The sequence below is a fragment of the Neofelis nebulosa genome, chromosome 7 (genome assembly GCF_028018385.1).
Source record: "Neofelis nebulosa isolate mNeoNeb1 chromosome 7, mNeoNeb1.pri, whole genome shotgun sequence".
Classification (NCBI taxonomy): domain Eukaryota; kingdom Metazoa; phylum Chordata; class Mammalia; order Carnivora; family Felidae; genus Neofelis; species Neofelis nebulosa.
Genome location: NC_080788.1, coordinates 105,362,287 through 105,650,644, shown reverse-complemented (window position 1 = coordinate 105,650,644; position 288,358 = coordinate 105,362,287). Strand labels below are relative to the sequence as shown.

General features: G+C 37.9%; 4 protein-coding genes and 1 long non-coding RNA gene across 17 annotated transcripts; 3 read left to right on the top strand and 2 right to left on the bottom strand.

Annotated features, from left to right (window-relative positions):
- Nucleotides 1–6,703: 6,703 nt before the first annotated feature.
- Nucleotides 6,704–33,148, top strand: CCDC198 (coiled-coil domain containing 198). Of its 6 annotated transcripts, none has more exons than XR_009264494.1 (7): nt 6,704–7,156; nt 9,620–9,702; nt 22,665–22,751; nt 24,095–24,196; nt 25,015–25,174; nt 30,388–30,634; nt 32,891–32,996. XR_009264494.1 is itself a non-coding variant. In XM_058739158.1 (6 exons), the coding sequence occupies exons 1-6, from the start codon at nt 6,934–6,936 to the stop codon at nt 33,124–33,126; spliced, it is 888 nt and encodes a 295-aa protein (XP_058595141.1). In that variant the 5' UTR covers nt 6,704–6,933; the 3' UTR covers nt 33,127–33,148. The 6 variants fall into 6 exon arrangements, 4 of the variants coding, with proteins under 4 accessions (XP_058595141.1, XP_058595140.1, XP_058595143.1 ...); XR_009264495.1 differs by having other exon boundaries at nt 30,388–30,563; nt 32,891–32,990; XM_058739158.1 differs by lacking the exon at nt 30,388–30,634 and having other exon boundaries at nt 24,098–24,196; nt 32,891–33,148.
- A 53,160-nt stretch (nt 33,149–86,308) lies between these two features.
- NAA30 (N-alpha-acetyltransferase 30, NatC catalytic subunit) lies at nt 86,309–108,223 on the bottom strand. The gene is made up of 5 exons (XM_058739156.1): nt 108,094–108,223; nt 107,045–107,813; nt 101,202–101,325; nt 99,358–99,413; nt 86,309–89,738 (listed from the first exon to the last, which is right to left on the bottom strand). The coding sequence occupies exons 2-5, from the start codon at nt 107,810–107,812 to the stop codon at nt 89,601–89,603; spliced, it is 1,086 nt and encodes a 361-aa protein (XP_058595139.1). The 5' UTR covers nt 107,813; nt 108,094–108,223; the 3' UTR covers nt 86,309–89,600.
- A 1,517-nt stretch (nt 108,224–109,740) lies between these two features.
- On the top strand, nt 109,741–168,481 carry LOC131517268 (uncharacterized). Of its 2 annotated transcripts, none has more exons than XR_009264492.1 (5): nt 109,741–109,870; nt 111,763–111,872; nt 127,447–127,522; nt 134,947–135,035; nt 168,402–168,481. It is a non-coding gene; the product is annotated as an uncharacterized LOC131517268 (long non-coding RNA). The 2 variants fall into 2 exon arrangements; XR_009264493.1 differs by having other exon boundaries at nt 109,741–110,085.
- A 10,097-nt stretch (nt 168,482–178,578) lies between these two features.
- Nucleotides 178,579–208,461, bottom strand: AP5M1 (adaptor related protein complex 5 subunit mu 1). 7 transcript variants are annotated; one of them, XM_058739152.1, is made up of 9 exons: nt 208,000–208,461; nt 203,265–203,910; nt 199,546–199,773; nt 197,375–197,514; nt 196,548–196,633; nt 196,059–196,177; nt 193,096–193,192; nt 190,208–190,286; nt 178,579–178,852 (listed from the first exon to the last, which is right to left on the bottom strand). In XM_058739152.1, exons 1-9 carry the CDS (start codon nt 208,071–208,073, stop codon nt 178,762–178,764), a joined length of 1,560 nt encoding a protein of 519 aa, XP_058595135.1. In that variant the 5' UTR covers nt 208,074–208,461; the 3' UTR covers nt 178,579–178,761. The 7 variants fall into 7 exon arrangements, 4 of the variants coding, with proteins under 4 accessions (XP_058595135.1, XP_058595136.1, XP_058595137.1 ...); XM_058739153.1 differs by lacking the exon at nt 178,579–178,852 and adding an exon at nt 183,302–188,052; XR_009264491.1 differs by lacking the exon at nt 193,096–193,192 and having other exon boundaries at nt 178,750–178,852.
- Nucleotides 208,462–208,523: 62 nt separating this feature from the next.
- EXOC5 (exocyst complex component 5) lies at nt 208,524–271,339 on the top strand. Its single transcript, XM_058739151.1, has 18 exons — nt 208,524–208,766; nt 229,081–229,175; nt 229,786–229,933; nt 231,910–232,104; nt 235,848–235,912; nt 238,443–238,471; nt 239,641–239,750; nt 241,180–241,224; nt 241,327–241,467; nt 243,023–243,105; nt 244,132–244,341; nt 245,935–246,082; nt 254,036–254,144; nt 259,035–259,155; nt 260,379–260,465; nt 263,880–263,988; nt 264,186–264,401; nt 265,053–271,339. The coding sequence occupies exons 1-18, from the start codon at nt 208,740–208,742 to the stop codon at nt 265,239–265,241; spliced, it is 2,127 nt and encodes a 708-aa protein (XP_058595134.1). The 5' UTR covers nt 208,524–208,739; the 3' UTR covers nt 265,242–271,339.
- Nucleotides 271,340–288,358: the final 17,019 nt, after the last annotated feature.

The following is a 288,358-nucleotide window of genomic DNA, read 5'->3' as shown; positions in this document are numbered from 1 at the left end:
TTTGTGTCCTTTACTAGGATACAAATTGGAGCAAGGAAGCAAATTTAAGGTTAGCAACTTCTTTGCCTATATCCGTTTGTTTAGTAATCACGCTGATTTGCTTTCTGTTTGCATTTTAGAAAGAAAGAAAGGAAAGAAAGGAAAAGGAAAGAAAAGCAGAAACTTGCCCTATACGTTAAGACTGGATGTCATCACAGACACATAATTTCTGCCCTGAGGAAAGTAATACATGAGGTCAGAGTGGCCAGGAGCTCAGCCACAGGTAACAGGAAGCTTGCTGTCCTCACCACACTTCCAAGTGACCTGAGCCAGATCAAGTTTCCTGGGCCACCTGGACAAATGAAGACTATCAGACAGAAGGCCAGAGCAGTGAGGGTGGTATTTCTCCTTTGGGTGGCATTGCATTGAATGGGAAAGAAATATAATATAGGAGGGTATGAAGGGAAAGGAAAATCTTTTGGGAAGGTCTCTTTGTTTGGTTTTCTCTACATTTCCTCTAGAAGCAATTAAAAATAAATAAAATACAGACTTTGCCTGAGCAAGGAGACATCCTTGACCTGTGCAGAACCCAGAGACAGTGCATTTTACAGCACATCAGTGACAATGGAGATTTATGAACTTGGACGCTAGCAATGGTCTGACTAGCATTTAATTCCGTTGACACTTGCCACTAGCTAATGCTTCACTCTGGACCACTTTGGCAGACCCTGAGCTTTGGGATGTCTGGCTTACCATGCACACCTCTACCTTGTTTTTATGCCTTCTTGAAAGCTAAAAGCTCTCATTTTCACTTCTGGGCCCACAATTTAAATTTCTAAAGGGAAAAAAAAAGACTCTAAAATGTTTTGGTTTTAGTAGACATTAGTAAGAAGAAGCCTTTGCCTTAGGGGGAAAAAATGCATGATCTGCAATTTAGACCCATAGCCTCAGTGACTGTTTAGACCAGAGAAGGCAGATTAGAGGTTAAACTTCAGTGTAAATTCTTGAGACAAACTGTGGACAATAGTTAAAATGTAACCTTATTTTAGCAAAAGAAGGGAGGGAGGGAAGGAAGAAAGAAGGAAGGTTTCCTAAAGACGTCTTTAAAAAGATCATTATAACCAAAGGCTGATGTTCTCCCAATGAGAGATAAAATATAGAAAAACTCCTTGACCTGAGTGAAATCCATTAGCAATCCATTTTAAGAAACTCATGTAGGCACTGGCTGTCTTCAGAGTAGCAGGTTTGTGATGTTAGGTTTTAGCATTTAGCATTTAGCATTCAATAATGCCCTTGCAGATTTAGGTAAATATATAGATTTGATCCAACTGATCTCATGTAATGGTTTATTTTTTTAAAAAGCTTCAAGTCACCCTTTTTCCATTTGTTTCACTTCAGCACTTCCACCAAGTAATTCTGGCTGTACTGTCACCCTCATACTCAATGTATGGATAAATAGAGAGGGAAATAATCACTAGGAGGAAAATTAAGGTTTGGGTCATACATCAACTCTGCTTAGTTGGCATCCAAACACATAATTCACATTGCTGAAAAGACTCCAGTGATTGCTTAGCCATTACAGATCAATTGCAGAAAAGCCTGTAACATTATTAGAAGCATAATTTAGGAATCCTAACAACATTTAGGATTTAAAACCTCACTTACTGAACAGCCAATGCATAGTAATTAACCCAGGTGTGAAATTAAATTCAACCCTAAGGAATAGTTATATATGTGTGGTTTTAAATCCTGTTTGAAGCTTTTCTAAGGAAATTGCATGCTAAAGGATCAAAAGGCAGTGTAACCAAACTGACTCCAAACCACCACCATTCTACCCTAAGGAAAATCACCTCACCATACATCATCTGCTTAATATAAAACATCCAATGTATATATCCATAGCCCATTAAGAAACTCATTTGTCCAATATTAGGTTGTTTGAATTTTATAATGCACTACCTGGTAATATACACAGCCATTGAGCATTTCTATACTTTTCTATTTGTCTGTAGCTACTCAGAACCTACCACTACTGCACTCACCATTTCCTGTTTGATCACATAGCACCTGCTGAGCTCCCTGCAGAAAATATGCCTTTCTTTGGCCCAGTCTCCTTATCTCCAAGAGCCATCTAATCAAGGTGGAGAGTCAACAGAGTGGGAATGACCCTTGGGAAGTCCACCAAAACTAAGACAAGAGTTATCAAATCACAGTCCTATAAATCAAGCTAGGAAAAGTCTTCACACAAGAAAAAAAAAATAGCTGTGGTCTTGTCAGCTCTGATTAGATATTATAGAGTAGATCTAGCTGTAAGGAAATGTAGAGATCACCTCACCCTCTCTGATCCCAAGCTTCTACATAAAGCCCTCTGTCATTCAAATGTAAAACTTTCTACTATTAGAGAGCAGGAAAATCCACATATCTCCAATGAGTGTATATTGAGTTTCTGTAGAATTTAAATTCACTGCACAAGATTCCTTAAGCTTTGCACAAGACCAGTTAGGTGTAAAGCAAGAACAAAAGCAGAGATTTCTGGCTGTGAAAAGTAGCTTTGTAGCTTTATCTCCTTCCTTTGTATGTAAAGGCTGAGGAGGAAGGTTAAGAATAGGGCTAATAGGTGCTTGGCTCATTCCTTGTCTTGAAGAAGGGAGTGTCTTGATGGAAGGCATTCAAAGAAAGGGTCAAGCACTCTGAGCTTCTGCGGCGCGGATATCACTTGGGAGCTCCGTCTACTGGTTGCCTATGGTGCTGCTCCCCGTTGGGGGCTTCAATCCCTCACTTGCAAGTGTAGCACACGTGGTGGGGCACCTGGGTGGCTCAGTCCGTTAAGCATCAGACTCTTGGTTTCAGCTCAGGTGATGATCTCACTGTCTCGTGAGTTCGAGCCCTGCAAAAGTCTCCACGCTGACAGTGCGGAGCCTGCTTGGGATTCTCTCTCTCCCTCTTTCTCTCTGCCTCTCTCCAGCTCGCTCTCTCTGTCTCTCTCAAAATGAATAAACTTAAACAAAATTTTTTAAGAGACTGATAAACTTATATTCTCATTTCATATTCACCATTCTTTTTTTTTTTTTAACATTTTTATTTATTTTTGAGACAGAGAGAGACAGAGCATGAATGGGGGAGGGTCAGAGAGAGGGAGACACAGAATCTGAAACAGGCTCCAGGCTCTGAGCTGTCAGCACAGAGCCCGACGCGGGGCTCGAGCTCACGGACCGTGAGATCATGACCTGAGCCAAAGTCGGCCGCTTAACCGACTGAGCCACCCAGGCGCCCCTCATATTCACCATTCTATTACAAATAGCATCATGTTATCACCTTTACACGCAGTAATGCATATTCATAACCAGGCTAGAACTGGGGAGGGATCATTCTACACATCATTGATAGTCTGGGAGTCCACGTTTTGGTGGGTGAGAACCTTTCAGTGTTTTCCAGTCTTACGGTTAAGAAATTACATCTTACATATAACCCCATAGGTGAGATTAAATTCTGGTTTTCCTCTTTTAGTGAAATTATTTTTCACCATCATCCTTATAAAACTCCTTTCAGCCTATGAACATTTTTTTTTATTTTTATTTTTTTCAATATATGAAATTTATTGTCAAATTGGTTTCCATACAACACCCAGTGCTCATCCCAAAAGGTGCCCTCCTCAATACCCATCACCCACCCTCCCCTCCCTCCCACCCCCCCATCAACCCTCAGTTTGTTCTCAGTTTTTAACAGTCTCTTATGCTTTGGCTCTCTCCCACTCTAACCTCTTTTTTTTTTTTTCCTTCCCCTCCCCCTATGAACATTTTTTTAATGATAGTCCTTAAGCACCACTGTTTTCCCAGGGGCCCAAGTAATGTATACTTTCCTCATTAGTCTCTTTTATACTTAGGTGTAAACTCCTTTAGACAGGAATATGTCTATTTTAATGGATGCCAATGGTAGTAAGGACTCTCCTATTACATGTAGATGTGTTGCAATACTTTCTCATGAGGAGGAGAATACTGGCTAATGTTAATTGAGAGCTTAATGTTATGTCAGATATTATTCTTAGGGCTCCACATGGAATCAGTTGATAAATTCTTCATGAAGTATTATTAACCCCATCTTACAAATGAGGAAATCGAGGCACAGAATGGGTAAGTAATCCATGCAAGTTACAAAGCTTTAGAGTGGCCAGTAATAAAAAGAGAAACAAACACGGTATAAATCCACTTCTTTGATCTCATTTCCTCAACAAATATCCAACTTCCTTCACAAAGTCTCATATTCTCCACAGATATAGTCTCTTGAAATTAAATAATAATAAGGCTAAAGTTGAGGACAGTACCCTTCTCACTGGTCCATATTCATAAAGTCCACCATTTCCAGCATGATTTCTCGTTATCCATTCATTTGCCATCCTTCTCCTTCCCTTAAAAATACTTAAACTGACTGTATCCAGAGATAAAGCTGATTCAAGTATTTCAATATTTGTAATTAAACTAGTCTCCAGTTGCCAGAGGTAAATTTGCTTGCAGGTACTGTTAATACATGATTCTTTCTTAGAAGTCTTTCTGCCACAGAGAAAATTGTGTGTAAAAAGCAAAGGGAGTAAGTAGGAAAAAATTAAGCTTGATTATCTTTTTAGATGAACTCTCTTGGCTAGTGAGATCCTCTAAATCCAAGGGAGCCCCTTAGCAAATAGATTTTGCAAAAGTAAAAAAATAAAAAATATATTTCTCTAAACTTCTCAATAGGGAAATAATGAAAACCTAAGAAATCTGTGATCATGAGCAATTAAACCTTGAAATTCAGTTTTGTTTCTAAATTTGAAACATAAAATAAAAATCACCTACATAATTCTACCATTCAAAAATTACTACTTGACCTTTCAGCACATTTTCTTCCAGTCTTTTTTGCCCATTTTTAAAACATTGTCAACAAGCTATCTTTGAGGGGTGCCTGGGTGGCTCAGTCGGCTAACCACCAGACTCTTATTCTCAGCTCAGGTCATGATCTCACGGTTCGTGGGATTGAGCCCCACGTCCATCTCTGTGCTGACACGGCAGAGCCTGCTTGGGATTCTCTCTCTCTCCCTCTTTCTCTGCCCCTCCCCCGCTTTCAAAATAAATAAACAAACATAAAAAATTTTTAAAATAAGCTGTCTTTGAGAACTTAAGGTTTATTTGAACCATTTATTCAAGAAGTTTATCCCTGGGTATTTACTCAAAGAAAGAGAAAACACTAATTCGGAAAGATACCTGCACCCTATGCTTATTGCAGCATTATTTACAAGCCAAGATATAGGAGCAGCCCAAGTGTCCATCAATAGATGAATGGATAAAGAAGATGCAGGGCACACACACACACACACACACACACACACACACTGGAATATTACTTAGGCATAAAAAAGAATAAGATTTAAGATCTTGGGGCACCTCAGTGACTCAGTTAAGCGTCCAACTTCGGCTCAGGTCATGATCTCATGGTTCATGAGTTCGAGCCTGCATCGGGCTCAGTGCTGACAGCTCAGAGCCTGGAGTCTGCTTCAGATTCTTTGTTTCCCTCTCTCTCTGCCCCTCCCACTCACACTCTCTCTCAAAAATCAATAAACATTAAAAAAAAAGATCTTGCCATTTGCAACAACATAGATGGGGCTAGAGTTATTACGCTAAGTGAGATAAGTCAGAGAGAAAGACAAATGCCATATGATTTCACTTATATGCGGACCTAAAAAACAAAACAAATAAACAAACAAACAAACAAAAATAGAACATAAATGCAGAGAACAAAGAGGATTAAGAGGTACAAACTTCCAGATATAAAGTAAGTCATGGACAGATACCATATGTTTTCACTCTTATGTAGATCCTGAGAAACTTAACAGCAGACCAGGGGGCAGGGGAAGGGGGAAAAAGAAGTTACAGAGAGGGAAGGAGGCAAACCATAAGAGACTCTTAAATATTGAGAACAAACTGAGGGTTGAAGGGGGGTGGGGGAGGGAGGAAAGTGGATGATGGGCATTGAGGAGGGCACCTGTTCGGATGAGCACTGGGTGTTGTATGGAAACCAATTTGACAATAAATTGTATAAAAAAATTTTTAAAAAAAGTAAGTCACAGAGATGAAAAGTACAGCATAGTGTGTATAGTCAATAATATTGTAATAACCTTGTATAGTGACAGATGGTAACTACTCTTATCATGATGAGCATAGTGTAATGTACAGAATTGTGAAATCACTGTGTTGTCCACCTGAAACTAATATAAAATTGTATCTCAACTATATATACTTCAAAAAAAGAAGAAGAAAAAGTTTGTCCCCTTGTCCCCAGGAAAGAAATTCTACTGTCTACCTGCCCTCCTGTAATATATTAATCAAAGGCAATTAATCAAAGGCAGTTGAAGTCATTGAAAGAAAAATAAAATTATTTTAGCCACTCTACTGTTACCTTTCCTATTTGGAAAACAAATTCTTCAGTTAAAACTAAAGGTTACCAAATAATGCTTAGCATGCACCCCCTCGTTTCTGAAGATGATTTAGCTATTCTCAGTTGGTAGCTCTTAACGACAGTATTGAAAGTTATGTGCAATGAAAGGGTCAAGTTTAAGACTTATTTAAACCTCTGCTCTCCACCCCTGTGAATGGCTTCCTGATGTTAGAGATTTGTGTAATGATCAACAGTGGTTTTGTTTCTACTACTGAGTCTTTCAGAAAGTAGCATACCCAAGTCAATGTTTAACTGGATTCTTTGGGTCTGAAATGGCAGAGTGGGAGTTGAAGGGACATCTCCGTGGAAACCAGGCTCCCAGGAAGTGGCCAGAGGGGTTACTGTGGGGTGAAATAAAGCTTAGAAATATGTCATGAAGTGCTTTGCGCAGCTGGGGTAAAATTCTGAAGTACCTTAATTAAAACAAGCCAAGTTAAAGGCCCCACACCACTTCCCTCGTGGTTGTTCTTTGAGTATCTTTACCGTGAAATGGGCCTGAGCCACTCTAAGCCTCACCCTAGAGTGACCAAAGTAGCACCTTTGCAAAACAAAGAGGAAGAACTCCCCTCTTCCAGCCCCGTGGACTTTGCATTCAGTCAGAATCTGGAAGAAAAGAGTTCGTATTTGTTCACAGGACTGCAGGACCAGAACAAAGCTCTGGAAGGTCAGCTGCCGCCTCTACGAGAGACCTGGTATGGAAGATACTCTGCAGGTAAACGTAAGACCCATCATGAAATCTGTGTATTTGGGCCAAGGAGAGCTATTGACAGATGTGCCTGGCTGTCTGTTTCTATAACAATATCAGAAAGTTTCTAAATTGCTGAAATGTAAGGGAACATCTTTCAACTCGAGGCTGAGTGTTTCTCAATTGTAAGTATTCTGGGTACATTAGAACGGGTATGTAAACTGCACAGAGGGCTTCTTACCATTCTGCACTGGAAGGGAAAAAATCATTCTGTTTCAGCTTAGTTTATAGTGCTTTCGATGTTTATACCTAGCTTTGCCAGATGATTAAAATTATATAGATAAGATGTGATAAATTATGACAATCATATGTTTCAGTTAGATTCTAAATTCAAATCATTCTCTCCAGCCCCATTTAGTGCATCAGGCTTTGTTGTTTTGAAAGCAACCCTTTCGGAGTGAATTCATTCTAATGTGAAGTTGGAAACCACCCCAAACAGAATTGATTTATTGCAATACAGATGAGAGGATGAGTCATCCCCTCCCTAAGCCCACATTCTTCATGCAGAATATGCACTAAGTTCCGTCATTTGCAGAACTAAGAGAATTTTTCCCATTATGATTGGAAGCTCTGAGCCTGAAGTGGCTATAAATTATCCTGGGATATTTTAGAAGACACCTAACATTTTTATGAAAATCACAATGATAATTAAACAGAGATTCTCACTTGGGAAGAGAAATATAAATATATAATGTGTACATATGTGTATATCTGTGTAATTTTTTTCTTTATTTATATTCTGGATTGATAACACAAATAAGTTCCCATTATTGGTCACCTTGGCCAGAAAGCCTGATATTCTCGTTCCGTATCTGGTACATCTCATCTGGACTGATTGTCACGGCTATTTTCTGTAGAACTGACAACTCTTGACTGGTTGCATATGGCCTATTTTTATGTTCTCCAACTTCCTAAGCATGGGAGTGGGAATTTTCCTCTAGTTTCATTGAACAATTCCTTTTTATCCAAAAAGGATAAATAATTCTTTTTTATCCAAAACAATTCTTTTTTATCCAAAAAGAAGTTTTATCCAAAACTTCTACCCAGAGTTTTAAGATTCTGGTAACTGAATAGTGAAAACTAAGTCTAATGCATTAGAGTCCCACCTGAAAAATATTCTTATTTTTGAAATGACAAAATCACATTAAAAATAAATAACAAAGGGATGGTAAGCATCCTGATTGCCAATTTCAAAAGATCCATAGTCTAACCCCAGCTCCACTAAATACCAAATTGTATGAATTTGAGCAAATTACTGCATCAATTTCCTTCACTTATAAACCAAGGGTAAAATAACTGCCTGACATAGCCTATGCCATTTGGGATGAATTGAATTAAATAATGAGGTGTTATCACTGAAATCATAGTATAAAAATAAGGAGAAGTCAGGCTGCTGAAAAAAAACTGTTGCCAGAAATACATCTTTTAATAAAAAATGCTATTTCTTGTCATTACTGTTGTTTCTGTCTTGTTCCATATGCTGGCATCTCTTGAAAGAGAATAAGGACGTGGAGAAGTTTTTAACATGGTCATTCAAATGTTGTAAGGATAGAAACTCATAATTATGCAAGGATTTTTCTGTTTAGAATGCAAAGTGAAATTGTAGGATAGTCCACATAACAATCTAGAAATTAGAATGCTTCCAGATTTCTAAGAGGAAAAGACAAAACTTCATTCATGCAGCATTGGGCATGGTAGCAGTCCTAATACCCCAGGATAATTAAGCTAAAAAATAAAACCCATAATGGACCTCTTGAGTCCTAGCTCTCTCTGTTTCTAGCAAGGCTTAACTCTGTAGCCTGTTTTGTGTCATCAGGAAAGACTATTTATATATTGTATTATAGGGCAACTTGTGGGAATTTCTTTCCCTAGTTGGAGAGACTATTTAATTGGGAACATACAATACTAAACGTTGCATACTCCTATTATACACTCATGGTCCATTTTTTTATTACCCCTCTATCTAATACCTATCCATCCATCTATCTATCTATCCACAATTCATCTCTTTCATCTGAAAGGAGAATTTATTTTCATTTCTTAAGGATATATTTTTTCTGATTTCCCAAATTTATTTTGTAGAGATTTCATGAAATGAAAACAAGTGAAAAAGTTTCTATTTTCCAGACCAAATTCTATGTTTGAACGATATTTGTAGTCAACACATTGTCGATTTTTCAGATTTTCCTCTAAATATCAATCCAGGGAAGAAATGAGGAAAGCAGAAATTAAATCCTGGATATGGGCTAATATTTTATCACTTGCATCCATGTATGACCCTTGATTTATGTGTTTCACCTCCACATTCAACATGTAGGTTGGACATATGTAACTAAAAAGGTGCCAAAATGTATTAACAAAGTCTAATGATTAGCCCAATTTAATAAATTTTTAAATGTTTTTTTTTAATTTCTTTCCTAATCTTTCAAGTGCCCAGGGCCATGTATTTTGATATCCCACTGGAACACGGAGAAACAAGTATTATTAAAAGGCATCCACCCCGAAGACTTCAAGTAAGATGAATTTAAAAGACCTCATAAGGAATTTCTTGGATTTAATGGTAACATCCCTTTTTAACTATAACATAAAGAAGGGATATTGAAAATGACTAAGCTAATGAGAATGTTGTTAAAGAGAATGTCATCAATTGCAAAGACCATATTTCTTTAGGATTTCCTTTTGTAATGATTTCACTTTTAAGACCACCACCAAAAGAAGGAAATACAGTATCAAAGGCACAGGCATGATGGGATTCAAAAGACCTTTGCATTTTGCATTTGATGAGTTATAACAAACAACAGTAACAATAATAACAGCTAGTACTATTCTAATTACCACCTACTTCAAGTCAGATACACTCTGGGCAACTTGATCAATGTCCATCATTTAATCTTCACACCCTCTTTATGAGAAAGGAACTAGTACCTTTGCTTTGTAGGTGTGGTTTAGAGAATTAAGTAACTTGTCCAAGGACAGTGGAGCTCAGACATCAAACAGGTCTTCAAAGCCCATGCTGTTAACCAGCAGCATAGTTGATCTCTACAGACCTTCTATCCCTAATCTTTTATCGTTGTAAATGTTAACTGGTTGCTGAAATTGAGGACATTGGATTCCAAGGCAGCAAAGCAAGAGATTTAAATGCATTCACCTTAATATTTAATGAATTCTCTCTAGAGAAATATAAATTCTAAGGACTCTCATCCTAGATGAGGAAAGAGATCTGAGTGGGTACCTGAAAATGAGCATCAGCTAAGAGAAGGGTTTGGGCTCTCCTGTGAGCAGGATCTATCACTGACATTTGGAAAAAAAGGAATTGGAACCAAATCCCACCTGATACACAATTCACCCAGACATCTGGACAAATCCCAGAGGTATTTAAGCTCATGTGCTGGGGATTATTTCTGTTTCAATTGGTTTTTATTTACCTGTCTTCTCCAGAAGTTCACAATCATTTGAAATGATTATACCTTTTGTTCACCAAAAGAACATCTTTTCCTAAAATATTAGAAACCTCAAAACTTTTTAAAAGATAAATAAAATATAATTATATCAAATTGATATATAATTTTAAAACGTTTGGGCATATCTTTAACTAAACTGGACAACTTAAAAACTTTACCTTTTATTCCTAAATCAAATGTAACTTTTCAAAGAGGTGTGCTTAATATAATGTTCCCATGGAGCCAGTGAGCTGAATAACTCAAGTAGAAGATATTACCATAACCAGTGAAAAGTATATGTAGCCATTTGTAGTTCACAAAGTACTTTTTAGATCTATCAACCCTAAATCAGCTAAAGTTAGGCTTTGATTCTCAAGTCAGTCAAGCGCAAAAAGGAGAACTTTGGTGTTTCAGAACAAAAGAGGGTATCCCCACATCCTAACCAACCCCCTTAAAAATGAAAAATCAAGAACAATGAATTATTTTAGTGCAAAGACATGCTCAGTCTTATATCTTCAGTCTCTAACACTTAATATGTACTCCCAAAAAGCTTATGAATGAATGAATGAATGGTGAATGAATAGATGAATGAATGACAATGTGACCCATTATCCCTGGTAGGAACAAAAATCAAAATGCCTTCTCCCTGCTATTGAAGACCAGCAGCATCCTGTATTGTAAGTCTAATTGACTAGTTGACAACATGATGAATTATGAAGATATAGGAGTGTTTGTTGAACCCAAGAACTGGGAGGCACTTGGGCTTCGGGGAACAGCTTTGCCTTGGAACCTGAATGGCACAACTCTCTCTGTGTCTCCCCTGAGCTTTCCTTCATGCATTCTTTATTCTTCCTGCAGATCAACTTTCTTTGCTCCTCAAGATCACTTGGTGAAATATGGACAAACTTCAATTCCTGAATTTGTATTTTTATAGTTCCAGTCAAATAGACAGATTCACCTGGCTCTTTAGGCTCCAATTTGAAATTCCTAGGAGAAAAATATCTTATTGGTTCAGCTTTGCTCATGATTCTAGTTCTGTTCCAATAAGCTATCACCAGAGGATATGCTTATGCAGTAGAAATGTAGGCAGAGAAGCCCCCCACCACCACCATAAATTCTGGAAGCAGCTCCCAGAGAAGAGGGAAATCACTGGGAACTTGGCAGACATTCCCAAAGATATCAACTATAATTATCTTCACAAATGAGGCTCAGCACATTTTCCACCACAAATGGGTTTTTGAGAGAATAATAAATGCTGGGTTCCCATGACATGCTAATTAATAGCCTAATGTCTGCCAAAGAAAATTCTAAAAGTATTTTTAATTATTAAACCAAATCTAATTGCATCCTAAATAATTTTAGTTGCACATTTGGCACTCTCCACTTCCTAGACATCTACTCCTCAAGTAAAGAGCAGGTCATGAACTAAAGTTCTCCAACTTGGAGCTGCTAAGTTCTGGGAGCGTCTGCCAGGGTACTCTGAATCCAACGTGTTCATCTTGTGTTGGAAGTTGATCACCACTGTCCCTCCTGGCCTGATTCACTTTCTCCTCCAACCATCTCTAGTCCAACCTAAGGTGGAGATGGTCAACTGCCCCCACCCCAGGGCCCCAGGTAATATGATTTCCTCAGATGACTCCCTCCCTCAACTCTCAAGATTTGCTTAAATCTTACCTTCCTAGAGGCTTATCACGATAACCTCTTGACAGTTGCAATCTTTACCCTGGCGATCCTGGGTCCCCTGATCCGCCGTGATTTTTTCTTTTCCCCAGAGTACCATCTAACACGCGAAGAAATTTACTTCTCTAATGTTCATTGTGTATTTTCTTCATCACCTCCCTGACAGTGCTAGAATATAGTCTTTCAGAGAGGCAGGGATTTTTGTCTGTTGTCTTCACTAATATATCTAAGTGTCTAGAACAGTACCTGGAACATAATAGGTGCTCAATAAATACGAGTTGAATAAATGTTGAATGAATGAGTGCAAAGGGGAAAAGATGAGTATTAAGACTGCCGGGAAGAGACAAGGAAGCTGGTTCTGACCCAGACGGTTTCATTGTTTGTTACCAGTATTATATGATTTGCCACCAATTTATTCCCTTTCCTTGTCTTTTCTTTTTGCCCATTTTCTATTATATGTTTCTTTGTGATATATGTATGTATGTATATGTGTGTATATATATATATATATATATATATATATATGCAGGTAATTGGCTTATATTGCCTTATATGATTATGGAGGCTGGCAAGGCAAGTTCAAAATCCACAGGGCAGGCCATTAGGGAGGTCAGGCTGCAAATGCAGGACATGAGCTGAAGCTGCTGTCCACAAGTAGAATTTTCTCTTCTTCAGGGGAGCCTCAGCTTTACTTTTAAGACATTTCAACTGTCTGAATCAGGCCCACCCAGATTATCTAAAATAATCTTCCGTACTTAAAGTCAAGTGATTATTGACCTTAATCACATCTCAAAAATAATTTCACAGCAACACCTAGATTAGTGTTTGAATAACTGGAGGCTGTAGCCGAGGCAAGTCCATGCTAACCATCAAAATACACTATGGGGGTTTTACCCTCCTATTATGAATAAGGTCTTCCCCCCACCCCATTTTCTTTTTTCTTTTCTTTTCCTTTCTTCTTTTCTTTTCTTCTTTTCTTTTTTAGAGATGGGGGAGGGACTGAGAGAGAGGGAAAAAGAGAATCTCAAGCCAGCTACATGCTCACATGGAGCCCAACACAGGGCTCAATCTCATGACCTGAGATCATGACCTGAGCTGAAATCAAGAGTCAGATGCCCAACTGACTAAGCCACCCAGGCGCCCCTCTCCATTTAATTTTCTAAATGATTATTACTTGTGAATAAGAAAGCTTTTGAATTTTGCAGATTGAATTTTGTGTTCCACAACTTTATTGAAATGAATTCTAATTATCTATAGATTCTTTTAGATTTGCTATGTAGATGACATCTTCAATAATTAAGAATAGTTTTTTCTCTTTCCTCCCAATTCTTATTCCTTCTTTTGTTTTCTTGACTTTTGCTTTGGCTAGAGTTTTCCTCCAATGTTGAATACCAGCAGTGATAATGGGCATCCTTCTCTTATCTATGACATTAATACATATGGCTCGAAAACTAAGTACATTTGCAATAGGATTTTGATAGATGCTGGTCAGAGTCCCAAAAGGAATCAGATGCCATACTCAAATTAGAATAATACAAGGAAATTTTCTTTATAAGTAACTGTTTATGGGGTTTGGATCAAGGGGACCACAAAGGATATTGCAATAACCACTAGTGGCAGCTGAGGGATAACCATCTCTGAGCAAAGGGACTCAGAGAGTGAGACTCTTCTAGAACCTGGAAGGAGACACTCAGGTAGAGGAAGGTGCTTTGAGAGAAACAGGAGGACACAACCAGCCCAACATGCCTTTGCAGGAAGGAAGCCAGGGGGAGAAATACACTGTTCTCTCTTCTCTCGGATCTCCTGCCAGGATGTCTCAGTGGCTAAACCCAGTGGGAAGCCTGAAGGCAGAAGAAACTGGTTACTCACAGGCAGAGAACAGGGGAGAGAAATGTGGCAAGTGGACCTAGAGAACCAAGTGGGAGCTACCTGACACAAGGCCATTTATTAAATTGTTGACATTCCCTTTATTCCTAGTGTGGTAAGAGTTTTTCTTCGGGCTCGGTGTGAAATTTTATTGATATTTCCCCCTTCATCTATTAAAATAATCATATGAATTTCCTTTTTAAACCAGCTGATACAATGTAGCACACTAACAAACGTTATGATGTTGAACCATGCATATATTCCTGGCATAAATCCTACTTGGCCAAAAGATACATATACAAATACATGACAGGATTGTCTATGCTTAGGCTTTTCACATCTATTTTCATAAGAAAAAATTGTCCTATAATTTCCTATACTGTCTTTTATTAGTTTTGCTTCCAGGGTTGTAGTAGTTTTGTAAAATTCACTGATTATCTTTTTCTTTCTTCAGTTGTCTATAATATTTGATGTAACACGGTTATTATCTTAAAAGTTTGATGAAACAGGCCTGTGAAACCACCTTTAGCCACCTGGACTTTTGGGGGAATGAGAAATTTTCCAACTAACTAAATTTCTTAGTTGTTTCAATTATCTTATTTCTTCCTGATTCAGTTTTGCTAATTTATATTTTTCCAGAGTATCATTAATTTATCCATTGAAGCTTTCAAATTTATTGTTATAAAGTCTTAGCTTCTTCATCTTCAACTTCTAACACACTTTTTCTATCTGAGTATAGTTGACGCACAATGTAACGTGAGTTTCATGGTGATTCCCTATCTCTATACTTAAGCTGTGTTCGCCCCAAGTGTAGCTCCCATCTGTATAACTATACAATGTTATTATAACACTATTGACGATGTTCCCTATGCTGTGGCTTTCATTCCTGTGACTTATTCGTTCCATAACTGGGAGCCTGTATCTCCCACTTCCCTTCACCCATTTCGCCCATTCCCTCCCCCTTTTCCCTCTGGCAACCACCAGTTTGTTCTCTGTACTTATGAGTCTATTTCTGCTTTTTGTTGGTACATTTGTTTTGTTTTTTAGACTCCACATCTGAGTGAAATCATATGGTATTTGTCTTTCTCAGTCTAACTTATTTCACTTAACATTATACTCTCTAGGTCCATCCATGTTGTAGCAAATGGCAAGATTTCATCCTTTTTATGAATACGAAGATAATATTCCTCGTATTCAACATTTTGGTAACGCTTGTAAAACTAATCTTCCAACTTACATTTTGATGCAGCTCTCTTAAACCAGATAGAAAAGTAGAAAATAACTCAGCCTCTGATTTCAAGCTGTGATCTTTGCTCTAGTTTGCCATCTTACATGGAGCATTTTTAGGTCCCCTTTAATTTGTAGAAATAACTCACAGCCATCAGGAGGCCCAAATGCCTTATGGATCAGCTTCCTCTAAGTATGTATTTTTTTTTCTGGCCCATGGAGATATATATCTTGTATTAAGGGCCAACCACATTTTTTTTTGTTTTTGGTTTTATGTTTTAGTTTTCATTGCTAGATGTTTGGGACAAAGAAAGTTATTGAAATGTGGATTCATTGCAATGCCTTGACCAGAAACTCTTCCTTGGGCTTATAATCTCTTATTCCAAGACTGTTCTGGACACCTTTACCTTCTAACCAGAACCTTAAAGGGCATACATTCTTGAGTCATTGTGCCAAACAAATTTTGCAATTTCTTTGAGCTCCTGCCCATCTTTATCTTCCTGTTAGGACACAGAAGCAACCATCTCAGGTCAGTGCGTCACCAAGCTCAGTGACTTCTGCTTGATTTTTAATCTCCATTTCTGAATCTTTCAGCTGACATTTCACTTGATTTTCCTGACCATTTGTTTAATTTGAGAAGCCAAATAACCCAGAAACCTTTAGATAGATAACACATTTTTTTTATACCATAAGACTTAAAAAAAAAAAAGTGTCATTCTACCCTTCCAATTCTCCAATAAGTCCTTCCCTTGTATTCTCTCAGATGATGAAGTGAGGCATCTTGCTTCCTAATCAGGGAAAAGGAACATTGATATGAACCCCAGAATTCTAGGGCAATTTGACTGGTTTCTTTAGAGAAGCCAATTTTCCAACAATATTTTCTGCATAGCTTCTCAGGCCAAGTGCAAATACTTAACGGAGGGATCCTACTTGTAATGTTCATTGCTGCCATCTAGTGCCCTTTGTGGAGGAATAGAGTGATTCTTAGTTTCTTTCCAAAGGCCAGGAAGAAAGCAATTGCCTAGGGAGGGTTCTTAAAGACACCTACTATTTAACCCTTATCAGAATTATGGGTTTAAATAAAATGAGTCTGAAAATAGAAGAATATAAATTTACACTTCCAAATAAAAACCTGGCCCTAAGTATTTATGGATAAGTTATTTTAAATAGGTGAAAATATTTAAATGGCTGGTTTCTTCAGACTCACATTTTCAATAATTCTCCACACACAAATCCTTTGTGGTCTACTCTGATGTAGCCCCTTTATTCACTTGAGGCAGTAAGGAAGCCACTAGACCCCAACCTGGAAAATCATCAGAATCCCTTGGAGATACATTCCAAAGAAACAGTTGAGGAGCTGGACTTCATTGAAATTAAAACCTGCTCTGGGATACCTGGGTGGCTCAGTTTGTTGAGCATCTGACTTCAGCTCAGGTCATGATCTCTCAGTTTGTGAGTTCAAGCCCCACATTGGGCTCACTGCTGTCAGCATGGAACCCACTTTGGATCCTCTGTCCCCGTCTCTGGGATCCTCCCCAACTTGTTCTCTCTCAAAAATAAATAAACATTAAAAAAAAAAAACTTTCTGCTCTACAAAAGACAGTGTCAAGAGAATAAGAAGACAAGTGAGCATATGAAAATATGTTCAACATCATGTGTCATCAGGAAAATACAAATTAAAACAAGCATGAGATATTACCATACACATATTAGAATCACCAAAATCCAAACCACTGATGACACCAAAAGTTGGCAAGGATGTGGAGCAGCAGGAACTCTCACATGCTGCTGGTGGAACGCAAAATGGTAGAGCCACTTTGGAAGTCAGTTTGGTGCTTTCTTATAAAACTAAACATACTCTTTCCATACAGTCTAGCAATCATGAGCTTTGGTATTTACCCAAATGAACTGAAAATTTATATCCACACAAAAGCCTGCACGTGGAGGTTTATGGTAACTTTATTCACAATTTCCAAAATTTGGATATAACCAAGATGTCCTTCAGTAGATGAATGAGTGAAAAAACCACGGCACATTCATATAATGGAGTATTATTCAGCACTAAAAAGAAATCAGCTCTCAAGCTATGAAAATACATGGACAAAACTTGAATGTGTGTTGCTAAGTGAAAAAGCCAATCTGAAAAGGCTGCATACTGTCTGAGTCCAATGATATTGACATTTCAGAAAAGGCAAAACAACAGAGGCTATAAAAAGATCAGTGGTTGCCAGGGGATAGGGAGAGGGAGGGAGGCATGAATGGGCAAAACGGGGATTTTTAGGGCAGTGAAACTATTCTGTAAGATACTACATTGGTAGATACACATGCCATTATACATTTGTGCAAACACCAGAGTGAACCCCCAAGTTAAACTATGGACTTTTAATGATAATGACATGTGAATGTAGGCTCATTAGTCATAACAGATGGTAAGGGATGTTGATAATGGAGGAGGTTGTACATATATGGGGATAGGGAGTATATGGGAATTCTCTGTACTTTCCACTCAGTTTTGCTATGAACCCTAAAAATTAAAGTTTATTATTTATATATATATATATAATATATATATTCATTCCCAGACCTGTTAAATCGCAATCCCCAGTGAACAGTCCAGGATTTTTTTTTTTTTTTAATTCCAGGAGATTCTGATGATCAACCAGGTTTAGGAGCACATAGAAGAGGAGGGAGCTGGGGATTTGGAACTAGACAGACCTGAGTTTGAATTCTAGAGTTGCCACTTTCTTACTAGGCAACGTTGGACAAGTTATTAACCTCTCTATAATGGGTAATCATCATAATTACCCACAGTGTTCACAGGAGGATCGAACGAGCTGACATGGTGTGACCCTGGGTGTGATAGACACAGGGGCAGCTGTAAAGGCACATGGGCCTCATCACCAGGAAGAACCGGAACCTGAACCAAGTCCAGGGAGTGGAACAAACACTTCCTTGTTCTCTCCCCTTCATGCCCCAAATCCCCCTTCAGCCCTTGCTGATTCTTCTTCCCACAGGTACCTGGATATCTCCCCTTGATCTCTGTTCCCCCCACGTTCTGATCTGATCAGCTGTTACTTCTTACACCAGCAGGTCCCATTTGCCCATCATCTTTATGTTCTGCAGAGAAGAGGGCCAGACAAACCTCTGTCTTACTAGTACTCATCACCTCTCATTACATTCTTGTGCAGTTGCTATGTTAAAAAATCTACTTTCTCACCTAAGGTGAGAGTGGAACAGAGAGCCACTTCCTACCACAAATGCAAATTGCCTGGCACATGTCTAACCTAAAGATGAGTTCTTTCCCTTTGTCTCTCCTCCCCATCTCCAAATCCTTTCCCTTGTCTTCTTCCTTGCCCGGTGAGCTTTGGGTTGCTCCAGCAGAAAGGAATGCAGGATGTTTTCCCTAGAACAGCTCAGGTCCAGGCCCAGAGCAGGAAGTTGTTCTGCAGGGAAGTAGCTGGAGGTACAGGTCATGCTCCCCACGAATGCTGGCTGCTCAGCATCCATTTCCCTGTCTCCCCATTCTCTTTTTTCACTCTGATCACCTTGAAAGCCAAGCTGGCTTCCAGGTCTACCTCTTAATAATGCAACAAATCAGACTAAAAGGAAAAATAACTTCAAAATAAATTATCATTTGCCTGCATTGTTGGACTAAGGTGGGAGTAGTGCTCACAATGTTTGCCTCAGTGTGGCGTCTTCCTCTTGAGCCATCTCTTCTCCGTATCCTTGGCCACCTCATCCCCATCTACCAGCTTGTTAGTATTAGAGCTCCTCAAGTCTTGAGTCCTTGGCTCTGATCTTCTCACTCTTACCCTCCTCCATGACTATGGCTTCAGTTATTCTCTACCCAGGGATGATTCCTGAACATGCATCTCCAGAACAGATGTCTCCTCTGAGTTCCATGCCTGTATATCTCATTATCTACTCAGCACGTACACTGGTATGCCTCAAACTGAATTTGTATCCTCCTGTTATATGCCATTCACACCTGGCCTTCCCCTAGGATTCCAATCTTAGTGAATGATAACACTATCCATCCCTTTGGATGCCATTTGGACCCTTCGCTCTCCCTCACCAACTAGAACAAATCTTGTTTGGTCAGTTTTTAATATTTGTGGAGCCCATCGATTTCCCTCCATGAACCCCCAACCCATCTCTGTGGTCCTCTTCAATGCTGTCCCCACATCTGTGACTTCTCTTCTCTAGTTTTCACACTGCAGCTAGAGTAATCATTTTTTAAAAAGCAAATGTAATCACACCACTACTTTGCTTCATACATGTCAATGACTGCCCACTGCTCTTAAGAAAACCAACATCTTACTTGACACATCTCCAAAGGCAGGGGAATTAAAAGCAAAAATGAACTATTGGGACCTCACGAAGATAAAGAGCTTCTGCACTGTAAGGGAAACAATCGACAAAACTAAAAGGCAACCGACGGAATGGGGAAAGATATTTGCAAATGGCATATGGGACAAAGGGCTAGTATCCAAAATCTATAAAGAACTCAGCAAACTCCATACCTGAAAAACAAATAATCCAGTGAAGAAATGGGAAGAAGACATGAATAGACACTTCTCTAAAGAAGACATCCAGATGGCCAACAGGCACATGAAAAGATGCTCAATGTCACTCCTCATCAGGGAAATACAAATCAAAACCACACTCAGATATCACCTCACACCAGTCAGAGTGGCTAAAATGAACAAATCAGGAGACTATAGATGCTAGAGGGGATGTGAAGAAACGGGAACCCTCTTGCATTGTTGGTGGGAATGCAAACTGGTGCAGCTACTCTGGAAAACAGTGTGGAGGTTCCTCAAAAAATTAAAAATAGATCTACCCTATGGCCCAGCAATAGCACTGCTAGGAATTTACCCAAGGGATATAGGAGTGCTGATGCATAGGAGGACTTGTACCCCAATGTTTATAGCAGCACTTTCAACAATAGCCAAATTATGGAAAGAGCCTAAATGTCCATCAACTGATGAATGGATAAAGAAGTTGTGGTTTAGATATACAATAGAATACTATTTGACAATGAGAAAGAATAAAATGTGGCCTTTTGTAGCAACGTGGATGGAACTGGAGAGTTATGCTAAGTGAAAGAAGTCAGGCAGAGAAAGACAGATACCATATGTTTTCACTCTTATGTGGATCCTGAGAAACTTAACAGAAGACCATGGGGGAAGGAAAAGGGAAAAAAAAGTTACAGAGAGGGAAGCAAACCATAAGAGACTCTTAAAAACTGAGAATAAACTGAGGGTTGATGGGGGGTAGGAGGGAGGGGAAAGTGGGTGATGGGCATTGAGGAGGGCACCTGTTGGGATAAGCATTGTGTGTTATATGGAAACCAATTTGACAATAAATTTCATATTAAAAAAAAAGAAAGCTATTTAAGTAGTTAAGTTTATAGTACACCAACCGAATGGATAAAAATCTACATCATTTATAAATACCAAAAAAGAAAAAGAAGAAGGAGGAGGAGGAGGAGGAGGAGGAGGAGGAGGATGACGACGACTACGACGACCAACATCTTTAGAATGCCCTATCAGGACCTACAAAACTTGGCCCCTGCCTACCTCTCCAGTCTCATTTGAGCCATTCCCCTCCGACTCTGAACAGCAGTCAACTGACTTCTTGCAATTTCCTCAACAGATCATACACTCTCTTACCTCAGGGTTATTGTTTATGTTGTTCTCCCCACCTGGAACACCTTAGTTCCCTAAAATTTCCTAAGTGTCCAACTTCTGCTGAAAAATTCATCTTCAGGAAACTTTCTTGGACTGCCTCCTTACTCCTCTCCCCCTTGTATTAATTTTCTAGGGGTGCTGTAACAAAGTACAACAAACTGTGGGGCTTTAAATAATAGAAATGTATTATCTCACAATTCTGGATGCTAGAAGTCCAAGATCAAGGTGTTTTAAGGGTTGGTTCCTTCTGGGAGCTGAGAGGAAGAATCTGTTCCGTGCCTCTCTCTTAACTTCCGGTGGTTTCCTGGCAATCTTTGTCACTCCTTGGCTTGTAGGAGTATCATCCCCATCTCTACCTTCACAGGTGTTCTCCCTGTGTGCCTGTGGGTGTGCAACCAAATTTCCCTTTTGTAATGAGGACACCAGACATGTTGGATTAAGGGTCACCCTGCTCCTGTGACCTCATCTTAACTAATTATATCTGCAAGGACCCTATTTCCAAATAACATCACATTCTGACATATTGGGGGTTAAGACCTCAACATACAAACTGGGGTAGAGGGCACAATTCAACTCATAACAACTTCTGTTTCCAAAGTGGAGTCCTCTGGTTACATATTGTCATGGTTCTGCCCTGTAGACCTTTTCTACAAAGTACAGATCACAGTTTGTAATTATTAATGAATAATCACACAAGCAAAATGTGTTTGTTCCTCCCATAGATTGTGAGCTCCGTAGGGACCATATTGCTTTTGTTGACCATTGCACCCCCATGCCTGGTACGCACTAGTTGTTCAGTACGTACTCACTGAGTAAACACATAAATTCTACAGCCTTCCAGGTCCCTGCCTGCATGTCAGTGTGGAGAGACCCACCTTTTGTCTCCCAGGCCTGCTCAGTCATTTCCCAACTTCCAGAGCATTAAGTCATCGAGGCAAATAGGGTTGAAGGCAGATCCGTTGGTTCATCAGTTGCTTCCCAGTCTTAGTGATCCCTTGAAACTCCAATGTGATCTTCCCCATAAAGACAATCCGCTGCTAAGAAAAAAGAAAAAAAAGTGTCCAAGATTTGTAAGCCCATTGCACTTTCATGTAAATGTGCCTCAGGAGCACCAGTGATTATTACTGAGGAGGCTGAGGGAGATTCTCTGGAGATCTTAAAAATAGGTTACTTCCCTAAGGACTGAAAGAGTTCAGCTGGGCAGTTAAGGAATGAATAAAAGAAATTCCTGGTGCCTCTTTCATCATTAATACTCTAAGACCCTTGTTGTTTGATAACTTTGGACTTGCTCCCTCGATGCACACAGAAAAGGATTCTTAGTCTTTTAACTCCCTGACAAATATTCAGATCAATAAGTCACTGGCATCAGTGAAAGAGAATAAAGAACCCAGATGAGTTGAAAACTCTTGCACAGATACAACTGTAATCCTGTTGAAATCGCCTTCCCTGGGTGCTCTCAGGAATAAGTGCTGCTTTTGCAAAGTGGTAAGATAGTTTAATGTCTGGCTTTTATGTTTCATCATCTCATGGCATGAGGAATGCTGAATACTCTAAATGTTGGACTTCTAGAAGCTTGAACCCATTGACCTGCCACAAGTAATTACTTCTGAAAGGCTCCTGAGCCAGCAAGAAGCCAGAACAACTCACAGAGCAAAGGTAAACGCAACGCTAACTGGACGGGGTGAGTAACGGGGGGAGGGGTGGGGAGGGGCAGGGGTGGCCTGTCCTTTCATTTACTCCCTGCAAGAAGACCTCAAAGACAAATCAAACTATTAAGTCATTCAGAGTCAAGACTTCCAAAGCTATCCATTCTCTCCCAGGCCTGCCTCCAACTGGCAAAGACTCTTGTCTGTGAGGTAAACTCTGGGCCCTTCTCCACTTCCTGGTGAAACAGGAAGATGTAGATAAGAGAGAGGAATTTTTCTTGGACACTGCTAATTCTAGAAGTGTTCACATTCATGAAAAATCTAGTATGACTCTCCTTTTATTCGTCCCCTCAAGTTAAAGCTTTCCCTTCATTCTCAGTCTTTTGGCGGAAATCCTATCTACAAGGTGTCCCTAACTTATTTACCACAACCTCACCAAAAAACGAATCCTTGGAAAATGTCTTCTAAAGAGCTTTTCCTTCTATAAGTTTGTCACTTTCTGCTGAGACAACTCCCCTCGTGTAGACATGAAAACTGTGAGATTTTCAACCCTTTCCACTCCTGATTCATTGTCAAGCCAGCAAGATACTGCTGCACAGCTAGCTGATGTAGTCAAAGATGCCCAGGTGCATTTAGACCCTCAAGGTCATGTTTGTGCTGCTGACAGCACTGTAGAGATGGTCCGCTCGTGAGGCTCACAACAGCCAACATAGTCACTGTCCACAGGGCAGCGTAAAAGATATCACGGAGCACACCTGGCTCCCTTTCCTGGCCACAGCAAGGAATGAAGAAGGGTGTATTCACCCCTGGTTGCCCTCAGTAACTGCACTGTCCCACTGGGGTTTACGATGCACCACGGGAGATCACCAAAGTCACAAACGATCAACTTCCTAATATTCCAGGGCTTACGTTGGTATATGAGGGTACAGTCTATGGAAATGCGTCCCACTTAAGCCATTTGGTGGCTCCCCTCTAATTTGATGTCCAGACAATTAGTCAACGGCAGAAGAGGCATTTTGAAGAAAGAGGCCAGTTTTATCAAACCAGAACACATTTCTGGGGAGATAGGAATAAATGAGATGTGGAAAGATATTTCCATTTCAGATCTGCAAAACTCTACAGGAAGCTTAAAAACTGTATTAGACACAGAGCAAAGCTTTAGTCACTGAGGGCTACCCGGAAAGGACTCAGTGGAGAACTACAATGATCCACCTTTGACATAATAAGAGATCTCTATGGATTATAACCGATGACTGATTAAGATCTCGCTCTGTTCCAAAAAGAATTGCAAGTTGTGGATTGCAGAGTCCGTAACAAATTGCCCAGTTGTAATGAGTGTGGCATCTTTCACAGCAGGAACTGGAAAAGACAATGCCAACTCCAGGATACATTCCCGGGAAAAGACAATATTTACATAAGATGAGAATGTTGGAAATGAACCGGAACAGACAAGAGGTAAGTATGAGGAGGGAGAAGAAGAGTGCCATATTTAGCACATTTACTCCACATAATCACTGCCCTCGCACATGAATGTAGTTTAGCATTCATCCCCAGTCTTTACTTAGCATTTTAAATTTGGTCATTGGCACCGAAGCTTCCACTACTGGAGCTGGGAAGAATCAGCAAGATCCCTTCTGCTACCGACTGTTGAGTCTTTTCTTTGTTTTCAGTCACAAGGACATATCTGTGCCCCAAGTCTGTTTTTTCTTCCTTTCCTATATTTTTTTTTCATAAATTGCTCCTATGATGTTCTGGCTCCAGCAGGAAAATGAGGTTAGATCATTTTTCTTGATTTAGTAAAATAGAGGGGGGGGGGGGGGTGAGTTGGTCTTTATTTTGATACCTAGGCATCCCTCCATAATTCACACCATAGAATTATCTTACCAGAATGATCTCTTAGAACACACCCTTTTACAGTAACGTCTCCTGTAAGTGTCATATTCCAAATTCCTTACTTGAGTGTTTAAGCCTAAAGTCACTGTCTTCTGCAATTCTAAATACATCACTTGCCTGCCAACAAATGTTTTTACAAAGCTCCTCTTAAATCAAACCATAGCTTTTTGAGACCGTGGGCATATATTCTCCCCTTTCCTAACGAGCCTGTCCTGTGCAAAGAGAAAGTTTCCATACCATCTAACAGGGAAAAAAAAGTGTGTTGTGATTAGGGGACCACAGTTAAGCACTCAACTTGCAAAGTGACTGATCTGTTGACCTGTTCTGGTGACAGTAGCTCAGGGGGAGAACACTAATCGATTACAGTGGATCATTTTCAGGCCCAAGCAGAGTTGAAAAACAGTCTTCACAGGGAGGCAAGGATTAATAAGCAAAAACCGAGGGACCATAAAGCCAAGAAAATCCTTCAAAGCATCCCAAGAAATGATGGCAGGGACCTTCCAACCTTTTTGCCAGATGAAACCTTGAACAGAAGTCCAGGTGAGTCATGAATTATTTTTTTTTTAGCAAAATAAAATATTTCCAGTGTTTTTACGAACTATAGAAATGATCCCTGAAAGTATAGTCTTTTTTCCAGTGTTTTTAAAGCTTCATCAAATAAACTTCCAGGGAGGGTGTGGGTATATATAGCAAGTAGCCTTGGGTTTCTGCTGATATGTGCTTCCTAGAATGTAGTGATCACACGATCACGTGATTTTGGGTGGCTGGGAGGAAAAGACAGAAGCTTTAGCACTGCAATAAGTAAGATGTCTCTTTTTAGAGGCTAACTGTGCTTTACAGGCATCCTTGCAATCCTTGCTCCAACCTTGGGAAGGAAAAGGCAAAAGAGCCTCATCTTGTGATTAAAGAGAATGGACCACGTGGCCATATGCAGACACCCTCCCCCACCCCACTCTTCCCCCTGCAGCCCTCCCAGGCTCATTCAGAATGTCTAAAACTGAAGCCACCATCACTGCTCACCCCAGGCTTGCTCCGGGGGCATCTGCTGTCTCAGTGGGTGAGACCTCTCTCCACACTCTGGGCCACTCGAGCCAGAGACCTGGGGTCTTTCCAGCCCTTCAGCTCCTACTCCCAGCAGCTGGTCAGTCACAAAGTCCTGTCGATGTCACCTGGCACCGAACTCTTACCTCTCTCACATTCCCAATGCTACCCTTAGGTCATGTGTCATATCAGCCTCCTGACTGTGTTCCTCCCCCAAGTCTTCCCCTTCTTCCATTCACCCCGCTACCCTGATGCTTCTCTGTATGGTCCTCAGGCAACCAGCACCGGCATCACCTGGGGAGTTGTTGGGCCCCAGCCAGAGTGACCGAATCAGAAAATGTAGGGGCAGAAGCCAGCAGTCTGGCTTTTTAACCCCACCCTAGGTGATTCTGATACTCCTAGGGTTTAAGACCCGCTGCTTTACTTGGTAATCCAAGTATTAGCCACAGACCAGCAACATCTGCATCACCCGGGAGTTTATTAGAAATGCAGAGCCCCAGGCCCCACTCTGGACCTACTGAATCAGGATGTGCATTTTATCAAGATTCCAAGGTGATTCTCATGCACAATAAAATTTTAGAAGCGCCACACTAATAGCAAAGTAATCTTATCAAATGCACATCTGACCATATCATTCTCTTGCTTAAAAAAAAAAAAAATCCTCAGTGAAAATCCATCAGCCTGAAGACAAAGAAAAAAAAATCCATCAGCCTGAGGACAAAGACTTAACCCTTCACCCTGGCACTCTAAGCCTTCAAGATCTACTTGCTGCCTACCTTTCTGGCTTTCTCTGCTGCCATTCTTGTGCCCAACTTTGCTTCCAGCCAGGCCAGACCGCTCAGTGATTTCCAACAGATAACCGTGTTCGTAGTCTCTGTGCTGTGTTGTCCCACCAATTAGAATCCTGTTAAGTTTGCCTGTCCATAGTCCCCCAGGGCAAACCCACCCTTTGAATATATAATATTTTCCACATAGCAAGACTGACCACTGAGGGATCTACAGAAGTGCTGGCGATGTCTCTGGAGGTCCTGAGCTTTTCGGATGCAAAGTTGCCAGCTGAAAGAGACACTGCTCCTGCTCAAAGGAATAGGATGCTTAATCAATAAGTTCATCAAATAAGAAAAGGCTAAATAATTGAAAATCTACTTGGGGAATCTATTTAACCTATACTCCCAGTGCCAGAATGAAATATGCTATGTAGGCACATAAACAACTGCGACAATTTAAAAAACATTGACCAAACAATCCAAAAAAGTGTCTCAGCTAAAGTTAGATACTTAGAGTCATGGCTTGAGGGCAAGCCAAGAAAAACCAACATTAGTAAAATCTTTGGAAGATGTCCCAGATCTGGAGGGGTCCAGGAAGGACTGTGGAGAAGAGGGGTTCTCTGCATTCTGCTTTTTTTTTTTTTAATTTTTTTTAACGTTTATTTATTTTTGAGACAGAGAGAGACAGAGCACCAGTGGGGGAGGGGCAGAGAGAGAGGGAGACACAGAATCTGAAGCAGACTCCAGGCTCCGAGCTGTCACCACAGAGCCCAACGCGGGGCTCGAACCCATGGACTGCGAGATCATGACCTGAGCCGAAGTTGGCCGCCCAAGCGACTGAGCCACCCAGAGGCCCCTTCTGCTGCTTTTTAAAGCAGATTCATTTTGTTCTAATTAAGGTTTGTTGAGTGCTTACCATGAACCAGACACTGTCCTCGACCTGCAACATGCATTATCGCTCTCAAGCCTCACGCAGCCTGTATAGAAGGAGATACTATTCACCCTCATTAGACAGAGCCAGGATTCCAGGCCAGGTCTTTCTCCCTCCAGAAAGTTCACTCCACCCACCCCCAGCCCCTCATATATCTTCATGGAGACTCCAGGGACTTGGAGCTCTGTCCAGGACAACTTTGGCAAAGCCTACAAATATAAAAGTGTCACTTTTCAACCTTATCTTTCAAGAGCAGGCTGCCCGTCTGCAAAGCCTACAGATTTCACCACCATACTAGGCACATGCTTGAGCTGTGATTCCTTTTTACTTATTCCCAGGGAGCATTGTTGCTTTCTCTGTCTTCTGAAAGCACTTCATTTGCTTTCTCTTAAAAGGGAAGCAAAGTCAAGATCATAGATTTACAGGAGCTTTCTGAATGCTAGTCCAGTTCAGGTAATTAAGATCCTGCTGTACCCATCTCCTCTCATTTAATGCTGTATTTGCCCATTCATGTTCCCTCTTTGGGAAGGTGGCATGAGAGTTTTAGGTCTCTTATAGGATAAAGTTCTGTCTTTGTTTTCTGCTGCCTGTTTAAAATAAAAATTTGCAGGGGTACTTCAGTGGCTCTGTCGGTTAAGCATCCAACTCTTGGTTTTGGCTCAGGTCATGATCTCACAGTTTGTGAGTTCGAGCCCCGCGTCAGGCTCTGTGCTGACAGTGCTGAAGCCTGCTTGAGATTCTTTCTCTTTCCTCTCTTTCTGCCCTGACCCTTGTGCTTTCTCTCTCTCTCTCTCTCTCTCTCTAAATAAACTTAAAAAAAATAAAATTTTACATATATTTTACATTTACATACTTTAAATACATTATATATTTACATAATGAATTACATATACTGTAATTATATAATAATTACATATAACTTATTATACAAAAATTACTTATAACTTATATGATGGCCCACTTGTTCATAACTTACACAAAGGGAACACTGCTTTCTGAGTGCACAATTTTATGACTTTTACCATGTTTATGTGGCTCCTGCCTTTTCCAGAAGCCATGATATACTATCGTAGGTAGAAAAAGCAGTGAACCTGAGGGCTGCCTGGGTGACTCAGTCAGTTAAACATCAGACTCTTGATTTAGGCTCAGGTCATGATCTCATGGTTTGTGAGATCGAGTCCCATGTCAGGCTGTTTGCTGACAGTACAGAGCCTGCTTGGGATTCTGTCTCTCCCTCTCTCTCTGCCCCTCCCCTGCTCTCTCTCTCAAAATAAATAAACATTTAAAAAAAAAATAAAGAAAAAGCAGTGAACTTGAAATCAAAGTTCTTTATTTGAGCCCCCCAAAATATGTTTCTAAATGCAAACTCCATGGGAACAGGGGCTTCTTTTTGTTTCTAGAACGCAGTACCCAGTAGCCTCTCAATAAATATTGGCTATATTTATATAGCTATATAGCTTTATTCTGTATATATATAGAGAGAGATTATTGCTCCACTGAAATTATTTAACCTCTTTGCCCCTCAGTTTTCACGTCTGTAAAATAGGAATAAAGTCTTGTCTACCACATAGGGTTTATGTCAAAATTAATCCAATATGTGTAAAAGCATATATACAATGTAAAGTGCAAAACACATGCATGAGAATATAGACAACTGAAGAAAGATGGAACTGATGTCTCACAGTGAAAATAACTGTATGCTTAAGGGGAAGTATCACCTTAAATATATTATTGTCACCTTCTCAATTCTGGTCTTATCGGGCCATCTGCTCTATTATCTACTTAGTATTTTTCTTTAAAGCATCCTGGGGGTGGGTGTTTTATTTTTTTTAATTTATTTTTGAGAGAGAGAGAGAGACAGAGTGCGAGCAGGGAAGGGGCAGGGAGAGTGGGAGACACGAAATCCGAAGCAGATTCCAGGCTCTGAGCTGTCAGCACAGAATGCGATGCAGGGCTCGAACTCATGAACCACGAGGTCATGACCTGAACTGAAGTCGGATGCTTAGCCAACTGAGCCAACAAGGCACCCGGTGTGTGTTTTTTAAATTTAGCCTGTGAATGAAATAGCTGTGAAATTATGGATTTGATATAATGGTGATGCATTTTGCTAAGACATATATATATTATAAAATGCATAACCATCAAACTTTTTTAAGATTTATTTATTTTTGAGAGAGAGAGTGCGTGAAAACAGGAGAGGGACAGAGAGAGAGGGAGACAGGGGATCTGAAGTGGGCTCTGAGCTGACAGCAGAGAGCCTGATGCGGGGCTCGAACTCGCAAACCATGAGACCATGACCTGAGCCAAAGTTGTACGTTTAACTGACTGAGCCACCTGCATACCCCACCATCAAATATTTTTGATTTTTTATATAATCCTCTTACTGTGGAAAAATCACTCCCTTTTCGCCCCAATGACCTCTGTTGCTTTCCTCTCTTCCCAAATTAATTTTGAAGTTGGATACACTTTTTCCTCTGATCTGCTCAACCAAAACCCATTTAGGTTTTTAAACATCGTATTTTTCTTTTCTTTTTTTGTTAAGTCCAGCAATGCCGGAGAATCAAGCAGGGATTTATAAAAATCTAACAAGTAAAAAGAATCCAGCTCAGAAGTTCTCAAACTTTAATGCTATGTACACAGAACTATGTATATAATAATTTATGAATGATTTAAGAGATTTTCAAGGATAAAATTGAACATGTGAATGTGGCCTCACACTCTACTTTAGGACTGCATTATCATAACATCAAGAGTGGTGTGGGACTTGAGCTATTAATATTGCATTAGATCCCACCATTAACGAACATTCTCTTCCTGTTCCAAAGTTCCTGCCCTAGTCAGCAGAAAAATCTCTGTTCCCAGTCTCCATGGTGCCTCTAACAGTGCTTGGCTCATTTGCAGAGCAGAGATGATTTCACCCCAATGAATGAAATCATCCCCAGGTCCCAGTTACCAGTACTTCTCACCACCCAACATTCTCTGATTGGCTTACTTGTTCACTCATCTATTCACAGACCCGCTTCCTGGCTTTGGTGCCTATGCAATAGTACAGACAACAAACAATGACAGTACATCCGGGAGACCTCACAACCTGAAAGTCAGAAGGTTTCCATGAGGAACTGATATTTGAGCTGAGACAGGAAGTAGCTGGACAAAGGGGACAGGAATCCATATCTGTGTGAGGACCAAGGTGCTGGAACATTCAGAACTGTTCACGATTATAGCATGCGCAAAAGCTCTTGACTGGGAAGAGAGATTCAGGTAGTGATCAGTGATGGCTGAGGCAGAGGCAGGGCCCAGAGCACCAAGGTCTTGCAAGTCGTGTCAAATAGGGACTTTGAACTTGAGCTTAAGATCCACAGGAAGGCATTGAAAGGTCAGGGGAGCCACACAAACAGGCTTACATTTTCAAGCATCATTCTGTCTACCCTGTGGAGGATGAATGGGAAGAGAATGCAAGCGGATGTGGGGAAACAAGTGATAAGGACATAGCAGAAATGCAAGTGAGAGATGGTGCTTGGACCAGGAAAGTAGGGTAACAGGAGAAAAGGAGCTGAATGTGAGATATTCAGGAGATACGAGGGGCAGAACCTGGTGGTGAATCAGATGTGCGTGTGTGGAGAGAGCAAGAAGGCCAGGAGGATTCTTGGGTTTCTCTTGAAGAACTGGGCAGACAATGGGGGAAAACTGGGGCCATTTGCTGGATTAGGGTAACTGGGAGAAAAAGTGAGTTTGGAAGAGAAAGAGAAGGTGAGTCTGACATGTTGCCAGGAGACATAAAAATGGAGGCATCCAGTTGTAGCTCAAGAGAGAGATTGGGGCCAAAGACATAATTTAACTGTCGTTTTCTGTCACTACTATATGTATAGGCAATAATAATAATTATAATAACATTCAAGGGGGGGATCAGGGTAGTCCCTTACTGAGGCAGAAAGGAAACTAATGACTCACAAAGCACAAATCCTCACACTGAGATGCTTGATTTTCTCATATAACAGTTTGTAACATCAGTTATCAAGGGCTTAAATGAAATATGCCATAAGGTTTGATAAACAATTATCCTTAAGATGAAATCCAAAAGTTATGGCTGGTTCAACTAGATGGAGGGGACATTCTGGGTTTTGACCCAGGATGATTTTCCTAGCTCAGAAGTGGCCATTTCTTTGGTTTACTTAAAAGCCTCCTTCCTTGAATAAAGCCCCTGTTGTTCTGAAATGCACTTTAAAAGGGTAGAGCTTAAATAAAAAGCTATGTACATATGTACATAAAATCCTATACCAAATAAATTAAATATATTCTTAAAAGTATAGAAAGTGAAATGAAATGCATGACCCTTTGAACTCCCTAGTTCTATAGGTCTGGGGCACAGCCCAAGCATTTGTGTTTCTAAAAGACTCCATAGGTGACTCTAATATGAGGTGAGAGTGGATGCCAAGGTCAGAAAGTGTATATCATGTGCCTGGCACAGAGTAGATGTTCAATAAATAGCACAAGGCAACATCACCTGTGCAAAACTCTTGCCAAAAATGTGTAACCTTAATTTAATCACAAGGAAATGTACAAACCCAAATTTAGGGCCATTCTACAAAACATTTGATCTGTATTCTTTAAAATGCCACTGTTAGGGGAAAAGAAGAAGACAATGAAGGGGGGATGGAGGAAGAGGAAGGGGAGGATCAAGACTGAGAATGAGGGAGAGAGAGGAGGAGGAAGAGGAGAGAAGGAGGGAGGAGACAGAGAAAAAGGAAAAGAAACAGAAAGGGAAGTGTCTTGAATTAAAGAGACAAGAAAATAAAATGCAATACATAATCCTAGATTGGATCCTGGATCTAAAAAAATAAAACACAAACACACAAACAAGAAGCAGTTATAAAGACCATTACTGGGACAACCATGAATATTAGAATGTAGACCATATATTAGAAAACAATAATATATCAATGTTAAATTTCCTAAGTAATTTCCTAATAGTTATATTGCAGCTATGTAGGAAAAGTGCCCTTGCTGTGAGATTTGTGGTGATGTATTTGGGGGGATGTAATTGCAACTAATTCTCAAATAGCTCAGCTGAAAACATGTGTACATATGTTCATGCATGTGTATAAAATGAAAGCAATATTGTGACAAAACGTTATCAATGAGTTGGGGCATATAGGAAGGTATTATATTATTCTTGTGACTTTCAGAAGATTAAAAAAAAGTTTTTTGAGAGAGAGCGCATGAGCCAGAGAAAGGGGCAAGAAGGGGTGGTGAGAAAGAGAGAGAGAAAGAGAATCCCAAGCAAGCTCCATGACCAGCACGGAGCCTGATGTGGGGCTCAAGCTCATGACCATGAAATCATGACCTGAGCTGAAATCAAGAGTTGGACACTCAACTAACTAACCCAAGCTCTCCCAAATATATATATTTATAAGAACATCAAGCAAATTATTATGTGTTCATAAAAATCTAGGCACTTAATAAACAAACAAGTCATTGTTAGGGGGAGAAATTCAATAAACTTTAAATTTTCTGTAGGAAATTCACAGAATGAAGATTTGGGGGAACATCAAGCAAGGAATGACTGTCGCCCCCGGAAAATTGGCAAAATGGAAATGTGGCTCCGTGAACAAGAGGCTCGGGGACAGCTTCTCTGGGACAGTTCTAGTTCTGACTCAGATGAGTTAAGGAAAAGCGAGAAGAAACCACAAGCACTGGTCAGGACCAGGACAGAGAGAATCCCACTTTTTGACGAGTTTTTTGATCGAGAATAAAAATGCTATTCACTGACCTAGACATTGTGTGCATTGAAAGTTCGCTTTCCTGTAAAAATTCTTCAGGCTGGTTATATGAATTATTTGGAGGAAACCAATCACTATCTCTTCATTTGGAGTCTTACGGTCAACAGGTCTGTCATGTATCGTTAACTATGCTGCATAACTGCCTCAAAACTTAGGGCATTTGATTGTCCCTCTTTTCTGTGTCTTGCTGGGCTCAGCTGGGTGGTTCTTCCGCTGGCCTCTTGTGGGATCTTTGATGTAGCTGAAGTCAGAAGGCAGCTGGACTGGAGTCATCTGGATGTTCAACCAGGGCTGTGAAGCAGTGGGACCCCACCCCTACCCCATGTAGTCTTAGAGCCTCTTTATGTGGTTGCTCTGAGTGGTCTTTCCATCAGGGTAGTGAATTTACTTTTATATGAGCACAGGACTCCCCATGGCAAACGTTCCAAGAGGAGGAAGCAGACCTGCCCAGCCTCTTAAAGCCTCAGAATGGAATGGGCTCCCCATCACTCTTACCACATCCTATTGGTTAAAGCAAGTCACAAGCCCAGATCACATCTGCAAAAGAGAGGTCTACACGAGGGCACGGATTCTGAAGCAGGGTCTGTGGGGTTCATCTTTGAGACTCGCCACCACACCACACTTTTAAAAAGCAAATTAGATCTTATAAAACAAACAGATGGGAAAGTAAAATGGATACAAATGAGTTTTTAAACCAAAGTCACAGTAATGCTACATTAGACAGTAAACTCACTGAAGTATTCTTGCGAGTTAGCAACTTGTTGTAACAGAGGGGCTACAGGAAAGAGGTGGAATAATGCCAAGTGCAGAAGGTCATTGCGAATAAAAGCTCAAAAGTAAATGAAGATCTCTTAGATTACGATGTACACCTCAGGACTCTTTAAAACTAAAAGGAATCTTAGAAATGTTCAGCTCAAAAGTTAGTATTAACAAAAATTCAATTTTTAGGCAATTTTAAAAGCTTCTTTTGTGTAATATTAGGCTCCACTTTTAGCATAATCTAAAAATAGTTTTAAGCCATCCAGAAGCTTCTAAGAATTTAGTGAAACTTTAAAACAAAGCAAAATAAAAACATGCTTTTAAGCTTTCACTGGGAAACTTCTAAAAAAAAAAATAGGTGAAACACCACCCAAATTTGACACCCAGTACATTCAGCGCAGTCACTAAGAAGCTAAGAAGCCTGAGTGTCAGGGGACAAACATTCGTGTTCTTGCAAGGACAGAAGGCAATTAGGTCACCCCTGGGCATTTCTGCTCCCACTCCCTACTTTTCTTTTTGCATATTTCCTGCAAAAGAATACATAAATTGTTTGACCAGCCAGTCTTCTTGAAAAAGTAAGATCTCTGAGAGGAGAGACAAGTCCAACCTCTTCATAATGTCCTCACACATTATGGTGCATCTGGAAGGCTTCAAACAGATGCTGACGATAACAGGGATTAAGCATATCCTCATCGCTCTGGGCTGTGGCTTGAGACTGGACAATACCCCTTCCAGAAGCTCCCTGGACTGAGAGCTACATCAAGACATGGACCATGTCTCCTCCCTGTGGCATCCCCACTTCCTAGCAGGACATCTGGCACAGGGTTTATTATTAAATGTTTGTTAAATTCATTAATTTCTGTGTTGAGTTAACTAGGCAATTAGAAAGGTACTGGTTTCTCTCCAGCTATGCAGTTGTTCATCCTCATTTCCATCATTTCCCAAGACTCCTAGAAATACACGGTTGATTATGCAGTAAAAAGAAGGGAATTTTTGTTTCAAAGGCTTCTGGAATTTATACATTTAAATGGAGGGCATAAATTAAGCACTGCCTTGGGTTATTGGAGCTAGACACGTATGCCAGTGAGGATGTCGTAGTTCAAAATATTTTTCGGGACTCTATCAGGGCAATGCTTTCTCTGTTTGAGTTTATTTGCCCACTCCATGTGGAACTCCCCCTCATTTAATTATAAAGTCAAGAATTTGAAATTATAGTAATAACTGCTAATGTGCATGGACTGCTTATTGTGTGTCGAATACTCTTGGGGGAAATGCTTTATATATTTAGTCCTCACAACAATTTTGTGGGTCAGAATTAATACCATCCCTATTTTATAGATGAGGAAACGGAGGCACAGAGAGGTTAAGTAACTTGCCAGAGTCACCCAGCAGAACTTCCTTTTGGAGGAGACTGTTGCTGACCAGAAGGGACCTGGTGGGATCCAGGAGCACCCTTCTCCACTCCTTAATTTTACCTCAAACTCACCAGTGGCAACATGTGGCATTCCACATTTTTTTCCTAGTACGTGGTGGATTTTTTGGTTTTTGGGGGGCTTTTTGTTGTTTGTTTTTGAGAGGGATAATACCGCACTGGAAAGGGCCAGAGCTTTGCGGGATTATTTTTTAGCAAGGAAGAATTTCCTTGGAGGCTGATAGCTTCACTGTGGGCACAGGGCAAGATAAGAACACCTGAGAAATAGCTCAGGAGGGAAAGTTTCCAGGAGTAGGGAGAGGGGCCCACAAAGGCAGATGAGAGAGCCAGGACAAGCTTACCTTCCTCACCGTTTGGTCCGGGAGCAGGATCGTGAGCAACCCCACCGGAAGCCCCATCCAGGATGGGATTCCGTTAATCAAGACACTAACAACAATTAGGATCTACGGGCCCACCTTTTCCTTTACCTGGGCTGGGGTAGAACTCGGGCATTGGGTTGGTGCTTCCTTTCAAAGCTCCCAGGTGAGGCTAAGGTACAGCTAAGGTTGAAAAGCACAGCTTTAGCAGTGCACTCTATTTTACCAAATATATCAACTTTTGCCTTTAAAAGCAACAACTTCTGAGTTAATTTTTCAAAGGTAAGGACATGAAGCCTGGAGCTCCACAAACAGTAAGAGAATGTTCGTTTTGTTGGTAATTGTCTCAGAACACCAGCCCTTTACTTAATCTTGAATTTGTTTGGGGGCAATGTAGGGCCATCAGTAAATACAGCTGTTGCTGGTGAAAACCATAAAATTCAGGCTGGAGGCAAAGTTGTCAATTTTCTTCAACTGAAAATCTCCTGCTTTGGAAGGAAAAAGGGCTTGTCTATGGCCACATGCAGGCTTTCTCTTGTGAAAATAATATTTTCTTTCTTGCTCTGAATTTTTTGTGAGAAAGAGAAATGTCCTTTTTTGGTACCCTTTTGAAAATGTGCTTTTAAAAATTTTTTCTTTCAATTAGGAGGCCATTTTTCCTGTCTATCTATTTGGATGGTAGTTCTGAGTTACTCTGCTGGGTTTAACTAAAGATGACTCTTGCATTGTAAACAAATGGATACCATTTTCTGCTTGTTCAGAGCCTTTAAAAACAGAAAACAAAACACTGGTTCTCTAAGCCACTCCTTTTCTTTCCAAGACGGCATACCTATCATCAAATCATAATTAATATCAACTATTTTCTGCCTCGAATGAACAACAAAAGCCTATTTCCACACATTACCACAAAATATCACGAATTTAGAATACTGGAGGGAAGACTGGGAGAAGGTAGGCTAAGAGGTAGGTTAGGAAAGGTCAGAGCACTAAAAATGTGAATTACATCTCATTTTTAAAGAAACATTTTTTTTACTCAGGTGCGGAATAAGCAAAAACATTTGAAAACTAAGATAATAGTTAAGGTTTTTTTTTTTTAATTTTATTTAAATCCAAGTCAGTTACTATAGATGCCGGCAAGGATGAGGAGAAATGGGAACCCTCTCACACTGTTGGTGGGAATGCAAACTGGTGCAGCCACTCTGGAAAACTGTGGAGATTCCTCAAAAAATTAAAAATAGACCTACCCTATGACCCAGCAGTAGCACTGCTAGGAATTTACCCAAGGGATACAGGAGGGCTGATGCACAGGGGCACTTGTACCCCAATGTTTATAGCAGCACTTTCAACAATAGCCAAATTATGGAAAGAGCCTAAATGTCCATCAACTGATGAATGGGTAAAGAAGATGTGGTTTATATACACAATGGAATACTACATGGCAATGAGAAAGAATGAAATATGGCCTTTTGTAGCAACGTGGATGGAACTGGAGAGTGTTATGCTAAGTGAAGTAAGTCAGGCAGAGAAAGACAGATACCATATGGTTTCACTCTTATGTGGATCCTGAGAAACTTAACAGAAGACCATGGGGGAGGGGAAGGGGGGAAGTTACAGAGAGGAAGGAGGCAAACCATAAGAGACTCTTAAAAACTGAGAATAAACTGAGGGTTGATGGGGGTGGGAGGGAGGGGAAAGTGGGTGATGGACATTGAGGAGGGCACCTGTTGGGATGAGCACTGGGCATTGTATGGAAACCAATTTGACAATAAATTTTATATTAGAAAATAATAATAAATAAATCCAAGTCAGTTAATATATAGTGTAATAATAATTGCAGGAAGAGTTTATTTTTATTTTATTTTGAGAGAGAAAGAGGGCACAAGTGAGCGAGGGGCAGAGAAAGAGGGAGAGAGAGAGAAGTGGGGCTCACCTAAAGCAGGGCTCAAAGTCACAAGCCATGAGATCATGACCTGAGCTGAAGTCAGATGCTTAACAACTGAGCCTCCCAGGCCCCCAGGAAGGGTTTATTGTTAAATGTATAATTCTTAATAACTCTGCAATTCATTCGTACTTTCACTCATTCATTTAACCATGCATTCAACAAATGGATTTTGAATATCTACTACATGCCAAGCACCAGTCCAGATGCTGAAAATACAAGCCATAAACAAATAAATTTCCCAGTGGGTTATGTGACAGTGGGAAGCAGATAGTGGAACACGTGATACAATTTTGGGTCATATTAAGCATTGTGAAGAACAATGAAGAAAGTAGGAGGATGGCATGAATAAAGTGGACTGTTTCAAGGAGGCACTCAGGGAGAGATGCTCTGAATGAAGAGAGGGTATAAGCCATGAGAAGACCTGGGGAAGAGCAAGTACAAAGGCCCTGAGGTGAGAATGAGCTTGTAATGCTCACGGGCCAACAGGAAGGCCAGAATGGCAGAAGAGCAAAGGGGACACTGCCAGGGATGACATCAGTCAGAAAGGTCATCAGGGCCCAGATGAAGGGGAGCCCAGAGGACCACAATATGATGATGAGCTCTACGTGTCACAGAATTTCAAAGACAGAAGGGCCTGGTCCTAATCTAGACCAACATCTCCAATATGATCGTGAACAGAGGCACACAGACTCACTAAAGTCACATGGCCATCGCTGACTGACCTGGGCTGACTCTCGACCCAACTGAACTGGTTAGAGAGGACCTCAGGCTATGCTTGTGGCAGGAACCTCTGAGAGCAAGTTCAGGAGCAATGGATAGTAGTGTTCTGCCCTGTGGGCCAGAGTACAGGAACATTGCTGTAGTCAACAGAGACTGAGGGAAAGGGACCCATCAAGGCCCCATAACACATGTGTTCCTTATTCCCAACCCTCCTGAGACCCTGTTGCCTCCCGCTCTTCATTCTGAGACTGTATCCTTCTAGTAAATTCCATCTTCTGCTGGGCCAGGTCCAGTTGATTTTTTATTTCTTAAAATCAAAGAATCCAGGGGTGCCTGGGTGGCTCAGCCCATTGAGCATCCGGCTTTGGCTCAGGTCACGATCTCGCGGTCCGTGAGTTCGAGCCCCGCGTTGGGCTCTGTGCTGACAGCTCAGAGCCTGGAGCCTGCTTCAGATTCTGTGTCTCCCTCTCTCTCTGACCCTCCCCCATTCATGCTCTGTCTCTCTCTGTCTCAAAAATAAATTTTAAAAAAAGTTAAAAAAAATAAAAAACAACAACAAAGAATCCAACTAACAGGTACCTTAAACAACACCTCTTTGCCTTATGGCGTAACACTGTGGTGTGCTAGAATTTGCTACAGTGGCCAGTTTCAGCTCCCAAGAAGAACTACAAGGATCTCTTTCCAAATCCATGTTCAGTGATGCCATGTCAGCCATAGAGGGAGTATTTACATTGTAAAAATTGGCATATGTTACAAATCAGAGCTTTTTTTCAGAGAGCTGGATGTTAAGTATTTATCAGCACACCTGTCTAGAGGTGAAGACCAACAGGGTCTAGAGTCAGAGCCCACAACCCAACTCTGCCACTTGTTGTCTTGGGTAAGCTATTTAAACTCTCTGGCCACAGTTTAATCATTGTAAAGTGGAAATAATGATAGTGACAGAGAAATAAGATAATACATACACGATGCTTGGAACAGTATCTGACACATAATAATAACTGCTCAGTACATGTTAGTTAACTAGCAGTATTATTCCCATTGAAATTAGAAACAAAATTAGAATTTCTGTGGTTCTAGAAATCTTGTCTGTTCGCCAAGACACGAAATAGAAGCCAGAAGTACATAACTATGAAACGGTGAAAGCAAATGTATCATGATTCACAGATGATGTGATTATATGCCACTATCCAAAGGAATCAAGGACAGGCCTTGCTGATGACCTTGTCCTTGTGAGGGGTGGGGAATATCTTAACAGTGCTGCCCTTTGTCCTCTCTGGCTTTGGCTCAAAGATACTCATCTTGAAGATATGGGGCACTGACCTCCCTGTCCCTAGCACTCATCCCAACCTCACTGGCCAATGTTACTTCCCGCTGTACTCTTAGCACTGGCCTTGCCTCGTGTGCAAGTTCCACGGTTCTGTCCTGTCTACTTGGGTCCCACCTCAGTTTGGATGGTGTTACTCACCCTCAAAGAATCAACTCTATTTTCTATGCAGTCCCTGAGGTGGGCTGTCCATCCCACATCCTATGCAGAGTCCCAGTGGCTCTCAATTCTCATCTCCCTCCTATCCCTCTTCGGAGGCCTTGGAAAATTTTCAGATATTCTCTCTGTAACCTGCAGGAGTCAAGGCTTAGGGAATGCAGCTGGGAAGGCCCCATCTGCAGGAACATGCTTTGTTGCCATTATTCCTCTGCTGCAGCCCCCAGATGTTGCTACAAAGAAGGTCCATAATTTTTTTAAAAATTTTTTTTAACGTTTATTTATTTTTGAGACAGAGAGAGACAGAGCATGAACGGGGGAGGGGCAGAGAGAGAGGGAGACACAGAATCGGAAGCAGACTCCAGGCTCTGAGCCATCAGCCCAGAGCCCGACGCGGGGCTCGAACTCACGGACCGTGAGATCGTGACCTGAGCTGAAGTCAGACGCTTAACCGACTGAGCCACCCAGGCGCCCCGGTCCATAATTTTTTTAAGAGGACCTTCCCCCCGCCCCTAAAAAAAATATGTTTCTATACACCCTTCAGACAGAGACAAAGCTTTCATGCTTTTAGGTCAACAAATGTTCCTAAGGGCAGGAATAATAGCCAAAATACTTAACTATACTCAGAGGACAGGTAGCAATCAATCAGTATGGTTCCAGCCTGGTTATCTAAACAGGACTTATGGAGTTAGAATCTACCTATGATCTCTACAGTATCCCTCAATGATCATGTTAAATGTAAATGGTCAACAACACAATTTAAAAACAGATGGCCAGATTGAATTAGAGAGCAAGAACCAACTCTGTGTTATCTACAAGAAGCCAGCTTTAAATATAATGTCACAAATAGCTTAAAAGTAAAAGAATGAACAAGGGGTACCATGTCAACACTCATCAAAAGAAATCTGGAATGGTCATATTAATATTAGACAATGTAGGGGGAGGAGCCCAGGTGGCAGAACAGCATGGAAGTTTTTTGTGTGTCTTGCGTCCATGAAATACAGCCAGACCAACACTAAACCATCCTACGCACCTAGAAAACTGATTGGAGGATTAACACAACAATCTGTGCAACCTGAACCACAGAATTCAGCGGGTACGTGGCACGGAGAGGTGAACTTGGGGAGAAAGAAGCCGGCAGCAGGCAGGGAGCCACTTTTGCAGGCAGAGAGAAGATGGAGACTGGGGCAGGGGGAGAATACAGGAAAAGCACCCCTCCCCAAAAGCAGCTGGAGAGAAAGTGGAAAATTGGAAACAGCCACAGGGACTAAACTAAAAAGGGAGAAAGGAAAAAGGAGAGTGTTTAAATTCCATTAAGACTGTAAACAAGGGGAGCACAAAATCTGCAACTCCACAGCTCGATACCTGGCAGTGCTCTGGTGGGAAGGGCGAATCCCCAGGAACAGGGTGGGGTCCAGGAGGTTCTTGGGCCACATGGGGAAAAGCGGTTCCACTGCTGGAAGGACACTTGGTAGAGACTGTTGAAGCCACCTGGTCCCAGCAGACCCTGGAAAACAGCCACATTCACTGGTGCTGGAACAAGGTCGTCAAGGGTGAAGCCTGGTACCAGGTGTGTGTTGTAATTTTCCATAATCCCTGAAATGCTGCTGCTACACTATCTCGCAAACTTTTTCTGGGGCAGTCTGGCACCTGGCTGCAGTCTCGGGGCACTGGCAGAAGCAGGGTCCAGCAAGTGTTCCTGGGTGCAGCTGGCATTCGGCCATTGCTCAGTGAGACCCTCCCACAGCAGGGTGGAATGGGTCAAAGCTGCAGTCCTTCATAAATAAGGGGCCAGGGAAAACAGGTGCATCTGAGACAAAACTCGGGCGAGAGGTACAGCCTGGGGCTTGGTCACGGACAGTGAAGGAGCAGGGAGTGGACGAAAGCTGAAGACAGAGGACAGGTGTGCCATTGCTGATCGGGGAGAACAGAGTTCTGATACTAGAGAGGGGGTATCTGAGACGCCATTTTCACCGCTCCCGCGAACGCAGATACGCACGTACAAGCGCAGCAACAAACCACCCCAGTAGGCTAGCAGCGCTACCCAGTGGAGAACGGAGCCATTACACTGAACCCCGCCCAATTGTGCCAACCTCACTCTTCAAGAACACAAGTCTCACCGCCTAGTTAGTTTATGGACTATAAAGCACTACATAGTCTGACTTCCAGGGTAAAACGAAGTAATTTCAGTCCTATTTCAATCTGTTAGCAGGTCCATCTATTAAATTTTCTTTCTGTCTTTTTTTCTCTTTTACACTATTTTTCTTTTTCTTGAATACAGAAAGAAAAAAATTCATTTTTGTTTTCAATTTTTATTAAAAATATTTTTCTTTGGGGCGCCTGGGTGGCTCGGTTAAGTGTCTGACTTCAGCTCAGGTAGTGATCTCACAGTCCATGAGCTCAAGTCCCGCGTCGGGCTCTGTGCTGACAGCTCAGAGCCTGGAGCCTGCTTCGGATTCTATGTCTCCCTCCCTCTCTGACCCTCCCCCGTTCATGCTCTGTCTCTCCCTGTCTCAAAAATATATAAACAGTAAAAAAATTAAAGAAAAATAAAAATATTTTTCTTTAATTTTTTTTACTATATTTTTACTTTTGTGTAAATGTTTTCAAATTCTATCTTCCATCATTTTATTTTAGTCCACTTCAGTGTATTCACCTTTTCAAATTTTCAAACGATTTCCTTTTTTTTTTTTTTTTTTTAAATTTTTTTAACGTTTATTTATTTTTGAGACAGAGAGAGACAGAGCATGAACAGGGGAGGGTCAGAGAGAAGGAGACACAGAATCTGAAGCAGGCTCCAGGCTCTTAGCTGTCAGCACAGAGCCCGACGCGGGGCTCGAACTCACGGACCGCAAGATCATGACCTGAGCTGAAGTCGGCCGCCTAACCGACTGAGCCACCCAGGTGCCCCTGATTTCCTTTTTTTAAAACTTTTCTTTTTTCATTTCTTTTTTCTTGAATGCAGAAAGAAAAAATTCATTTTATTTTTAATTTTTATAAAAAATATTTCCCTTTAATTTTTTCTACTATATTCTTTACTTTTGTGTGATTTTTTTCAAATTCTATTTTACTCCCATCATCTCATTTTAGTCTACTTCAGTGTATTCATTTTTTCAAATTCTCAAATGATTTACTTCCCCCCCCACCTTTTCTCTAATCTGTCAAACCACTTTCAACACCCAGACCAAAACAAACCTAGGATCTAGCATCATTTATTAGATTTTGTGTGTGTGTGTTTTTAATTTTTTAATTTTAATATTTTTAATTTTATTTTAATTTCAATTTTTCTACCTCATTAATTCCTTTTCTCCCTTCAAAATGACAAAACAAAGGAATTCACCCCAAAAGAAAGAGCATGAAGAAACGACAGCCAGGGATTTAGCCAACACAGATACAAGCAAGATGTCCGAGCCAGAATTTAGAATCACGATAATAAGAATACTAGCTGGAGTCGAAAATAGATTAGAATCCCTTTCTGCAGAGATAAAAGAAGTAAAAAAATAGCCAGAATGAAATTTAAAATGTTATAACTGAGCTACAATCACGGATGGATGCAGCGGTGGCAAGGATGGACGAGGCAGAACAGAGAATCAGCGATATAGAGGGTAAACTTATAGAGAATAAAGAAGCAGAAAAAAAGAGGGAGATTAAGGCAAAAGAGCACAATTTAAGAATTAGAGAAATCAGTGACTCATTAAAAACAAACAACATCAGAATCATAGGGGTCCCAGAAGAGGAAGAGAGAGAAATAGGGGTAGAAGGATTATATGAGCAAATCATAGCAGAAAACTTTCCTAACCTGGGGAAAGACACAGACATCAACATCCAGGAAGCACAGAGGACCCCCAGTGGATTCAACAAAACCAACCATCAACAAGGCATATCACAATCAAATTCATAAAATACTCAGGCAAGGAGAGAATCATGAAAGCAGCAAGGGAAAAAAAGTCCCTAACCGACAAGGGAAGACAGATCAGGTTTGCAGCAGACCTACCCACAGAAACTTGGCAGGCCAGAAAGGAGTGGCAGGATATATTCAATGTGCTGAATCAGGAAAATATGCAGCCAAGAATTCTTTATCCAGCAAGGCTGCCGTTCAAAATAAAAGAAGAGATAAAAAGTTTCCCAGACAAACAAAGTTAAAGGAGTTTGTGACACTAAACCAGCCCTGCAAGAAATTTTAAGGGGGACTCTCTGAGGGGAGAAAAGATGAAAAAAATAATATATATATATATAAAAATAATATATATATATATATATATATATATAAGCGAGCCTACCTATATATATATATATATATATATATATATATATATATATATAAAGCAACAAAGATTAGAAAGGACCAGAGAGCACCACCAGAAACTCCAACTCTACAAGCAACATAATGACAATAAATTCATATCTTTCAGTAATCACTCTAAACGTCAATGGACTCAATGCTCCAATCGAAAGACATAGGGTAACAGAATGGATAAGAAAACAAGATCCATCTATATGCTGTTTACAAGAGACCCACTTTAGACCTAAAGACACCTTCAGATTGAAAATAAGGGGATGGAGAACCATCTATCATGTTAATGGTCAACAAAAGAAAGCCAGAATAGCCATACTTATATCAGACAATCTAGACTTTAAAATAAAGACTGTATCAAGAGATGCAGAAGGGCATTTTATCATAATCAAGGGGTCTATCCACCAAGAAGACCTAACAATTGTAAACATTTATGCGCCAAATGTGAGAGCACCCAGATATATAAATCAATTAAACAAAAACATAAAGAAATTCATCGATAGTAATACCATAATAGTAGGAGACTTCAACATCCACTCACAGCGATGAACAGATCATCTAATCAAAAAATCAACAAGGAAACAATGGCTTTGAATGACACACTGGACCAGATGGACTTAACAGATATATTCAGAACATTTCATCCTAAAGCAGCAGAATATACATTCTTCTCCAGTGCACATAGAACGTTCTCAAGAATAGATCATATACTGGGACACAAATCAGCCCTAATAAGTACAAAAAGATCGAGATCATACTGTGCATATTTTCAGACCACAACGCTATGAAACTCGAAATCAACCACAAGAAAAAATTTGGAAAGGTAACAAATCTTGGAGACTGAAGAACATCCTACTAAAGAATGAATGGGCTAACCAAGCAGTTAAAGAGGAAATTAAAAAGTATGTGGAAGTCACTGAAAATGATAACACCACAACCCAAAACCTCTGGGACGCAGCAAAGGCAGTCATAAGAGGAAAGTATATAGTAATCCAGGCCTTCCTAAAGAAGGAAGAAAGGAAACAGAGGAAGATGGCGGCGTAGGAGGATGCTGGGCTCACCGCGCGTCCTGCCGATCACTTAGATTCCACCTACACCTGCCTAAATGACCCAGAAAACCGCCAGAGGATTAGCAGAACGGAGTCTCCGGAGCCAAGCGCAGATGAGAGGCCCACGGAAGAGGGTAGGAAGGGCGGCGAGGCGGTGCGCGCTCCACGGACTGGCGGGAGGGAGCCGGGGCGGAGGGGCGGCTCGCCGGCCAAGCAGAGCCCCCGAGTCGGGCTGGCAAAAGCGGAGGGGCCGGACGGACTGTGTTCCGACAGCAAGCGCGACTTAGCGTCTGGGAGGTCATAAGTTAACAGCTCTGCTCAGAAAGCGGGAAGGCTGGAGGACAAAGGGAGGGAGAGCTGCTGAGCCCCCGGACGGCAGAACTCAGCTTGGCTGGGAACAGAGGCGCTCGCCAGCGCCATCTCCCCCGCCCATCCCCCAGCCAAAATCCCAAAGAGAACCAGTTCCTGCCAGGGAACTTGCTCACTCCGAGCAAACACCCAACTCTGTGCTTCTGCGGAGCCAAACCTCCGGCAGCGGATCTGACTCCCTCGATGCCACAGGGCCCCTCCTGAAGTGGATCACCTAAGGAGAAGCGAGCCACGCCTGTCCCTCCTGCCCCCGTGCACCTTGCCTACCCACCCCAGCTAATACGCCAGATCCCCAGCACCACAAGCCTGGCAGTGTGCAAGTAGCCCAGACAGGCCACGCCACCCCACAGGGAATCCCGCCCCTAGGAGAGGGGAAGAGAAGGCACACACCAGTCTGACTGTGGCCCCAGCGGTGGGCTGGGGGCAGACATCAGGTCGGACTGCGGCCCCGCCCACCAACTCCAGTTATACACCACAGCACGGGGGAAGTGCCCTGCGGGTCCTCACCTCTCCAGGGACTATCCAAAATGACCAAACGGAAGAATTCCCCTCAGAAGAATCTCCAGGAAATAACAACAGCTAATGAACTGATCAAAAAGGATTTAAATAATATAACAGAAAGTGAATTTAGAATAATAGTCATAAAATTAATCGCTGGACTTGAAAACAGTATAGAGGACAGCAGAGAATCTCTTGCTACAGAGATCAAGGGACTAAGGAACAGTCATGAGGAGCTGAAAAGCACTTTAAACGAAATGCAAAACACAATGGAAACGAAGACAGCTCGGATTGAAGAGGCAGAGGAGAGAATAGGTGAACTAGAAGATAAAGTTATGGAAAAAGAGGAAGCTGAGAGAAAGAGAGATAAAAAAATCCAGGAGTATGAGGGGAAAATTAGAGAACTAAGTGATACACTAAAAAGAAATAATATACGCATAATTGGTATCCCAGAGGAGGAAGAGAGAGGGAAAGGCGCTGAAGGGGTACTTGAAGAAATTATAGCTGAGAACTTCCCTGAACTGGGGAAGGAAAAAGGCATTGAAATCCAAGAGGCACAGAGAATTCCCTTCAGATGTAACTTGAATCGATCTTCTGCACGACATATCATAGTGAAACTGGCAAAATACAAGGATAAAGAGAAAATTCTGAAAGCAGCAAGGGATAAACGTGCCATCACATATAAAGGGAGACGTATAAGACTTGTGACTGATCTCTCTTTTGAAACTTGGCAGGCCAGAAAGTCTTGGCACGATATCTTCAGTGTGCTAAACAGAAAAAATATGCAGCCGAGAATCCTTTATCCAGCAAGTCTGTCATTTAGAATAGAAGGAGAGATAAAGGTCTTCCCAAACAAACAAAAACTGAAGGAATTTGTCACCACGAAACCAGCCCTACAAGAGATCCTAAGGGGGATCCTGTGAGACAAAGTACCAGAGACATCACTACAAGCATAAAACATACAGACATCACAATGACTCTAAACTCGTATCTTTCTATAATAACACTGAATGTAAATGGATTAAATGCGCCAACCAAAAGACATAGGGTATCAGAATGGATAAAAAAACAAGACCCATCTATTTGCTGTCTACAAGAGACTCATTTTAGATCTGAGGACACCTTTAGATTGAGAGTGAGGGGACGGAGAACTATTTATCATGCTACTGGAAGTCAAAAGAAAGCTGGAGTATATATCAGACAAACTAGACTTTAAATTAAAGGCTGTAACAAGAGATGAAGAAGGGTATTATATAATAATTACAGGGTCTATCCATCAGGAAGAGCTAACAATTATAAATGTCTATGCGCCAAATACTGGAGCCCCCAAATATATAAAACAATTACTCATAAACATAAGCAACCTTATTGATAAGAATGTGGTAATTAAAAGGGACTTTAACACCCCACTTACAGAAATGGATAGATTATCTAGACACACGGTCAATAAAGAAACAAGGGCCCTGAATGATACATTGGATCAGATGGACTTGACAGATATATTTAGAACTCTGCATCCCAAAGCAACAGAATATACTTTCTTCTCGAGTGCACATGGAACATTCTCCAAGATAGATCATATACTGGGTCACAAAACAGCCCTTCATAAGTTTACAAGAATTGAAATTATACCATGCATACTTTCAGACCACAATGCTATGAAGCTTGAAATCAACCACAGGAAAAAGTCTGGAAAACCTCCAAAACCATGGAGGTTAAAGAACACCCTACTAACGAATGAGTGGGTCAACCAGGCAATTAGAGAAGAAATTAAAAAATATATGGAAACAAACGAAAATGAAAATACAACAATCCAAACGCTTTGGGACGCAGCAAAGGCAGCGCTGAGAGGAAAATACATTGCAATCCAGGCCTATCTCAAGAAACAAGAAAAATCCCAAATACAAAATCTAACAGCACACCTAAAGGAAATAGAAGCAGAACAGCAAAGGCAGCCTAAACCCAGCAGAAGAAGAGAAATAATAAAGATCAGAGCAGAAATAAACAATATAGAATCTAAAAAAACCGTAGAGCAGATCAACGAAACCAAGAGTTGGTTTTTTGAAAAAATAAACAAAATTGACAAACCTCTAGCCAGGCTTCTCAAAAAGAAAAGGGAGATGAGCCAAATAGATAAAATCATGAATGAAAATGGCATTATTACAACCAATCCCTCAGAGATACAAACAATTATCAGGGAATACTATGAAAAATTATATGCCAACAAATTGGGCAACCTGGAAGAAATGGACAAATTCCTAAACACCCACACTCTTCTGAAACTCAATCAGGAGGAAATAGAAAGCTTGAACAGACCCATAACCAGCGAAGAAATTGAATCGGTTATCAAAAATCTCCCAACAAATAAGAGTCCAGGACCAGATAGCTTCCCAGGGGAGTTCTACCAGACGTTTAAAGCAGAGATAATACCTATCCTTCTCAAGCTATTCCAAGAAATAGAAAGGGAAGGAAAACTTCCAGACTCATTCTATGAAGCCAGTATTACTTTGATTCCTAAACCAGACAGAGACCCAGTAAAAAAAGAGAACTACAGGCCAATATCCCTGATGAATATGGATGCAAAAATTCTCAATAAGATACTAGCAAATCGAATTCAACGGCATATAAAAAGAATTATTCATCATGATCAAGTGGGATTCATTCCTGGGATGCAGGGCTGGTTCAACATTCGCAAATCGATCAACGTGATACATCACATTAACAAAAAAAAAGAGAAGAACCATATGATCCTGTCAATCGATGCAGAAAAGGCCTTTGACAAAATCCAGCACCCTTTCTTAATAAAAACCCTTGAGAAAGTCGGGATAGAAGGAACATACTTAAAGATCATAAAAGCCATTTATGAAAAGCCCACAGCTAACATCATCCTCAGTGGGGAAAAACTGAGAGCTTTTTCCCTGAGATCAGGAACACGACAGGGATGCCCACTCTCACCGCTGTTGTTTAACATAGTGTTGGAAGTTCTAGCATCAGCAATCAGACAACAAAAGGAAATCAAAGGCATCAAAATTGGCAAAGATGAAGTCAAGCTTTCGCTTTTTGCAGATGACATGATATTATACATGGAAAATCCGATAGACTCCACCAAAAGTCTGCTAGAACTGATACATGAATTCAGCAAACTTGCAGGATACAAAATCAATGTACAGAAATCAGTTGCATTCTTATACACTAACAATGAAGCAACAGAAAGACAAATAAAGAAACTGATCCCATTCACAATTGCACCAAGAAGCATAAAATACCTAGGAATAAATCTAACCAAAGATGTAAAAGATCTGTATGCTGAAAACTATAGAAAGCTTATGAAGGTAATTGAAGAAGATTTAAAGAAATGGAAAGACATTCCCAGCTCATGGATTGGAAGAATAAATATTGTCAAAATGTCAATACTACCCAAAGCTATCTACACATTCAATGCAATCCCAATCAAAATTGCACCAGCATTCTTCTTGAAGCTAGAACAAGCAATCCTAAAATTCATATGGAACCACAAAAGGCCCCGAATAGCCAAAGTAATTTTGAAGAAGAAGACCAAAGCAGGAGGCATCACAATCCCAGACTTTAGCCTCCACTACAAAGCTGTCATCATCAAGACAGCATGGTATTGGCACAAAAACAGACACATAGACCAATGGAATAGAATAGAAACCCCAGAACTAGACCCACAAACGTATGGCCAACTCATCTTTGACAAAGCAGGAAAGAACATCCAATGGAAAAAAGACAGTCTCTTTAACAAATGGTGCTGGGAGAACCGGACAGCAACATGGAGAAGGTTGAAACTAGACCACTTTCTCCCACCATTCACAAAAATAAACTCAAAATGGATAAAGGACCTGAATGTGAGACAGGAAACCATCAAAACCTTAGAGGAGAAAGCAGGAAAAGACCTCTCTGACCTCAGCCGTAGCAATCTCTTACTCGACACATCCCCAAAGGCAAGGGAATTAAAAGCAAAAGTAAATTACTGGGACCTTATGAAGATAAAAAGCTTCTGCACAGCAAAGGAAACAACCAACAAAACTAAAAGGCAACCAACAGAATGGGAAAAGATATTTGCAAATGACATATCGGACAAAGGGCTAGTATCCAAAATCTATAAAGAGCTCACCAAACTCCACACCCGAAAAACAAATAACCCAGTGAAGAAATGGGCAGAAAACATGAATAGACACTTCTCTAAAGAAGACATCCGGATGGCCAACAGGCACATGAAGATGTTCAACGTCGCTCCTTATCAGGGAAATACAAATCAAAACCACACTCAGATATCACCTCACGCCAGTCAGAGTGGCCAAAATGAGCAAATCAGGAGACTATAGATGCTGGCGAGGATGTGGAGAAACAGGAACCCTCTTGCACTGTTGGTGGGAATGCAAATTGGTGCAGCCGCTCTGGAAAGCAGTGTGGAGGTTCCTCAGAAAATTAAAAATAGACCTACCCTATGACCCAGCAATAGCACTGCTAGGAATTTACCCAAGGGATACAGGAGTACTGATGCATAGGGGCACTTGTACCCCAATGTTTATAGCAGCACTCTCAACAATAGCCAAATTATGGAAAGAGCCTAAATGTCCATCAACTGATGAATGGATAAAGAAATTGTGGTTTATATACACAATGGAATACTACGTGGCAATGAGAAAAAATGAAATATGGCCTTTTGTAGCAACGTGGATGGAACTGGAGAGTGTGATGCTAAGTGGAATAAGCCATACAGAGAAAGAGAGATACCATATGGTTTCACTCTTATGTGGATCCTGAGAAACGTAACAGATACCTATGGGGGAGGGGAAGGAAAAAAAAAAAAGAGGTTAGAGTGGGAGAGAGCCAAAGCATAAGAGACTGTTAAAAACTGAGAACAAACTGAGGGTTGATGGGGGGTGGGAGGGAGGGGAGGGTGGGTGATGGGTATTGAGGTGGGCACCTTTTGGGATGAGCACTGGGTGTTGTATGGAAACCAATTTGACAGTAAATTTCATATATTAAAAAAAGAAAGAAAGAAAGAAAAAGAAAGAAGAAAGAAAGAAAGAAAGAAAGAAAGAAAGAAAGAAAGAAAGAAGAAAGATCTCAGATACACAACCTCACCTCACGCCTTAAGGAGCTGGAAAAAGAACAGCAAATAAAACCCAAAACCAACAGAAGACAGGAAATAATAAAGATGAGAGCAGACATTAATGCTATCAAAATCAAAAGAAAAACAGAACAGATCAATGAAATCAGAAGCTACTTCTTTGAAAGAATTAATAAAATTGATAAACCACTAGCCAGTTTGATCAAAAAGAAAAAGGAAAGGACCCAAATAAATAAAATAAAGAATGAAAGAGGAGAGATCACAACCAACACAAGAGAAATAAAAACAATAATAAGAAAATATTATGACCAGTTATATGCCAATAAAATGAGTAATCTGGAAGAAATGGACAAATTTCTAGAAACATATACACTACCAAAACTGAAACAGAAAGAAATAGAAAATTTGAACAGACCTGTAACCAGTAAGGAAATCAAATTAGTAATCAAAAATCTGCCAAAAAACAGGAGTCCAGGCCAGATGGCTTTCCAGGGGAATTCTACCAAACATTTAAGGAAGAGGAACATTAAGGAACGCCGATTCTCTTGAAGCTGTTCCAAAAAATAGAAATTAAAGGAAAACTTCCAAACTCTTTCTATGAAGCCAGCATTACCTTGATTCCAAAACCAGACAGAGACCCCACTAAACAGGAGACCTATAGACCAATATCCCTGACGAACATGGATGCAAAACTCAACAAGGTATTAGCCAACCAGATCCAACAATACATTAAAAAAAATTATTCACCACGACCAAGTGGGATTTATACCTGGGATGCAGGGCTGGTTCAATATCTGAAAAACAATTAACATGATTCATCACATCAATAAAAGAAAGGACAAGAACCATATGATCCTCTCAATAGATGCAGAGAAAGCATTTGACAAAATACAGCATCCCTTCTTGATAAAGACCTTCAAGAAAGTAGGGATAGAAGGAGCATACCTCGAGACCATAAAAACCATATATGAATGACCCAACGCTAATATCATCCTCAATGGGGAAAAACTGAGAGCTTTCCCCCCAAGGTCAGGAACAAGACATGGATGTCCACTTTTGCACTGTTATTCAACATAGTATTGGAAGTCTTAGCCTCTGCAATCAGACAACACAAATAAATAAAATCCAAATAGACCAGGAGGAGGTCAAACTTTCACTCTTCGCAGATGACATAATACTCTATATGGAAAACCCAAAAGATTCCACCAAAAAACTGCTAGAATTGCTTCATGAATTCAGCAAAGTTGCAGGATATAAAATCAACACACAGAAATTGGTTGCATTCCTATATACCAACAATGAAGCGACAAAAAGAGAAATCAAGGAACTGATCCCATTTACAGTTGCACAAAAAACCATAAAATACCGAGAAATAAATCTAACCAAAGAGGTGAAAAATCTATACACTGAAAACTTTAGAAAGCTTATTAAAGAAATTGAAGAAGACACAAAAAAATGGAAAAAGATTCTATGCTCCTCGATAGGAAGAACAAATATTGTTAAAATGACGATACTACCCAAAGCAATCTACACATTCAATGCAACCCCTATCAAAATAACTCCAGCATTCTTCACACAGCTAGAACAAATAATCCTAAATTTTGTATGGAACCAGAAAAGACCCTGAATAGCCGAAGTGATCTTGAAAAAGAAAACCAAAGCAGAAAGCATCACAATCCCAGACTTCAAGCTATACTACAAAGCTGTAACCATCAAGACAGCATGGTACTGGCACAAAAACAGACACTCAGGTCAATGGAACGAATAGAGAACCCAGAAATAGACTCACAAACGTATGGCCAGCTAATCTTTGACAAAGCAGGAACGAATATCCAATGGAAGAAAGGCAGTATCTTCAGCAAGTGGTGCTGGGAAAACTGGACAGCGACATGCAGAAGAATGAACCTGGACCACTTTCTTACACCATACACAAAAATAAACTCAAAATGGATGAAAGACCTCAATGTAAGACAGGAAGCCATCAAAATCCTCAAGGAGAAAGCAGGCAAAAACCTCTTTGATCTTGCCTGCAGCAACTTCTTACTCAACACATCTCCGGAGGCAAGGGAAACAAAAGCAAAAGTGAACTACTGGGACCTCATCAAAATAAAAAGCTTCTGCACAGCAAAGGAAACAATCAGCAAAACTAAAAGGCAACTGACGGAATGGGAGAAGATATTTGCAAATGACATATCAGATAAAGGGTTAGTATCTAAAATCTATAAAGAACTTATCAAACTCAACACCCAAGAAACAAATAATCCAGTGAAGAAATGGGCAAAAGACATGATTAGACACTTCTCCAAAGAACACATCCAGATGGCCAACCAACATGTGAAAAAATGCTCAACATCACTCATCAGGGAAATACAAATAAAAACCACAATGAGATACCACCTTACACTTGTCAGAATGTTAATGTTAATTAACAACTCAGGCAACAACAGATGTTGGCGAGGATGCGGAGAAAGGGGATCTCTTTTGCATTGCTGGTGGGAATGCAAGCTGGTGCAGCCACTCTGGAAAACAGTATGGAGGTTCCTCAAAAAACTAAAAATAGAACTACCCTACGACCCAGCCATTGCACTACTAGGTATTTATCCACGAGATACAGGTGTGCTGTTTCAAAGGGACACATGCACCCCCATGTTTATAGCAGCACTATCAACAATAGCCAAAGTATGGAAAGAGCCCAAATGTCCATCGATGGATGAATGGATAAAGAAGATGTGGTATATATATATATATATATATATATATATATATATATACACACACAATGGAGCATTACTCAGCAATCAAAAAAGAATGAAATCTTGCCATTTGCAACTACATGGATGGAACTGGAGGGTATTATGCTAAGTGAAATTAGTCAGTCAGAGAAAGACAAATATCATATGACTTCACTCATATGAGGACTTTAAGATAAAAAACAGATGAACATAAGGGAAGGGAAACAAAAATAATATAAAAACAGGGAGGGGGACAAAACATAAAAGACTCTTAAATATGGAGAACAAACTGGGGGTTACTGGAGGGGGTGTGGGAGGGGGGATGGGCTAAATGGGTAAGGGCCACTAAGGAATCTACTCCTGAAATCATTGTTGCACTATATGCTAACTAATTTGGATGTAAATTTAAAAAAATAAAAAATAAAACAAGTTAAAAAAATATTAGACAATGTAGACTTTAGAGTATATAACAGACATCGTGACTATTAGCATCCAAAGTTACATATCCTTTAAGTTTAGCAAGAACGGAAATAAAATATCATATTGCATGCTCCCCCCAGCATGAAAATCAAATCCCCAAAAGGAATCTAATGGGCATGCTGCATCACATCCCCACATTTGGGAAGGCAGGTCCAAGTGACTGAAAGCCTTGCAGAACTACATGGAGTTGGGATGGGCATTTTCCCCCAAGAAGGGATTCAAGAACACTGAATAAAAGCAGCATATGTCCATGACAAATGGATGTTTCTGGACTGGCTATGTCCCTAACACATCACGCAAGTATAAAGCATAGCAATGGCGCCATCCCATCCAAGAAAAACATGCCAGTGATGGAGGAGATAGTGGGAGTTCTGAAACAGCCTTTTACTAGGAAATGACTCTCTGAGAGAATGGATAAAGAAATAATTTCTCTTCAGAATTTATCAGCACAAACTCTAAATTTGGAGATTCTAGGAACTAGAAAAGATGTTATCATTGAATCCAGGTTTTCAGGAAGGAAACACAATGTTATTTTACAATGTCCTGTTTTTTGTACCCCAATGGACTTACACAAATGTTCCTGTCATCCTTCAACATTTCCCAAAAATAATTTCCTCCAAAAATATAATCCAAACCTTATCCCACCATGTAAATTTGGGAACTCTCTCCATTGACGTCTGGTTTATAAGACATTGAAAGGCTTCTTGAGGGCAGGTAAGACTTAGGATCAAGTGAAACACCTAAAATCACAGACTCTAAATGAAGGGGAATTTAGGGACCTTCTATTCCACCGTCTCTCCCACAGGGGTTGAGATAACCGAGCACTCATAGTGATCTTCAGGAGAGATTGGTTGACCAACTGATTATGATACACACTGATTTAGCTTCTTTGGTAAATGTCTTAATAACTATTTGGAAAGAGACTTATTTTTCACTCAGTGTGTTTTGCAATATAACACAGACACACACAGGCACACACACACAAACCAGCCACCACCCATCCCACCCTCCAAAAAAGGAGCAAGAACCCCCAATATTTCTGTCGTCTGTGATCTACTCATTACTGGCCTTCAGTCTAAGGGTTGTAGAAGTTTGCCACCTACTGACTTTTTGCTGAAGTACCTTGTTCTTGAAATATTGCAATCATAATTCAATGTTAGAGACATGCATTGAGGTCTGTGGTTTTTTGTAACTATTTCCCAATAAAGCGTGAAGAGGTTTTTTTTTTTAAATTTTCTTAAAATAAAATCCTGTAGGAAAGAGAACCAAAAGCTCAAAGATCTCACACAGATATGAAAGTGTTCAGTGCAAATGTTCATTTGAAGGCCCTCTGCTGGTCATCCTTATTGTATGTACTCCTTAGTTGGGAAAAGGAAGGAAGGAAGGAAGGAAGGAAGGAAGGAAGGAGGGAAGGAGGGAAGGAAGGAAGGAAAGAAAGAAGGAAGGAAGGAAGAGGAAAGGAATGTAATCACAAAAAGTTGAGGAAAGTGAGGACAGTGAGATTTCTAACGTCTTTCAGTCCTCTTTCCCACTCCAGCATTTCTTTCCTTGCTTGTTTTCTTTCCTGGGAAAATGGGTATTCCATATTACCCTTTCTGGAAAATAGGTCAGTGGATTTGGCCTTGACCTTCTGTCTTGTACTGAGTTGGCTTCCGTTTTTTCCATTATTCTTTGCAAAGTCCATATTATCTAGCTTATGGCTTCTTTCCTGACTTAGTATTTCAGAGGTATTCCTAATATAGGCTATGTAATACATACCAAGTGTTTAAAATAGTATCTAATTACCAATAAGCTGGGAGCTCGTAGAGGTAGACACATAAAGCCATCCCAAGTATTACACAGTGATGTCCTACAGACCAGGCAGTGAACGTGTCAGGACAAGATGCACCACCCACCAAATTCTGAGGGCAGAGTCTATCCCACTACTTATTTTCTCTTCGCTATTCCCATTTTTTATTTTTCTCCCCATCTCTCTTTCCTCTTCAGAATCTGTTGGGCTACACTGCATCTCTTCCCTTTATCCTGCAGGCTGAGATCTTCCCTGGAAATACTGGAAAATAAAATATCTGTCTATTTGTCTACAGGTATGGGAAAGCCAAACCACGGAAGTTTTGAAATTCCTTGTGGACATCTGATTCTATGATAATCAATCAATTCACTACAGATCTGATTTAAAACATACCAATATAGACACAAATGAATTGCAAGTTTTTTTTTTTCAGTAAGTGAAAACTAGTTAATAAGGACTGACCTATAATAACCATAACTTGTAAAGGGGTATGATTATAATGATAATAAAACTTAACATTAGCAAATCAACATGGCGGTCCAAAGACAAGGAATAGGGAGATCACAGCAAATATAGACAATTAAAAGTATTGCCAGAGTTAGAAACCTTTGAAATGTGGATGACAGTCTTTGCCACAGTTTCTTAATCTAAATGTCAAGAGAGTAACAGAAATCCTTGATGATATACAGATGCATCAAATCCTGAGCAGAAACTCATGGTTTCTGGTCAGAGATTTAAGGTTAATCTAAGCCTTGTAAATACTTTTAAATATTATGGAATAGAACTTCTTCTCAATGAGTACCTACTACATTGCTGCTCTATTGCTGCATAACAAACCACTTCAAAATTCAGTGGCTTCAAATAATTATTTATTGCTCAGATTTTGCAGTTTGGACGAGGGTTGGTAGGACAGCTTACTTCTCTACGTTTGACATCAGTTGGGGCACTTCTGGCATTGGAGGATTCACATCCAAGACAGCTCACTCACATGGCAGGCAAATTGTTGGCTATAAGCTGGGAACTGTCAGCCCAGGGCTTCAGTTCTTTTCCATAGGAGTCTCTCCATGGGCTGCTTAGGCTTCCTTATGACATGACAACTGATTCCAAGAAGGAAATGGAAACTGTCAGTCCTCTTAAAGGCTGGACTTGAAATTGGCAGTGTGACTTCTGTCATGTTTGGTTGGTCAAAGCAGTCAGATTCAAGACTCAGGCTCAAGAGGATGGGGAATACATTTTTCTTTCTTTTCTTTTTACATTTTTCATATGTATAAATTCAGCCTTGGAAATATTAAGTAACTTAGTAATATTATGTGGATGTAGAGAAGCTAGAAAAGAGAACTGAGCGAAATTTTCCTTTTCCTTTACCACCCAAGACCATTTGCCACTTCTGCTTCATGCAGATTCCCTGGAGAAGAGAAGAGAAACAAGAGGGGACAGGAGCAGAAGGCATAAGGGAGAACTGCAGACATTGTCAAGAGAGTTGTTTCTCCAAACATCACACTTAAATGCAAGTTCTATGGGGGTAAGGACTGCTGTCTGCTTTGTTCACTACTATAGACCCCACACTAGCCTAGGACAGGTGCTTCACAAATATCTGTTGAATGAATGAATGAATGAATGAATAGGCGGTATGAAAAGACCACCTCAAGTTCTAATCCAATGAACAGACTAGGTAGAGGATTTGGAATTGTATAAATATTTTATATAAGCAAAAATAGAATTAAATCAAAAATTAAAAAGCATCGTCTAAATATTGAAAACAAATAAACCCAAGTATATCAAATTGGTGGCATGACCACACAGAGAATCACTATTTCAAATAACTCTGAAACACAGCATTTTAACTCCATATCATGAGTGGGATATACAATAAAAGCCTAAAGGTAAAAGAACCGTAAAGAAAATAAATTGTATCAGTTACCATACTGATGGTGATAGTATTTGAAATTATCATGTGTTTGTTAGACACTACAGCACGTAAATAATAATGAACCAAGGTTTTCAGCATGACAGCTAAATATAAAATCAAAGAAGTTCGGTAAAACTCTATACTTACAAATTTGAATTGGAAATTTCAATATGAATGCATATTTTTTTCTTTTTAAAAAAATATATTTCCCAGCTCTAGCCCCTAAAATGGCCTGAAAACAGTAACAGTCTAGTAGCTTTGAGTATGACCTCCACCCAAATTGTGTCCTCTAAAGACTACATACTACAGAAAGAAGTCAGGACTGCTTGGAGAAACGACTGATTCCAGGAAACAGCAAGAATGTGTAAGATGATCCCGGGCCACTTCGTTGTGCAAGAAAGTGAAGAAATTATCAAGTACCACTGCAATCATATTTAAGGGTTACCGTTTGCCGGGGTGGCTCAGTCAGTTGAGCGTCTGACTTTGGCTCAGGTTACGATCTCACGGTTCATGGATTTGTGGGTTCGAGGCCCGCGTCCGGCTCTGTGTTGGCAGCTCAGAGCCTGGAGCCTGCTTCACATTCTGTGACTCCCTCTCTCTCCACTCCTCCCCTGCTCACACACTGTCTCTGCCTCAAAAATAAATAAAGACTTTAAAAAGTTTTTTTAAAATAAATAAAGATTACAGTGGCCGTCAGAAGGGGCTCCAAATGGCCAAAGATGGATCAATTTGAGTAAAGAGAGTAACTGCAATGAATTACAAATATGAAATATTAAAAAAAATCTATTCGTTTATAATAAGTAAAATAATAACTCAAAAGACAAACATAGTTATCACTTTGGAGATTTCCTTTTTTTTAAATTAATTAATTTATTTTTGAGAGAGAGCATGAGCAGGGGAAGGGCAGAGAGAGAGGGAGAGACAGAATCCCAAGCAGGCTCCATGCTGTCAGTGCAGAGTCTGATGTGAGCCTTGATCTCACAAACTGTGAGATCATGACCTGAGCTGAAACCAAGAGTCAAACACTCAAACCAAGTGAGCCACCCAGACGCCCCATCACTTTGGAGGTTTCGCCCACACCAACTCATGATTCTTAAAACTAGTAAATAACAGGAAGGAACTAGCAATTAATCCTGCCTTTCCTGTATAAATTGGATTTCAGCATAACCAAACAGCATGAAAGAAAATTCTTCTTGGTAGAAATATTCCTACTAAATAAATGCAAACAGAATGGTAGAATTAGATGGACACCACTTTGCAACCCCTAATAAAAGAATGAATCTAAGCAGTGAAAATCGAAGAATACTAAATCTGAAGGTGAAAAGCTGATGGTAGTTTTGCAATGGAGAGATCAGACTGACATACCCTGAACTCATTGACAAATCTTTTTCTTTTTTTAATGAAGGGTATATCAAGAGCTGTGACGGGTCTGAGATTTTACCCCATTTGCAAGATAACAAATTAACCTGCCAAATTTCATGGAAGCTGATTAAATGTATAGACTCTGAGTTAAAGACTGTGATGTTTAATTTTATGTGTTGACTGGGTCATGGGGTACCCAGATATTTGCTTTAAACATTATTTTTGGGTGTGTCTGTGAGGTCGCTTCTGGATAAGACTAACATTTGAATCTGTAGACGGACTAAAGGTTGATTGCCCTCCGCATTGTGGGTGGGCCTCATCTGCTCCACTCAAGTCCTGAATAGAACAAAAGGCTGAGCAAGAAAAAATTCTTTCTGTATTCAAGCTCAGCTGCCACAATTGGTCTTCTCCCACCTTCAGACTTGGATTCCGACTGAAACTTATACTATCAGCTTTCCTGCTTCTCAGGCCTTTGGACTCAGACTGGAACTTATACCTCCTGGGTTTCCCAGCTGCATGACTATAGATCTTGGCCTTGTCAGCCTCTGTAATCATATGAGCCAATTCCTTATAGTAAATAAGTCTCTCTGTCTCTCTCCATCTCTGTCTTTCTCTGTCTCTGTCTGTCTCTCTCTCTCTCATGTGTGTGTGTACGTGTGTGTGTTTCTCTGGAGAATCCAGTCTAATACCAAGGACTATCAATTACAGCAATAAGCAGTGGCTATTTTTAGTATCATCATTTTTAAACTGGTTCCCTGAGCCCCAGTTCTAATAGAGCAACACAAAAAGGATCAGATGACCTTGTATATTTAGTGGGTTGTTTTACAGGACAGGAATCCCAAGTTTAGGGAATTCTGATATTTCATACTGTACAGCAAGCTTGTCTGTCCTTTGCTCCAGCAACAAATACTATCTCTTTCTTCTAAGACCGTTCATAGGCAAACATCCTTGAAAAGATAATATAGACAAAAAGCAGTTAAGCTTCTTTCTTGCAAAACATGGAGAAACGCAAGAGTCCCACGGAGAATTGTCTACCAACAGTCTAATCTGTGGATCAATCTTCACATCACTAAAAATGGGACGTCTGATGTCTCCTGATGTGATACAATAAGAAGTACACAGCACCACCTAGGAGTCATCCTTGCCAAAGAGGAAGTATCTGGATCTCATCAAGTCTAGAGATCTCACTGCTAGCTTGAAAATAATAAAAGAACAGGTAGAACAAGGGAATAAAAGATGAAGTTGGGGGAGGAGGCGATCAGCCAAATCTAGAATATAGGAAATCGTATGCAATCAATGACCCAGTTCCTTCAACAAATCAGCGGAATTTTCGAAGATGGGAGGAGAAGGACAGACTCAGAAGAGGCACCTGGGTGGCTCAGTTGGTTAAACATCCGACTCTTGATCTCAGCTCGGGTCATGATCTCACGGTTTGTGGGTTCGAGCCCAATGTCAGCCTGCTTGGGATTCTCTCTCTGTACCTCCCCCACTTGCTCTCTCTCTCTCTCTCAAAAGAAATTAATAAACTTAAAAAAGAGAAAGAGAGAGAGAGAGAGAGACTTCAGAAACAATGCAATGTGTGGATCTTGTTTGATCCTAGCCTAAATGAATCAACTGTAGTATAGTTTTTAGAAAATGGAGAAGATATGAGCGTGGATGGGGAATTAAATATTATTAAAACTACCCATGAAAGAATTATTATTGTTAAGAGTTATGTTTTAAAAAATCCTTGTGTGTAAAGCTAATTACTGAACTATTTGTGGATAAAATGATATGATGTCAGCATTTGCTTTAAATTACCTTACCACCACCATCACCAACAACAAAAGTGGAAAGAGAAAGATGAAACATGACGCTAGTAACTGTTAAAGCTGGTGATAGTACATGAAAGTTAATAATACTGTATTCACCTATTTAATTTTGAAATTTTCTGTTGAAAGTTTAAGAAATAAAACTGTGGAAGAATGAAAAAAGCAAAAACAAAAGTGAGAGAAGTGAGTTACAAGCATAAAAGGTGGGGGGGTGGGGAGGCCCTGGCAGAATTGCTTTAACTTAGACTTTAGTGGAACATCTCAGATATTTGGAAGCCTGCCCTTCAATTTTTTGACTTGAAATAACTTCCATTTTTCCTTTTCAATGTGAAATAGTTCATACCTTTTGTCCAATGAGAAGATAGAATTCCTATGGCCAAACAAACAAACAAACAAAAAAACCTTAAGTGAGGAAGAAGAATGGAGGTAGGGAGAAACAGAGGAGCGAAGGGAGAGGGAGAGACTGATACAGATGTATCCCCTTTTCTCGTGGATTTTATAGTCTAACAGAGGAAACATCCATTAATGCAATAGTTACATCTATGAGTGTTTAATTATGATTGGAGGTAAATGCTATGAAGTTATAGAGGATATTTCTATACGAATGAACAGCACAAGAACTTGTGAGGCAAAAACACCCACCCTAAGGAGTAACCCTGATGGTTCTGAGATCTGACGAATAAGCAGACGTTACATAGACGAAAGGGTTAGGGGAAAGCTGTTTAGGACAGTCAAGAGAGAAGGTGTTGACTTAGGATGCAGGGAGGAGAATACATTGAAGGGGGCACCAGAGTATACAAAGGAGGGAGACCCTAGGAGATCCCTGCAGTGGCCCCACCAGAAATACTGGTGGTTTATGCTAGAATAGTGGCAATGGAGATAGAGAGAAGTGGACCCATCGGGCAGATATTTAGAGAGTAAAATTAATCCATCTCGGTGATGGATTAGATATGATGATGGGTATGGAAGTTTCATGTTATACTCAGTATTATTTCTGTGGTATCCACCCAAAGCACTGACTTTTAGGGGCGGCTGTGCTAGTGCATCACTCGATGGGTTGAGTTGTAGGGTGCCAGGAAAAGGGACTGAATTGGTCCCCAAAAAGGACTGATCCGAGTATTTTACATGAAATCTGGAAGACTATTAGGAGAGAGCTGGGGCTGCTGTCTAGCCCACGCACCACACTCACACATATTCACACCCACTGCCACACTCTGAGGAAAGAGGAATCACTTGAGGTCAGGAGATCTGGCTTGAGTTCTGGCTCTGGCTCTTAGAAGCTGGAAGACATTGGTCTATTCAAGTTTCTGGGTCAGGAACTCAGGTGCTGCCACTGAGGTCTATAGACCATGGGATCCTTGACTCATGTAATGGGCACTGGGCTGGAATCTTGAGAGGAAGAAGCTGGGGGAGGTGGGAGGCATCCAAAGTAGCAGTTTAGATCTGGAAATGATGAGTTCCACAGTAATCCTTGGAGAGCAGGCTGGTCTTTTCTTATGAAATCACACAGTGGTCCTTTTTATTGTACAAATGTAAAGAAAAAACCCTCTATGGAATACTCCCACTTCAGAAGAGGATCTTTGCTTTCACTTTGCATAACCAAGGCCTGGTTCCCACTCCACCCATGAGAGGGAAAGACCTGGGATTGTCTAGCAGGCTAGAGTCTACTGTTTTCTCTAACAATTGTAGATCTGGAGAGAGGGGAGAATTGTGCTGTGTAACAGCTCCCAGCTCTTACTGCTAGGCTTACTTTCGTCCATGAATAACATCCCTTGGAAGGGAAAACAAAATAAAAATACAAGAGGTTCCCCAGTATAGTGTTTATTGCACAAAGCACTGGATTTAAAGACAAAAGACCAAGGGGCACCTGGATGGCTCAGCTGGCTAGGCGTCAGACTTCAGCTCAGGTCATGATCTCACAGTTGGTGGTTTGGAGCCCCGCGTTGGGCTCTGTGCTGACAGCTCAGAGCCTGGAGCCTGCTTCGGATTCTGTGTCTCCCTCTCTCTCTGACCCTCCCCCACTTGTGCTCTGTCTCTCTCTGTCTCTCAAAAATAAATAAAAATGTTAAAAAAAAAAAAAAAGACAAAAGACCAAGAGTCAAAACTCTTCACGTCCACTTACTAGCTGTGTGATCATGTACAAATTTCATATTCTCTGCATCTCCCTTTCCTCATCTGTGGAACTATGATAATAAAGTCCCCTCCTCACCAGGTAATTATGGTGATTGAATGCAACACTCTGTGAAGAAACTCAGCATAAATGATTAAAGAGGGGTTGATTGATAGTTGCTTTCTTTCTGCTGAAGGGTATAATTTTTTCAGTTATGTGTCCTTGTTCTACAGGGAAAACCAAAGAAAGGAAACACACTTTAAGTAGGATCATGCGGCATGTGTACTCTGTCTCCAGTCACTTCTGAGTCTTAAAGAACACTAACCAGCCAAACCCAAACATCTCAAAGCCTGGCCCTTCAAGTTGGCATGCTGGAGGACAGCCTGCTGCAACTCTGCTTGGTCAATCAAGGTTCTGACTTTATGCCACCCTTGTTGGACACACTAGCACAGCCTTGACACATGGATGGTGATGAACAAGCATAACATTTGTCCTGCAGTTGTAGGTGCTGGAAACCAAGGTTCATCCCACTGATACACTTGTTGACTGCGAAAGCTTTGCTGAGTCCTAATGAAAGAAGACTTTAACTGCCTCCATTTTCACCCCTCCAAACTTTCTAATTGATTAAGTTCTTTCCAGCTTATCTCTTAATGGGCAAAAGACTCCTCAGGCAGGACATCTCTTGATGGGAACAAAACTACCCTCTCAGGCAGTAAGGACTCTCCTGAGCCAGGAAGACCCCATGTGACTGACCCCAAGACAATGATCGACTTGAATTTTACTGCCCACCTGCATGTAGCTTTCTCCCACATTTTTCTTATATAAATCTGGAAGTACTTTTGGCCCCTTGAAGACAGTCTTTGAGACGCTAGTCTGTGGTCTTCCCGATGTTGGCCTCACTGAAATAAATTCCTTTCTTGTTTCACCGCCACTAGTCTCCCTGCCTTTGGCTTTTGTCCATGGTGAGTGGCAGAATCTGATCTTTTGGGGTCCCCAGAGCCGGGTGCTCTGGCAACGCTGAACTTTGGCTACACTAATGAACAATTCTACCTTGCTTATGACTAGGAGTGATCAACTACAGATTCTAAACTGGAACTCTCCTAGATTTGAGTGAAAACATGTTAATCCAGTATTTCTCAAGGTGTGGTCCTTGGGCCACCTGCTCCTGAAACTTCCAGGGGTCTCATTAAAACGGAGACGATCCCCAGAGCTACTGAATCAGAATCTCTAGGTGTGGGCTCAGGGATCAGCATGTTAACCTTCACCACAGGAGTTTGGATGCTCGTTAAAATTTGAGGGCCCGTTAAACAAACCCTTTCAAACTACTAAGGCTTAAAGGGCTATATGTAATAGATAATACTTCAAGCCAGAAGAGTGTTTAAGTATACTGAAGTGCTGAATTCCAAAATATTGGTTATAATTTTAAAACGGAGTGCAATCTGAGGGGTGCCTGGGTGGCTCAGTCAGTTAAGTGTCCAACTTCAGCTCAGGTCATGACCTCACACCTCTTGAGTTTGAGCCCCGCGTCAGTCTCTGTGCTGACAGCTCAGAGTCTGGAGGCTGCTTCAGATTCTGTGTGTGTCTCTCTCTCTGTCCCTCCCCTGCTCACGCTCAGTCTCTCTCTCTCTCTCTCTCTCTCTCTCTCTCTCTCTCTCTCAAAAATAAATAAACGTTAAAAAAATGGAGTGAAATATGAAATGTGTAAACTGGTGGCAAAATCTGATTTTTGATATTTTACTACATTAATCAAACACATTGGTTGTACTAAAATGGGCAGGTCTGTCCATAAGGTAATAAAAACGATTTACTAATGGCTTCAATAGAGTGTTACATCAGTCTCTGATAATTAGAAGAAGCACAGTAGATAACCACTTGCCACGTGTAACAAGTGAATGTGAACCTTTCTTTTAGGCTTTTCCTTGCCTGCTATGAACTTAGAATTGGATTTAAGTAGGAAAAACACTTGACATTATACTGAGTAGCAGAATCTCCACTTCAAGCTTCATTAAAGAGAATACATGCCATCTCTTCCTCTTCCATATCCCTTAGTTAAGATATAAATTTGGTCAGTGGGGCTGGAGCCAAAGAGGCAGGCTGTGTGGTTAGGACATTGGTTACACACAGGAGAACTGACCGTTGGATTGGAATTGAAGGAATCAGCATAAATTCATGGTTTTTAACATATACACATAGATGGAGAGATGAATGGATGGATGGATGGATAGATAGATAGATAGATAGATATGGATGTGTATATGTGTGAGTATGTCATATTTCCTAGTCTGCTGAGAAGACCTAAAAGCCATGACATTCCAGTACTAATCATCACCATGGTCATGGTTTCTAAATTACATTCTCCACTAAAAGAAACCAGGACACTTTAAAGAAATGACTGATTTCAGGGCTGCTGCAGGGAAATAGCAGATGAGCCTAGAATGTGGTGTTGTGCCAGAAAGTAAAGAAGTGCTCAGAGAATGTTGGGGGCATGTCAAAAGGACATAGTAGCCAGCCTGAGGCACTAATAATGAGAGCAACAGGTAATAACACACTGAATAAAACAGAAATCCATGAGTCCGTGCAGATAAAAATTAATTTATAAATAAATGAAAGGAAATGAATTATAAGGATTCTAAATAATAAATATAGAGGGAATATTGGAATTAGAAAATCACCACTTGGAAACTATCATGGTACTAATTTATTTAATTCTGAAATCACCAATGGGTGCTAAGACTAATGAGTGAAAATTTGATGAAAAACATAATATTTAGACAATCCCAAAGGATCTGCCCACAAAACACTTATTCATTGCTTTTTAATAAATGAGTAATAGTTATTCATTTTATAATAAAATAACCAGGAAGATAACCAAGGGACAAAAGGGAGCAGCAACAGTAATGGGACAAATAAACACTATGTGCCTCCTGATATTATACACTGAGAGGAACACACATCACTTCGGTAGTATTCCTGCCAGAAATGTATAATCTGAATCCAATCATAAGGAGACACCAAAAAGAAAAAAAATTGAGAAACATTTCACAGAGTAAATTTTTAAAACTGTCAATGTCACAAAAGATAAGGAAAGACAGGAAAGACTAGGGAACTGTTCTAGATTGAGGGAAACTAAAAGAAATGACAACTAAATATGACACATGATCCTAGATTGGATCCTGGACTATTAAGGATATTACTGGGTCACTATTGGGACAGTCAGCAAATTTTGAGTGTGGTCTGTGGATTAGATGATAGCATTGTTCAACATTAATTTCTTGTGGTTATATAAAAGAGAGCATTTATTTTTAGGAATTATACATTGAAGTATTAAGGGGCAATAACTCAAATGGTTTAGGAAAAATTAGGAATATCCATGAAAGAGGAAATGATAAAGCAAAAGTGGTAAAATGTTAAGGTAGAGGAGGCAAAATTTGTCAATGTCTTGACATGTTCTTTCTCTAAGACTTGCATATTAAACTGACAAAAGACAGATTAACAGGAGAAAAAGATTTATTCATGTACACATGGGAGCCAGTAAAAGAAGTAGCTGGCTTCTTAAATGGTTTAAGGTAAAGGCCTATAGAGTAAAAGCTTGGTTGGTGAACATAATTCATTCCAGAAACATGCTTGTAATCCAAAGCACTTGTATATCACAGTGAATTTCCCCATAAGAAATAAGGGGAACTCAGATGATTTGTTCCACAACCCAAAAATATTCATATAAAAATGATTATAGTACTGGAATATAATATAAAATAATAAAGAAAATACAAAATAGAAAGAAAGGTAAATAAATTAACCTGCACTTACCTTGAAAACCATCATGACTGGTGTGAGGGAGACCAGAGAGAGGAGTGTTATTGTGTAGAATGACTTTCACTATCACTACCGTACTCACTGCTATCTATTGGCTCAATGGAATTTTGTTCTGCATGGGGGCCATTGTATACATACATACGGATGTTGACTACAGTACATTATTAATAAACTCTTGTCAGATCACAACCAACACTGCAGATATACAAACAATAATAAGAATATTATGAGCAATTATATGCGAATAAATTGGGCAATCTGGAAGAAATGGACAAATTCCTAGAAACATATAAACTACCAAAATGGAAACAGGCAAAAATAGAAAATTTGAACAGACCATAACCAGTAAAGAAATTTAATTAGTAATTAAAAAAAAATCTCCTAAAAAACAAAAAGCCAGGGCTGAATGGCTTTCCAGGGGAATTCTACCAAATATTTAAAGAAGACTTAACACCTATTCTTTTGAAGCTGTTCCAAAAAATAGAAATGGAAGGAAAACTTCCAAACTCATTCTCTGAGGCCAGCATTATGTTGATTCCAAAACCAGACAGAGACCCCCACTAAAAAGGAGAACTCTAGACCAATGTCCCTGATGAACATGGATACAAAAATTCTCAACAAGATACTAGCCAACCAGATCCAACAATACCTTAAAAGAATAATTCACCACAATCTAGTGGGATTTATACCTGGGAGGTAGGGCTCGTTCAATATCCACAAATCAATCAATGTGAAACATTAATAAAAGAAAGTGTAAGAATCACATGATCCTCTAAATATATGCAGAGAAAACATTTGACAAAACACAGCATCCTTTCTTGATAAAAACCCTCAAGAAAGTAGGGACAGAAGGATCATACCTCGGGACCCCCGGGTGGCTCATTTGGTTAAGTATCTGACTTCAGCTCATGTCATGATCTCACAGCTCCTGGTTTCAAGCTCCACATCTGGATCTGGGCTGACAGCTCAGAGCCTGGAGCCTGCTTCATATTCTGAGTCTCCCTCCCTCTGCCCCTCCCTTCTCACTCTCTCTCTCTCTCTCAAAAATAAATAAAAACATTTTAAAAAAAAAGAAAGAAAGAAAGATCATACCTCAAGATCATAGAAGCTATATACGAAAAACCCACCACTAATACCATCCTCAATGGGGAAAAACTGAGAGCTTTCCCCCCAAGGTCATGAACATGAGGGATGTCCATTCTCACCACTGTTATTCAACATAGTATGGAAGTCCTAGCCTCAGCAATCAGATAACACAAAGAAATAAAGGACATCCAAATTGGCAAAGAGGAAGTCAAACTTTCACTCTTTGCAGATGACATGATACTCTATATGGAAAACCCAAAAGATCCCACCAAAAACTGCTAGAACTGATCCATGCATTCAGCAAAGTTGCGGGATATAAAAATCAATGCACAGAAATCGGTTGCATTTCTATACACCAATAATGAAGCAGCAGAAAGAGAAATCAAGGGATCAATCCCATTTACAATTGCACCCAAAAACATAAAATACCTAAGATTAAACCTAACCAAAGAGGTGAAAAATCTATACCCTGAAAACTATAGAAAGCCTTTGAAAGAAACTGAATAAGACACATAAAAATGGAAAAAATATTCCATGCTCATGGATTGGAAGAACAAATATTGTTAAAATGTCGATACTACCCAAAGCAATCTACACATTCAATGCAATCCCTATCAAAATAACACGAGCATTCTTCACAGAGCTAGAACAAACAATCCTAAAATTTGTATGGAACCAGAAAAGACTCTGAATAGCCAAAGCAATCTTGAAAAAGAAAATCAAAGCAGAAAGCATCACAATCCCAGACTTTCACCTGTATTACAAAGCTGTAACCATAAAAACAGCATGATACTGGCACAAAAACAGACACTCAGAGCAATGGAATAGAATAGAGAACCCAGGAATGGACTCACAAACATATGGCCAGCTAATCTTTGACAAAGCAGGAACAAATATCCAATGGAAGAAAGACAGTCTCTTCAGCAAGTGGTGCTAGGGAAACTGGACAGCGACATGCAGAAGAATGAACCTGGACCACTTTCTTACACCATACACAAAAATAAACTCAAAATGGATGAAAGACCTCAATGTAAGACAGGAAGCCATCAAAATCCTCAAGGAGAAAGCAGGCAAAAACCTCTTTGATCTTGCCTGCAGCAACTTCTTACTCAACACGTCTCTAGAGGCAAGGGAAATAAAAGCAAAAATGAACTATTGGGACTTCATCAAAATAAAAAGCTTCTGCACAGTGAAGGAAACAATCAGCAAAACTAAAAGGCAACTGACAGAATGGGAGAAGATATTTGCAAATGACATATCAGATAAAGGGTTAGTATCTAAAATCTATAAAGAATTTATCACACTCAACACCCAAGAAACAAATAATCCAGTGAAGAAATGGGCAAAAGACATGAACAGACACTTCTCCAAGGAGGACATCCAGATGGCCAACTGACACATGAAAAAATGCTCAACATCACTCATCAGGGAAACACGAATCAAAACCACAATGAGATACCACCTTACACCTGTCAGAATGGCTAATATTAACAACTCAGGCAACAACAGATGTTGGCGAGGATGCGGAGAAAGGGGATCTCTTTTGCACTGCTGGTGGGAATGCAAGCTGGCGCAGCCGCTCTGGAAAACACTATGGAGGTTCCTCAAAAAACTAAAAATAGAACTACCCTACGACCCAGCAATTGCACTACTAGGCATTTATCCACAGGATACAGGTGTGCTGTTTCAAAGGGACACATGCACCCCCATGTTTATAGCAGCACTATCAACAATAGCCAAAGTATAGAAAGAGCCCAAATGTCCATCAATGGATGAATGGATAAAGATGTGGTATATATATATATATATATATATATATATATACACAATGGAGCATTACTCAGCAATCAAAAAAGAATGAAATCTTACCATTTGCAACTACGTGGATGGAACTGGAGGGTATTATGCTAAGTGAAATTAGTCAGTCAGAGAAAGACAAATATCATATGACTTCACTCATATGAGGACTTTAAGGTAAAAAACAGATGAACATAAGGGAAGGGAAGCAAAAATAATATAAGAACAGGGAGGGGGACAGAACATAAAAGACTCTTAAATATGGAGAACAAACTGGGGGTTACTGGAGGGGGTGTGGGAGAGGGGATGGGCTAAATGCATAAGGAGCACTAAGGAATCGACTCCTGAAATCATTGTTGCACTGTATGATAAGTAACTTGAATATAAATTTAAAAAGATAAATAAAGAGAAAAGAAAAGAAAAGAAAAGAAAAGAAAAGAAAAGAAAAGAAAAGAAAAGAAAAGAAAAGAACTGTCCATTAGTGCATTGAAGTGACAAAAAATACACTAGTGCCAGTTGTGGGCACCTTCCAGCGTTCTGAAAAATCACTGATTTCTACCATGGCCTGAGACGGAGCATCTGAGCATGGGAGACGATCACCCACAGTCCCACAGTGAGAGAAAGAGAGGGGCAGAGAGAAAAGAACCGTTGGCTCAGTTGTGAGCATGTGACATTAGGCATCACGTACTACCAATTTCGCAAGAATTGCTCACCTATCAAGTTAAAATTTGTTAGAAATGTTTGCTGTCTTCCAGAACACTGGAACACTCACAGAACAAGTTAGTCGCAATCCAAGGCTTTATTGTATACGAAACTTGATCGAAGGAAAGGTGAGAGAAAGACTTTTCTGCGAGGAATAAATAGGTTTCTTTAGGACAAACAAATGGGTGTTTAGAACAATCGAGAGATAAGGAAGTGATAGTGTTTGTCAATATAGGTATGAATGGTTTTTCTGTCTCCCTCAGGGCCACAAAACTCCTGGGCGAAGGAATTTGGGTTAGACTCTATTTATGTTTTCCCTTCTGGGAGTAGATCTTCCCAAAAGAAGGAATTTATTTTACACAAATTGCCACTTTTAGTTAGATCAGGAAAGCTCCAAAAACGCTTCTTTCTGCATCTCTTTATTCTCAAATCATCTTGATATCAACTCTGAGGTTCTGAGTGGTTCCCTACATTAACAATTGGGAAACCTCTTTTTTTTTTTTTTTTTTGAGAGAGAGAGAAAGCATGCACAAGCAGGGCAGAGAGAGAGAGAAAGAGAGAGAAAGAATCTTAAGCAGTCTCCACACACAATGTGGAGCCTGCTGAGGGGCTTGATCTCACAACCCTGGGATCACAATGTGAGCCAAAATCAAGATTCGGACTCTCCACCAACTAAGCCACCCAGGTGTCCCAACAATTGGGCTATCTTGATGAACGATATGTAGGAGTCCTTTGTATTATTATTTGAAAATTTTCAGAAAATTTGAAATTATTTCAGAATAAAAAGTTTTTAATGTGTACCCTAACCTCATAAATTGGAAATTAATTAAAAAAAAAAAATATATATATAGTCATCTTGCTTTATTCAAGTGCCAACCCTGAAGGGAAGATTAAATATAAAAGGAAAGATTTTTTTTAATTTTTATTTATTTATTTATTTATTTATTTATTTATTTTTAATATATGAAATTTATTGTCAGATTGGTTTCCATACAACACCCAGTGCTCATCCCAAAAGATGCCCTCTTCAATGCCCATCACCTACCCTCCTCTCCCTCCCACCCCCCATCAACCCTCAGTTTGTTCTCAGTTTTTAAGAGTCTCTTATACTTTGACTCTCTCCCACTCTAACCTCTTTGTTTTTTTCATAAAAGGAAAGATTTAATTTCCATAAATAAGTGAGTAGTAAATGTCTACCCTTGAGGAAGAGAGCCCTGTAAGGAACATTAGTAACTCAATCCAGGAGGAACAAGGTATTGTCCAGGATGCTCAGAGCTCTTCAGGAAGAAATGCAGCCCCACCTGTCAGACAACAGATCTCAGGCTGAGTGTAGGATAACCCCTTAGCTGAAGCCTCTGCTGACAGCTTCCTGGTATATAACCCTTTGCAAAGATGAACTGGGTCCACAGTTTGATTCTCTTGCCCAAATTCCCTTCTTAGAAACTTACATAATATACAGATCTTCACGTTAAAATAACAGGTCCTTGCTTTTTTTACTTTGCGGAATGCAAGTCCCGATATTTTCCACTAATAACAATAATAATACAAGCAATTCACATGTATTAAATACTTACTCTGCGTCAGGCCCTCTGCTAAATATGTTACATGCATTGTTTTATTTAATCATACCCATTTCCCTGTGAAATAAGGACTATCATTATTCTCTTCCTTTTACAGAAGAGGAAACCAGATGCTCTGAGTGATTAAACTCTCCAGGATCACAAAGCTGTTAAGTGGCTGCATCTGGGTTTGAACCCAGACTTTCTAATATCAAAGCAGATACAATTAACCATGATATAAGATGCTGTGCTATGCCTCAACATTCTCAGGTTCCCTCTAGACTCCAGTTTGTAGTAATAACTCAGGGTCAAAATTCTGTGACATATATAGCATCTCAGTTAAGAGAAATCCTGAGGTGCTCAGATGGAAGTCATCTCAACACAAACCCAAGAAAGAGGGGAAGTGCTCTGCAAATAAGAGCTACCTTAGGTCAAAGCCAATTCCCATACTGCCAATGCGTTTGGTTGCTTCATTGCCGTGGCAAACTGGTAAGTGTCAGCTATCTTTAGTTCGCATTGGTTAAAGGACTGACAGAAGAGGTTGTTTATAAAAGATACTGAAGAATACCCATCTCCAATTTTAATTAATTTTCCTTTATATTCTTAATTAGAGACTCTTGACTCAACATCCTTATTTCCTCACCTGAGTATTACATATGGCAAATAGCTACTCCTGAATGGTATCTACTAAAATAAAATGGGAGTATCAAGGGCCAGGACCCAACTAGAAGAAAATCATGATCCCCAACTCCTAGTTCAGTCCTAGGAGTTCTCAAACTTCTTTTCTGCTTCCATACACAATGGATGATAGTTAAAGTGTGACACACGTCCTTATACGTTTTCTGGAGGAATGCTACCCATTTCTCTTTCATTCAAGAAAGGATATCAGAATCATGTGAACTCAAGTGACATCATTACAGGGATGCCATTAACTCTAATTTATGAAGAAGAACACCTTTTGTAAACTTCTATGCGTTAACTATCATCAAGAGTAAGTCACAAGAAATATATATAGGGAAATGATATATGTTATTTGTATATATTCTAGATTAAATTTATTGCTTCCTATTAAGCGCTATTATATTTTTCCCTCTTCTTTTTCATTACTTCATTTTACCTAGATCACCATCATAGCTGATTTGGGGGAAGCACAGTAGAAGCATGAAGTCTGTTAGAAATTTCTCCTGCCCAAGAATTCATACTTATCAAGTCTGGATCTCTTCATCATCAGCTGGGAGACAGGGATGGTGAGGACTGGGATATAGAAAGCAAGGCTAAGAATCTCTCTCATTCTCTCTCTCTCTCTCTATCACACACACACATACACACACACACACACACACACAGATTTATTGAAGTATAATTGACAAATAAAAATGATATGTATTTAATGGGGTGCCTGAGTGGCTCAGTCAGTTATGTGTCCAATCTTGATTTCTGTTCAGGTCATGATCTCATAGTTCGTGACATCAGACCTGCATCAGGCTCTGTTCTGACAGCGGGGATCCTGCTTGGGATTCTCTCTCTCCCTCTCTATGCCCCTTCCCTGCTCACACATGCACTCTGTCTTTCTCTCTCCGAAAATAAACATTTTAAAAAAATTGTATGTATTTAAGGTGTACCACTTGATGTTTTGATATACATATACATTGTGAAATGATCACTGCAATCAAGATAAATAACATATCCATCACTTCACATAGTTACTATTTCCTTTTTCCCTTTCTCGTGTGTGTGCTGAGAACACTTAAGGTCCATGCTCTTAGCAAGTTTCAAGCATACAATACAAGGTTGTTAACTGTCACTTTGAAGTATGTTAGATCTCCAAAACTCATTCATCTAGCATAAGTGGAACTTTGTACCCCTTGACCAACATCTTCCCATTCCCCATCCTCCACCCCCAGCTTCTGCCAACCACCATTCTACACACTGCTTCTGTGAGTTTGACTATTTCAGTTTCCTCATATAAGTGAGATCATGCAGTATTTGTCTTTCTATGTCATCCCCACATACAGGACTTCTCTGGTTGTAGACCATTATCATCTAGGCCTTGGTGGCCTGGCTTTGGTCACATTTGTCTCAAAGGTGACAGGTTACAGATCAAGGTCCAAAAGGATCAGAGGATGGGTTCTTCAGCCCAGGTGGGAGCCACTAATTGTGTTGTCTTATATTTGGATTCTACCCTTATATTCCCAGACTTCAGAGAGCCACGCAGGTTGATGTCACAGGTACTCCAAGCTCTGTCCTTGGTCTGCCTATGTGACATAGGCTCTGAATACTTCATTATTAAATGATGATGATGTTGATGATGACAAATTTGAGTACATCATGTCATAGCTATTGGTAATGTTTAATCTTTGCCACAAATATATGAAGTAATTTTTATTATTTCTATTTTCCAGATGAGAAAATTGAGGTTTGAAGTGTTTAAATAACTCATCTAAAGTCAAACAGAGACTTTATTTATTTATTTATTTATTTAAATTCAAGTTAGTTGACATACGGTGTAGTATGGGTTTCAGGAGTAGAACCCAGTGATTCATCACTTACATATAACATTCAGTGCTCATCCCAACAAGCTCCCTCCTTAATGCCCTGCACCCATCTAACCCATGCCCCCATCTTCCTCCCCTCCAGGAACCCTCAGTTTGTTCTCTGTATTTAAGAGTCTCTTTATGGTTTGCCTCCCCCTCTGGTTTTGTCTTATTTTTCCTTCCTTACACTATGGTCATCTGTTGTGTTTCTTGAATTCCACATATGAGTGAAATCATACGATATTTGTCTTTCTCTGTCTGACTTATTTCACTTAGCATGACACCCTCCTCTTCTATCCACATTTTGCAAATGGCAAGATTTCATTCTTTTTTTATTGCCAAGTAGTATTCCGTTGTATCTATATACAACCTCATCTTTAACCATTCATCAGTTGATGGACATTTGGGCTCTTTCCATAATTTGACTATTGTTGATAACACCGTTATAAACATTGGGGTGCATGTGCTCCTTCAAATCAGCATTTTTATATCTTTTGGATAAATACCTAGTAGTGCAATTGCTGGGTCATAGGGTAGTTATATTTTTAATTTTTTGAGGAAGCTCCATACTGTTTTCCAGAGTGGCTGCACCAGTTTGCATTCCCACAACAGTGCAAAAAGATTTCTCTTTCTCCACATCCTTGCTAACATCTGTCGTTGCCTGAGTTGTTAATTTTAGCCATTCTGACAGGTGTGGGGTGGTATCTCATTGTGGTTCTGATTTGTATTTCCCTGATGATGAATGATGAGTATTTTTTCATGTGTCTGTTAGCCATCTGGATGTCTCCTTTGGAAAAGTGTCTATTTATGTATTCCTTCCATTATTCACTGGATTATTTGTTTTTTGGGTGTTGAGTTTGATCATTTCTTTACAGATTTTGGATACTAACCCTTTATCTGATATGTCATTTGCAAGTATCTTCTCCCATTCTGTTGGTTGCCTTTTTAGTTTTGCTGATTGTTTCCTTCACTGTGCAGAAGCTTTTTATTTTGATGAGTTCCCAGTAGTTCATCTTTGCTTTTGTTTCCCTTGCCTCGAGAGACATGTCTAGTGAGAAGTTGCTGTGGCCGAGGTCAAAGAGGTTGTTGCCTGTTTTGTCCTCTAGAATTTTTGTGGTTTCCTATCACATGTTTATGTCTTTCATCCTAAAGACCTTTCATCCATTTTGAGTTTATTTTTGTTTATGGTGTAAGAACATGGTCCAGTTTCATTCTTCTGCTTGTCACTGTTCAGTTTTCCCAGCACCACTTGCTGAAGAGACAGTCTTTATTCCATTGGATATTCTTTCCTGTTTTGTCAAAGATTAGTTGGCCATATATTTGTGGGTCCATTTCTGGGTTCTCTATTCTGTTCCACTTATCTATTTGCCTGTTTTGTGCCAGTACCATACCATCTTGATGATTACAGGTTTATAATACAGCCTGAAGTCCAGAATTGTGATGCCTCCAGCTTTGGTTTTCTTTTTCAAGATTTCTTTGGCTATTCAGGGTCCTTTCTGGTTCCATACAAATTTTAGGATTGTTTGTTCTAGCTCTATGAAGAATGCTGGTGTTATTTTGATAGGGATTGCATTGAATATGTAGATTGCTTTGGGTAGTATTGACATTTTATACTACAGTCTATACATTTTATAGACATTTTAACAATATTTGTTCTTCCAATCCATGAGCATGGAATGTTTTTCCATTTCTTTGTAACACACACATGATTTAAACCCAAATCTCATTGACTCCCAAGCAGTGCTTTTCACCCTGACTTGATTTTGACTGGGTTGATTTTGCCCTTTCAATATCCTTCCCCTAAACCTAGACCCTGGCAGCAGCTCTGGTTTTCCTGCCACAGTCCTCCAATATTCCATCATCCTTGACAGGCAGAAACACAAAGATGGTCAGTATTGACGCCATTTTCTAAAAGGGCCTCAGTCTCTCCACAAGTCTCTTGAGTCCTCCAAGCATGCCTATGTTGCAAACGGGCTTCCTAGAAAAGCAGACCGTGGGATGGAGGTCAGCATCCTGAAGTTTGTCAGGAAGTACTCTTAGGGAGCAGGATTGAGCAGAGATGGCTGGGCTGGCATGCAGCCCCCACCAAGTCTCAGCCAATCGAAGGGGCGTTCTGGTGCTGGGATGGCTGTTGAGCACAGGGCCACCGGCCTTTCCTGCCCGCATTACTCAGGCTTTGGATATGCGCTGCCCTAGGAAGGCACGGAACATTGAGCACAGCAGATCTCTTTGGCTGAGATAGTTCCTGAGGGAGGCTGACAGCTGAGGATTGTGCGGGCAGCACTCCCAGTAGCAGGGAAGATTAAGGGAGTATTTCCGAGGGAGCTTTGTAGATGACACCTCCTCCAACACACACACACACACACACACACACACATCCACGATACTCACAAATGCCTTTGGAATTTTGTCTTTCAGAGGAAGGACAAAGAGAGGCTCCAAGATGCTGGTTATGACCCGAAAAGAGAAAATTGGGCTGCTGAATAGATCCAGCCAAGTTGCACTACTCGTGTTGCCCAGTTTTCAACTGCTTACAAGTGAGAGGACTTCTCCCTTGTTTCCTAATGACTCTTTCAAAATTTGCCTTCTGGAGCTCTGACTCACCACACATCTGAAAGCTTATTTAAGTGTTCCCAAGCTTCCCGTTCGAATATAGGGAGTCTACTGGGAGAATACAAATAACTCTAGGACCCCCTGGCCTTCAGTTAGCCCCTTCTCCTCCCTTCTCTAGACTTCTGCCATCTTGGACCTCACAGACTATGTGATGTGAAAGGAGTGGAGATTTTTCTCTACAGTGCTAGATGCCATGACTGGTACATAGTGGGTGCTCAGTACAGGTCAGCTGCCCAAATGATGTGTTCTAGCTGGGAATTTAAACACCTCTTCTATTTTGGGATGAGCACTGGGTGTTGTATGGAAACCAATTTGACAATCAATTTCATATATTAAAAAAATAAAAAATAAAATAAAACAAAACAAAATAAAATAAAAACCACACACACACACACACACACACACACACACACACACACACAAAACACCTCTTCTAATCCTTGCAACAATCCACCACTCCGTCCCTCAGTCTTTGTGCTGAATGGTTGCCCACTGTCTGCCCAGTGCAGATTCATTTTCCAGGCTCGGACTTGGTACCAAAAGGATTGAAATTACTTCCCAGGTGTCCCTCTACCTAGGTATCCAAACACATAAGCTAGCTGGTAATTAATTTAGTTAAATCCTTGAGGCCTAAAAAAAATTAAAAAAAATAAAAACCGAGCTCACACATAGCATTCCAAAGAGAATTCAGTACTTCCCAACGAAGTCAAAAATACGGTTGGCTCACATACAACACGCAGAAAAGTCAATCACAGTTTCCCCTTAGTGAAGGCAAACTAAGCAAAAAAGCTACCTATCTCTAGAGGTAGATGCAATGATTTTTGCTAACACTGTATTTTGGAAAGATAATATCCTTACAAGATTTTTAAATGTCTTTTTGTAAGAAACAAAATCATTCTGTGTTAAGACTCAGAACCCTCTCTGTATCAATTCACAAAAATCTCTAATATTCTTTCCCTTTCTTCTGTCTATTTAAATGACAAGACTCTTGGCCCTTTTGCTTCCATCAATTTTTGTTTTTTGGCCTTCTCCTTGCTGTCAAGAGGCTGATGTGACTGAAAAGATGTGTCCTGTTCTTGGCTCTGCCAGCAGATGGGCTGTATAGCTGACTTGACAAGTTTCTTTGGGTGGGGGAGACAGAAGTGACATATCAGGTGGCCAAAGAATGGGAAAATTTAGGTTATGGGCTAGAAAAACTTGAAAATGTATACTGTAAGTTTTAAAAGCACCATCAGGTTTTTTTTTTTTTAAGTTTATTTATTTTTGAGAGAGAGAGAAACAGAGAGCAAGCAAGGGAGAGGCAGAGAGAGAGGGAGACAGAATCTGAGGCAGGGTCCACGCTCTGACCTGTCAGCACCAGAGCCCGATGCGTTACTCGAACCCACGAACACAAGATCATGGCCTGAGCCCAAGGCGGATGCTTAACCGACTGAACCACCCAGGTGCCCCAAGCACTGTAAGTTTTAAAGCACTAAAGTTATTCCTCATAACTGAAGTTACATGCAAATAATTTTAAAACAAAATAAGCGTCCAACTGCATTAGGTTTTATGAAAAGTTATTTCATTTGGGACAAAATATATACATCAGATATCTCAATTTCCATCCAACTTTCTTCTTCAAATTTATAGGTCTCATTTACAACTTAGGGTTAATTGTAATGTGTCTGAGGATTTGAATGTTTGACATGATAAAAAGAATCTTTATGGTCATAAATACAGTAGGCCTTTGCTTGTTTCTCTTTTTAAAAGAGCAGGACAAAAATTAAGAAAGAAAAATATCTGGGATCTTACTGATTCTTCAGAGTTTTTGCCTTCTTAACATGTCTGCAATCATAAAACAAAACAGTTTGGCAATTACCTCTGCGTTCCACACAGAGCTTCAGGGTGGCCCGTAAGCCTCACAAAAGCCATTTGACTGGCCCTGTCTTCTTTGTGCTTAACGTGATGGCTGGCCCAGAGCAGGTCCCCAGTAACTGTTTAATAGGTAATGGAATAGAGCTGTTGCCTCATGGCAGGAAATAATCTCTCATGACCTGATGATGTAAAGGTAAAGAACATTGGCAGGAGATGCACACATCCATGAAGAATGTTGGAAGAGGAGAGAAAGGGAGGGAGGGAAATACACAGATTGTCTACCAGTTAACACCTTTGATCCTTTTGATGATGTTAAGTCTGAAAACTTCTGTTGTGCACTTTAAAAAGTAATCTGCATCCATTGATACTTTTAGGTAATAAGCATTTATTTTATGCCTAATATGTTCCAGGCACTGTTCTAGGCAGTGAAAAAATACAGCCATGGACAAATTCCCCACTGTCATGGAGTTATACTTCAGTGGAACCTGTATCACCAACCTGAAAGGCCAATAGTGATAACCCCATTTTTATGAGTAGGGAAATGACACAGGTTTTCTTCCATACTATGCCTGACATGCCTGAACTGTCCAGTGTTATCAAGTGGCACCGTTTCTGTATATTAGCATCCAAATGTATTTAAAGGCAGCTTTATAGACAAACCCAATCACTTTACACTGTATAACCAGCAACTGATACTCTAATTCAAGCAAGTTTTTACCACCAGGAAAATGGTCTATTTGAAAAATACATACATACACATACACATATAAATACATACACATACACACATATATACACAAATATAATCTAATGTTTGCATTAATGTAGGCTTAGCACTACGAAGAGAATATTACTATGCCCCCAATTTTGCATGGTGTTTTGAACTATTTTTACATACTTTAAGTAGACTTCAAACTTGATTAATAATCAAGGTTGCTTTTCTATGAACTCCATCCTTTCCCTTAAACAGAAGTATTTCCATGGGCTTATTTGACTTTTAACAAAGTGAAAGTTTACTGGAAATATGGCAAGAGTTACATGCTAAAGCAAAACATTTGGAAAATTTAAAATTAAACAAATATATAAATGAGTGTTCAACCTTTACAGAATGAGACAATACGCAAGGAAACGTTTTAAAAAAGAAACCAAATTCAGTCCTCTTGAAAGATACTATAGACCTAATGATTAGACAGCAATTAGATATTAAGAACCACTTGATCCTAAATCCTTCAAAGGATTGTACAAATTGGACCTATTGAACAGTTTGAGCATTTAAATTTTATGCTGAATCCAACAGCTGAATTTAAATAATTTAGTAGAATTCTTTAACGTTTTAATTTTATCCACCAGGATGAAACACATTGGATTCTACTGTCTTTCGGTTTCATCAAACACTGAGTGTGGTGGGAAGAAAACCTGATCAAGGAGACTCAGGAGGCCTGGGTTTGGGTCTCATCACTGTGTATGACCTTAGACAGAAGTGTCATTTAAGCACTTGGAGCATCAGTTTTATCTTTCCATCTCAACAGACCTTTGTAAAGATGGAATTAGTGGTGCCTGGGTGGCTCACTCAGTTAAACATCCAACTCTTGATTTCTGCTCAGGTCATGATCTCAAGCTCCATGGGATCAAGCCCTGTGTCAGGCTCTGCTCTTACAGCACGGAGACTGCTTGGGATTCTCTCTCTCCCTCTCGCTGACCTTTCCCCGCTCCTTCCCGTGCACACTCTCAATATAAATTTAAAAACTTAAAAAAAAAAAAAAGATGGAGTAAAGGTAGGTGAAACTGCTCTGAAAACTGTAAGAAGGCATCTCATCGCATCCAACTTATTACTACTATTACTCTGCTCCTCTCCCAGCATTGGAGAGAGAACACTAATCACAGGTCTCTCCAACTCTGGGCTGAGGGGGTCACACCCCAGCAGCTACAAGTATCCCGTATCAGGCCAGACCACACTGATCCTCTCCTCAGTTGCACAAAGACGTCTAGGTGTTCTACTGTGTCTCCAGTCAGTTGTTCTTTTAAACAAAATGAAAACTGGACTCACTGATTTGAGAGAACCAAGATTCTGTATGTAATTCACACTCTATATGCATTTAGTGTAAGCTACACTGCCAAAACCTTCACCAAATCTCCTGATTTGGTACATTCCTAGCAACTCTAGCCACGTAGTTTAGGATTTCCTTAGAAGTTCTGATAATTGATCAATGGATGAATGGATAAAGAAAATGTGGTATATATACAATGGAGTATTACTCGGCAATCAAAAAGAATGAAATCTGCCATTTGCACCTACGTGGATGGAAGTGGAGGGTATTATGCTAAGTGAAATTAGTCAGTCAGAGAAAGACAAAAATCATGACTTCACTCATATGAGGACTTTGAGACAAAACAGATGAACATCAGGGAAGGAAAACAAAAATAATACAAAAACAGGGAGGGGGACAAAACAGAAGAGACTCTTAAATATGGAGAACAAACTGAGGGTTGCTGGAGGGGTTGTGGGAGGGGGGATGGACTAAATGGGTAAGGGGCATTAAGGAATCTACTCCTGAAATCATTGTTGCACTATATGCTAATTTGGATGTAAATTTTAAAAAATAAAAAATAAAGTTAAAAAAAATGAGTGGGTAGACAAACTGTGGTATTTCCATACAGTGGAACTTTTCAGCAATATAAAGGAATAAACTATTGACTCAAAAAAAAAAGTTCTGATAATTGCTGTAACAAATTTGTCCTTATTTCTCTGTTGATCCCTTTTTGACCACAGTATTGAGGTGTTTGGATATAGGGTGATCCTTATCCTTCATTCACTTGCGCGTTCATCCCCATTAAAATTTTGTGCCTATTTTACCAACCATATCCTTTCCTGCTCACCCAAGTGTCTTTTCTGCCATGGTTTGTTGATGATATTTCAAAAGCCCAAGCCCTTCTCTTAATAGTCATTCCTTTGTCACTGTTGGCAATTTTGCCAGATTTATCAATTCCATTTCTTCCCCAATGTTTCTCCATGTTTTCCCACAGGAAAACACTAAGTACTTGGGGTACTAGGTACAGCCCCTGTTTTCAGCCTTACTCTGCCTCCCCACTTACTCTTTCCCTTAGTCATGTGTCTGTACCTCCAAATCTACTGTCCTTGTAACAGAAATCTTTCATCCTCTTTGAAAAAAGTAGCCTCCACTCTTAAGTACTGAGAACAAACTAAGGATTGATGGGTATATGGGGGAGAGGGGAAAGTGGGCGATGGGCATTGGGGAGGGCACCTGTTGGGATGAGCACCGGCTGTTGTATGGAAAGCAACTTGACAATAAAGTATATTCAAAAAAGAAAAGAAAAAAGTAGCCTCCTCTGTTTTCATTTTATTCATCCTCCACTTCTTATACATCTCAATGCTGCCATGAAAAACAATTTCCTAGAAATTGGAGCATTAATACTGGTTGTATGATGACTAAGGATTACTATGTGTAATGGTATTGTGGTTTTGCTTTAAAAATGAGACCTTACCATTTGAGATAAGTACTGAAATGTTTATAGGTAAGATAGAATCTCTGGGATTTGTTTTGAAAAGATACGAGAAGGGGTGGTGGGGAATGATAGGGCCAGACTGGCCATGCTGTTGGACCTAGCTGAGAGAAGTACATGAAGAGATCACTATACTCTTCTATTTTAATATTCTCTATAATAAAATGGCAGAAAGTTTTTTTCTCTTCACCTGCTATAGTTTGGGCTACTCTCATAAGATCTAACATAATATTTGGATGACTTTTGCCATTTAAATGTTACTACAAAACCCAATGCCCAAAATACAAAATTACTACATCCTATGGTATATATGTTAACATTATGTATACCAATATTAAATACCAATAATACAAATTACCATTTATTCTTTACTATGCACTAAGCTACTAGGCACTGTTAACGTGATTCACATAAATTATCTCAATTTATTCTTCACAATGTGCCTATCAGGTAGTAATCACTAAAGGCTCAGAGGAGGTTAAGAAACTTGCCCCGTATCATAAGGATGGAAATAAACACTTTAAATAAATGTTCATTACCAGTCCCAAATATGAAGAATATAATTATTCCCACAATAACTCAAACACAATGCTCACATTCATATTGATGTACTTCATTTCCAAATTATCATAAGCTACCAAGTAGACTTGGCCAAAGACAAGGTTGAAATCAATTTACATTTACCTAGTTAATACTTGGTGGACTTAACACATTTTATTTGCATTCACAATAAAATCAAGTATAACGCTAGCTGACTGTGCAGTCACTGTTTACAACCACAGTTGGAGGGAGGGAGGTAGCAAAGTTTAAAGGCAGCAGGTTTAGCCCCCTTAAAACAATCAATAGCTGTGTGCAACCATGGGAAATCTGGCCCTAAAGATGGTGGTGACCAATCCCCTACATGTTAGGCCATTGGATCCTGAGTAGTTCACATACATACAAAAAATTTAGTGATTATATCTTAGATCAGCTTTAAAAAGGTTCATGCAATTGTGGATTTTAATGCAGCACAGTTCCTTAACATTGTCATTACGTCCTTAATGGAACTAATGCATTCCTAAACATATATTTTCACAAATTATTTCTACTGGCTTTAACTAAAAAACTGAAGATATTTTCATCTGGAAAATATCTAAATCCCAGGATATAAAACTTAAGAATCCCTGTTTAAGGTACAAAATTGTTTTTTCAGTTCGTGCAACCTGCTGGCTTTTTAAAGAGTGTTTCTTTGGCATGAAAGGAAAACATAGGAGACATACAAATCTTTGTTAAGCTGTAAATTAACAAATCAGGGTACACGCTTCCTGAACACAGATCTAAGAATATGTTTACTAAAAAAAAAAACAAAAACAAAAACAAAAACCCTCAATGGGACCAGAAAAGGCTATAAAACGTTTTTTTAAGAAATTTCAAATCGATTCACTGTGTAACAAATCCAGTAACAAATGTCTTTATACAATTTCTTTAAAAGCCAGGTCCTTCTCCTAGCATATGGCAAATTCTTTTATTTACAAAAGCGCACATACAGAATCTCAGGAAATTGAGGTATTAGAAAATTGAGATATATTTATACAGCAGAGGTAGTAATGAAAATCCATAACTAAAAATGAGCTTATTTCTTGGCATTATCAAAACCTTACATTATAACCCCTACATTTTTACATTTTCTTAAGTAGTAGAAGATAGATTTTGGCACTTTGGTGGTCTTTGTTATCCCTAGGTCTTTTAATTTGACGATCAAACACTGATTGCTCACAAACATATGCTTTGAGCTCTTTCTCCAGCAGTGTTAACAAGCTGTACCAAGCCCAGCACTCCCTTTGGCCAGGTGTTTTCCACCCCCCACTCCTGCCCTTTTGATGAATTAAATGAACTAGATGACCAACTAGAATCAAAGGTAACACACAACGTGGCCAGAGAACACAGCAAAATTAATCTTGTTCTCTCAGAACCAAAAAACACTCGCCTTTCCATCAGCATGAATGATCTTCCAGAATTAAAATTTAACTATAAATATGATATACTTTCATATTCGTTTGACTACTGGTAAAATGAGAAATGCCCAACCTCATTTAGGGATGAAATGACCTCAAATTCATATAAACTGAGAAATTATTAGGCTTAACTATGTAAAGTATCTTAACACTGAAAAGACAGGACAGTCTCATCAAAAGCTCATTTTTGGCACTTGAATTTGTGCATCTCTGCAACCCAGAAGACTTCCAAATAAAAACTGAGAGGGCTCTCAGAAGGGCTACATCACAATGGGAGCAGGGAGAGAGGTGGTGTCAAATACTGTATTGATGCAATAGACAGTCAATAGAAACAGTGCAGCTATACTCTTGCTTAGAGATCACTTTTAATCATGACCCCTCCATTTCATAGTTCAATAAATTAGTAGCCTTAAAAGTCCTATTGAAAAAAATGCTTTCCTTAGTTACTCCCACTTAAATATTACCTAAAGCTATGCTGTCCAATAGCCACTAACCGCATGCGACTTTAAATTTCAATTAATTAAAATCAAAAATTCACTTCTTCAATCATAGTTGCTTCTCTTCAAGGACTCACCAGCGACATGTGGCTAGTGGCTACCATACTGGAGAGCACAAAGAACATTTTTATTATTGTAAAAAGTGCTATTGGATAGCACTGATCTGAAGAAAGTGCAGTGTGCTATATGCTCATGAGATTTTTCACTCTTTTTGAAAGCTGTTTAAAAGTATCACTATATCTCTGGGCTACAGATGAACAGTGATCTCTGCTCATAGCTGTCACAGGACCGTGTCAACTTTCCGACCATCACTCAGACAATTTATGAAGTACTCAGGAGTTTCATGTAAGTACGACTCAAGTAAAACATGAACTCAAGATCATTTCACTATCTGACTATAAAAGAACAAAATGAAGATTGCATGGATGATGAAAGTAATTCAACACTCGTATTTAAAACAGATCTCTTTCTTCTACTAATATCCATAAATCTTCAAATATAAAAGCATGCATAACTACCATTTAAAGCTTCTCATGAGAATGGGGCAAATAGCCCAGATATTGCTCTATTTTACTTTGGTGTCTTAGCAAGGGGGCGGGGCGGGGGGGGGGGGGGACATTACTTAAGTACAAACAACAACAACAACAACAAAATAGTAAATTAAAATAAAAACAGTCTTAGGAATTGCTACCAAACAAGGACAAAAAACCAAGTTTCGGTTTTAGGCATGCAAAAATGCTCTCATTTGTATTGATATCTGATATCTGAGTGGACTAACTTTGAATACTTTTAGGAAAATCAAGTTCATGTTATTTTCAAATTTACTTTGTCAGAACACAAAGTAGATAATAATTATATATCACTTCTTCCAAATAATTCTTGTATGGGAAGCACGAAGTGGGGAGCTGAATAGATTGCTTTTTTTTTTTTTCTTAGTAGGTAAAAGCAGAACAACTCAATCATAAAATGCACACAGCTGTATCTAAAAGAAAAATGCAAACACAACTTAACCAACTTTATTTGACTGCATCTTATTTAGACAGCTTGCACATTTCAAATCCCATTAAATCTCTCTCTCCAAAAGGATATGGGACAATAGAAGAAAATTATGCAGCAATATCCAGTCATCAAACAGCAGTCCAATATTTTGAAATACACGTGATATTTTATAGATACTCAACTCATATCTGACGTCAATATAATTTATGGTTATGTTTTTACAAACCTGAAAGCCCTGTAACATTATAGCACTCATTTTAGTGATGTCATGGTGCACTGAAAAGTAACTCTGATGCACTACCAATTTGCTTTTATCTATGCTCCTGGAAAGTGATGAACTTCATGATTTTTAGACACCATAATAAATATACACATCCAGTCTTATACATGTCAGCCAATACCATAACACAGGGCAAGGTAAAGTTAAAACATGTGACAAACAAACTCCTTTACACAGATTTGTCAAGCAAGTAGGGAGGGTAATTGACTCAGTAAGTAGGGAGGGTAAAAAAACCAATTTTTAAATAATTTTACTTTTTTAATTTTGTTGGCTTCAACTTCAAAAACTACTGTCTGGTTTCTGATCTGTGGACTCCCCTAGAATAGTTTCATCCTAATGTAAGGGAAATTACAATCAGTCCACACATCAAAAAATGGTAGCATACCCGTTAGCTTCTTCAATACTAACATATATAGCTTCATGGTAGCATGTATAAAATGTTCAGCAGTACGAACTGCCAAACCAGTGTCAGTGGATAGTACAGTCAGTCTTTAAGAGGCAGCACCCCGTTAAAAGAAAGTTGCACCAATCTTGCTCAGTTTTAGCCAAGTGAACTCACGCTATCAATTTTAATGAGATTGTTTTAAGATTATATAAGAAAGATGAAAGCCCAATATCAAAAAGTAAATGAATGTTTGATGCTGCTTCAACTGGAATGGAGACTTAGTTTTGATGCTGGGTTATCATGCTAGACATTAAAATTTTAGTCTACTTAAGTAAACAATTTTTGTAGACCCAATTAAAGACATAAGGTAGACATTTCTGTTCAACATACACCAGGCTGAACAATACGGCAACCATCTGACTTTTTAGCCACATGGTTAAGGTCACGTTTACAAACACCCAGTCAGTTCAGCGAAACCTGGTCAATTCTGGGAGAAAAGGTCAGTAGAGATGGTTTCATTGACAACCCACCAAAACATAATGGCTGAAATGAAAATCTAGCATGTATCTATCTACTTTAGAACTGTCCCCATTAGGGAGTCAAGCAAACGTATGTTCATCAGCAATCATTACTAATGAATCAGCAAGTCAAATATAAAGTGGTGAGATAAAATTTGATAACCCTTTTAGTTCAGTTCCCTCCATATCAACAGATATGGCATCACTATGATTGGCATTCCTCTAAATGCTAGAGCCCAAATGACATTTGATCAAAGACATACTCAAAACAGTCAGCTGGAAAGCTGAGTATTGAGCGATCGTTATATTTTAACGCAATCAGTACTCTACCCATTAAACTTTCAAGAGCAATATAAAATGAAAGAAAAAGTTGACTTTAAAAATGAGGAACTATAAATGATCCCACCAGCAGGAAGATTTTATTTTCACCAAATCTGTGTATCTTTATTTTTAAAATACTTGTTACCATGTTCACTTTCAAGACACTGCACTGAGCAAGGAGCAGCTTTCCTTTAAAAAAAAAAAAAAAAAAAAGGCAACAAACTTTCCTGAAAGGGGGCTTTTACCAACTGTTAATGGAGGTAGGGTTTTTAAAAATACAGTAATTATAGCCATAAAATAAAATTCAAACCAAATCCTAGAACAGAAGTAAAGCATATCCAAATTAAAGAAAAAACAACATAGATTCCTACAAAACATTTTTCACAGAGAATCAATCTTTTTTTTTTTTTTTTATGGGTACCTAGGTTTTCCAGTTAAATTATCCATCACAGGTTTCCTGACTCAGTTGAAAGCAATTAATTTATAAATTTGTTACACTGCACAGATTGACCAAAATACAATGTAACTGAACATGGTGATAACTATTAAGAAAACCCATAAAACTCACTCCAAAAAAATATTCCAATTTTCCCTTTTGTTTTTCTGGAAACTAAGCAAAGCTTCCCCAAGAATTTGCTTAAATAAGTGAAAAGAAAATAAAATCAGTTTAAAATGGATACAATGAACCTTCAAATTTATTTCCAAGACCAAGAACCAAAAGTGAAACATTTTAAGAAATGGAAGCAATGTGAATCCAAATCAAGTGGGAAAAAAGTTCCAGCTACTTTGTAAAAGCTGTTCTTCACAGCTTAGCAATAATTTTGATTAAATAAAATCATACCGATTTACATTAATTTTCTATTCTTTTCCAAAAATTCCCTCACTCTCAAAAAAAAAAAAAAAAAGTGCATCCAAAACCCAGCAATTCCCGGCTCCATCAACTTTTCTCATCCCTTTTGAGTCATTTCTCAAAGATTTTCCAAGTAGATTCAACTTCTTACTGTAAGGAAAGAAGGGACTTTACAGTAAACCACTCTGTCACTCACCTGGAAAAAAGTATCCAAATTATAAAAATCTGAAATAATTTATTATCAAATTTAGAATTTAAATAAAAACAAGTTTGCTTGCAAAGGCCTGAAAGAAAAGGAAAAGAGAGCATGCATTCAAAAACTAGAGATGAAGACAAATATACTTATCTACACAGGCACTGGCAGACGCAATTTAATTGTTATCTTTACTCATTGTAAGACACACCCAACCCTACATAACATTTTTTTTCATTCACTAATCACTGAGGTACCAATATCCAAGAATGGAAAATTTAATATTGAAAAAATAAAACCTAAAATTGAAGCTTTTCCCCCACCCCCTTCAGAAAACTATGGCAGGTTTCATGTGAAATGTTAGTATACTTAGAGATTTTTACAATCTACATTGGCTTTTTTAGGAACAAAAATCATGTTCCACTTACTGGTTCTGTGACAAAATGATCACTGTGTAAATAACATTGTCAGCAGACTTTGCAAATGAACAAACAAATCTTGGCTATCAACTGGCACATCTTGCTGGTACCAAAAGAACTCTTTAAAACAATCTCTTTTAATTCAGAACAAATGCGCCATGCCAAAGTGCAACAAATATTGTGCGACACTCAATGAGACACTGACAGGTAAGAGCTGCATGGAAATTACTAAATCCACCTGCAAAGCAATTCTGTACAAATTGCATTGCATGCAAAGGTCGATTCTGCGTGGTTGGAAAGTTGTTCCTTGGTATCAGTTTCTCAACGCAGCCACAATTTAAGTCGCAGTGCATCAACTCCATTTAAATAGTATCTGAACAGCCTCTTATCTCGAACAAAACCAAGATTTTCATAAAGTTTCAAAGCAGACTTATTCGTTATTTCTGTTTCCAAAACAACCTTCAAAAAAAATATGAGAAAACTAAGTTATAATTTTATATATTTGAAATTAGCTTATAATTTTCTTAAGTCGACAAATCACAAAGTAAACATCAAATATTTAAGAAAAACATTCCATATCGGTTTTAAGATTGATGAAAACAACAAATGTTAATGATGTAAAGAAAGAACCCAGAAAATGGTCATCGTAGTAGTAATTTTCTCTTGGGGCAAGAGGAGGTAGGAATGTGGACATTTTCTGTTCTATTGATTTTTGTGATGTTTGGAATTTTTAGCAATGAGAATATACATTTTATACTAAACCAAAGATGAATTATTTCCCCGTGGAGAAAAGTAGTGTGACAAAAAGATGAAGAAAAGAAAAAAAATCAACAATACAAACTTTAAGAAAATACAATTTGACCTCCAACTCCTTACTCCTATATTTTCATTAATTTGTCGTCATTTATCCTGGCAACAACTACCCTATTTGTCTAGAATCTAGACCAGAATCTGCAAATTACGGCCCTGGAGCTAAATGTGTCTATTGCTTGTTTCTGTCAATAAAGCTTTATTGGAACACAACCATGGCCATTTGTTTACATGATGTCCATGACTCCTTTTTCAATACAAGGCAGAGTTGAACAGTTGCAACAGAGATCTATAGTCTGCAAAGTCTAAAATATTTACCCATTAGGCTCTTTGCAGAGAAAGTTTGCCAATCCTAGACCAAAGCTACCCAAACATTAGTTAACTGGATTGTAGACACCCTCCTCTGGAGTTTCTGAGTAGATTTGGGGTGGGGCCCAAGAATTTATATTTAAAAAAAATTGCCAATTGATGCTGATGATGCTAGTTGGAAAACAACAGTCTGAAACCATGGACTATACATTATGGACATCAACACCAAACAGAAGAACACATAAAATATTAACTTCTGAGTTGTTTTTAGTATTACTGAACAAAGGCCCTGACAATGAAGAACTGACACTTTTTGAACATTGTGTGATTTTCTTTTATTATTATTATTAATTTATTTCTACCTTCCTCTATCCCATCCTCCTACCTTTTATATACACAGCTCTATTTGCCTTTCTATTGATTCTCAACCTACCTCATTGAGAATTGTCAACAAAGTGAGCCACAGTTACTGTTGGGATGTCATAACCCTCAGGTGTTTGAAATGAGACAAAAAGGGCAAAGTATAATTAAACAAGGGTCCAAGTGAAGCCTATGAGTCACTTTCTATCACAAGCTACCAAAACATTTGACAACTATTCAAGTAGATGTAAATAATAGAGAAGAAAATGTACTTCATCATATCCAAAACTGAACTCATGATCAACTCCTCCTCAATTCCACATATCAGTAACAATGCCTCAAACCTGAAAACCTAGGAGTCACTATTGAGCTTCTTTCCTCTCTACCCACGCCCCCCCCCCATATACATCCAACCACTATTTCTCTTCTCTCTTAAATTTCTCAAATAACCTCTTTTCCTTCTATCCCTACTCATACCACTGTAGTCCAAGGCTGGCATCAACTTTCACTGTAATTACACGATACTCCTAACTCAAAAAGTCTCCCATTTTCTTTAAGTAGAATGATGTTCTTGTTAACCTCTGTTTAGAACCACTTACTGACTCCCTTTTGTCCTCAAGATAAAGTTCACAAATTATAGATAATCTAGGGGCACCTGGATAGCTCAGTCAGTTAAGCATCCGACTCTTGATTTCAGCTCAAGTCATTATCTCATGGTTTGCGAGACAGAGCCCTGCATCAGGCTCCACATTGACAGCCATGATCAGGCATGTCAGTCATTGACAGTCATGATCACGTGAAATTGTGATTTCACAATTCATGAGACTGAACCCACATCAGGCTCTGTGCTGAGCCTGCTTGGGATTCTTTCTCTCCCCCCCCTCTCTTTGCCCCTCCCACACTCTTTCTCTCTTTCAAAATAAATAAACTTAAAAAAAAGTTTAAAAAATAAATAAAGATAATCTAAACAAACTTAAAAGGCCCTCAAATTATGGCATCTACCTACCTCACCAACTTTGCTTTAGGTCTACCCCCTGGTTCTCCAATGATCAACACTAAACTTTCAGTTTCTGGAACCCACCTTGATCTTTCCCACCTTAGATCTTTCACATAAATTGTTTTCTGTCTGGAGGGATGCTCTTCCTGTCCTCTTTGCTTTTGGCCTTAGCTTGTTACTTCCAGACTGGATGGATTATCCCTTTCTTTTTATACTACCCCGCTGACCTCATTCAACATTTGATGAACATGTCATCTCTCCTAGCTGATGAGCCCAACAAGGGCAGGATCATGTATACCTCCTTCACAGCCATTTCCTGTATACCTAACACTGCCTGCCAAATAGAAGGCTCTCAGATATGTTAATTATATGCATCCTTAGCACCTTTCATTATATTACACACATTACTTAAATATTAAACAAAAGTATTATTAAACTTTTAAATGACCAAAGGACTTAAAGAGAAAGCATCATCTTAAGGCAACTGAGCAAATCACATGCTAAATCTTAAATTTTAAAAGATCTAAAAACAGGTAATTAATAATTCAGGATAAAGAGAAAATGTTCCTAGGAAGGAACATTTGTCTTATTTCTTTTTAAGTTTATTCTGAAAGAGAGACAGACAGACAGACAGACAGTTCTGTGCACTGTCAGCACAGAACCTAATGCAGGGTTGATCTCACAAATTTTGAGATCATGACCTAGGCCAAAATCAAGAATCAGATGCTTAGCTGACTGAGCCACCTAGGCACCCCCCTAGGAAGAACATTTAAAGAAATGTTGTACAGCAAACAAGCTGGTTTAAGATAAGAATAAAAGTCAACAATTTTTCTCTACTCTTAAAAATATGGAAATTTAGGGGCGCCTGGGTGGCGCAGTCGGTTAAGCGTCCGACTTCAGCCAGGTCACGATCTCGCGGTCCGTGAGTTCGAGCCCCGCGTCGGGCTCTGGGCTGATGGCTCAGAGCCTGGAGCCTGCTTCCGATTCTGTGTCTCCCTCTGTCTCTGCCCCTCCCCCGTTCATGCTCTGTCTCTCTCTGTCCCAAAAATAAATAAAAAACATTAAAAAAAAAAAAAAAAAATTAAAAAAAAAAAAAATATGGAAATTTATTTTTTAGTAATGTATACCATCTTCCAGTCTGGGACAGTCCAGTCTGATCAATACAGGTTTTCAATTTTGAACAAATCTCTTGGGTAACTCCTAGAACTCTGTTTTAGGCCTCCACCTAATTACAGCTAAAATGTTACATCAAAACAATATGTGAAGCAATAGAAGTACAACTCAAAACTTGGAACTTGATTTCACAGAAAAAGGAGTGACAGGTTTGTTTGTTTTCTTTAAGCTAATATTTACTGATGGCTTACTAAATGCTATGTAAAGCATTTATATGCATTGTCATTTTATATCCATTTGTGATGTTATTTTCATAAATATCCTATGAAATAGATACGATTTTTCTCCAATTAACAAATGAATGAAACTCAAGGCCACCAGTAGTGCAAAAACAGACCAGACTCCATATCTGAACTAGACCTTATAATATCCACTCTTCTGTGCCTCCCCCTGATTGTTTCCCCAGAGTAAACCAAAGTGGCAATGGAGATCTAACCTACTTACGACACAATGAAGGGGACCTAAGTCCATGTTCATTAGTATTTGGCAACTGAAAATATTAAGACACATCTGAGGCTAACTATGGCTACATAAATACACACTTGAGGTGTGGTAAAGAGTTGAATTCGCCTTTGTTGGCATCCTAGCAGATGAGTGAAATACAGCCCAATTACACAGACATGGAATTATACAAAGGGCTGACCTTATTTAAAACCAAAGGACAGTCTCGGTACACTCACATTCTGTCAATAAAGAGATCATCTGACAAAATAGGAAATGTCAGAAAAAAGTAACTTTTTAATACTTAATCACTTAAATTCTCTTAAGTTAAAAGAGAATCTGGGTTTACAATGAAAACTCAGTATGAAACTATTCGTTTAGTCCACATCATGGGAGTATTACATAGGAAGCCAAAGGATAATGAGGTTATTTTGGTCCCAAAGAAACTTGGCAAAGTTGAATTCTACTTAACAGAAAAAAAAGATTACAGTGAAGTTCCACGGATTCTCTTAGCAACAAACCACTGTCAGGATAAGCCAAACTATTACAGTTTAGAAAGCCTTTTTTAATATTTTAGGCTGGAACTGCTGGAGAGAGGGCAAGCTGTTCACTGTTAGAACCTAAACACTAGCTTATCATCTGGCACTTCATAGACCTTATACTGACACTGCTGAATAAACTTTATTGTTCTTCATAACATTCCTTTAAGATCAGAATTACTACCACATTGCATACACAAAGAGAAAGACTATAAAAAGTTAAATGACTTGCCTACAATCACACAACTACTAAGTGACAGAAGATGAATCTAGAACCCAGGATTCTCATACCCAGTTCTTTAATTAGGACAGACTACTCGATCAAAAAATCCTTATAGTTTAAATAACTCCATTTTACTCTGTTCTTTACCTAGCAGCCTCTGTTTGATAGCCAAAATAGATTTCCGGCAAAACTAAAAATGTTCAACATATAATTGTTAAACATAGAAAGCTTAAAAGTCACCTTCGTACATTATCAAAAAATAATAAAAATACCTGATATATATTTATACATAACTAAATACCATATGTATTTTGTTACTATGTAACAGATTACTGGTTATGCTAAATTAGACCACTGTTGGTAGGAATGTAAATTGGTACAGCCATCATGGAAAACAGTACGGAGGTTCCTCAAAAAATTAAAAATAGAACTACTGTGTGATCCAGCAATCCCACTTCTGGGTATATATCCAAAGGAATCAAAATCAGGACCTCAAATAGGTACTTAGTATCAAATATATACTCCCATGTTTATCACAGCATTATCACAACAGCCAAAATATGGAAATAACCTATATGTCCAATGTCTGTCAACAAATGAATGGATAAAGAAAAGGAGCATATACAAACAATGGAATATTTTTCAGCCTTAAAGAAATCCTACCATTGTGGCAACATGGATGAACCTGGAGGACATAATGCTAAGTGAAACATATCAGACATAGAAAAATACTGCAGGATATCACTTATATGTAGAAACTAAAATAAACTCATAAAAGCAGAAAGTAGAATGGTGGATCCCAGAGGAAATGGGAAGATGCTGGTCAACTAAAAATGTTTAAAGGTCACATAGAGCACATTTAAACTCAAGAAATGTGGTGTATTCTCATCATATAGGAGTTAATTCTGAGTATTGACATCACAGCAATCATACTTTAAATCTAAAAAAAATTTCTGAAATTTAAATTCCCAGAGATGAAGACTTCAAAAGGACATCTATAGATTAAAGGTAAAGCACTGTTCATCATGCTGACCAATCACCCCATTCTAATTTATTTCAGGAAAAAAGCACATAAAAGTAAACAGTCACTGTGTGGGTTATTTTAGATATACGAATCCTACTTTAAAAATAACATTCTAGGGGTGTCTGAGCGGCTCAGTCAGTTAAGCATCTGTCTGACTGATTTCAGCTCAGGCCACGATCTCAGTGGTGAGAAGGAACCCCACACTGAGGTCTATGCTGGATATGGAGCCTGCTTAGGATTCTCTCTCCCCCTATCCTTCTGCCTCTCCATGCGTGCATGCACGTGCTCTCTAAGTAAATAAATAAGACATCTTAGAAAACTCATTCATGCTATTTGTGTGTATTTTTCTTACTATTTCCCCTAATGTAATACACAAAGCCAAGATGCTTGTCCTAGTAGCCACCAGTATGGCAGCAAGAGCATGTGTGGGTGTAACCAAATTCAAGCCAGATCAGTAATATGGGTAATGCATTTCTCATTCATGAAGCAACAAATCCCCTTGTTTCTTTTTTTAATGCTATAATTTTTTAGACAGCTCCAAATATACAGCAAATGAAAAACATCTTTTAGTTATGCTGTTTTAACATGTCTAATTCTGACATAAAAAGTTAGGAAAGTCATAGTAAGGCAAAATGAAAATATCTATTAGATCAGGAGAGTCTTTCATTATTATTTGAACAAAAACATGATCTACATTTCAACTCTGTGATTACTAACTTTGGTTTAATATGCTGTGAAATTATTTTAAAAATGACAAGAGCAACCAAGAGCAATATAAACTCAGCTCAAGGTCACAAATTCTACAAATAGAAGAGAAAGTAAAAATTGACTGGATGTGCATGGTAAGGCTTCACAGAGATTTCCAAATATCACTTTCTTTACAGGTGCATAGATTTAAACATTTCTATCTTTATAAGAATAATAATAAAAAAAAACAGTACAACCTAAGTAGTAGAAAATGTAATTTAAATCCCTTTTCAAATGTATTTCTGATAATTTGTCAAAACTCCTTAACACTTGTAAAGAAAGGAAGGTTGGCCTAACTTAATAAAAGTAAAATTACATGTTGGTTACTTCAAAATTGGTCACTGTATCCTTAGAGAATTAAAATTTCAGTTTTCCTCAGAACAATGAATTATATATGACTGTTTTTATGTGCGATTTTTTTTTACCAAAAGGTACTTTAACTGATTAATAATGCTGTAGATACTTTTTTTTTAAATTTTTAATGTTTATTTATTTTTGAGAGAGAGAGAGACAGAGTGTGAGTGGGTAAGGGGCAGAGAAAGAGGGAGACACAGAATCCGAAGCAGGCTCGAGGCTCTGAGCTGTCAGCACAGAGCCCAATGCGGGGCTTGAACTCATGAACTGTGAGATCATGACCTGAGCGGAAGCCAAACACCAAACCGACTGAGCCACCTAGGCACCCCTCCCTGTAGATACTTCAAAAAATTTTACTATGTACAAAAATAAGATAACTGCTCTTCCCAGAAAGCTTATAGAAAGCTCAAAGAGAAAGACAAGTTAACAATTATGCAAGTCGAAATTCACAAGTACATTAAAAAAAAAAAGAGGTACAGAGAAGATGCTGGTGGCACAGAACTAATTGGTCAACCATCATACTCTATCGCAAATGCCACACTAAGTACTAAGAATACAGCAGTAAACAAGAAAAGGCATCTCTGCTCTCCACAGTGGCTAAGGCAGACTCTGAACAAGTAAATTTCAGTGAAGTAAATTTTACAAAAAGAAACGTTAAGAAAACCACAGAAACTACACAATTGATTCTGTCCAGAAGGATTAAGGAAAACTTAAAAAAATTGTTATTGTATTGGGTCTTAAACACTCAGAAGTAGTTTAACAAGTAGGAGGGCCAAAAAGCTACCAGGCCTAGCAAACACATCAGTGAGAAAGTAGTTACAATGGATTGGAGGGGGAAGAAACCAAACCAAATGGGATGAAATGGTAATAAAAGGAAGTGGAACCAACAAACACAAATTAACTACCAAGAATTAGAAGAGAGAGGGGGATAGAATTGTTGCTTATATAGTTTAAAACTCAATGAAAGGGAGACTGAAAGCCTTATAAGAAGTAAACAAAATTCTAACCCTGCATAGAGCAAATCCTTTATCTGAACAATATGGGACACACTAAATTTTGTTTAAAACATGGAAGAGTTAAAAACAAAACAAAACAAAACAAAAAACATGGAAGAGTTCTTTAATTCAAAGGCAGAGTAATTCAAACTGCAAAAACGTAAGTTCATGGAACTATCCCCGTTTCAGATTAATATTAAGTAAAACTCATTGCTTCAGAAGAAAATTCAGAACAAGATCTTCAGGCCCACAATGAAAAGAGTATTTCTACCATAAAACGTATCACTAATTTAGGACCTAACTTTGGGACTAAAACAATATAACCCAAATCTCCGTATCATTCCCCAGAACTTTCAAAGAAACACCAATACCATTTAAACATTTGCTCAGTTAAGGTAAGGCACACACCCTGTCTCGCAGGTAGTGACTAGGATAACTCACAAAACGCATAGCTATAAGGAACATAATACTCCTTGTTTATAACATCCCTGCTCACTGGAAACCACTCTATTCAGGAGCAGTAGAGGATCAAAACATGGTCTTATCAACCCAAAGATTTCTCCAAATTCTTCAGCAACTTTTATGAAGCTTGACTTCTCTTCCTGATGAGCTACACCAGTGTGACTACGGTCCAAACAGATCAACATATGCAGTCCAATCCTCTTCTGCAAATTTTAGTTACATTAAAATGGTCAGGGTCACTGCATCTTTTACTTCTTGATATTAATAGCTGTGAATTATAGGAGATCCTCCACTGTATGTGAATCATTTTATTTGAAATAACACTGAATGCCCTGATATCTCAGGATGACTTCCTCCGTGCTACCCAATGTATCTGTAGGCCTACTCATACAACCATTCTTTAGTGTGGCCTGTCGGAATACAAACTAATGTGAACAAGGAGCATGAGAATAGTCTAGGGTAAATCTCTGTATTCTGACATGGAGACACGTTCACGAGACACTGTTAAATGAAAAAAGTAATTATTGCAGAATAATAATTATGGTTTCGTTTGTATAAAGAAAAACTATTACACAGCTAAGATGTATGATTAGAATGTGAGGATACATATTTAAAGTTTAACAGTAGCTATAAGTGGAAAGAAGAACAAAGCATTGAAGAGTGTGAGGACAGTGAAGGGACTTTGCACCCCCAAATATACACATACATATAATGGTTAATGAGTGTGTATAAATTTTGTATAGAAAAAAACCCACCTTAAAAAATTATCAAAACAAGTTACAAACTTTTGAGGAAAAATTACCTAATTTCAAGTATTTTGAGAACTCTCTAAGGCACATTTGCCCTCTAATAACAAAGACAACTGTCCCTTGTAACGTTCATAAAGTTACTAGCATCATACAACTTTGTTCCTTCATAGTCACCATTGCTATATTAAAAACATCTACACTTCTCTAGTTTATACTTATTCTCTTCCACCTGAAACAGTAAATTGTAACATTCCCAACCATCACCATTAGTTATGGAGCACTCACCATGTGTATGGCACAGTGCTGTAGGATACCAAAAAATTTATACCTGTGGTTAGGCTGTACAAACAAGCTAAACAGAAAAGATGCTCTTAGGTTAAAACATAGACAGGTCTAATTTTAAAAGTGGTTGTCTTTTTTTCTCCTTAGCCTTACCATTAGCTAATGCTGATTTTTTTTTTTTTTTTCAAACATGAAATGTCTTTCATATGAACTGACAGTTGGCCCATAGATTAAACAAAAAAAAAAGTTATTTAGAGAGAAACTAAGGCCAATATGTAAGGAAATTACAGTAAGATATGTAATAAGAGCCACCTTAAATGACTTAACTGATAACAAATCCTCTGAATACCAATTCCTCTGAATACCAATTATTTACTGAAAATGTCTAAGATTTCACCTTTATGTTTTGACAAAGAACAAATTTTAGCTCCCATTATCATCTTAGAATTTGTTCTAGGTCAAAACTCAAGTGCTTTTCACCACAAGCTACAATGTTATAATAATAGTTTGCAATGAAATTTGCAATACAATTTATTGTGGGATATTTATTTAAAAACCAAACTGATAAAATACAGACTAGGAAAAAAGGTTTTAAACATTTAGAAAGACTTACCTCATCACAGTCTCCTTCAACCATGGCATATATAGCTTTCTTAACCAAGTTAGTACCTAGAATATAGATCTGAGTATTAATGAAGGAAAATTTAGTTGCTTAAGGATACCTAAATTATCGTATTTATAAGCACAGAAATATCAAATGCTGGGTTCTACCTTGAACGCAGACAACAGACTATCTTAAGTGAGAAAAAATTCAGATTTAAACTGAGAGCCCAACAAACCTACATATAGTAATATAAGTTCCCTCTTAAAAGACATAGCTCCTTAGGCATCTCTTTTTCTCAGGTGTAATTATTTGCTCCAAGCAGGAGTTTGTGCTCTTCTGTTTGAAAGTAAGAGAAAAGGGAAAAAAGAAAAAGGCAAGATATGGTACGGCCAGAACAGCCCAGGAAATCCTTGAACTAGCCAGAAGCTACAAGACCCTTGGGCCAATCTTGCCAAAGATCACACCAGAAACTGCTGTGGCCCAGAGTGGACCCAAGACACTGGGTTGGTTCCTACAAACCTTCCAGTGAGTCCGGGCATTCCCAAATGATGCCAGTGGGGTCTCTGTAAATGTCTAGCTAAATGTATCCTGGTTTAGGGTCAGATACACGTGGTACATTAAAGGGAAAAAACTGACAAATCTGATTCTAAGAAAACCAAATTGTTAGGAAATCTCTTCATTTTCAAACCATGTACATGAGCAAGAACACATTACATGGGCCAAACAAAATGTCTGAAGGTCAGGATGCAATCCTCAAGCCACCAGTTTCTGCCCTCTGAACTAGACAGATAATTGCCTACCATTTGCCATGAGCTCTTATCAGCTCTTTTCAATGCATCACTATAACAGGTCCAATTCATTAAAAACCCCAGCAGTAAACTCTAACACTGTAAAAAAATAAGTTGGTTAAATCTAATGTATTAAGTCAGCATACTCACAATGATTTCTCATGACCTCTCAGACTGTATGAAACTCTTAAATTGGACAATACTACTCGTATTTGAAACAACAACAACCACAAACTACAAGTGACAAACTGCTAGTAATTAAATACCGGAATAGGCATCAATTCTTCTTTCACAAATACTTACTTAGCTTCACTAGATCCCAGGATTTGACATGCTCTGACAAGTGCTCAATCCCCCATCCCGAACAAAGAGCCAGTAGGTCCTAGACACTAGGACAGTAGTTCTTAACCAGGCTTATATCACAGTCAGCTGGGGACACTTCAGTCCTACTTCTAACAGGACACACAACATTCTCAGGAAGAGAGACCGAAACATTTGTTTTTAAACCACCCACATGATTCTAATGACCATTATAAATCATAAGTATAAGATTGACTGAAAATGCCAGGAAAAGTAGACCCAAGAAAGAGATGAATTTGGGAATAGTAAGAAACAATTCTCCTGGTCCTCCCTGAATTGCTAATATAATGTTTGAGGACTAGAACTAAATAATGGTAACAATTTCTCCTTAATTTTTCCTTGAGCTCCACTTAACCCAAGTATAGACAGCTCCTAGAGGGCTGTGATCAAGTGCCCCAAAATGCTATTAAGAGCTGCAGTACGTAGTACAATGCAAAGCATTTTGAATGGGATCAAAAAAATGTCTGGAAGTAAAAACTGATTCACCTGTTACTTATTAGAAAGATAATTTCTCAAACAAAACATTAATAAAGAAAACAATTCATTTTAGGAACATTTTGAAAATATTTTGAAATAAAAATAACCTTAATTTTCTCCCCTTAGCTTCTTTCTCATTTCTATACATTTACATTTAAGTCTTTTGCTTCAAAAAACAAAAATGAAAATAACTTATGCATTCTTTTAGTGACATAATATTTTCCTTACCAATGCCATTTCTCCTGTACTTGGAATCCACGGCTAACATGGCTATATAACCTCTGCGGAACATCTTTTTGTGCATATCCAACTTGCAAACGATGGCACCTACACACTCCTCCCCTACCATGGCCTTAAAAATAAACAAACAGTTATGAAGAATACATTGCCGTCAGGTACCGCACAATTACCCAGGGAAACAGCAACCAACCACTGGTCAGCATTTTTGAGGAAAGAAGAGAGAAGAATTCTAGTAACAGAGCAATCACAGAAGTTTCAGAAATCTAAATCCCAGAACTCCTTCAGAAGTTCCAGTTTTAAAATCTTTCAACACTGTTTAGGGCATAAATGTCTTATGCTCATTATCAAAGCCTGGGGGGAAAAAAGCAAGATTTCCACAAAGTTAATACTCAAGTACTTTATAAGAGGTGCTTATAATTATTTGCAATAAAGACCTACATATTTAAGATTTGGGGAGAAATACGTGAAAGTAATTTTTTTAAGAAAATGTCTCTTCAAAAGAAAGAAAGAAAATGTCTCTTCATTAGGGTATAAAATACTGTGAAACTTATCAAAGTACTATAAACTTAAATGTAATTCTAACAAAGTTTTAGTGAAGGACAGAACACCTAATATTTATACTACCTGACAGTAGGGTTCGATTTTGAGCAGGAAAAAAAACAAAAACAAAGACAAAAAAATGCAAACGACTTTCACAAAAAAAGATGGTTATTAAGGTATTCCTTGGATCCTCCCCAAGGGTTTTTGTTAGTGAAGGACTACAAAGACTAGATATTCAATGGTCTAGTCACTCCCGACAATGTCATTATCACAAAGCTCAAAGAATATCTAGAACTTAAAACCAGAGCTTCATATTAAAGTGAAAGCTTTAATTTTACGGAGCTACTTTAATAAAAATTTATGTCTTTCCAGAATATTAAAGGTTAAATGCTGAACAAATGCTAATAATCCCCCATTTTTATTAAGATTTCCAGTGTTACCATTGAAAATAAGTTTTTCAAAAGTTCTGTCACTGATGAAAAGTTCTAGTAATACTGTATTCTGGTAAATATCAATAGGGCAATAGCTTTAATTGTTTAATAATGTGTCAGCTAGTTAGAAATATTTGTTTGCTCTAAAGAGCACTCATTTAAAAAATATGAAAACTTCAAATTATCTCTTAATAAAATAAAATTCCCAGAAGAAACTATTTCAACAGCAAAAACCAGGAATTGGTTTAAAAAATTTAAAAGCCCATTTTACACTTAATTTTAACTTAATTTTGATGTGACATTTAATTCATCATTCTGTAAAATGATTAAAAAGACTTTTTTAAACTGTGAGAAAAATCTTTTAGATAATTCCAATCCATTTCACACAAACCTGAACTAGGTCAGAAAAATCCTTTTGAAGGGATATTAAATTGAATAATCCACTTAATTCATTTCTGTTTTATCACACAATCCAAAACTATCTTGGACAATAAACCTCTAAAACTGTTATTTCCATTTTCATTCACAATAAATCAATCTGGTTCTGTAAAAGCTGTTTTCAAAAACTAAAATTTCTGGGGCACCTCGGTGGCTTAGTCAGTAAAGCGTCTGACTCTTGATTTTGGCTCACGTCATGTTCTCGCAGTTGGTGAGTTTGAGCCCAGCGTCAGGCTCTGCACTCAGAGTGCAGAGCCTGCTTGGGATTCTCTCTCTCTCTCTCTCTCTCTCTCTCTCTCTCTCGCCCTACCCAGCTCTCACTCACACTCTACTCTCTCTCAAAATAAATAAATAAATAAATAAAAACTTAAAATTTCTTTATGAAATAATAGCTGAAATACACACAAAAGTGGCCTGGTTGAACAACTCTGACAGCATTTTCTGATTTTAAAATAACTCATCTCAAATATATGTGGTTGTGTATACATGTATGTACATACATGTTAGGCCCAAAAGTACATTTTAAAACTTTTTTAAGTAGGCTTCACGCACAGCATGGAGCCCAACGTGGGGCCCAAACTCACGATCCTGAGATCAAGAGTAGGACATTTAAATGACAGAGCCATACCCAGGCACCCCACATTAAAAAACTTTGTGACCTAAGGTTGTAAATTAGGGAAAACGGAAATCTATATAAATCTATGATATAAAACTGTAGGACAGCTACATTTCACAATAAACCATCTCAAAGAAGAAAGAATCAAAACCACTAGACACAATACATTTGGACAATACTTCCAAATTGGATAGGAATTTCAAACAAATCTTCTTTTGACCAAGGTAGTAAAAGGCGAACAAAGTATTTTATCAGTTCATGCTTGGACTAGATTGACTCTTCCTAATTAAGAATATGTAGGAGCAAAAATCAAGTGGTACTCATCGTAAAAAAATAAAAGCCCAATGTGGCACCTGGGTGGCTCAGTCAGTTAAGCGTCCAACTTCCACTCGGGTCATGATCTCATGGCTCATGGGTTCGGGCCCCACGTCAGGCTCTGTGCTGACAGCTCAGAGTCTGGAGCATGCTTCAGATTCTCTGTCTTCCTCTCTCTCTGCCCTTCCCCCATTCATGCTCTGTCTCTCAAAAACAAGTAAAAAATGTTAAAAAAATTTTTTTAAAAATTACAAAAAAATAAAAGCCCAATATATAATGTACTCTTACTAATAAGATATTCATAGTGAGGAAGGCCTACCCTGCTATTTTTTCCTGAGAAACTGCTGATGAATATGTAAGAATTACTAAACTGCTTATCAATTTTTCCAAATAAAAGCTTCTCCACATATATTTGGAAGTCATACTATTAAATGTGTTCCTTTTTCAAGGATGGGAACTGAAAAAATCTTGGCAAGATTAAGACTTAACTCTACAAGGCCAATTGCTTGTCAATCTACAAAACTTGAAAACTACAAGTTGTATGAAATAGAAATTCCCAAATTCCAGAATGCTATACATAGGAAAACAGAGGAAGCCAGAAAGTTAAATTTAGAATAAACAGAAATACTATAGTACATCACTGGTAATAAGTTTAAGAAGTTCAAAAAGGCACTAAAAGATAAAAATACCATGAACTCAAAAATGGCAAAGATATATTAGTTAAGAACAGAAAAATTGACAGGGTCTCCCATTTGTATAGTACTCTACTATCACATCTGTTACAATTATTAGAAGAGCCATAAGAAACTGTCATTTTTGTTAGTCAGGTTTGGTCAAGTGCTGGCAATTTTCTACGGAAGGTTCAACCTCATACATTCCATTTGATCCATTACAGGTTATATATAGAAACCAAAAACATTTTGGAGGTTTTTAATCTCTTGAGATTATTGATGTTTGCCAGGACAATTTAACTTGGGGACACAATGATCTTCCCTGAAGATCAAGGGTATGTCATTTTTCAGATTCTTACTTATTTCCATAATGAGAGGTCAGGTAAAGTTCTAACTTTACCTCTCTGCCACTAAATATCTGAAGCTTTTTTTTTTTTTTTTTAAGATTTTATTTTTAAGTAATCCCTATATCCAACTTGGGGCTCAAACTCACTACCCTGAGGTCAACAGCAGCATGCTATGGGGCACCTGGGTGGCTTAGTTGGTTAAGCATTCGACTCTTGATTTCAGCTCAGGTCTTGATCTCATGAATTGTAAATTAGAGCCCCATATCAGGCTCTGTGTTGACAGCATGGAGCCTGCTTGGGATTCTCTGTCTCCTTCTCTCTGCCCCTCCCTGCTGGCTCGCTCGCACTTTCTCTCTCTCCCTCAAAAATCAACATTAAAAAACAAAAAAAGAGTCGCATGCTCCATGGACTGAGCCAGCCAGGCACCCCTAAATATCTGAAGATTTAAACATTTTTTAAGTCACTCGGGTCCTTAATTTTTTTTCATTAAAAAAAAAAAATGAAGTTGAGCTAGATTATATTTAAGACCCGTTAGAGTTCTAAAATGATATGATTTAAAATAAACATACACACTTATATTTATTTTAAATTGTTCTTAGAGGAAATTCAAATTTTTTAAACGCCAACATAAAGGTCCCAATTCTAAGTGGCCTCTGATTAACTATTGTTTTCTGTTCCATATCTCCAGATACATACTTGCGCTAATAAATCTTAGATGTCAACCACTTGTACATATCTCAATTTCCAGATATTCAGAATTTAATATTAAACAAACTATTAAGAACTAAAGTACAAATTAGCTGGCGAACTGGAAGGAGTCTACGTAAAATCAAAACTAAAGTTTAATATTAGGTTTATCAGAGTCGAAAATGGAAGACAAGTTGAGAGAGGTCCAGGTAATATCAGAACCCAAAGCTGACTAAATATTTTTTTTTTTTTCAAAGCTGACTAAATATTATATATACAACTATTTTCTGTAATTAATAGAAATACATATTTCAATTTAAGGTTTGACTCAGTCATATACTTTTGTCGGTAAATTTACAATTAAATCAATCTACAATTTTTAGCAATTACAGTGGCATTTAACGACACATATATAGTGCTATAAAATCATCCCCATATTCACTGACATAGGCATGTCTTAGAACTTCTATGTTGATACAATGGTTAGAATCCTGTAAGAGCAGTTTTGTAGAATATAAGATAGTTCCTACAGTTTAAACAAATATACTAAATTGAAGTTTAGCAAAGTGAACATAGAAAACAGCAGAACTACCATTATCTACAATTCTGAGGTTATATTTTTAGATTACCACCAACATACAGAATCAGAATCAGAAAGATGGATTTCTAAAGAACTGTCATAACATCTTGGGGGGATGTGCAACGAAGTGCTAAGTGCAATTACGTCAATGCTAAAACATAAATAGTAGTAGCTTCTCCCTTTACATAGCAAAAAACATGTCTTAAAAGCATGTTGCCTTTCTTCGGTGAAATTCAAGAAATAAAATGCTTGTGAGGACACGATACAAAACATACCTCCAGTTACTATTTAAGTGAAAGGTTTCAGAATAAAATTGGTCAATATTTTTGGGAAGAAACTATTGGTATGGCCAGTACTACATAAATTAAAAAAAAAAAACAAGAAAACTATTTAGCTTGTTTCATAGCCAAATCTTTTTCACTTACATGGAAATCAAAAAATTCTGTCAACTGTGCTTTACACAGCCTGTGTCACTATTAATATGTACGTATATGGATGATCAGTTTCTTAAAGGAAAAAATGAGATTAGTAACAGTTTCACACTTAAGTTTCCTACATTCCACAAAACGGTATTTTGTTCGAGCTTCAGGGTCTTTCAGCCACCAGAAGTGTTAGTAGTGCCTTCTACAATCTAGCACCAGAAAGCAGGCTGGCTACAACTGCTAATTGTCCTGAATTGTCCTGTCGAAGTAAAAGGAAACAATCTCCATAATTACAGAAAACGCTTGTAAGATTTAATTCCCCAATGTGGCCACAGCAAGTTTACTGACAATCATGTTCACCAAAACATGTTTATGCATACACTCTTCCCTGATTACGGCTGTAATTGAGAGATTAATAAAGCCTGTATCCGAACAGAACCATGTTCAAATTAAATGATTGCAAAGTGCTTTGAGGATGAGGGAGGGTAATTAAAGACGGTTAAACATGATTATAAGCTAATATAAACAGAATCGAAGACCCCCAACATGCATCATACAGGCTTGTTGCATTTACATAAGTACCAAGTTAAGCCAGATCAAGAAGTCTTACCTTCAAAACAGTTTCATTAAAAAACTAGGAGTGTGGACACGCACTTTACATCATGTAACGTACTATGAAACGCAGAAGTATACATCCACTGCCACTCTCAGCCCTCACACTCCCTGCCCTGCACGGCCTGGATCTCTCTGCTGCGTTCACCCTCTTTGCATTCCATCCACTTACCAAGAAGCACAGCTGTGGCCAGTTGTGGATAAAATATCTATAGGTATAAATGGAGTAGGGTTCAGACAGATCTTTGGTGATCAGTCTCATGATATCGGGCATTTGTAGCTCGGATTCATATCGGACATAACGTATCGTCCGATCCTCCCCAGGCTCAACCTCCCGGCCTGAGGGGCTTCTTAAACTGCAGCCGGCGGTCAGGGATGAAGACAGCAGCCGCACCTGCTCATCTTCCTCCTCCTCCTGCTCGGTGCCCTCCGCCAGTCCATTGCGGGCCGCCGCAGGATCGCTCGCCGCCACTGCCTCCGCCGGGATGGGGAGCGCAGTTCTTCCATTATTGGGGAGGCAGTGAGGGGGGCTCTCGCCCGAGTGTACCCCAGCTCCTTTTGTTGCAGTCGCTCTGGGCCCCCCGTCGGGGGTGGCCGTGGTCGTGGCCGCCTCGGCCGCGCTCAAAACCTTGCTCTTGAGAGAGGCGGCCGCCCGGAGGTGCCGCAGTTCGGGGCTGATCAATCCGTTGAGCTGCTGCTGCTCCTGCGGCGGCTGAGGGCAGCGGAGGCACGGACGCCCCTTGGCCGCCGCCGTCGCCTCGCCGCCCGCCGGGCTCCTGCCGCCGCCGCCGCCTTCGTGCTCCTCGTCGTCCTCCTCGTCCTCGCTGCAGCAGGCGAGGGCGGCCCCCGCCGGGAAGGGACATCGGGGCTCGGCCGCCGCCGAGGCCGGAGGTGCTGGTGGTGGGAGGAGGCTGCTAGGCCCAGGCGGTACCTCCGCCATCCTAGAGGCGACACAGACCGAGAGGGGAGGCCATGAGACCCCGCGGACGAGCGCGGAGCAGGGAGGGCGTCGGGCGGGGGGGTGGGGGGGGGCGGCGAAGGTGGAGGGGGGGGAAACAAAGGCAGAAACCGTCCCTCACGGAGCAGCCCCCCCCAATTCCGCGCCCCCCCCCGCCCTTCAGCGCCGCCCAGCTGTTCAGCCGGCCACCGTCCCCGTCCGCCCGCACCCATCCGCTGGCCCTGTCACCCCCGGCCCCTCCCTGTCCCCTCCGCGAGGCTCACCCCGTACAGGTCCCCGCCGCCACTGCCGCCACTCCTCTTCCTCCTCAGCCGCCGCCTCCGCCGCCGCGGCCGCCTCCACCGCCGCCAAGGTTCACACTCAGCCGCCGTCGCCGTAAAGCGCCTCGGCTGTTACCCCGGGTAAAGTTTCCTAGGCCTGGCTTTACGACACTTCCCTGCCTGCCGGCTGCCGGGGCCAAGGGAAAGGGGCGTGGAGGGAGGTGACCTGTGGAGGGGCGGGGACGAAGGTGTCTCCTGTGGGCTCTGGGGGAGGCTGCGTGCTAATGGGTGGGGCTGTGGGGCGGGGAAGTCGCTGAGGGCTTTGGAGTCTCCGGCGCCTAGTCCACTGTCCTCGGCGTTGGGATTCCTCAGCCCGCGGAGCTTGCGACGCAGGACCGGGGAGAGATAGGCGGGACGGGCGCTCCCTCTCCCAACCCCGTCGCCCCCACGGAGCTGTCGCGAAGCCCGCCCGCTTGTGGCTTGTTGACCACGCCACTCTCCTAAAAATGCTCTTCCTCAGCAGTGCTACCTTTGCCCTGACCCGAGGAGCGGCGGGGGAGGAAGGCAGAGAAAGGAGGGCGGTTACCCGAGTCCCTTAAAAATGGAGCAAAACAGGAGAAAATCGAAAGAGACAGGAAGTTAAAAGCTGTTGAAAACTGGTTTGTTTGCAGTGTGAATTAAGTTTAACTACTCTGCCCCTTTGAGACCAGAGACGGTGGACAGATAGTCCTCTTCCTCTCTCCTTGTCCCCTTCACTCCGCCCAGGAATTTAGAGGTAAATGTGATTTAAAGTGCTAGACAGATGCAAGCACGCCTGGGGAAGAGTTAGAGATGGTGGAAGAAAGTGGCAACGTCTGGTAAAGCACACTCCTAAACTTGTGACACAAATTGTCACTGGGAAAGACACGTCCTGAACCTTCTCCCCAGTCACTCCACCAAGTGGTCTGCCCAGGCGGATGCAGATAGAACAGCCGCACGCACTTGAACATGTGGCTGCGCTCTTTCCCCTGTAGTCCGCAACCGGTGATTTCCAGCAGTTCTGTTCTTGTAACTCACCAGCGCACGGAGCAAACGCAAGTTTTTTGAAAACTGATTTGTAGAGCTAGTCATGTCAGCAGCAGATGGATGTTTTCAGGGACATAATCTGTGACTGATTGTGTTTACAACTTTCTGCCTTGATCTAAACTCTAGAAAGCGGCCTCTACTGTAGCATAGCAGTTAGGTACAATTGTTAGGATCCTTGTCACTAAAGACAGCAAGGAAAAGCTATCACGTTCCATCTGGAAGTTCAATCTGTAGTGATAAAAATAATGTGTTACTCTGTGCTAGCACTGCTGTAAGTATCTTGCATGTATTTATTAACTCATTTCTAGGTTTTTACAAAAACTAATTTATAGGTTTTTTTTAGAAATACTGGCATTTGTGTACAAAGAGATGTAAATGTTTATTTCAGCCTTGTCTATAATAGGAAAAAATAAGTCCAAACCACCTAAGTGTCTATCAATACAGGATGATTAAGCTTAAGATACCAAAATACTATAGTTAATTATGTTATTTTTGAAATATAGTTAATTATGTTAATTTTGAAATTATAGTTAATTATGTTATGTTTGAAAGATTGAATATGATAGAATATATTGAATTATTAATAATAAAATATATTGGTACACTTCCAGGTACTATGGCTGCATTGCAAATTACGCCCACAAGGTAGTGGTAAAAAACAACCATTTATTATGCTGACGGATTCTATGCGTCAGGAATTGAGATAGCACAGCAGGTATGACTTTTTTTCTGCTCCCTTATGCATAGGGCCTCAACTGGAAGGCTGAAGATGGGAATCCTCTGAAAAGTTTTCACTTTCATGTTGGTGATTGATACTGGCTGGAGGCTGCGGGCTGGAGACCTCAGCTCAACTCCCTGTAGACCTCTGCAGGTGGTCTCTTAATGTGGACTTGGTTGGGCTCCTCACAGCATGAGGGTTAGGTTCTAAGGGTGAGTATCCTAAGAGAGCGAGAGCCAGGTAGAAGCATATTATGGTTTATCTGCCTTAGAAGTCATGCAGTGTCAATTCTGCTGCGTTCTCTTTACCCAGGCCCTTATAAAGCCTCATCCAGGTTCAGAGGCAGGGGAGATAGATTCTACTTCTTGATAGGGAGAAGCAAAGTTTGTAGAGAACATGTGGGACCAGAAATACTGCTGTGGCCATTTTTAGAAAACACACATTGTCTTAAGTGCTTAAGATCTCCTAAACACCCTAAGGAGGTAAAATAAACTAATAAGTACAATGGGATCCCATTGATGGTTTTTAAAAAGTACAAAATAAAACCATATTTTCAAATATACATGCATTGTTTAACAATACATATTTTTCAAATGACATGGTTTCTAAGTTTAACCTGGGGGGCCAGCCAAAGAAACAATGATCTGTTTAAGTAGTGCAGGGGAAAAAATGGCCAAAGTATCTCCACACAATTCCCCAAGACATGTTTAATTTTTACCTAGCAAAATGCCTCTCCGTATCTGTGGAATAGCCCTGTCCTAAGAAAGATACGACTCCACTGTAATGAATGAGCGGCACCAAGTCTTACTGTTCTTTCCATATTGTCACGAGCTTTCCCACACCCAGGGGCTCACTTAATGTTGTCCCACAGTTATTTTCAGAGAGATGAGAATTATAAAGACCTACTTGAGGTCAGTGACTGAGTCTTCTTCACTTAGTATTCACATATTTAATATATAAAAGGGGACCTATTGGGTTTTCTTTTCTTTTTGTTTTTTTTAACTACATTATGGTATTCTCTCAGCAGTGCAGGATGTTTCCAATTACAAAGTAAATTCTGGCCTCCTTCCTAGTTAATAAGCTAATAGGATCTCTGACATCTAAGCTCCAGTGACTGTTTTACATCCCAGTACTAAGATCCCAATGATGATCCATCGACATCAGAAGACTTCCCTAAGAAATCTGTCCCTATATTTGTAAAGTATTTTCAAACTCATGTTTGTGAGAAATATGCTGATATGGTGATGGCATTATTTTACGTATAGAAATAGGATTAATTCACTTCAGCGCTTTGGGCATGTTTGCCTATTTTGAGGCATTGAAAAGGCAGCTATCTCCGTGAGCAATGACTTCATGGGAAGGAGGAAGAAATGGTCTTGGAGCAGGGAAGTGTAACAAGGGACAGTGTTTTATCTGGATAATTAGTACTTTCATTGCTTGGCAATATCTTATGATACAATAGTCACTTAGTTACTATTGTCTTTGTTCTCTTTTGAATAATGAAAGGACACACCTTAAGTTTTTTTTTTTAGAAGAAAAAACTCCTCATTAAATCAACTAAAATAACCAACATCAATTTTGAAACAATATCCTCAAGCAGCTTCCTTAATTTAGCTTGAAAGGAGAAAAGTTCCTTCCTAATTCTAACAACAGACATTTTTCTCTTATTGGCCAGTTTTCATAAAGGTAACCGGGAATGAAGATGTTAATAACAGAGAGATGTTTTAAGTTATCTTGACTCAGCAGGATGTCATGTTATGTGCCATGGGCACATATACTGAATAATTTAAATATTTGTATAGTTTTATGTGCCATGTGGCTCTTAATCCTACTAATCCTATCTATTATACATAAAGCCTTGAATATGAGTGTTCTTTGTTTTATCCTAGATGAAAGAAAGGGGATACATCGAATTTGATGTCTATAGAATTTAATCAAAGGATGAATATAAGGATGTTGTTTTACCACCTGCAATTCTGGAACACTACGAGATTCCCAGGTAAAGTGCTTTAATTAACAACTTGATTTTTCCCTTTGAATTTGAGGAAGTGTCGTTCTGTTCTTTTAGTGCTCTGTCCCTTTGAGAGCAGTGTTTGGCAGTCCCAATTGTAGGCACAGATTTCGTTTGTATAACTGAGGCCTCGGGGGAGTATGAGGAACCGGAGAGGACTATGGGCAAATGGTCACTATTTCTGTTACTTTCAACCTCGTACTTTCATAACCTGCCAAGGGCAGGGACAGGCTGATTCTCCTATCTCCACCTGGGTAAGTGAGAGGTGCTGGGCAGAATCATATATTCCTATATATTAAAGCCATTGAAAATATTTGGTCTCCAATTTAGCTATGCTCTCAGCTGTCGGTACTCTAGAGTTGTTTTTACCAGTTTTCGAGGCTAGCTTCATCTTTGACCACTACTTGTTTCACACTCTCCTTCTCAGCAGATGCCCCTGCCTCCACGTCGCTAGGAAAAAGGAACTCTTCCAGAGACGCACTTGCGCCACTCCCACCCCCCCCATGTCAATAAATGCATCCATATCTGCACTTATCCTTATATCCTTACCCCTCAGTTTTAGAGGGTAGAAGATGACTCAATTCTTCAAGACTAATACCTCTCTCTAGTCTCCTTTTTTTTTTTTAAGTTATATATATATATATATATAACTTTATTTTTTAGAGAAGTTTTAGGGTAAAAAGTAGAATGATACACTGTTTACAGTTTCTTTCAAGTCTCCTTTGGGACCTGTCCCATCATCGTTCTCTCTCCTGAATTTTCAATGGTACGTTTGCTGGCTGTTGCCTCAAAGCTTATAAATGCACCCCATCTGGAGACTCCTCCTACCATCCTTTCTCTGCTTTCCATCACAGTGAAACTGCTAATCTGTAGTAGGGAGCCACAGTCTGCACTCAGGCGCAAGTCTCTTGTTAGCCAATCAGTTGGCTTCCACCTCAACCCTTCCACGGTCACCTCTCCGGCAAAAGTCACTTGTATGTCCCAAAGGCTAGTCCCATTAGTCTCTTGAACTCTCACGTCACTTTATTTTCCCATGGCATTTGATCCTGCTATGCCCTTCCGAAACTCCTTCCCTTGGCTTCTGTCCTACCACACCTATGCCCTCCTCCTCTGAACACTCCTCAGTTTTTCTTTTTTCTTTTTAATTCTTTTTTAATGTTTTTATTTTATTTTTGAGACAGAGAGAGACAGAGAATGAGCAGGGGAGGGGCAGAGAGAGAGGGAGACACAGAATCTGAAGCAGGCTCCAGGCTCTGAGCTGTCAGCACAGAGCCCGACATGGGGCTCGAACTCACAGACCGTGAGATCATGACCTTAGCAGAAGTCGGACGCTTAACCGACTGAGCCACCCAGGCGCCCCTCCTCAGTTTTTCTTGATATAGTAGACAAAATCATCACAGCAGTAGCTAGCATTTATTATGGGCCTACCATATGTTAAGTATCTTATAAGCAATAACCCATTTTAGTTCTCACAATAGCCCTATGAAATAAGCAGTATAAATTGGTGGTTAGAAGCCAGACCAGAATTGGGTGACTGGCCTATTCCTGAGTCGGTCCGGAAACCCAGTTATTGGGTATACTCTTACATCAATGAGGCATATTTGAGGCTGAGAGTAAGATGAGCTTTTCCTGATATATATGGCTGGGGACCAGGGGAGGTGAAGAAATATCTATAATAAAATTGGGGTTCAAATCCTGGCTCTGCCACTTACTAGCTATGTGATCTTAGACAACTTAATGTCTCTGAGTTTCAGATTGTTCTTATCAAATATGGGTAATACTGCATGCCTCATAGAGTTTTGGAAGGTTAAATGAATTAATACATATAAAGTGTTCAGACTAATTTAAGCACATGGCGTGCCCTCGGTAGATGTTAGCCATTCTCCCATCCCACCCATCTATCCTCAACATTTCTGCCACTGTCGTCCTCATAAAATGCAAACCAGTGGTGCCTGGGTGGATCAGTGGGTTAAGTGTCATTGACAGTGTTACTTCAGCTCAGGTCATGATTTCACAGTTCATAAGTTTGAATCCGCATCGGGCTCTCTACTCTCAGCGCGGAGCCTGCTTCAGATCCTCTGTCCCCTGCTTTTACTGCCTCACCTGCTCTCTCTCAAAAATAAATAAACGTTTTAAAAAATGCAAACCGATTATTTCAGTCTTTTGCTTAAACTTCTTCAGTGACTCCCCATTGCCTAATAATCAAATCTAATTGGGGTGCTTTGGTCACAAATAACAGAAAAACCAACTCAATCTAGCTTTTAAGAAAATAAGGGAGTGAACTAGATCATGTAAAAGACTATCAATGACAAGGTGAAGTTTAGGGTTAATTGGTTCAATGATATTATTTGAGAACCCAGGTTTCTTTCTCTCTCCTGCCTTTCATGAAGTCAGCTCCATCCTAAAGCTGCTTTCCTTCCTACTTATAATACGGTTGCCATAAGTGTTTGGGGCTATGTGTTTCTTGATTCATGCCCAGTGAAAGGAAGGGACAGACTTTCGATAACTCACAGAGTTATTTTCCCAGGAGCCTCTAGCAAACCTCTCTTGGTGTCCCCTTGATTATAATTGGTCATGTGCTATTCCAGAGTCAGCCAGTGGAAAGAGACTAGGTTTACCCCACTTATTAAATATGGATAATACTAGGCTACCTGGGACTAAGAGTGGGTGAGCTTCTTTGGAGGCATGCATGTTGGGGGAGAAAGGTGTATACTAACAAAACTGAGGTTCTGTTAGAAAGAAGAATGGGGAATGGATGTTAGGAAGGCCATGTTTTGTGTTCACTGCGTAGACCAGACGCTCTTGATCATCTTATTTTGAAGCACAAGTTATTTCTTGCCATTCACAATTTCAACTGAAAGCATTCATTTAATAATTGTTGTATATATGAATGAGTGAACTTTGAACCAAACTACTACTTGTAATACCCAAAATGTGTAAGATGATTTTCTGGCCTGTGTATCTGTGCTCATCCTGCTCCTGGTTTTTAAAATCATTACCTCCACCATTCCTAATCTCTCTCTCTCTCTCTCTCTCTCTCTCTCTCTCTCTCTCTCTCTCTCTCTCACACACACACACACACACACACACACACACACACACACACACACGCCTACCTTCTCACCACTTGCAAAACCGACTTCTCCCTACTCTGAGTTCTTCCGATTTCTGTGACCAAACTTACTCATGGCTTCTTTGCTCTTCTGTGGCTTCTTTTAGAAGACTTTTTTTTTGTTAATGTTTATTTATTTTTGAGAGACAGAGAGACAGCACACAAGTGAGAGGCAGAGAGAGAGGGAAACAGAGAATGCCTCTGAGTGAGGCTCAAATTGACAAACTGTGAGATCATGACCTAAGCCAAAATCAAGAGTTGGATGCCCAACCAACTGAGCCACCTAGGCACTCCTAGAATAGAAGACTTTTAAGGATGGGAATTGTGTCTTACTTCTCTTTTTACTGGTAGATGCATAATACATAATTCTGAATGCATGAATCAAAGATTGATCTTGCTCTACACCTTTTCAGATTGTAAATGTCTCTGGGTATAAATGTCTTTAAACACGTTTATTTATACAGGACTTCTCATCACTAGAAGTGGTAAGAAAAGCATCTTCAAAGGTCCTAAGAATCTAGTAGTATCTTCTAGGGTCTTTCACTTCAGATTCTTTTTATTAAAATAAACACTTACAGGATTGGCTAGGGGTGCATACTTGTCTTTCTCGCATTGGTCTGAAGTTGGAAGCAGGGACGAAAACTGGAGAAGCTGTCAGTCATCAATCAAGTCCTGGTCATTGGGGTCAGTTGTTACAAAAGTTGGTTTGGATTCCCACATTGTTAGCAGAGGTAGCACTCTGGCTTCCTCCAGGTCCAAATCAGAGCAGCCTGGCTTCCTGGGTTGTTCACTGTAGATGGGGGTTGGTGGGCAGGTTGCTCTGGGTTGTGGGTCAGAGCTCTGTTTTTATGTGTGTCTGGCCATTGTTGGCTACTATAGTCGGTATCAGAAGTCAGGAATGTGGAGGAGGGTCAGAGAAAGTTTTGAGGTGCTGGAAATATTCTATAATCTGTTGTTTTTTTTTTTTAATCTGAATGCTGGTGATTTCAGGAGTGTATACTTTTTATAGACATTTATTGAAGTGTAAACTTATGATTTATGTATATATGTGATATTTTAATACAGAATTTAATTTTTTAATAATTTCGTTAAAAGTAAAAATAAAATCACTTAGAGATGCAGTTCTTATTGTTAAAATGAACCACTTTGAGACGACGTGTTCAATGACAACACAACAGTCTGCACGCACATGACTGACTGAATTGTTTGGGCTGCGGGTCACCCCAGCTTGCATGAAATGCTTTAGGGAAGAGACACTTTCATCACTAGGGACCTGAGTCTGGAAACCAATCCAGGAAAAGTAAGTGATTTTGTAGATTTTGTTTGAATATTGCATTAAAACACAAACTATGTGAAGCAAAGTAGTTGTTTCATTACTTTCTTTCTGAATGGGAAAATATAGAAACAAGACATTAAGAAGCTAGGTTTAGAAAGCAAAAAGAGAGCACAGTGCTAAGAATAGTGTTGTGTTCATTGGGAATGTGTAGGTCTCTAGTCTTAATATATTTTGATTTGTTGTTCATTTTCATATGTGTACAAAACTGTAAAATCTAAACCTAGTAAAGAAATAAAAAGAATATGATAGCCAAGGTATTTGTTATGTTATATTTATACACTGTAATGGAAGTCCCTAAGTAATCTATAAACTCACAGCTGCTTCTCAGAGTTCTTACAGGAGAAACCTTTGAAGTTCAGGGAGTGGTTAATGGCTCCTTTGATCTTCTTAGTCCTTTTGCACTTCAGGGAGCTTTGGAGGAGGGCAACTTTGCTTATCACTGAACCTATTGTTAAACTAAAAAAAAAAAAAAAACAAAAAACCGAAAAAAAAGCAACTTCCTAGATCTATTGAGATAGGTGGTGCAGGTGAGGGACTTTCCCAGACTAGCTGTAGAAACTGCTCCTTCTGGCCTGTTTCAAAGAGGCAGTTCTGCCCAAATTACCTCTCCCCTAATCAACTTACAGTACCTGTATGGTTGGTTAATTGCCTCCACCCATTCTTTTTAAAAAATGTCCATCTTATTTGTGTTTGGCATATTAATATGTGCATTAATTTACTTTCCAAAACTTTTCATGAAATATTCTTTAATAGAATTGTTTTCCCTTGAGAAATATGAAAAACTGAACATGAGGATATTTGAGAAGTCAGATTCAAGATGATTATAGTTCTTGGGGTGCCTGGGTGGCTCAGTCGGTTAAGCAACCGACTTCGACTCAGGTCTTGATCTCGCGGTTTCATGGGTTCGAGCCCTGTGACGGGCTCTGTGCTGACAGCTCAGAGCCTGGAGCCTACTTCAGATTCTGTCTCCGTCTCCCTGTACCTCTCCCCGCTCATGCTGTCTCTCTCAAATATAAATAAACATTAAAAAAATGTAAAAAACATAAAGATGATTAAGTTCCGTAGTGTCTTCTAGTAGCATCTACATTAAAGGTCATTGTATCATTGAATCTATTAAGTATAAAATATTTGCATTTTTACATCTATTCAGTAAAATATTTTTATTTAAAAAATTTTTTTAATGTTTATTTATTTTTGAGAGAGAGAGAGAGAGAGAGAGAGAGAAAGCGTGAGTGGAGGAGGAGCAGAAAGAGAGGGAGACAGAATCTCCAACAGGCTCCAGGCTCTGAGTGGTCAGCACAGAGCCCGTGGCAGTACTTGAATTCACTAACTGTGAGATCATGACCTGAGCCGAAATCGGATAGTTAACTGGCTGAGCCACCCAGCCACCCCCAGTAAAATATTTTTAAATATATGTGTGTGCTCTGTGAAAAATGTTCATGCCTAGACTTTTGTCTTAAAACAATATTTGAAACAACTGCCTACCCATAAACGAATTTGTCTTTATATTATAAAGTTTTTTAAGATAACTTCTGGTGTTTTAAACAAGGTAATACATGCTCATTCTGAAGAGAAATGCTGAAAATTGTAAGGAAGAAAAGTGCCCTTTTTTTAATGTTTATTTTTGAAGGAGAGAGAGCAGGGGTGGGCGAGAGAAAGGGGGACAGAGGATCCAAAGCAGGCTCTGTGCTGACAGCAGTAAGCCAGATGTGGGGCTTGAACTCTCGGACCATGAGAATCATGACCTGAGCCAAAGTCGGCTGCTCAATTGACTGAGCCACCCGGGTGCCCCAAGAACAGTATTTTACATGTGATGATGCTCAGAAGGAATCACAGTATATGATGCATTTTCTTCTAACCTTTTTATTATGTAAATATATAATATGTACTTTTATGTATGGGAGTGATTAGCTTATTTTGTATATGTAGTTTGTATGCTTTTATAAAAGGTATTGTATTATTTTCTTATGTCTTTAAAAATTATAATTATTTTATGAATTATAATATATTTACTCCCCTATTTTTGGATGAAAATATCTTTTTGTAAGGATTAGAAACAATTGGTTAATGTATCAGAGTATCTCTTTTTTCCCCATAAGGGGCATGAAAATTAATTTGAAAAATCTCTTGAAATATATACACACATGCACATGTATCTGTTAAGTGAGAATAGGATTCAGGACTACAGTGCTGAATGAAGAACTCAAAGCATCCCCAGGACCACCACCATCACAACGTGTATCATCTTGATATTAATATGCATTTTCATCAGTGAGAGTGAGTCTTTAGAGAAAGTTTTGGAGAAGCTGGATATAATCAAACAATCTCACTTATTCATCCATTTATTCAGTAAACATCTGTTGCTCCGCTGTTAGGCATTGTAGGTTTCAAGGTGAAGGGCAGACTTAGCCCTTGCCCTCACAGACCCTATAGTCCTGATAAGGACAATCAAACCAGAGAATTTAGTAACATACAGAAAGGGCTATGACAAGGAAAGCAGTGATTATGGTAGGTGCTTATTGTAAGGGCAGCTGTATTTTCCCAATGAAGGCAACATTTAACCAGAGACTTGAAAAACAAGCAGGAGTTAGCTAAACAAAAGAGCCTGGATGGTCAAAGCCTGGGGAAGATCAGAATGCCTGGAAGGTGGAGTGAGGAAGCAGAAGAGGAAGCTGGAGATATAAGCCAAAGCCAGATCTTAAAGGGTGTCGTCAGCCACCATAAATTTAGATTTTATCTCGAGAGGTACTGGGAATCTGTTGAAGGTTTGTTCTTTGAAAAGATCACTCTCTCTGCAGTCTTGAAGATGGATGGGAATGGGAGGTAAGGGAGACAAGGATTATTGCCGAATTACAGGTGGGAAGACCAGCTCTTTAGCTATAATCTGACCACAGGGTCCTTCCTATGTGATGGCTGGAAGTGAAATTCTGTAACCATCCTTCTTTTCATTCACCCATTCATCACATTTAGCTTTTCACCCTTTCAAACCAACCTAGCACATATTAAGCACTAACTAAATGGTTGTTGCTTTTTTGTTCCTTTATGTGTTTGGAAAAGGAATCCATCACCTAACTCTACTTTTGCTCTTCTTCTAAAGAATGAAGTGTTAGAAGAGAAAGTATCCATCCTAAGGGACTTACCCACTTTTTTTCCTAATTGAGGGATTTCTCCACTTTCCTACAATGGCTCAACTATCCTGAGCCTATTGCCAAAGTCTTCATTTCCTTTATAAAAGCTTTCTGAGCTTGCACAGAAAGCCCATGAAATTCCTGATTTGTATAGAGGACAGTGCCTCGATTCTGCTCGATTTTGCAGTAACATGCAGCATTCCCCCCATTGTAACCGTAATACATGTTCAACATAAAAACATGGAAAACACAGAGAAGTGGAAAGAAAAAAAGCCACACATAGTGCCACCCTCAAATGATAACCATTATTAATATTTTGAGGCATTTTATTTTAGTCTTTGTCTATAGTTTAGGGAGAATTGCTTTTAGATCATTGTGATACATACACACACACATATATTTATATTCTGAATTTTTTAAACTTAACATCATAGAAAAAGTTCATGTTATTTTAAATATTACACTAAAATGTTAATTGTTGCAAAAATTTCACTGTATATATTCCAATCAAATTCAACACACATCCATCTTTAGGTTGTTACCAATGTTTGCACTATAAATAATGCTATGATGAGTAGTTTCAGCATAAATTTTTGGGGTATTTAGGATTGCGCATTTGAGATAAATTCTTAGAAGCAAACCTAATAACCCTTTTTTAAGGCTTTTAGTATATACTGTCAATTTGATTTACAAAAGGGAGTGTACCAAATTTACTTTTCAACGTATGAAAGTACTTGTTCTTTTATTATTATTATTATTATTATTATTATTCAGAGAAATATAGAGCATGAGCTGGGAGAGGGACAGAGGGAGAGAGAGAATCTTAAACAGGCTCCACTCTCAGTGCAGAGCCTGACACAGGGCTTGATCCCACAACCCTGGGATCATGACCTGAGCTGAAATCAAGAGTCGGACGTTCAAACGACTGAGCCACCTGGGCACTCCAAGAGTACTTGTTCTAATTAGACAATATTAAAAAGAAAATTTTGCTAATTTAATAGGCAAGGAAAAATGTTTTCAAAATAATTTAAAATTTTAGCAGTGTATTTATATAACCATAATAACTAAGTAAGCTAAAGGGAGAAACTGACTGCAAGGATATTAAGCCAGACTTATCCTAACAGACAAATTGGCTGCATCTTCCCTAACTTGGTAAAATGAGTACTAAGCGTCAGGGTTTTAGTATTCCTTGACATAATGCTAGATTTTTCTTTATGTATTTACTTCTGCTTGACTCTGCTTCTCTTAACTTTTGATCACAATATTTTATAAATTAACTCAGAGATTTAAAGGAATAGGTATACCATAAACCATAACACTAACATTAACTACTGATCATGATGTTTTTTGTTTTTTAATTTAAATGTTATTTAGTTAACATACAGTGCAAAATTGCCTTCGGGAGTAGAGTTCAGTGATAAATCACTTAATACAACACCGTTATTGTATGTGCCCTCCTTAATACCCATCACCCATCTAGCCCATCTCCCACCCACCTCCATCCATCAACTCTGTTTGTTTTCTATCATTGAGTCTCCTGTAGTTTGTTTCCCTCTCTTCTCTTTCCCTCCTCCTTCCCATATGTTCATCTGTTTTGTTTCTTAAACATATGAGTGAATTGCTGATATTCCACATATGAGTGAAATCATATGGTATTGTCTTTCTCTGGTTGACTTATTTCACTTAGCATAGTACATTCTAGTTCCATCCATGTCGTTGCAAATGGCAAGATTTCATTCTTTTTGATGGCTGAGTAATATTCCATTGTATGTGTATGTATGTATATATATATATATATATATATATATATATATATATATATCACATCATTATCCATTTATCAGTCAATGGATATTTGGGCTTTCTCCATAGTTTGGCTGTTGTTGATAATGTGCTATCAACATTGGGGTGCATGTACCCCTTCAAATCTTTATTTTTGTATTCTTTGGATAAATACCCTAATAGTGCAATTGCTGAATCATAGAGTAGCTCTATTTTCAATTTTTTGAGGAAACTCCATAGTGTTTTCCAGAGTGGCTGCACCAGTTTGCATTCCCACCAGCAGTGCAAGAGGGTTTTCCTTTCTCTGCATCCTTGTCAACACCTGTTGTTTCTTGTGTTTTTCATTTTAGCCATTCTGACAGGTGTGAGGTAGTATCTCATTGTGGTTTTGATTTGTATTTCCTTGATGATGAATGATGTTGAACATCTTTTCATGTGTCTCTTAGCCATCTGAACGTCCCCTTTGGAAAAGGGTCTTCTGCCCATTTCTTAACTGGGTTATTATTTCCTTTTTGGGTATTGAGTTTGAGGGTGGTTTTGAATATAAGGCTTTGAAGTTCATTTAGCAGTGAGTTTATTTTTTTATTAATTTATTTGTTAATGTTTCAAGTTTTTATTTAAATTCTAGTTAGTTAACATAATATTAGTTTCAGGAGTAGAATTTAGTAATTCACCACATATATACAGCATCCAGTGCTCACCCCAAGTCCCTTCCTTAATACTCATCGATCATTTAGCCCATTACCCCATCCGCCTCCCCTCCAGCAACCCTCAGTTTGTTCTCTATAGTTTTCTTTCCCGTATGTTCATCTGTTTTGTTTCTTAAATTCCACGTATGAGTGAAATCATATGGTATTTGTCTTTCTCTGAATGACTTATTTTGCTTGGCATAATACTCTCTAGACCCACCCATGTCATTGAGTGAGTTAATTTTAGATGGAAAAGTTAAAAGCTGAATATTAAATTGATAAAAATAATAATGACTTAACTAGAGAAAACACAAGAGGGCAATATTGCACAACAATAAATATGTTTGTATCAGATAAAAAATAATTCAGTATTTTTAATCAACTGTAATTTTTTCAATAGACGTTTAAAATCTTGTCAATATGTGTTATCTTTTTATTAACAGTGATAGAAGAGTGACTTTGCAAGAAAATTTAGTGCCAACATCAATACAATGAATTTTGCATGTGTTTGAGTTATGTTTTTTAATCCTCAAAAGAAGTGAATCTACTTTCCATGGACCACTACATATTGCCTGGTTTCAGTTTATATAAAAGCAAGGAAGTTGATCCACTATAGAAGTGACACCAAAAATAAAATATTTTTTTTCTCCTGGAATATATATTTCAAAATGGAAATCATTTCATTTTTTTCTGACTAGGAATATGTGATCCATTAAATCTCCATGAAAGAGATTTTTCTTTTAAAATAAAAATTTTTTAATAAAAAAATTAATGAAATGCTAAAGGAAGAGCATGTTCTAATGATTAGATAAGCAAACATGTATGTTTTTTTACATACTTTAATTTCCTGACACTTGAATAAGACTATAATCTTGATTAACTGACTAGGCCCTAAAAATTAAGAGCATGAGAAAATGAAATGTTTAAGACAATTACATGCACCTTTGTATGTGCAAATTCTCACAGATCTTGATTTCATCTACAAAGCAAGCACAGAGATAGTGTCTGTGTGGTCATACTTCCCATACCCTTAAACTAATTTGGAGTTTAGAGTGCCAAACAGGAGAGAGAGAGAGAGAGAGAGAGAGAGAGAGAGAGAGAGAGAGAGAGAAAGAAATAGGTGTTTTTCTGAGCATACTGGTGGGAGCAAGCCCAGAGAATTCTGTGATCAAGTACCTGGTACTTAGACAAGCAACATAACATAGTAGTTAATCACATGGAGAATGAATCCTCAGTTTCTGCCACATACTAGCTGTGTGACTTTGGGCAAATTCTTAACCTCTCTGTGCCTTATTTTCCTTATATGTATAGTGCAGTTATAATCATTCACATCTCATAAAGTTTATTTTGTATATTAAATGAATATATAAATACTTGGAGCAACGTCTGGTGCAAAGTAAGCTTTATTTAATAATTTCTATTATGCGAGGGAGCCTAGGAAAATCTCTAATGGAAATAAGAACCCAGATATTAAAAAATGAAACAGGCAGGAACCCTATTTGATATACTGAACCAACAAGAAAAAAAAAACTTGAGATTATAGCAAGTTTTCTTTTTGTTTTTGAGTTTAATTATTTATTTTTGGAGACAGAGAGAGAGAGAGAGAGAGAGAGAGCACAAACTGGGGAAAGGCAGAAAGAGAAGGTGAGAGAGACAGAGAGAGCTTGACATGAGGCTCGAACTCATGAACCATGAGATCATGACCTGAGCTGAAATCAAGAGTCAGATCTTAACCAACTGAGCCAGCCAGGCACCCCAGTTATGACCATTTTTCAAGGTAAGTTTGGCTAAGGGTTTTCTATAGTTCCTAGGGAGAAGGACTCAGAAATTAACAATAGCAATGTACTAAATGCTGTAAAAGTTTTGTTCACATTAGCCATGTAGAAACCATATCTGCTTCTTCCTCCACTGTGAGGAATGGTTAGTTATTCTAAAGTCATTTGATTAATGCCCATAAAACTCTTTATTAAAGAGACCCTTAAGGTCCAGTGCTGTTACTCACAGAATCCGAACTAATGAATATGCTTCAAATGGTGGAGTTAGGATACAGGTTTCCTGAGAAGGCAAATGAGACAAGCAACACCTTCTAGAAGGAAATAAGCAGAGGCTTATTTCTGTCATATACAACATGACTTGTGGTACAAGATGGTTCGGTCAGGTCACTTTCATATTCAGAAACTAGTTTCTCTTCAGGCAAACCTGAAATTGGAAACCCAAGATATATGAGTTCTATTCTTGTCACTGCCATTGCTATGTTCTGAGCACAGGTAAAGGATTCTCTGTGATTCTTTTTGTTCTTTGAGTGAATTTTTCATGTCCTTTATCATGGTTTCTAAGTTGTTTGAAATATAGAGTAGTTAAATGAGTCATTTAAAAAATTATTAACAATGCTGTACTTTTGCTTTGTAGTATTCCATCTATATTTTAGTTTCCACTTTGGATAGAGTGGTTAAACTCTGACAATATCTTGCTAGGAAGAAATAATCACAGTAATTTAAGTGTGCACATTTCTACAGAGGTCATTTTGAAATATCAATGAAAATTTCTATCGTATCCCTGTGGTGCTTGACCAATTCTGAGTGCTATTGTGGTTTGAGAGGGTGCCCAGTGGGCTGGGAAGATTTCTTTAGGGAAAATTGCCTGGCTGACTTTATTATAAGTTTATCTTGGTGAATTACTTAAAGTTATAGCTTTAACTTTTCAAGTTCTGGCATTTAATTTCCAAGTTCTGGGCTGAGCAGATTAGACCAACCAAGATTGTAAGAGACTGATTATAAATGCAGCTAGCACTGTGCAAAAGATAAACACAATCCCCATCCTCATTGAGCTTAAGGGAGAGAAAGAGTAAACAAATAATTGCACAACTAATTATCAAGTTAAAAACTCTGAGTAAAAAGTCCTGGGAGCTATAGAGCATGTGACAGGGTATGATCATCAAGTAGATTATGAGAAAAGACTTTTTGTTTTTTATGGTATACATTGGTATTTTTGTTTATTTAGTTAAATATGTTATCATACTGTAATAAATAGCTGCATCTGTCTCCACAATAAATGTATCTATTCCACAGACTTATAATTTACAGTTTGCTTATCAGGGTTCTCCAGCTTCAAATTGCACCTTCACCTTCTGCCTTTTCTACACCTTTATATAAGCCATTTCCAATTGTTGATACATTCTTTCTTCAAATATGCTAATATCACAGATCAAGTTATATGAAAGGAAGAAATTCTTTTAGCTTCAGAGTCTTGTCTTTCACTGTTTGTTGACGTCATTTGTCAAAATCTGGGGTGTTTGGGTGGCTCAGTTGGTTGAGGGTCTGACCCTTGGTTTTGGCTTAGGTCATGATCCCAGGGTCGTGGGATCAAGCCCTGCGTCCAGCTCCACACTTAGTGTGGAGCCTGGTTGGGATTCTCTCCTGTCTCCCTCTGCCACTTTCCCTGTTCATGCTCTCTCTCTCAATAATTAATAATAATAATAATAATAATAATAATAATAAAATAATGATAATGATACAATAAATCTGAATTTGTGGGTTCCTTAGTGCCCCACTACACTCATGGCAAAAACAAAAACCATTCAGAAGTTAATGTATGCTCTGATCAAAGTCCTGTGCCTTCAGAATGAAGTAGCAGGAAACAGCCACCTAGCCAAGTGGTATAAAAATTTATAGCAGTGTTATTCACAATAGCCAAAAGGTAGAAACAAGCCTAATGTCCATTAACAGGAGAATAGATAAACAAAGTGTCATATGCAATGAACTATTATTCAGCATTGAAAAAGAATAAGGTTCTAATACATGCTACAATATGAATGAATCTTAAAAAAAATCATGCTAAGTGAAATATGCCAGACACAAAAGGATGAATATTACATAATTCCACCTATACATGAGATACTTAAAACAGCCAAATTCATAGGGATGGAAAGTAGATTAGAAGTTACCACAGGCTGTTGGGAAGGGAGACTGGGGAATTCTTGTTTAACGAGTATAGTTTCTTTTTTTATTTAAAACAAAATTTTTTTTAATGTTTATTCATTTTTTAAAGAGAGAGAGAGCGCATGAGCAGGTGAGTGGCAGTGAGAGAAGAAGACACAGAATCCAAAGCACGCTCCAGGCTCTGAGTTGTCAGCACAGAGCTGGACGCCAGGCTCGAACCCACGCACTGTGAGATCATGACCTGAGCTGAAGTTGGATGCTTAACCGACCGAGCCACCCAGATACCACCTGAATTATACACTTTATGGCAAATTTTATGTAACATATATCTTACCATAATAAAAAGATACAAAAACAAAAGACTATCTGAAAAGTTGGGAGAATGAGGGGAATACAGTCACCTGTCCAGATGCTGTCACTATGGGATGCCCAGTGCCTTGTATATCAGTATTGTTTCTGTTATAAAGCTAAAACATTTTTTTAATTTTTGTGTTTTTCTTTCTACACTGAATATTTTCAACATTTTTAGCTACCTTGTAGTTGTTTTATTGTCCATCCAAAGTATTTTTGCATGCAAGGAATACTGTAGTATCATCATCATCATCATTATTATAAAATCTTGGATTGCTTTCATTGTTCCAGTATCCTATTTATATTGAGGGTTTAGTGTACCTAATATTAGCCTGTAACAACATGGATTACAAGGAGAGTGTGGTAGGAAGGACAGTGCTGTAATATTTTGTGTGATTCTATTGAGCTTTTGTTCTTAGCATGTCCTTACTGTCAGATGGAATTGCAATTTTTTCACCTAGTTGTATGCCTTTTGGAGATGACATAGGCTCGTGTTGACCTCAAGAGGATGCCTGGATTAGGACAAGGTCTACAAAGAAAGTGTAGGACTGAAGATGGTCCTTCCAGTATGAGAAAACTCTTTTTACAGAATTAATAAAAATATATGCAAACCCTTTTACTTCTAACACCTACTTGGTCCTGTAGAAATATTTTAATCACCACATGTTGGGAGCAGGGCAGACTTGTTTTGATTTAGAAGAAAAAAAAACCACTCAAATTCATAAGTTTTGGAATTAGCTAAACCTCTTTAAAAACTTGCTTTATGATATAAAAGGATCATAAGAAAATATACCATTATTCTTAAAATTATGGAAGTTATTTAGAGATATCTTTTATTATTTAAAATTATCAAATAATATATTTTCACTTAAAAAGCCAACAACAATGGCAGATAAAGAATAAATATGACAGTTTCCCACTTCACCCATCGCAGACAATACTGGTCTTCTGAAATAACCAATGTTAACAGGTCTATCTTTTGTCTACCTAGTATATATAAATAAAGTAAATAATAATAAATAACATAACAATAAATAAAATAATATATGTTATGAATATAATAACAAAACACATTGTTCTGTAACTTGGTGTTTCCTACATTTATTTGTTAAAATATTTAGGAAAGAAAAAATAGATTATTATTGTAAATATTGCCTCATTTCTTTGTTTTTTTGTTTCTCATTTCTTTTTGTTTGTTTGTTTCTCGTTTCTTATGTTTTGCCCAGTGGGGAGCCCAATGCAGAGCTTGAACTCACAACCTTGAGGTCAAGAGTCGGAAGCTTAACTGACTGAGCCACCCAGGTGCCCCACCTCTTATTTCTTTATCCATGAAATAAGTATAAACAATAGAAAAACCTCAAAGTGGAAAAAAAAATTGTTTATGTCTGTTCCCCCTGTTTTATTGCAAGCTCTTTCAGGTCAGGGACTGTGTCTGCCCAATCTTTGTAGCCTCAGAACCTAACACCGTGCTTGGCACAAGATAAATGCTCATTAAACATTTGTTAAGTATTGTTGACTCAATGGGCAGTATTTATCATCTTGTATTGGTAGAGTGTGGTCCTACAATGTGTGCTTCGGGGTACAATATATTGCTAATGCAGTGATGTGCTCATATAGTATGTGAACCTGGGCTGTTTAAGAATCCACTATATATCACATGGTGAAGGCCACAGGCTACTACCTGCCTTGAGAATTCAGGAATCCAAAGATATGAATCACGCACAGATGGTTTTCTTCTCCCAGAGCCCAGTAGAGGTGACACTCCTCTCTGTCAGATTTCTAAAATGCACACCATGAGCTTCAGGGAATCTCCGAATCCTAGATGGCTTTAATAAACAAAGAGTTTGGAAGGGCCTTTTAGTTTTTTGTATAACAGTGTTAATCTGCTAAACATTTGAAAAGTCTTAATCTGCAGAATATCAAGTAGAGGAGCAGTTGTGTTCTCAGGACAGGGTGCCACAGCAGCAGTGAAATTGCCACACTGTATAAATATGGATTAAACACAAAGAATAAATAGAAACTTAGGTACACTTAATTATTACGTGCTTTTGCCCCAAACTTCATTTATCCCTTTAATTTCAGTGTTTAAAAATTACTATTGTGAAGCATAGTCCATAAAATGCTATTTTAAATTTATGACAATATAATATTTTAGCAAGTTCCTAACCTTGAATCCTGTTGCTGTTGTGTGCCTTTGGTCAGGAAATCACTTGACTCCTTATTATTGGCTTAGATTAGTCAAAAATAATCACCTTGCATGACTTTAACCTTTAGTCTTTTGGTTGTGGTTTTGTGTAACGCTTTGTTGAGGAAGACGAAAGGCTGTGTCTCAACTCTACCAGAACGTGCCATGATCATGATGAGTCAGCATATCTGTCATGGACATGCAAAGGAGGAGGGCAATATACGTATGGTGGTTTGTGCAAGTGCTGTTTTTTGTTTATTCTGTTTTAAATTAATTTTAAGGTTTCTTCCATTCTAAAATATAAACATGGAAAGAAATTAATAATATATTATCAGTGAAAAATTATAATTATGTACAAGTCCTTTCTGTGTATACATATTTTAGCATAAAATAAATTCTGGAAAGATACTCATCAGATTATTACTTGATAATCTCTGGATGATGGAAATAAGGATATTTATGTATTTTTGTCTTTATTTTCTAATTATTCTTCAGTGATCATGTTTTGCTTTTGTATAAAATTGGGAAACTTTTTAAAATGTCTGATTTCCAAAATGTACTTAAGTGAATCTGCAAATTGTAAATTTTAACAGGTATAAAATTATATTTAATCAAATCATGTTAGATGAATCATTTATTTATTGCAATAAGCAAAATAAATCTAATAGACATTGATATTATCAAATAATATTTTATGCACATGCTGAATACTAGTATCTATGAAAACTTTCTTTATTAAATTTTAAATTGAGGGGCACCTGGGTAACTCAGTCAGTTAAGTGTCTGACTCTTGATTTTGGCTCAGGTCATGATCTCATGGTTTCATAATTTCAAGGCCTTCATCAGGCTCTTCACTGAGGGTGTGGAGCCTGCTTGGAATCCTCTCTCTCCCTGTCTCTCTACCACTCCTGTGCTCTCTCTCTCAAAATAAGAAAATTAATAAACATAAAAAATAAATTTTAAATTGAATAATTATACATTTGACAGTTATAATTATACAATTATATGTTATACATTAAAATCTCCAATAGTACAAAAGAAAGTACAGAGTAAAAAATAATCTTCCTCTTACCTGAGACTTTCTGTCTTCCTTCCAATGACCATCACAATCAGTGGTTTATTGTATATCATTATGAAATCACCATATGATACATAATCATACATATGTATGTATACTTTCTTCTTCCAAACAGAAGCATACCAAATATAGCATTGTATATTTTTTTAATTTTTTTTAACGTTTTATTTATTTTTGAGATGGAGAGACAGAGCATGAACAGGGGAGGGTCAGAGAGAGGGAGACACAGAATCTGAAACAGGCTCCAGGCTCTGAGCAGTCAGCACAGAGCCCGACGCGGGGATCGAACTCACGGACCGTGAAATCATGACCTGAGCCGAAGTCGGCCGCTTAACCGCCTGAGCCACCCAGGCGACCCAACATCGTATATTTTTATTTGCTTTCTCTTGATAATATGTGTTAGAGATCATTTCCTATTAGCTCATGTAGTTCTATTCCATTTTTTCTATGGACTGCAAAATATTCCATTTTAGGATGAATCCTAATTTGTTCAGTTAGTCCTCTGTTCATCAACAGTTTCCAAAATTTGTTTTAGCTATTTCAAACAATGCTGCCTTGAATAGAGTTGCTCATTTATATTTGAGCAGTTGTGTGAGCGTTCCAGAGGAGAAATTGCTGGAAGCACAATTGTTAGGTCAAAGACATGTGCATTGAAAACATTGATAGGCATTTTTCAGATTACTCTCTAAAGAAGTTTTACTAATTTACATCTTCACTATCTTGAATGAGAATGCCAGTTTTATGAAATCAATGCCAACAGTTATTTATAGGTGGAAAATGGTAACTTGTTATAATTGCCATTGCTTTAATTATGAGTAATGTGATCTCTTTCTGCATTTTTTTTATACCTTACTCTGAGAATTGCCTGTTGCTGTTCATTCCTCATTTTTCATTGCATTTTTTTTTCTAAGAGCTCTTCCAGAAATGGTTAATGAGTTAACAGATGATACTAAAACATTATGTAAAATTAGTTTCTTCTAAGAAGAAGTTGTTTGTCATTGGTGTCTTGAAAAACAGATTCCGTTCCACTTAGTTCAATAAACACTTAAGGGAAGCTTTCCAAATGCAGAGCCGTACCCTCCACGGGGACAAAAAGATTAAATGGATAAAAGCCTAGCTCAGGAAGCTCACAATTTAATACAGAAAATGAAAACAAAAAGCTGTGCTCTTAGAATAATATTATGAGGCTGTAGGAAGTGCAAGAGATTACTTTAAACAGATTGGAGTCAGGGAAGGTTTAATGGAGTAGGTGCCATATGAACTGGGCCTTGAAGGACAAATGTATTAGTCTCCCAGGGCTGCTGTAACAAAGTACCACAAACTGGTGGCTTAAAACAGCAGAAATGTACTATCTCACCGTTCTGGAGGCTAGACATCCAAAGTTAAGGTATTGGTAGGGCCATGCTGCCTCTGAAACCCAGGGTAGAATCCTTCCTTGCTGCTGCCCAGCTTCTGGTGGGGGCCGGCAATCCTTAGCATAGGGTCACCGGTCATATTGGATTAGGACCCACCCTAAATGACCTCATCTTAACTGAACCTGATCATCTGCAAAGACCCTATTTCCAAATAAGATTACATTCATGGTACGGGAGTTGGGACTTCAACATGTCTTTGAGAGGGGGAGGGAGGGGATACATTTTCATCCATAACAATGGATGATATTCCAACAGAGGAAAAAGGGAGGGCAGTTGGTGAAGGGTAGGTATCCTAGGAGAAGAGAAATGAGTAAAGACTTGTCAGTACAGGGCATGTCCAGAAACTTCAAGTACTTTGTCCAGTTTTTTGAGAGCATGTTGCAACTAAGAAAACTGTGGGAGAGGGTCTTTCCCATATTCTCCAGGGAACGGTCAATGACTGAAGCTTTCAGTCATTGGTGTCTTAGGGAGATTATGCTGTAGTTTTGTGGAAAAGTAATGAGGGAGAGAAACTAATGGAGGCAGGAAAACCAGAGAGGAAATCATTGCAGCTGCCTCAGAGAGGTCAGGCAGCAAACACCAGACTTCCAAAGACAGTGGGTTAGGGTACATGCGCTCACCTTCAGACCCTCTCCACCTGGGGCACAAAAGGCCTGCTTGCTTGTGATTTGAAAATTTCCATAATCCAGAGGCTCTCCCCACCCCACCAGAAGATTGCTTGAAATATACCCATATATTTCTTTATCTGACTGGGTTGCTTTATGAGTTGCAGTATTGCACCTGACAAAGGTCACACATGTTGCTTACTCTAAAAGAGGCCCCAGGGTTGTTTGTGACTCTTTGGAAGGCCTTTCTTTCTGATTTTTCCTTAGCATTTTCAGAACGACTCACCAAAATATCTTAAACCAGGAAGTGAAATTTGAAAAACGTCTTCTCCTTTAAGTTCTTAAGAGGTTTTCTGTACCTTTTGCTCAAAAGAGTATATAAAAGTGGGTTAATGGCTGAATTAAGCAGTGCCAGCCAGGCAGATATTGTCTGCATCTGCAGAGGAAGTGTCCACCCACTGTTTACCATTGTGCTTGCCTGCGATATGCTTACAATTATGTAGGGGATCCAACAACAATAGCAAATAAAAGTCACAAGAAATAGATGAAAGGTACCATTGTATATTGTGCAGAGGGGTTGCACATTTCAAAATGTCCTGTTTTCTGCCCCAGGGAGAAGAGGAGCTGGGTATGTATAAATTATCAGCCATCCCCCAAGACTAGTAGTATTTCTGTCTGGGGCTGTTTCTCTTAGGATCCTCAAATACCTTTAGAATCTTCTTGGCTGTTCTTTACAGAGAAGGCTATACTTGGCTTCATCTTCCTCAGCAATTGACTTTCAATGTCATGTAGCCAATTGGCTTGATCCCCGGCTACTTCTGCTGCTCCAACATAACTGCAGCATGCCAGCACATAGGTAGGAACAAGAAGACCAAACCTTTATAAACCTGAAATGGGTTAGCCTGAGTGCCCCGTGTTGCAAGTAGCTGGCTGATATTCAAAAGACTGCCATCTTATAAGGAAGAAAATTTGAAAAAGCAACTTAAATTCAGATCCAAATTCCAGTGCTAAGGCTTGTTTTAAAGATATTTTATGTGCTGTGCCAGACACCATGCATCTGTCTGTACACATTGTAGGCAATGTGTACGCTCAAGGTACGTGGCAGCCCAAAAAGCTAATGCCCAGATAGGCAGGACTGAATGCAGTAGGCTGAGCTCTAACTGATAACATAGCATTTATAATCACAAGGTGGTCCTGGTAGTAAAGCTGCATTCAAAACAAAAACTGCACTAAAAATATTTGTTATCAAGATCAGGGACTTTTGATTATCATACATTGTCTTAATGCAACGGTTTTAAATTCTAGTCCCAAAAGTATTCATTGCCCTCTGGAAGAATTGGATGTCAGTTTTGCGGAGTGTAATTTGTGCTTTTTTTTTTTTTAAATATAATTTATTGTCAAATTGGCTAACATACAGTGTATACAGTGTGCTCTTGGTCGCAGAGTATAATTTGACTTTAAGATAGAAATAGCTTTTGTAGACATGAATCTACAGTTTATTCATTTATCCAACATTTTTTAGCACCTTCCTTTGGTGGGAAATAAAGTACCCCTTAATCTATTCAATTAACTTTTAGAATAAACAAATATATGAACATCTTAACAGTAAATATCAGCATAGGAAAATCTACACAATGCTTTTTTTTTAACCATAACTAAGAAGTAATAACCACACTGCCTATCCTTGCATTCAAGAACATTGTGAAATAAAGATCACTTTAAAAAGCCTTTTCTCCTTAAAATATAATAATAGGAAAGAAAAGCATTCAGGGTCACTATTTCTTAGTATTGTGTGTGCTCAGGTAATAAGAACATTTATTTAAAGAAGTATATATTTTTTGAAGTAATAGCAACAACTATAGCAAGATTTGGAGAGAATTAATTGCTTCATGTTTTCATGTTTACCCCTTTTCCCTTTTTGCTTCTCTTCATTTTTTATCTACTTCTCTCTTTCCTTTTTCTTTCATGTTCTTCCTTGATTTTGGTTCTTTTCCCTTTTACTTCCATTTTCCCTTGTTTAAATTTCCCCCTTTTCTCCCTTCCTTTTTTCTTTTTTCCTCTTGACTCTTCTCCTCTTTTGTCATCACATTTTAAAAATATAGCAGCATATGCAATATAATTATTATTTTATTAAATATTAAACATATATTAAATAGTTGTTAGATATTTTAATACAAAGCTTCCCCAAACCCAACCTGTAACAAGTAAAAGGATAAAACTCATCAAGAAATTGGACCTTTTCTGCCTCTTTCTCATTTTACATAATGTTTACAAACAAGTGACTCCACTTTTCCTGTTCAAATGCCAGAAGGTAAAAATAAAAAAAATTAATTACTTTAATCAAAATCAGTTACAATGAGCATTTAAAAAAATCACATAGCTTCTGTGATATTGTTTCTCTTATCTTTATATTACCAAAAACAACACCCTTGGTTAGTAAGAAATATGGACATTATAGAATAAAAATATGTGGTGACAGAAAATACGATTGCAAGAAAGTTTCCTGGGAAAAATGGTTCCTAAAGATCAAAGCAGAACCTGAGACACTAGCAAGGCATGGCAACTTCAAAGGTTGTTCTCTGCATAGCTGTGATTCTGCTTTAGGTATAAAGCTTGCAAGAACTTGGGCATCCTGAGAACATTCCAGATTAACTTCCCAGTTTGCCAGAAAGCAATTATAGGCTCTGAAAAGGAGGATATTTTGAAACTAAAAGCCCAGATATTCATTTCTTTTTTTCTGTCTTTTCTTTTTCTTTTTTTTTTTTTTAAGTAGGCTTCACGCCCAGCATGGAGCCCAGTGCAAGGCTTGAACTCACAGCCCTGAGATCAAGACTTGAGCTGAGATCAAGAGTCTAGCGCTTAACTGACTGAGCCACCTGGGCGCCCCCGAGAAGTTCATTTCTGAAATGTTCCCTCTCATGGGGAATCTTTTCTCTGGTAAAAGCATGGCCAGACACTCAATATTTTTTTTGTTCAGGAATTGAGGTTAATAAACTATGACTGTTCAAACAAGCAAGTAAACAAGTAAATAAATAAACTATGACTGTTCAAATGGAGGAAGAATGGCAGCTGCAAGTGAATTCTAGTTTGTAAATGCATTATATACCAAAGATTACACCAGCGATACCTGATGTCCTTTCCTTTAAGTTTTGCTGCTTAAACCACTCAACTACCTCTCCATCTCTCTCATTACTTTTGATCAAATTGATTCAAGGATGCTTCATTATGACCCTCCTCCTGCACATGTTCTGAGACTTTCTCACTGTGCTCTAAGGACAATACCGTTGAAACGAATATACTAGGGTACAGATTTGATATTTCAATACAAACCCAATATACCTTTGTATTGAAGTGAAACAAAGGTCAGTCCCCCTTTGCGCATTTACATCAATTTCTCTTCTTCTCTTCTTTTGTCTTCGGTGATGCCATTATTTCGTCTACAGAACTCAGAAGTTATTGCCCATGTTGTGCCCGGCATGTATCTATGAAGATTTGCATGCTTCTTTTTCTACATGGATCTTCCCTGCCAAAGGTAATTTTGGTTTTACTGTGGATTAGGACTTTCTTCTCCTTTGCTCTCACATTATAATGTCATCTATCAATTGTCCAACAGTAATTTATCAATGAGGTAAATTGTCCTCATGATGGCTTATCCATGAGCACCAGTGACCTATTCCTGCTGCTTGTTTAGGGCTTGTTGCGACCCTCTGTGTCAAGAAAACTAGAGTTGCAGAGCCACATTCTGCCCACAGGGGCGTTAAGGAGGAAGTGAAGCAAGCCATCCCGTAAGCAGGATTCCAGCCTCCTCGGCTCACCCTAGTTGAAAGGATCTACCACCATGTTTAAAATTCTCCACTTCATTTTCAAGTAAATCCAGAGCAGATTACATGTCCTATTTTTGTGCTAATGTTTAATCCTCACAGTACCCAAGGTAGGAGAAGTACAGGTGTAATCACTCAGTATCCTCTTCTGAGGGAGAAATGACTCAAAGGAAGAAGATGAGCTATAAGGTGCTTTCCAGCCTGATAAATCCTGTCTAAAGCACCTATAATGGTGGCTGTGCTTAAAATGTATCAGGGGAAAAAATTATGTATTGAGTCTATAAAACGGTACTTACTTCATAGGGTTATAATAAGGATCAAATGAGGTAACATCTGCAAATATTGTCCATTAAGCTACATTTTCTCACTATTTAATATACAAATAGCGTAAGGCTAGGCAGTATTGTGTTTAAACTAAACAAGAAGTGATTTTTAAAAAGCATGTATTTTTTCCCCACCCAAATCTATTATTTAATTCGTTTTCCCAAACACAGGTATTTGGTAAAGAAAATACATTGTCACTTTTAGGAACCTAATTTTTTACATTATGTTATTCTCAATAATATACTGTCTTGATCTTGAGACAAAGTGTCAGAACAGAACATGAACCAAAAAAAAAAAATAAATAATAATAATAATGTTTTGACTTTCTCCTTTTATCTCACTCCCTTAATGTGAAACCATGTAACTACTGTTCTGTTTTTCCATTCTGATAATACAGAGGAATCTCAGAAATCAATTGAATCTCCAAGAAGGCATTTTGTAATATTTGCATTCACAGCAGGCGACTGAAATATTACTTCCTTTGGACAGATGTTTTTCTATTAATTACTGTGGCTTAAGACTATATGAGCCTAATATTAAACAATTTTCCCTCATTGTTTTTGTGTTCCTTAGAGCACAAACCAGAAACAGGCAGTCTAATATACTGTGGGTGAGAGTATAAATTGATAAATTTGGAGGTTGACTTAACAGTTTTTATTAACATTTTAAATGTGCATACTCTCTAATCCTGCAATTTCACTTCTAGAGATTTCCCCCAAAGCAATTTTTGCACAAGTACCCAAAAACATACATCCTAGGTTGTTCACTGCGGTGCTATTTGTAATGGAATAACACTACCCAACTCAAAAGCCAATTAGTAAAAGGGCTGATTAAATAAAATATGATACATTTAGAGAGTAGACTAGTATACAATTGTTAAAAAGACTAAACTAAATATGCATGAAAAAATATTGAGGAATGGACACAAAACCACTAAAAGTGATTATTTCTCTAGCAGAACCATTATGGAGGATCTTTACTTATTCTCTCTATTATATATTTTACTAATGGTTGAATTTTCAAAATAACAATAAATTGTTTTGTTAGCAAAAGTGCGCACTCATGTAAGCATATCATAAATACATATAAAAGCTCTAAAGACAGTGCCAGGCAAACCAGAGTGGTTCATTGAGGTGAAGCAGGAATAGCATTCTGCCTCTGGACTTCAAGTCCAGTGTGCTTTTTTTTTTTTTTTAACGTTTATTTATTTTTGAGACAGAGAGAGACAGAGCATGAATGGGGGAGGGTCACAGAGAGAGGGAGACACAGAATCTGAAACAGGCTCCAGGCTCTGAGCTGTCAGCACAGAGCCCGACGCGGGGCTCGAACTCACAGACTGCGAGATCATGACCTGAGCCGAAGTCGGACGCTTAACCGACCAAGCCACCCAGGTGCCCCAAGTCCAGTGTGCTTTTTAAAAAATAACACCACTTACCTTTTTGTGCAAGCCACATACGGCATCGGTGGGTATACTTATGGAAGGAGGAGGGCCATGAGATCAAGTAAACTCTGTTCTTTATGACCCCAGGACTCCTCCTTCCTCGGCTCCTACTGGCGCTTGCTTAATGAGTCACTCCCTGGCCTCCAGCCTCTGGGCACCCTTGAGCAGCCTATGGTGAATGAGCTTGTTCTCTTGAGGCAGATCCAAATGAAAATTAGTGCTGCCTGTAGGACTGCGCTGAAAAGCATCCAGAGGACAAATCTGGGACATAGCAGCATGATCAAGTAGAAATGCTGGCCATGAGTGAGGGTGATACCGCACTTGTGCCTTGCATTTGCTAATTCAGACCATAAATATCACAACGAGTATCATCCCGAGAACTACCACCACTTCCACAGCTTTTCCCCAGAGTTAATAACTTAGGACATTAAGAAGTTTTTGAGGGGTGCTTGGGCGGCTCAGTCACTTGAGCGTCCAACTTTTACTTTGGCTCAGATCATGATCTCATGGGAGTTCAAGCCCCCCATTGGGCTCTCTGCTGTCGGTACAGAGCTGGCTTCAGGTCCTCTGCTTATCTCTCTCTCTCTCTCTCTGCCCCTCCCCTGCCCCTCCTGCCTCCAGGCTCTTGTGAGCTCATTCTCTCTCTGAAAAATAAATAAACATTAAAAAAAAAAAAAAAAGAAAGATTTGGAAACCTGGCAAAACTGAAAGCAACCCTCCAACACATCGTGTTCTGAGTAGTCATTTGAGTTGTGGCCTATTTGGTTTCTCTGAGTGGCTTTGGAAAGTATAGGAGGATTATCAATTGCTCAGAATTGTTCTGCTTTCTTTGAATGGTTCATTTTTCCTTGGGTGTTAAGAATTTTTATAAGCTTATTTTCTGTATTATCACAATGTCTTGGAATAATAGAATCATAGATCTATTTCATTCTTTTGTCACCGAGTGTAACTATACTCAGACTGACCCTGTTCTTACTCTTTTATCTTCAGGAGGCTCTATACCTTTAAAATTTGGCATCCTTTCTTTTTATGCTTACTTCTGTCATACGTGGATCTACCAAAGTACTCAGTATTACCTTATTTTAAAGTCTTATCACACATCTTATTAAAGTTACCTTCCAAATTCAACTTTTGCATATTATATCTTCTCAGTTGAATAAATAAATGTTAAATGGTAATCAATAGGAAAGTATTAACATTCAGTATTACACTGAACCTAACTAATGATAAATACTGTCCTTTTAAAGATTCCTGAAAATGTGAATCTTATTTGCCCAAGTCCTTATAACCAATGGAAATATCTTTGATAATTATGAGTAGATGCAACAAAACCTTTAAAAATAGTGTTGGAGGGAAGGGACCAGGGGTTTATACAGGTAACTACTGAATCTATTTTTTTTCTGTAATTAACATTCTTCTTAGTATATAGCCACCGAGCTTCAAAGAGGACCACAAGTTTATAAAGAAGCATTCCATTTCTCTCTTACTTTTTGTTTTGGATATATGAGAAAGGAAAGAATGGAATATCTCACTTTGGGCTCAGAAGACAAATAATTATATTGATAGTTTATTTCAAATCACATGTATCTCCTGAGACAGCTATACTTCACTGTGGATTTCTTTCTTTCTCTTTCTTTTTCTTTCTTTCTTTCTCTCTTTCTTTGTTTCTTTCTTTTTCTTAAGTAATTTCTATGCCCAACATGGAGCTTGAACTCACAACCCCAAGATCAGGAGTCGCATGCTCTACCAAGCGAGACAGCCAGACACCCCTTTACTTTAAATTTCTTAATAGGAGATGCTTACAAGTCTGTTCTTAAAAGTCTGATTCTTACAGACACTGTTTTGGGCTGGGATCAATAAAAGACAAGACTTACCAATAAGATTTCTGAACTTTCACTTGAACTGGTCCAAGTCCGAAGCAGAAAGCTAGGAATGATTCCAAGGATTCTAGGACACAAAGGCAGGGATGTTTGTGATAACATAAAGTGCAGCCTGTTTGAAGAACTGTTGAATTTACTGGGTCCTAACCAATTATCTCCTAATCTGTGTCATTCCCAATTAATGAACCCATGCATTCCAACCCAGTTCCTTACTCCTGGGGACTAGAAAACTTTTTACAAGTCAAAGATTACTTGATATTTACTAATGAAGAAATGTGAAAAGATCACTCCCTTTAAAATTCACTTCACACAGGCCAGATTGTGCATAATGCCAAATTTACTAAGAATTAAGAACATTCATCTTAACATTTTGCCTAAACCTCATTCTAAGTCCAATGGAACTTTAAGAAATTCTAATTCTCTCCATTGCACACACACACAAATACATACACACAAACCGTGTGTGTGTGTGTGTGTGTGTGTGTGTGTGTGTGTAAACTGAAGTCGCAAGGTATTTTTCATCTGACTTGAGTAAAATTATTCTTATCAATATTTTTACATGTCTCCGAAGAGAAATCCTTTTTCAAGAAGCTAATCCCATTTATATCTGTGGGAATGGTAGTAAAAACCGTAAAGTACCTACACTGGAGATGTCATAAATGATACTAGCTCCTGTTTCCAAGGAATCCAAGCTCAAACCACAAGGTTGGTACACAATCAAATCCCTGTACATGGGTCCCTTTGTTCAAAACTCCAAACTCCAAGCTTCACTGTGAAATATATCTAAAGTAAACTGAGGCAGCATGAAGTTACATGTGCTATTGCTGTCCTTATTACACTGAGGCCAGTGGTGTTTGATATGTTTTGGGGTGAAAAGAAACAGGAACTGTACTCTTAAAATTTTATCTTAAATCTGTCTAGCTCACTTTGTTTAAATGTTTATTTATTTTTGAAGTAGAGAGAGAGGGAGAGACAGAACTCGAAGCAGGCTCCAGGCTCTGAGCTGTCAGCACAGAGCCCACCATGGGGCTCGAACCCACAAATCATGAGACCATGACCTGAGCTGAAGTCAGACGCTCAACTGATGGAGCCACTCAGGCATCCCTGTCTAGCTCACTTCAAAAATTTTTTAAAGTGACATAAAATTAACATACCATAAAACTCTCCCTTTAACATATAATATTTAGCACAGTTTGGTAGATTTTTGTATATTCAGAGTTGTGCAACCATTACCGCTGTCTAGTTCTGAAACATTTTAATTCTCGCAAAAGGAAACCCCCTACCCATTGGCCGTCACTATCCCTCTCCTCTGAGTCCCTGGCAACCACTAATCTGTTTTCTGTCTCTATAGATCTGCCTATTCTGGACATTTCACATAAACGGAATCATAGAATACGTGGTCTGTGGTGTCTGGCTTATTTCACTTCGGAAAATGTTTTCGAGGTTCATCCGTGTTGCTGGAGGTATTAGTACTTCATTCCTTTTTGTAGTTAAATTTGATTGTATAGATATACCATATGTTGTTTATGCATTCATCCATTGATGGACATTTGGATTGTTTCCACCTCTTGGCTCTTGTAAATAGTGCTGCTGTGAATATTCATGTACAAGCATTTATTTGAGCGCTTGTATATACCTACAAGTGGTATGGTAATTCTATGTTTAACGTTTTTTTTTTTTAGTTTATTTATTTATTTTTGAGAGAGAGAGACAGAGAGAGTGAGTGGGAGAGGGGCAGAGAGGGAGGGAGAGAGAGAATCCCAAAGAAGGCTCTGCACTGTCAGCATGGATCCTGACGTGGGGTGCGAACTCACAAACCATGAGATCATGACCTGTGCCGAAACCAAGAGTTGGACACTCAACCGACTGAGCCACCCAGGCACCCCTCTATGTTTAACTATTTGAGGAACCTAGTAGACTGTTTTCCACAGGAACTACACCATTTTCCATTCATACTAGCAATGTATGAAGGTTTTAAGTTCTCCACATTCTTGCCAATACTTGTTAATTGTCTGTCTTTTTGGATACTGCTATCCTAATGGGTAAGAATAAGTCATATGTTTTTGTGGTTTTGATTTTCATTTCCCTGATGACTAATGATGTTGACAATCTGTTCATGTATTTATTGGCCATTTGTATATCTTTTTAGAGAAATATTTATCCACATCCTTTGCCATTTTTTTTTTTTTTACTTGGGTTGTCTTTTTTATTGTTCTGATTTCTTTTTACGAGTTTGTCAAGAGACAGTCATACAGACATACCCACCATCAATATCTAAGAATGAAGGGAAACTATCAGATTTCAATAGAGAAAAAATCGAAATTTTCATTGCTTCCATCATAGAAAGAGATATGCTTACTAAATTTCCTTTTTAAACATGTAGCAAAAGGATCAAAGTATTAATATTTTTCTGTGGGTTAAAAATATTCGGATAGTACAATTGTATTTGTAATATGTGAATTAACAATATCTACCTTACAGGGTTGTTGTAAGAATTAAATACATATTTAGTTCACCCTTATATCCCTAGGGCTTACTACAGTGCATGGTATATAGTCGAAACTCAATATTTGCTGAATAAATTCATGAAGTACCCAATGGAGTCCCACAAACATATCAATATGTATGAGTTCCCTCCCCATCCTCTTCAGGAGACTTGAAGGAGGGATGAATAACCATACTAGCAGAACTAGAACCCTCTGAACTGTGTGGCTTATGGTACATTATGAAATACTATAAGATTTATGGAGCCAAATGGTTTACAGGATGTGAGTGCTGGAACTCTACCTGTCTTCAGTGAAAAATGGGAGTTGAATATGTTAGAAAGTGCTTGGTTTTGGAAAGGTGAAAAGACCCCCATAGTGTTCCTAACTTCGTGATACTGAGTCGCTTGTCTGTGTATTTTCTGATTTGATATTCAGTATGTCAGTCAATTAGACCCCCAGTGAGGAGGCAGCCACTATCACAATGCCATAAATGGAGAGTGGAAAAGCTAGCATGTCAGGCCACTCAAGACACTAAGGTGGCTTGCAGGCAAGGATGTTGTTTGACTTTTGGAAATGGTTGCAAAGCTACTATCACAACTGATATTTGACTATTGAAATTTCAATTGATAATTAAAATGTCAGATAATCTCTGTCTCACAACCCCACTCATACCACTGGTTTTATCTTCCAGCTATATTAAGAGAATATGCATAAATCAGGAAAATTCATTACTCACCTTCTAATATTATTGTCAACGTGCACAGTCCAACACTACCAAAAGAAATCCTGCTTACACGCTTTATAAACAGTATTTGATATTCGACCTGAGAAAAAAAGCTACTTATTGCAAATTGAAATTTTCATTCTCTGCGATATAAAATTGCCTGTTAGGGGCAAGACAGTTTGTAATACATGGAAAGTAGAAATGACTTACTCATACAGTTTAAATTAATGCTACATGAATAACTAAAGGCATAGAGTAAAAAGCACTAGTTATTTTATACTTTAATTCAAAAAATATTCTGATATATTAACAAATTGAATTTGCACTTTTTAAAAGAAGATCTTATGTTTTGAAAAGACTTAACATTGTTAAACACTTGAATAATAATCTTTGGAACAAAAGGAAATTTATCTCTTAAAATTTTTAGACACAGAGAAAACATTGTGAATCTACAAATCTCTTTTAGTTCCAAACATAAACTGTAGTTAACTTTTTTTAATGTTTATTTTTGAGAGAGAGAGAGAGAGAGTGTGTGAGTGGAGAAGGGGCAGAGAGAGCGGGAGACAGGATCTGAAGCAGGCTCCAGGATCTGAGCTCTCAGCAAAGGCCCGATGCGGGGCTCGAACTCATGAACCGTGAGATTGTGACCTGATCTGAAATCAAAGTCAGATGCTTAACCAACTGAGCCACCCAGTCTCCCCTATAGTTAATTTCTTTTCTTGAAGATACACCAGGCAGAACTGAAAGACCAAGATATTCTGGTAGTTTGGATGAGCTCCCTAAGGAATACATCTTCTAGCAATGACCTGAGGCTTAATATCTGCTAATCCTAATGCTACTGGAAGATACTTCTTACCTTCCTGGGTCTGGAGAGCAGAATTTCCTTTCAACTTCTGGTATTTTTTTAGCAGTTGCTGCCTGTGGTTGAATCACCCAATGATGCACTTTTAGCCAACTGTGTGTCCTCATTGCGGTTTGTCTGTCTTAAAGGACATTCAAAGAAAAGGAATGGCATATTATATATTGGTGATCTTTTTTTCTCATGACCGAGAGATCAAGAGTCACATGCTCTATCTACTGAGCCAGCCGGGTACCCCTTATTGGTGATCTTGTTAGCTGAGATTTCAGGTAGACTTAGAGCTAATGGAAAAGGATGTGCATTGTGGAGTAGAAATAGCAGATGTTGTAATGTTGAAACCATTAGAAATAATAACATTGAAAATAATTTTTATGAGAACAGTTAGGTAAATGGTTGTTTTAGCTAGTGCTCAAATTCTTGGAAATTGAAGCTACGGAGGATAATTACGTGGCTTTGCAAGCACTCTGTTACTCTGAAATAGCAGAGGGTTTTGTCTGACAGGCTGTAGGTATGGAGAGATGGCGGATGATAGCCATGGAATGTCATCCCTGGAACAACGGGGGGCTGTGAGGGGCAGCCGGGTGGCCTGCATAGGCAGGCGGAAGCTGGCCATTGTTCAAACATGACCAGTCACAACTACAGCTCTCAATAGAGCTCATTCTAAATTTGGTTTTTGTAGGGCGCCTGGGTGGCTTAGTCGGTTAAGCATCCGACTGAGGCTCAGGTCATGATCTCACAACTCGTGAGTTCGAGCACTGTGTCAGGCTCTGTGTGGACAGCTCAAAGCCTGGAGCCTGTTTCAGATTCTGTGTCTCCCTCTTTCTCTGCCATTCCCCACTCACTCTCTGTCTCTCTCTCAAAAATAAACAAACATTAAAAAATATATAAATCAAATAAATTGGATTTTGTTTCTTGGTTATGTTTTTCACTTGGAAAGTTCAAAACAAGATCAGCCAAGGAATTTATAGAATCAACATGTTTTGAATACTATGTGGAATGAATAGAGTCCTCAGGATTCAGGCATTTAAATCAATTCATCTGCTTTATTCCTCAAGCTCTTTATGATGATGATGATAATGATTATTATTATTATTATTTTTAAAGTTTATTTTATTGGGGCATCTTGGTGACTCAGTTGGTTGAGTGTCTGACTTTTGGTTTCGGATCGTCATGATCTCACGGTTCGTGGGTTTGAGCCCCACTTTGGGCTTTGCACTGATGGTACAGAGCCTACTTGGTATCCTCTCTCTCTCCCTCTCTCTCTGCTCCTTCCCTGCTCATGCTAGCTGTTTAAATAAACTTTAAGTTGTTTATTTTATTTATTTTGAGAGAGAGAGAGAGAGTGTGCAGGCAGAGAGAGGGAGAGAGAGAATCCCAAGCAGGCTCCCCACTGTCAGCACAGAGCCTGATGCCAGGGCTCAAACACAGGAACTGTGACTTCATGACCTGAGCCAAAATCAAGAATTGGATGCTTCACTGACTGAGGTACCCAGGCACCCTATTATTTTTTTTTTAAGGCCATTCTGGGTTTGATTTCATGTACTGTGTTCCTCTGAAATTGTATGAGAATGCTACTCACATGGAGATAAGGACATGGTCTCATATATATATGATGAAAACTTTCCTCTTGACAGATAATACTTTTATAGCAGTATCTTTCCTCTCTTATATTAGATACCTAAGAATCTAGAAACATTTTTCCAAAAAACATGTTCTTCAAAGTCACAGCATCCAGCAAGGATGATTATGCTTATTATACATACAAGAGGCAGAAATGCAATTGTTGTTGAAACAATTTGTTCAAATGATATAACAACTTCACCATTGAGCTATAATTTATCCTGAATTGCTAGGGTCCTATCTTAATGATTCTTGCTGCTATTTGTTCAAATAAAAGGATATTGATTTTAAGGCAATCACAACTGAGATGTGGCTCATATTTCTAATAATTTTCTCAGCAATACTGTTTCATTTCTCACCTGGAAGTAGAAGCACGTGTAAATGTATTGAAATTGTGTATTTTGGTAGTACAGTCTCTACGTTTTCATAAATTAAAAAAAAAAAACACGGGGGCTTAGTCAAGAGACAAACGTAAGATACGTTAATATATATCCTTCTTATGCTTGTTATTTCTTGGAGAAATGGCAAGGTGAAGAAATCACAGAGTCTCAAAGAGGTGAAATATGTAATGATATTGAGACTGAGCTCGAAATGTGTCTCTATTAAACAAACAAAAACAATGGGATTTATTTAACTGGTTACCTGAATTTTTAAACTCTGAATTTCCAGATGACCATCTCCACGAACTAGTTCCTTTGCTTCAGCTGGAGCACTATTTATAGGCATAGATTATTATAGTGAATAATTACCCCATATTGATTTTCCTGAGATAAAGAGGGATATAATAAATTATGCTCAGTAACCTCCCTAGAATAATATAAAAATTACCAAAATTATGGTCATAGACTTTCATTTTTATGAAGCAAGTAAAAACAATTTTTAAAAAATGACTAATTGAAATTAATACACCTTCTGCAGCAGAAGTGAAACTAAGCACATTATCAAGCATATACAAAGAAGGGATATCTTATTTAAGAATTCTAGGGGGCATCTGGGGGGCTCAGTTTGTTAAGCGTCTGACTTTGGCTCAGGTCATGATCTTACAGTCTGGGTTCAAACCCTGCGTTGGGCTCTGTGCTGACAGCTCAGAGCCTGGAGCCTGCTTCGGATTCTGTGTCTCCCTCTCTCTCGGCCCCTCCCCCACTGGTGCTCTGTCTCTCAAAAATAAATAAATGTTAAAAAAAATTTTTTTTAAAGAATTCTAATAGAACAGTTAAACTTACATTGACTTTAATAGCAACGGCAAACATTTGTTTAAATATGCATTTATTATTGTCAATACCCTACAGCATCACATTAATGCTGACGATTATAAATGACAGCAAGATGGGCATCTCGATGAAGGCAAAATGAATGCAAATATACTTTGCAGTTGTATAGTTCTTTTTTTATCACAGGGTCTCACATTTATTATACTATTTTATTCTCAACATGGACTATTTTATACATTACACCTATTTGCATAATTAAAAATCTCTTTTCACTGAAGAAAACCAACTAAATATCCACCAACACTTCCACCAGTTTCTTTTAACCTAAGTTGGTTTTCAAATGTTACTTTCTTTTTACTAACTCCGGTGTCACTCTATCTGCTTTCCCTTGTTTTATTCTCTGGAATACTGCTACGTCAGGAAAATCTTTATCTCCATGGTCAGGACTCTTTTGTGTTTTCTTTCCTTTTCCCATTAAATAGGACCACTTGAAGTCTTTCTTGGTAACTATGGAATATTCTTCCGTGTATTATAACACTATTCATCTTGTTTTGCCACAGGATGTATTATACTACTCAGGCCAATTTGTACATTTCATTCAAAACATAACAATAGAACAGAGATAATAAAGATTTAATAAAGTATCAAGTTTAAAATTAATTATGTTTGCTGTATAATAAAGGCTGTATTTTAAGACACCAGAAATACCATATTCCATGTTTTCATGTTTTTACTACAACTGCTTCTTGGTTGAAACAGTTACAAATGCATAACACCATGCACTTAATAACTATTTGTTAGCATAGAAATATCTTTAAGATATTATCTGAACTGTCTTTAAAATGTATCACCTGTGTACATGAAACTAGAGACTTACTAAGATAACTTGTCTTATTTTTATGCTTCTTCATTTAACTTTTTCCTCTGCCAAAACTAGTCTACTTACCTTTGTGATAATATTTTTATTGAGACAGTGGTATCAGTTACTTCTCCAAAAATTAATTGGTTTTTTAAAATCGTAGAACATTTGTGTTGAGTCCGTTGGCTTACCACTGTACAAGTTATCAGAACTTAAAATCTCATCAGTACTGCAATACTTGTACATTTTCTATTTATATGTTCATTGTTAAGTTGTACTCAGAAACCGGATCTACTATTTTATTCTTGAAGTCATCTTGTCTAGGAATTTTTCTCTTGTGAATTTCCATAGAAATTATTATTTTTTTAATGATTTTTTTTTTTTTTTTGAGAGAGACACATACAGCACAGTGGGGTAGGGGAAGAGAGAGAAACACACACAGAATCTGAAGCAGGTTCCAGGCCCTGAGCTGTCAGCACAGAGCCCGACGCAGGGCTCGACCTCGTGGACCACGAGATCATGACCTGAGTGGAAGTCAGACACCTAACCGACTGAGCCACCCAAGCGCCCTTCCATAGAAATTATTTTTGGCAAGTGATCGACTTGTATCTTCTAGAGACTTTTGCTTCCACCACTGCCCCTGGTGGCACTTGCGTGTCTCATAGTGGTGATCATATCTACACTGAGGAATTGTGTGATTGACCATGAATGAAACAATCCCAGTGTCATTTTTACTTGTTTTGTCTTTTTAAGTTGGACTCTGAATGAATTGCTAACCATATGTGGATTACTAGCTATACTGTGAAAAGCTATGCTGTTGACCTTTTCACAATGTATTTTCTTAACAAGCTGTGGGAATGGGCTAGAGGGGTGAATTTTAAGAGAATAATAGTTGAAGGGTAGTCATCACAGTATTGTAAACTTCTTGCATGTCTTTATATGCTACAGTCACAGACGATATTTGAACTTAATCCAGCACCATTTCCATCTTGTTCAAATAAGAAAATGGCTCTCGTGGGAATTCTTTTGACTCTGTCCACCTGCCACGGGGTATTAGCAGATTAGAACAAATGTTGGGAGGTGCCTCATGCCATCTAAGTGAACAATAGCACATTTGTTTGCCTTTCCACCTTCAAGGATATTTGAAGGTCGAATTTTTGTTTGTTTGGGCCAATATTTTTTTAATCATCAGGCTAGAGGTTCCAAAAGGGCAGGGAACCATCACTATCTCGAACAAAAGGAGCCCTCCTCAGTCAGCACCAAGAATATCAAAGTATTTCCTCTGAAGCTCTTAGGAACGAGTTATGAAAATATCTCAGTTACAAGTGGACAGCTATCTCACTTGTTCTCGGGACTTCTCCTTTATTTTTTAAATTTTTTTAATTTACATCCATGAAGGTCGACTTTTGAAGAGAGTGCTTTGTGAACATAAAAATAGCCATGTACTTGTGTAGAAGAAGACCGCCTTGATTGTAAGGAGGGCCTTCCAACTACACAGCTACAAATCAGAAAGAAAGCCCAACATGACAGACCAGTCCTCCTTGTGTCCACTGTTCCAGAACGCTGAGGGTTCCATTCACCCCCAGACATCTCCCACTCAGGGAGGCCCTGTCTTCGAGATGCCCAGGATCACACTGGAGCTGTAAACAGCGATCAGTAGTCCTGTCCTACTGTTAGCACAGGAGAAAACCCAAAGGGGAGGTGGTGAGAGAAGTGTTTTTCTTTTCCACAATTTTGCATTCCATATAAAGAATCGAAATGTGCAGATTTCTTGATGCTATTCCTGCACCGAAAGAGAACAAAATAATAGCAGTTAAATCACTTTTGGATAGTATTGCAGGAATTTCTCATGTCCCTACTACAATGGTAGGGGTCTGTAGGAATCATGCAACTGGCCTTTATTTCCTTTTCTATAAAATAGAGTAATGGGTGCCTCATTCTTACGGAGTGGGATGTTTTATACACATTTAAGAAGTGTTTACTTAAGAAATAAACCCTATGAGGGGCGCCTGGGTGGCGCAGTCGGTTGAGCGTCCGACTTCAGCCAGGTCACGATCTCGCGGTCCGTGAGTTCGAGCCCCGCGTCAGTCTCTGGGCTGATGGCTCGGAGCCTGGAGCCTGTTTCCGATTCTGTGTCTCCCTCTCTCTCTGCCCCTCCCCCGTTCATGCTCTGTCTCTCTCTGTCCCAAAAATAAATAAAAAACGTTGAAAAAAAAAAATTAAAAAAAAAAAAAAAAAAGAAATAAACCCTATGAGCACACTGTTTTTAAGATCCAATAAGTATCTTATTATTTTTGACATCTGTGATATTAAATGAAAGAAAATGCTTTTTTGTTTTACTTCTTATTGAAGAAAACAATGATATTTTCAAAAAGTTGATATACCATGACAAGGGGCAGAAGAACAGTGGTCTGTGAAGATTAGTTTCGCAGTAAACGGTCAGTGGATAATTGAAAGAGTGATTAGTCTGGGTTGTCAACAAGTAATGTGGGAGATAGAACTAATATCCAAGGCACATGGCTAATTCCATATCCTCTGGAAAAAGGAAACTGCACTGGGCTTCAGTTATTGAAGGAGAAATTATTTTTAACAGTGTGTCGTGCCTCATTTTATAGTTCATTTAAAAAAAGCTCAAGCTTAAAACTGGTGAAGCCTGAGGAATAAAATCTCCATCTGCGTACACATTCAAACACGTACAGAAACCAGGGGCTTCAGTGGCCAGAGTCGTGCCTGCTCACCGAGGAGAGTTTTCCAGAGGTGGGAGGAGATGCGGCCACGCTTCACCCAGACACAGGTGCAGCCTGTCTTCTGCAGAGAAGGAACAATGTCCGGAGTCGGCTGGCCTTGGTTTGTCGTCTCCTGTGGCGACTGCCAGTCGTTTGCGGGCTTTTGTCTATGCTTTGTGTACTACTTGACTCAGCTTGAGCCAAAAGCATCAGCAGCTGAAGCTGGAGTCTACCTTTCTGCAGAGAGCGCAATGTTTGATGTTTCTGAACATTTTTGCAACACATAACCACCCTGAGCTCCTGCTGCCTTACAAGCTCTTCTCACATGAAAGTACAAGACTCTAAAACGGCACCTTCCGCACACTATCCTTCCATTTAGGAGGTAGGCAGACAGTGTGTGCTGACAGCTGGCTGTCCATCTGGTGTTTGATGTGTGGCAGAAAAGCACCGTGGGGTAATAAGGGAGATGGATGTTTCTCTAGGTGACAGTCGGGCCTTCCCGAGAGCAGACTCCCCTGGGCTTCCTGCCCTTGTGCCCTGAGCCCTGCCTCTCCCCACAGGACCGCAGGCTCTGCCTTCTTGGTGTAGGGGAGCTCAGCTCTCTCTATGTACCTCCCTGGCTTTTCATTGATTTGCAATATCCTGATCACAACAAACATTTCTAGCACTTTCATTGCAGTGCCACCAGCATGAATGCATTGGTAAAGGTTTGTAACAGCTTCCGTTCTTTTTCAGTTTTTGTTCATACCTGAAATTCTCCTTTATTTTTATTCATTCGTGAACCTTTTCTAGTCGCTGTTCTATAAAACTAGGAGGAACATTTAGACTAGACAAAAAGCTATCACGTTGCAAGCTGTGTCAGGCCAAAGATAATTTTTTTAAACGTGGGTAATCTTCAGTTTGCTACGTTTGAAGTTTATAAATAGTTCAAGTATCTGTCTACACATCGCTGTATTATGCATATCCAATTTAACAATTATTTGGACAGTTAGATTCTGAAATGACTCTATTTTTAAAAAATTGCACTTGGTATCTACAAAGATGTTTTGCATTTTTGACAGATAAATCCCTTACAAGTAATAAAATGTAAAAAAGCAGCATGAATTTTTTAAATGTCAGAACTGTCTCAATTCCCTTATTAACGGTAAAAGGACTATTTTTAAAAAATTTTTTTTTTAACGTTTATTTATCTTTGAGACAGAGAGAGACAGAGCATGAACGGGGGAGGGTCAGAGAAAGGGAGACACAGAATCAGAAGCAGGCTCCAGGCTCTGAGCTGTCAGCACAGAGCCCGACGTGGGGCTTGAACTCACAGACCGTGAGATCATGACCTGAGCCGAAGTCGGCCGCTTAACTGACTGAGCCACCCAGGTGCCCCAAAAGGACTATTTTTTTAAAAAACATAAATAGCTCACTTAGAAAAACGAATCGTGTGTATACTAAAACATAGAAAATATTTAAAAATTTGTTCTGTTACCTTTTTTTTTTAACATGAAATTTATTGTCAAATTGGTTTCCATACAATACCCAGTACTCATCCCAACAGGTACCCTCCTCAATGCCCATCACCTACCCTCTCCTCCCTCCCACCCCCCATCAACCCTCAGTTTATTCTTAGTTTTTAAGCGTCTCTTATGGTTTGGCTCTCTCCCTCTCTAACTTTTTTTTTTCCTTCCCCTCCCCCATGGTCTTCTGTTAAGTTTCTCAGGATCCACGTAAGAGTGAAAACATATGGTATCCGTCTTTCCCTGTATGACTTATTTCACTTAGCATAACACTCTCCAGTTCCATCCACGTTGCTACAAAAGGCCACATTTCATTCTTTCTCATTGCCAAGTAGTATTCCATTGTGTGTATAAACCACAATTTCTTTATCCATTCATCAGTTGATGGACATTTAGGCTCTTTCCATAATTTGGCTATTGTTTAAAGTGCTGCTATAAACATTGGGGTATAGGTGCCCCTATGCATCAGCACTCCTGTATCCCTTGGGTAAATTCCTAGCAGTGCTGGAATTGCTGGGTCGTAGGGTAGATCTATTTTCAATTTTTTGAGGAACCTCCACACTGTTTTCCAGAGTGGCTGCACCAGTTTGCATTCCCACCAACAGTGCAAGAGGGTTCCCGTTTCTCCATATCCTCTCCAGCATCTATAGTCTCCTGATTTGTTCATTTTAGCCACTCTGACTGGCGTGAGGTGGTATCTCAGTGTGGTTTTGATTTGTATTTCCCTGATGAGGAGTGACATTGAGCATCTTTTCATGTGCCTGTTGGCCATCTGGATGTCTTCTTTAGAAAAGTGTCTATTCACGTTTTCCGCCCATTTCTTCACTGGATTATTTATTTCTCAGGTGTGGAGTTTGGTGAGTTCTTTATAGATTTTGGATACTAGCCCTTTGTCTGATATGTCATTTGCAAATATCTTTTCCCGTTCCATTGGTTGCCTTTTAGTTTTGTTGAGTGTCTCCTTTGCAGTGCAGAAGCTTTTTTTTTAAAAATTTTTTTTTCAACGTTTTTTTATTTATTTTTGGGACAGAGAGAGACAGAGCATGAACGGGGGAGGGGCAGAGAGAGAGGGAGACACAGAATCGGAAACAGGCTCCAGGCTCCGAGCCATCAGCCCAGAGCCTGACGCGGGGCTCGAACTCACGGACAGCGAGATCGTGACCTGGCTGAAGTCGGACGCTTAACCGACTGCGCCACCCAGGCGCCCCTGCAGTGCAGAAGCTTTTTATCTTGATGAGGTCCCAATAGTTCATTTTTGCTTTTAATTCCCTTGCCTTTGGAGATGTGTCAAGTAAGAAATTGCTGTGGCTGAGGTCAGAGAGGTTTTCCCCTGATTTCTCCTCTAGGGTTTTGATGGTTTCCTGTCTCACATTCAGGTCCTTTATCCATTTTGAGTTTATTTTTGTGAATGGTATAAGAAAGTGGTCTAGTTTCATTCTTCTGCATGTTGTTGTCCAGTTCTCCCAGTGTCTTAAAGAGACTCTTTTTTCCATTGGATATTCTTTCCTGCTTTGTCAAAGATTAGTTGGTCATACTTTTGTGGGTCCAGTTCTGGAGTCCCTATTCTATTCCATTGGTCTACGTGTCTGTTTTTGTGCCAATGCCATACTGTCTTGATGATTACAGCTTTGTAGTAGAGGCTAAAGTCTGGGATTGTGATGCCTCCTGCTTTAGTCTTCTTCAATATTACTTACCTTTAAAAAAATTTTTTTTTTAACATTTATTCATTTTTCAGAGACAGTGAGAGACAGAGTGTGAGTGCGAGAGGGCAGAGAGAGAGGGAGACACAGAATCCAAAGCAGGCTCCAGGCTCTGAGCTGTCAGCACAGAGCCTGATGCAAGGCTCAAACTCAGGAACCATGAAACCATGACCTGAGCTTAACTGACTGAGCCACCCAGGCTCCCCCTTAGTGTTATCTTAAAATAAGCATTACTTAGAGTTGATTAAAGGGCACTACCCAAAGGCTGTTGCTTGAAAAGGAGCAACTCTTGAGCTGTGATTATCAGAAAATCCATTCACTAGGAAGGAGAGAAACATCCCAACCATCTCAGTGGCCTACTCTTCAGGATTAATGAACATTTTGCTGCCAAGATGACACCAATCCTCTTTCTCCTTATCCAGTGTTGTCTCTGTTTTGATTTGTCCTCACGTTCTTTGCCCATTGGCAGTGAGGGTGAGGCCATCTTGATTAGCTGTGGCCTGGCATCTAGTCTCAGGAATCCTTTAGTTCATGAGATGGGAGAAAACAGCCCAGGGATGGCCAAAGTCAGCCAGCCATCTGGTCATTGCTCCCACCTCCTATTTTGGAAAACCAAGTGTTTCTGTCCTCCCTAGGAGACAGAAGAAAACAATGGATTGAATTTTCTTGCTGGTCATGGGGCCAAATTGGCTGGATATGGAGTATAATGAAAATGGAAATCTTTGCTATGAAATGTATGGTTTGGAATAAGTGAATCAAGGAGTTCTTCTGAGGATTAGGACATAGTTGTTTATCTTGTTTAAAATGGAGAAGAACTCTTTTTAAAAAATAATTTTTTTAATGTTTATTTTTGAGGAAGAGATACTGAGCACGAGCTGGAGAGGGGCAGAGAGAGAGACACACACACACACACACACACGCATACGCAGGATTGGAAGCAGGCTCCAGGCTCTGAGCTGTCAGCACAGAGCCTGATGTGGGGCTTGAACCCACGATCTGTGAGATCGTGACCTGAGCTGAAGTTGGCTGCTTAGCCAACTGAGCCAGTTAAATACTCCAGAAAATCTCTTGTTTTAAGAAGCACAATTTTAAGGAGCCTACTGAGGTATCAACATTTGCAAGTAAGTAGACTAAAAGGTAGTACCATACTGTCTTGAAGGTGTACTAAAAGGTAAATCAAGAAGAGGCAAAAAAATAAAAAGATGCCAAAACAATGTAACAACAAAATTTGTTTACAGAAATGTATAATCGATATTCCAATGTGCACTAATTATGTAGTTTCTGAACTTCGAGCAAAGTGAAAAGATAGAAAGAAAAAGCAAAGAAGGAGAAACCCTTTAGTGAAATGGAAAAAAGTTTCAATACCTAAGCTTGGTTTTAGATATTATATTTTTTTGTCTAAAACATAATATTTTAATATGCTTTCAGATTTTAATTTTTTTCTGAGATGGCCATCCTGCAGAAAATGTTGCTCACTCCCATCTAGAAAAAGGACAGAAGGAGAGAAAGTGAACAGCAGGTAGCAAGCAGCAAGGTCAAGTGAAAGAGTGTGTGATCAGAAATGAAAAGAAATAGGACAGCCTCTGTCTCGCCCTCATCGAAGCTGAAGTAGGACTCTGGTACAATTTCCCAGAAGCAGGCACATACCCCAAGGCATCAGAGAGTTTTGCAGTTCACACTGAATTTCACACAATGTGGAGATTGGGGCTACTTTGTAAGACCACAGATTTCATTCAAAATTAGCGAATGCCTCATTTTCATCTTTCTATTTATCCATCAACTCTCAGGTATTGAAACTCCTTCCCCTTCATAGCCTCGTCCGCCATCTTTACCTTTTGGTTTTCTGCGGTTTGGATGATGTCTGGACATGGTTTTCTTTGAATTTATCCTGTTTTGCATTCACCAAGCTTCTTGAAATCTGTAAATCTGTATCCTTCACCAAATTTGGGAACTCTTCAGCCTTTATGTTTTCAAATATTTTTTCTCCACCATTCACTTTCTCCTTTCCTTCAGCGACTCCAATACCATGAGTGTTACACCTCCCATATTGTCCCTCAGGTCCCTGAAGCTCTTGTTTTGTTTTGTTCTCTCTTCCAAATGGATCATTTCTATTGATCTGTCTTCAGGCATATTGATTCCTTGCTCTGCCATCTGTATTCTGCTACAGAACTTATCCAGTGAGTTTTTTTTTTTTTAATTTCAGATATTATATTTTTCAGTTCCAAAATTCCCACTTGGTTCTCTTTTATACTTTCTATTTCTCTGCTGAAATAATTTATCTTTCCATTCATGATTTCATTAATATCTACCTTTATCTCCTAGACATTGATTATAAAATTTCTTTAAAGTTTGTGTATTTTAATTCCAACATCTGGATGATTTTGGAGGTGCATTAACTGATTGTCTTTCTCATGCGAATTGGGCAGAGTTCAAGGTTCTTTATATGTTAAATACTTTAGGATTGTATCCTGGACATTTCAAATATTACATTGTGATTCTCTGGGTCCTGTTAAAATGTCTAGAAAATGTTGAACTTATTTTTCCGGCAGGTGATCAGCCTGCATAGTTTGAATCACAAGTTCTAGCCCATCTGTGGGTGGTGTGGTTCCAATATCAGTTCAGTTCTCAAAGCCTTCGCGATGCTTGTAGGAGAGCCTGGGACTTGTGTCAGTTTGTTTACAGAGTTAGGTTCATTCTTCAGATCTCTCTTCTCGGAGATTTTCTTCATACTCTCCAGTTCCCGTGGATCTTTTTTCCAGGCTCCTCTGGGCATAGGAATGGTTTTCTTTCAGAGTTTTAGCCTCCTGGGGCACCTGGGTGGCTCAATTGGTTAAACGTCTGACTCTTGATTTCGGCTCAGGTCAACCATCTCACAGTTTGTGAGATCAAGCCCCACGTCGGGGTCTGTGCTGACAGCATGAAGCCTGCTGGGATTCTTTCTCTCCCTGTCTCTGCCCTTTTGCTGCTTCTCTCTCTCTCTCTCTCTCTCTCTCTCTCTCTCTCAAAATAAATAAATAAACATTAAAAAAAAAAGATTCAACAAAAGGGGTTTAGCCTCCTGTGTTAAAGGAGATCCCAGGTCCATACAACTGACCCATCTTCAGGGTGAAAAAGTGAGAAAAAAATGAGAGAAAAATAATGGGGCTTTCTCTATACTCTTCACATAACAAGACACCCTTTTCATGCAGTGACAGTGCCTCAGGTTAGGGCTGGGAGAGGAAATAGAAAATAGAAAAACAAGACTCCTCCCTTACCCTTCAGCTTGTAGGGATTCTCCTTAAGTCCTCTGGTCAAAAAGTGTTTGTTGTCTGCAACTACGGGGCATTTCACTGATCTGGCCCACCCTCCAGTAAAAGCTAAGAGATTAAGAAGCAGGAAAGCCAAAAACCAAAAAATGGCCCCAAACCCCACAAAACTCTCAGCAGAAAAACTGCCCCCACCACAGCGGGTATTTTTTTCCTTCCAAATTTTGAATTCCCACCTTAATCTGCCCTGTTTTATTTTTCACAGTCTCCAGGTAGTTGCTTTTTGTCTTTTGTCCAGAGTTTTTATTTATATTCGATGGGAGAGGTAAAGTTAAACATAGAGTTTGATTACATTATGTAAAAATATATGTGATCGTATATAAATATTTTTTAACAATGTTGATTCATTTTGAGAGAGAGAGAGCATGGGAGGGGCAGAGAGAGGGGGAGAGAGTGAATTCCAAGCAGGCTCAGCACTGTCAGCACAGAGCCTGATGCGAGGCTCAAACCCAGAACCATGAGATCATGACCTGAGCCAAAACCAAGAGTTGGATGCTTAACTGACTGAGCCACCCAGGTGCCATTTGTTTTTTTTTTAAAGACCAGAAGGTCAAAATTCTCATCTTGGTCATTTGGGACTGGTAAGATTATGGTTTTTTTCCCTCACTTTATATTTTCTAAATATTTTATAACACACCTTTTTCAACTCTTCATATTTAATTCTGTTTCTTCCAAATATTTGGTTAGCTAAGTCTTTGCTGAAGGAGCATGTAGTTTACAATCATTAGAAACCATTAAATTCTGTACCAGCTAGATTTCTTTCAGCTTCAAGAAACAGATCACCAACTCAGTGACTTAAATGATAATGAAAATATTTTCTTACATAATAAAAAATCCACAGGAATCGTTGGAAGGTTGGTTAACTCTGTAGCTCTGTCTTACCACCTGCCATTCTTATGTTTGGCCTAGGCTTCAGGCTTAGTTCCTTCATGGTTGCACAATGGCTGCAGTAGTTCCAGACATCACATCTAGAAACAACAACGTTTAGAGGCTGAAAATAGGCCATCTTTCTTTTTTAAATTAAAAGGCATTTTCTTTTTAATTTAGAGAGAAAGAGTGTAAGTGGAGGAGAGGGGCAGAGGTGGGGAGAGAGAGAATCTTAAACAGGCTCCACACTCAGCATGGAGCCTAATGTGGGGCTCGACCCCATGACGCTGGGATCATGACCGAGCTGAAATCAAGTGTTGGATGCTCAACCCACTCAGCCACCCAGGCCCCCTCTCTCTTTCTTTGAATTAGTGTTTGATTTTATTATAAATGACAGAACACCCAAAATAACAGTGGGTTAGGTGTGGCTTCATTTTGCTGTTGTTGTTCTATACATGGTCTCCATTCCCAAGGTTGTCCACAGTCCCGAGTGATTGTTTTACCTCCAGCTATCATATCTGCATTCCATACAGCTGAATAAAGGAAGAAGGTAAAGTGTACATGTCAGTGTCTAATAAGGAAGATTGTCAGGAGTTGCCACACCACACTTCTACTTTTATCATATTGGTAAGAACTTATCAGGCTACAATGGGCTGCAAAAGAGAGTCAGAAATGTATTCTTTAATCTGGATGTCCGTGTGCCCAGTGAAACTTTCTACCACTATGGCTAAGTGAAGCATGCATGTGGGCAACAAGAAGGAGACACTGCCACTTTCTTGTACCTCTCAGTCACTTTTCTCAGAAGCCACCAGCAGACCTTCCCTTATGTCTTATTGGACAGACAAGCATTGCATGACCATGCCTAGGCCAATCCTGGTAAAGGAATGGTACCATCATAATTAGCTTGTGTCAATCAAGGTTCACCATCTAGGTTTGCAGCTGGAGTTATCCTCTCCCAAAAAGACATGGCTTCCAGAAAGAAAGCAGCCACCTGACAAAAGTTAGAACTCATAAGAAGGAGGAAGAGGCATAGGAAAAGGAGGGGCCCAGGGTGGATGTGGTAGGTAAGGTCACTTGCACACTTCTTTCTCCTCCTCCTCCTCCCCCTCTTTCTTCATCTTCTTCTTCTATAACGTTTGTTCATTTTTGAGAAAGACAAAATGCAGGTGGGGGAAGGGGCAGAGAGAGGGGGACAGGGAATCCAAAGCAGGTTCTGCACTGACAGCAGTGAGCCCAATGTGGGGCTCCATCTCATGAACTGTGAGATCACGATCTGAATGGAAGTTGGATGCTCAACCAGCTGAGCCACCCAGGTGCCATCCTTCTGTATAGAGTACAACAATGTTCACATCTCTGATTTTAAGTACAATTGAAATATCTATCTGTTGAATGGATAAAGAAGATGTGGTTTATGTATACAATGGAATACTACTTGGCAATAAGAAAGAATGAAATCCTTCCATTTGCAGCAACATGGATGGAACTGGAAGGTATTATGCTGAGTGAAATAAGTCAGTCAGAGAAAGACAGATACCATATTTTCACTCATATGTGGATCTTAAGAAACTTAACAGAGGATCATGGGGTAAGGGAACGGGGAAAAATTTACAAACAGAGGGGGAGGGAGGCAAACCATAAGAGACTCTTAAATACACAGAACAAACTGAGGGTTGATGGAGGGTGGGAGAGAGGGGGAAGTGGGTGATGGGCATTGATGAGGGCATTTGTTGGGATGAACACTGGGTGTTGTATGGAAGCCAATTTGACAATAAATTTTTAAAAATATGCCAGGATACTGTCCATTAAAAAAAAAAAGTAAAGAAAATATCTGTCTGTGATGGTTCTTGTTATAGTTTCATCTCTTCACAGCTCCCCAAATAGTGAATTTATTGTGTATTTGTGGGAAGAGGAACAAAGCCCAATCAAACCCAGTTACTGCTAACAGCTCCCCATATGCATTCTCTCCTTCTACTTAAGAGTTAATTTGAATTAAATTCTGAATATTGAAACTATTTGCATTAGACAAGCTTCCCAGGAAAAATATAACTGTTCCTTACTTAGGGTTAATGAGGAGGATCCCTGAAGAGAATAAAACGAGAAAACAAAGTTGGCATTTAAAATTTAGGGCATTTTGATAAGTCACATGGACTCTTTTTTTTTTTTTTTTTTTTTTTTTTGCCATACATGAACTTTTTTGGGAAGAAGGAACCAATATATGAAAAGGGATGAAAAAAAAAAGGATGGAAGAAAATGGCAATGAATGAAACTAGATGAGAAACAATAAGAAGGCACATATGTGAGAGGGAGAGAAGGGCCTGTGTGCTTTTGTCACAGTTATGTTGCTATGGTAATGAAGCAAAATTGGGCTGATGCTGCGCTATTGGTTTTGTTGGGAATGAAGAACCAAATATGTATAAGCAGAATGACGAATCAAGTCTTCAGTAAACCGAAGAGATAGTCTAACTGTATTTCCTCTAAAAATTCAATATAAGAACTCCTACATTTTCAAAATAATAAAATCTGAAGAAGATTCTGTAGACTTACACAATAATATTGAAGTTTCTTCTTAGGAATTAATAGTGAAAGAAAATGTCTCCATTATAAAATATATGTTCACCGTAGAAAAAATTTAAATACATAAGAGAACAAAGCAGATTATTAAAAAAGACACCTGATCCTGTCCATTAATGTTTTGATGTATAGCTCTTCAGTCTCTTCGTTTATATGTTTTTACCAATTGGGATCACATTCTATTACTGCACGTTGAATGTCTAAGTTAATTCCAGTTCTTCACTGTCTTAGTCAGCTTGGGCTGCTATAATAAATTACCAAAGACTGGATGGCTTAAACAACAAATATTTGCTATTCCTCACAGTTGTGGAGGTTGGGACATCCAAGATCAAAATGTCCGCAGATAGAGTGTCTGGTGAGAGCCTGCTCTATTCTCACAAGGGGCGCATCCTCATGATCTAATCACCTCCCAGAGGCCTCACCTCCAAATACCACTGGAGGTGGATTAGGGCTTCAACATTTGAATTTTGGAAAGACAAACGTTTAGTCCATAGCACATCGTTACAAATAAGATTTCAAGGAAAGAATTTTGCATACATTTTTGTACCTCTATAAAGTACCTAGAGCTACTCTTGACACACATGGGCAAATTAATACAAAATTTCTCATTGGCAATGAGAAATACAGAGAAATATAGCTGCTAGGAAGATGGTGCATTTTTATCTGCAAAACTAGTACATTCTCTTCTTATAATCAAATAATCAGGTAAAATGTAAGTGTGTATTCACAGAGGTCGCTTTCTTTCCTCAACAGTTCATACACTCTATTTCCAGTTGTGGTACCACATAATTAATTTACTATACAAGTTTATCCTTTCTAAACACAATTTCCAGATCACTTTGATTGGAATTGAGGGTGTTCCTAACTGCGGGGATTTAGGTCACATATTTATAATATCTTGGTTTATTTCCTTAGGTAGCTGTTGATGTTCATTTTATGTAGGTGTGACTTACTTAACTCTAGGAGTAACTGGGTCACCTCTTCCTCACCATATTCTTCAATGGACCCTGTTGGTTGGGTATTTTGTCAAGAGAGGATTAAAAGGTTTCATTCTATTTATTAAAATGCTTATGGGGGCGCCTGGGTGGCGCAGTCGGTTAAGCGTCCGACTTCAGCCAGGTCACGATCTCGCGGTCCGTGAGTTCGAGCCCCGCGTCAGGCTCTGGGCTGATGGCTCGGAGCCTGGAGCCTGTTTCCGATTCTGTGTCTCCCTCTCTCTCTGCCCCTCCCCCGTTCATGCTCTGTCTCTCTCTGTCCCAAAAATAAATAAAAAATGTTGAAAAAAAAAAAAAAAAATAAAATAAAATGCTTATGGAATAAAAATTTAAAGGCTATGGATGTCTGCTGAAAATTTCATTTGCCTGACAGATATTTATTGAATACTAAATGGGAAAAAAATGAGTTGACTGGGGAACATTTGTTGCAACATTTCTTGCTTTCCACAGCACTCTTATACCATTTGGGAAATAATCCTTTCAAGTAAATGGTCCTGGTAGAGGCTGCCTTCTTGGCCATAGGGTTGGGCATAACATCCAAGTCAATCAGAATCCTTCCACAAGATTTTTCAGTACTTAGTTGGGCAAGTGGGTGGTGCTTAGAAGGTAGAAGGCAGTTCCTCTCAGGGCAATGAACTATGAGGATACACTACACTACCCTAGACAACGCTCCAGACAACTCCCAAATCTGTATCTCTGACTTGAATCTCTCCATTATCCTCTAGAATTTTTATAGACCTCTCCATCTGAATGCCTCATCAACCAATGACCCAGACAGAATTCTTCACACACCCCCCCCAATGCACTCACTTCCTGCCCAAACTGATCATCCAACATTGCTGTCAGTGTCCAGCCATCCAAGCCAGAAATATGGAAGGCATCCTCAACTCTCATCCCTCTCTCTCACCCCAAACACAATCAGTCACTAAACCCTGTCAATTCTACTTTATAAATACTTGCACATTTATTCTCTTCTATTTCCATTGCTGTGGTCTTGGTACAGTTCTTCATCACAAGCTTTTAACTGGTCTGCTTGCCACCAGTCTTAAAAACCTTCAATCTGTTCCATTCTGTCCCCATGCCCAGCCTCACCCCAGGCAGAATGAGCTTTCTCCTTCAGCACTTTAGGGACATTCCTGCTCCCTCTGCAGCCTCTTCTCTGAACACACTCTTGCCTCCAGCCACACTGAACAGTCTGCGGGTGCCTGAACGGTGTTCTCTCCCTGCTCTAGGCTGTTCACTTTGCTTAAAATACTTTTAAATACCTTTTTTTGTTTGTTTGTTTGTTTGTTTGTTTGTTTTTTTCCCATGGCTAACTCCTGTTCATGGTTAAAGGTGGGAATTGGGTAGGGCTGTTCCACACATCCTGGGTAACAGTTTTCACCCGTGCCTGCCTGGTTGAGATCCTCTGGACACACTCTCACAGCACTGTGGTCTATACTAGCAGAGGACTCGCTACCCTATGCTGTGAAAACACGTCTAATTGTCTTTTTTCCTTACTAAGCTGCAAATTCTTTGAGGAAAGAGATTGGGTTTTGTTCAAATTTGTATTCCATCCCCTGGTTTGGAGTCTGACACATAGTAGACCCTTAATAAATAGCTATTGAAGAATAAATAAATGAAGGAGTGAACCCAGGGAAGATGTGCCATTAACTTTAGTTCTTCGATTCTGTGAACCCATTCTCTTCCTGACCAACGATGATTCTATGAAGCACTGCTAGATCGGGTCTTGTGTGAACACAGTACCCTCATGAAAATTTCTTTTGCTATAAAAGCTGGGAAATAGAGGTCTTCATGTTTACAGATGAAGAAACTAAGGCACAGAGAGGTTAAACGACACTCAGGGACACACAGCAGGGCCATGCTGGGTTAGCAGTCTGGGCTCCTCTGTCACCACTCTTGTTTTTTTCCAGCTACTAAATTGCTTCCCTCAGGCACCAGTAATTGCAAATACTTTTGATCTTGTTTCTTTGAGAACTGTGTTGAGAGCTTCTAGCCTCAGGAAATGAACATTCCCACCTACAGACAACTCCCAACAGCTACTTAGCTCCTTTCTGAAACGAATTTACTCCATATTTCAGGCAAGAGAATTAAACAGAGCACCTTCCAAGTCAGCTGCCCCTGGCCTCCTCCACACATTTCAAAAATTCCAGGGAGGGAAAGTCACCTTCTCGTTTGGCTGGGAGCATGAACACGGTCTCTGAGATAGGATCCATTTGGTTGGGGAATGGGCCTCCCTGGTAGGTTTTTATAAAAACGATTCACAGGTTAGTCATGGAACTAAAGCATTTGGTGCTGGAGGTGGTGGGGTGGGTGTTCAGAAAATAAAATGCAAAGATGAGAGTTGTTTCCATGATCATTTTTCATAATAGTTTAGGCTTCTTTTCAACCAAACCTGGTGTGAGTGCTTGCTTCTATTTCCTTTTCTCCCCTAGTCACTCTGTATCTGCCCCCATCTGCTAAAATGATTTCCCCTGATTTGTCTTCAGTTTGTCTGATTTCTGTACTTATTGCTATGGCATTTAAACATGTTTAGCACATCAGCTTGACTGAGGTGTCCTTTAGTATAGAACATAACCCAGTTTAAAAATATTTTATTTATATGAATTGTTGAATTCAAAATACTGTTGGGTATTTTACATTAATTTTACTTTATTTTTTTAAAAATCTTTAATGTTTATTTACTTTTGAGAGAGATAGAGAATGCGCGCAAGCATGAGTGAGGGAGGGGCAGAGAGAGAGAGGAGACACAGAATCCAAAGCAGGCTCCAGGCTCTAAGGTGTCAGCACAGAGCCCGATGCAGGGCTGGAACTCACAAACTGTGAGATCAGGACCTGAACCGAAGTCAGATGCTCAACCAACTGAGCCACCCAGATGCCCCTATGTTAATTTTAAAAAGAGGATGTTTTATATATGGCTAGTCTGTTTGTCAAATGATTGCCTTTTACTATTCCTCAGAAGTTTTCGTATTTCTTGTGGTCTTTAAGGTTGTTTAGTCACTCAAAGAATAACATAGAAAAAAAAGCTGTAAACCTGAACCCTAAGGGACAAATTGATGATGAAAGGTTGCCATCTCACCAAGGCTTCTCAAGGGTCCACTTTGAACCATAGACTGCACACAGTGTGTGTGTGTGTGTGTGTGTGTGTGTGAACACATACTATGTGTACATATGTATTTGTATACATGTGCGATATATACATGTGTATTTGTACATAATATATGCTGTGTGTACATATGTATATATATATACACATGTGTATATACATACTGTATGTGTGTATATATATGTATATATATGCTATATGTGTGTACATATGTATTTGTATAAAGATGTATTAAGTATAGCCACCATGCATGCTTGTTGAAGTATTATTAGATCAAGGCACCCTATGAAACATTCTCTACTAAGGACAGGAATAATTTTGAGCACTGTGGGGGAAATTCTAAGGAAGCCTAATTAAAACCACTGCATGAACAGATATTGCTTTTATATTGCTTTCTCATATCAAGTATTTATCACAGAATTTGAGCTTTCTTTAAAAAAAAAAGGCACTCTAAATGTTTACTAATAAAACCTTCAGAATCAATTTCCTTCTGAATTGTAGTTGAGAAATAATACAAATTCTAGGTGATATACCTAAGGTTTATGATTACACAATAGAGAAGAAGTGATTCTGAGACTGATGATGCCTCCATCTGCCAGGTGGAGGTCTGAGCATCCTCTCAGCTTCCTTCCCTTCCCCCCCCCACCCCTGCAGCCTCCAAGAATGCCTGTCCAGGCAGCCTCAGGCTTCCGGTAGGGGTTGCTGTTGTCTAATACAAGGCCTATTGTTCTCAGTACAATTTGGTTATCCCTTCAGATCATTTCTCACCTTTGCCCTTTCCCAGGATTTAATCTATTTAAATTGATATGGGTTATTTGCTCTTGAGTTTAATGTGAATTTAATCTTATGTTACTGTCTAATACATGAAAGTGCTATTTTGGTTGCTGATTAGCATTAATTTTCCCCAGAATGTGTTCTGAATACCAGTGAGCTTGTTCAGGAGAATGAATGATAATTTTGTTTTAAAAGCAGTGAAATATTTGATTACTTTACAAAATTCAGCATGGAACTGAATTTTGAAGTGATTCGGTTCTGGAATCAAATGAAGCCTTTAAGAGGAATTGAAATACTGGCCTTAAGAGACAAAGTTCTTTCTTAAAATTTTTATTTTTCTGCTGTAGAGATGCATTATATTTGCATTTTTGAGCCTGAGTAATTTTAATTCCATTTTTATTGTACAAACCCAAGAGGAACATTTACTTTGTTTTCAGTGATTGGTTATACAATTATTCTTTTCAGATACTACAAGAACCATGAACCATAATATTATATTCCTTGCTAATACATTTTGGCAAAAGTATTTACTTGAAAACACAATACATAAATGTAATGACTTTCTCAAATGAGTACATTGTTGCCATGAAGCAATCACCTTTATTTTAATGCAAGTAAAATTCATTAAAATTTTCTCAATTAGCAAAGCGACTTTTCCAAAGGAACTAGTGAAGGAAAAACACTGTCTGTTTTATCCTAACCCACCTGATTGGCCTTTTATTACCAGATGCCTATTTAAGGAGGAGAAAAAAAAGAGTAGTTTTTAATTTTAATACACTTGATGCAATGCTGACTTCCAGGAGATTAGGTATGCTTCTGATACACTTAGTTTCTTTTTGGTTAGTTTCAAAGTAAAAGTTAGATGCGAAAGCAAAAACCTTTCAAGCAATGATTCTACCTTCAAGACTCTCTTGTGTTGAAAGAAGGAACTTGAAGGCCCAAATGAACAAATCCTTTGAATTACAAAACTTAATTTAAACAAAAGAATGTTGTATTTGTCTCCTTTCACTAAAATGTTTAAATCCCTCCATAAACCCAATAACCAGATTAAGTCATTTGACACACGCAGTTGAGTTGAGCCTTATATCTGTAAGTGCAAATGTAGCTTTTTGGAAAAAGAATACAATTAACTTTGAATTCACATTTATATAGTATAGATTTCAGATTAATTGAACTGCCTCTTTCTAAAGTAATTTTTTAATTCTAGTGTTGGTTATTCATTTTATGTATAGAGTGAAAACATCTTTTTCTTTTCTTAAGTAAAAAAAAAAAAAATGACACTAGCTGTGCACACACTGAATGACTCAGAGTATGGGATTTATAAAATCTGTTAGATATTCCTAATAAAAATGCAAAGACTAAGAAGTTAACTATCCTATGTATTGATGGGATTCCTGCTCTTAAAATACTTAATATCATGGAATCTAATTCTTGGGATACCTGTTTAGCATTCTTTGGATGAATTGTAAAATGCTGGTTAAATAATATTTCTGAGGGTATAAGGTTAAGGATGAAAATTCCAATTTCTAATACTGTTCTTTTAGGATAAGTGACAATTAATATAGCCTCTGTCTTGTAAGGAGCTAGAGTGAGGTGTTAAAGTCTACCTTAATCCTGAGGAAACTTGTCAAAATTTTGCTCTTTCCCTGATATTCCCAATAGCTCTTAAGTTGACAGGGGGTAGACTCCTAAAAGAAAAAGAAAAAAAAGAATCACAGCAATAAATCAGGGGCATATGATATTCTCTAATAAAATGAACCAGACTCCTTGGGAAAATGACTGATTATAGAGCTGAGGGAGAAAATATTCCAGATGAACTCAGAGGATCCTGTAATGCCAGAGAGTAGAGAAGTACTCAAAAAACAAACAGAAAATGAGGCATATCAAAGGGGAACAGGAGCCAACCTAACAGATCACCAGTGGACAAACCTGGAAAAATTTAGGCAACAAAATAAATAAGGTAGTATTGGATTATAATCCAAAGAATATACAACTGAACAAATAAAAAATAAATAAAGGAGAAGGGTATAATTCTAAACGATTTAAGTAGATACTCACCACCTGTCTCAGTTCTTCACCCCTGAGCGTGGGCTATGCTTAGTGACTTGCTTCTGAAAAGTAGAGTAGGGGAAGGAGAAATAATAAGTAACTTTACATGGATAAATGTGGGAAATGCTATCTGGGCCAGGTCATCCTGGTTAACAGCATCAGTGATGTAACATTGATAGCATGTACCCCGGACATGATGTGACGAGAATGATACTTCACCTCCATGCTCTTCTTCACAAATACCCATATCCCCAGTCTAGCCATGAAAATAAACATCAGACAAACCCATATTTAGGGACATTCTGTATTTCTCTAATTTTCTTAAGTCTGCTTTTATATTTTCTATTTGCCTTTTAATCTGATTGCAGGAAGACTTTCTCAATTTCTCTTCCAATCCATTTACTGAATTTCTCTTTTCTTAAATTTCCAATAATTCTTTTCTTCTACATTTTCCTGAATGTTCCTTTTTAATAGAACATGTTTCATGGATGCAGTATCATCTTTTATTTCTCTGAAGATTTTGATGATAGCTTTTTAAAAAAGTTTTCAGCTCCCCCTGTAGTCTTTGTTTCCTCCAAGCAGCAACTTACTTATTTTTTGCTTTTGGTTCATTTTGGACTATATCTTTTATTTTGGAAGTTTCCCTCAGATATCTAAGAATTCTTAACTGCTTGATGATAATTAAGAGTAGATTACTTAAAAGCTCAGTGAAAGTTCTCTGGTTAGCTGGGAGGCTTGATGACTAAGGTCTCACTCTAGAGTGATCAGGCTGTTGATGAGAACTCCCAGCCCACAGCAGTATTTCTAGGTCATCTTTCCTGGTGGGGTCAGGTTTCTGAAGAAGCACCTTTTTCATTCCTCCCTGAGTGGTATAAAAGTAACTGTCTGCTGTCTAGAAGCCAAGTTGGGAGGCATGCTGGCAGTAGTTTCAACATTTAGCATGTATATGTTATTTAACTTCATCCTTTCAAAATAAGGTCAACACCATTAACTTGTTTCTAGCACCTCCCAGTCCAGGGACCCTCTTTCTCCTAGCTCGGTAAGAGAATCAGGTACTGGTTCTCTGCCAGGTAGAAGAAGGGATGGGATCCAGTTATAACCTTCTACCACTCCTTTCTCATATAGAGTTGACCCAACTCCTCAAAATCAACCTGGTTTTCCAAGGTCCTTCTGATCAAAATGGATCCTGTAATACTATCTAGCTGCATAAGGGATGAAGTTCTCTATCTATTGATAGGAAGAGATTGACAAGATACATTGTTAGATGAAAAAAGCACATTGGAGAACAGTATGTCTAATATACTTCCTGTGTTAAAATAGAGAAAATAGGGATGTATTTTTATAGTTGCTTATATATGCATGAAGAAAATATTTAAGGTTACATATAAACCTCTGCACCATCCTTCTTGATCCCTGAACCAATCACTGTAGTCAGGATATAACATACTGTATTCTGATTGGCCAAGCCTAGATCACAAGGGGATGGCTAGGTTGCCCTCACTCATCATACCACACCGAAAGGGGAAGAATATTCCCCCAAGCTAGGGGAGATGGGTAATGAACACATATCTACTACAGAACCAAATGTGCTTAAAACCAGAACAAACCTAAAGGCTCAGACCTTTATATCTAGACTTGCTACAGAACCCAGGGAGCCACAATACTAAGGATATGGAAAACGACCATTAACTCTCCAAAAGCATGCTCTCCATTTCTGTGGGCTTTGAAGTTAAAACTGGAATAGGACATCTTTCTCTAAGACCCTACCTGACTGAAGTTACTATTGCAAACTGAGAAACACATTAAACCCCTTCCGCTCACAGACTGTTTATTCCCTCCTGGTCTAGTTTTTGAATCTAAACTTAAATGGTGAGACAAAGGAAAACGTTTGCCAAAAGAGAGAGCAATACAGGAAGCTCCGGTTTCAGAAATGCAGAATTAATCTTCACAAAAATGGCCAACTTTTTAGAAAAGAAAAAACTCAGCTAAGCTCATTAGAAAGTCATCTAACCTTATGTTGAAGACAAAAGTGTGGATGTGCAGTTAGTGAATTACCTACCTCATGTGTCTTGCAGCTTTTTCGGAACCTTGGGAGAACCCAACTACTTGAAGAGAAAACACAGGTACGCTCAAAAATAGCTACACTCCATGCACTGGGAGAGGAAGCAGGGTGAGTTAAACCACTTGAGACCCTGAAATATCATTTCCTCAATCTGCAAAATGGAGATAGGCCTGTTTTATAAAATTGTGGAGAGTTATATAGTGCCCTGTTGCTGCTATAACAAATTACCACAGATTTAGTGGCTTAAAATGACACAGCCTTCTCGTTTACCATTCTGATGGTCAGAAGTCCTAAATGGGCTGACAGGACTGCATTCTTTCCAGAGTCTCTAGAGGGATAAGCCATTTTCTTGCCTTTTTTAGCCTCCAGAGGCTGCCCACATTCCTTGGCTCCTGGCCACATCACTCCAACTCCTGCTTTGGTGTCACATTTTCTTTTCTGACTCTGACCCGCTTTCTTCCCTCTTATAATGACCCTTGTGATTATATTGGTCCACCCAGATAATCCAGGTTAATTTTCCAATATCTTATCCTTACTTTAATTACACCTGCAAGGTCTCTTTTTCCATAGAAGGTAAGAGACTTTCAGGGGTTTCAGGGGTTAGGACATAGACATGTTTGGAGGCCATTATTCTGCCCTACTACAGGAGTATAAAATGAAATAATATCTGTGGAGATTTATAGTGTTGTGCTTGCCACGTAATAGCTACTTGACCAAATGCCAATTTTCAGATTTTAAGTTTTAACAATTTAGATATTTGATTATGCATTCAGTCCACTACTGAATTCTTTGATATTCAATAATCTAATGGGGGTGGAATACATAATTCTATGTTCTCATGGATGCCAACCTAATTTGTTTATATTTATGAGCTCTGTGTACTGACCTTAGAAGATACTTTCTGTTCAGAAGTAAAGGGCAGTCCTTGAATGGAACCATTTTAAACAGCAAAATAGTTAACATGCTAGTTCTCTTCAGTGACTCTAATGAAAGCCAAATGGAACACATAGGTTGTGGACAATATCCAGAGAATACTCAGTGTCCTAAAAAATGTTACATCTTGTAAAAATTAAAAGGTTATTTCATCAAAATATGTTGTAGGAGGCCAAGATTTGACAACGCAGATGTTTGTGCCTCAGCAGATCTCCTCATTTGTATTTGGGGCAACAGGTTCCCAGGTCATCCCCTGGGATGCCCTTTGGGAAGGGTCCTGCTGGCCCTAAGCTGTACTCAGCACACCCCAGTGCCCTGAATCAGGGTGGTAGATGCTAAATACTTATGTTTTTCACATGGCCCGTTACACTCCAAGGACCTCAATGGCCAAATAAAACTCCTTATCACTTTGAAGATATGCGGTAGCCTTGAGAGCCTCCCAAAAAGATTCATGAAACTATATTCATACATCTAAAGAAAGATAGAGACGATGGCTTTATTAATTTTAGCGAAACAAATAATCACCCATGATACCCAGAAGGGTCAATCTTTGCAGTAATGAAGTTTATATTTGGTATGATGGGCCATCCCTCATACGTGTTCTTCCTGGTTAATAATAGTCTTTGTTTGGTAGGCGCTCTCCTAGTAGGGAATGCTAATGTAATACTCACCGAGTTTTTCTGCTGCCGACTGGGAATTATCAATAGGTCATAAATAAACTACCACCACATAGGAAAGACAATAAGATTATATATACTCCTACTACCTCCAATTACAGTAAGAGCAACAATTATAAGGTTGCACTCCTACAGCCACCCTGGGGAGAAAATGAAAGGAAAATGTTCCATTAGCTTAATGAAGAGAGCACAGCAGAGCTACAGTCAAATTTTCTCACTATTAGCACCTATGGTGTGCCCCAGCACACAAGGGAAGCTCGATACACAGAGTAACAATTAAATTTCCTGACAATTAGCCCCTACCATGTACATTCCCTGAACCCAAAGGAGACATTTCAAAGCATCACATTTACATTCCCCACCTTTTGATGATGGAATCCGAGTGAGTCATTTGCTTGTGGAGATGGAGCTGGGACTAAAAGTTTATTTTATAGATGACTGCAAAGTGTCACTGGCAGACTTGCCGGAGAGTACATACAAACTGAATGGTGGGTTTGTAAAAGGGAGGGCTTTGAAAGATGAAAGCAGAGAAATGTTCATGCCAACCTAATTAGGAAAAGATGGACTGGATCCATGTTGGTAATTTCAGTGTTTAGAGTAACTTCACTGTTACCTGTGTTAGAAAGACCAGTTGTGGGGGAGGTGCTGGAAATAGATGTGAGGTCTCTCATTCCAACTGCCAAAGAACCAGGTTTGCTTCCTGGAAGGCATTATAGAGGAGAGAGCTCCTGAGACTGGCTCCCCTGTGTCCAGATTCTGGTCTACCACTCCACCTTACCAAACTCCAATTTCCTTCCCCTAAAAAGTGCAGGTAGCAAATTTCCATGGGTTATTGGGAGGATTAAAAGACAAAAAGCCTAGGGGTCAATCAACAGTAAGTGCTTAACAAATGTTAGTTATTATGATCTACATTCAGAACCAGCCTAGAACAGTATGCATTTGTATGGCCTAAGTAAATATTGGTGTGCAAAGAATACTCTCAAAATTTCCTTCTGGAGACCAAGATTTAAACTTTACTTGGGCAGTAGACAGGGAACAGTTCACTTTGTTTCGTCTCAATTTAAGAAGTAAAAGATGTTTTTTGCAATTTGGAGATGAAACTATCTGAACTGCTCTACAAATCATCCATAAATATATGGATAAATGTGGACAAATAATGGGTATCTCCCTCCCCCATTATCTAGAGCACAAGAGACTTTTGCTTGGTCCAACTTCTCCACCCCATGAAGTGTAATACTGACCTTGAGCACACCAATCCACTACTGCAACTGCTTCTTGTTGCCACATAGAGTTGCTCTCGAAAAATGGGTGCTCCACTGTCCAACAGGCCTGACACATAGCGCTAGGAAGTCTCTGGGCAGCACAAAGCAGTTCTTAGATGAAGGTCAAGTCCTCTTCCTTGGAGCTAGCTTTGACCAAATGTGCACTTCCAGCGTGAGCCTTCACCTGTCTTATACCCCATGGCCTCCAGGGCACGCGTTGGCCTCAGTAACTCTGGATCAGAGTGGGTTCAACCCAGAAGCCTCTCTCACCCTTCCCTGGAGTTCACACCTCCAGGAATCAGATAACTTCTCAGTTTAAATCCTCAAAACACCCTCCGGAGGGTTTCCTGGATTGCAATTTCTCAACCTTTGACTTCCAATAGTAGTTACTGAAAGCTGAAAAGAAAAATGGCAAGTCAAATAGCAGACTTTATCTTATTGAGAAACAGTATTCCCTAGGATAGTGTTTCAAGCATTATTATCCTTAGTGTCTGTGGATTGTGCTGGTGTTTCAGAAGGTAGTTTGGAACTGCAGTTAGAATGTAGGTGTTTCGTGAAATTGCCCCAGTTGTTTTAATATCATTTAGTTTGTATCAAGATACTGAGTTTAAAAAGTGAAAGCACTTCTCAGTAACACCTTCACCTGTCCTTGTGATACCTGCCATTTTGTGACAAGCAAGGTCACTTCTTTCCCGAATGGTGTGGAAGCTGCTTTTTACAGCACTCGCTGCTCTCTTCCTGATTACCAGAAGGTTCACTCTTGCCCTCAGTTGCTGTGACAGTTGTACATCATGTAAAAATCATACCTTGCTTCCATCCCCCAGAACTCTTCATCCTTCTTCTTTCTCCCTTTTTTTAACTGTAAAGAATTTATCACTACTGACATATCACATATTTTACTTATTGTTGTGATTTTGTTAACATTTGTTAAGTAGAGCCCTAGGGTGTTGGAGGGTGGGCCACGGTTCAACAAAAAGCACAAGGGAAAGTAAAACAGAGAAGCTTATTACTCACAGATCCTGGAGGAAGTACATGGCACGCCTCAAGGGGCCTGGACGATGGTCAAGGCAAGGTGCCAGGGGAGAGAGTGTGGTAAGACATAGGGTGTTTCCTTAATAGAGTCTGCAGGTACACCCTGGTGTTCCTGGCCAGATTGGCCGATTCAAACCAAAAAAAGCAGGGTTTTCATCTCATTTAAGGGGTACACAAGGAGAAGGCCGAGGGAGATGGGAGAGACTGCTTATCACAAAGGTCAGGAACTTAGATTTACTTGTGACTGTGGGCGTGTGTTCAAGGGAGGGGCAAGTGTGAGTTCCACACCCCAGCAGGCAGCTTGGCCACACAAAATAGATGCCAAGGCAGGAATCTTACGGTGTAGTTTAGCTATACTCTCAACACCTGTTTATGTCTCTATTTTCTGTTTCTCCTTAATGTAAGTTCCATGAAGACAGCGGGTTTGTTTTATTCATTGTTGAATCCCCAGTGCTCAATTTAGTGCCTGAACATAGTACATGCTCTATATGTTGTTGAATTAAAGAAGAATCTGTAAGTTCACAAAATCATGTGTGTGTGTGTGTGTGTGTGTGTGTGTGTGTGAAAGAGAGAGAGACCCAATCAAGGGACTTCCATAAGAGAAGAAATTTCTTTTTAATTTTATTTATTTATTTTAGAGAAAAAGCACAAGTGGGGGAGAGGGACAGAGGGAGAGAGAGAGAGAGAGAGAGAGAGAGGGAGAATCTCAAGCAGGCTCCATGCTTAGTGTGGAGCCAGACACAGGGCTTCATCCCATGACCCTGGCATCATGACCTGAGCTGAAATCAAGAGTCAGACACTCAACTGACTGAGCCACTCAGGTGCCCCAAGGAAAGATTTTCATAATTCTACAATTTGCTTTCTTAACCATGAGCCCTGTGATCATTGTCCCCGCTATCACTTTTTCCTGTTATTAACAATTTGTCTCTTCTGTTTCCTCAAAATTATGTGCCTATAAACAACAAAATGTGGTTTATGTAAAATTTGTTTTATATGTACAATAGAAATATAGAAAGTGATAGGAACCTTAGAGATTATGTAGTCATCGTGCCTTGTTCCTACATTTTTTGAATGAAAAAACTGACAATAAATGATATAGTCATGATTGCATAGCCACCAGCGCTGTCTTTTGTTTTAGTTTTGGGATAGAAAAGTCTTGTGACTTTAGAAAAATATTTGCAAACCTGTCCTCATCAGGATAGAAGCTACCCTAAGCTCATGAGCCCTCATGCACCATTTGCAATCTTGAGGTGATGACATGGGCTAAGTCACTGTATCAGGCAGGCCATGGGAGTAAGATGAGCAGAGTGGTTGATGTGGTGTGATCTGATCTGAGAGGTGGTATGGAGGCCCTATAATGCAGGATACAGAACACTCTCCACGTCAGAAGTTGTACCTTTGGTCTTTGTGCTAAGCTTTACTCACTCTGCAATCCTATTTGAAAAGTGAATCCTCTGAATGGTGGAACACACAAGGTTCCTAATACTTTAGTGGGGACACAAACTTTGAAGTGATCTTAGATTTCTGGGATTTCACAGGAGTACTGAGATTCTAGGATTGGGAAAGAACAGAGTGGAAACTAGGTTGTGCTCAAAGATGAAACAAACATGCTGAGAGCTCAGAGAACTTAAGGAGTTCTGAGTTGCATCTCCAGTTAAATGGGTTTTTTTTGTTGTTGTTTGTTTTTTAAAAAGGCTTTATAGTGTCAATGGTGGGATATGATGCCGAACTGATCATGTTGTATAGTGGCTCTGGGAAGCAGTGACACACAGTTACTTAACAACTGTTAATTTTACTAATTAACCCTTGGTTCTCCTCACTGAGTATTGATGAACGTGTAAAGATCGGTGCAGAGCATCTCTGGATATTTTCTGCAGCTGGTGTACCTGGCACGAAACAAAGCATGTTTTGTGGGTAGAGATGAAATGAAAGTATGCAGTCATGTGTTGAGGGCCGGGTGGTGCCCTCCTGACATTGTCTGTAGAGAAGCTTAAACACAATAGTGAAACTGACCAACCATGGGTTTGCTTTTTATTGTCATGTGCCAATAATTCTAAACAATGTTAGTGCCAAAACAGTTCTCTCCCAAACTACCTCTTGTGTGTCTAAATTCTAAATAATTAGTTATTGTAGAGTTGAAATAAAATATATGTAAATTTCAGATTAGCACATTTTGATAATTTATCCTTTAATAAACAATGCATCCTGCATGGAAGTTAATGTGGAGAATTCCCAGTTATACCATCAGCCTACACACACGGACTTGGTTGCATCCATTCCTTTACATAGTAATAGCAGTTGGGGATGTTTTTTGGTTTTGTTTTTAATTTTTTTTAATGTTTATTTATTTTTGAGAGAGAGAGACAGAGTGCAAGCAGGGGAGGGGCAGAGAGAGAGAGGGAGACACAGAATCTGAGACAGGCTCTAGGCTCTGAGCTGTCAGCACAGAGCCTGACGTGGGGGTCCAACCCACGAACTGTGAGATCATGACCTGAGCTGAAGTCAGACACTTAACCTACAGAGTCACCCAGACACCCCAGTTGTGGATTGTTAAAGCCTGCTTTGCAGGTAATTTCTATCTACAAACTTTGTGGTCCTACATAATCCTATTGAAATTAATAATTTAGCACAGTGATTTTAAAGATAAGAAACAGAACTTGAGTCATCTCAATCCAGTCATTCTGGGAAGTTTTATTACAATAGCAAGACAGCATGCTAAACCTGAAGTGTGAACTTTTTGTTTGAGAAGTATAAATCTTATTTCAAACATCAAATCTTTTACTAAATTTGAATAATACTTCTTTTTATTGTTTATCATTTGTTTTCAACTAAACAGTAACTCAAGAAAATGGAAGGCTACATCATGGTGGTATGATTTAGTTGTCTAAACTGTACCTTTTGTAGACATTTTGATTTTATTAAAATTCACATCAGTTACTGTAATGCATTACTGTGACAAGCCAATGTGAAGGTATAAATTCACCTTTTAAAACACACTAATGCAATTTAGGGGCACCTGGGTGGCTCAGTTAGTTAAGTGTCTGACTTGATTTCGGCTCAGGTCATGATCTCATGGTTCATGAGTTAGAGCCCCACGTCTGCACATCATCATCACAGAGCCTGCTTGGGATTTTTGCTCTCTCCCTCTCTCTCTTCCCCTCCCCTGCTCATCTCCCCACCCCCTCTCAAATAAATAAATAAACATTAAACAAGTACATTAGTGTAATTTAAAAGTATTAGTATTTTTTCTTTACTTATTCTGCACTAAGTATTCCATTTTATTTTTTCCCCCACTGGCATGATTATTATGCCAGTAAAAAGCCCCCAAAATATCTATACATGAATGTTCAATAAAAGACAATTTTCATTTATCTGCACTCCTTTTCTGGCCATCATTCTTATTCCTTTCATGATTATCACTGAAAACCACATGGAGGTGATAGGTATTAAAAATAATCCACTCCAGGTGTCAAATAACCTAGTATGCCACTAATATCTACACTGAGTCTATACTGAGGTCTTCAACTAGGATCTCCAGTAACCAGTTGCAGCTTTGCAAGTGGGCTTTGCATTTTGGTTGATTTGCTAGGGATTACTAAGCCAATGAGCTGTATAAGAACAATTTGAGTTCCATTTTTAACTTCGTTGGAAGAAAGGAGTTCTTATTATTGGAATTACTTTGTCTTTACTGGTTAAATTAACATTCAGCTATTGAGGTTGCTGTGCAACAGACGACATTACTTTACCTACTGTGTGTTCAAAGTACTCTTGTCACAGAAACAGCATGCTAGCATGAAAAGCCATGGCAAATACGTAAATACATGTCTCTTGTGAATTAAAAAGGGGTAATTATGTCAGCCTCGCTGCATTTGTGTGTGAACAGCTAAAAATAATAGAAGTAAAAGTGTCAGGTAATATTTAACACTAAATACAAATAATCACAAGATTGTTACAAGGAAAAGGAGGACATATAAAACATCATTTTCAGTTTCTCTTGAGAGTATCCAAATTAGAATATGAAAACACATGCATGAATACTCGTTTATTTTCCCTTCTTTTTAGGCAGTTCCAGTCCTACACACTACAGATTTGATGGCTGCAATTTTCCTGTCAAAATAGATCTTTGCTCTAAAAGGGCCTCAAATTGTTATTTTTATTGAAAAAATTATCTTTATGCTTTATACAAACAAAACTCAAATAAATCCTGATCTTGAAAATATTTTGGTTTCCTAGAAGAAACAAGCAGAATTATGCTGTATGGGGTGTGCTTATGAACGAGATGCATTTAAAAACAAACACACCTAAACTTGCAACAGAGCTCCAAAACTGTCTCTTTGGTTAACTACACACTTATTCCAGTGATTTCTGTCCTCATACCAAATCTTTCTGGAAATCCCTTTTTCTTTGTGATTGGCCTTCAAATCATGTGGCATACTCTTCCAAATATTTGACTTCTTAAAAATTGAATCCTATGAATATAAGATGGTTGATTAAGCTAGATAAAGTGGGTGTTATTTAAAGAGACAATCATAAAGTTCATTTTTTCTTCTGCAGCGTCTAAATTAGCTTTGAAGGCTTTTGCAAAGAGAAGTCCCCTCATTACTTTTCTAGCTATGATGGATTCACTAGAATCATCTCTAGAGGAGACTAATTTGAAAGACAATATGTATGTGAATACATAAGCTGGTAGAGTTAGTGAAGTGAGTCTCATTTTTAAAAAATGGTCAAACAGATTCTAATGGCTTTTGATGTAAAGTCATGATTGGTGGCATAACTAAGTTCACTGTGTTTTAGCAAGAATGAACTGCTTAAAGTCAGAAGTCACCAGGGGACTGTCTGACATGATCAGTTTCAGGATCATATTAAACTCTCTCTAATCTTTTTCTTTTAAATTTTGCCTAGAACTTTATCAGTTGTAGATTAATAACACTATTTTGGATATAATTATTAAATATAAATAAATATATAATTAAATAATTATATAATTATTCTTAACCTTATTCCAAAAATGACTTGAGGAAACTAAAATAAAGGATATAATAGCAATAAAGATTCATTAATAAAGATCAATATAATAGGATAAGGTAGTATAATAGAATAAAAATAGATGCATTGAAATAAAAAACAAAATAGTAAAAGGAATACAATACAAAAATAATAACCAAAAATATATTTTAAAAGCTCTGGAAAAGGTCAAATAAGGTCAACATGTCAATTCTTAGTCTTTTTAAATAAATTTTTAATGTTTGTTTATTTTTGAAAGAGAGAAAGACAGAGCATGAGAGGGGGAGGGGCAGAGAGAGAGGGAGACGCAGAATCTGAAGCAGGCCCCAGGCTCTGAGCCGTCAGCACAGAGCCCAATGCGGGGCCGGAACCCGTGAACCATGAGATTATAACCTGAGCCGATCAGACGTTTAACTGACTGAACCACCCAGGCACCCTCAGCTCTTAACTTTTAGTTACCAAAGCAGAGAGGAAAATTGTGTGTGTTACAAGAATGAGTACGTGTGTAGGTTCACTTACTGTGTGTGTGTGAGGAGAAGGAGTGAGGCTGGTTAGCTTCACTAGATGAAAATCTACATCTGACTTCGCCAATAACACAAACTTTTAATTTTTCTGTGCTGCACTAAATGTGGGAATTCAATATATTGCTTTCCTCTATTTTGCTAAGACATTCCAAAAAAAAAAAAAAAAAGATTGGAAATAATTGTGACCTACTTCCAGTTCACAAGTCATTAATAAAATCGAAACAGCTCACATTATATGAGGGTGAGTCGAAAGGAACGAATGAGATCACCTATGCACTATCCTCTTTATATGTGTTATGTCATTTAATTCACATACCAATCTTATGAGGTAAGATTCCTATTTTACAAATGAGGACCCCAGGCCCAAGGTTTACTTACATGAAGATGGTATTTGAATTGTGTCTGCCTAACCCAAAAGGCAGAGTATATACTCCGTAGACTACACTGCTTATCAGCCCCTCTGAGGACTTGACTGAAAAACTATCTCAAGTAGCATAATGAAGAGCTATTCCTATTTTAGATTCCCTAAGTGTCAAACTTTGCTTTTCCAAGAGCTCCTAAATAATTTTTGTGCACTCATCTGTGTCTCCACCTTTCTGTTCACCACTTACCACCTCAACTATTATTTACTCAATATTTTTCTTTATGTGTATTCATTTTTATTTTTTAAATTTAATTTTAATTCCAGTACACTTAATACTGTTATATATTCATTTTTCTTTTAAATTTAAGGAGGAGACTTTATATCACTATTAAAAATGTAAAACCAGTGTATTTGCTAGAAATAGAAACAAAAAGAGAAATACCTATGAGAACTGTGGGTTCGAGCAGCCCCTGGGAAGCTCTCAGGCGCCACCAACCGGGCAACCGTAGGGAACCCTCCAGCGCAGGACTGGGAATTTAGGAAGCCCCTCCCCTCCATGGGTGTAGGGGCGTGGTCTTCAGCGGGAATTTCCTGAGGGTCGCATAGGCCTTGATGTTATCTTGTTCCTCACTTTTCCACTTTCAGACAGCAGGCAGAGAGACTCAGACCTTGGGAGGATGAAGGAATATACCCATTGCTATTAGCACTCTGCAGCCGCAGCTTATTGTACTGTATTCAACAGAGCTCATTTGGGCAAAAGGTCCAGTAAAACAAAACAAAACAAAATGTTCCTAGTCTGTTGGGAAAGAACAAACTATTTTCAACCCTTTTTAGCACTACTAAGATTTAATTGCCTGGTTCTGTAACTTCAGATCTCCAGCTAAATTTGACAACTCAAATGGTGCTTTAACTCAATAAATCAAGCAATTTGACATTAAAAAGAAAAAAATTATGTTGTCAACTAAATCAATTTTTTTCTATTATTTATAGGAAAAAGTTTCAAGAAAATCCAAAAGATAACAACTTAGAGCCTTTGTATATCTTAGATTATAAATTCTGGGAAAGCAAGCACTTAATCTTTACATTTTTTCCTATAGCCTAGTACAGTAGGTTACATTAAATATGTGTTTCAGAATATTCTGAATGTATTCATTTCCTTACCAGACATTAGACTCAGGCTTAATCAGTGGTTCACCTTATGAAGAAATGACTTTCACATGTACCTATTAGTTATGAATGGCACAGACTATATCTTGGATGAGATACAGAAAAGACTTCCAGAATTAAGCTCTATCAATAGTTTGTGCTATTACTGCATTTGTTCAGTGTTCCTGTGGATAGATTTTATTTTCATTCAGTCTCACTTTTGGCAGATTGCTATTTTTTCAAACCTTATAATATGTAAATTTTGAGTGAATGTCCTTCCAGGAATAATGACAAATTGTTAAACTTCAGTGAGCTTTATAAAACTTACACCCACTCAGTTCTACAGCCATTTTATTAATTCCAAGCACCCAGTCAAGCAACGGAGTAGGCATTCCTGCAATATAACATAAAGCTGAACATTTAAAACCAAGGCCAAATAGGGGCACCTGGCTGGCATAGTCGATCGAGCAAGCAACTCTTGATCTCGAGGTTGTGAACTCAGGCCCCATGTTGGACATACAGGTTACTTAAAAAACAAAACAAAACAAAACAAAAAACAGCAAGGCCAAATGTTGTCCCAAATGGACAACTCATACAATTTGGAGAATCTGAAGGCATAACTGTCAAACTATGGGCAGAAACAGTGGCATGAAAAGGCCATTCTGAACATTTGCTTCAGAAGGGAAAAAGCATTGATTGAATACCCATGCAGAAGACTTGGTATCCTTTAATACTCAAAATAACCCTATGAGGCTAGGAGGAAAGTGAAGATCACAGAAGTTAAGTAATTTATCCAGGACCACCCAGCTTGTAAATAGCAGAGATGGGTTTTGGGATCAGCTGTGTATGACTTCAAAGATCACGTATTTCCTCTACAGCACTTAATTATATGGATATGTTCCATATATGTTAATGGATATGCTCAAGATAATCACTTGGGATTCTTGGATACTAGCAACTCTATTTCATCAGTATAGGGAATCACTGAAAGCTGTGGCTTTATGGGATGAGAGGAGTCATAGCAGATCAGGTCATACTCTATTGAATACAATCAGGATCAACTCTGAATAGTGGGGAACTCACAAAGCCATTGTAGAATGAGTTCCAGAAGGGATTTCTAAGATGGAAATGCCCAGTGCTTTAAGGTTCACTGAAGCAGAACTGCAAAGAATGTGTCCTATGATGGGCAACAACTGCAGGCCTCAGCTGTTGCTGGCCCAACAGGCTGAGCCAAAGCTCTGCACAGTGTGTCTGAAGAAGTGTCATAAATGGTGGCATTTCTTGCAGTAGTGCTACAGATGGCAGTCATGGGGCAGAAATCACCTATGCTGAATGTGGACCGAACCACTGTTTGCACAATGAACTTTTTATATACACATGCAAAACCATAATGACTGAAACATCATTGATTTAAGTGGAAAGACAATCTGCTTTATTATATATTTAACATTTTGCTACTTCATTGAATCAAGACTAAGCTTCTTTTGTGGCATGGGGAATACAAAGATGGGAAGATGTCATTGTCCTCAAGAAGTTCAAAATATTGGTGTGGGAAGCAGGGGAAAGGCTTGCAAACTAATACATGAGACCAGTGCTTGAGAACTTGTATTTTTCTTATTTTACTTATACACATATATATGTGTGCATGTATATTTATTCAAATGAGACAAGGCTAAGAATGTGTTCCAAAGGTACCAGTTCTACTACAGGTGAACTAGAGAAAATTTTAGCTTATTAATTGACTATAACATATATTACCATATCAAGTTATATAAATTCTTCACTTATAATTTTCTTTATAATCCTATTTATACATCGTCCTATTTCCTTGATATTACAGAGGCAAATCTCAAACTATGGATTCAAAATTATCAAGGAAGGGGAGAAGGGGAAACAAAATAGGGTAATGTATACTTAGTACGTAGAAGTGCTTTCATATATTACATATGTTAGGGTGGAAGTTAAATATTGCAACAACTGTTTCGCTTAGAAATTTGTTATTTATCTCTCCCTCCAAATTTCAGACATTTGGAAGCAAAAAATATTCCTTTACGTGTATACACTTACCACGTTAGATGTTCAGGTTTCTGGAATTCTGTTTGTCAGATAGACCTACACAGATATGATGTTGCCCTTCTGATGCCCTTCTTTGTTTGCCTGGTGAACATCTACTACCACTTCTTTGAACAAGTTCTGTATTAATAAATGTATAGAAATAGTCTTCCATATTACAATGCTAATACATTGTGGGAGTTATAAGGTATCATTCAAAATCAGATATTATCTGTCTTTGCGTCTAGTTCTCGAGTAGCATTTAATAAGAGTACAATAAAAGTTTAACACTGAATTTTTATTGACCAAATTAAGGTCTCCGTTTCAACTAGATTACTCAGCAGTTTTTAGTTCCAAGTCATACCTTATGTTCAATTGTGTTTAGGCCTTTAATGTTAAATCAAATGACTTGTGCTTTTAATATGAAGGAAATACATATTATGGACATGAAGCCACTGATAGCCGTATCAGTTAAAAAGTCCTCTTGCGGGGTGTCTGGGCAGCTCAGTTGGTTAAGTGTCCAATTCACCTCAGGTCGTGATCTCACAGTTTGTGAGTTCAAGTCCTGCATCAGGCTCTGTGAAACCTGCTTGGGATTCTCTCCCTCTCTCTCTCAAAATAAATAAATAAACTTAAAAAAAAAAAAGTCCTCTTGCCAGTATTAACTAAGCTATACACATTACTAACCACTTTTCCTTGGTTACTTCCTTAGTAAAATCAGCGTTAGAGGCATTTGCTTTTTTTCAGATTAAAAATTTTTGTTTTTTTAAAATATGGACAAAGATTTTTTTTTAGTAATGTTAAATAAAATTCATTTAAAATATAAACTTAAATATAGCAATTCATAACTTTTAAGTAATTTTTATCAATTCTTTCTGGATTTTAAAGTATATGTTGTAGAAATGGTAAGTAATAAAATATCTGGCTAAGAGGTTCTCAATAGCCTACAGCATGTGCTAATGATCTTTGCTAATTGTGATAGATCTATTTTTTAGGCTGAAATGTAGAAGATTGACAACCTGTCCTATTGGTGAATCTAAGAAAACTGTCTTCAAAAATTAGTCAATCCATAAGAGACTGCAGAATACTGAATTACACTCAACAACACTTATTAAGAGACCAAGTAAAATATGGTATTTTAATCCCTGTTAAATACTATACTTTTCCTACTTCTAAAATATAAAAGTGATTTCAATTGTTCATTTTATTTTATTTATTTATTTATTTATTTATTTATTTATTTATTTATTTTTTTCAACATTTTTTATTTATTTTTGGGACAGAGAGAGACAGAGCATGAACGGGGGAGGGGCAGAGAGAGAGGGAGACACAGAATCGGAAACAGGCTCCAGGCTCCGAGCCATCGGCCCAGAGCCTGACGCGGGGCTCGAACTCACGGACCGCGAGATCGTGACCTGGCTGAAGTCGGACGCTTAACCGACTGCGCCACCCAGGCGCCCCCAATTGTTCATTTTAGATAGGTGAAAGGCTAAAATTATTTCTGAACTTTTAATTATTAATTTCCCATCTTACCAGTACATACAATACTTCTTAAAATTTTTTTAATTTTATTGTTTATTTATTTTTGAGAGACAGACAGAAACACAGAATCTGAAGCAGGCTCCAGGTTCTGAGCTGTCAGCACAAAGCCTGACACAGGGCTTGAACCCAGGAACCATGAGTACATGACCTGAGCCAAACCAGGCGCCCCGTTACTTCTTAAATGTTTAAATGTTAGATTGACATGTTATCATTTGCTGTCTTGTCTATTGTCAACTTAGTTTTTATGAAGTAGTTCAAGATAACTGCAACTCACAAAAGCTCTCACAATTATCATGCTCTTTCTCCAATACACATATTACATATTGTTACACATTCACTTCAATAATTTCACAGCTGTTTTTTTTTTTTTTGGGGGGGGGTTATTTTTAGCTCATTATTTCTTATGCATTGTTGTTTTGGGGAAGAAAATTTTACCAAGCATTTAGAAGTAATTGGAAGGTATATTCAAGCAAATGAGTCTTTTCTTATGGGATACATTTCTTAGATGAAAATCTTCAAAAAAGAAAGTATTAAAGTCTGATACTTAAATATTTTGAAGATAGATCAGAAACAAATTAAGTTAAATGTCAGTTATTTTTCTAAAACGTACACACAGCTCATTTTTATTATGACTCATGCACTAGGCTAGAGAATAGCAGGTTGAAGATGCAACAAATATTCTTTGAACACTTCAATAAACACAATGTAAACATTCCCTTTAATAATGTTTCCTTTGTTAATACAAAACTGAGTGCATTTTTCCCTTGCCTCTGGCTAAGCCATGACTAGCTGAGTAGCAACAGCAGAGTGCTGAAAGAATTTTTCAACAGTAATTTGCTTGTTCTAATTTACTTTTCAAGGTTGATGATCAGGAGCATTATGTTGCTTGCAAAAAGATCTATTTCTATTAATTTGATCCAGTCATTCCTGTTCTCATCATATTTAGTTTCCCTGGTAGCATTAAGTGAATCAGAAAGCCACTGGCACTTCAGTTCTATAGTTTATATACAAAATGAACTTCTAGATCTTTAAGAACAGAACTGTTACACCTGTTGAGAAAGTATGGGTACACTGAAATGAGGGACTCAATGAAACCTCCGCCGTTTGCTCTTCCAATAGAAATGATCCTTCTATTTAGCAGACTTATACAACAATACTGCAACGAAGCATTATCTGTTCAACCCTTTCTTTAAAGAAATTCTAAGAAGCCTTGGTTTTTAACTTGAACACAATCATCACTCATCAATAAGATCAATACATAGAACTCATATGTAATTTAAAATTTTTACATGGTGCACACTGAAAAAGGCTTTATATCAAATGTATAATATTCTAAAATGTAATGGGAAATAATCAAGTTATTCTCCACATCTCCAACAAATTTGAAAATCGCTAAATGTTTTCCTGATCTCCTTTCTTTGAGGGAATGTGTATGGTTAGTTCCAATGTGTATAGTTCCAACATTTAAAGAGTCCCAGCTAAGTGATTTGGAAAATTCAATGGTAGTATTTTTCACATACTGGCAAAGAAAAGAAACTCTTTCTTCAATCACTGGCAAATGAAAGAGTTAACAATATAAATAAAATGGATTGTACTTAATCCAGGCTATGCTTCTAAAAGGGAAAAAAATCACAGGGTTTAAATATAGTCATTAATTATCTCTTTATAGCCTGCAGAGGGCACTCAAGTCCTTTGAAAGAAAAAGTAAAAATTTTAAGAGGGATAATAATTTTTTTATTTTTTATTTCTATTATTAGTATGTTAACTAAGCAATATTGTTTTTACAGAAACTGTCATTTAAAAAGAAGACACATATAAAGGAAACATACAATTTGACCTCAAACGTTTAGTGGATTATTAAGACATATAAATTTCCACATGTCTACTGGAAAAAACAATTTAGCAGGTGGTTTCCATCCCAGGGTACCTGACAATCCATAAATGCTGTGCATCTTACATTAGCACCACACTGCCAACAATTACACAGATTAGTCAGGGCCTAGAGAAGTCAATCTGGACCTCAGAGTAAACTGATCATACAGAAAAGGCATTGACTTCTCCAGGCTACACATAGACAATATTATCATCTCCATAAAATAGCTGATGAAAAAAATTAGAAACTAGTTGAAAAGGCTTCAGTTCCTAAGAGCTGTAACCGTCTTCTAGAGTAATTGCATGAGTTCTTTGGCAATTTTCATTTTAATGAACCTCTCCATCACTATTAATAAATATGTTTAGAGAGAAGATACTTGACTTCAATATTCTTCCTTTGACATGATACACAAATATTTCATAGGGAAACCCACCAAGTCACACATACTAACATATACATTATACAAATACACACATACATATGTATACACGTTTGCTATAGTCTTTCTCTGACAGCATATTTCAAAATACATTACATTTTATTAACTAAATATTGACTGCATAGAGTAGTAATTATTAAAAATACTAGTTTCTTAGCAACATAGCCAGGGGATCCTGCCCTTCCATCTTAAGTCTTTTTCTGCTTTTCAATTTTCCTCTGGTTAAGTAACTTGGTATCAAAAGATATTTCAAAACAGATTGGTTACTAAATTGAAACTAGAGAGACTGATTCGGCACCAACATGAATTAGATATGCATAAGACATTGTTTCAATTTAGAAACTGGATCACAAAATGTTTGAGCCAAAAAACGTGTAAGAAAGTTATGTATATATGCAACTTACATTGCAAACTGCTACTAGAATAATGAACAATTATTAAGCATTTAAAAAATGCCTTGTCAGTAATAATAAAATTAATAATTTAATACTAAAAAACAATTTTGTTACACACCATTGTTTCTTTTTTTAAGAGTCAGTCTTGAAACCTACTTGAAATATACTTGAAAATAAATCTCCAAATTTGATATCTTGGATGATAAATACTGACATTGAGGTTGATAATAGTTTTAAGTGAACTTCTTGAGAAACCTAGCATAAAACACATCTTAATATTTTATTCTTAAAATATTGTGCAAAATTACATAAAATATTTTAAGGTTTAAAGTTATGGAAGAAGAGGTACTCAAATGAGAAAAAGGCAGAAAAAATAGTGAGCAATACAGTGGAAGGCAGTTATTTTAATAATTTAAAATAATCTGAATTGTTTTCATAATGGCATCATTTACCTTCATAGAAAAAAACATCATTCTGAAAAAGAACATGATTATCTTATGATGGCAATGTAACAAGCCTTTTTTCCTCAAGAAAGAACAAAGTTAACAAATAAAGCTTTGAAACCCTAAGTCTTAAGATGAATAATTATGTATTACATGTTTCCCCCATTGGATTTCTTTACCACATAGCATGACATTTTTTTTTAATGGGGGGGAGGGCGAGGAGAAACCATGCAGTTTAATAAAAATAGAAGCATTTTCTCAGCCTAAGTTGTAGCCATTGCTTTGATTTTGGGTTTATCGCAGGGCCAATAAGTATACACTCTAGTACATGAAATAAAACTAGAAGATATACTTAGAATATAGTCTTTGTTTCTTCTTTCTTCAAAGCCTATGTTGCCTAAAATCATTGTTAGTCAAAGCAAAAAGAAATGTTTGTTCTATTACGTAAGAAATAAACTTCATTTGGTATTCAATTGACTTTCTAACTTAGCAGACAGGACTTTACATCTTCAAATACTGAAAATAAATTGCATTCTTGGCCCTTGCTTTAAAAGGTTAGAGAGAATAAACGCACACCCTGGTAGTGTTCTAGTGATCTCCCTAATCTCAGTTGCACTTTGTCAGAACGAGGTAACTGGTAGTTAAGTGAAATACCCTAGATCAAAGGGGGATTAATCACCAACTGAATCCTTGCTGAATAAACCTGTCATTCAAGAAAATTATTTCCACTGAACTTAGCAGAGGATTGAAGGTATTTGCATAACAGGGACCAACGTACTTCAGCCAGGTTAAAAGGTTCAGAATTCATCCCATGTTTAGCTTTTTGCCTCCTTTTCCTTTCAGCAGCTGGGTACAATGGTTTCTAATCTGATAATACAGCTAACTATCTAAATGATGTCAGAACAGGAAAGTATTGCAAAGTTTGGATGAGGGATGGATCAATTTCACTTTCAGTAACTCCTAAATCTGATTTGTTGGAATTTAAGATGTAATCCTAAAAAAGTCCCTTAAACCTGAGGACTGTTTATTAACATCCCTTTTCTGACCTTTGTCTTAGAAACGACCGTTCTGCTATGGCAGCAGTCCCCACAGAGGCTCTGGATGATAACTCGACCTACCTACCTCTCAGGGGTGGTACAGGGGTATATGAATATCTATAAAGCAGCCTGAAATACTATAATACAACATGAAAGAAAATATTAGTTGTTACTGTGTATAAAATTGTGCTTTGAAAGATCTTAAATCACACAATGTATAAAAACGACAATAATTTTAACTGAGAAACACTGAGTTGGTATGAAAAAATTAGTTTATGAGACAGACTATTCTTTAATCAAAAAAGCCTTCTTATATAAATAATTCTCTTAAGAATTCCTGAGAAGGCCATTTACTTCAAACCTGACGTTCACACTGATTATCTAAAAAAGAAAAGTAAAAAGTGCCCACCAGTGTAAAGGTATTAACTTATACTCTAAGAGTACTGCTGGCTTTATAAAGTTTTAAAAATATTGTTTAGTAAAAAATGAAGAAGGGTTTTATGAAAATCATGAACTATTTTTTTGAGTCCATTTTCAGAAATTTAACACTTTTTGTACCTTTGGGGTCTACTGAAGAATAATTACCCTTACGACAGACATCAGATTTCATAATCATATTTTGGCACTAAAAGGGAATTTAGCAATTTTGCGTCTAGAGTATGTCTGACACCATCCAAATCTTTAACTGGAAGTAGATGCTCATATTCACCACAAACGCAAAGCATCTTTCAAGTTAAAAAATGCAAAGAATAGTTATCAAAGAAAATGAATAAAATCCATAGTGAGATAATTTTTTAGAAAATGATTGAAGTTTTAACCCAAGAAAGGACTCTTAGAGTGTCTTATAGCTTAGAATAAGAACATGTCAATCACGATTAAGCTTCTGGAATCGGAATCCCTTTGAAATGCAGCTGTTTCTTCTTTAATTGTGGCAGCGGACTCTGAAGAAAAGAAAGGTCCAGCCTTAAAGATGAGTAAGGAATACAAAATAGCTCAGGATTAGTTGTGGAGTTCAAAGGTCGCTAATTACACTAAGGAGTTCCCAGACACAGGGAAAACATTAAACAGGTCACCTACCAAACGGGAAACAGACTTTGTCTTCAGAAATTATCCTGAAGTGACAGGTTTCTAGACAAAATCAAAAGCATCACAGTGTGCCCAGCTGATCTCAACAGGATGAAAACATGAGTTGGTTTTAGTTCTGTAGCATTATGTTAGAATGGAATGGCAACAGATGGCATCAGGTTCCCCTTCGCCCTATACTTTTCCAGGACTCCTTACATTTTCCTCAGGCTTCTAGAAATGTCAAACCAAAGATTCACTGGTTTTTCTGATAGCTTGTAAGGAAAGTTTTCCCTAGGGGATTATTATACTGAATATCTGTGTACTTACTAGATAAATGCCTCTTGCCTATCGTAGTGTACTCTACCCAACATTTATACAATAATCAAGATGTCCAAATGGCTCCATTAATATTAACATAAGTTAAATGTTAAGCTTCCCTTGAGTTTAAGAGAGATCAAATAACTTAAGGGAAATGGCTTTTTCCTTCTTTCAAAAGAAAAGTTTTTACTATTGATTATCTATGATTAAGCTAGAATAATAAGTTAAAGTCCTGGTCAGGCAGTTATTCTATTTTCTTTGTTACTTGGAATAATTTTGAACATGGAGCATTCTGCCATGATAATGCCTTGAGAAAATGAGAATTTATAATGAGTGAGATTGACCCTAATTAAAAAAATCATATTTTAAATCCTAAATTTATTTGCAATATCCCTTCAAACTATCATCGCTCTCTTTCAAGGAGTTAGAAGCTTTCTTTAAGCTCTTCCTTAGGAGACTCATTAAGAAATAGAAACCAAGAGATAATTTAATTGAATATTAATCTGTAATGCATATTTTTTATAATGCTTCTAATGCTATTCTGTAAAAAGAAACTTGACATGGATTAAGTTTTAAGGATCTTGAGATTTCATGTTTTCTTGAATGGTCACTTTAAGTCCAACTTGACAATGAACTGCTTTGAAAATAGAATGAGACATATAATTGTAAAGACAGGTAGAGAATAAAGAGTACAGGTGGTTCCTAAAGAAATCAAGAGAATGCTAATAAGAAAGCAGGAGTGACAAAATATGCCACATGAGATTGAAATAAGACTAATACTCTCTACTCACAGAACAGCTTTTGAATTTTTACCTGAATTCATTAAGAACTTTCATATAATAAACATGAAAAACAGTATTATTCCTAAACTTATTTTTAAAAATTTGCACGCATTAAGTGATCACCAAAACACTATGCTCATTTTTTGAAGGTATCCCACTCCTCTTAGTATGCTTACTGACATCCTGAGCAAAATGTTGTTGTGGCAGATTAGTAAGTTCACCTGAAAAGTAAAGTAACTCTAGAACAGATAAACAAACACCTTATATAGAATTATGCAGATTCTTTATTAGTCAATAAGATAGTTCTGATTAAGAACAGGTTACTAATTAAACAACATTACTTTGTTTTCATTGACTGTTTTATTGTTTTTTGTTTTTGTTTTTTTTCCAAGAGACTGACAGTGGTTTCTGATGTGGTATCTGGTATTCTGCAACAACACATTGTACTAGGAGCTTACTACTCAGGTTTGAAAGGTTAAAGAGTTTTTTATCTTGCACATCATCTACAATCCATTGGGAATGGCTGCCTGCACCTTTGCAATGAGGAGACTGAGCCCGTATCCAGGAAGGCTCAGTGGAGAAAGAAGCCTGTGACTGATTGGCCATGTCTGCCACAGGGACAGGAAAGAGCATGTATGGTAGAGTGACCCAGGACTAGTCTAAAATAAGCCTAAAGTGAATCATGACTGTTTTATGCTCTGAATCTTATTTGAATAAAATCAAAGGGTAACAAAATAGGAGACATTAGCCTTTAAAATGTTCTTTCAAACTATGTCAATCTAAAAACATTAAACAGTAACATTTTTATAATTAAATCACTCAATGATTTTTTTTCATTCATAGTTTATATGCATACACATTAAAAATAAAAGACAAATGATTTGAACTATGTTACCATTATATAAATCCTATTTAAATATGAGATAATTACAGTAATAATGATCCATATGTTACTGGAGCAGGAGCCTTAGAATTCCAGATGTAATAGTCAGAAGAAATTAGTTTCCGGTCTATAGAAAAAGGAAATAAATGGTAAGACTGTATTATCTTAACAAAAATTCAATGAGACAGCAAAGTCATGATATTTTAGAATTGTGGGACACAATTATTTCAAGAAAGGCAACACTCTGAAATATTCATTTTAATTTCACTTTATCAAGGCATTATAATTTTTACAACTTTAAAAATATGGGCTTATTAAATATATGAATCCATCTTTGAGCTTATGCCAAATTTATGCCAATATCCCTTACTCATATTACTTCTATCAATTTTCTCATGGTTTCCCTAAATTGTTTCTTATGGACCATTATGTCAACTACAAAAAAACTAAAAATTTTTTATTGGTTTCCCTTCAGTAACCTCTTTACCATGGTCCTAACTCTGATCTTACTATTCTTTTCCCATTCAAAGTTTCAGAGATAGAAATAAATATCCAACTTTCTAGTAATAGTCTTAAAAAGTTGCTTCGATGGTTTCTTAAAGTTCTGATCAAATTTAAGCTTTTTGTTTTAATACCTTTATAGCTTTGAACAAAGGACAACCTCTCCGAACTCAAGTTTTCTGATATGTAAGTTTGAGATAATAATGCTCACTTGGAGCTAGATCCATGTAAATTCTAGTTGTGACACATATCACTAAATATCTAATTCTGCCTTTTCTACCTTCCTTCTTCATAATGAAGGAGATAAAGGTAGGATGTATTACCTTGTTACTGATTTATCTTTTTCAGTCTGAGAACCTAGTAACATCGAAAGGCAACACAGCATATTGGTTAAGCGCGCCGGCTCCAAAGCCAGCCTGCTTGGTCTGAGTCCCAGTCCTGCCATCTACTACCTATGTGACCCTAACCCCCACGTTCCACTAGCATCCTCATCTGTAAAATGGAGCTAACTCTCACATAGGATGCCGTGAGGATTAATGAGTTAACACACATAGAATACTTAGAACTGTGCCTGGCACAAGGTGAGCAATAACTGTTAGCTACTATTACTTAAATAAACATTATTATCGTCGTTAATAGTTTCAGAACTAAGTTATATATTACAAAAATAGATTTTACTGTGAAGATGCACAAAGTGGTAGTCATGTTCTGAAACTAACAGAGGAAGGAAATAAAAGACTGGTCATAATTATGCATTTAAAATGATCTTTTATGCAACATAGTAACATATTAATTTATATTAAAATATAAATTAATTACATTAAGAAGCAGGTACATTACTGAAATGTCCCATCCTATATTACGTTCCCTGAGAATTACTACAATATGTTAATATTAATAAGATACTTAAAATATTTTAGACATTACCTAAAGAGACAACATAGACAACCTAAAATATTGTCCCACAGTCTAACATTTTATCTGTTTGCATTCAGTATCCCATAGATAGAATCCAAAATATTTGTATTTAGACAAAACCACTGGTTTGTCTAACCTGATATATCTCATATTTTGCCCTCATTAAAAAAATGCATTATGAAGACTCTTTCATGTTTATGCATTTCTTTAAAATACAACCAAAAGAATGATGAATGAGACAACAGAGAAATCCTAGGGAGATAAAGAATATGACTTATTCTGGTTACATTACACAGAATTTATTATTGCCATTCACAGTTGCTTAGACTTCTATAGTTCTAAGTTCTGTAATTCTTTTGAAACTTTCAAGTACAAAGTCCTGTCTTATCCTACCTATTTTGGGGACTACAATCCTTAGTTTAAGAACTATATATCTGATTTTAATACCTTTATTCTTCTTAATACATGAGGTAAAGAGGTCTGCTTACATTTAACTAACTTAACCTCATTCTAGCTACTTTTCTGTTCTATGTTATTATAAATATTTGATCTGAATCAAATAATTCTGATTCATTTATAAATGAATCATCTTTTTGTCTCCCTGTATTTTCAAATACAGTATATATATTTATTTACAACCAACAAACTCACTGAAGGCTGGCAACTTTCTATTGCACTCCCATTTGTAAAATGCAGAGGATGCTAAATACTGCTCATTGACTACAGCATTTGCTAAAAATATTTAAAAATTTAAGTAATAATCATATCTAACATTTATTGAATCCATACTACAGGCTATAAGCATCATGCTAAGTACTCAGTCAATATAATTTTATCAAAATCTCATAACAATCCTGAGGTAAACAGTACTATTATTTCCGTTTATGGATGAGGAAACTAAAGCTTTGAGAAGTTTACTAACTTGCCCAAAGTTACACTGGTAATAAATTGTCTGAACCAGACTCAAACCTTTGTCTGTCCAACACCAAAGCCCCTGGGAACAACTTCTGAATCAAAGAATAACCATAGCAAAACAAATCCAACTTTATACTAAAGCTTGCCTCTATGCCAGTCCTTGCTCATCCAGACCATTGTATAAACAAGAGAAGGCAGAGTACAAGGTAAAGTACACACACTGCTGGGGCGCCTGGGTGGCTCAGTCAGTTAAATGTCCGACTTCGGCTCAGGTCATGATCTCCTGGTTTGTGAGTTCCAGCCCTGCATCGGGCTCTGTGCTGACAGCTCAGAGCCTGGAGCCTGCTTTGGACTCTGTGTCTCCCTCTCTATCTGCCCCTCCCCTGTTCATGTTCTGTCTCTCTCTCTCTCAAAAATAAATAAACATTAAAAAAAATTAAAAAAACAAAAAAGTACACACACTATTACACAGGATAGGATCAGGTCAAAATTTTTACAAATTGGCATTATTCTCTAATCTATTTCTGTTAGATTTTATCTTAGGTAGTAAATGCATAGCGCCATTTTATTCCCTCAAGTTAATCTGAATCTCTACAACTTACGTGTACTTATTTTTGGTTTTCCTGATGCAAAAACTTGAACTGAATGCTGATCCGCATAACAACCAGTGAGTGTATAATCTAAGATCCTAAAATGAAGCTAGAAAAAGAAGAGAAATATACCAAATTGAGATGATTATTTGGTAAAAGTGATGGCTACATTTTTTCCCTTGACACAATTTTAGGAATTTACTTCACACAGTTCTCAAAATAAAAATGTGTGTACGCACATGCATGCATAAACATATACACTTTTTCCCCCTTTATTAAGACCATTTCTTTGTGAAGTTGTCATTATGAAGTGCTTAATATACACCAGATGCTTCACTAATATGGACACTAATCTACACTGCAAAGCATCCTTATTTTATAAATGAGGCAATGAGGTTCAGAGATGGGAAAGATTAGCATCCCAGAATGTAAGGAGCAGAGCTGGCATTTGAACTCAGACCCAAATGACAACAAAAGCTGGTGCTTCTTCCCCTAGGGTGTCTCGTGCTCTGTATGTCCTCTCTAGCTCTAAGGCTATCTTGCTGTGATATATTTCAGATCATAATTCTTTTACAGGCAGAAATGTATGTATACACTTTTCTAGCAAAACCCAACAATGCAATTACTAAAACTGAAACAGTTTATCTGGTGTTTGGAGGGAATGAGATATTCTGCTTAATTTTCCAGAAAACTGAAATTTAATTTTTATAGAATTAAGCTTAAAAATCATCCTTTCTCTCACCTATAAAACCTTTCTAGAATGTAATCCATATTTCTGGAGTTAATTGATAATGTGGCATCATCGGTATAAATGCCAATTATTATATTGTAGAAAGGGCTGTTAACACCTTCTCTGAAGGCATAGTGGTGGGGTGCCTGAGTCACAATGATATTCAGATAAACTATGAAAGGTATCTGTCTTATGAGGGAGCACCAGTCTCCTTTTGCTGTGGTTCTCATATTTGCTGCTCAAAGCTCCCAAATTTGTAATATCCTGATACCTTTTCTATGTTTTTTTTTCTCCTAGCTCCCATCCCTGCAATTTTCTCCCACTTCCTAAGTTTCTCCTTTTGATTGCCAAATTAACTGATCCACATACATAGAATGTAAATTTTCAAGTCTTCAAAGCAATTTTTTTCCTATTGCATCTCAAACTCTAATAGTAAAGGGCTTTTGCTTGTTTGTTTGGTATAATTCTGGATGCTGGAAGTTATGCCAAGATTGATTTCCACATAACTAGATATTATAAAAATAAATCTATTCAGTAAACACAAATATGTATTATGTTTATACATATAACTGAGTAGGGGATGAAAGATTATAACTGAGTAGGGGATGAAAATAAATTACAAAAGTCAGAATCCCTACGTTTGCAAGACCTACAATGTAGTGACATCCCACATTTTTTCTGAAAACTATCTGGAAATAGAAATTTTTATAATAATCTCTGAAATAAAGCTTGTGGGCATAGCTGAAGTCAAGATGGAAGAAACAAATATCACTAGTGTACTTCAGACTTCATTACCATTTCCTCTAATTATCTTAATATATAGATTTCAATCTCTATTCTTTGATTTCTTTACCATTCTATTTAGATTTTCCTTACTTTTCTGATCACCCCTTCAATTCTTCTCACTGGTTCTTCTAAATCATTCTCTTATTTTCTCTTTTTCTGATCTTATTCATTTCCACTGCCTCAACTATTTTTTCCGCACAGATAACACCTAAGCCATTATATACTGTTGAGCTCTCTCTTAAGACTCAAGCTTCAGGTTTTTAGCTGCCTACTGGATACTTACACTGAGATATGTTGCTATTACCAGCAACATACATGATATGAAACCCACTTCCTCCCAACTTTCTCCGTATTAGTACTTTCTTCTAAATATATTCATCCTTCATCAAATATTTATGTGGTAGAGAATGAACTAGATGTTGGTGATAAAACAATGAACGTATGACACTCACATGGTCTCTGCCCTCTTGGAGTTTCAAGTGTGATTTAAGCCACATTTTTCTTTTTTTAATCTTGGGCTTAAAACCATTTCTTGTTTGTATATTTAATTAGTGATGAATACTTTACCTTTATCACAGCATGTCCAGCAGTCTCTCTTTCTGTGACCTTCAGCATCATTAACTTACTACCTTTCATCAGGAATACTAATATAGCTAAAAAATAGTTCCTCTCTCTCAAGTTTCATTATTTTTTTTCTACCTACCTTCTCACATCCATTCCAGATTGATCTTCGTAAAGTATTGTTTTCTGAAAGACCAACCACTCCCATATTCAAAACAAGTATAACATTTTCTAACAAAAGAATAAAAGTTAGAATGCAAACCCTCCAAAGCTATAATCTAGACCTAAATCACTTATCCAGCCTTATGTGTTACTACTGTTTCTAGCACGGCCCCTAAGCATGCTTTGTTACCATTCATTCCTTTGATTAAGTCATTTATTTACCTATATAAATGTTCATCAATCTTCAAAGCTTCATTTTCATGTTTATCTGGGCCTCAGAGTTTTGCTTAAACTCCATCTCTACTGCAAAACTTTCCTTGACCACTTTGGTCAGAAGTGCTCACTGTTTCCTTCAAATACCAAAAGCAGTTAGCATTGATCAATTATTGACATGTATTGGTGGAAAATCCCAGAGGTCAAGGGCTACATCTTATATTTTTTGTATACAAATGTTGAATGTGATAACTAAGAGCTGGGTAGATAGAACTTGGTTTATTTGATGTGTTAAAGTTATAGTTAAGTGTTTCACCTTAAAATTTGTTACATATTAAGTGAAACAGAAAGTGACTAATACTAAATAGAAATTGCACAAAAAAATCTTAAAAAGGACTTAGCGCAGACAAGAAGTTTCTCCAACAAAAAATGGCTAGAAAACGTTAAAAATCAATTAGATGTATTTAAAATTTAAAAAGAAACGCAAGTTTTCTAATGTGGTGAGCCATATAAATGTATTTACCTTTAAATATGCTGTACCTCCAATGCAAATCTCATCAAATGACTGCTTCTCATGACTCTTGGCTCCAAAAGTTACAGTTCCAGAAAGATTAATTTCCATTGATTTGGGGAACTTCTGTCCTAAGAACACAAATGCACCAACTGACTATTTTATTTTATTATTTATTTATTTTTATTTAGAAAATTGGTTTAATGTTTATTTATTTTTGAAGGAGAGAGAGACAGAGTGTGAGCAGTGGAGGGGCTAAGAGCGAGGGAGACATAGAATTTGAAGCAGGCTCCATCCAGGCTCTGAACTGTCAGCACAGAGCTTGATGTGGGGCTTGAACTCACAAAGTGTGAGATCATGACCTGGGCTGAAGTCAGATACTTAACTAATCACTGAGCCACCCAGGTGCCCCTACCAATCAACCATTTTAACTATTTAACAATTTTAACTATTTTATTCTACAACAAATGAATGAAAAAAAGTTAATAAATAGAAGCTTACCAATAATCCAGACCAATGAGCTTTTCTCTCGAAATACTTCAAGCTGGCCAAAACTCACTTTGTATTCCACATGTGTGATTGGACCCCTTTAAAAAAGAAAAGGACACAACTGAAAGAACAAGTGATCATAAATAGAAAAGTTTTAAGAGATCTAAGTCAAATCTTGCTAGTGTTATTTATTATAAGTATAACATACAAAGCAGATCTGTATTCAAGTTTGCAGAATAAAGTAGAACAAATAACGAATATTAGACCTCAAAAAACACCAGAAACACAATAAACATTTTTGGTGATGATGTGCATTTCATTATTAATTCTAAAAACAACTATAAAATCATATAGCATGTATTAATACAGTTATATAGATTGACATAGCATTAAAACTATGATTTTGGCATCCTGTGAAAAGAACTATACTGTAGAACAAATAAAAACAGAACTGATGACAATGTAATCTTATGATATGATTGGCTTAATTCACCAGGTAGCTGATAGTTGGGTTGACTTGTACGTACAGCACAGAGAAATTGCTAGAAATAAAGCCAGGAGTGAAATAATCCCTAAAGAAGCTACACTGCTTTTAAATTTATATTTACTAGCAAGTTTAGAGATTAAACTAGGTTAATCTCTTAAACATGGTCTTAAACAAGTCTCTTAAAGAGATTATTTATATGACTAAGTTTTGATTCAGAATCAGGATTCATTTGAATAAAATAAAATTTTTAGATCTTAAAAATAAGGTAAAAAACAAAGACAAATAATTTATTGTAGGGCAGTGGGAATGTACTAAGAAAGGCAGAAATCATGGCATCACGTTTTATTCCTACCTATTATAAAAAGGTATATGAGCTTCACAGAACTCAAAATTATTTTTCACACTTTCATGAAGTTTTAAATTAACTGTTATTTTTACTTGTATTTCTTCCTCTTTCATTTGATAAAAACCCAAAATCGGTGGAACAGGGACCTGGAAACAAACACAAACAAATTTTTGTATAATTCCTAGGTTAATGGATCTGAAATACCAATGATGATTGAGAAAAAGGCCTTACAGTAGTTATTATATACAGATTACTCCAAACTGTTTTGATAATAGATGATGGAGCTCTATTTGTTCTAAAGGTAGGAATTTTTCTATTTCCAGTGATGAGAAAGGTGCCTTACAAGGTATGCAATACATCGTTTTTTCTCTTACTCATCCAGCTTCCCCTCCTCCAGGTTCTCTATGACCTGCAACATAAGACATGCACTAGACATATTGCTCAATGATGCCTCCTCACAGCTCCTGCTGTCCTATGACAGCAGGACTTACCCACCCTTTGGCTCAGCAGTAGCTTACTCAGTTGATTACCAATAACCAATTGGAGGAGAAACTCTGTAGGCTGGAGAGAGCCAATCATTCTTCTAGTATATCTAAAGTAATAAATAGACTCTATGTATGTAGTATAACTTAGAGCTATAGGTCATGTGGAAGCAGAGAAATCAAGTTGGAAGAGGAAACTGAGAAGCAGAGATGAGACAGACAGTGTACACCTTGGTACAGAGTGACTTTAATTTTCATTTTCTGGTTCTATTCCTAGTACAGGCTAGGTATGCTTTTTATCCTTGAATGACAAGATTGCTTCTTGCATTATCAAAATAAATTCCTTTTATGTAAGCTAGCTTGAGTAGGGTTTTTTTTTTTTTTGGTTGCCTCTACCTTCTTTTTTTAAATTTATTTTATTTTATTTTTTATTTTTTTAAATTTATATCCAAATTAGTTAGCATATAGTGCAACAATGATTTCAGGAGTAGATTCCTTAGTGCCCCTTACCCGTTTAGCCCATCCCCCCTCCTACACCTCCTCCAGTAGCCCTCAGTTTGTTCCCCATATTTATGAGTCTCTTCTGTTTTGTCCCCCTCCCTGTTTTTATATTGTTTCCCTTCCCTTATGTTCATCTGTTTTGTCTCATAAAGTCCTCATATGAGTGAAGTCATATGATTTTTGTCTTTCTCTGACTAATTTCACTTAGCGTAATACCTTCCAGTTCCATCCATGTAGTTGCAAATGGCAAGATTTCATTCTTTTTGATTGCCAAGTAATACTCCATTGTCTATATATACCACATCTTCTTTATCCATTCATCCATCGATGGACATTTGGGCTCTTTCCATACTTTGGCTATTGTTGCTAGTGCTGCTATAAACATTGGGGTGTATGTGTCCCTTCGAAACAGCACACCTGTTTCCTGTGGAGAAATGCCTAGTAGTGCAATTGCTTGTTGTAGGTTAGGTAGTTGTAGGGTAGTTCTATTTTTAGTTTTTTGAGGAACCTCCATACTGTTTTCCAGAGTGGCTGCACCAGCTTGCATTCCCAGAGTAGGTTTTTTTAATCTACTGATTCACAATTAGGACAAGAGACAAATGGTATAGTAAAAAGAAGGTTAGGTTTTAGGGTGTGGAAAGTGTGGGTTCAAATCTAAGCTCTGTTATTTACCAGTTATATGACCCTGGGCATGTCATTTAACTTCTCTGAGACTCTCTTCATCTGTAAAATGGGGCTAGTAATACCTACGTTAAAGGTTTTAAAAGTACTGGAGAAAACACATGTAACATGCCTAGGACAGTGTCTGACACAGCAGTTATTCAATAAGCAACCTTTAAAAATAGTATTATGTATTTGTAACAACAGTTGCCTGAGATTACAGGTATTTTATGTTCATGATTCAAACCATGACATCATAGTAGGATCTACCTTATGTTCATGGAATCCTTATTAGGAAGCATTAAAAAAAAAAAATAACTCCCATGACTTTGAAAACAATTCAGTGCTGTAACAGACACCAGAGAAAAGAGGCATCCTATTCAAAGAACTGAATCTTCATCTTCATTCATCAATTATTATCTGGTAAATAAATAACCAAAAGTTCTCATGTGGGCCAAAAGTATGAATGATTTGTTTACAATGATTCATAAACATGAAGATTGGCAAAGTCTCAACTTTGCCAAGATTGCTTACCTGGGAAGTATAGTAGCATAAGTTAAATGACTCTAAGGGAGGTGTGAGTGGAAATTTGTAAGGTCCGCTAAATGCAGAATCATCCATTGCATCAGTGCTACTAGAAGTCAGAATGGCAGAGTCAAGAGAAGTCACACAAGGATGAACTAGAATATCCTGAAGTGGAGACCCATTGGTGGGGAGACTCAAGCTGATGGTAACATTTGGCATGATTCCTTCTAAGTCACACTGCAATGAAAACAGAAACAGGTATTACCAAGATCTTAGAAGCATACGTCTTCTGGGTGAGGCTTTTCTGAGTTTATCTAAGTCATTTCTCCCAGCTTAACTCACTTTTCAAGGTATTGCTCTTGCTTTCTGTGTTCTGGTTAGTCGTTCTATCATACTCAGATTCCAAGCCAGAGACTAGGAGAGACTTCCTAAAGGCCTGTAAACCCTTGAAAAGCTATTTTAAGTCCCTAGATTTGCTTTCCTCTAATCAATCCACCCTCCAGAGCTATCTTAACAAAATAGAACTTTAAATATATTGTATCCATGCTCAAGGTGTTTCAATAGTTCCCCCTCAGTTTTGCATTACTTTTAAGTCTTTCATTGTTTGGCTCCCAATCTACCTCTTTCATCATTTTCTACCCTGAAGCTGTGAAGCCAGTGTTTTGGGAAGGTTATGGAAGCCAGATATGACAGCTTCACAGAACCTCTCCCTGAGCTCCTGCTTTAAGGCTGTGCTGGCCAAATGTAGCACTTTGCAGTCCTTTCCATGAATTTCTTCAAGGCTGTCAACATGGTGGCATCTCAGAATTCTCTGCAAATTCTGACTTCTCCAGACCACAGTCATTAGTGACTATTTCTAGAAGGCTGCAGCCAGAAGATCAGAAACTTTTATTCTCTCAACTCCTCTTCCATCTGGTATGAGCTTCACAGAATTCAAAATCATTTTTCACACTTTCATGATGTTTTAAATTAACTATTATTTTCAGTAAGCCCTAAATCCTATATTAAATACCTTTACTCCCCTAAAACTTGTAATTTTTTTTTTTTTTTTGGGAGAGAGAGCATGTGAGGGAGTGCAAGCAGGGGAGGTACAGGAGAGGGAGAGAATCTTAAGCAAGCTCCACGCTCAACGTGGAGCATGATATAGGGCTTGATCTCAGGACTGTGAGATCACGACCTAAGCTGAAATCAAGAGTTGGACGCTTAATTGAATGAGCCACCTAGGTACCCCTAATGGCTCTTTTTCTGACCCAACCAGAATGATACACCTTACCTATATGTTCATGGTAATCAGGTTCTTCCTTTCTATCTCAACTCTAACTTGACATTTCCCTCTATTAAAGCCCCCAATTAAAACTAGTCAATTGGGCCATAAAGGCTTATTGATATGTTTTGTTTGGCTAGATATGAACAAGTATTTTAAGAGTCAGTAGAACCCAGCAGGTATAATGCTCAGCTTCAAATGCAAGCGGCTAGTTCTATCATATACATAGTCTGCATCATGCAATAACTGCCCACCCCCATAGGTATTTGTGCCCTGTTTGTTTCCCTCTTGAAGCTTTAAGTTCTTTGAAAGCAAAAATTGTTATATCTTTCTTTGTATTTCTAGTGCCTAGCACATTGCTATGTATAAGAGACACTCAAAAAATGCTTACTGATTGGGTATCTTTTTCTAGTTGTGGACCCCACCTTTGTTTTCCATTCTAATATGACATGCTTCACTTTTTTATGCTTTTATCTACTGCTTGACATATGTGTGAATTCAAGAATACATCTACTATACAACGTAAGCACTTAGACAGCAGGCAGGCATTATGAACAGTACCACATATAATTAGTACCTCATAAAGGTCTTTTGGTAACAGTTACAATAATGTCTATCACATTTGGAAAAAAAATGCCTAATAACCTTACCATAAAACTTAAAAATATTTTAGTGTTTTTTTTTTTTATTTTTTTTTATTTTAGTGTTTTGACTTTTAAACCATCTGCTACTTCACTCTCTATATGTGAACTAGCAAGAACCAAAAAAAAAAAAAGGTTTTTTTGATATTTATGGAGATAATAAAATGAGCAAATATTAATAGCAAATACTATTACAATGTTTAAATATTCAGTTTGTGCTTATTAAATTAGTCTAATATCCTAACAATCTAATATTCTTTTTTTTTTTTTTTATTTTTTTAAATGTTTATTTTTGAGAGAGAGAGATAGAGCACAAGCAGGGGAGGGGCAGAGAGAGATGGAGACAGAATCTGAAGCAGACTCCAGGCTCTGAGCTGTCCGCACAGAGTCCGTTGCAGGGTTTGAACTCACAGGTAGTGAGATCAGGACCTGAGTTGAAGTCTGATGCTTAACTGACTGAGCCACCCAGGCACCCCCTAACAGTCTAATATTCTTAAAGGGATCGGAAAATTGCAACCACTACGAAAACCACCAATGGATTATTTGCCACCTAGTCATTTAAAATATCAGATCATCGGTCTTTTACTATTAAATGAGGAAATTCTAGATGAAACCTGAATACTATCTTTTAAACAAACCTGGCATATATAAATTTGAACTTTTAACCAGGAATTATAAAACACAGAAGGGACCTAGAACTTACCTGATTTTTTTTTTTTTTTTTTTTTTTTTTGAGACAGTGCACAAGCAAGCACAAGCAGCGGAGGGGCAGAAGGAGAGGGAGAGAGAGAACCTTAACCAGACTCCACACCCAGTCGTACCCAATATGGGGCTTGATATCATAACTGTGAGATCATGACCTGAGCCAGAATCAACAGTTGAGACACTTAACTGGACTGAGCCACCCAGGGATCCCAAAGTGATAATAGTATTATTTCTATTGTCATTTCCTATTTTCTAACCTTAAACCAGAGAACCCTACATTAATCTACCAACTTGTTTAAATAATACAAGAGCCCTTCAAAATGGTTTTAGATATTAAGTCAGAGATTTGTCAATTTCATCCTTTTTAGAGAAAATGGAAAATAGGTATGATGGTTTTAAAATATTTTCACAAATTCTTTGACATTACTCTTCAAAAGATGGAGCTTAATTCTAGTTGCCTTGAATGTGGACTGGACTTAGTGACCTTTTCCTAATGAACAAAGTGGTGGAAGTAATGTCATCTGACCTCAGCTTAGGTAATAAAAAGGATAGCTTCTACCTGCACCTTCTTTCTCTTTCTCTGTCTCCCTCATCTGATCTCTCATTTGATCTATAGGAAGCTAGTTACCAAGTTGTGAGGAGATTTTTAAAGAGCCTACTGAGAAGTCCACATGGAAAGGAACAGAACCCTCCCACCAGCAATTTGCTAGCCATGTGAGTTAGCCACCTTGCAAGTAGATTTTCCAGCCCCAATCAAACCTTCAGGTGACTATAGCTCTAGCTGCAATCTTGACTGTGATCTCATGATGGACTTCATGCTAGAAGTTACCATCTAAGCTGTTCTTGAAGTCTTAACCCATAGAACACTATGAGGATAATAAATGTTTATTTGGGGGATAATGAGGCAAATCAATATGCAGCAATATATAACTAATACAATTCATAAGGAATGCAAAAAGGTAATATTACAAAATTTCACACAAATCTAACATTTAATGACTGCTGTTTATGAGAAAAATCAAGAATGTCATATAACAATGTAAAATAAAGTCAGAAAATTTTACTTTTCTCCGTACGTGTTAAATGGTATGATAAAACAAGTATGAGAGAAACCTTACCTTGCAAGTGACAGTTCCAACGACCTGCCATGTATCTGCTATATCCTGTTTATCGTATTGCATGGATTTTACCTTTTCGGTGATAGAAATAGAAACTTGTGGTTTTCCTTTGTATGTTCCAACTTTCCAGGCTGGCTGTTTTTGTGAATGAGTCACAGAAGCAAAATTAATACTATCCAATGAATTCTGTAAATTGGCATCCAACAAAGTTCCAAATGGACAAGCTTGTAGAAGCAAATCAGGTAATTGGTTCAATTTTGTATTTAGCTCAGTGTCATTTTTTTGACTCAAGGAAAGAAAATCCTGTACTCCAAAAAGAAGTTCAAAGCCTTGTGAAATTCCACTAATGCTAATTAACGGTGGATGAGGGGATAAAGTTTGTTCAACTAGTGGAACACAAGCATATATCATGTTATTCTTCAGAAAAGCAACAACTGGCCAGAGTTCTCCACCTCCTATGAGGAGCCCATAGACGGATGTTTTATTGATGTGTGAACAGCTATCACGACTCTCTATGAAGTCCTCATCATCATCCCATAATCTAAGTTCAAAGAGTAGTGCTTTAAGAAAGGGACCATCTTCAGGAATAGGCACATAACTTGCTCCATTGAAGACTTTGGCTCGTTTTTCAACAGTTGGATACCGTCTTTATTGTGGAAACAAAAATATTATGAATGGTTCTTCCAAGGAAAATAAAAATAGAAAAAAAAACCCTAAAACACAAGGCTAACCGTAATAACAAAACACGATAACAAATACATACACATATCCACAAAAACCATAACCAAAAAAATATATTCCATGTTAAATTTCTACTGTAACAACTAACTTTTGTATAACAGTTGTGTAACTGTTCGCATATTATCTCAAATTATAAAGTCATTTATTACTGAACATACTTCAATTTAATTTTTTAAATAGGCATAGCACACAGTTCTAATTCAAAATTCTAGTCTCTTTGGCCACTCAGATTCCTACTTGGTCAGCCAGGTACACATACTTGGATACATTTTAGGCATCTATAAGGACTTTTTTTTCTGATTCCATCTTAGCAGGTTCAATTTAACCCTCCACAACTTTGGATTCACTAGTTGAGATGATACAAATGTAAAAGGAATGTTCTATTCTACTCAACTAATAGTGAATAGCAAAATACCCTGAGTCTTCTTGCCAACTCCTTAAAATATAAGAACATTTTAGTAATAAAACTGCTTATCTCTATGGCCCTGAAAGTTATTATGAGATAATAAAAATAATAAAAACTGAATAATCTTTTATGGTTTGCATGTCCTAGACTTAATAGTAAGTTACTAATTTATCCTTTTGGCGGGAAAAAGACTAGAAGATGCTTTTGTTCATTTGCAGAATTATATGTTACAGTTTAAAAGAAAATGTACTTTTCCTACTCTTTTTCCCTCCACTCTAATGTCCAGAATAAAGTCATTTATTGGCTATTAACTTCTGTGTAAATCACCCACTTTCCTAAATCTATATTCTTATTTGTAAAATAAAGGGGCAGCTAAAGAATATATAAGCAATTCTCACCAAGGATCAAGAACAAACTTAGCCAAAATAATTTTTTTGCACTAAAACCACTAATAAGTTATTGATGTTTACTAATAATTTTTAAGAAGAAAAATAAGAATGTATTCAAAGTTATTTATATATTAATGAACCTCACTCACTTATATTCTGATGCACTTTTTTGATTGAGAAAGGAAAAGAATTAGCTCTCCAGTAATGGCTTAGAAAGAATGCCCTTTCTTTCTCTGAGTCTCTGGATAAGAAAGGTTGAGAATTTTGAACTAAACTCTAGCCTAGTGTCTTATCCTCTGGTTATCTAGAGGATAATTAAAGTCCTTCTTAAGTGTAAGAATTTCAATATTGAATGTACAGATAAGAAGTTAATCTGGGAGTGTATATAATGCCTTGATATGTGCTCAATAAATATTTTTGTTGGATAACTCAACCTATCATTTCAGATTTATTCTATACCTTTTCTAAAATAGGACTCAGACCTTGGCCCTATAATCATAGAGTACAATAACAACCTAAGCCATACTTAAGCTGATACTATTACTGTGTATCTGGACAGTAAACTTCTAAATCAGAATTTAGACCAAGTTTTGTTTTGGGAAAAAGTAACCACATACAGGAAAGGTCATCTGCTTTTAAAAATCTTAAATGATAGCCATTATCCTTTGGCATATATATGGGTAATATGCCGGAGCATTTATGTTTAGCCCTTACATCAGTTCCAAGGAATCAGAAAACTGAAAATAATAAAACTTACTGCCTCCACAGAGATGTTGAAAAGCCCACCCAAACATATCTGAATTTTTCTTCTGAAATTCCTAAGTACAATGAGAAAAATCTTCTGAAAACAACCATGACTTCTTTAAGGAACTTATTTTTGTAAGCATTAAAAAAAATCTCATCTCTGTGAGATATTAAGATAAGCTACAAAGCCACAGATATAAATACAGTATGGTACTGGTGCAAGAATAGGCAAATAAAGTAATAGAACTGAAACAGACCAATATTTATATGGGAGACATATCAACTATCAATAATCCCAGAAATCAATGAAAAATATATATACTGAAAAAATATACTAAACGTATGCAGGAAAACTGGCCCATACAATAGAGAAAAATATACGGGGATTCCTCTATTAACACCACACCTGAAGATGGATTAAAGATCTAAACATGACAAGCAAAATGATAAAGTTAAGAGAAGATAATTTAAGAATATAGCTTGTGAAATAAGGGTAGAGAAAAACTTCTACAAAATCCCCAAAGTACTACTGTGATAGTAATAAAATTAGTGGTTTCTATTTAACCAAGGGATAAAGTTGAAAATGACAAAATGAGAGAAAATATCTATCGTAGCTAGAAATGACATAGGCCTAATGTCAAGAATACACAATGAACTCGTGCAAATTAACAGGAAAACAAACAGCAACTCTCAAAGATAAAATGGACAAAGGATATGTACAAGCAATCCACAGAAGAGGAAATCCAAAGGGCTAACAATCATTGCTACACAATGAAATGCAAATGAAAATAAGATATCCTTTACACCAATATTGGCAAAAACTGGAATAAATGTTGGGATGGAATGGAGATATAGGAACCTTTGCTCACTGCTGATGAGAAGAGTGTTGACTGTTAAAGTATTCCGAGGAGCTAATTAGTTGGCAATATTTAGTCAAAATCAGCAAAGATATGTCCTATGGACCTTTTGAGGCTATCTACTACATCACTATTCTGGATGGCTGAGTTGGAAGCAACCCAGGATATCATCATTAAGGGAAGGATATAGGTAAAATATGGAGGATGTAGACCACAGGGTGCAACAGAGCAATGGGCTAAATCTGCACTGTCCAAAACAGGAGCCACTAGCCACGTGTGACTATTTAAACTTAAATTAAAATTAAACGAGACCGAGTTCCTCAGTTACAATAGCCACATTTCAAAAGCACAATAGCTACATGTGGCTAGTGACTACAATATTAAAAAGCACAGATTTAGAACACTTCCCATGTCCATTACTGCAGAAAATTCTATTGGGCAGAGCTGCTCTGCATGAACCTAAAGTAACATGGACGTTTCTTTAAAATAGTGCTGAGAAGTCTGGCAAATGTAGAAAAAGGAAATGAAGTCTATAGCACACTTAATTGTGTAATTTGAAAAATGCATAGACAAACACAGAAATAAAAGGGTAGCAACAAACATATGAGAGTTACCTGTGAGGAGGAGGAGAGTGGCAGAAATAAGGATACTCAAGGTAATATGTAAGTTCTTGGATAAACCAGTGAGGCTGATTAACCGTACCAATGAATACTATTAAAACTCCTTGCTTGAGGTACAGCAACAACAAAGTAAGCCAGGTATATTAGGGGGAAATGGTAAACTATAACTCTGATGCCCTCAGGAACAAAACAAATGTTTAGGTTGCCAGGAGGGAATTTTTCATATCCACGTTGCCAACCACTTTCATTTAAAATCACACTCAACTTTATCTGCAGTTCAGGGCTATGCTACCTCCCTACAGAGCTTTCCCCAGGGAAGCGTAACAATGTTGGCAAGAAAGAAACGTCCATAGCCACTGAGAATAAAAGGTCATAGGTCACAGAATTGCCACCTATATCTTACAATGAGTTATTGTATAATTCTCATCACAGAGCTCTTTTGATAAAATGTGGCAAATGCTAAAAGTGGGGCCAGATCAGCTCACACCATCTAAGAAAAAGTGAATACGGTTCAATGTTTTGTACTTTTTCAATTTTCTTCAACAATCCATCTGAAAATTTCTAAAAATTTCTAAAATAACAGTCTTTTAATGATCAGCAAAGATTTTCCGGAAGAATGAGTTAAAATGTCCTTGAATGATCTTTATCAACAAAAGAAAAATGTGAAACCTGTTTAGTGCTCAGTAAGTTTCCTTTCTTTCCTTTGGTCATCTCCATCTCAATCCTAAGCAGGTGGAATTATTTTAAGAGAAAGTAATAACAATATTGCAGAACACATAATGCTTAATGTGTGCCAAGCATCAACTCATTTAATTCTCACAACACTATTTAGTAGTATTAAGATCTTCATTTAACAGATGAAACGGAAGTTAAGTAAATTAATTGCCCAAGGTGGCGGACCAAAGACACATCCCCAAACTACAATACATCATCCATTCCTCCGATCCAACACCTCTGAGAATTCAGACCTGAATTTACCTGGAGAATCTGACGGTGCCACAAAATGGAGTTCCCGGCTCGCGGCTTATGAGCCACACTGCCCGCTGGGCCATTAAGCCACTAAAGCATCAGCTGATCCCTAAGGTCTCTACGGAAAAAGGACTGGCTTTCTCAGATGGACTTCTACCAGAAGACCCGGGGCTCACTCAACCTGAGCCACCTTCTGCCTCACCACAAACAGGTCGGGCTCTGCAGAGACGCTGGCTCCTTCTGGTCAAGTGACTAAAACCTCTGAGTCCGTCCTGTCAACACACGCCACAAAAGTTCTGTGACTCCTCACCTAGAATCTCGAGAAACATTCCTCCCCACCAACCCACTGCTTTCTTCCTCTACCGTCCACTTCCGGGACGGTGGCCCGCAAGGATCACAGTTCCTCACTCGCCCAGGCGACGAGCTTCTCTGCGGTTCGCCGGCTGCCGGCTTCCCTCGCCGGCCCCTCCCGACAGCCAACCGGGCGCGCGCAGCTCCACTTCCGGCGTATGAGGCGGTGACAATGGGAGCGGCGCGGGCGGCGCCGGGAGGCAGCTGACAGGCGTCTGCGCTTTCGCTTCATGGCCGCCCTCCCGCCCCGCCTGGGCTCTGTGGGGAGTGGGGGAGCCCGCGGCGGCCGGGAGCCAGAGCTGGCGAGCCGAGCAGGGGGCTGTGCGCGGCGCCGCTGAGGCGCAGCATGTGAAGAGGAGACGGCTTCCAGTGCGAGGCAAGCCTCTCAGCCGGCCGGGATGGCTACGACGGCCGAGCTCTTCGAGGTGAGTCCCGGCGGCTCCCCGGGGAGTGGCAGGCCCGGAGTGCGGGCCGCGAGGTGGGCGGGCGGGCGGAGGCGCGGGCGCGGCCCTGGGAGAAAAGGTGGGAAAGGCGAGGGGTGGGGTGGCGGCTCTGGGGGCCGCGCGGGCGGAGCATGCAATGGGGGAGGGGTGGCTTGGGGACCTGGGTGGGGAGGTGGGCAGGGAAGGGAGCCCGGAATGGGAAAGGAGGAGGGTTGGTTTTGTCCGCGGGGCTGGAGGGGAGCGTCGGAGGTCTGGGGGTTGGAAGATGTACCGGGGATGAGAAGTGGGAAAGGCTGGCTCAGGGCGCGGAGAGAGCAGCCGCGGCCCCGGGTTGGGCGAGTCTCCCGTCTTGTCGCTTGGATCATCAGATAGTATTCTAAGGGGGCCACCTGAGACTGGGACGACTGGGGGCTTCTCGCTGTTGAGTCATTAAAATTATTCCATTAGTGAACGTTACGAGTGGCACTCAGGTGCCTGCCAGTTTCCCCTTACCTTACATTCGAAGAGGCTGAAATGCTTTTTAGGACAATAAAGGCCCACTTAGCCCTTCAGACTGAAGGGGGGCGGGGGGAGCGAAAGTAAACATCAATGTTCGGGTCTCCAGGAATTTCAATGTGTTATAAAACCACCTAACTGCTAGCTAGAGAATCCTTAGTGCCTGAGACAATGAGCATTCTATTGTGTTTCTTTCCTTGAGCGTTTTCACTCTCTGAAACTTAAAATTTAATTTAGTGAAATCCAATGTAAGAAGCTGTGGTGTTTGAGATGACTAGAATAGGAAATTGTAACTGGATCACCAAACAATGAAACGTTATAAAGCCTCTCCTTTTGTGAAAGAAGTGAAAACAGATGTAACGAAAAAGGAAGGAAAGGCCCTTTTTGTGTGTGCTCGTCTTTCACAGCAAAAGTGTAATAATTGAGACGACTGTAGTTGACAATAGAGAATTTCTCCGCAAGTGAAGATTGGATTTTCTGCTTCAGAGTCAGCAGTTTTGGCTTGAAATTTGGCCACAGTTTTTGCAACAATTGGGAACTTTTCGTATGTTACTGTTACTATATTTTGGATTTCTTTCAGCTCCTGGATAGATCATGCTTTTGTTGAGAGGAATAACATATATTATTGTTATAATAGCTAATAATCAAAGAGTAATTTGTGAGTGAAGAGAGAGAATTACAAGAGAGAATTTGGAATTATTAATTGTATGTTCTCAGATATAAGTGTTGGGAGGTAGATTATATTAACTTCTCAAATTTCATAATTGTGCCATCTGTTTATTGATTGATTCAGGAGCAGGAAGACACTCCTTTGCTAAAAGCTTTTATTGTATGTTCCTGGGCAAGATACTAAATAGTTCTGTAGTTTCTTGTTTTATTTTTCACGTTTCATAAAGGTAGAAAACTGTTCATGAAGTTGAGATCTTTAATATACTTCATGAAATACTGTTAACAGAAAACTATTATTCTGTTACATGATTCATAAGGCATTAACCTGTGACTTAATCCTGCTTGACGTTTCCAGTTGTGTTTTGGACCATCTTATATCTATTTTTCTTTAAATGTTTGACCACATGAGTCCCCTAACTTTAAAATATATTTGATTTCTGCCCTCCTTCCCCTCCTGGGGTAGAGGGGAGGAGGTAGAGAAATACATATATATATTTGGGGGGGGGGAGTAAATATTTATATTTGCTTTCTAGGGTCATGCCATTTAGTAAAGTAGTTAAACCAAATTAGGATTTAACTTAACTGAGTGACTCCTTATGTATAGCTGGTAACATTCACTTAACTGATCAGTGATGGCAGACTAGTCCTGTGGCCACAGGGTTCATAGGACAACCTTACACACGCATAGATCTTAATTCATGTGACTTTCTCTTCTTGCTTCATCAAAATTAAAAGCATATTGTGGTAAAAGTTACAATTAAATGTTAATAGTTATGATTAAGAAATGTATTTATCTTTTCAGCCCTGCAGTGGACTCTACTCTTGAGTAAGCTTTCATCCCTCAGTGAAAAGTTGGTCTCTCTGCTTTTGAGTGAGGAGGAAAACAAAAAACAAACCCCAGTCATCGCTGCCGTTTCCTGTTGCTACTACCATGGGATCTAGATTGTAGGACATGTTAGGGAGGGTCTTTTTCTCTTCCCGTTTTTTTTAGACATAGCTAGAAAACTGTAGGAAACAGGTCAGGATGTAGTCAGGATATTTTGTTTTTATGCATCCTGGTTTCTGCTTTCATTTTTCCACATTGGAGATGAGGTTAAATCAATACAAAATTATGCTTTCAATCCATGAAATTTCATAAAGTGTTAACTCTCCTTTTAAAGTCTTATTGTTGATCCTATGAGACTTCCTCTTATCATGTAAACACCCTCATACAACAAAATAAAACTCCAGGATATGATTTAGTGATAGATGTTTCAGTTATTTTAATAACATGTGTCCTGGAAATTGACCGGAATATCTTCATAGTTTCAACCCTCTATGACAGATTTGCTGAAAAGTTCTATCTCCATGTTTACCTCAGGATGGGCATTGTAAATAGGAATTCCTGTGTGGTTTGGATTAATTATGTCCTCTGCATATAAAAAGTGGCTGAGGTAGTAAATTCTTCTTCTGTTGTCACAGGTATTCCTCTCTTCTCTTACTGCATTACCGAGGACATTGTACTCTTACTGTTTTTCTCTGCTGTCATTCTTGGAGTCTTCTTTTTGGGCAGGCTACCTTTATGGAGGAGTTCTTTGTTAACCAGGTCCATTACCCATTCATTCAACAAATGTTTGTTGAGTTCCTATTAAGTTCAAGAGAAGATGCCAAGATTAATGAGACTGCATGTCTCAAAAGGAATGCCATAGAAATATTAATCCTATGAGATGTGCTGCAAAATAACCCAAATGGTTTAAAGGCCAAATAAGTTTTGGAAATGGGCATACTTTGTTTCATTAGAGGTTTACAACATACCTTCATATATTAAAGATTGTTATATTTTCTACTGCTTGTTAATTTTGTGAATTCCATGGAGCATACTTTGGGAAATGTTTAATTACATATAGAACTTGCCCTTATTATTAAATATGGGGAGAGAATATAGCTGCATAACTATGTACACTTGAAACAAAGTTGTAAATGGTGTCAAAGATAAAGTGCTGTAGGAGTTGAGAAGATGGAAAGATTACCTCTAGAAGTGGGAAAGGATTAAGAGGTGGCATTTGAATTAATAATTAATTTTTAATAATTAATTTTTAAATTAAATTTAAAATAATAAATTAATTTTAATTAATTAATAATTAATAATTAATTAATTTGAATAAATCTAACAGATGTATAAAGGATCTGTTAGATTTGAGTTTGTGCAACTGCATGGAGGGACTTTCTAATAAAGTAGACAATAAAAGCCAACACACAAAGGGAGGCAAGTATAGATCCTTGAGACAAGGGGAAGAGTTCCACTTTGGCTGGAGTATAGCATGCATGAAGAAGAGGAGTGGCATGTAAGGAAATTTGGGGTTTAATTGTGGAGGTCCTAAATGCCAGGATTAAGAATTTGACTTTTTTCTTTCCTGTGAATGTAGGTATCTTGATAATTGTGTTTGAAGTCAAGTAATTTAACTGTGGTAACAATGTTTGTTTTGACCTCCAGATTAGAACTTAAATAGCCAAGAACACATTTTTTGCACACAAACACATTTATGTTTCTTGGATTTTGAAACCAAGTTACAAAAGTTATTTAAATGTACTGAAAAATCTCTCTTGTTCAATTAACTAGCTAAATATAAGTCAACATGAGATATGCAAGTAAGCACCACTCCTTTACCTTCTCACTGCTGAAATGCTTCTTGTTTTAGCCATATTAGCTGTTAGATAAGGGTTTGTGGAACCTGGCTACCAATTAATTAATTATTGTGTATTTTATGAAATGTGTTTATTCCCCAAACAATTATTGAGTACTAGGACAGAAGTCATTTCAAGTACTGGAGTTAAAAGATGGTTTGAGTTAAAACCTACTTGGGGGAATGAAAGGAAAAGAACTCTGTTCTCTCAACACTCTATCACTAGTCTCAATTATTCATTTCTGACCCCAGATGTGTACAGCTTTTACCCACAACAGTGCAGTTTTCCAGCAGACAGTGACTGGGTGTTCTACAGTTCAGTTCAATTCTGACACTGTGTACTTAGAGTTAGCATCAGATCTCACAAGTTAAGGGCTCAGTACCACAGGAATGCCACCACTTCAGATACCAGTGGCAGTCCAGGTTGTTACCTGTGCTTCTAACAAACTAGCTGTAAATTAGAGGTTCTCATGACCACCTCCTCAGATTCGATAATTTGCTAGAACAGCTCACAGAACTCAGGAAAACAGTTTACAAACTAGATTATGAGTTTATTACCAAGGGATGTGACTTGGGAACAACCAGATGGAAGAGATGTATGTGGCAAGGTATAGAGGAAAGAGCATAGCACTTTCATTCCCTCCCTGGGTGCACCACCCTCCCAGCACTTTGATGTATTCAGCAACCTGGAAGTTCTCTGCACCCCATACTTTAGAGATTTTTTAAAGATTTTTATAGAGGCTTTATCACTTAGGAATAACCAATTATTAACTCAGTTAATTCAGGAGTAGAGGGGCTTCTAATCATGCTTGATCTTTCTGGCAACCAGCCCCCATCCAGGAGCCCTGTTGCTTCAGTAGAACAAAAGACACCCAGGAAATTCCAAGATTTAGGTGCTCTACGTCAGATGCTCCTATCAACCACATCACTCAAGAAATTACAAGGGTTTTAGGAGCTCTGCATCTGGAACCAGAGCTAAAGACCAAATATTAGAACAAAAGATGCCTCTAGCACATTTTTCACTTAGGAAAAAACAAAGGCTTTAGAAACTATAGTCAGGAGCTAAGTACAAAGACTAAAATGTATATTTCTTAAAGTATGTATATTTTAGGGGCGCCTGGGTGGCTCAGTCGGTTGAGTGTCAGACTTCGGCTCAGGTCATGATCTCACAGCTCATGAGTTCGAGCCCCGCATCAGGCTCTGTGCTGACAGCTCAGAGCCTGGAGCCTGCTTCAGATTCTGTGTCTCCCTCTCTGCCCCTAACCCACTTGCATTCTGTCTCTGTGTCTCTCAAGAAAAATAAATAAACATTAAAAAAATTTTTTTTAAAATATGTATATTTTATATACATATATATGTATTTGTTATATTGCAGTATTACAGGGAGATATATATTAACAGATGATACAGTGTAGTACAAGTACACAATCTCTTCCTGGGATAATTAGGAAAGCTTTCATATAGTATTGACATATAAACTGGGTATTGATAGATGACTAGAAACTTCTCAAGCAGAAGAAGGGCATTCCAAGGCAGAGAGAGAAGTGACTAATTTTTAAGGTGAGCTGTGTTCAGGAAAACATTGAGTTGAGAAGAGATCGGGTCTGTGTATGCATGTTTTAGGCATGTGGAATGGTGGTTCATAGCAAGGCATTCGGACCACAGAGGCAGTTTGGGGGAATCTTTGAGAAAGCCTTATAGGCCATGCTTATGGGGGCTGCCATGACTTTTGTTGGAGGGGGGTAGGAGTGGAGAGGCAGATAATTTTAATGTTACTGTGAAGAATGGCCTTCAATGAGGAAGAAATTGTTAGCTGGTAAAATAGAAGTCATACCCTGCCAGGCATAGTTCTTGTCTAGGCAGGTGAAATTCTGACCTAATTCGGTGGGGACAGAGAAAGCAGGAAATTTGGGAAGACATTTTGGAAGAAGAATCAAAAGATTTTGATTACTGAGGAGTTAATTCCAAATTTATGAAGTTAGAAAAGTAGGTGGTTGGTGATTGATTAACTGTGACAGAGAAAATAGGAAGGACCCTTTCAGAGGGAAGGGATCATGTATTCATTTTTTAAACCTATATTTTAAGTTTTTAGTAAGACATCCTGGTGAAGAAGTCCAGAAGGCAGTTGGAAATATGAATTAGTATTTCAGAAAGACACCACAGGTGGAGATAACAAATTATTATGGGAATCTTCATCTTTTATGTGTGGCTGTTTAGACTTGGGAATGGATGACATCTCTCAGCTTTATCCCTTACTATTTTATGATCTTGGACAAGTTACCTGACCTTTCTGTACCTGTTTTCTTATCTGTAAAATGAGGATAGTAACAGTACCTACCTTAGAGAGTTATCTCTAAGATTAAACAAATTGATGTTTGAACTACTTAGAAGAATGCCATTAGAAGAGTAGTAGCTTTTGGGGCACCAGGCTGGCTCAGTCGGTTGGGCATCCGACTTCAGCTCAGGTCATGATCTCACAGTCCGTGGGTTCAAGCCCCATGTTGGGCTCTGTGCTGACAGCTCAGAGCCTGGAGCCTGCTTCAGATTCTGTGTCTCCCTCTCTCTCTGCTCCTCCCCTGCTCATGCTCTGTCTCTCTCTGTCTGAAAAATAAATAAAAACATTAAATTAAAAAAAGAAGAGTAGTAGCTTCTTAAAATTAATATTGGTAAGTGGATTGAGAACAGGACTAGATTGAGAATAGGTCAGGGAGAAAAAGCCTTCAAAGGAGACTAAGAAGAAATAATCCTGGAAGTAGGAGATCACACTAGGGGAAGAATTACAAAAAGGTGACATGGAGACTTGTGTTTTCCAGGATGGCCACAATTTGCTATCCTATAATGAGATGTCAACACTCCTCACGTTGAGAGGTAGGGTCCATGTTGCCTTCTTGAATCTAGACAGGACTATAACTATAGAAGTGATGCTATGTGATTTCCAAGGTTAGGTCATAAAAGGCGATATGCTTGACCTTATTTGGATTCCCCTTCTTAGAACCCAGCGACCATACCACGTAGTCCAATGAGAAAGCCAAGGCTTTCAGTTCTGACTGAACTCCTAGCCCATAGTCAACATCAACTTGCTAGCTTGAAAGTAGATCTTCTAGCGCCAAGTTGAACTGCTTCAGCAGATGTGACATGGAACAGAGACAAGATTCCCCTCCTGAGTCCTGCCCAAATAGCAGATTTGTGAAGAAATAATCATCATTGTTATTTTAAGCCACTAATTTATTGGAGTGGTAATTATGCAGCAATAGATGTTTGGAACTGGGGCTGATCAACTCCTTATCTACACCAAGATTTAGTAGGCTTCTGCCACTCTCAGTAGAGTGGTGGAGGTAGAGGCAGATGCTTAAAGAGTAATAATGGTTTTATATTTAAGTATTTTGTAGACTGAATTTTGCAGTCAAGCCAACCTGGTAGTGAACTTTTGGAATGGACAAGCCTTTAAGTGGAGGATCATTTATTGACTGTGTATGTGTAATTAGTGTAAAATATTGAGTCCCTGGTGTGTTCCGGAGCTGAGTGGTATGTAATTTAAAAGTTTTGATTGCTAAAAGTTTATGTATATAAGATATTTTAAAAACCTGTAGTGTTCTGATTCTGTTTTCTTTCCTTGGAATGGAAATATGAAAATAGTAATAACAATATAGTTAACTATATCATCTATATACATTTTTGTTAAGGATATAATAAATCAAAAAAATGAACAATTCCTTGGATCCACATGCTTAATTTTATTCCAGAAGTGTTTATTAAGTGCCTGTAATACATTGAATGTGTAAATTGGTAAATGCATTTGATTTGATTTGAAATGCTAATGGAACATATTGTTACATACACTAGGTGATGATTTTCATGGTCTTTGTATAATTTTAAAAGATACTGTAATAGAATGGAAAAATCTCTGGTTAGAATACTGGATTAATACCTTGACAAGGCTTAAATTTCATTGCCTCAGTTACTTATACATAAAAAGGAGTTGAAGGGACTAGGGTAAGATGATATTTAATGACCATTCTAGCTTTAAAATTTTTAAACCTAATTTGTGATTCTTTTGAGACTGGTATAAAACATGCTGTAATGTTCTGTTACCTTTCTCTTTTGGGCATGGAAATCAGATACTACTTTACTGTCAGAAGTGAGATATACTCTATTCTGAAGAGAGATTTTGTGTAAGAGAAACTAAAATGTTTCATAGGAGTCTAAAGTACCACCATGTAATTGTCTTCAAAACAGTTCTGCTAATAAGATTAATTGGCTCATTTTATCATAGTTTAAAGAGCTGCCATCTCCTTCAAGATGGATATTAAAAATGACTTTAGGGGCGCCTGGGTGGCTCAGTCAGTTAAGCGGCGGACTTCGGCTCAGGTCATGATCTCACGGTCCGTGAGTTCGAGCCCCGCGTCAGGCTCTGTGCTGACAGCTCAGAGCCTGGAGCCGGTTTCAGATTCTGTGTCTCCCTTTCTCTGACCCTCCCCTGTTCATGCTCTGTCTCTCCCTGTCTCAAAAATAAATAAAAACCGTTAAAAAAATTTTTTTTAAATGACTTTAAAAAACTAAAACTGTTCATCTCAGTGTTGCAAGTAGTTTTCAAATTTAACCTTGTAAAAGTTTGCCTTAGTTGTACTTAGGTGTCTTTTAAAAATCTTTTTAAATGTTTATTTAGTTTTGAGAGAGAGAGAGAGACAGAATCTGAAGCAGGCTTCAGGCTCTGAACTGTCAGCACAGAGCCCAGTGTGGGGCTTGAACTCATGGAGTGCAAGATCATGACCTGAGCTGAAGTCAGACACTTAACTTACTGAGCCACCCAGGTGCCCCTGTATTTAAGTGTCTTAATGTGCTTTGTCTTCCTACCTTTCCCTAGGTAGAATGAATCCATTTTGTGTGCTTTAAAAAAAAAAAAAAAAAACAACCACCAATACGCAATAAATGTAATTCATTTCTTAATCTGTCATAGAATACATAGTCTCATGAAAACCAAATCAAGTGGGGCTAAAAAAGGAGAGGCAAAATGTAGTAAAACTCATTTAGTTCCAGTGTTAGAATTGCATAAGGTTCATATTTGGTTTCTGATAAAATTTTGGATTTATACTACCATAGAATGCTTGTTCTTTATTTTTGGCGTGTGGGGTGGTAGTACTGCCTTTCTGATTTTGTGTGTATGAATCAGGGCTTGATTTTCAAGATCTTCTGCAGGGGATTTGGCCATGGTCCTAACTAGCAAGTGTTTTCATTTATTGTGCATCTGTGGTGCTCAACATTATTCTATTGACCACAGTTGGAAAGCAAGAGAAATGTATGACATTTCAGCAGATGCTGCCTCTGCTTTCAATTTAAGTGTGGGGAAGAGTGAAACTTACAAAAGTTATTGTAAAACAATAAATGATAATAGTATAGTGTTCTGTGTTGAGGTTTGAATTTCCAAGCCTCTTTCGGGTTTAAAGAGTGAAGAAATCAGTGGAGGTCATGTAGGGAAGGAATTCTTCAAGGAGGAAATGGGAATTGAGCCAGGCTTTGAATAATTATATAGAGGTGTTTAAATTGTGGGAGGAGAAAGAGTAGCCTTGTGGGATGAGTTACCTGGCCACATGTAAGGAAGCAGAAGTAGCATGGGTATGAAGAGAAGACTGAAATTGGCTGATGCTAGCTAGTGTGGCTGTTCATTTTGGGGAGCAAAGAAGTTGGGTAGGAAATGTAAGATAAGAATCTAAAAGGGTAGACAGAAGAGTGTGAACTTGATAGTTTAGGAATTGCATAGGGAAGTTTCTGATGAAAAGAAAGCAGTGCCTTTTTTTTAAATTTTATTTTTTTATGTTTGTTTTTGAGAGAGAGAATGAACGAACGTGGGAGGGCAGAAAGACAGGGAGACACAGAATCGGAAACAGGCTCCAGGCTCTTAGCTATCAGCACAGAGCCTGATGCAGGGCTTGAATTCACCAACCATGAGATCATGACCTGAACTGAAGTCGGATGCTTAACCAACTGAGCCACCCAGGCACCCCAGAAAGCAGTGTTTTAAAGATTAGTTTGGCATGATATGCACAATAAATTTAAGAAAAATACCTTGTAGGTAGTACTTGAACCCATGGTTTGTTGGCTTAATAGGATACAGAAATACTTCTTTCGGAAATCCTTTGAGCCTTATGTTTTAAATAATTAATTAATACTTATTTATTTATTTTCTTACATAGGCTAGGGCAAAATATTACAGTTTCTTTGAGTTTCTAGGTGGTTGTAACACATTGTATTGGATCTGTTTTGGGAAAGGATGCTATAAGAAAATATAAATGTTCACTTTTCTCAAACAGTGTTAAATTAGGGATTCATGTTCCTGTCCAGGGGCTTGATGTCTTAGTTTTTAATAGAAATAACTACAAACTCCATGTTTTTCTTGTCATTGGTAGCATTTGTAAAAAATATGAAATCAGTTTGACTACAATAATGAGTTACATAAAGTTGAATTTAATATAATAGCATTTTAGTCTATAGTGCATAATTCATAGGTATTTGTTTTTGTTGGGACAATTTTTGCCTTTAATTACTATAGTGAAATAGAAGGTAAAGATAGAACTTTGTCAGGTTTGTGAAATTCTGAAAGATTTTTGGGGGGATTATTTACATGTATTTTTGTGAATCCTTTGGGGTGACTTGGTCATTTGGAGGTCTTAAAATCTGTTAACTTGGCTATCTTTCTTATTGTAAATGCCTCTGCAGCAGCATTAAGTATTAGAGAGCAAGTTATTGGGATTCATTTGTTTGGTTTTGCTTTTTGCTTTTTTGGAACTTTCATTCCACTGGGAGCAGTAGCTGATTTATCTTAAACTCTAGTGATAATTTTCCTCTGAGATAAAACCTGCACTTTGCTTCCAGGACACTCCTTCACTCCTGAGTTTTCTTCCTCCTTCTCTAGTTCCTCCTACTTGGTCTCTTTTGTTGGATCCTTTTCCTTCATTTATCTCTGAATGTTGTTGGCATGCTCTTCTCCTTCCTAAATTTCATCTAGTTCTGAGATTTTAAATAACTCTAATTTTATATCTAGCTCTAGTTTCTTTCCTGTAATACAAACTTATTTTTCTAATCATGTGCTATTTTCAATTACGGTATATTTAATAAGCCTCCACAACACGTCATATGCAAAACAGAACTCATTTCCTCACTCCCTCTTGCATCTCTTTCCAGTCTCAGTAAATGACACTACCCATCATTCACACAGTTGTTCAGTCTGCGTTCCTCCATGAATAATCGTGATTTCCTTTTTAACTTTGTCTCCACATCCAATCCAGCAATTTGTGTGAATACATTCTTTAAAATGTCATGAACCTGACCATTCTTTAGCATCTTCACCACCGTCACTTCCGTTTGAGCCATTATCATCATCTCTCCATTGGACTACTACAGTGTTGCAGGTTGAGTTCTCTGAAAAGCAGACTTTGAGACAGAGTTTCGTGTGCAGAATATTTTTTAGGAGATACCCTTGGTGTGAATATCTGTGAAGGGACAGAGTAAGGATGCAAGATCAGACGTATGGAGAAATAGAGTTACAGTGTTGGCCCAGTGAGAGTGTTTTTGGCCCCTGGGGCGAGTTCTGAAACAAAAATAAACTGTCAGAGTTGTCCTGCTTTAGACCAAAATTGTCCCTATCTTAGTCATTTGTATAGACCACACTGGGAAAGGTATGATATTGAGTGAATTGATTCTCTGCAGTTGAGGTGATCCCTGAAAATACTGCCAGCTGAAGGCTCTCTACTGACAGCATGGCACTGGTAGCAGCTAGAACAAGTCCCTTCTTGAAGGGAGATCTGGATAATACATCAGTGTGTCTACCACAGACCACTCCTGTGCCACTAGGCTCCACTTTCTCATACGCATTTGGGGAGCAGCTCCTTTGGCATTCCAGTTGGGAGGAAAATTAGAAGAAGGTTAGTGGGATGAACTGTGGTTCCTACTATTGTGACTGGTTTCGGGTTGCAACTGATAATTCTCTCTTCTATGTTTCCCTTCTCTGTTCTCCATTCTAATACCCCCTTACTTTCAGCTAGTGCCTCCACTACTCTTGGTGGCTTAACTGGTTACCATACCCATCTTAGGCCAGGGTTGCTACACTTGTTCGTGTACTTTCAGAATTGGTCAAAGGAGTACCAAGAGTATTCCACGAATATATCTGTGTGTCACAAATACTGTTACGGCACCTATTGTGTAATAGCAGCCCTGCCTCCTGGTAATCAGAATCTGTTGCCTCTGCCAAGATGGTCACTCCTCTTCTTGCCTTTTATCCTCTGGATATAAGCAGCCAAAGCCCAGGCAGCACTTGTAGTTATAGTTTAATGGGACTCTTACTATATTCTCAGACAAAGAGATCTTTGCCTTTGGAGATCAAGACTTCCAGCCCTGTAGACTCCAGAATTGTGGGAATAGCAAGTACAAATGGAGAGTCATTATAAGCAGGACCACTTCTGCTTTTATACTTTGTTCTCAGACTCTTGTTTTTCCTGTGGGAACACAGCATCATGTAAAGGCTTTATTTTTTTTTTTTAAGTTTATTTATTTATTTTGAGAGAGAGAGAGCACAAGTGGGGTAGGGGCAGAGAGAGGGGGAGAGAATTCCAAGCAGGCTCCACGCTATCAGCACAGCCTGACATGGGGCTTGACTTCATGAACCGTGAGATCATGACCTGAGCGGAGATCAAGAGTTGGATGCTTAACCAGCTGAGCCGCTCAGGTGTCCCTCATATAAAGGTTTTAAATTTGGAATATATACCGCATCTTGTAGAATAGTGCTCCATCTTTATTGAGTTATTGTCTCTGAACTGGCGCTTCAGCTATGCCTTCAGCAGACTGTTCCAGTGCCCTATTAGACTTACAGCTTCTGGGTGGTGTACTTTGTGATATGACCAGTGGATCCATGGTTACCTTGTCTGCTGTAAAATGGGTCCTTTACTCTGATGTGATACTTGGGATCCAGTGCCACAGGAACAGACACTCCCTCTGAGGGGAGGCATACCCAACTTGAATGTTTTTATTCTTGTCAGAATGAATTACTCATCCAAAATGGAAAGGAACCAGGTAATCAACTTGCCACCATGTGGTTGGGTTAGTAGTCTTCTTGAAGGATGGGGTGATTTCAGGGGCTCAGAGTTGGTTTCTATCACCGTTAGGCTAGATATTCAGCTTTGACAGTACCTGGATCAGCCATGGTAAGTAGGACCTCATGCTATGGGGGCCATGTTGTCTCTGTACTGTGTTCTTTCTGTTCATGTCCCCAGTGTGCTAATGCTGGGTAAAGGCTGGCTGACGTCAACTGGCAGAATCATTTTGTCTACTTCGTTGTTTGATTTTTCTTCCATGGTGGATGTCCTCTGGCGAGCGTTAACATGTGACACAATGATCTTCACACTCTGTGCCCACTTTCATGTGTCCATGCACATGCCTCTATCCCAGATTTCTCTGTCTTTAATCTTCCAGTCTTTGTCCTCTCATAGTCAGGCCCTTTGCCATTGTCTGTGAGTCCATATATATTCTAAACTAAGGTCAGTTCTGTCTACCCAAGATGATGGCCAGATGTCTTTACCAAAACTTTGACTATTGAGAGGATTTTTCTTGCCACTGAATTTTAAGGCTTCCCCTGAATGAAGTTTTAATTACTGCTGCTGTCCATTTTTAGTTGGCACCCACATGCCTAGCCAACTCTCTGCATGAGCCAAGTTCAGGCTGTTTCCTTCTCCATCAGCAGGTTGTAAGAGATGCCCCATAAGGCTATCCACGTAAATTGAAGGAGAGAAGCTAGCACAGTAATGGTAGAAGTTTGGCTTCCTGCTTATGCAGTTTGCTTTCTGGTCCTATTCATGTTTGGTTCTGGGTCTACCACATCCATCTAGGTTAAATAGTTTCTCAGTCCATTGACATAATATCTTGGTGAGTCTTTTAGAACCCAACTCATGCTATGTAGTTCTGGATGCAGGTTCACTTCCTGCTCTGTGGTTAGGTGTGCTGTCTCTACCAGGGTCTAGTAGCACACTGGGAATTATTTCTCAAAAGGTGTGTAATCCTCTGCCTTAGATGGCATGATCTTGCTTTATTATCCAGCAATTTGTGTTGTGATTATTCACTGAGGTTTGCCACAACTCCACGTGACATTGTTTCCCAATACTGATACCTTTAATACTTAAATTAAGACTGATTCTTTTAATACCATAGGGTCTGCAAAGTTGTATGGCCCAGACAGCAAGGTTGGTTGTATGGCCCCCACTTCTTCAGAGCCCTTTCTTGCTTTTGTGTCGCTTGGTATATGTGCCAGAGCATGTGTGCCCTGCATGCAGAACCTGGAAAGTCCTGTCAGGTATTGTGTGTCTTTCCTTGTGGTGGGATGTGCAAGGTACAATAATTGTCCTTTACTTTGGGTGAGATGTCCTGGAGGGCCCCTGACTACCTTAAAATTTTACTGATTCAGTGTGCCCTGGAATCTTTGTATAGTATATACATGAGTACATGTATCTTACCAAGATTCCACCAATGATGTCAGTTATGTATGATGGATCAGTAAGGTGTTCTGCACAATGTTCATATGGTACAAATCATGTTATAATAGGAGAGTTCACATAGTCCTGAAGCAAAGCTATAATTGTATGCCACTGTCAGTTCTGTGTGACTGTAAACTGTCTGATCCTCTTTTTTTTTTTTTTTTTTCCCAATAGGGACAGAAAATAGTGTATTTGCCATAGAAAATAATGTATTTGCCAAATCATTGGCCATATACCATGAGGCTTGGAGAAACTATATCTGGCATGACAGATGTAATAGGCTACTTTTTTGTTGATTTTGAGATAAACACCTTTCAGGATTTATCTGGTTTTTGTAAAAACCCAGACTGATGAATTAAATTAGAAAATTGTGGGGAATATTGCCCGAACATCCTTTAGATAAGGGGTTGGCAAACGTATAGGCCCTGGGATAGATACCTGTTTTTAAAGTTTCACTGATATACAGCTGTGCCCATCTGTTTATGTATTGTCTATCGCTACATTTGTACTACAGCTATAGAACTGAATGGTGATAAGAAAGATTGTAAAGTACTTACTGTCCAGCTTTTTGAGAGAAAAATTTGCTGATCCTTGCTTTAGAGCCTTAAGAATGGCACTAAATTTTGACATTCCACTTGATTTACTACATTGAGTACAGAGGGGCAATTTCAGAGACTTCTTGGACTTCCCTACTGTTGAAAGCTCTTACTCTATAGACCACGGACCCAATGTGGGAATTATGTCAGCCATCAAGTGTGCCTGTCCCTCTTACATGTTTACGGACTGGGAAAATGGCCAGTAGTTGGGCTAATGGACCCATTGGATCAGTGATGAGCTGGATCTTGGCTCTTGTATATCTTCACTCTCTTGAGTGCATGATGCTTGGAGTCCATCAAGTGTCGGAATCAACTAGGACTCTGTATACAACAGACCTCAAAATGTTTGAGTATTTCCCTTTACCTTGTGTACAGTTAGTTATTCAAGTAAATGGTTGTACCTCTTTTGGCGGGGGGAAGGAATAGTAGAATCGTTACTGCATATACTTGCTAGTATATTGCAGAGTCCTTCATCCTGGGAACCTGCCTTTTCTTCGTTCATAGCTGAAAGTGTATCAAGGTGCATCCTACAATCTCTGGGCTCTACTACCTCTTGTACCTTATCTACAACTGTTCTCCCATTCACTCACTCTGCTAGTTAAACTGGTCTCTTGTCATTGCTCACATACTGTTTGTTCTCTGTACTTGGAGCATTCCTTTCCTTGATGGCTTATTCCTTTAGATGTATTCAGGTCTTTGTTCAAAATTTATTTTCTTAGACCTTGTCTGATCACGTTTACCAAAATAACCACTTTAATCCATCACTCCGCATCCTTTTTAATTTTCTTCATAGTTCTTATTTATCATGTATCTTCTCGTTTGTCTGTCATTCCCTTTCATGATATCCATTAGGGCAGAGATTTTCTCCTGCCTTGTTTACTGCTATTTCCTTGGTTTATAGAATAGTCAGTAACATCTAGTAGACTCTCAATGAATATTTGTTGAATGAAGGAATATTGTATTTTGAGAAAATTGAAATATTTCATGTGAAAAATTCTTATTTTTCTCCATGTCAGTAATATTTGTCGATGTATGAGTTTTGGGGCATATATCATTTGATAAAACTTGTGTATTGAAATTAATGAACAGTGTAACATATTTAATTAGAAATTGCAACTACTATAGGGGCACTGGTACCCCAATGTTTATAGCAGCACTCTCAACAATAGTCAAATTATGGAAAGAGCCTAAATTATGTCCATCAACTGATGAATGGATAAAGAAATTGTGGTTTATATACACAATGGAGTACTACGTGGGAATGAGAAAGAATGAAATATGGCCCTTTGTAGCAACATGGATGGAACTGGAGAGTGTGATGCTAAGTGAAATAAGCCATACAGAGAAAGACTGATACCATATGTTTTCACTCTTATGTGGATCCTGAGAAACTTAACAGAAACCCATGGGGGAGGGGAAGGAAAAAAAAAAAAAAAGGTTAGAGTGGAAGAGAGCCAAAGCATAAGAGACTCTTAAAAACTGAGAACAAACTGAGGGTTGATGGGGGGTGGGGGGGGAGGGGAGGGTGGGTGATGGGTATTGAGGAGGACACCTTTTGGGATGAGCACTGGGTGTTGTATGGAAACCAATTTGACAATAAACTTCATATATTGAAAAAAAAATTACAACTACTGAATAACTAATAAATAAAATTAACAAATGAGAACTATGATTATTAAGTATTTACATAGGTATGCATGTGCAAAAACTGACAGGGAAAAAGAACATTACTAGGTAAAGCTATTTAATGGAAGTATTGTGGAGTTTTGGAAGAGCTGACTACTTCATAATTAATTTAGCTTTTTTTGAAGAAAAAACTCTGGATTTTACCAAAACTGAAAACTTGGACCTTTGAAATCAGATAAATCTATATGACCTTGGATTAAATAACCTTTTTGTATCACACAATTTCACAGGTCTAAAATGAATGAATATTAATAAAACCTGCCTTATAGAGTTGTATTAAATGATACTAAGTATGTAAAGTGTTAGGCACCTAATAAACACTTAAAAATTAGCTGCTGTCAGCATTTTGTCATTATTTAGGAGTAATTCATATGCTTGTCAGATTTCCTGAAGTTTGTAAGTAGCTGAGTTTCTAAAGATCTAAGTATTCACTCTAAACATAAATTCCTTGATCTTGAGTCAATGTTTCCCAATTTATGTATATAAATTAAAAAGTATTAGACATATGTCAACTTTTGTTTCAACACAAATGAAATTGACTAAAGAGAGGTATGATTATCTAAATGATGATATGTTTGCTAAATGAGTTAATTGTTATTTCAGAGGGTCAAAATTTTTCCTTTGCAGGATATCTAATTCATCATTAGGGTTTAATTCTCAAACATGTCAGCACATGGATAAACTGATTTATTTATTATTTTTTTTTTCAACGTTTTTTATTTATTTTTGGGACAGAGAGAGACATAGCATGAACGGGGGAGGGGCAGAGAGAGAGGGAGACACAGAACCGGAAACAGGCTCCAGGCTCCGAGCCATCAGCCCAGAGCCTGACGCGGGGCTCGAACTCACGGACCGCGAGATCGTGACCTGGCTGAAGTCGGACGCTTAACCGACTGCGCCACCCAGGCGCCCCCTGATTTATTTTTTTAAGTAGTTAACAATATTCTTTATTTTCTATGCCTTCCTCGTATCAGATAGCTTTCCTATAATGGAAATCTTATGAGAGAAACTGGATTAATATAACTGCTATTTTTTAGTTATTTGACCACTATAAAAGAGCCTCTTGTAGGTACAATATAAAAAGTCTTTAAAAATTTTTAATGCCCATTTATATTGTTTTGTGTTCTTACTGTTTAGTGTTTACTTTTTTTGGGGGGGGGGGGGCAGTCAGCGATATTAACGGTCGTAAAAGCTGTATGGTTTTCTTATAAGATATGACCAGTTTGAAAGTTGATATTAGATCTTATGTATAGATAGGCATGTGACAGTTTATCAGTTGTCTGAGAAAATTATTAGTTTACATTATTGATGGGTCATACAATTAGAATGTTTATAAATTTAAGTAGAAATTTCAAAAGACTTGATCAGTGATGTGTGTGGGCCTTCATGTGACAGTTTTCTCCTTTTTAGCTTCACCTGTTATCCTTACCACCTAACTTTAGGTATAAGGAGCTACTTGTAGTTTCCCATATTTGCCGTTCAGTTTTACCTAGTAATAGAATAGAATGATTTAAATCTCAGCCCAGCTTGTGTTGTCTTGAGTAAGTAATTAACCTCTCTTACTCTCAGTTTCCTGATCATAAAGTGAGGATGAAATAGGACCTCCCTTCTAGGTCTTATGAAGAGAGTAGTAAATGAGGTAATGCGTGTAAACTGTTTACGTGAGCTGTTATTCTTGTTGGTACGTATTCCTGTTTTTGGTACATGTTCCTGTTTTTATGATGATGGTTATCCATAGTCTGACTGAAATTCATCCTCCCATTCCTCCTCTCACATCAGACTCACGTCAGTGAACCAGTCTCTCGAGTACCAGTGTGATGATAATGATAAAAAGAGCAAACTTGTTACCTGTTGGCGTTAATAGTCACCTCTCTTGTTCCATCCAGATAAGCTCTTTGTGATCTATCCATCTTCTCAGTTCCACAACTAGGTTAAGTTCTATCTTCTTTTTCCCAAATGATCTGGAAAGATATTTGTTCCATTTGTGTCTGGATGATTTTTCTTCTTTCTTTTGGTCTCAGCTTAAGTGTTAAGCTCTCAGAAAGTTTGCCAGTTGTAATTCCTGTGTCTTACCAGTCTTCTATCCCTTAGTGTCTTCCTGTCATCTCTGTTTCTGTTGTATAGTCTTGGATCCAGGACTTTTTTTTCCCCTTACATTTATCACAGTTGTAACTAGTTATTTCTGTAATTGTTTAATGTTGGCATCCTTACCTAGAAGATCATTTCTTTGAGGCCTTTCAGGAACCCTGTCTATTGAATTACAATTTGTATTCTCAATACCCACCACTGTGCCCAGCACATAGCAGTTGCTCAGCAAAATTTGCTGAATTAATAAATAACCCCTTTTTTGTTGTCCCAACTACCTGTTGAGGTAGCGACTTATTCAGCAGTGTTAATATTAAAGTTTGGGCACAGGTTCTTAATTTTACTTATCACATACTTTTGCATTCTTTATAATTTCTTCTCTATTAGGTTGTGAGTTTCCTCAGGTTGCAGTTTTTTAATACATCTTTTTATTCCAAAGCCTAACAGCGTGCTTGGCACTGGAAATTTTACTGTTTAATGAATGTTTATCAATGAAAATATGTTTTTAAGATATGATTAACAAAGAGGAAATTTTGCAGATAATAAGAATTCAGACTGGAATCACCAGCAAATGGTAGCAGTCTAAGTTACATGCTAAGTGGGAAGCAATACAGGATACCCATTTACATGAAAGAAGATGGTATGAAAAATATGTACACTAGCGTGTATTAGTCTAAAAAATTCATTGTCAGCTGCTAATGGTAAACATTTGAGTGTTTATTTTCTTGATTGGATCATCTGCTCTAATATTCTTTTTTTCATAATAAATGCTTTTTTTCTCAGAAAATTTAGAAAATTTTGTATCCTACTTTTTTCAGTATTATAGGTGAACATTTTTTTCTCATTGCATGATTTTTCAGCATGATTTTAATAGGAACATGGTTTTCATCCTGGAAGTTTGTCATAAATTTTCAATAATGATTTCATTAAGTACTTATATGAACAATTTTTCAGTATTGTACATAATACTTAGTGGATGTTCTGTAAAAAATTTTGTGTTCATATCTGCTTTTCCCTTAGAATTTTAAAAGTAGAATTACTAGGTTAAAGGGTATGAGTATTTGTAATACTGTTTATGTTACTAAATCATTATTTATTATCCTTTAAAAATATTGTACATGTTAGATTAGATGAGAGTGTGAATTTCAGTTTACCCTCTCCGATATTGTGTATTATAATTACCAAAAACAAAACCAAAACAAAACAAAACAAAAAAACCCACCCACTTTGCCAGAGTGTGAGGTTAAAAACAAAAGTGATAATTTGACCTCATTTGATTACTAGTGAAGCCACATATATTTCATGTTTCTTGTATTTCTTCTATAAATTGTGTCCTTTGCTCATTTTCCCACTGGGATGTTCTAACTAGTCACGATACTGTTCTGATATTTTAATATCCTAATTTTTATTAATTTGATTTTTTTCAATTGAAAAAGGCTTGTACATTTTAATAATGTAGATGTATTTAAATGATAATTTAATTCTATTTTAAGTTCTCACATAGTAGAACCTGTTTAATTTTTGCAAGTAGCATTAAGTTATCTTCTATGAAACTTTTTAAAAGAACACTTATTTTGTATACTAGGAGCCTTTTGTGGCAGATGAGTATATTGAAAGACTTGTGTGGAGAACCCCAGGAGGAGGCTCTAGAGGGGGACCTGAAGCTTTTGATCCCAAAAGGTGAAGTAAAAATGTTTTTTCCCCATAGATCCAACCTAGTTCAAGTTTGTGTTTGGAATAGAGGTGACTATTGAAATTCCTTTCAACGTTTATGTAAAGGGGTTTTAGTTAACAGTTGGACGATAAAGACACAAGCATTAGAAGTCAGGGATTGATTTATTTTCTTTTATATTTCTTTTAGAGAAGGATTTTAACTGGTATGAGGGGAGGAATTTTATTGTGTTATAAGAATTTAATATTTTCTTCAATTAATAATAAATCAGAAAAGGTTGGTTCTACCTGTAAAATAAAAACATGTTGAATATGTTGTTTTAAGTGTAGTTATAAATCAGAGGAACAGAAAGTCATTGTTCCCTGGAATGCACAGTATTATTTTTATATAGCATCTTTATCGTTTTGACTGTTTTCTATAAAATTGGTTTCTATTCTGGCAGAGATTCTGAGTGAGGTTTTCATTCATGTTAAAGATAATTCCTAAGATGCTATAGAGAAAATTAACATCATTCCTACCTTAAGAAATGCTTATTAATATTCTGTTACAGATGAACTGGTCAGTTCCTAATGATTAATCATAGATGGATTGATACATACTCTGATTTTCCTCTACTAGGTTATTAGAAGAATTTGTAAATCATATTCAAGAACTCCAGATAATGGATGAAAGGATTCAAAGGAAAGTAGAGAAACTAGAGCAACAGTGTCAGAAAGAAGCCAAGGAATTTGCCAAGAAGGTACAAGAGCTCCAGAAAAGCAATCAGGTAAACACTAATTAAGCAATGAATAGTTTATACAGATTATATTTTTATTCCCTTCCACTATTAAGTTCTTAAAGAACTCTAGTCAAATAATAGTAACCATTGAGGTTTCTCTCCACCGTTTGCATCCCTGGGGGAAAATGTCAATGAATTGTTGTGAGGCACTCTTAGCACAGACTTGCTGTTGATCCATGGTTTGGGATCACAGTATTCCCTTCTTAGGTTGGAGTGGCATCCAGTACAGTCACAGTGCATTCTTTGAAGAATGTCACTTTAGCTGACCTGCATTTTTGGGGACTCATGATTAGCTTGGATATTTAAGTGTCATTTGCATTCTCATTTAAACATAAAACAAAGCAATAACAGAACAGTATTGCCTGGATCACATTTTTCCCTGATCTGGGAAGTTTTACAGAAGTCATGGAATATGTGTCCCCATGAGAATTGTAGTATAACGTGGGGAAAGTGAATGCAGTACTCTTCCTCAATCCATTTTGAAGTAAAATCAAATCACAGCCTGGCCCTGGGGTAAGTGGGCCAAATTTCTTAGCCCTTCTTGGGTCCTACACTGAATCTGGAATCTGTGAACCCCTTTTATGGCCTGGGCCTGATCTGGAACTTGATTGCCCTGTATAAGTGTAGTTCATGGAGCATTGTGTAGCATTGCTGCCTCCCAGGGGCTGTTTGTTCTTTAGTGTTAGGGATTAGCAAACTGATTTCTGCTCAGATTTTATTTAGTTAGATTCCTTCGCTCAAGCATATATAGCTGTGAGAAAACATTTAATAAAGTCAGTAGTTTACGTAAGATAGAGGATGTGTTTTTACATAGTCCAAGTGATAGATTCCAAATACTTCCAATGCAGTTTTCTCTTGGTAATAATAATGGTATTATTAGTTAACCTAACAAGCTCTGGAGATAAGTCTGCTCTGCTACTTACTAGCAACTTAACTTCCCTGTGCTTTAGTTTTTTTCATCTATAAAAATAGCTGGTTACAAGGATTAAATAAGTTAATACATATAATATGCTTAGAACAGTGTCTGGCCCAGAGGAAGTCCTTAGTGAATGTTTTCCTCTCCCCCCCCCGACCTCCATCTTAACTTAAAGTAAGAACAAAGTGTCATACTGAATTATCACCAATTTTGTTATCGGCAGTTCTAAGGCATTCATTGTGTATAATTTTCATACACCGCAGAACAATCTCTGTAGTCAGAAAAGAGGAAAAATATGTTAGGAAGTATTGTACCTTTGCTTCATTTAAATAATTGTTATAGTCTTTTCTGTTTTCAAAACTGGGCAAGAACCATCTTACCTTATTTCTAATGTTGGCATTGCTCTTCAAATATTTAAAATATATGTTAACTACTCTATTTTTGAGAGAGAGAGAGAGAAAGCACGAGCAGGAGAGGGGCAAAGAGAGAGGAAGAGAGAGAATCCCAAGCAGGCTCTGTCTGTCAGCGCAGAACCAGACATGGGCCTCAATCTCACAAACCATGAGATCATGACCTGAGCCAAAATCAAGAGTTGGACGCTTAACCAAATGAGCCACCCAGGTCTCCCAATATTCTATTTTTAATTAGTGTTTTTCCCATCTGACGTATTTTGACTCCGCGTGATGGCAAGCAAATTGTCCAGATCATGGGTCCCTTTGATACTTCGTTCATTGTTTTCAGGACTGAATGGTACTGGGAATGTGGTTAAACAGGATACTGTTTTGTTTCTAAACAAATGTTCTTGATAAAATGTTTTGATAGTTAAAGGTATAAAAGTGTGCAAGTTTGTTAAAAAGTTTTCAGATCATGTTATGCTGCTAATGGGCATAAGTTTGTTTTTGTAGTTTACCTCATATATAACTCCTATATTATCTTCAGTTACCTAAGTTAGAGAGTAGGGATGAGATTGGTGCTCTGGGTTTGATATGAATTAATTTATAAACTGGATTCTCTGATTATATTTTATGCTTGTGTACATTTTTCCTAGGTTGCCTTCCAACATTTCCAAGAACTAGATGAGCACATCAGCTATGTAGCAACCAAGGTCTGTCACCTTGGAGACCAGTTGGAAGGGGTAAACACACCTAGACAACGGGCAGTGGAGGCTCAGAAATTGATGAAATACTTCAATGAGTTTCTAGATGGAGAATTGAAATCTGATGTTTTTACAAATTCTGAAAAGGTGAGCACTATCAGAATGATAAAAGCAAGCTGCATCATTAATAGCAATGCCTAATTATTACTTTCAAATCACTGAGTAGCTGATTTATTGAAACTTTTTATTGTCCTGAAATGTGTATTAGTACACTTGCCTGCAGATTCCTGATGAAGTGTGTATATTCAGATTTTTAACTACGGGATTGTCTTGGCATTTTTGTTTATAGAATTATGTGTGGTTTGGAAATGCTGAGTTAACTATGTTAATAGTTCTTTCCCATAATTGACTTTTAATATTAACAGAATTTAATAGTTATATTCTGTTGGGTTTAGGGGGTGGTGTGACCTAAATCATTGATAAGCTGAAATATCTTTCTGCACAAGGAATTCAGAGTTTCTGGTTTCTGTTGCTTGAATAAAGAGCTCTAGTTTGGACCAAAGAGATTGGAAAAATCTGAATTGTTTATGTTAATCCTTTTCATGGCACTAGTCACTTAATACTGGTCTGAGGGTACACGGTATTGACTGTTCTGCAATGTTGAAAGAAGGTTGTTTAGCTTTCTCCCCCCGCCCCCCCGAGGGGGAAAAATTCAAAATGCATGAAGAAATAGACATTCTTATAGATAGTATATGCACAAGGTAACATTGTCCACTAATACATTGAATATACAGTCTTCCTGCATTATTCCAAGTTTACTCCATGGGATATTTATGATAGTGGAATGTTAAAAACTAAGTATTGTTGAAGTTTACTTTGAATTCGGCAACACTGTTTTTTGTAAGTAGGAACTGTATACGCTTACAGAAAAAGCAGTTACATATTATACATAATTCCTCTAAGGAAAAGACAGTATTTTAAATAATGAGTGTAAGGAATTATATTTATTGTATAAAGGTAGAATTGACAAGATTAACATTAAGAATGTTGTCAAACTTAAACACTTGTAAGACAGTGGCAATATCTAGCTTTTGTTACATTTATGATTTTTAAGTATAAAAGTATACTCACACAGACACATACCCTAAAGCTTGAGCAATGAACTGTTTTTCAGGATAGTTTATGGAATGCTTTTATTTTGTTTCTTAAATATAAAAATATATGGTTATAATATAAAAGTACATATTTATGCATATTATAAAATATGTTTTTATATATGAAAAATTGTATGTAATTTAAATTTTATAACGTGGATTACCTGGTATTATACCTGTTGGATTGTGTAATCTGTTTATGCTGTTATAAACCAAATGCAGATATTTTACCCAATGTGAGTTGGCCTTTTATTTGAAGGCAGCTCAAAGTAACCACTTAGAGTCTAGAGAAAAAAATATTTTAAAATTGACTGATCATACATACTTTTAATCCGATTTGTATTGCTTGTAATGTTTTACATCATGAAATTAAGTTCTTTATACGCTTATTTAAACATTATAGTTATCCTCAGGTCATTGTGTAGTTCTTTGTATTATCTGTTAAGTTCTAATTGAAAGAAAAAGTCTTCATATTACTATTTCATTCACTTGTTCACTCATTTATCTGTAGTTTTTAGGGTGCAAGTATAAACTAACAGTTTTTTGTTCTTGTTTTTTTAGACTAGTAATTTTTAAGTGAATTCTTCTTCTTTGCTTCACTCTCTTCTATTTTCTGTTTTCTTTCATCTTGTGTTCCTTTTTTCTTATGTTTTGTTCCTTTTTTCCCAATCATCTTGTTTTTCTCTCATGTCTTCCATAAGTTTGGGGTTACTGTTTGCTAGTTATGAATCATTATTTTTGGCTTAGTATTATCACAGTTAACTACATTTAAGTTTTTTTTTATTTTTTTATTTTTTTATTTTTGGGACAGAGAGAGACAGAGCATGAATGGGGGAGGGGCAGAGAGAGAGGGAGACACAGAATCGGAAACAGGCTCCAGGCTCCGAGCCATCAGCCCAGAGCCTGACGCGGGGCTCGAACTCACGGACCGTGAGATCGTGACCTGGCTGAAGTCGGACGCTTAACCGACTGCGCCACCCAGGCGCCCCTACATTTAAGAACTTACATTTGGTATTAGATTGCCAATTACAAGATAAACTTCTAGCTATCTCAGTTTCTATACTCTTGCCAGCTCTCCCTTCCCAATGGAAAGAAAAGGCAAATCACCCACACCTAGAGAGATGTGTGATTGCAGGAGGAATTAGAATAGGATAACACATCTTCTTCCTGCTCCATAGTCATTTTTATTTCTTTTAACTTTGCTTTAAAAAACCTATTTTCTGTCCATGTCATATATATTCCCTCTTACCTCTATTCTTACAAAGTTTGTTAGTTGTTTTACTCCCTAGAATCACAGCTTATTGTTCTTCATGTAGATAATGCCTGATGATTTGATTATCTTTAACACTGCTGCATGGGTGGCCTCTCACCTTACTCTACATGTAGACAAATTATTAGATTGTGGATTTGACAACTTCTGTACTTACTATTGTACTATACTTGTAACTGATTGATGCCCTTGAGAACTATTGTGCTTTAAATGATTTTTATAAAATAATTACTTGTGGAAATTCAATAAAGTCAAGTGTTATTTATTGCTATATTCCTACTACATTAAGGAAAGTTTGCAAACAGCACATAATGGGGACTTCCATCTCTTAAAATAATAGGACAGATTCCTGGTGGAAACAGAACTGGCTATAGACCAGGCAGGTCTTTTCTGAAGGGGATATTGGTGAGGAGAAAAGGTTGGACATTGCTAGTCCAACTAAATGGCATGGTGCAAAATGATATTGGAGTGGTACCTGTTCCCATGTGCAGCAGGATGGAGTGAGTGTTTATAACTGAAAATCACAGTGACATACAGACAAGGAGAGAAGAGATAACTCAAACCAGAATGCTATGTTCACTATTGTTTGGCAACAGTTTGTTGGGCCCTGCTGTTGTCCACTTTGCTTGCCAGACTTCACATGAGTGCTTGGTTAGAAAGATCTGTGTTAATGTTTTTAGCTCTTGCTTCATGTTTGTAAGAGTCTCTTTATTTTTTAGTGTAAAAGAAAGTGAGTGATCATAAATCAGTTACTGAAGGTGTGCCAAAACTCAGTACTTAATTGAAACTTAAAGAAAAAGTGAATATTGTATAACTCCCCCCACACATTAGTGTAAGTAAGCATGGTCCAATATTTGCATTTCAAGGACTTTAGACCCTTGGCCTGAATCCTTTAGTTCTACCACTTAAAGAAGTACACCTCTGTACCATATTTCATTCAGGAGGCTTCATATTCAACTCTATATTTGCTTTTAGAACAAGTTTTATAAATTTATGTGTTTATTAAATGATAGGTCTTTTAGCTGTTTTATTTTGTTATATTCATTCAGTTCAGCTTAAAGTGGGATATATGCAGCAATATGATCTGAATTATTTTCATAAATCTTGTTTGTCTTTTTTGGGTTCATAAACCAGAAGAGGCACTTAGGCTTTCAGCAAGCAATGATTTTAATTTTTTCAGAGTAAACTTGAACTGCAAGTTTCACTGGGAAGGGATTATGGCATTATAAAATCACAAAATTTCAATACCAGAAAGACAGATGTTTATGTTTTATTGATTCATTTATTGATGATAATGTATTTCCGTTGCTCACAAGGTTTTATTTGTATGGATTTTAAAAGATAATTGTTGGAGTGAGGGTCTATTGGCATACATAGGGGATTATTATTATTTTCAAATATAAAGATATATTTGGTATGTATAGGGTTTGTTTTTTTAATTATTGCTTTCATTTATTTTTGAATAGATAAAGGAGGCAGCAGACATCATTCAGAAGTTGCACCTAATTGCCCAAGAGTTACCTTTTGACAGGCAAGTTCATTTCTCAAGAGCTAATTTGCATGTATGCTATAATTTATAAAGTTTTATTTTTCCCTGTATGTTTTTGCTTATTCAACAAGAGTTTATTGAGTACCTCCTTTGTACAAGCATAGTATATAAGAGTTGATTGAAAAAATATAGTTTCTTAATATCTAAATTTAGTGGTATACTTTGAAATACTTTCAACCTTTTGTCTTTTTTTTTTTTAAGTTTATTTTATTTTGAGAGAGAGCGCGTGCGTGCGCAAACGGGTCAGGGGTAGAGAGAGAGGGAGAGAGAGAATCCCAAGCAGTCTCCACACTGCCAGCAGACCCCCAGACACGAGACTTGATCTCATGAACCCATGAACCGTGAGATCTTGACCTGAGCCATGATCAAGAGTCGGACACTTAACTGATGGAGTCACCCAGGTGCCCCTCTTTGTCTTTCTTCTGAAAAAAAAAATTGCTGAAGAATTTTGAAATTTCCTAAAGTGATGTTTTAAATTTTCTTTTTTTTTTTGGACTCTGATAAGCTGGAATGGAGGGAATGGGGAAAGTTTAAACATGGGGCCATTCAGCTGCTTTTTCTTATATCTAGATGAGAGTCCTTAAACTTTATGGAGTTTTAGACACCTTAAAAGTTGATGAAAGCTAAAAAAGTTTCTTCAGAAAATTCAGATCCACACAGATTGTTATAAGCAACTTCATGGAATTTTAGACTCTTTAGCCTAGCCACAGACTCCTCCTTAGGGACTTCAAAATTGGACCATTTCCTTAAATGGGTAAAATGTGTAGATCACAATAGGTTGCCTGATAATTGTTGGATAATCTCTCCATTCTATTCTGCATATACTCATCTTCTCCTATTTTTCAGTTACATATTTCTCTTACAATTCTGTTTTAGTCTCTGCCAAGCCTTGGAGTTGAATATATGTCCTAATTAGTTTTAATTCTTTCACAAAGATCAGTATGGCCTTACATGCATTCTATTCCACCATGACTTTGATACATCAGTTTTGTATAACTCTACTTTTTAAAAAAATTTTTTTTAATGTTTATTTATTTTTGAGAGAGAGGCAGATTGCGAGTGAGAGTGGGTCAGGGGCAGAGAGAGAGGGAGACAAAGAATCTGGAGCAGGCTCCGGGCTCCAAGCTGTCAGCACAGAGCCCGACGTGGGGCTCGAACTCACAAGCTGTGAGATCATGACCTGAGCCAAAGTCGGATGCTCAACCGACTGAGCCACACAAGCGCCCCTGTACAACTCTACATTTTTATCACCTTCTTTATCTGTCTTTGCCATCTCTTTTGCCAACCATCCTCCTCTCTCTCCAAACTGATTACATAGAATCTCTCAACATTACTTTTTCATAATGTACATTCTCCCTTGATATTTAAGATTTTAAAAAATTCTAGTGTAGGGGCGCCTGGGTGGCTCAGTCGGTTGAGCGGCCGACTTCGGCTCGGGTCATGATCTCGCGGTCCGTGAGTTCGAGCCCCGCGTCGGGCTCTGTGCTGACAGCTCAGAGCCTGGAGCCTGTTTCGGATTCTGCGTCTCCCTCTCTCTGACCCTCCCCCGTTCATGCTCTGTCTCTCTCTGCCTCAAAAATAAACGTTAAAAAAAAAAAAATTTAAAAAAAAATTCTAGTGTATGGTAGTATGTAATGTTTTAGTTTTTGAATTTGCAAAGATTGGATGGTTCGTCTGTAACACACATTGCTGGGTTCTTTTGATGACTTCTATTTTATGTTTCATATACTGTTCTTGTTATTTTTCTTTTAAATAACAGTAATGGAATTTTTTTTTATGAAAAAAATCCCAACAGAAGGGGCAAATAAACAAATAGGAATTTAAAATGTTAGCGAATAGGGCCACCTGGGTGGCTCAGTTGGTTAAACATCCGACTTCAGCTTGGTCATGATCTTAGGTTTCATGAGTTCAAGTTCTGCATTGGGTGAGCTTGAGCCCCTGCTCTGAGCTCCACATTGACAGTGTGGAGCCTGCATGGGAATTTCTCTCCCCCTCTCTCTCTGCTCCTCGCTCACTTGTGCACACTCTCTCTCTCAAAAATAAATTAAAAAAAAAATCTTTTAAAAACTTGTTAGTGAATATAAGCAGAGACAATAGCTCAGTGTTGGGGCTGGTGGGGTTGTTAATGCCTCATATAGAACATCTCCCTCTTTAACAAGTTATTGGTTATTCAGAGTGAATTTCATAAATGAGAACTAGTCGCCCCATCTGAATGGCCCAAATTCAGTTTTGTTACCTGGCATGCTTACTATCAGTACTCTTTCCCTCCTGGTTGGCTGACTAGCTGGTTTGTTTGCTTTCCGTCTTTCCTTCCTCCCTCCCCCCCTCCCTTCCTTCCTTCTTTCCTCTCTTCTTCCCTTTTCCCCTCCCTTCTTTCTTTCCTTGATGGTGACCTTTAGTACAAAGGTTTCCCTTATACTCCCAGACCCCGTTTCCCCTTTTATTAACATCTTAGATTACTGTGGTACATTTTTCTCTAGTATGAACCTCATCATTGGTTTTTATCTTCCAGATTTTCAGAAGTAAAATCCAAAATTGCGAGTAAGTGGAGTTTGATTTATTTAATAGTTGTGAATAGGTGATAAAAATACTTCTATAAAAGAAAATAGTAAAAGGAGAGATAGTGGGAACAATGTTATCTTCTCACCTTATCCCTGAGTTTGACTCCTCTTCCTTGAAGCAGTCATTACCAGTTTCTTAGGTATTCTTCTAGAATATCCTATGGATATACAAGCATAGGACATAAATCACATATACATGTGTAGAATTTAGTCCTGTCCCTGGTTATTTTTAAATAATTGGTAGCATCCTATACAAATAGCTTTATACCTTGTGTTTTTAATTTAACAGTGTATCTTGGAGGTTGTTTTGTATCCATGTATCTGTAAAGTAGGTTCTTTGTCTTAAAAGCTAAGAGCTTTTAACTTAAAAGCTTGTGTGAGCATTTCAGTATCTTTATAACTGCTTACATGATTAGTTTTATCCTTTCCAGTCTTTGGATTATATTTTAAGCAGATCATTCTGGGTCTCTGGAAAAGCCATTATATTTGCAGGCTCCCATGGTAATTTGAGTCATGTTTGGGAGACCATTGCATAGAAGGTTCAGAGAGCCACCTATTTTCCCAAAAGTGTTACAATAAGAATTACATAGATAGTTGGACTTCTTGGCAACGTTTCTGATTACTGTAAGATTAACACAGCATTCAGGTTTTCACACAGAACATTAGTAGCCTCAATAATGTAGTGAATCAGACACCATGTATTATCTTAAGGTGATATTTGGTGTTAAATCCATGATAGTTCATGGTAAAGACATCTGAATTCTAGTAAAGAGTTCTGTAGTCCTCTTCACCATTTCTACAGCTTTATGTTTAAGATTTTTCCTATCTCATACTATCAGAAATGACATCCAGAGGTTTATCTCAGTCAGCTGCTTTTTTAAGTAACAGTGGTAAGTGGTAGTCAGACCAAGGGAGTTCAGCTGTTTTCCTGGTTGGGAAGATTTCTTTGTCTTTAAAAATATAGATTTATATTATATCATAGTGTATTTTAGGGGCTAGACTCACTGCGTATAATCACATATTGTTTTTATAAGTCTTTCAAAAGAAGGCTAGATCCATAGTCATTATATTTGTAAATAATTCATGTGCTTGTAAATAACTTGCATGCATTGTCCCGTTGTAGCTGAATTACTTCCTTTTTACTTTTAGGTAAATACCATGATTTAGAATGCCAACTGATTCAGGAGTTTACCAGTGCTCAAAGAAGAGGTGAAATCTCCAGAATGCGAGAAGTAGCAGCAGTTTTGCTTCATTTTAAGGTAAATAGTAATTATTAGAAATGAAGATTAATCTTCAAGATTGTGGAGATTATATAAATTCTATATATTATAGTCAGCGATTATCCTGTTAGTTGTATGACTCTCACAGTGATTATTTTTATTGTTTTGAACAATTTAAATGTATATTTCATATCTCTTCCATAAATTATGTTAAATTTTAGGTATTTAATATTATATTCAATAAAATTTTATCAATGACTTTTTATATTGGTTGACATAGAAAATCATACTGTCTTCTTGTCTTTTTGTTTTTTCAGTCAAACATGTTATGAAATAGGTCAAAAGTAAAAAGATTTAGCTTTAAATATCTGGTGGAATGTAGGAGCCAGAGATTAGATGGAATATAATTAGTAAAAGACTTAAATCCAGAAGATCTTAGGTGGTAATACAAAGAAATACTATCTTCTTGGATTTTGAATTAGGGAGAGAATCCCTATAAAGAAATTAAAGAAATAGTGCTTTGCAATTTGTTTCCTTTTTTTTTTTTTCAGAGAGAGAATGCAAATGGGGTAGGGGGGCAGAGGGAGAGGGAGTGGGAGAGGGAGAGAGAGAGAGAAAATGAATCTTAAACAGGCTCAGCACAGAGCCTGATATGGGGCTTGATTCCATGAGCCTGGGATCGTGACCCAAGCTGAAATCAAGAGTCGGACTCTCAACCACCTGAGCCACCCAGGTACCCCCGATCTGTTTATATTTGTATCTGAGTAGGAAATAGGAGTTTTTTGTTGGACTTTTCACTTACAAGTAACATATTAAGTATTGAGAATGGCTCTTGACACAATAGTGTACTTTGGCATTGCTTACTTTACTTGTTTTTATGTATGATTTGTTAATGGACAAAAATCATTATAGAGAGCTTAATATGACACATTATTTTGTTTAAATACATTCTGCTAAAATAGATTTAATTTTAAAAGTAAATTTCCAGAATGCCAGTTAAATACAGCTCTGTTCAGAGTCTTGCAAGGGAACACAAATGCTTTGAATCCAAGAGTGGAAAGAAGGAAATATATATATATATATTAACATGAAATACATAATGTATTTATTTATATATATTAAAAACCTTTTCTCAAGACTGAATCTGTGTGTGTGTGGGTGCATGCATGCATATACATGTTTTGGAGTTGAGGGAGATTGGCTAGGTGATCATAGGGCAAAATGACTACAAAAAACTCATACCAGTTTTCTTCTTTCATTCTAAAATCTTGCAAGGATATGAACCAGGTGATCAATTTCATAAAAAGCAACTGGGAGAATTTCATTTAAATCCAACAACTGTTATTATTGGTGATTTATTAGGGCATAGACATAGCTTTATTACATATAATTTTTATTGAGATTATTACTGTTGTGATTATTGTTATTAAAACAGAACTATGATAATGTATTTCTTTCTTCTTTGTAGGGTTATTCCCATTGTGTTGATGTTTATATAAAACAGTGCCAGGAGGTAACCTAATAGTACACTTTTCTGGATTTTATTTTATGCTAATTTGTGTTTTAAAAACCATTTTAAAATCATACATTAACTATGTAAAATGCCTCTGTTTAGGGTGCTTACTTGAGAAATGATATATTTGAAGATGCAGCAATACTCTGTCAACGGGTAAACAAACAAGTTGGAGATATCTTTAGTAATCCAGAAACAGTACTGGCTAAACTTATTCAAAATGTATTTGAAATCAAACTACAGGTAATTTTAAACTATGACTAAGTAATTCTTAAGGCAATAAGTGATTTTTTTCTCTGTTTTGAAAGTTATTTATTTATTTTTTAATTTTTGGTTTACTCATGTAATGCCCTTTGGAATAGTAATCTCCTTATTCAGTGAATGGGAAAAGAATAACAACGTCATGCTTTTTTAAAAAAATATTGTTCACCAAGAAAAAAGGTGCTAACCACCAAGCATCATCAGAGCACATGTTTAAAATTTGTGTAGCAGCAGTACAAGTCATAAAAGGTTGTAGAGGGGTAGCCTCAGATTGTTGTTGTTGTGGTTTTTTTTTTTTGAGAGAGAGAGAGCATGCTAGTAGGGGAAGGGCAGAAAGAGAGGGGGACAGAGGATCCAAAGCAGGTTTTGCACTGACAGCAGAGAGCCCGATGTGGGGCTTGAACTCATGAACCATGAGATCATGACCTGAGCCCAAGTCAGACGCTCGACTGACTGAACCACACAGGTGCCCTGGTAGCCTCAGATTTTTATTTTTATTGGGTCCTCACTTTGACCAATGAATGTATTTATGAAATTGAGTAAGAATTTTAAGCACAGTCTGTAGAATTTTCATAATATGGTACTAATATGAAAAGAAAAAAACATAGTAATTTCTAGGTGTGTAGGATGGTTTAGTGTTGTTTTGGCTGTATTTCATGGATGTGAGACACACAAAAAAGTTCCATGCTGTTCTGCCATCTTGGCTCCTCCCGAAAACAGTAATTTAATGTACAACCTGGACTCCCATAGCACTATACATTAAGGCAACATTTCCTAAACTATGTTTTCTACTGGATTAAGCAACATAAAAGAAGTTTTTGTTTTTAAAACACAATTCAGAACTTTTTATAGCCTTTAAAAGTACTAACACATATTGTGATTCTCTAGGAGGAATGTAAAGTACAGCATTTCCCAATTTTAGAGTAATGCCTGTTAATCATAGGGGACACTAGTGTTAGCCAGGCCACAGTTTGAGAAATGCTGCTTTAAGGAATTGACTATATCGATACAGCATCAGGTTTTGTTTTTTGGGTTTTGTGGGGGTTTTTTGTTTCTTGTTTTTTTGAATATTTATTTATTTTGAGAGAGAGAGAGAGCATGAGCAGGGGAGGGGCAGAGAGAGAATCCCAAGCAGGTGCCACTCCATTAGCATAGAGCCTGATGTGGGGCTCAATCCCAGGAACTATGGGATCAGGACCTGAGCCAAAATCAAGAGTTTGATGCTTAATGAACTGAGCCACCTGGGTGCTTCTGAGTTTTGTTTTTTAAATGTACTTTAAAAAGCAAGACAGGCCAGTCTCAAAAGAAATTTTGAAATTCTTAATACTTATTCCCAAGACTGCTATAGATTAACATGTAAATATGAGAAGCATTAAAAATTAAAAGCCTATTAATAATTTTTTTATATTGGTATACTTCTTATGCATTGCCTTTCCATTGTATTTTAAGTAAGAACAGCCCCAGAATGTGGAGTAATTTAGAGAAAAAATATAATGTTTACTTGACATAATGTTGGCCATTTTTTTTTCCCCTCCAGAGTTTTGTGAAAGACCAGTTAGAAGAATGTAGGAAGTCTGATGCAGAGCAGTATCTCAAAAATCTCTATGATTTGTATACAAGGTATGTTTTTAATTACTAGAAAATAGTAACATCTCAGATTTTCTTTCCTTTTTTTTTTTTTAATAGAAAATGGTGAAGTATTCAGGTATTTTTGAGTAAAAGTTTGTTAGTAGTTTACCTTTCAGTATTAAATACTTGGTTACGTAGATTACTGTTATAGAAAGAGCAGCATTCTTAGCACATTAACTTAAGGAATCAGATATTCTTTATAGTCATGTACTTTAATGAAACTTTGTTTATGTTGTTTAAGACTCAAGAATTTTGTTTTGAATTTTAATTGTAAGCTAGTTCCCTATCATTTTTTTTCTAAGAGGTAGTATGATTATATTTATCTGCAGTTAAATCTTTAGAAATTGAGAAAGTCACAAATTCTTAACAAATTAGTTTCAGCCTTAAGTTTGATATGAAAATTTGCCTTAGGCTTTTGTAAATGAAAGTGTTACACTTAGAAATATTATATCAGAAGCTTCTTAATGGAGTTTTTTTCCAGTCCTATTGTTCTTTGTCAGTGACGTCATTTTGGGAGGAGGGTCTTCAAAAGTAACTATAATCAGGAAGTCCATCCCAACAACGTTTATTGTGAGTCTGTATTTAACAATGCAAAACAGAAAATTAAAGAAAAGTCCACATGGGCAAAGACAAAAGGGAGAATGAACAGAGAGTAGATCTTTCAGTATTCTGACTTGGGTACTATGTTATGAATGCCATTAGAGTGTAGTTGAAGTCATTCTGCCACTGTTGTCATTTCTAGACTGGTTGGTTGCCTAGATTTTTTCTCTTAAGTCGCCTATCCCTAGGAGATTATCCTTAGTCAGTTTGCAAAACCACAATGTTGTTTGTGATGTCAATCTACTTTATATATAGAGCTGTGCAGCTTCTCTCTGTATCCTAAGCACCTTCCCAAGGTTTAAGAAATGGTGGTTTAACATAAGTTATTAAAATTACATTGTAAAAATATGTATTCCTCAGTGTTATTACTATACCTAAAATATACATTCATCTTTTTCTCCCTTTTTCCATGAAAAGAACCACAAATCTTTCCAGCAAGTTGATGGAGTTTAACTTAGGTACTGATAAACAGACTTTCTTGTCTAAGCTTATCAAATCCATTTTCATTTCCTATTTGGAGAACTACATTGAGGTAGAGACTGGATATTTGAAAAGCAGAAGTGCTATGATCCTACAGCGCTATTATGATTCAAAAAACCATCAAAAGAGATCCATTGGCACAGGAGGGTAAGTGTTTTTGTTAAATGTTACAGTTAAAACTAAAGATGTTAAGAATTTTATTGTATTTGGACAAACTTGTCAAATATTGACAGTTACTGAAATTTTCTATGAAGAACTCATTTAACCCAGCTTATTTATGACACCACTGATCAAATCCTGTCTCTTGAACCATGTATTAAAATGACCTAACATGATGTAATTAAAATGTAAAGCAGAATACCAGCACTATAAATAGTCGCCTTTTTTTTTCCCAGACTGAATAAATTATTCCAGGTTATTAACTAGGAAGCACATCATTTTTTGTTGTTGCAGGTGTGGAAAAAAAAATAGCAAATAGTTTACATTTTAAGTACCCTGAGCTTTTAATGACTTGGGCATAAAATTACTTAATTAATACCTAAAGCCTGGGATTATTCACATACTAGAAGAAAATGATTTGTTCTAAGAATTGGTGGCATCTTAGTTATCCAGATCTCAACTATGTGGAACCCAGTCATTTTTAGTATGAAGCAGAATGACTTATGCAGAGCCATGTAATTAGAGTCCAGAGTACACTCAAATCACTTTCTTGATTCCCAGTTTGTCATATACTACATAATGATCAGGGAGAAGTTATAGTTAGGAATAAGAAGTGACATCTTGGGGGCACCTGGGTGGCTCAGTAGGTTAAGTGTCCAACTGTTGATTTCAGTTCAGGTCATGATCTCATAGTTGTGAGATCAAGCCCTGCGTCGGACTCAGCATGGAATGTAGAGCCTGCTTGGGATTCTCTCTCTGTCCTCTCTCTGCTTCTCTCCTGCTTGTGCTCGTGTGCACGTGTGTGTGCACGTGTGTTCTGTCTCTCTCTCTCAAAATAAATAAAAAGTGACATCTGAAAGGCAGCAGCAAATAAGGGAAGAAAAAAACTAAAGAACAACCATGAGAATTAAAAAAAAAAAATTAGGTTGGGGCTCCTGGGTGGCTCAGTTGGTGGAGCATGCAACTTTCGATCTTAGGGTTGTAAGTTCGAGCCCTCCATTGTGTGTAGAGATTACTTTAAAAAAAAAAATATTCACAATACTCCAGAGTTAGGTATTCTAGGAGCAAAAGAAGTTTAACCTAAAGATACCACCGTATAATAAATGTTCAAAGTGACTGGTTACTCAGTCATTAAGAAAAGCTATATTATGGTTAATATATCTTATTTAATAATAATGAAGAAATAAGAAGTATGTTAAAATGGTTAAATGTATTTAAAAAAGCATTAAATTTTTAAAGTTTAAGAAGGACCATTTAGTTATATTAACTAATTTGGAATAGTCCACTTGCTAAGGAAACCAAATAAGGAGTTTTTGGCTATTGAGTCAGAATTATAGAGCTGAAAAAGACTTTAAAAGTCCTAACTCCAAATATACTAATTTTTCAGATGAAAGTCTTCTGTGTAGACATTAAGGCTTGTTTCACTTTATAGAACTAGAGTTTATTGGAATTAGAAGTTTTAGGTCTCCTGGCAGTTAGTCCATTTTTCTTTGTTGATGTATACTAAGTTGAACAGCATTTGAAATTGAAATCTGTGTATAATAAAATGTTCTCTTTTTATTTGTTGTCATGATCCATTAGTATTCAAGATTTGAAAGAGAGAATTAGACAACGTACTAACTTACCACTGGGGCCAAGTATCGATACTCATGGGGAAACTTTCCTATCTCAAGAAGTGGTGGTTAATCTTTTACAAGAAACCAAACAAGCCTTTGAAAGATGTCATAGGGTAAGAGTAATTGTAAATTTATTTTATTTATATATAGTTGTGTATTTTAATTTTTGCCTTGTAATAAGATATAAATCTGCTATCTGGTTAGGTACAACTATTTTTTGTAATAGAGTTTTTGTTTTGAAGAACAGAATTATTTTTAAAGTTATTTAGAAGTATATTTTAATATAATTTTACGAGTTGAATATACCAATTTTTTTTTGTAAGATATTAAATCAATACATGAAAGGGAGGTTTCGAATTATCTTATAAAAATATAGAGCATTAGGGAGAGAAGGATGTTTTAAGAACCCAGGTATTAAAGGAAAAGAATGAAAAGTTGACTCTCTTAAAACCAACAAACACACTTTGACAAAGTAAACAGATAAGTCACAGCCTGCAAGAAGTATCTATAGCTAGTATTACCAGCAGAAGATTATGTGAAACAAATAATAGTGGCACGTAATTGTATAGCACATACCATGTTCAGAGCACTTTAGGTATACATTACTCATTTAATCATTGTAACAACCTTGTGAGGTTTTTATTCCATTTTACAGATGAAGAAACTGAGATATGTACCTCTTAAGCAGTGGAAATGAGAGTTGAGAGCATCTTAATTTTTTATTTGTATCGATGTGCATATGGTTTATATATTTTATATTGACAGACGGTAAATCAGTATAAATTACACACATAAATCAATAGGAAACAAAGGCTACACATAAACAAATAGAGAAAATGCAAGTTACCGGGGCGCCTGGGTGGCGCAGTCGGTTGAGCGTCCGACTTCAGCCAGGTCACGATCTCGCGGTCCGTGAGTTCGAGCCCCGCGTCAGGCTCTGGGCTGATGGCCCGGAGCCTGGAGCCTGTTTCCGATTCTGTGTCTCCCTCTCTCTCTGCCCCTCCCCCGTTCATGCTCTGTCTCTCTCTGTCCCAGAAATAAATAAAAAAAAAACGTTGAAAAAAAAAAAAATTTAAAAAAAAAAAAAAAGAAAATGCAAGTTACCAATAAGATTTTCACTCTCACTAATAGGAAAATGAAACGTAAAATAGGGAAAATAGTATCTCATTCAGTCTGCAAAAATTAAGTCTGATGATATCAAGTGTTGGTAAGGATGGGGAGCAATAGATATTTTCATGCACTGCCATTGGAATAGAAATTGTATCTTTACTTTGGATAGTAACTTGAGAATTCCTTAGAGAAACTAATAGGTATATGTGCCACATGGTTTATAATGGTAAAAAATTAGAAGCAAATTAAGTGTGCCTCAAAAAGAGAATTGATAAACTGACATTGTTGATACACTAGAAAACTATATAACAATTTAAATGACTAGAGTTACGTGTATCAACATTAGCAAATCTCAGAAATACAATGTTGAATACAAGATGGGGAAAAGATATATTCAGTATAATACCTCTATATAAATTTTTAAAAAGTAAAACTATACCTTATATCGTTTAGGGATGTGGACAAGCATAGGCATGATAAATTCAGGATAGTGGTTGCCATGAAGGAGGAGTACCTAAGGGACTGTATCCATATTTATAATGTAGGACCCCCTCACCCCCCAGATCTGAAGTACATTTGGAAAAATGTTAAGATATGACACATCTGGGGGTTATGGATATATTTGGTAAATTACTGTGTCTAGTTTTCTGAATGCTGGAAATAGGTTAAAATATTTCTAAAGATCATCGAACTTGAAACTGTCAACAGTATATTGTTTGAGTCACAGTAACTAGCTCTAAATCATGACCTTTGGAAACTTACAAGATAGAAATTTAGTTCAATTCAGTGCATTCTGATCCAGCAACATTATGTGTTTACTTTGTACCAGCTGCCATGTTAGACATTGAGGATATAAATGAAAGACATATACCTTACTTTCGAATAGTGTGGAGAAAGGAGGTAGCATATAAAGAATCAGTGCAAAGTAGGTATATCGTGCTGGGACCAAAGAAGGTGCAACCAGCTCTGCCTGGTGAAGGAATTGAAGAAGAGTATTTTTTATAAAAGATTACAAGAAGGGAACTTTTGAGGCCTGAGTCTTGAAAGCTACATAGGATATCTACAAGAAGGTAATTCTTGCAGAGAGAATACTACATATAAAAAGACATACATAGGGCTGTCTGGGTGGCTCAGTCAGTTAAGCGTCCAACTTTGGCTCAGGTCATGATCTCACAGTTGATGGCTTCAAGCCCCTGTTGGGCTCTGTGCTCCAGCTCGGAGCCTGGAGCCTGCTTTGGATTCTGTGTCTCCCTATCTCTCTGCCCCCCCTCCGCTTGCACTCTCTCTCTCTCTCTCTCTCTCTCTCTGTCTCTCAAAAATAAGTAAAAATGTTAGATAAAAAAAATAATAAATCCTTGGTGGATGTCAAATGGCTTTCTTCCTGTAAAAAAAAAAAAAAAGACATACACAAAGATTGGCTGTGCAGCACAAAATGCTTGAAATAAAAATGTACATTGGAGAGTAATAAAAAAGGAAGTTGAAAATGTAGACAGAAACTTTTTGTGTACTCTGCTTAGAAATTTAGACTTGACCTTGTAGTTGATGGAAGCTTTAAAGGATAATTAAAAAGGACAGTGTAACTTTTGCACTGTTGATGGGAATGCAAGCTGGTGCAGCCACTCTGGAGAATGGTATGGAGGTTCCTCAAAAACTTAAAAATAGAGCTACCCTCTAGCCCAGCAATTGTACTACTGGGTATTTATCCAAAGGATACAAAAATGCCAAGTGTTTATAGCAGCACTATCAACAATAGCCAAATTATGAAAAGAGCCCATTTATCCATCGACAGATGAGTGGATATACAGTGGAATACTACTAGGCAACCAAAACAATGACATCTTGGCATTTGCAACAGCATGGATGGAACTGGAGAGTATTATGCTAAGCAAAATAAGTCAGTCAAAGACAAGTATATGATTTCACTCATACGTGGAATTTAAGAAACAACAGATGAACCTAGGGGAAAGGATGGAAAAATAAAAGTAGAGACCATAAGAAACTCTTAAAGAGAACAAACGGAGGATTGCTGGAGCTGTGTTGAGTGGGGGAGGGTGGGCTAAGTGGGTGATGGGCATTAAGGAGGGCACTTGTTGGGATGAGCACTGGGTGTTACATGTAAGTAAGGAATCATTAAATTCTACTCCTGAAACCATTGTTACACTCTATGTTAACTTGGATTTAAACAAAATTAAAATATTAAAATTAAAAAGGGCAGTGTAATTGGTCCTTTTTTTCCTTTTTTAAAAAATAACTTCCAGATATCTTTTACATTCAGTAAACTGCATGTATTTAAACCACATGATTTGATAACTTTGATAAGTTATATCTACATTTCTGAAGCTATAACTTCAATCAAGATAACAGATCCAGTACCCCAAAAAGTTTCCTTTGTCCTTTTATAATCTCCCTTTCCTCTCCCTCCACTTCTGTTCTCATTTGCATGAGACTGAACAGCTTTATGTCACTGTAGATTCATTTTCAAAAAGAAGTTGACATTTGAGGACTGAGTTTTGAAAGCCAAATAGGATGTCTTTGAGAGGTTGATTAATTTTCTAGAATTTTTTTTATAAATGGTATATAGGATATTATAATATAGTATTTTATAAGTGGTATATAGAATATATGTACATGTGTTTCTGGCTTTTTCAGCACGATTCTTTAAGAATTCATCCATGTTGTGTATATTATTTACTGTGTTCCTTTTTATTGCTGAGTAGTATGTCTTTGCATGAATATACCACAGTTTATGTATTTACCTATTGATAGACATTCAGATTGATTTCATTGTTTGACTATTAATGAAGTTGCTATGAACATTCATGCATATGTCTTTATGCAGACATAAGCTTTCATTTCTCTTGGATATAGACTTAGTAGTAATACAGGTGAGTCATGTGGTATTTCTTTTAAAGAAACTGCCATACTGTTTTCCAAGGTGGTGGTTTCATTTGACATTCCCACCAGCAATATGTGAAAGTTTCATTTGCTTCCCCATGACCTCCAACATTTGGTATGATCAGTCTTTTTAATTTTAGACAATCTAATGGTGGATAGTGATATCTCATTATGATTTCAGTTTGCATTTTCCTAACGACTAATGATGTTGACTGTCTTCATGTGTTTATTTGTTATTTGTATATATTTGAGGTATTTTTTGTACATTTTAAAAATTGAGTTCTCTTATTTTTTGAGAGTTCTGTGTCTGGTTACATTTCATTTATCAGATATGTGATTTGCAAATGTTTTCAGTCTGTGGCTTGTCTTTTTAATCTCTTAACAGTAGTGTTTCATTTGATGAAATATGGATGATGAGAAGTTCTTAATATTGGTGAAATCCAACACTTTTCTGTTATGGATGGTATCAGAATTTTTGGTATATATAAGAAATCTTGGCCTAACCCAAGGACACAAAGACTTCCTATTATGTTTTCTTCTAATAGTTTAATAGTTTAAGATTTTGCATTTAGGTCTTTAATCAGTTTTGAGTTAACTTATGCATGTCATGTGATGCATGGATCAGAGGTGGGTTTTTTTTGTTTTGGGTTTTGTTGTTGTTGTTGTTGTTGTTGTTTGCATTTAGTATCCAGCTGTTTAAACATTATTTATTGAAAAGCTATCTTTTCTCCACCAAATGCTTGGGAACCTTTGTCAAAAACCATTTGAGAGTTTATATGTTGATCTATTTCTGGACTCTGTTCCATTGACCTACTTGTCTTTGTGCTAAGACTACACTGTCTTGATCACTATAAGCCTTGAGTCAGGTAGTATAAGTCCTCTAATATTTTCATATGCCTTATAATCAGTTTGTCAGTCTCAGGGGAAAAAAGTTTGAAATTTTGATTTTGATTGCATTGGATCTGTAGTTCTGTTTGTGGACAATTAACATCTTAACAATATTGAGTTTTTGGTCTATGAACATCGTATATCTCTCCATTTTTTTAGACCTTCTTTAATTTTCCTTAGCAATGTTTTCTAATTCTTAGCACACAAGGTTTATCCCTGAGTGTTTAGTATTTTTTGTGCTATTTTAATGTAATGTCAGCAGTATTTTTTTAATTTGTATTTTTGATACTCTGTGTTAGTGTATAGAAAAACAGTTGATTTTTATATGGTGATTTTATACCTGCAGCCTAACTAAACTCACTTATTAGTTCTAATAGTTTTTTTTTTTTCTGTAGATTCCACAGGATTTTCTGAATAGACAACCATGTTGTCTGCCAATAAAGTCAGTTTTACTTACTCAAGTATAAAAACCTGTTATTTTGTTCTCTTGCCTCATTGCATTGGTCAGAACCTCCAGTTCAGTGTTAAATAGAAGCAGTTTGAGTAAACCCTGTGTACTATTCTTAACCTTAAGAATAAAGCATTCAGGGGGCACCTGGGTGGCTCAGTCGGTGAAGCATCCAACTTCGGCTCAAGTCATGAGCTCATGTTTCATGAGTTTGAGCCCCACGTCGGGCTCTGTGCTGCCTGCTCAGAGCCTGGAGCCTGCTTCGGATTCTGTGTCTCCTTCTGTCTATGCCCCTACCTCCCTCTCTTGTTCTCTCTCTCTCTCTCTCTCACTCAAAAATAAACACACACACACACACAAAAGAATAAAGCATTCAGTGTTTCACCATTAAGTATGAGGTTAATACTTCAAGAAATTGTAGGTTTTTCACAGATACTCTTAATCAGATTGACAAAATTCTTTAATTTCTAGTTTTCTAAGTAATTTTATAAGATTAGGTGTTGTATTTTGTCAAATGCTTTCTTTCTATTTTGTTAATGTGCTGAATTACATTGATTTCCAAAAGTTAACCTTGCCTTTCTTGGATAAACCCCAATTGTTCACCATGTGTTATCGCATGTATATTTTGTTGGATTAGGTTTGCTGAACTTTTGTCAAGAATTTTTGTGTTTGTGTTCATGAGGGATATTGACTTAATACATATACTTTTTTCTCATAATGTCTTTGTCTAGTTTTGGTTGTCAGGGTGTACTGGTCTTGTAGAATGAGTTGGAAAATAATCCTTCCTCTTCAGTTTCCTGGAAGAGTTTGTATAAAATTGGTATTATTTTTTCCTTAAATGTTTGGGAGAATTTACCAGGGAAGTCATTTGGGCCTGCGGTTTTCTTTGTGAGGGTTTTTAACTACAAATTCAACTTCTTGAATAGACTTAGAAATAGGTTATCTATTTCTTTTTAATTGAACTTTTGTAGTGTCTTTTAAGGATTTGTATATTTTACATAAATTGTTGAGTTTATTGGGATTAAGTTGTTCATGATAGTTCCTTATTGTCCTTTTAATATCTGTAGAATATATAGTGATGTCACCTTTTCATTCTTGATATTGGTAATTTGTATCTTTTTTTCCTGATCAGTCTAGCTAGAGGTTTATCAGTTTTATTGATTTTCCCAGAGAATCAGCTTTTGGTATCTTTGATTTTTCTCTGTTCTTTTGTGTTTCATCAATTTCCACTCTTTATTCTTTTTTTGGTACCTACTTGGGTTTCATTTGCCCTTCTTTGTTTAGTTTTTTAAGGTGGTAACTGAGGTCATTGATTTGAGACCTTTCTAGCTTATAGCTAGTTAAGGGCATCTGTTGAGCATCAGTGAGCAAAGAAGAGAGGTGAAGGTTGTGGTTAGAGTGACTAGTGAAGAATAAACTTTGGGGAGTGGTATTAAGAAGACCAGGAAGGGAATCGAGTAATATCAAATCAGTATTTATAATAGATCTTTTAAAGAGGGCTATGTATTTCAACTCCCCCTTCTTTATATCAGATGATAATCATTACTCTGAGAAAGGTACATGAATGGAGACTACAAAGAGGCAACAATCAATTGATAAACAATACAGGAAGCAGTTATAAGAAGTTGAGAGGTAATTTTCTAACTTTTTAAATAGAGATTTCATTTTCTCACTGTGACGTTAATAATTCTTTTACTGAGTAATCATCAGCAACATCAACAGCAAAATGAACACTTGTGAGTTTACTGTGTGCCAAACACTGTGCTAAAAATACTTTATGTGCATTTTCGTATTTTATTCCCACCTCTGGACTAGGATATAAGTACTGCTAATAGTATTCCCACCTTACAGATGAGAAAGTGAGGCCTTGTGGGGTTAAATAACATCTTAAGGGGTTACTCAACCAGGGAGTGATGAAGCTGGGATTTGAGCCTGTCATAGTTTAGTGCATCGGCTACTGATTTCCCCATCTCCTCCCCCAGTAGAATAAAGAATCCTTCTTATTTTGAGTTTTGCTAGAATAGCTTTTGTTAAAGTTAGTGGCTCTGGAACTTCTTTCACCACAACCTACAATAAGAAATGGATTTTACAGGGGCACCTGGGTGGCTCAGTCAGTTAAAGCATCTGACTTTGGCTTAGGTCATGATCTTGCGCAAGTTCATGAGTTTGAGCCCCACATTGGACTCTCTGCTATCAGCATGGATCCTGCTTCGAATCCTCTGTCCCCCTGTCCCCCTGATCCTTCCCCACTCACTCTGTCTCTCTCAAAAATAAATAAACATTAAAAAAAAAAAAGGAAATGGATTTTACATGGCAGCCCAGGGGACATTTGTTATATGTATGTTTATGTATGTGTTATGTTTTGCGTGTATGTGCATCTCATTAAACTATATTTGGTTTTAATATGTACATTGTACTTCATTTTCTATTGATTCTCTCTTCTCTCCTCTCTTTCTTGTCACAATCCACTAATGGATTGCAATCCAGGTGAGAAAAACACTGATCTAGTCTAAGCCAGGAGACTTGTAGACAAATAGGGAGTATTGTAACTATATGTCTATGTATGTGAGAGAGGCATTGGGGGTGGGAATGGGAGTATAAGTTATTTTGATATCTGAACACTGGCTACATCTTAGACAAAATTGATTGCTAAAAAAAAAGTTGCTTTTTTTTTTTTTTTTAAGATAGACTTGAGGAGTAATGTGTTTGGTTTTTCTTTTTAAAGCTTTCTGATCCTTCTGATTTACCAAGGAATGCCTTTAGAATTTTTACCATTCTTGTGGAATTTTTATGTATTGAGCATATCGATTATGCTTTGGAAACAGGACTTGCTGGTAAGTATATTTATTTGTCTTATAATTTGCATTAAATTTCTTTAATCATGCTTAGTTAACTGTATGCATAATATTGTTTTATATATATTCAACTTTATACATCGAATTCAGTTCAATGCAATGAATAATGCTTTTTGAGCTTCTTTAATGCAAGGGTTTTCCAGGTGCTGAAAGTTACACAAAGACACAGTTGTCTCATATTTCTTACATCAAGCAGGGCAGGGCAAGCTACATAAGTTACTGCAGCATATGGGCAGACTGTAGTACAATGCTATAAGTTATAAAATGTCAAGGGAGCAGAAATAAGGATGACAGCAATTCTTGTTGAGGCAGTTGAGTAATACAAGGTGTAGAAAGAAAAATATTCCAAAATAAGCCTGGAAAGGAATGAATTCATATTAAAATTTTTTCTTTTGCTTTTGGTCTTTTTTTTTTTATTTTTTTATTTTTTTTAAATTTTTTTTTTTTTTTGTCAACATTTTTTATTTATTTTTGGGACAGAGAGAGACAGAGCATGAACGGGGGAGGGGCAGAGAGAGAGGGAGACACAGAATCGGAAACAGGCTCCAGGCTCCGAGCCATCAGCCCAGAGCCTGACGCGGGGCTCGAACTCACGGACCGCGAGATCGTGACCTGGCTGAAGTCGGACGCTTAACCGACTGCGCCACCCAGGCGCCCCTTGCTTTTGGTCTTTTGGGTTTACTGGTATTCATAGGGTAATAATGACTTCTTCCCTAAATCCCAGTCCCATTAATCCAGTTGCCTCTGAACTTTCTACCTGTCTATTGTGCATCTCAGATATAACATATGCCTAATGAAGCTCTTTGTCTTCCATCTAAATCTGTTTGACTCCCATTTTTCTCCATATGTTTGAAAGGTATTACTATTTATGGGTTGCTCAGGCCCCAAACATAGGAGTTGCCATAATTTTTCCTTTTCATGAATGCTGATAGCCAGTCTATCAGCAAATCCCATTAGTATACTTGCAGACATAACTCAAATTCATCTGCTTTTCTCAAGGTCTACTGATGCCACTCTAATTTAAATACCATCATCTCGGGGCACCTGGGTGGCTCAGTTAAGCGTCTGACTTCAGCTCAGGTCATGATTTCATGGTTTGTGAGTTCGAGTCCCGCATCAGGCTCTGTGCTGACAGCTCTGAGTCTGGAGCCTGCTTTAGATTCATGTCTCCCTCTCTCTGTGCCCCTCCCTAGCTCGCTCGCTCTCTCTCTCAAAAATAAATAAAACATTTAAAATACATACATACATACATACATACATACATACATACATACCATCATCTCTGTCTACTCCTAACTGACCTTTCTGTGTACATTCTCACTTCTGCACAGTACTGACTCCACATAATAGTCAGTTTGATTATTATTTCTTTGTTTAAGACCCGTTAGTGGGGCGCCTGGGTGGCGCAGTCGGTTAAGCGTCCGACTTCAGCCAGGTCACGATCTCGCAGTCCGTGAGTTCGAGCCCCGCGTCAGGCTCTGGGCTGATGGCTCGGAGCCTGGAGCCTGTTTCCGATTCTGTGTCTCCCTCTCTCTCTGCCCCTCCCCCGTTCATGCTCTGTCTCTCTCTGTCCCAAAAATAAATAAAAAACGTTGAAAAAAAAATTAAAAAAAAAAAAAAAAAAAGACCCGTTAGTAACTTCCTGTTACTTTTAGGGGGAAAATAATAACAGACTTCACAAAAGCATGGCTTTTGATCTGTCCTCCTCTTCTGTATTCATCCACATCTCCTATTGCACTTCCTCTCACTATCTCAGCCGCTCTGGCCTTCATTCTTTTTTCTCACTCAGGCTTGTTGCGCTTCGTGTTTCCCTGTCCCTCAAATCCTTTTCCTTCAGCTCTTCAATGCCTGGCTTTTCAACCTCTGATCTCAACTAAGAGGTCAACTTCTCAAAGAGTCCTTTGCTGATCACACTAGCCAATGTAGCCCACCTCTCCCAGTCCAGTAACTCATTATTTCATCACTGAATTAATGTTTTTCATAGCACTTCTTGCAATGAAATTTTCATCTGTTAACATCTGCCTCCGCTAACCAGAATTCATTAACTCAACACATACCTTTTAAGTGCCTACTCCTGCACTCATGGAGCTTTCAATCTCAGGGAAAGGATAGACAAATGACTAGAAAGTGCAATGTAAAATTGAGTAAGAGTTAATGAGAAGTGTTGGGAAATTGGGATGGGAAATTCAGGAACAGAGGGTTGTTTTTTTTTTTGTTTTTTTTTTTTTGTTTTTTTTTTTTGGAGGAAGGATGGTCAGAGACTGCCTGTCTGAGGAGACATGATCCAGAGAGCTGAATGAAGTGAAGGAGTGAATTGAGAATTTGGAGACAGTATTTTAAGAGAACAGCATGTAAGCTCTTGTGGCTAGGAATCTTAATCTTTCTTATTCACCATTATTGTCTGGCACCTAGAAAGCACATAGTAGATGCTCAAAAATGTTTATTGACTGTATGTCACATCATTTCATAAAGTTTTTAACATTGAAGCATACTCACCCATAATTCAGTAACCTTGTGGTTTATTCTTACCCAATTTTTTATTTGCTCTCATGATGTAGATAAACATTTGTAGCCTGCTCTTTTTTTAACTTAAGTACAGCAGACTCTTTTTTTTTTTTTTAATTTATTCATTTTCTTAAATAATCTCTACACCCAACGTAGGGTTCAAACTCACGACCCCAAGATCTAGAGTCACATGCTTTGTTCCAACTGAGCCAGCCAGGTGCCCTAATTACAGCAGATCTTGACATCGAGTATTTAACATTTGCCATTTGCAAATGACTTAATGTGGCAATTTGTATTGGGTAATAATACCTCAAAGGTATGAAGATTAAAGAAGATAATGAAAAAAGATAACATGAATTTGAATCCATATTGTATGAAGGATCTGTTATTAAGCTCATATGGAAATCTAGCACCTTCATTTTAATAGTTGTATGTATTCACAATTTGGAAGGGCTTAGGGGTGAGAATGTTTCTTATATTCATAAACTTTCTTCCATGCAGCCATTTAGTTAGTATTTACTGCTGTTATTTCTAATGATAGAATAAAATTCTGTCATGCATATATATAATAAAGTTAAATAAACTTAACTATCCCCTATTTCTAGATATCTTGAATCTTTTCAGTAATATAAATAATGCTGCAGTGAACATTGTAGAGCTTAGAGTGTTTTCCTTATTTTGAATTATTTTCTTCGTATGAAATCCCAGAAGTGAAATTAGCAGTTCAGAGTGTGGTACCTGGGGCCCCTGGCTGGCTCAGTTGGTAGGGCATGTGACTCTTGATCTCTGAATTATGAGTTCAAGCCCACGTTGAGGGCAGAGTTTACTTACAAAAACACACACACACAAAGTGTGTTACCAATTTCAAATTTTCTATACATATACAGTTTTGCAAAAGGGTTTTTTTTTTTTTTGCAGTAATTTACACTGTTACTGACCTTTATGATTGTACTAATTCTTTGCATAGTGTTGAATATTTTTTAGAATAAAGGGAATTTTTTTTTTTTAATTATGTAGAGAGAGCGCATGCATGAGTGAGGGAGAGGGGCAGAGGAAGAGAGAATCTTAAGCAGGCTGCATGCTCAGGACAGAGCCTGAGGCAGGTCTCAGTCCCATACTGCTGGTTTATGATGTGAGATGAAATCGAGAGACGCTCAACCACTGAGCCACCCAGGTGCCTCTGGATATTCTTTAAAAACCTTTAATTTAATGGTTGAAAACACACATAAATACTACCTTAATTTTTGTATCTTCCATTAATAATAAGGATTGGTATTTTCTACATGTGTACTGACTTAATTTTCTTTCTAAGTTTGTGTTGGAGTCTTTAGTTTTCTTACTATTTGGTGATTTTATCGTATCTTCTTTTTTTTTTTTTTTTTTTTTGAGAAAGAGGGAGAGCGTGTGCAAGCATGTGCACAGGTGGGGGAAGGGCAAAGGGAGAGGAAGAGAAAGAATCGTAAGCAGGCTCCATGCAGCCAACGCAGGGCTCTGTCTCACAACCATGAGATCATGACCTTAGGCAAAATCAAGAGTCGGACGCTTAACCAACTGAGCCACCCAGGCACCCCTTTTGTTTTCATTTTTAAAACTTTGAAAAAAAATCATCATCCCGTAAAGAATTCTAGGTATTAAACTTTTATTTCCTCATGTATGAATATTTTCCTTAGCCCATTATGCTTCTTAGTTTTCGCTAGAAACATAGACATCTAAGGTTAGAATGTATCTTAGAGTTTATCTATTGCTCTTTTACAAAAAAGATGAATCTGAAATCTGGAGAGGTCAGCTCTCTTTTTTGGAGTCAGCATGTGGAGTCACCTGAATAGCATGCTGAAAAATCAAGAATTTTTTTGTAGACAGCAAGGAGACTTTGAATATTTTTGAAGAAATAATAGAGAGCAAGATGAGTGAAATGTGTAAATTTAAATATATTACTCTGGCAACAATATATTAACAGAAAAGATAAAGTGATTTGAACCCAGGAAAGTAACAAAAAAATTATTTTAACTGAGATAATGAGGCCTTGTTATAAGAAAAATGGTGGAAGTGGTTCATGGCTCATGTGAACCACTGGGCATGAGAGAGTAGGAAAGAAAAGATATAGACCAAGATGATTCATTTATCGATGTATTTTTTGTTTATCTCAGCAAATAATGAAAACTGAGTAGATGGTGAAACTTTGCGTGTAAAAACTTTGGATTAATTTTATTATTAAGCTTAATTTTACTTTTCTGTCCACAAAAATCATTGCTGATTTATTAAAATAGCAGTTGCTTTTATTCATAATATCACATTCATTTTTTCAGTTAGCAAGATGAATTTCTTCAAGTGTGATTCTAATACATACATGCCTTCCAATTTTAGGAATTCCTTCTTCAGATTCTAGGAATGCAAATCTCTATTTTTTGGATGTTGTGCAACAGGCCAATACTATTTTTCATCTTTTTGACAAGCAGTTTAATGATCACCTTATGCCACTAATAAGGTTAGTCAAATTGATTTTTGTTGGTATGTCAGTGAATATTATAATGTTCTCTACATATAAAGACTTACAACAAAAATTTCATGAGATTAATAGGACAGATTTTAATATACGACATTAAATAAGGTTTGGTTTATATTTTCCTATCAGTTTATGTGAACTTGTCAAGCATGTGAGGATTAATAAATAAGGTGGAGTATATGTGAACATGCCTTATAAAATTATATGTGTACTATTACAAGATGAACAATATATAAAAGATAATATTTTAAACATTTTATTGTAAACATTGATATGCCAAAAAATTAGTCTAGAAACAGTCTTAAAGATAAGATCACTTGTAATCCCTAAATCACACTTTGAAAGGAAATGTACTAATTTAAGAACTGTAATGCCACATAGCAAAGAATCCACATAACTATTAGAGTTGCATATTCCTTAATATTTTGTGTGTTTTTGACATTTAGGTGGCATTCAGAAGGCAAATATGATTGTCAAAATTATTTTTTAGTGTAGGAAAGCTAAATCAACTGGATTGGCTGTAGTCTCCAAACTTTAATTAGTATAATTGATTATATTCTTAAGATATCCAATGGATTTTTTGTTTTTTATTTTTTTATTTTTTACTGTTATTTAATTAAAAAGGAAACAAACACAAAACAACAAAACAAGAAGAAAACAAAACAATCCCAAAATTTCAAAATCACATATATTTATATTCTTGAGGGATATCTTCTCTGAGATGAAAGTAATGAATCCAAAAAAAGAGAGGTTAGAGTGGGAGAGAGCCAAAGCATAAGAGACTCTTAAAAACTGAGAACAAACTGAGGGCTGATGGGGGGTGGAGGGGGTGGGTGGGTGATGGGTATTGAAGAGGGCATCTTTTGGGATGAGCACTGGGTTTTGTATGGAAACCAATTTGACAATAAATTTCATATATTAAAAAAAAAAAGTAATGAATCTAAATCTTCCTCTTCCTTCTCTTCTAAATGGTTAATTTTTCCTAGTGTGACTATTAGGCATAGTAATACTGCATAATTTCCTAGTTTGAATTGGGCACTGTAGTTACTACTTACGTGCTTCTTGGATTTGCAGGCAAATTAAAATAATATATATGTATGTTTGTGTATTTATAAATTTTTATAACAATATACATATGCATATGAAAAACTTTCAGAGTTATAAGGCTACTAATGTGATTTTTTTTCCTTTTAAACATTGAATAGCTCTTCTCCTAAGTTATCTGAATGCCTTCAGAAGAAAAAAGAAATAATTGAACAAATGGAGATGAAATTGGATACTGGCATTGATAGGCAAGTTGTTAGTTTTATTTTTAGTTTTTTTTTTTAAGATTTTATGTTATTATTTTTTTAAATGTTTATTTTTGAGAGAGACCATGTGCGAGGTAGGGGAGGGGCAGAGAAAAGGGAGACCGGATTGGAAGCAGGCTCTGTGCTGACAGTAGAGAGTCTGATGCAGGGCTCGAATCATGAACCATGAGATCATGACCTGAGCTGAAGTCAGATGCTTAACCAACTAAGCTACCCAGGTGCCTCTAAAGATTTTATTTTAAAATCCACACCGCCGCGTGGGCTTTGGACTCTCAGTCCTCCAAAAGCCACATGCTCCACCCCCTGAGCCAGCCAGGCACCCCCCCCTTGCCTCTTATATTTTTTAAATTGTAAAAACACTAGGGGGCGCCTGGGTGGCTCAGTCGGTTAAGTGTCCGACTTCGGCTCAGGTCGTGAGCTCATGGTTCGAGAGTTCGAGCCCCACATCGGGCTCCGTGCTGACAGCTCGGAGCCTGGAGCCTGCTTCCGATTCTGTGTCTCCTTCTCTCTCTACCCCTCCCCTGCCTCACACTCTGTCTCTCTCTCAAAAATAAATATTTTTTTAAAAATTTTAAAATTTTTGTAAAAACACTATTATAAATGCAGCATGAAAATGGTTTTTAGTATGTTTAGATTCTTTTAAACTAGATTCAGTTGAAAACTATTCTTGGAAGCCACCGTTTTCTCCTCCTCCTCCTTTCTCCTACTCTTTCAGAACTCCTTAAAAATGGTATGTAACATAGAGGATTTTATTTTCATTTAGAATTTTCAGGGTTATGTCTGAAATGTTTTAAATAAATATGCTAATTTTCTGTAAGTAAATTTCATTAAGTGAATGCAAACTCTGTGTTCAAAAATTTTTGTAACCGTTTTTGTAGTTAATTATCTGTTTACGGTATAGAGCAGTGGGTCTCTTTTCTTGAGATGATGTGGTGGTCTTATACTTACTAATGATGATGACAGTTACCATTTATCAGGCTTTTGCTGTGTGCCAGGCACAGTGTTAAGGACCTTCACTTGTGTTATTTATTAGGTAGAAAATACTATTTCTGTTTTACAAATGAGGAAATGGAGGCTTAAAGAAATAAAGTATTTGCTCAAGATTGCACAGTTAGTAGTGGTAGAGCTAGGATTCAAATGTTAAAGCCCTTGCTACTAGGTTTGGGCATATCTTCTTTATATATTGTAATTCTGTTCCTTTCTCTTTATTCAACAAAGCATATTTGAGTGCAAGTTAGTTAACAGTGCTGTTACAAGGATAGCCTGGAATTCACTCTAATTTGTGAAAAAGTAAATAATTTTTACTTTATTAGTAGTATCAAATTTGCAGGTCATCTCCCAATTACCTTTTCACTAAGATCAATATATCGTAGAGTATATGATAATGAGGGGAAGAAAAATAAAGTTAAAGAATAAAACTGGGAAAAGGGCATGTTATAGAATTAATTACTGAGCTTAATTTACTGATTATATGCTTAGAATAATCCTAAAAACTGGCCTCTACCTTTTGCTTTCAGTCAGGACAACAGGAGATTATACATACACAGTATTTCACGTAATGTAATATGTTTATATACATTATAATCATCCCTTCAAGAAGTGTGTATTTTCCTATCCTAAATCCCTCATATTAACTTAATTTGTTTCTTCTTGGTTTGCCTCAGAATACCTAAAAATCATATTTGGGACGTGGGGAGGTTGGATACATTAAGCTTTCAGAGGTACAGGAAAGATGTATTTGTTAGGCATCTTCTTAATATCTTTCTATATAAGCTTTAGTCTTGGGCGCCTGGGTGGCTTAGTCAGTTGAGCTTCTGACTTCAGCTCAGGTATGATCTCACGGTTTGTGAGTTCGGGCCCCGCATCGGGCTCTGGCTGACAAACTCAGAGCCTGGAGCCTGCTTTGGATTCTGTCTCCTTCTCTCTCTGCCCCTCCCCACTTGTGCTTTGTCTCTCAAAAATAAATAAATATTAAAAAATTTTTTTAAGCTTTGGTCTCAAAGTCTTTGTACTAGTTGACCAATTGAAAGCACAGTGATCTGTAGTGGTCTCATGAATGTGAACTTCTAATTTTTTTTACCCATTTTCCATGGATAATGGGTAAAAGAGGGAAGCAGAGCATCCACCTGATCCCTTCTGGTATTTTCAGACCAGTGTCCACCTGTGGGTATTAGGTCAGAACCTCTTTGCCTTTGAAGCTCACATCATCTTTTCTTATTGCTGTTGTCTCTCAGTCATTTATGTTAGTCCCCTGTATTTATTGAGAATTTGGGCAACAGGCTCACAGTTTTTCTTTTAACCTTAGTGTAGGTTATTTCCACTTCCTTGTGTCTGACCCGTTCATTTTCTTGATCATCTTCACTTTAGCTACCTACTCTCATATCCTGCTAGACCTTGTTATCATTGGTAACAAAAACCTCAAACTTGAATATCCCACTCATTGCTCGTAACCTCTTGTTCTTCCAACTCCACAACCTGCTTTCTGACCTCAGCAGGAGCTCTGGCCCTTAATTTATTAATCGTTTGCCAATTACCCTTTTCCTAGCTTTACTTTATTTTTATGCTTAGGTTGCTTGAGCCAGCTCTTGAATTAGTCCCTTCTAATTCCCCTAAAATATATTTCCATTAACTATAACTATCTTACAGATCCTAAGTTTTGGATCAGTGCAGTCTCTTTTATTACCATAACTGGGTGACTGCTGTTGGAGAATATCACATAACTCAAATGTTATTGGTACCACTACAAACCCATGCTCTCATTTCTCAACTGGGTCTTTAGTACCACTTGTTCAGCCTACTGCTTGTCCTTAGAGTGTAAACTCATATGCTTCTCACGTCTTCTTCCAAATGTTGGCCATTCGTCTTAAACCCTCTATCTTCCCCTCTTGCTAACCATTCTCTGTATATAATTGTTAAGGAAATAAATTAGTGACAGATTTCTAAGATCTTTAATATTACCTTAAATAAAGTATTGGGCAAGAGCAGGAATCTAAATAAAACCAGAGTTCATTGATAGCAAGACCTAGAATTTATTTTTTCTAAAATCTGAAGTCTACCAACAGTAAATAATTTTACAGAGCCATGAAATTAAATAATTTCAATTTAGTATAAATAATATAAAGTGAATATAAAATAAAGGGATCAAGGGGCTCCTGGGTGGCTCAGTTGGTTTAGTATCTGACTTCGGCTCAGGTCATGAGCTCACAGTTCTTGAGTTCGAGTCCCACGTCAAGCTCTGTGCTGACAGCTCAGAGCCCGGAGCCTGCTTCAGATTCTGTGTCTCCCTCTCTCTCTGCCCCTCTCCAGCTCACACTGTCTCTTTCTCTCTCTCTCTCAAAAATAAACAAACATTTTTTAAATAAAGGGATCAAATATATGGTGTTCTCAATTCTCTAGGACGTTAAATTGTATGATTGGACAGATGAAGCATATCTTGGCTGCAGAACAAAAGAAAACAGATTTTAAGCCAGAAGATGAAAACAATGTTTTGATTCAATATACTAATGTGAGTAAAATGATTCAATATACTAGTAAGAATATCTGCTTTGCTTAATAATTTCATTAACATTTTCATTGGTGCATCTTACTGTGCTCTAAGTTATTTTCTTTTATACTTAGAAGTCAGTGAGACACTATATGTATTTTCTCCTCATCTAAGTTGATATCCATTTCTATGTAATAAGTGTAGAAAAAATTTTACAGGCCTGTGTTAAAGTCTGTGCTTACGTGAGAAAGCAAGTGGAAAAGATTAAAAATTCCATGGATGGGAAGAATGTGGATACAGTTTTGATGGAACTTGGCGTACGTTTTCATCGACTTATTTATGAGCATCTTCAACAATATTCCTACAGTTGTATGGGTGGCATGTTAGCAATTTGTGATGTAGCTGAATATAGGAAGTGTGCCAAAGACTTCAAGGTACGTATTCACAAATCTGAAGCTTGTAAGTAGGCTCAGGAACATAAGTCAGACCGTTAAGAATGCATGCTGACTTACTGTCATTACTGAAAAGTTTACAACTTGTTGATATTGTAGCGAGACAGATCTAACATTTTCTAACTGGAAAAGTGTTGTTCCAATCATATTTTCAGTATTAACACATTTTTGCTTTGTGCTTTATTTTAGACAAGGCCATATTTCAGTTCCACAATTCAAATGACATTGTTGACTTTCATAACTAAAGCTGTATATATCACACATCAGGAAAATATGTTCTTTCTTCATGTACATCTCTCTGAAATCAGTTTTCCTTAAGGTTTAAATTATTTAAGAAAAGTGCTAAATTAATGATAACTAATTCTAATCCACAGAAGTATAAATGATTGTTAACTATTGAAGAAAACTGGCATACTATATATCTTTTCAAAAAGATTATACCACGTTTTTGTAATGTCTGAAATATTTGAGTTTTAATACTTTCTGAAGCTTTAAAAATTTTTTAATATATTGAACCTCTCCCACATTAGTAACTCCTGAATAACAGTAAATAAGTGAGAAAGATTAAAAACTAATTGTAAAACTAGAAATCGTTTTGTTTCAATGCTGTTTTTTTTTTTTTCCTTAATTCAGATCCCACTGGTATTACAGCTTTTTGATACTCTGCATGCACTTTGCAATCTTCTGGTAGTCGCCCCAGATAATTTAAAGCAAGTCTGCTCAGGAGAACAACTTGCTAATCTGGACAAAAACATTCTTCACTCCTTCGTACAACTTCGTGCTGACTATAGATCTGCCCGCCTTGCTCGACATTTCAGCTGAGGTTGAATTTACAAGGGAAACATGTTGTACTTCAGCAGGTCTTGGTTGACAGAAAGCACAGGAGATTTCTTATGACACAGCCAACATTTTATGGAAAAATGACTGTTTGGAAAAACAGCAGCCATACTTACCCTTGAGATTTTATTTGAAATTTGGACACTACGCAGCCATATTTTGCTTTTTTCCCCTTAAGTTAAATTTTAATTCCATTCTTGAACTCAACAAATTTCAAATTCTAAATTTCACATTATGTGAACCTACGTGTCACTCTTTTCATCCTGGAAAATGCTGGTGTCAGAAGACAAATGAGATGTTATCACTGTTCCAGTTCATGTTCTTTGACATATTCCATTGGGAAGTTTCACCATCCTATTTTTCATTGATGGTAAAATACAGCAAAACTGCATTTATTATTTACCAATTTTTAATGACCTTTTCAGCACTTGGTAATTGTTAACCAATTGTTATTTTAGGTTTTCTTAGAGAACTTTTGCCTCTTTCAAAAGGTTAACAACTGAGCATAATTTCTGTAGTTGGTTAATTGGATTTTTCCCTGAGGTACAACAATAGTATTCCAAGAAAAATGTTATAAACTGAACTAATATGATGAAATGTTTTATGTAGATATTAGGAGTGGATCAGAATACATCTGCTTTCTGGGTAAAAAAACTTAAAGTTTACTATTTCTTATTTCATAAACAGATTTTAAGCCAATGCTAGCAAGAAATTAATAAGTCTACCTTATTTTATATTTCACTTAAGGTAAGGTGGAGGACCTTAACTGAAGGACCATATTTATTCATTATTTTAATATTATAAGGGAAGTAAAGTTGAGGTATAGTCTAAATGGTGAATATGAGAAATATTGACAGTGTTTAGCAACAATGCAGCCCTTTAAGATTACTTTCTTAATACTAAACTGGAATAAGATGGGATGGCTGAACATTGATCATCTATTTTAAGGGGAATCAGTAATTGATAGATAGCATTATATATTCTAAGTCTGGAGACAAGCTTTGTGAAGACTGATTGCTTTTCAGATCTATAGTTTCTGTCATTATCTTTTTCAAGGCATTTCTGAAGCAATTCTTGAATGGAGTTAACTGAATTGGCTTAATATGGTGACATAATAAATCACTTATAAAATTTTAAACGTCAAGTGGAAATTTAGCAAGGCTATTTACTCTACAATCTCTCTAAACTTGCTCTGCAAGAATTCATTCTTATCTGTGTGTAGTATTTCAGTTCCCTTTGTGTTGTTCGCAATCTTCTAAGAACAGATAAACTTTAATGTTCAGCTCATTCTTGGCATTTTTTTTCCTTTAATGTAGGCTTTTTGGCCTAATTTTGGCAAACTACTTTTCTTTTAAGACTATGTTTCTGAATAGTCATCAATCTTACCAAAACTTCCAGATCCAGCACTACCTACTGTTTAAGTTACTATTGACTGAATTTTCTTAATTTTCTGTTTAGCCCAGTGTTATCAAGGTAAGCAAAAGAAACAAAGTATGCCAACTTTTATCAAAGCATTTTAGAAAATTGTGGCAGCTTTAGAAGGCTGTCTAGTTTTCTATTCCCTAGCCAAGGGGAGAGCCAGAACAGATTTTGGATACTAGAGAAAGTCACATGCTTGTACTATTGCCATTTTAGAAAGCTCTGATGTGAATTCAAATTATACCTCTGTTACTTAAAGCCAACAATTTTAAAGCAGTAGTTTTACTGGCCATTTGAACTCTTTGTACAGTGTCAATTTGTAAAAAAAAAAAAAAAAAAAAAAAAAAAAGAAAGAGAAAACAAAATCTTAAATAAAACACGAGAGAACATTTTAAGACTTCCAAATCAGAGAAGTGCTTCAAATTATTTTGTTTGGATTAATTTTTTTAAATGTGAAACATAAACATGTTGCTTAAATATTTTGTTAATTATTATTTCCATGCTTGAATTTTGTGCAATATTTTCCATTATGTCCATTGACCAAGGCAGTGACAAAGAAAACTCATAAGTGAATACTTAATTTAGAAGTGTTAACATTAATGCTTAATAAACAAATTCCCTGCAATTGTTTTTTTATTTCACTCCATTTTTTACATCTTAAGGATATCCATACTTAATTTTCTAAATTATTGCTATTTAAGTTTTTAAGATGTTCCTTATTTTTTATAGGTCTTCTCACCTCCTTTTTTTTTTTAGAAGAAAAATACTTTTTTTTTCTAAGATTAGAAATTTAACTGATTATCTTTCTTTAAAAAATTTTGTTCTATAAAGCCCTGTGCATTCCTTGCATTCTTTTTATTCCAATTTTTAAAGCATTTTTTATATTTATGACCACTATAAAATTTTGCCCACAATTTATGACTCAAAAAAGATGATCAATAAGTAAGATGTTTTTCAAATGCACATGATAAAATTTTAAGTAGCAATAATGGAACTTTGTATATTAGTAACATTAGACAACATTTGATTAAAGAGAATCCTTAACAGTTTTCTGCATTTCTACAGGAGCTAACAGACAATATCTATGTAATGTTTTGAAGTGGAAAATATGCTCCAAAACACTGCAAATTATTTTTCTGAAACTTAAGTATATTATGTTAAAATACAGGACACAGGTTTTAGCCTCTATAAGTTATGGTATTGAAAATGACAGTCGACCACAGTAGATGAATAGTCCTTATGAAGAATTATAAAATAACAGTTGAATGAATCTTTAGACAGATGACTCATTGACTATTTCAAGACAAGTATTAGCCTCATTTTGAGCATCTCCATGGTTGCAAGTACCTAGCACCTTCCTTTTTTAAAAAAGAACTGCTAAATACATTAACTTATGATATATTTAGATGATTTTCTTTCCTCTTTCACTTTAAATTTTCACTATCTGAACATCAGCCTTCTGGCTTACAGTGAAATAATTTTATTATTAGATTGATTCAAAGTGGAGAATGTACTGCTTCCTTAAAATGCCTTTTTCTCATCTAAGATGGTGAATATTTACAGGTATCCAGATAAAGAGATTTTGGTTCCTAAAATGCCACAAAACCTTTTAAGGTGGTCATGTTTATAAGGTAGTGCCTAAAACATGCTTGAACAACTGTTATGTGAGAGTCAGCAAGGTTCACTCTGTGCATAATTTGTTATTAACTTAAAAAGCTCAAATCTGGGATTTAACTTTTTTTTTATCAATACAAAAGTAGGTTTCATATTACCCACACACTATTCATTGACTCAGAAGTGTGAGGTACTTTCTAGAAGTGTACTGAATTCTCCTGATTTCTATTGGAGAATTTGATATCAAAAGCACTTTAAGCTTTCATCCAGTTAATTTCACTATACTCAATTCGGTAGTACTTCTCTCCGCTTGAGAAACTCGGTCCTGAAATACGTTATGTGCTTTGGAGGAAAAGACCAGTTTATATTGTTAGAGTAAATAATTCTACATAAAGTAAAACAACAATTTTTAAATATTGATGCATAATAAAGATAATTCTAGCTACATTTATTGGTTCAAATTCAATGCACTATGCTAATCATTTGTACACATGATCTCATTTGATTCCAAAACAGCCTTAAGAGTTGGGTAGTATTATCTCCATTTGACAGGTGAAACATCTAAGCCACAAAAAACATAAAGTAGACCTGCTAAAGGTCTGTAGGTAATAAAAGGCTCAGATTGAAACCTAAATCTTTCTCACTCACTCTTGATGTTCTGTGCACTATTCTCCTTATGTAACATTAAATAGGTCTTTTATTTTGATAGACTCATTAGTTTTCCTTAGTCTAATTTCCTTCTCATTCAATGTTTGTTTCCCACTGTAGTGTTTAGGCTATGAAGTTGATACACAGGATCAGTATTTCATTTACTGTTGGATTTTTTAATGTTCCCAATGTGTGGTCATACTTTTTAAATTTGGTTTTTAAAATTTTATAAGTGGTCATGAAATTTTAATTTAATATTAAGTTTGTACTTAATAGAAATCTTTCAAAAAGTTCTCTGTAGTAGTATTTTACACAATTACAGTACTATATCTGCTTAACTTTTACAGAAGAAAGAGTCCAAGTGTTTTATAACCTAGGAGTAAATCACAACTCTACCTTGGAAAATATGGGCAAATCAGTATTTCTACCTTCAAACACAGACTATTTTAATGTCATACGTTTGCCAATTGTGTTAATTATTTAATGCATTTGGTAGTTTTTAAATGGCTAATGCTGGAGTGAAAATATAGGGGGAAACATGCATGTTTAATCTTTTAAGAGTTAAGACTCTTAACTTTTATTCTTACCACTGGTCAGTCCTTTCTCTTTCCAAATTTAGGGAGGAAACAACTCCTCAAGTGTATATGAGAGAGAAACCTGACATGTTAGAGTGTGAGAATTTTAATTGGTGATTTGGAGCAGTTAGGCTGATAACTCTGGGCTTTAACAAGATTGATATTTTTGAATATTTGGCCCTGTATACTTTAACACTAATATTTGGGTGATAACAGTAAACTTCAGTTCTTGAGATGAATATCACTTGTGGCAGGAGAGAAAAGTAATTAACCATACTTGTTCATTTTTTGAGTGTTTTTAGATGGTTGCAGTCTGCCTCACCGTACAAAGCCAATTTAAATATGAATATATCACATCATACTCCAAACAGCAAACAACCTCAGAGGAAAGTCATTTATTCAGAAGGCATAGATTTGTGCTAGACAGCAGTGATGCATTACAAATATATAATTATTTGCACTAATATTTGAGCAGGTGGAATGGATTAGAACATGGTCAACATTATGCTGCTGATAACATGTATTTTTCTATATTAATATGTACTGTGCAACATGTATTAAAATTGTCAATAATTCATTTTAGCCAGGATACTAATATTTATATTACTATGTTGAAGAAACAGTATCCAACTGAGCCACTTTTAATTTAAAAGTCTGAAACTGGAATTAAGTTTACTTTGAAAAACCACTTAAATTTATAATCACTGGAAGGTCAGTAAAACAGAATTATCAGTGACTGGTGACTTAATTGGAAGAAGTGTGGAAGGTTAAGAATAGGTGTAGGAATCTGGAATGAGTAAGTTTCATTTATTTATAGCTCAGATGAATGACTTCCTTTTATTTTAACTATTAGCAATCTTAAATGAAGGAAAATGTCTTATCCCTTCCAGCGTATCTTCGTATTAATACTCTAAGTCTGCAGATTGGATGGAACCACCTCTGAGGAATTAATCTCAAATGGTGGATTTTCAAAATTTTTGGATTAAACTTTGAGAGGTAGGAAGCCTTCTTGGTGCCCCTGTAATCTTAAACAGGCAGGTACCTTTAAGTGAAACCATCCCTTTTTATCTGCCTATCATATTAATCTTTATACTGTGGGTAGATTTGGTTCCTTTGAACTGTAGTATTTTGTTGTGGCAGTTTTATCAAACCTGCAGCTTTTTGCTATAGAGAATAGTATCCACACAGAATCTAGACACTGCTGACCTAAGAGAACTGTGAAACTACCTCTAAGTATATTGTTTGCAAATGCTGTGTGCTATTTAGAGGATCACATGAGTTTATGTGAAAATACTTTAGAAGGAGTAATACTAAGTGCCTCTATATTAGGATTCTTCAGTAAAATGTATTTTCATTTTTTGCCACAAGGGGGAGAAGTTATTTTTATAGTAATACCTACATTTTTGTTTGATTTAAAAAAAAAAAAAAGAACTCACATTGTTTTTCTCTACTGAACGGCACTTACGAACATTATCACCACCCTAATAGGAGTGAGTGTGTGTGTGTGTGTGTGTGTGTGTGTGTGTGTGTACGATTCTGAAAGTCATGTGAAAAAAATTTCTGGGTCAATTAATGACAAAACTAAAACCGTTTTTGAAGAACCTGTATGTGCACAGCAGACACAGGAATTGGACAAAGTTCATCATAATTAAAATTATGTTTTTTGGAGTTCTATATCTCATTGAATTACTTTATCAGCTCTTTAAGAATGATCTATTGATTAGTTCTCTGCATTCTGCTTTTTAAAGAAAAAATTTTGAAACAATCTCAAACTTACAGAAAGGTTGTAAATACTGTACAAATAAAATGTTTCTGCTTTGAGAGTAAGCTGCTGTCATGGTGCCCCATCACCCTCCAGTACTTTTACGTTTCCAAAAAGAAAGAATTCTTCCATATAACCACAATACAACCATCAAAATAAGGAAATTAGCACTGGTGTATTACTTCCTCAGACCCTGCCCAATTTTCACTAATTGTCCCAGTGATGTTTTATAAAGATCCAGTTCAAAGTCACACGTTGTCTTAACGTTGCAGAGTCTCTCATTTCTTTGGCTCTGGAGCAGTTCCTCCGTCTTTCCTTGACTTTTGCTACCCTTGATTTCCATAGATTACAAGCCAATTATTTTGTAAAATGTCCCTAAATTTGGATTTATCTGTTTCCTTGTGATTAGATTCTAGTTGCATTTCTTTTGCAGGAATATTACTGAACCAATTCTGTCAGATAGTGCACAATTTCATTTTGCCCCATTTCTGATGATGTTCATTTTGATTTTGATCTCTTGCTTACCTATCATGCTTTTCCACTGTAAGGTTACTGGGTTTTTCTTTGTAAATATTTTTTGGGAAAATAGTTGAAGCTATGTATATATCCTGCACCTAATCAAATCTTCACTTTATTAATGTCAGTGTGAATTCATGGTTTTCTTTTTTCTTTTTTAAATGTTTTATTTATCTTTTGAGAGAGCATGAGCAGGGGAGGGGCAGAGAAGGAGGGAGGAACAGAGGATCCAAAGCAGGCTCTATGCTGACAGGCTGACAGCAGTGAGCCCTATGCGGAGCTCAAACTCCTGAACTGCAAGATCACGACCTGAGCCGAAGTCGGATGTCAACCATCTCAGCCATCCAGGCACACCCATGGTTGTCTAGTCAATAGGTTATAATCTGTTACTTATTTTGCATCTCAAATTGTCCTATGTTTGGGCACTGGGAGCCCTTTCACATTGGCTCCTATGCCCTTTTGATATGTTGCCATCATTTTTAAAGCACTTTCTTACTTTTAGGCACACAAGTTTTCCAAACTCTTCTTGTACTGCCTTTGCCCCAGCCTTAGAATCAGCTATTTCTCTACCATTTGGTGGGAATTGGTATTTAGAAGCCATGATTTGTGCGTGAGCTGTGCTTATCATGACTGAGGTGTCATGTTACTGCTGCTTCTCAGGGGACAGTGCTATGGGGCTTTATGTGTGTATATACAGGCACATAATTAAGTTTTTTAAATTTACATACACATACACTCTCCTTGTGACACCCTTCTCCACTTGAGCTCCAGCACCCCATATTGGGTTTCTCCTAGTCAGGAGGAAGCCTTCCTTACCCCATTCAGTTACCAGAGTTTTGGCTTTAGTATAAAGGGGAATGAAAAATGGTTACTACAGAAAGCATGGAAAGATTCTAAATAAAAATTACTCATAATTTCATCACTCAGAAACAATTATATTTTGGTGTGTTTTCTTTTACTGTAAGCAAATTAGTAAAGCCAAATCGAGAAAGGTTAAAGTGTTTATTCCAAAACATGGCACTTAACATTTTGAAGGAATTAAATTTGAAGTGCATGCATATGCATATGTTTTTCTGTATCTTTTGCTACTATGAGTAGTTGCTAATTACAGTACATCAGAGAAACTGCAAATGCAAATTTGACCATTGATGACTGAATACCAATAGGGTATTTTTACTAGTAAAATTCAGAGGGAAAATGATCATACAATTGTCATCTCACAGGCCAAAATAAAAATACATTTAAGTAAGATAGACTTTATGTGAGAAAAGAACCGATATCTGGGATGAATTTAATAGATGTTATAATAAGCTTAATGTGAAATGGGAGTCTACAGGAGCAAATTAGTCAACTCTCAGTTTCTTTGTTAGGTCTCTATGATTACTAAAATTCTATAATTCTAAATATAGGAAGATACAGGCATTCTATTAAGAGCTTATAGTGATGTCAGAAGTAGATTAGCTCAAGAAGTCACCTCCGAGCCCAACTGAGAATGAATGTATAAGAGCCAAATCCTCCCCTAATGCTACCAGCACGCAATGACCATATACCATTGTGATGAAGAGCTAAGGCTCTTGATCAGACAAATAGCAGATATGCATCTTGGCTTTGTTGCTTATTAATTCTGTGACCTTGTTACAAATGTTGTGAAGTGGGGAGAAACATTTGTGATCATTTTTCATTCTCACCATTTTTATAAGCCTTTTAAAGGGGTTTCTAATCCGTTGGGGGATCACTTCATTCTTCATCGGATGAACTTTGAAATTCTGTTTTTTGCCAGGTACTGCATTAGAAGTTAAAGGGAATTAAAAAGATCCTGCCCTCAAGAATCTAGTCTAGTGTGAGAACGTATGCAACCAATCATATTATTACATCTGTAATAAGTACTGTAATAGTAGCATGGGACCAGGTGCTGCAAGAGCTCAGAGGAGCTGGTGATTAAGTTTGTGGGCCGGTAGGGGATGAGGCAGGTCATTAAAGCTACTAAAGTGACCATTTATTAAATACATACTAAGTCAAGCAGCTTGCTAATAAGTACATTTGTTATTTCAGTTAATTCTCACACTGCAAGAGTGTTATTATTCCTATTTTACAAAGGGAACTGAGAAGTTCAATAACTTGACCAAGGTTATATATCTAAAAAGTAATAGAGTCAGAATTCAAACTGTACCCACAAGCTCCCAGAGCCAATGCCTTAACCACTTTATTTCCTCTAAAAAGGTTTCGCAAAAGAAAGTTAACATTTCAATTGAACTTTAAAAGGCAAGGAACATTTTAGGAAATGGGGCAGGGGAAGGGGCATTCCAGGTAAAAGTGACTCATACTTGCAAGGGTTTAGCACAGGAGTCACTGGTATATTCACTGAATGGGAAGACTTATGTAAGTAGAGCTCAGGGTGTGTGGTCTGTCAAAAGGCAGGTAAAGTTGGAATACTTGGGTCAGGGTTAGCTTATTAAGAATCTTAAATGTTATGCTGATTGTTTAGCTGTATCAGGAAGATGACAAAATCGACCATTAATGATTAGGTGAATGACATGAACAGCTCTAAAAGGATGACAGGAATGCATGCAGTGGTTCAGAGGGGAGAAGAGAGCAGAAGCAAGGCTGCTGCATTAGTCTGGATGGGGAAAGCCTGAACAGCGTAGCATAGGAATGAAGAGGATGCGATGGATTCAGAAAACACTTGGAAGATTAAACTAATAGAACGTATTTATTGTTGCTTATTCGATGTGGAGGGCAAGGAAGAGAATCAAAGATGATTACAAGATTTTTAGCTTACATATCTTGGTGAATGCTAACATTGTTAATTTACACAATAATATATAATGTTGTATACATTAGCAAGATAGGTGTGGAGGAGAGTCCAAGCATGCCGGAAGAATATCTTCTTGCACCAGGAGAACTTGGTTAAGGTCATATAAAAAATTTAAAGTTTTCAATCTTCTGCATTTTTTCAGATATACTGGAAGTTGTGGCAGGGAAAAAAATCCATTGGCTTTGAAACATAGGAGAATGATTTTGAAATTTGAATAATATATTATTTGATGGTTGTATAGTTGTTGAGTTTGGTTTTTACTTTAGGCAAAACAAAACAAAAATATTTAGCATTTTTGTGTATAGATATATTGGGTAGAATTAAATGGAATGACACCTGTCCCCCATCCTCCCCACTGAAGGGAATCCTTTAGAAAGTTTAAATTGGGAAGTATGTAGATGACTTCCTATGGTTGGATCACTTACATGTTCAATAATGAATGTCATCTGACCTCAAAAGATAGGCCTACTATAGTAATCCCTTTGTAGATTGATTAAGACAGGTATATATAATAATTTTTCTCTTTTCTCATTTCTAAAATGTGTATATACTATAAGTACTCCAAACATGACAGAAATATACAGTGTAGTATAACCAGAAATGTATAGTGTAGGGCACTGCTTTACTGGCTTGGTCCACAAAAGGTCAATTTTTTAAAAATATTGAAATTCTAACAATTCCAGTTTAACACCTTGCATTCCCCCCAGACCTAAAGTTATGTTAGTAAAGCTCTACTGCATGCTTGGGGGATAACCAAAGAACAGCTCTAAAAGTGATTTACTTTGCCATCAGCAGTGATTTTTCTCAGGTTCATGAGCCCCAAATTCAATATCAGGGACCCTGTGGAGTTTCTATCAGGCTCCCAGATGTTGAGGCCAATTTAACGCCCATCAAGAAACTCTCCAAGAACTTTCATGCTCCAAATCCAGACCCAAAGAGGCTCTTTCTGTCCCACTCCCACACTGCTAATTCCAAGGCCCCTTCATTTTTCTGCTTTAAAATGATTGAGAGAGGGAGTAGAAGGTCAGTTACAGTAGAGTGGATTTCTCAAAGCCCAAGTTAGTTCATTTTAAATAGCCACACAGGAGCACTGAGAACCCTCTATCTAAATCTACATATAGGGAAGTATTTCTCCAATGTTTCAGGAGCCCAGCACGGCCAACACCAACCACGTTCAGTTGCTAAACAGAACTAATGATAGCTAACACTCATGGATCATTACTTTGTACCAAATGTTATTTTAATGAGTTTGCATTCAATCTACACAAAAACTCCATGAATAGATACTGTTGTCATAATTTCGTAGATGAAAGGGTCAAGGCAAACCTAGTGCAAATTTACCCAGGTAGGGGAAGGTAGAGCAGGAATAAAACATAGTGAGACATTGGTGCCCATACTGTTAATTCTACGATGTCACATTTCTTAGAAAAACAGTCCCTCAGATTATAACGTCCAGGTTTAGATTTCTGATGACTTCAGAGGTTTCTTCAAGATCAACTGGTGAAGAGTTTATCCTAGATAATTTTCCCCAAACAAAGGGTACATCTCGGATTATATTGGATTTACGTTCTACCAGGAATCCAAACTATCCAGCAACCCCCAAAAGCTAGATCATTTACAAAACCAATGAACCAAAACATTGGAAAAGTGAAACTTCCCAGCAATTCTGCTCTGACCTCAACTCTGTTAATAGTCAAAGCCATGGATTTTGATTGACGTTACTTTTAAAACTTGTTCTTACCCTTAAAAAAATCCATATTTTTCACACTTCAATACGCAGCAGATTGAACATTAATATGGCCCTTCATAGCATGAGCAGAGGTTGGAAATACCTAAACCAACATGAAGAGTTTAGAGAAGGAGCCTTGCCTTTCTTATTTTAAAAAGCCAGAGGGTAAAAATTCATTGTTGATAATGTTGCCTAAATATTGGGCTAGGCCACACCCAGAGCCTTGTCCAGATTCAAAGATGGGCAGTAAAGACAACTTGGGCCCATTTTAAGGATACTTTTACCCAATTAACCAATCTGCAAATAAGCAGCAATACAAGTGTGTGAGTGGAGAGGTTCCAGTGTCTCCTTTGCTCTTTGTGGAAGGGTGCCCAAAGTTCACAAATTACCAAAGCACATTTCTAGTGAGGAATCATCACAAACTACCTCATAGAGTTTTATTAGTCTAGGATGGAGACCCTATTAGCACTGAGGATTTATCATTCAACTCAATAACTATTTACTGAGCGCCTACTATATGCAGGGTTCTAAGCACATGGGATACATCAGTGGACAAAACCCCAAATATTGTTGAGCTTACATTCCAGCAGCAGAAGCCAATCACTATAATAAATAAGTAAATTCTACAATACATTAGAAGGTGATGAGTGCTTTGGGGAAAAAATTGATCACACTATAGAGAAAAAAACTTGGCAGGGAAGAATTTCCGTTTTAAATATGGACGTCAGGATGGCAGAGTCAGCTTCATATGAGTGCAATCTGCAATTGCACGTGGCCCATGCTCAGAAGGGACTGAACTTGGTTTGACGTTCTAATGACATCCTGAAAGTCTTAATTTTGCATTTGAATTTCTGTGTGTGTGTGTGTGTGTTTAATGTTTATTTAGTTTTGAAAGAGCATGAACAGGGGAGAGGCAGAGAGAGAGGGAGACACAGAATCTGAAGCGGGCTCCAGGCCCGGAGCTGTCAGCACAGAGCCCCACACGAGGCTCAAACTCATGAACCATAAGATCATGACCTGAGCCGAAGTCAGATACTTAACCCAATGAGCCACCCACGTGCCCCTGAACTTAACGTTCTTTAAGTGAAGTCTGATGGAACAAGGGAGTTATGTGTATAAGCAGAGGGGATATGCACAATTTTTGTCTGTTGAGGTTCTACTTGAAAGTGTAGTACATAGGCATATTAATTTAGGGACAATTGATATTTTTAAAATATTAAGCTCTTTCCATTCAAGAAGATGGTATGATTTTCTATCTGGTTTTATGTCCTTCAGTGATATTACATAGGTATTTTCTGTTTAAGGTCAGCACATTTCTTTTTAATTTATTTAATTTAAATTGTATTGGAATTTATTCGCAAGACTTTTCTGGGAGAACAGCAGTTTCAATGCAAGGCACATCTTTTTTTGTATTAAAATCCAGCATTTGGGGGCACCTGGCTGGCTCAGTTGGGACCACTTGTAACTCTTGACCTTGGGGCTGTAAGTTTGAGTCCCATGTTGGGTAATAGAGATTATTTAAATAAGTAAATAAACTTTTAAAAAAATTTTTTTTACATTTATTTATTTTTGAGAGACAGAGAGAGACAGAGCACAAGTGGGGAAGGGACAGAGAGAGAATGAGACACAGAATCCGAAGCAGGCTCCAGGCTCTGAGCTGTCAGCACAGAGCCCGATGCTGGGCTCGAACTCACAGACCGCGAGATCATGACCTGAGCTGAAGTTGGCCGCTTACCCGACTGAGCCACCCAGGCACCCCTAAGTAAATAAACTTTTAAAAAAATTCCTGTATTTTGTCCTTTTACTTATAATCATAGGAGAAGAGAGAAAATATTTGGAGAAACATACAACTAGAAACGTGTTTCCTGGCACATTGTATTCCTAGTTGTCCTTTGCTTGCAAGTTTATTATCAAACTTGTTGGAGTTAGATAAATAATCCCTTTCAGGGGAAAACAGAGAGATCAGTGAGTCTGAAAGTTAGAGTAGTAGTGGACAAGACAAAGTCTATATTGGCCATGAGAACAGACTGCCCTGTGGTTACTTGTTGGGATAGCCATGGTTGTCAGCAAGACCAAAGAGAAATAGCCAAAGAGGTCAATGACCCCCTGGCCTTTTGGGTGGGGTCTACACATGCATCGCTGACACCAATGGCCAATGAGGACTGAATGCAAAAAGCAGCAAAAGCAGGAACCATAGGGGCTGATGTGATGTGTGGTCCAGGCTTGATGTGTGCCAACCAGGTGAAATGGAGCTCATCCCAGATCAATAAGGCTATAAGTCTTACTGTAAACCACAACAGACGTATTGAATCAGCAGAAGTATCTTCCCCAGCAGTATAGAACATGCAAATACACAGAGATGGAACGGCCAGATGTAAAATGAGAGCAAAATCTGAAAAATAGCATCAGGGCAGAAAGAGGTAGATATTCTAGACTAAAATTAAGTGGACACAGAGGTACTCATAGACTGCTCCAGCCCAGCAGCATACTCCTGGAGACACTGGGATTCTCAGAAGGCAATCAGCCCAGCCAGGACAAGCATGGATCCAAGAGAAGATGAGGCACAGAGAGGAGGAGGTCTAAGACGGGTCTGAGAATGCTTCTTTCTGCTTTGGGCTATACGGGAATACCTAGCCATTAAGAAATTGTGGAGTATAGTGAATCAGTTGTGTCCAAATGAACCACTTTAATGGACATATGCCATCTACTTGTATAGGTATAATTTCTTACCAATTCATATTTCTTTGTTTACAGTGGCCAAGGCAGTCTTCATTCAGGAGTGAGAATAGAAACAAAAGCCTCTTCTGCACCCAGATAAATGTCAAGCCATGGTAGTGGTTTCTATCAGGACACTTAACTGTCAGGCCCCAGTTTCACAGGCCACCGCAATTTGCAGCCATGGGAAGGCAGGATGGGAGGCTGTTGTCTGGATCCAGAATGGTAACACCACTCTTAGCATTCGTTTTTCAGCTGAGTATTGTGTGAATCACAGGCAGGGTAAGAGTTGTGTACGTCAAACTGCATACACAAAATAAGAAAGAGGGAGAAAGAACTGTTACCAGCCTATTTTTAAACAAAAGGCATGAAAATGGAGGCTCTTGTGGGTATGAAAAAAATTTTTCCTTTTCATACATATTGACAGCCAGAGGGGGTTATTATTGAGAATATGGGTAAAGTTACTGCCAGTTTCTGCTGGTACTCATGTTTAAAAAGAAACTATGGAAACCAGGAGAAGGAATATTAATTAAGTTCACATTTGGAATGTCTTTGCCAGGAGTACATGAATGAATTCAATGAAGCAACCTGTTGGGTTGTAATTCAGTGTTTTGTTGGCAATTTAATAGAGCGCTGAACTTTTCATAAATTAACACTTTGTTTTAATAATCTTATTAAAAGGTTATTTTTTTGGCAAGATTAGGCCTGGAATGTGACTTCGTTTTACATTTAAAGAAACTGTATGTATATTTTGTCTTCTCACCATTTAAAATAACCTATTAATAAAAAATTTTTAATACAGTGACATATTAAAAATAAAAAGCACAAAAAATATAGACAAATAAATGTCTTTCCCCCTCTATCAGCCTTTCCCCACCCCTAATTGAAGAAAACTGCTATTAGTGTCTTGTGTATTTCTTTTAGAGAGATTATTTGCACTTCTGTTTCATACACATTCTCGGAATCTGTTGGTTTTTTTAGACCTATTACAATTCGTTTTAAATCTTCCCTATTATATGTATATATAGATATAGATATAGATAGATAGATAGATAGACAGATAGATCTAAGACCTTTGATGTTTACATCTTTGGTGTGGTTATTCATTAAGCACACATGCCTTTTAAAAGAATATTTTCTAACAGTGAAAGCAATATGAATGTCTGGAGCAGGTGACGCTAATGAGAAAATACAAAATGGGAAAATTATTCACCTGAATAAACCTGGAGAGTTTACAAGTAAAGCTTCACTGGTCACTGCAGGGTTTAAAGTTTCCACTTTACAATGTAAATATGTTGTGGTAGTCTTAGTTCTTGGCCTAATTTGCTTCCTTCTGGTGGGGAGGATAGGAGTGTTGGGAAAGTACTGACTACACTGAAAATCAGCTCCATTTAAATGTGAAGCTGCATTCTAAACACAAGCACAGGCTGCTGAAGGGCTCTGCACATTAAGCTGCATGCCTTGCTGAGGTTTATTCCAAATAGACAACAGCAGATGGTAACAATGCACTTCTCATAGATGGTAGGAGGGAGGCAGTCTTGTTTCAAGTAATACTATTTCTGGGCGATAATCCAAAATGTGCAGTAGGCAGAAGTTAAAAGGAAGCGCTTGCTTTTAGGTTTTTAAAATATATCCCTTAATCCTGGGTGATGATTGACAATCATGATTTAGAGTACGAGGGGCCTCTCTTTAATCTGGCAAGTTTGATGTTATTTGCGTATCTAGTAGGGCTTTTATTCAACTAAAACTAAGTGGAAGCCTGTGCAATTGATGCCGCATTTCAGAATTGATTCCTGGCCTGGTACTCTATTTACAGATTAGTAAGTACACAGGATCCGTCCTCCTCATCATCTTTTTGAAATTTAAAGGCTCTAAAAGGCACATTTACAATTAAAATGTTTCTTGCTGTGTAAGACTATGACCAGGAGATGACGTTTTTCCCTTGTAATTTAATTTCTTGAGCAAAGAAGCAGTCTGTAAGATTATAGTAATCCTGATTTGATTTTTAAAATATAATATTAGCCATTGGTATTTACAAGTGATTCAAATGTTATCACTATTGACTTCGTGCAGTTTGCTGTAAGTTCTTGGGAGAAATTCTAGTAAGTTACCTCCAAGCCTCCTGCTCCTGTGTAAAGGTTTCCAGTAAAGCCTTTGTAAGGAATGGATCAATTTCAGCTATTGAATTCCTATTGTTTTATCTGTTGTGATAATAAATTGATTTAAGAACACACATTATTAAAATCTAATTAATTAAATTATAAATTCCAAAACAAAATATAACTAAGAAAAGAAGATGCACAAGAATGAAAGACGAATTTTACAACAGTAACAATAGAGTAATTTTCATTAAGGCCCGTAAGTACTAGCTTTAACGTCTCTGTCACAGTTGCCTTAAACAAAACAAGATGGGCTTATAAGAAGTGAGAGAGAATTGTATATGAACCCCAAGTGATTTGGTGTTTAACCTGTGTTCCCGCTATGATGTCTTTAATTATGACTTGGGGAAAATTTTTAAGAAATAAGCCCATTCATTACCCAAAAAATCGGAAAACACAGAAAAGTTTAAAAAGAAAATAAATCTGGCCCTCAATCCCGGTTTTCAGAGGCAATCACTATCATGTATAGTCTTCTTTCTTTTTTTTTCCTTAGTGTGTTGCAAAGATCCAGATTTAAGGGCTAAAATGTACTTCCCAGGAGACATCCTGGCTGCTGGGAGCATGCAGAATTCAAAAAGGGTGCCTGGCAGCCTCTGGAGTGGGGGCGAGCAACACCGTGCTACAGGTCTGGTCTGCGCTTTGTAGCTGTTATCAGCAGAGCTTTCTTCCCATAGAAACCCGGGTGATGGGCTCCTTTGTGTTTAGAATATATTCTAACCTAATAAGTGAATGTTGATAATACCTCTTTTTGTTAACATTTCAAAAGCCTGTTTTTGCTGCAGAATCATGTGTTTGATATTTAAAGTCTAACAAAATAAATCCAAGTGATAGAAAATTCTATGAAAATCATCTTGGAATATCCATTGCAAACAGTTATTAAACCCAAATTTCCTTTTTGCCCTTGGTCTTGGGGGTTCTTGCCAGTGAACGATTGAGCGATTGCACAATGAAAACACTACTTGCCTACAGCTTTGCTCAATGTATTCCTAAGAATTGGATAGGTAACTCATCGAAGCTTAATGAGGATTTTCTGAGAAGTGTGGTAGGTAGACCTAAGTCTACAGGGTCAAAAATCAGATCTCGACTCCTCAGAATGCCATATCCAGGGAAAAGTCAAGGATCTTTCTCTCTGGTCAGCGATCGATGGCTATCATCCCAGAAACCTATCTTGTCACACTGCTTTCCCTCTGCCTGGCATCCTCTTCCCCTCCCTACCTCCCACCCACACATCACTGGCTGCACATTTCCTTTGAGATGCTGTTCTGAGGTCTCCTGTGCCATGAACCGTTGCCTGCTGCCCTGGGCAAGGTCGCTGGTCCCTCCCTCTGCACGGCTAGGGTGCTTCACATACACACCTCTGATGCAGCTCTCATCACTATTTACTTATTGTCTGTTTCCCTTTCCTGTGAGCTCCCACAGCCTAGCACAGCATTAAAAAATGATTTGTTGACTGACTGAATTACTAAATAGATGAATAAACAAATGGATGGGTGAATTTGCTCATGAGATAAAGGTGTCTAGCACCTAGTCTAGCAGCACAGTTCGTACACATAGCAGTAATAATAAGTCTCTGATGCTTATTACTCTTTGTGAAGAGTTAGCAGACATTATGTTCAGTATTTTAATGAGTTGCTCATTATGGTGACGTTATTATCCTATTATACATGGGAGGAAACTCTGATTAGAAGGAGTGAATCACTTGTCCAAAGGCATACAACCTGCAGCTCACAGGGCAGGAACTCAAGTTCAAGCTGTATTATTCCAAAGCCTGTGTACTTACTATTATCAGATACCGCCTTTTTCTGCAACGGGCAGTCGATACTTGTTGAGTGAATGAATGAATCAATGAATGCTACTTTGCCTACGTGGGACTTTGCCTACGTGGGACGGGTTTTAGTAAGAAGCAAGTTATAGTAACATTTGAACATTTGTTTAGCGATGTGGGTCGACGCTGGCAAGAATGCTTTTCTTTCTGTTCCTGTTTCTGTTCCTTTCTTTTCATTCTTTTTTCTTTTCCTTTGTTTTCTTTCCTCTCCTCTCCTCTCCTCTCCTCCCCTCTTCTCCTCTCCTTTTCTCCATTTTAATTTCTTCTGGAAGGTCTTCTACTTCAGTAGAAATGGAACCATGTTACATTTTGCCCTTCATCTTAGGAGGTATGTATGCAAACCCGAGTTCACTGGCAATATAGTCTGTGATATTTTTAACACTTCTGTTATATTGTTACCAGGTGTCTGTCTGGATGGGACACCCCATAATCTGGCTTATATAACGATTGATATTATTATGATAAGTGCCAAAAGATCGAAGAGATCTATGTGGCTCAGTGATTCTCTCAGCCTTGGTTTTGAGGGTTGTGGTGGACATAATGTGTTTTTAGGAAGCTCAGCCCTGTGGATTAGAATGTGGAGCTTACATTCAGAACTGATGAGACAAAATATATACAGGCCTCTTCAGTGTCTGCCATATAAATATATACTTCCCTTACCCTGAACTCTCCTAAACAGGATGGCAGACAGAAAAAGGAAGTAGGGGGTTATTTCCAGCCTTGTCTAAAGAAGAAGGGAATCTGTGGATATGCTAATAGTTTAACCTAGTTCGGTGGTTCACAAACTTGGCTTTTCTGGGGGAGTTTAAAAATATAACCTGAGTTCACTGGAGACACATTTCTAAAGTATATTTAGAATCCCCATTATGTTGATGTCCTGGGTTCCCACCCCACAGATACTGACCTAATTGGTCTGGAGTGTGCCTTAGGTAGCAGGAATTTTTTAAAGCTCCCAAGTGAGTCTAATGTGCAGAAGAGTTTGAGAACCACTGGTCTGGTTGGAGAGACTACATCAGACATCAGGTAACTGATTGTCTTTGGCAATATCCCTCAACAACAGTGTCCTCTTGGACTGATCCTTCTGCCACTCCCAAAGTCTGATTTCCAGAAAGCACATCTCTACTTCAAAGGCAAGGAGAAAACGAGGCAGTGGGTGTGGCTAAATATTTTCTAGAATTTCCAGATGGAATCTCAGGAAGTACTTTGTGGAGGCACTGCTTTGTTATATATTTTTGCTCTACCTTTATTCTCACTAACAAAGCCCTTGATCTTAATTTAATTTTCTAAGTTAAAGGATAGCCTGGACAATGGGAGTAGTACATTTAGCAATCAAATATCTCAATAAAAAAGAGTCCATTGGGATTATGACTTGTGGGGTAAATTAGTATGAGCCACCTCTTGAAGCTGGATCACTCTCAGGCACAATAATAAAACTGTGGTTCAGAGCCCCCAAAGCTGAGAAACAGATCCTACTTTCTCAGCGACCCTACCAAATTGCCACTCTATGAGAATTGTCCAGAAAGTGACGGTCAGCTTTAATTGTTCTCTTTACAGAAAGACCTGGGGTCCATTGCCACAGCATTTACCACGTTTAATAAGTTGGGGCCCCTTATTCCAGGCAAATGCTGGAAATCATAGGCAGGTATTTGAATCAAGCCTATAAAAGAAAATAATCTGACAACATGGAGGAAAAATAGAGATAACTGAAGGGTCTCTGAGTGTAGGCAGCATAAACACCAGTCAGAGGGTGGTGTGTGTGAGAGGCAAACCATGAGATAGAATGACCTTAAGCCAAATACACATGTTTGAAGGACCTTCCAATGACCAGTCCCACAAAGCTCACTAGTGGAGATGACAATCATAGGATACAGGGAGTGACTTCATAGTAACGCTTCTCCTCTCCCTCTAATTCTCCTCTACTCTGCCTTAATCTTAGAGGCTGCATGAAAATACCAATACTAAGGCTGTGCTACTATATGAAATAAAAATCTCCAGAAAGACTTATATAATAAGCCTACCCATTTATGTATAGATAGTGATCCTCAACCCTGGCTATGTAGAATCTGTTGGGGTGATTTTTTTTTAAATACAGAAGCCAGAATTCCATATCAGTAATTCTGATTCAATTAGTCCAGGGTGGAGCTCAGGCATACACACACACACACACACACACACACACAGTAAAACCTTGGTTTGCGAGCATAATTCCATAATTTGTTCTGGAAACATGCTTGTAATCCAAACCACTCGCATATCAAAGTGAATTTCCCCGTAAGAAATAATGGAAACTCAGATGATTTATTCCACAACCCAAAAATATTCATATAAAAATGATTACAATCCTGTGATATAATACAAAATAATAAAGAAAATATAAAATATGAAGAAAAATAAATTAACCTGCACTTACCTTGGAAAACCATCATGGCTGGTGTGAGGGAAACTAGAGAGAGGAGGGTTATTGTGTAGGATGACTTTCACTATCACTAACAGGACCACTGCTATCTATTGGCTCAACAGAATCTTTTTCTGCATGGGGGCCACTGTATATGCTCATATAGATGTTGACTACAGTACAGTATTAATAAACTTGTCATAAACTGTATTTAATGTAACTGGCAATAAGACAGCAGAGGAAAGGGTCTATACAGGCAGGCAGCCTCACCTAGAATGAAGCAAAGCATTCCTCAGCTTCCTCTTGGATGGAAAAGCGAAGGACTGTCCATAGGTGCTTTGAAGTGACAAAAAATACACTAGTGCCGGTCGTGGGCATCTTCCAACATTCTGAAAAATCACTGATTTCTGCCAAACACCGTGGCCTGAGACCGAGCATCTGAGGATGGGAGACGATCACCCAGTCCCACAGCAAGAGAGAGAGAGAGAAGAACCATTGGCTCAGTTGTGCTCATGTGATGTTCAGTGTCACCGACTACTGGTGTTGCAAGACATCGCTCATTTATCCAGTTAAAATGTATCAGAAATGTTTCCTTGTCTTGCAGAACACTCACAGAACAAGCTGCTTGCTATCCAAGGTTTTTTTTTCTTTTTTAATTTTTTTTAACGTTTATTTATTTTTGAGACAGAGAGAGACAGAGCATGAATGGGGGAGGGGCAGAGAGAGAGGGAGACACAGAATCAGAAGCAGGCTCCAGGCTCTGAGCCATCAGCCCAGAGCCCGACACGGGGCTCGAACCCACACACTGTGAGATCGTGACCTAAGCTGAAGTCGGACGCTTAACCGACTGAGCCACCCAGGTGCCCTGCTAGCCAAAGTTTTACTGTACGTGACTTTAATGTGCAGCCAAAGTTGAGAACCACTGGTCTAGAACAAATGTGAACATTTTGATCATATCCTTTCTGGAGGGCAGATTCTGATTGGAAAGGAAAGAAAACCGAGTTCTTGGGTGAAGGGAGGTAGGAAGAAGAACCTGGGGTTTTTATAAGAAGATGGAGAGGGTGGAGATTAGGAATGAGGAGATGGTGCTGAAAATAAACTTGTATTTGTCAGTATTGCCTAGGGCTGGCTCTGACCCAGGACGTAAGAGAGATAAGAAGGAAGGAGGGGAATGAGCTCAGGAGAGAAGTGTAACTTCATGAATACATATTTAAAAACTGTGTCGACAAGCATTCTCAACATCACTGGCTCTCAGAAACTGACCGCTTTTAAAAGCAATTTTAGTTCCTGTAGTACTAATTCTTCCTGGAAAATCCTAAAATAAAAAATCCCACAAAATTTGAGCATTAAATATGTCTATGGGAGCATTGGTGAGTGAGAGATCGGCTTAAGGATCCCTCAGGGATTCATGTAAGAATCTTGAAGTGTACCTTCAGTTAAATCTCTTATTTTGTTCTTGTGAGATCGGTGTATAAATGTCTTTCAAAAGAAAAAACAATCCTATACTATCTGACTTTTATTTGCTTCTCCATCGTTTGCTGGCCAAACAGCTTTCCCCTTGCCTCATTCACTTCTTACTTTGCTTGGTGTGGAGAATTTAAAGTGCTTTGTGTTGGTTGTCCTCCTGACTTTTGTGTAGCACATTTTCCCGGGCTGCTGCTGTACATCTGTTCATGGCCTCTGAGAGGCAGTGTGGCATCAGGCATCAAGCTTGTGCAGCCTGGGTTTGAATCTCAGGTCTTTGAACTTGAGCACACCTTGCCGATTGCCATTTCCTCATCTGTAAAATGGGAACGATGCTACTATCCTTGCAGGATTATGAAAACTGAATGACAATATATGTGAAAATTGCTTTGTAAACTATAACATGCTGTGCAAGGGATTTCCACCCCCCACCCCTCTTTCTTTGGCCCATCCTACAGGAAATACCTGTTAAACTCTTCAGTATAGCACGAACGAGGGCTGGATTGTTTGGGGATATATTTTAATGTGTCTCTTCTTGGTCTATGGATCATTTCAGAACAAATGCGCTGAGATCATCCTCTGGTCTGCCTGAAGTCACGTCTTGAGAGTCATTTTCAGCAGCCTCTGGGGATATCACTCATCGGGTGCTCTGCCCTAGAATCTGGGGCCCTAGAATCTGGCATCAGAAAGATTTGCATGGACTCCTGGATTTGCAGATCTGACCTTGGGCAGGGCTCCAAATTAAGCCACTGTAGCTTGTGATAATCAGTGAGCCATGTACCTTTGAGGATATAGGACCAGAGTTTCCTCTCAAGCTATCTTGGTGGCTTTGGGTCCACCAATATCTCAGCCCTTAAAGGGCCCATTTCTTGGTCTGTAATTCCCTGGGGATGTGAGAGACTCCCAAAACATCAACCCAAGGCAACCTCAGAGCTTGAGCTTCTTTAGTAAGTCTTGTGGTTGTTCATCAATATCGTGTGATGGAATCCGCTCTACAAATACAATTCAATGAAAAATATAAGGTTATGTTTACTCTTTTCCTGTTCTAAGACTGTCATCTTAATCTAGCACAGTGATTCTCAAAGTGTGATTCCCCAGACCACCAGCAGCGTCACCAAGGGAACTTGTTAAAAGTGCACATAAATTGGGGCACCTGGGTGGCTCAGTCGGTTAAGCGTCTGACTTCGGCTCAGGTCATGATCTCGCGGTTTGTGAGTTCAAGCCCTTCATGGGGCTCTGTGCTGATGGCTCAGAGCCTGGAGCCTGCTTCGCATTCTGTGTCTCCTTCTCTCTCTGCCCCTCCCCTGCTCATGCTCTGCCTCTCTCTGTCTCTCAATAATAAATAAACGTTAAAAAAATGTACATAAATTATGAGCTCCACCCCAGACTTTCTGATAGAAACTCTGGAAGTGGGGCCCGACAAGCAGTCTGTGCTTTAATAAGCCTCACCACCCCCCTCCGCCCCC

Coding starts and splice junctions, on each gene's coding strand:
- CCDC198 (XM_058739157.1), top strand. CDS start 6,934: ATGGGCCTGAGCCACTCTAAGCCTCACCCTAGAGTGACCAAAGTAGCA. Junction 24,197..25,014: donor TGAACCGGAACAGACAAGAG/GTAAGTATGAGG, acceptor GATCATTTTCAG/GCCCAAGCAGAGTTGAAAAA. Junction 25,175..32,890: donor AACCTTGAACAGAAGTCCAG/GTGAGTCATGAA, acceptor AATTTTCTGTAG/GAAATTCACAGAATGAAGAT.
- NAA30 (XM_058739156.1), bottom strand. CDS start 107,812: ATGGCGGAGGTACCGCCTGGGCCTAGCAGCCTCCTCCCACCACCAGCA. Junction 101,326..107,044: donor GGCCACAGCTGTGCTTCTTG/GTAAGTGGATGG, acceptor TTTATTTTTAAG/GCCATGGTAGGGGAGGAGTG. Junction 99,414..101,201: donor GTACAGGAGAAATGGCATTG/GTAAGGAAAATA, acceptor TCTATATTCTAG/GTACTAACTTGGTTAAGAAA.
- AP5M1 (XM_058739152.1), bottom strand. CDS start 208,073: ATGGCCCAGCGGGCAGTGTGGCTCATAAGCCGCGAGCCGGGAACTCCA. Junction 196,178..196,547: donor CTCATTGGTCTGGATTATTG/GTAAGCTTCTAT, acceptor TTGTGTTCTTAG/GACAGAAGTTCCCCAAATCA. Junction 178,853..190,207: donor ACATATGGATCATTATTACT/GTAATTATCTCA, acceptor CATCCTCCCAAG/GTCTGAGTCTCTCTGCCTGC.
- EXOC5 (XM_058739151.1), top strand. CDS start 208,740: ATGGCTACGACGGCCGAGCTCTTCGAG. Junction 241,225..241,326: donor ATATAAAACAGTGCCAGGAG/GTAACCTAATAG, acceptor GCCTCTGTTTAG/GGTGCTTACTTGAGAAATGA. Junction 246,083..254,035: donor CCTTTGAAAGATGTCATAGG/GTAAGAGTAATT, acceptor TTCTTTTTAAAG/CTTTCTGATCCTTCTGATTT.